The following is a 284,032-nucleotide window of genomic DNA, read 5'->3' on the forward strand; positions in this document are numbered from 1 at the left end:
TAATATGCTATGAATGACACCTTACCTCTGTGGTCTTCCTCTCAAAAACCCATAACCCTAGTCTAATCATGGGAAGAATGTTGGACAAGCCCCATTTGAGGAACATTCTACAAAATACCTAACAAGTACTCCTCAAAACTGTCAAGGTCATCAAAAACAATGAAAGCCTGAGAAACTGTCACAACCAAGAAGAGCCTAAGGTGACCTGACAACTAAATATCATGTGGGGTCCTGGGTAGGATCCTGGAACAGAAAAAGGACATTAGGTAAAAATTAAGGAAGTCAAAATAAAGTAGGCACTTTAGTTAGTAGTAATTATCAGTATTTATTAATTGTGAAAAATGAACCATACTAATGTAATAAGTTAATAATAGGGTAAACTGGATGTGAGCTATACAGGAACTCTGTAGTCTCTTTGCAATTTATTTTGGAAATCTAAAACTTATTTTAAAATGTACTCTTAAAAATTGTATTTTATTTATTATTTTTTTTTAGAGACAGAGTCTCCCTCTGTCGCCCAGGCTGGAGTGCAGTGGCGCGATTTCGGCTCACTGCAACCTCTGCCTCCCAGATTCAAGCAATTCTGCCTCAGCCTCCTGAGTAACTGGGATTACAGGTGCACGCTGCCTTGCCTGGCTAATTTCTTTTGTATTTTAGTAGAGACGAGGTTTCACCATGTTGCCCAGGCTGGTCTCAAACTCCGAGCTCAGGCAATCTGCCCGCCTCAGCCTCCCAAAGTGCTAGGATTACAGGCGTGAGCTACTGCGCTGGCCAAAAATGTATTTTAAAAAGTGATAATCATCCACAATCCTGTTCCCTCCCCTAAAAAGTAAGTGGACATGTTAGGGCAAAGTGCCTGCCTGAGCTCTAGAGGTCAGACATAAAACTGAGTAAGAGGAGATAGTGTAGGGCTGGGCCCCTTCTGGCCCAGCTGAGACTCTCACATGGGGTTCAGGAGGGCAGATGCTTTTAGCTGTTTCTCCAGTAATGTTCCTGGGCACACTGGTTTGGGGATTGGGCCTCCAAGGCCTCAGGCAGCCAGGTCTCCATAGCTTTCTCTTGGTTTGGAGTCTCATGACTGCAGCTCTCCCAGGCTGGGGTTACACAAGGGTAGCTCTACAGGTCTGGGCTCTACTAGGTATCGCCTTGGTGGGAACTCTCTGTAACAACTCTGACCACACATTCCTGCTAAGCATTGCCTTAGTAGGGACTCTCTATGGTGGCTCTTCCCCTGCCCTGCAATAAGTCTCTTCCTGGGCCTCAAGCTGTTTGATATATCTTTTGAAAACCAAGTGGAAGCTACTGTGACCCCACCACCTATGCACCCATCCCTGCAGAGTTAGCACCATGTAGACATTGCCAAGGCTTACTGGTGAATAGCATCTGGCTCCTTTCTATTCATGCTAATCTCTTCAGCAAGCAGTCTCTGGGCCACACCCTGAGTTCACTCTCCTAAATGTACCTTTTTATACTTCACATGGCCAGGCTATAAATTTTCCAAATCTTTCACTCTGCTTCTTTTTAAATTATAAATTCTGTCTTTAAGTCATTCCTTTGTTCTTGTATCTCACTATATGTGATTTAAAATAGCCATGCAGCAGTCTGAATGCTTAACTGCTTAGGTATTTCTTCCACCAGATATCCTAGTTTGTCATTCAAATTCCACTTTCCATGAAGCTCTCAGGCATGGACACAGTTCCACCATTACTACTTTATAACAAAGATGCTCTTTATTCAATTTTCCAATACCTTGTTTCTCATTTCCATCTGAGACCTCATCAGAATGGCCTCTACCAATATTAAATATAATGTTGGTAGAAAATATAGCCAGTAAAGGCCATTTACTGTTAATGGTGGTAGAGATATAGACAGTAAAGGCCATTTACTATTAATGTTCGTAGAAATATAGACAGTAAAGGCCATTTACTGTCCACATCAGAGACTGTGTCCATATCTCTGTCAACAGTCATGACCACTGAAGTAATCTTTAAGAAGATTCTGACTTTCCCTGTATCTCTTCTCTTCTGAGACCTCACCCTTAATGTTCCATTTATGGCATTATACCAGACTCTTTCTAGCATGCTCCTCAAAATTCTTCCAGTCTACCCATTACCCAGTTCCAAAGCTACTTTTACATTTTCAGATATTTGTTATAGCAACAGACCCACTTCTCAGTGCCAATTTTCTATCATAGTCCGTTTTCTGCTGCCATAACAATACCACAGACCAGGTAATCTATAAATAACAGGCGTTTATTTAGCTCATGGTTCTGGAGGCTGGAAAGTTCAGGAACTTGATGCCAGCATCTGTTGAGGGCCTTCTTGTTTAGTCATCCCTTGGCAGAAAGCAAAAGGCAGAAGGGCAAGTGAGTACACAAGATAGAGGCACCAGGGGCCAGCCTGACTTTATAACAACACACTTTTATGGTAACTAACTCACTGTAGTAATAACAATATTAATTCATTCGTGAGGGCTCTACCCACATGATCCAATCACCTTTTATTAGGCCCTAGCTCCCAACATTGTTTCATCAGGGATTACATTTCCAGCACATGAATTTGGGAGACACATTTCAACCATAGCAAGCATGTTAACTAAAGAGAAGACATAAAAAAAAAGAAATCAATTATTTAGGAGTGAAAATATGATGTATTACCTGAAAAATACACCAGATGAGATGTACCACAGATTAGAAGTACAGCCAGGAGCGGTGGCTCACAGCTGTAATCCAAGCACTTTGGGAGGCCAAGGTGGGTGGATCATTTGAGGTCAGGAGTTAAAGACCAGCCTGACCAACATGGTGAAACCCCGTCTCTACTAAAAATACAAAAATTAGCCACGCGTGGTGGCACATCCCTCTAGTACCAGCTATCCGGGAGGCAGAGGCAGGAGAATCGCTTGAACCTGAGGCAGAGGTTGCAGTGAGCTGAGATCGTGCCATTGCACTCCAGCCTGGGCAATAAGAGCAAAACTCCATCTCAAAAAAAAAGAAAGGAAGGAAGGAAGGGAGGGAGGGAGAAAGAAATAGATAAAATATTATTGAACTTGACAAAATAGCAATAGAAACCACCTAAATTGAAAAAGAGAGAAAAAAAGACTTAAAAAAAAATAGAGCATCAGTGAGTTGTGGGACAACTTCATCTTGTCTAATTTACATGTAGTTGAGTTCCTAAAGGCTAGGGTGGGGAACAGAAAAAATATTTGAAGAATCAGTGGCTGAACATTTTCCAAATTATTAAAACTAAAAACCCATGAGCCAAGATGCTCAGTGAACCCCCAATAATAAGAAACATAAATAAAACTACACCGAGGAACATAATAGTCAAATTGCTTAAAAGCACTGATAAAGATAAATCTTAAAAGTAGCCAGAGAAAAAAGGTAAATTATGTACACAGGATTATATAAGAATAACGGCAGACCTCTCAAACCAATGTGAGTCAAAAGATAATGTAGAAACATCTGTAAAATGTTTAAAGAAAATGTCAACCTAGAATTCTGCCCTGAGCAAAAATATATTACCAAAATGAATGAAAAATAGACTTTCTCAGACATACAAAAGTTGAAATAAGTCATCACTAGTAGACCTGAACTACAGAAAAAAAAAGTTAAATGTCTTTCAGGGAGAAGGAAAATTACATCAGATGAAAATTCTGATCTACACAAAGAAATAAAGAGCACTGGAAAGTTTTTTTAAGCGAGCAAATATAAAATACTATTTTTATTAATTTGAAAATCTCTTTAAAATATACTTGACTGCTTAAAGCAAAAGAATTAATAACATGACATCCTAAGGTTTATAATGTGTAGAAGTAAAGTGTATTATAACCATAATACAGAGGCCAAGAGGGAAAAAGTGAGAGGATACAGTTGTAAGATTTTTATACTGCATGTAAAGTTATATAATTTATTTGAAGATAGACTGTGGTAAGTTAGAGATTATCTATAAACTGTAAAGAAAGCTCTAAAAATAAAAATTAAAAAAACAGAGTGGTCACATAAGCCAACAAAGATTATAAAGTAGAATCATACAAACTACTCAATAAATTCAAAAGCAGGCAGAAAAAGCAGAACAATAACCCAATTACAGATTTAAAGCTATATTGATAATCATAGCCTACTCAGAAAAGCTCTTTTGGGGTCAAAAGGAAAAGGCACTCTCACCCTCCACATCAGAGACTGGACTGTGGAGATGGTGGCCCAGAAGACAAACAAGGGACTGGAGCACCTTGTCAAAGCAAAGAAATACCTGAAAACTTTTTTTTAATGGAAGCCAGATTATGACAGTGCTGCTTCTGAATATGGAAAATATATTTAAAATAACAGTAACATTAAATGTCAATAAACATTTCAATTAGAAGGAAGAGATTTTCTGATTGACTAAAAAAGCAAGACCCAACTGTATGCTGCTTAAATGAAACCCACTTTAAATGTAAAGTGAAATACATTAAAACTAGGCTGGGCACAGTGGTTCACACTTGTAATCCCAGCACTTTGGGAGGCCAAGGCGAGAGGATCATTTGAGGCCAGGAGTTCAAGACAACCTGGGCAAAATAGCAAGGCCCAGTCTTCAAGAAAAAAACAAAAAAAAAACTAAACTAAGTGGCAAAAGGTATACTATGTTTAAACCAATCAAAATAAAATGTTAACTATATGTGACAGAATGTATATTTTGAAAGGCTAAAAAGATTGTACACACACACACACAGTGGTTATCTCTGGATTACAGATATAAGTAATTTTTGTTTTTTGTTTTCTTAACTGTACTTTTCTTTGTCTTACAATTATTCTGTCATAAGTGTGTGGGGATTTAAGGAGTGTTTGTTTGTTTGTTTGTTTGTTTGTTTGTTTTTAAATAGAGATGATGTCTCACAATGTTGCCCAGGCTGGTCTTGAACTCCTGGACTCAAGTGATCCTCCCACCTTGGCCTCCCAATGTACCAGGATTACAGGTATGAGTCACTGTGCCCAGTCTGTTGTGTTTATTATCAGGAAAAAAAATTTTTTTTTTTTGAGATGGAGTCTCGCTCTGTCGCCCAGGCTGAAGTTCAGCGGTGCGATCTTGGCTCATGGCAACCTCCACCTCCTGGGTTCACACCATTCTCCTGCCTCAGCCTCCCTAGTAGCTGGGACTACAGGCGCCTGCCACCAAGCCTGGCTCATTTTTTTGTATTTTTAGTAGAGACAGGGTTTCACCATGTTATCCAGGATGGTCTCGATCTCCTGACCTTGTGATCCGCCCACCTCGGCCTCCCAAAGTGCTGAGATAACAGGCGTGAGCCACCATGCCTGGCCAGAAAAATAAGTGGTTTTAAAACAAAAGAATATTTTCTGAGAATACACTAAGCTGTCACTGCTATGTAATAATTGCTCTTCAGAGTAATCAGAGCAAAAGAGCCCTCTGTTTATTTCAGTCATTTATTTAATGGATATTTATTGTGTGCCTATGTGCCAGATGCTAGGTGCTAGAAACACAATGGTAAGCAAAAAAATAAAGTCATTGCCTCCTATAGCTTACAGTTTAGAGGAGGAATCAGACATGGGGGAGCCATGTAACCCCACCAATGAATTTTCATCTTCAAACTGTGATGAAGACTAGGAAGGAGAAGGATATGGTATAGTGGGAGCACGTAACAGGGACCCGACAAAGACTGGGGTAACAGGGCAGTATCCCAGTAGAAGTCACTTCTGATCTGAGATCCAAAGGAAGAGGGATGGGAGGGAGCAAACTAGGACCATCTAAATCCTTCTTGGAGATTTTTCTGGCTGCAATTGACAAGAAAGAACTCTCTTCTCTGGGATGAGAGAAGCCATATCATCTGCTACATGGAGGAAGCCCATTTTTTACTTGAGAGAAGGAAACCAACCCATAAAGAGAAGCAAAAAACTACTGGGCTTTCTAAAAGACTTTTTTAGGTAGTTATAGGTTCACAGCAAAATTGAGAGGAAGATACAGAGATATCCCATATACCCACTCCTGCCTCCACACATGCATAGCCTCTCTCATTCTCAACATTCCCCATCAGAAGGTACAAAATGATACATTTGTTACAACGAATGGTGCATTTGTTACAATATCACCCAGAATCCTTAGTTTACATTAGGGCTCACTCTGGTGTTGTACATTCTATGGATTTGGACAAATGTATAATGACATGCATCCATGATTATAATATCATATAGAGTGGTTTCCCTGGCCTAAAAATCTTTTGTGCTCTGCCCATTCAACTCCCCTAACCCCGAACCCTAGAAACTACCGATCATTTTATTGTGTTTATAGCTTTGCCTTTTACAGAATGTCATATAGTTGGAATCAGACAGATGTAGACTTTTTAGATTAGCTTTTTTCACTTAGTAGTATACATTTGAAGTTCCTCCACGTCTTTTCTTTTCTTTCTTTTTATTTTTCTTTTCTTTTTTTTTTTTTTTTGAGATGGAGTTTCGCTCTTGTTGCCCAGGCTGGAGTGCAATGGCGTGATCTCGGCTCACTGCAACCTCTGCCTCCCAGATTCAAGTGAATCTCCTCTCCTACCTCGGCCATCCGAGTAGCTGGGACTACAGGCGCCTGCCACCACACCCGGCGAATTTTTGTATTTTTAGTAGAGACAGGGTTTCACCATATTGGCCAGGCTGGTCTCAAACTCCTGACCTTGTGATCTGCCCACCTCGGCCTCCCAAAGTGCTGGGATTTCAGACTTGAGCCACCGTGCCCGGCCCCTCCATGTCTTTTCATAGCTTAGCTTGATAGCTCATTTGTTTTTAATGCTGAATAATATTCCATTGTGGGGATTAACCCATTCACCTACTGAAGGACATCTTGGTTACTTCCAAGTTTTGACAATTATGAATAAGGCTGCCATGAACACCCATGTGTTGGTTTTTGTGTAGACATAAGTTTTCAACTCCATTGGGTACATACCAAGAAATGTGATTGCTGGATCATATGGTAAGATATATTTAGTTTTAGAAGAAACTGAAGAACTGTCTTCCAAAGTGGCTGTACCATTTTGCATTCCTATCAGTAATGAAGGAGAGTTGCTGCTTCTCCACATCCCTACCAGCACTTGATGTTGTCAGTGTTCCAGATTTTGGACATTCTAATAGATGTGTAGCAGTATCACATTGTTGTTTTAATTATCATTTCCCTGATGATATATGACATGTAGCATCTTTTCATATGCTTGTTTGCCATCTGTACATCTTCTTTGGTAAGGCTAAGTTTTTAATTGAGTTATTTGTTTTCTTATTATTGTATTGGAGAGTCCATTTAGATTTTAAATAAAAGCTCTTTATCGGATAGATCTTTTTCTTTTTTATATTCTGAAGCACTTCACAAATGTGCATGTCATCCTTGTGCACAGGCCATGGTAATCTTCTCTGTACCATTGTAATTTTAGTATGTGTGCTGCTGAAGCCAGCACAGATGTGTCTTTCGCTGATATCTTCTCCCAGGCAGTGGCTTGTCTTCTCATCCTTTTTAAATTTTATTTATTTATATATTTTTTGAGACAGAGTCTCGCTCTGTTGCCCAAGCTGGAGTACAGTGGCACAATTTCAGCTCACCGCAACCTCTGCCTCCTGGGTTCAAGCGATTCTTGTGCATCAGCCTGTCAAGTAGCTGGGATTACAGGTGTGCACCACTGCGCCCAGCTAATTTTTCTATTTTTAGTAGAGACAGGTTTTCACCATGTTAGCCAGGCTGGTCTCAAACTCCTGGCCTCAAGTGATCCACCCGCCTTGGCCTTCCAAAGTGCTAGGATTAAAGGCATAAGCCACCACACTTGGCCATTGTCTTCTTCTTCTTGACATTGTCTTTTGCAGAGCAGAAGTTTTAAATTTTAATGAAATAACACTCATCATTCCATTACTGCTAAAAAAAATTTATTAATTACAGTTTATCAGTTATTTATTTCATGGATTATGCCTTTGGTGTTGTATCAAAAGGTCGCTACACCCAAGGTCATCTAGGTTTTACCCTATGTTGTCTTTTAGGAGTTTTATAGTTTTGAATTTTACATTGAGGTCTATGATCCATTTTCAGTTAGTTTTTGTGAAGGGTGCAAAGTCTGTGTCTAGATTTATGTTTTTGCACATAGATGTCCAGTTGTATCTGTATCATTTGTTAGAAAGACTGCCCTTTGGCTGGGTATGGTGGCTCACACCTGTAATCCCAGCACTTTGGGAAGCCAAGGTGGGTGGATCACCTGAGGTCAGGACTTTGAGACCAGCCTAGCCAACATGGTGAAACCCCATCTCTACTAAAAATGCAAAAATTAGCCAGGCATGTTTGCAGGCCTTTAGTCCCAGCTATGCAGGACACTGAGGCATGAGAATCACTTGAACCCAGTGATTCTCATGGTAAAGGTATAGGTCCCATTGAACCAAGATCATACCAGTGCACTCCAGCCTGGGTGACAGAGAGAGACTCTGTCTCAAAAAAAAAAAGTCTACCTTTGCTTCACTATATTTATTTGGGTCTATTTCTAGACTCTGTATTCTGTTACAGTGATTTATTTATCTGTTCTTTACCAGTTCTTTCACCGTCTTCATTACTATAACTTTATAGTAAGTCTAGTAACTTCATTACTATAACTTTATAGTAAGTCAGATAGTGTTAGTCCTCTGACTTTGTTTTCCTTCAATATTGTGTTGGGTATTCTGGGTCTTTTGACTCACCATGTAAACTTAGTTAGCAGTGAGATAACTACTCCAGATGCCTGAGACTCCAGGTCTCACTCTCAGCTGATGTCTTTGGTCTTAGGTAAATTTAGTTACCCGGAATGATGACTTACTTCTTCCTTACTGCATAGGCAACCTTGGTTATCTGAGATGATGATTGTCTTCCTCAAGGGGAGTATGACCTTTGAACCCCATTTATAACTCACTTAAAAATGGGTATTGACAGCCTGGACAACATAGTGAAACCCCATCTCCACTAAAAATACAAAAACATCAGCTGGGTGTGGTGTCACACGCCTGTAGTCCCACCAGTTACTCAGGAGGCTGAGGTGGGAGGATAGCTTAACCCTGGGAGGCAGAGGTTGCAGTGAGCCGAGATCGCACCACTGCATTCCAGCCTGGGAGGGAGAGAGGGAGAGAGAGAGAGAGAAAGAAAGAAAAGAAAAAGAAAAAAAGAGAGCGAGGGGGAGGGAGGGAGGGAGGGAGGGAAGGAAAGAAGGAAGGAAGGAAGGAAGGGAGGAAGGAAGGAAGGGGAGAGAAAAAGGATGTTAGGTTGATAGGTTTTGGCTGTGTCCCCACCCAAATCTCATCTTGACTTGCAGTTTGCATAATCCCCATGTGTTGTGGGAGGGACCAGGTGGAGATCGTTGAATCATGAGAGCGGTTTCCCCCATCCTGTTCTTGTGGTAGTGATTTAGTTCTCACGAGATCTGCTGGTTTTATAAGGGGCTTCCCCTTTCACTGGGCACTGATTCTTCTCTCCACTGGTGCCATATGAAGAAGGGCATGTTTGCTTCCCCCTCTGCCATGATTGTAAGTTTCCTGAGGCCTCCCCAGCCATGCTGAACTATAAGTCAATTAAAACTCTTTCCTTTATAAATTACCCAGTCTGGGGTATGTCTTTATTAGCAGCATGAAAACAGACTAATACAATGTGTATAGAAAGGTTTCAAAGAAGCAAAACCTTGGTAAGAATATTTGTGTGATGGGGGAAATTTTTGTATATTTCGTGTTTTATATGCTTGTAACATTTAAAGTATTTGGTCTATTAGTGTCAGAATTGTATAATTCCAATTTAAAATGGTATTTCATATAAGCTTAAGATTGTAAATTGAAATGTTGCTAAATCTATGTGCAGTGTTACAACATCTATAAAAACTTTATATTAATGATATTCCATAAATTTAATTTATTAGGTTTAAAAGAGTTAAGTATATGGGAAGATTTTGTTTCTTATGCAGAGTATTTAGGAAGAAAATGGAGACTATTACCTTTATAAATGCAGTTAAAATATGTTCAATTAATTAAATTTGTAAAGAGGCTAAATATTTTCTAAAGGTTACCTTTAAAGTAGTGATTAAATAGAAAAACAGAGGCTTGTACTATTGATTGAAATTAAGGCTGTTGAGGCAGCACTAATTTGATCAAGGTTTATTTGAAGCCAAATGTGAGAATCCGCTTAGGAAACACACCAACAATGTTAGGAATGTTCCAGTCTGTTACAAGGTAGAAGGCTTTTATAGGAAAGTTTAGGAGAAGGGAGGGGACTCCTCATACAAGAGTTTTTTCCTCTTTCATTTGAGGGTACAATACAGAGGTTACAATTGTTGGATACAGATTGCAACATACAAGCTAAAATGTCTACATGCAAGACAATCAATAAAACTTTATGATTCAGAAATAAATCAGTGTTCTTCCCAGTGTCAGAGGGTTACATATTAATCAGTACATCAACAATTTTAGGAACTCATGGTAAGATGCTTTCCTTAGGGACAAGATGTCACCATGGATCACAAGGCCTTTCCAAGGTAAGTATATTAGTCTGTTTTCACACTGCTGATAAAGACATAGCCTAGACTGGGCAATTTACAAGAGAAAGAGGTTTAATTGGAGTTATAGTTCCATGTGGCTGGGGAAGCCTCACAATCATGGTGGAAGGCAAGGAAGAGCAAGTCACATCCTACATGGATGGCAGCAGGCAAAGAGAGAGAGCTTGTGCAAGGGAACTCCTCTTTTTAAAACCATCAGATCTCTTGAGACTTATTCACTATCACGAGAACAGCACAGGAAAGACTTGCCCCCATGATTTAATTACCTCCCACCAGGTGCCTCCCACAACGGGTGGGAATTCAAGATGAGATTTGGGTGGCGACACAGCCAAACCATATAAGTAGGTTAATTTGGAAGCCTGTTTATTTTTAAAGTAAATCGTCAAATGTGACCGATAGTTCATCAGTATACTGAACTTAAAACTGAAGGAAGAACAAGGTTTTTTAAAAATTTTCTGACTTTAGTACATCAGGTATCGGGGTGGAGGGGGGTATTGCTATCTTTGAGGTACCTCTGGCTGTGTCTCTTCTCATCACAGTTAGATATCTGGAACTCAGGAACTGAACTGGGTTTTAGGCAGAAGTGAAGTGGAAACACTTTTTAAGCACCTACTATGTCACAAGTACTAGATGCTTTCACATATAATATCTCATTTCATCCTTTAAAAAAAACGTGGGGAGTCAGGGCAAATTTTCCTAATTTTTTTTTTTTTTTTTTTTTTTTGAGAAAGGGTCTCACTCTGTGACCCAGGCTGGAGTGCAGTGGCATGATCACAGCTCTCTGCAGCCTCCACTTCCTGGGATCAAGTGATCCTCCCACCTCACCCTCCCAAGTAGCTGAGACCACAGGTGAGTGCCACCAACCCAGCTAATTTTTTTTTTAATGCAGAGATTGTGGTCTCTGTGTGTTTCCCAGGCCGGTTTCAAACTCCTGGGCTCAAGTAATCTTCCCACCTTGGCCTCCCAAAGTTCTGGGATTGCTGGAGTGAGCCACTGTGCTCAGCCACTAATTTTTTTTTTCACAGATGGGGTATTGCTATGTTGCCCAGGCTGACCTGCGATTCTTAGGCTCAAGTGATCCTCCCATCTCAGCCTCTCAAGTAGCTGGGATGACAATTAGCATCACTGTGCCCAGCTAAACTATCCCAGTTTTTACAGGTAAAGAAACCAAACCCATGCCGGGTGTGGTGGCTCACACCTGTAATCCTAGCAATTTGGGAGGCTGAGGCAGGCATATCACCTCGGGTCAGGAGTTCAAGACCAGCCTGGTCAACATGGCAAAACCCTGTCTGTATACAAAAATTAGCCAGGCATGGTGGCAGGCGCCTGTAGTTGCAGCTACTCGGGAGGCTGAGGCAGGAGAATCACTCAAACCCGGGAGGCAGAGGTTGCAGTGAGCTAAGATCACACCAGTGCACTCCAGCCTGGCCAACAGAGCGAGACTCTGTCTCAAAAAGAAAAAAAAGCAAAAAAGAAACTAAAGCCCAGATAAGTCAAATATGTTACCCAAAGAGGCCCAGCAAAGCAGTGACAAAACCAGCTTGGAAACTCTGCCTCACTGTGAAGAGTGAGACTATCTGCCCTCCCATTTCCTCTGAATTGCCATCTCTAGATGGCTCTGAACCTTTCCTCCACCCTCCATCTCCAGCATCCAGTCCCTCTGCTCATGGAGAAAGGCACATCAGAGCTCAGTTCTGACATCTTAGCCCCATACTGGGCCTATGTAGTTCCTATTCTGTGTGGAATGCCCTCCTCTCCTCCCTCAGATCCAATGTGGAAACGCTCCCCACACCACCTGGATTCTGACACCCCACATGTACTGCCTGGCCCCACCTTACCCCATGGCCTGTAGGCCAAATTGTGAGGGAAGAGAAGAGGAAGAACTCTCACTGTGCTTTTACTCAGCCTTGCTCTGGTGACTGACAAAATTGAGGAACTTGTATTGGCCATTTGCTTATTTGAGTAGCCAGCCTAGCTTTTCTTTTGCTTGTCTGTCTTTTTCTTGCTGAGTTGTAGGAGATTTTTTATGCATTCTAAGCACAAGCCCTTTCTCAGATATGTGTGTATTTCAGATATGTGCAAAAATCTTTTCCTCTCTATGGTTTGAATTTTATCTTTCCTAAGGATGTCTTTTGAAGAACAGAAGTTTTTTTTTTATTTCAATACAGTTCAATTTATCAATCTTTTTCTCTATAAGTAAGGCTTTTGTTTCCTAAGAAAAGTTTTTCCTATTTCAGTCTTGGGGATACTCTTTTATGTTACCTTTTAGAACTCTATCATTTTATCTTTCACATTTAGATTGACAATCTCTCAGGAACTGATTTTTGTGTATCTTGGGGAAGAGGGTCATGATTCATTTCTTTCTGTGTGGATACCCAACTAGGTCAGCATCATACATTGAAAAACCTCCTTTACCCAATGCTCTGCATGCCTCCTCCATCATAAATCATGTGTCCTTGTGGGTATCATCTGTTTCTGGACTTTCTATTCTTTCCATTTTTCTATTTGTTCTTCCTTGTGCCAAAATCTCACTATCTTTATTTCTATATATTTATATTATCTTGATTTCTAGTAGTGTAAGTTCTCTGACTTTGTTTTTCTTCAAGATTGCTTTCGTGAATTTTCATCTTTTGTGGTTCTACATGAATTTTTGAATCAGCTTATCAGTTTCCACAAAAAATTTTCTGGGGTTATGATTGAAATTACAGTGAAACTAGTAATTAATTTGAAGAGAATTGACATCTCTGTAGTATAGAGCCCTCAATTCATGGTATATTCCTCCATTTCTTTTGACAGTTAATTTCTCTCAATATTATACAAATTAAATTACAAAGTTATTATTTTTCATAGTTTTCTTGGCCACCTTTTGTTAGAGTAATTCCAATAGTTTATATATAGATTCTTTTGGATCTTTAAAAAAAAATTTTTTTTTGTAGAGGTGGGGTCTTGCTATGTCTTGAACTCCTGGCCTCAAGTGATCCTCCTGCCTTGGCCTCAGAAATTGCTGGGGTTACAGGCATGAGCCACTGCACCCAGCCTGAATCTTTTTTATACATATTTATGTTATCTGTGAATGATGTCAATTTTATTTATTTCTAATCCTTATAAACTTAGTTCCTTTTTCTTGCCTTATTACAATGGCTAAGACCTCCAGTACAATGTTGGGTAAAAGTGGGCAACTTTGTCTCATTCCCAATCTCAGGGGAAAGGGTTTCAATGTTTGACTATTAAGTATAAAATTTGTTCAACCGTATGTTATTTTATATGTGTGTGTGTGTGTGTGTGTGTGTATAATAACGTTATACAGTTGAACAAATACTACAGATAGGACTGGCATGGTGGCTCATACCTGTAATTCCAGGTACTTGGGAGGCTGAGGTAGGAGGATCCCTTAAGGCCAAGTATTCAAGACCAGCCTGGGCAACAAAGTGAGAACCCCATCTCTTAAACAGATAAAAATAAATACTAGAGATAAAAAGGGATATTTTTATAGTCATTTCAAACTATAAAAGTCTCAATTTATCAAGAAGGTTAAAACACCCTAAACTTGTATGCATCATACACACACACAGACACATACACACACACACACACACGGCTAAGATTTATTTTAGCTAGAATGTCTTGTTTCTAATGGGAGGGTTAGCCACATAACCCAGACCTCCCCCCTGCACTCCTTCCTCTCTTTGTATATTCTTTTTTTTTTTTTTTTTTTTTTTTTTTTTTTTTTTTGAGACAGAAGCTCACTCTTTCACTCAGGCTGGAGTACAGTGGTGCCATCATAGCTCACTGCAGCCTCAAACTCGAGCTGAAACAATCCTCCCACCTCAGCCTTCCAAGTAGCTAGCCTGGCTAACTTTTAAACTTTTTGTAGAGACAGTATCTCGCTATGTTGCCTAGGCTGGTCTTGAACTCCTGGCCTCAAGCAATTCTCCTGCCTCAGCCTCCCAAAGTGCTGGGATTACAGGCATGAGCCACCGTACCTGGACTCTCTTTGTATATTCTTTTTTTTAAAAAACATAAACTCAAGATTTTATTGTCTTCATAATAAAACAAAAGATGACACTTAGAACTGGATCACTTGGCCCTTGCTCTTCTTACCTCCTCCCTGTTCAAAATGCTTGTATCTCTTAATAGCCAGCATTCTCTTAGATCTGCAGTTGGGCTTCATGCACTCAAAACTTAGCACAATCTTCTTTGTAGTTTTAGCCTTTTTCTGGAAAATTGGCTTAGTCTCCCCACCATAGCCCCTCTGCTTCCTGTCATAACATGGCTTTCCCTAGGCATACAGGGAAATGTGTCCTGTGTCACTCTGTGGGGCTGGTGCTTCCCACACTTCTTACAGAAAGTCCAGTGGGTTTTAGGAGTGTTCACCATGTTTGCAGGAGCACTATTGGCACTCTTTGTGTTTTCTTGATTTTATTTGCTGTTAAATATGTTGCAACTATTTTTCTGAGCTCATATGTGTCTTTCAACTTTCTTTAATTTTTTGTGTGTTTTTGGATGTTTTCCATTATTATATGGTCATACCTTAGTGTTTACCTTTATGGCTTCTGGACTTTGTGCTTAGGAAACTTTTCCCCCTCCAAGATTATAACATACTCTTCTGTGTTTCCTTCTGATAGTTGTATAGTTTCATTTTTGTGTTTAGTGCTTTTATCTGTCTGTACTTTTATTTTGTGTATTGTGTGAAGTATAGATATAACTTTATTTTGATCCAAATAATGTGCTCACTACTCTCACGCCATTTACTGAAGGATCTACCCTTTCCTCTGATTTGAAATGTCTGCTGTCAAAAGCTATTTTGTTCCTCAAATCTATCTGTTTATTCTGCACCTGTGGAGTTTTTAACAGCGTGAATTGTGCGATTTCTCCTCAGCCTCTATTCCCTCGTAGCTGTCCCTTCACCAAACCTCCTGTCCATCATGGTCAGCCAGCAACCCTCCCAAAGGTGGGCTAATGATGCTGGCACATGGGGCTCTTATGAGGACCCAAAAGTAGATAGTAGGCTCCAGAAACGCCAGCTCCTTTCCACCCCTTTTTGCTTGTCTTCCCTTTACATGCTGACAGTCCCTCTGAGCCTCAAAGCAACAGCAGCCCCTCAGCCAAACAAGGGCTGGACCCAGCATGGGGAAGAAAGACTCGAGGGGATCTGGAATGTTCCTTGACATTTCCACCCACTGCCCTGGCCTGGGGCCCTCCTGGGAGCTGGTTGGTTGTATGGTGGGTTCTTCCCTCCTTGAATGCACCGTGGTTCTCCTGTAGCTCCTCCAGGTGTTGCCTACTTCACAGGCTCTTCCAGAAAAGGAGGGGCTGCACATCTTACTCCTGACTGACTCTCAGGCTCTGTGCCCTCCCAGTTTGAAGGGAAATTACTCCCACTCCTCAAAGGCCCTTGTAAGGCATGAGCCCACAATGGCCTGGCTACTTTCTTGAAAAGAGGGAGGAGAAATAGAACAAAACACAGACTAGTATCTCCACAAATCACTCTCCCACACATGTATTATTTGTGTCATTCACAAAAATTATCTTAAACTGAGAGGAAGCCAGGGTAGGACATGTGACATAAAACACCATTTCTGCCAACAAATGTTTATTAAACACCTATGTGCACAGCACAGAGCCAGGATCTTCATCTCCACTGCAGTTCATGCTTCTGGAGAGCTGTCCAAAAGCTCGGGTTGGGCTGGTTTGAGGCCTGGGATCCAAGCCCGAGGTGAAGATGGGAGGACCAGCCTAGCCCCAAGAGCTCCCAGCCTTCAGACTCCTGGGTGACCTTGACTGGCAGCAACAGCCTTAATAAGAATTGGAGCTGGAGACCAAACCCAACACCATTTTCCAGGAGGGGCTAATCCATGACCAAGGTGCTTATGAGAGCATCCTTCCTGGGCCTTATGAGAGCATCCTTCCTGGGCCCTTCTCTTGCCAGAAAAGGCCGTGGATGGCAGACCTGCAGGTGCGCCCTGGAGGGAGTGGCTGCCGACCTGCCTCCCACAGCGTTGGCTCTTGGCCTGAGCCTTTGCCTCTCCCTGGCCTCCTGTGATATCACACCCAGGGTAGTGGTCATTGTCTGTGTTCTCAGGGACACTGCTACGTGTTAAAGACTTACTGACACAGAATTAAGACTTTCAAGAGAGGAACTGAGAAGGGAAAAGTTGGATGAGAAGTGGGCTCCTAGGAAAGTGAGTGAGTGTGGGACAAACATGGAGTGTGTCTGTTCCTGCCAACTTCCAGACCCAGGCCCAGGAGGAGGCACTGCCCAAGGCCTAGGTGACTTGGAAACTGGCGACCCACTATGGGAGCAGAGGAGCCATCAGTGGTGCTGCCTGGACACCTCAAGAGCAGGCCATCCTCCAGTGACAGGCAGTCTCATGGGAATGGCCTCCCCTAGGATTTGAGGAGGGCGTGTGTCAAGGGGCAGTCACAAGGAAGACCCCCATAACCCTTTGGTTCAGGGCCATAGAGCCTAGACAGGGCCTCTGGCTGTATCAGAACTGCCGCCCATTGTTGGGCAAGAAGTTGCTGATGGCACCAGCACCTTTGATAGAACCTTCAAAGCTGTGGTTGACATAGATGTTGTCAGCTGTGGAGACTCGGGAGGGGTGATTTGGGCAGGAGGCCACCATGACTGCTGCCGCCGCCTCCTCAGCCCGCTTCTGCTCCAGTGCCAGAGCCGGGTTGACGTCAGGCCCTGTGGAGAGACAGAGAACCACAGTCAGAGAGGTGGGCAGGGGACACAGGTGAGAAGCTATTCCTGGTTCTGTACAACAAACCCAGGGCAGGAAGGGTCCCAGGGGGGATCTGTGCCATGTGCCTTCCAGGGTCACTATGTTCACAGCCCAAGCTTCAGGGATGTCCTGGTCCCTCCATCCTCCACATTTTGGGAACCTCCAAGGAATAGCCACCACCTGCAGCTCCAAGGCCCTGGATATCCTTCGTCCAAGCACACCCTACAACTGCTCCTCCTTGCCCCTCTTTTATGTCTCACCCACCACCCCCAGCGCACACACTCTACTCCTTCCAAGAGGGTCAGGGAGTCCCCACAAGAGACATGGTTAGGAACCACACTGCTGTGTGGGCTCCAACCCCTACTACCTTTGACCAAGTCTGTAACCTGGGGCAGGTGTCTCAGTTCCCTCATCTGTAAAATGGGAAGGATAATAATACCTGCCTCGGGGGTAGTAAGAGAATTACAGACACATATGTTGATGCACAAACACACCCCTCTATAAATGTCCTCTAATAATATTGTTACCATCTGGTGGGGGGTAAAATTGAACTCCTCCCAGCTTGCCCACCCTGAGAGCCAGAAACACCTTCATCCTGGGAGGCTCAATTTGAGCTTCCATGTGCCTCAGCCTCCCAAAGTGCTAGGATTACAAACATGAGCCACCACTCCTGGCCAGCATTTCAAAATATTAATGAGACCAGGTGCAGTGGCCCACGCCTGTAATCCCCGCACTTTGGGAGGCCAAGGCAGATGGATCACCTGAGGTCAGGAGTTCGAGACCAGCCTGACCAACATGGTGAAATCTGTCTCCAATAAAAATACAAAAATTAGCAAGGTATGGTGGCATGCACCGATATCCCAGCTACTTGAGAGGCTGAGACAGGAGAATCGCTTGAACCCAGGAGGCAGAGGTTGCAGTGAGCTGAGATTGCGCCACTGCACTCCAACCTGGGCAACAGAGAGAGACTCTGTCTAAAAGTAATAAAAATAAAAATAATTAAAATAATTAAAAACAAATTAATGATAAGGCTGGACACAGTGGCTCACGCCTGTAATCCCAGCACTTTGGGAGGCCTTGGCAGTCGGATCACCTGAGGTCAGGAGTTCGAGACCAGCCTGCCCAACATGGTGAAACCCCGTCTCTACTAAAAATAAAAAATAAATAAATAAATTAGCCAGGCGTGGTGGTGCACACCTGTAATCCCAGCTACTTGGGAGGCTAAAGCAGGAGAATGGCTTGAACTTGGGAGGCAGAGGTTGCAGGGAGCTGAGATCATACCACTGCACTCCAGCCTGGGCAACAGAGTGAGACTCCATCTCAAAAAATAAAAATAAAATAATGTAAAGTAAAATAAAATAAATAATAAATTTAAAGTAAAATAAAAGCCAAGCGCAGTGGCTCACACCTGTAATCCTAGCACTGTGGAAGGCCATGGTGGATCACTTGAGCTCAGGAGTTTGAGACCAGCCTGGGCAACATAGGGAGACCCCATCTCTACAAAAAATAAAAAATTAGCTGGGCATGGTGGTGTGCACCTGTGGTCCCAGCTACTCGGGAGGCTGAGGTGGGAGGATCACTTGAGCCTGGGAAGTCAAGGCGGCAGTGAGCTGTGATCATGCTACTGCACTCCAGCCTGGGTGTCAGAGCAAGACCCTGTCTCCAAAAAATATTAATAATAATAATAATAGAATGGAACCAGCAATATCAGAATGCTTCACATGTATAAAGGAAGTATTAATATTATTTAGTGAAGCATTTGTTTTAGGCAGGCATGTCTATGTGTGCCCATGCGTGTCACCTCTCTGTGTAAAATATATTTCTTGCTGAAGGGCATGCTTAAAAGTCCAACAGCAGTGCAGTGAAGATCCACAGTGTACAGGGCCACAGAAACGTTGTTTGAGACATACATCGCTGACAAAAAAAGATGTTCACAGCACATTAAATGAATAATAGTAGCTTCCAAGACAGAATTGCCACATGGTCATAGTCCTGGCTTCTGACATCTGCCCATGGCTCGTTGCACTTCCTGAGCTTTTGTGGTGAGCATGCACTGTTACTGTTGTCATCAGCATAATCATGACAGTCTGGTAGGAACAGGCCTGGGCACTCACCCACGTAGCTGAGGATGACGGGCAGGAAGACCAAGCCATGCAGCAGGCCCAGCAGAGTGATCAGGAGGTTGAGGCGGAAGAAGAAGATCTGAATGAGCTGGGCCTTGGCGAGGCCCAGGACAAGGATGCCAGGCAGGTTGGTCATGGCCACACCTGCAAACACCTGGGGGGGGTCAGAGCCAGGTGTCAGGCAGGGCACAGGGCATCAGGCAGTGCACAGGGCATCAAGCAGGGCACAGGGTGTTGAGTGGGGCACAGGGTGGCCCACTCCTCTCCACTCACCGCACTTCCCATAGAGATGGTGGCCTCTTTGGCCCTCTCCAGCCAGGTGGGCTTGGTGCTTATGGCAAAGGAGCGGGTAATGTGGGACACAAACTCCACAGACATGCCCACCGCCTATGGGCAGAGAGGGGGCATAAGCCAAGAAAGGTAGAGGTGGGGAAGGAACTAGGGAGATGAGGCCTCCACCAGGACCAGCGTGGGGCAGGCATCTAGATTCTAGACAGAACTGGGAGTATTTGGCCGGGTGCAGTGGCTCATGCCTATAATCCCAACACTTTGGGAGGCCGAGGTGAGAGGATCACTTGAGCCCAGGAGTTTGAGACCAGCCTGGGCAACAAAGTGAGACCCTGTCTCTACAACAAAAATTAAAATATTAGCTGGACGCAGTGGCACGTGCCTGTAGTTCTAGCTACTTTGGAGGCTGAGGTAGGAGGATCGCTTGAGCCCAAGGGTTCGAGGCTACAGTGAGCTGTGATCATGTCACTGCCCTCAAGCCTGAGCAACAGAGCAAGACCCTGCCTCTAAAAAAAGAAAAAAAAAAGAACTAGGAGTATTCTATGAGGCTGGATCCCCAACCACCCCTCCAGAGGCCCCCTGGTGCCTGTGTCTGCTGGGTTACCGAGACCAGGTTGATGAGGGACACAGCGTTGTAACTGATGCCCCACAGGGCCATGAAGCCGACGGTGTCCACGAGGATCATGACAATGGAGAGCAGGTTGAGGAGGCCGGAGCGCAGGTCCAGGCCCAGCAGGAGGCAGGAGACAGCGAAGGTGGGCACAAGGCAGAGGCTGAGCATGAAGAGCCCCTCAGGGAGGATGGTCAGGTACTGCTCATAAAACACATTGGTGATCCTGCCAGAGCGCAGAGCATGGTCACAAGCTCAGGCCTCTGGGGCCCTCAAGGTGGGTGGGACACCCCACTTCAGAAGGAGAATGCTGAGGGTCAGGCAGGCTTATATTGGGGTGCAAACCAGCCTAAGAAATAGGCCCAAGGCTGCAGCCAGAGCCTCCTGACCTAAAACTGGTCTTCATCTCATGTAACTCCTTGCAAGCCCTCCACCCTAACCTCCAGTCTCCAGCAACCATCCCCCACCTCCCTCCAGCCCAGCCACTCAGGTCCTCACGTGTAGGGGAAGACCTCAAAAGCCGGGTCTGTCCCAGGCACTTTCCGCAGGTCAGCAGTGATGTTGGCTGCCAGCTCTCGAGCTGCCCGCAGAGCTTCTGTGTAATCCTGTGAGTTTTTCAGGGGCTTGTGATAGGCCATGAACCTGGAGGCTGGACAGCCATGGCACACAGAAGATGGAAGGGCAAAGGTCAGAGCCCTTTCCAGGACAACTTCAGAACACCGCAGACGCAGTGGCACAGGCATGTGATCAAGCTGGGTTCAGGGCTCTGCCACCACCATTTGAAATTCTTAGTAAATTTTGTGCAAGAGGCCCATATTTTTGTTTTGCACCAGCCCTGCAAACTCCATAGCTGGCCCCACTGCTGTGAGAGACCCAGGCCTGACCTTTGATGAGTGAAGCCTACAGAGATCTCCCTAGTGAACCGAGATTCTTCTCTGTATGCTTTCAAGATATGCATTGGATTTTTAAAATTAACTTAATTGGTTTTTAATTTGCATATTCCTATAGGAAAGGACTAGAAAGGAAGACAGAAAAATGAGAACGGTTGGATTATTAGAGCTGTGGCTTAGGGCTCCTGCCAGATAAAGGTTATTTCTTAATGACTTTTAAGAAATTAAGGTTATTGGCCGGGTGTGGTGGCTCACGCCTGTAATCCCAGCACTTTGGAAGGCTAAGGCAGGTCGATCACCCGAGGTCAGGAGTTCAAGACCAGCCTGCCCAACATGGTGAAACCCTGTCTCTACTAAAAATGCAAAAATTAGCCAGGCGTGGTGGCACACCCCTGTAATCCCAGCTACTTGGGGGGCTGAGGCAGGAGAATTCTTGAACTCAGGAGGCAGAGGCTGCAGTGAGCTGAGATCAGGCTACTGCACTCCAGCTGGGCAACAGAGCAAGATCCCATCTCAAAAAAAAAAAAAAAAAAGAAGAAGAAATTAAGGTTATTAAGACCTTTATACAATAAAGGGTTTTTTGTTCTTGTTTTTGTTTTCGAGACAGAGTCTCACTGTCACCGCAGCTGGAGTGCAGTGGTGCGATCTTGGCTCACTGCAACTTCTGCTTCCCGGGTTCAAGTGATTGTCCTGCCTCAGCCTCCCGAGTAGCTGGGATTACAGGTGCATGCCACCATGCCTGGCTAATTTTTGTATTTTTAGTAGAGACAGGGTTTCACCATGTTGGCCAGGCTGGTCTCAAACTCCTGACCTCAAGTGATTCGCCGGCCTCGGTCTCCCAAACTGCTGGGATTACAGGTGTTAGCCACCACACCTGGCCCAAAAAGGTTATTTCTTGGCGACACTCTGCCTCTATTAATAATACAAAAATTAGCTGGGCATAGTGGCATGTGCCTGTAATCCCAGCTACTAGGGAGGCTGAGGCAGGAGAATTACTTGAATCCAGGAGGTAGAGGTTGCAGTGAGCTGAGATTGTGCCACTGTACTCCAGCCTGGGTGACAGAATGGCAACTGTGTCTCAAAAAAAAAAAAAAGTTATTTCTTTATTGTGTACAGTGAGCATGTGTATCTGAAAAAGAAACAATAGTGCTACATAGGTGTGGAGAAAAAAGAAGAGAAATGTTCTTGGATACATACAATCTCAGAGCAGGGGAGGTGCCTGGAGAACTTCCCACCAGGCCTCTGACCACCTGGAGGGTAGTTCACACACAAATGCCCAGCCCAGCCCAGCAATTCGGGGTCTGCAAAGTCTTGGGTGAGGGCTGAGAACTTGCATTTCTTCTTTTTCTTTCTTTCTTTCTTTTTCTTTCTTCCTTCCTTCCTTCTTTCTTTCTTTCTCTTTCTCTCTCTCTCTTTCTCCGTTTCTTTCTTTTCTTTTCTTTTCTTTCCTTTTCTTTTCTCTTCTTTTCTTTCAATATCTGGCTTTTTTGCCCGGGCTGGTCTCAGACAGACTAGACTCCTGGGCTCAAGTGATCCTCCCACCTTGGCCTCCCAACGTACTGGGATTATAGGCATGAGCTGCAGCACCTAGCTGGAACTTCATTTTGAACAATTTCCAGGTTATGCTGATGCTGCTGGCTGGGGGACCTCATTTTGGGAAGTGCTGCTCTAGACTAACCTAGTGCACACACAAGAAGACAAAGGTCAGAGATGGTGCAGACTTGCCCCCGGTTATGGGGGCTTGGCTCTACTGTGTGCTCCTTCCAGGCCCTGCTCCTCGTTCCCTGACTGACACACCCACTCCCATCTGTCCACACCAGCCCCACCACACTGGCCTCACAGAGCCTGTTGTGCTCAGCGACCAGGGCCGGGCAGGGTGCATTGCCCTTCTGGAAACATGGGAACTTCATAGCTGGAAGGGTGGGGTGAGCGAACTTGAGGCAGCTTTCAGCCAGCAGTTCAAACTATGAATTATTTCAGTACAAAGTGAGATCATCCTTCAAAAACTCCCCCACCCACCGACGACCCCCATGTCCGTCTCCAGCACGAGCTCCCTTAGGGCCCCTACACTGAGCATGTCTGCACGGAGCTATGGCCAGCTCCTTTACACAGATGGCTGTCTTGTTCTGCCATCTGCTATATGAGCTGACAGCATGTTGTGGGTCCTTTTCCTGTCAGTCCAACTGCATCTCTCTTGTTACTTTTTTCTTTTTTTTTTTTTTGAGAGAGGGTCTCACTTTGTTGCCCAGGCTGGAGTGCAGTGTTGCGATCACAGTTCACTACAGCCTCAACCTCCCAGACACAGGCATTCTTCCCGCCCAGCCTTCTGAATAGCTGGAACTACAGGCACACGCCACCACACCCGGGCAATTTTTAAAATTTTACTTTGTAGAGGAGGCCGGGCACAGTGGCTCATGCCTGTAATACTAGCACTTTGGGAGGCCAAGGCAGGCATATCACCTGAGGTCAGGAGTTTGAGACCAGCTTGGCCAACGTGGTGCAATTCCATCTCTGCTGAAAATACAAAAATTACCCAGACATGATGGTATGCTCCTATAGTCCCAGCTACTCAGGAGGCTGAGGCAGGAGAATCGCTTGAACCCGGAAAGTGGAGGTTGCAGTGAGCCGAGATTGCACCACTGCACTCCAGCCTGGGCAACAAAGCGAGACTCTGTCTCAAAAAAAAAAAAAAAGAGGGTCTCCCTACTGTTGCCTGGGCTGGTCTCAAACTCCTGGATTCAAGAGATCCTCTCGCCTTGGCCTCCTAGAGTGCTAAGATTACAGGCGCCCAGCCTCTTGTTACTTTAAATGACTGCTAGGATTGTGCTGTGCCAAGCATCCTAATTCATTTAACCAGCTGCCCTTTGGGTGTAATTTGTGCTGGTAAGAAAGGTGCTTGGCCAGGGTGTGGAGAACTCCCAAGTATGGTATCAACTGCTGAATGAATTCCACAAACTTAGCACTGACCATGGACTTGGGAGTGAGAGAAGGGGTGAAGTCTGAGATGTGGAGTTGGGAAACAAGACCCCTGCTGACAGGGCCAGCGCAGTGAGAACCTCCTGACAAAGGAGGGAGACAACATGTGACAGGCTGTTCCCTGGGGTTTTCGGGGGCCCTCCAGAGCAACCGATTTATGTCCTCCCCTCCAGGCAAGGCCATGCTTACCTAAAACCTGGCCATCTGAAGTCAAGTTCACAGAGGTGCTGTATGCTGCCAGGCCGCTGCAAGAAGGTCAGGGCAAAGGCTTAGCCAGGGACGAAGCTTCTTTCATCTGCCCAGCCCACAGCCACCCCAGAGAGGCCCCTGATAGCCTCCTCCTGCCTCTCTATATTCAACCCCATCCTGGGTCCCACATGTCTGTCCTCCCCAGCAGAAGGCCCTCCCAAGCTTACCCTTTGGGACATTTGATGTTGGGCCGGTCGTTCAGGAACCAGGGAAGATACTTATGGAACTGCTCCACCGAGGGCCTCACAGAGCCCATCGTGATGCTCATGCAGTTCTTTAGGCAGTTCAGAGAGTCTGCAGAGAAAGCAGGGGTCTGGGCAGTGACACCCCAGGGCCAGCAGCTCCTGCTTTGTGCCCCTCCTTCCCCAACAATCCCATCAAAGGTCCTGGGCACTCCAGCCTCAACCAGTTGCTTCTAGGGGGATTTGCATTTGTCATTTGTGGGAGAAGTTCTCCTCTTGGCTATAGAAACTGTGGGCCCCTACAGGCAGAAGGGGAAAGGAAGTTTGGGGCAGAAAAACAGGCCCCACAAAGGCCTCTCCACCTACAAATGCCACTGCTTTGGGCGGCAGGGCCATGTGCTAACCTCAGCAGCTCTCCCCTCCTGACTCCCCACTGCCCTGCCACCCGGGAGCACCATGTGCTCTGAAAATGGGGGCACAGTACACAGCAGTATACATGTGTGATGCCCACGGGCCAGCATGGTCACCCACACAGGTGCTTCTCATAGAGTGCCTGTCCCTCAGGCCACGTCTGCACCCTTGCCCCCGACAGACCCTGCAGGATGTGTAGGAGAGGTTGAGGGAGCCTCTCCAGTCCTCTCCTTTCTGTTGCCTCAGTTTGCCCGAGCTGTGGTGGACAGTGAGCCCCCAAGGCCCCACACTCACTGACAGTCGAGGGGCAGAACTTGTCCTTATTGGGGCCAGATATATAAAGGCGGCAGCAGGAGGATGGGGTCAGCCAGTCAATGAAGTCATCCACCCAGGAGGAGGCAGGGATGGCCAGGTAAGACCTAAGGGGCAGGTGGGAGGAAGGGTGAAAAGGCCAGCTGGGCAGGGTGGTGGGTCCTTCTCGTGGCCCAACCCCCACGCAGCCCTCCCCAGGCATACAGCAGCAAGGCAGCAGGGCAGCAGGACCGGGATAGAACAGGCAGGAAGAGGGGACTGGAGAGGACTGGGGGTACTCAAACAGGGAGTAGGCTGGGGTTTGGGGCGGGCCAGGAACTCACTGCTCAGGGAACTCTGTGGCATACTGGATCTTCTGGGTGAAGGAGAAGTTGTTGCAGCCTGCACTGGAGCAGATGGCATTCATCCCAGCCTCGCTGGAGAAGTTGTAGCCCAAGGTGGTAACAAAGTACACCGGGGCCCCCACCTCGAAGTAGCGGTTCAGAAAGAGGAAATAGTCAAGCAAGTACGAGTCCTAGGAGTGGAGGAGGGTCAGTGAGCTTTGGTTCGCTATGCACACCCCTAAAGGGCTCACTCCAGCTCACACTCTCGAAGGTACACACAGAGGTACATGCTAAAAGGCACATGTTCAGAGGTCCATGATCAGAGGAACACACAGAGGAACATGTTCAGAGATACACATGCAGTTACACATTCAAAGGGATGTGCTCAGTGGGACACTCAGAGATATACACGCAGATACATGCCTAGAGGTACACAGAGGTACATGCACACAAGTACACAAAATATACACAGAGATGTACATGCTCAGAGGTCACACACAAGGTACATATAGAGAAGGACATGCACAGACACACACACTCAGGGGTACCCTCAAGATGTATGTGCACTGTACAGTTACACCGGAACACAGTTTTAGGTGTACCCACAGATGAACATACTCCAAGGTTCACAGAATAGGTATAATCACAGGTGCAAACAGAAGTACACTTATGCAGGTACAAACACAGAGCAACACCTATCACCTCACATGAACACACACTGACACACACAAACATGCACAGACACATAATTGTACCCCTTCCTATCACCCCCAATATGGCACAGCCACAGTCTAACAAGCTGGCCTGTGACAACGGCCCATATTTGTGTGCACATATAAATGTCAGTGTGCACACCCTCAAAGCCATGCACCAGGCATCCTCATGGTCTGCTCCCTTCTATAACATAAAGGCTCAGAGTGACATTAGGGAAAATGGCACAGTAGGAAGTGTCAGGAATCCCTCTCCCCACCTAGACAACAATTTGTCTGGTATAACTATTTTGTTTTTGTTTTGTTTTGTTTTGTTTTGTTTTGAGATGGACGGAGTCTTCTGGGCTGGAGTGCAGTGGCGCGATCTCTGCTCACTGCAACCTCCGCCTCCTGGGTTCAAGCGATTCTTGTGCCTCAGCCTCCTGAGTAGCTGGGATTACAGGCACGTGCCACTGCTCCTAGCTGATTTTTGTATTTTTAAAAGAGATGGGGTTTCATCATGTTGGCCAGGCTGGTCTCAAACTCCTGACCTCAAGTGATCCACCCGTCTCGGCCTCCCAAATGGCTGGGATTACACGCAGGAGCCACCACGCCGGCCCTAGTGTAACTATTTTGGAACTCTGGAGTCTATTGAGAGCTGGAAGCTTCCAGGATAAGGCTTGGACAGTAAATTGTGGTTAATTTCAGGCAATCTCAGCTTTAGTACAGTAGCAGCTACCCATTTGCCACTCCCAGCCTCAAGGCATGCAGCTGTGTATGCTTTCCAGAAGCAGCTTGTACGCAGCTTGCAGGAGCCAGGTAGGCAAGGACACCATCCACCAAATATCAGCTGGGCATGATGGCTTACACTTGTAATTTCAGAACTTTGGGAGGGCAAGCAGGAGGGTCACTTGAGCCCAAGAGTGGGAGACCGATCTGGGCACATAGCGACACCCTGTCTCTACAAAAAAAAATACAAAAGTTAGCTGGGTGTGGTGGCACATGCCTGTAGTCCTAGCTACTCAGGAGGCTGAGATAGGAGAATCATTTGAGCCTGGAAGTTTGCTGCTGCAGTGACCTATGATTGCACCACTGCACTTCAGCCTCAGCAAGAGAGCCAGACCCTGTCTCTAATAAATAAATAATAAATAAATTCAAATATCAAGGATCTGAGTTCTGATCATTGATCATTACTTCTGATATTGGTGGTACAGATACACAGGCAGGCAGCCACTATTGCAACTCCCACCACCATTGTTGCAACCACCTCCACATCTTACTAAAGTGACTTCCAGGAGATTTAAAGAGTAAGCACCTATCCCCGACCCCTTCATTTTTCCCTTTTTCTCCTTTTGGGAGCCATACATATAAGGACAAGGACATTCAAAAGCAACCATAAATACAGGGATATTTAGACAGTCACCACACTGCATAAATGCTCAGAGAAAAATGCAGTCTCAAAAATACCTGAGAAGACATTAACTCTGTGCCTTTGGCTGATCCCCAGCACAGAAACACCAACAGCAATAAATAAAATAAAGCAAGCCCTGGGAAAGAAGGAGAATCTGATCTCCAGAGCTACCACATTATAAGAATCAAATGTCCATTTTTCAACCAAAAACACACCAAGAAAAAGAAAAACACGGCCCATTCAAAGGGAAAATATTAACCAACAGAAACTGTTCCTGGGTAAGACCAGACAGCAGACTTACTAGACAAAGACTTCAAAACAATTGTCTCAGCCAGGCACAGTGGCTGATGCCTGTAATCCCACAACATCAGAAGGCCAAGGCAGGCAGATCACATGAGGCCAGGAGTTCGAGACCAACCTGGCTAATATGGTGAAACCCTGTCTCTACTAAAAATACAAAAATTAGCCGAGCATGGTGGCAGGCACCTGTAATCCCAGCTACTTGGGAGGCTGAGGCTTAACCCCAGGAGGCAGAGGTTGCAGTGACCCGAGATCACACCATTGCACTCCAGCCTGGGTGATAGAGCAAGACTCTGTCTCAAAAAATAAATAAATAAATAATAAAATAAATGAATATAACAATTGCCTTAAAGTTGCTCAAAGAGCTACAAGAAAACAAAGTCAAGGAAATAATTTATGAACAAAATAGAAATATCAATGAGGAGGAAACATAAAAAAGAGCAAAAAAACTCTGGAGCTAAAAAGTACAGTAACTTAAATGAAAAATTCACTAGAGGGATTCAAAAGCAGTCAGAAGAAAGAATTAGCAAACTGAAGATAAGACCATTGAAATTACTGAGTCTGAAGAAGAGAAAGGAAAAAAAATAACGAAAGTGAACAGAGCAGAGCCTAAGGGATCTGTCAGACATCATCATCACCAAATAGACCAAAATATGCATTGTAAGAATTCCAGAAGAAAAGAGAAAGGGGAAGCGAGATTATTTGAAAAAATTATGGCCAGAATTCCCCAAATTTGATGAAAGACATGAATATAAACATTCAAGAAACTCAATAAACTCCAGTAGGATAAACTAAAGAAACCCACACCAACGGATATTATAATTTTTTTTTTTGAGATGGAGTCTTGCTCTGTTGCCAGGCTGGAGTGCAGTGGCACGATCTCGGCTCACTGCAACCTCTGCCTCCTGGGTTCAAGTGATTCTCCTGCCTCAGCCTCCCAAGTATCTTGGACTACAAGTGCGCACAACCATGCCCAGCTAATTTTTGTATTTTTAGTAGAGATGTGGTTTCACCATGTTGGCCAGGATGGTCTTGATCTCTTGACCTTGTGATCCACCCACCTTGGCCTCCCAAAGTGCTGGGATTACAGGCATAAGCCACTGCACCCAGCTGGATATTATAATTTAGCTGTCAAAAACCAAAGACAAGCCAGGCATGGTGGCATATACCTGTAGTCCCAGCTACTCAAGAGGCTGAGGTGGGAGGATTGCTTGAGCCCAGGGTTTCAAGTCCATTCTAGGCAACATAGCAAGACCCTGTCTCTAAAAAATAAAAATAAAAAGTAAAATAAAATAAGTTTTTTAAAAAATAGAAAATATTGAAAAAAAAGAAGTGACTTGTCATGTACAAAAGATCCTCAAAAAGATTATCAGCATATTTGTCATCAGAAACCTTGAAGCCCAGATGGCAGTGGGTTTGTAAATTGAAAGTGCTGAAGAATGCTGGGCATGGTGGCTCATGCCTGTAATCCCAGCACTTCAGGAGGCTGAGGCAGGTGGATCACCTGAGGTCAGGAGTTTGAGACCAGCCTGGCCAACATGGCAAAACCCCATCTCTACTGAAAATACAAAAATTAGCCAGGCATGGTGGCACAAACCTGTAATCCCAGCTACTCAGGAGGATGAAGCAGGAGAATCACTTGAACCTGAGAAGCAGAGGTTGCAGTGAGCTGAGATCGTGCCACTGCACTCCAGCCTGGATGACAGAGTGAGACTCTGTCTCAAAAACAAACAACAACAACAAAAAACAAGTGCTGAAGAAAAAACAATTGTCAATGAAGAATCCTAATTCCAGCAAAACTGTCACTTAAAAATGAGGGAGAAGGCCAGGCATGGTGGCTCATGCCTGTAATCCCAGCACTTTGGGAGGGCGAGGCAGACAGATTATTTGAGGCCAGGAGTTTGAGACCAGCTTGACTAACATGGTGAGACCCCATCTCTGCTAAAAATACAAAAATTAGCCAGGCGTGGAGGCATGCACCTGTAATCCCAGCTACTTTGGAGGCTGAGGTAGTAGAATCTCTTGAACCTGGGAGGTGGAGGTTGCAGTGAGCCGAGATCACACCACTGCACTCCAATCTGGGCGACAGAGTGAGACTCCATCTCAAAAAAAAAAAAAAAAAAAAAAAAAACCTAAAAATTAAAAATAAAAATGAGGGAGATGCCAGATGAGGTGATTCGTCCTATAATCCCAATACTTTGGGAGGCTGAGACACGAGGATCACCTGAGCCCAAAAGTTCGAGACCAGCCTGAGTAACATAGTGAGACCCCCATCTCAAAAAAATTGTTTTGATTAAAAAATAAAAATGGGCCGGGCACAGTGGCTCACGCCTGTAATCCCAGCACTTTGGGAGGCCAAGGCTGGTGGATCACCTGAGGTCAGGAGTTCATGACCAGCCTGGCCAACATGGTAAAACCCCGTCTCTATTAAAAATACAAAAATTAGCCTGGCATGGTGGCATGCACCTGTAATCTCAGCTACTCAGGAGGCTGAGGCAGGAGAATCACTTGAACCCAGGAGGCGGAGGTTGCAGTGAGCTGAGATCACACCATTGTACTCCAGCCTGGGCGACAAGAGTGAAACTCCATCTCAAAATAAATAAAAAATTTTAAAAAATTAAAATGAGGGTGAAATTAAGACATTCTCAGATAAACAAAAGCTGAAGGAGTTCGTTATCACTAGACCTTCCCTGAAAGAAATGCTAAAAGGAATCCTGTAGGTTGAAATAAAAAGACATTAGACAGGCCAGGCATGGTGGCTCATGCCTGTAATCCCAGCACTTTGGGAGGCAAAGGCGGGCAGATCACCTGAGGTTGGGGGTTCAAGACCAGCCTGACCAACATGGAGAAACCCCATCTCTACTAAAAATACAAAATTAGCCTGGCGTGGTGGCACATGCCTGTAATCCCAGTACTCGGGGGGCTGAGGCAGGAGAATCGCTTGAACCCGGGAGGCAGAGGTTGCGGTGAGCTGAGATCACGCCACTGCACTCCAGCCTGGGTGGGCAACAAGAGCAAAACAACTTCTCAAAAAAAAAAAAAAAAAAGAGACATCAGCAGTAACTCAAAGATGTATGAAGAAATAAAAATCCCTTGGCTAGGCATAGTGGCTTACACCTGTAATCCCAGTACTTCAGGTGGCTGAGGTGAGAGGATCTTTTGAGGCCGGGGGTTTGAGGTTATAGTGAGCTATGATCACACCACTGCATTTCAGCCTGGGCAACAGAGCAAGACTCTGCCTCTTTAAATAAATAAATAAATCCCTGGCAAAGGTAAATAAATGGGCAGTTATAAATGTTATGATTTATAACTCCACCTTTTTGTACATGATTTAAGAGACTCATGCAAAAAAAATCATTAGCCTATGATTTTGGATACATAATGCATAAAAATACAAAAGTTTTTGAGACATAGTCTCGCTCTGTCGCCCAAGCTGGAGTACAGTGGTACGACCCCAGCTCACTGCAACCTCTACCTCCTAGATTCAAGCAATTCTCATGTCTCAGCCTCCCAAGTAGCTAGGTTTACAGTTGTGTGCCACCATGCCTGGCTAATTTTTGTATTTTTAGTAGAGATGGGGTTTTGTCACGTTGGCCAGGCTAATCTTGAACTCCTGGCCTCAAGTGATCCAACCACCTCACAAAGTGCTGGGATTGCAGCCATGAGCCACTGCACCCAGCTGAAAAATAAAATTTTTTGAGACAAGGTGTCTCTCTGTTGCTCAGGCTGGAGTGCAGTGGCATGATCATAGCTGACTGCATACTTGAATTCCTGGACTCAAGCAAGCCTCCCACATAGCTGGGACTACAGGCACATGCCATCTTGCCCAGCTAAATTTTAAATTTTTTCTAGAGATGGGATCTCACTGTGTTGGCCAGGCTGGCCTCAAATTCCTGGCCTCAAGCAATCCTCTTGCCTCCACCTCTCAAAGCATTGGGATTACAGGCATAAGCCACCATGGCTAGCTCAAGATATAATTTTGTGACATCAATAACTGAAAGGGAGGTAAGATGGAGTTGTTATAGGGCAGAGTTTTTGTATGCTATGGAAACAAAGTTGGCATAAATTTAGAGTGTTATAACTTCAGCACATTTAAGATAATCCCCATGGTAATCACAAATAAAATTAGCTGTAGACTATGCACAAAAGAAAATGAGAAGGAAAATGTAAAATTTCACTAGTAGCAATCAACTAAGCACTAAATAAGTCAGTAATGCAGGAAATGAGAAACAAAAAATCTACAAGGCATATAGAAAACAAATAGCAAAATGACAGAAGTAAATCCCTCCTTATCAATAATTACTGTAAATGTAAATGGATTAAACTCTCCAATCGAAAGAGAGTAGTAGGACCAGGCATGGTGGCTCACGCCTGTAATCCCAGCACTTTGGGAAGCCGAGGTGGGTGGATTACTCAAAGTCAGGAATTTGAGACCAGCCTGGCCAACATGGTGAAACCCTGTCTCTACAAAAAATACAAAAAAATTAGCCAGGCATGGTGGCATGCACCTATAATCCCAGCTACTCAGGAGGCTGAGGCAGGAGAATTGCTTGAACCCGGGAGGTATAAGTTGCAGTGAGCTGAGATCGCTCCACTGCACTCCAGCCTGGGTGACAGACTGAGGCTCCATCTCAAAAAAAAAGAAAAAAAGAGTGGTAGAATGAATTAAACACACACACACGCACACACACACGATGGAGATTGTGAGAGTCAGCATACTGTGCCCTAGGCAGCGCCCATCTGCTAAAAAACAACAAAACGTGATCTAACTATATGCTGTCTCCAAGAGACTCACCTTAGATCCAAAAACAAATAGATTGAAAGTGGAAGAACAGAAAAAAGATATTCCATGTAAATAGTAACCAAAAGAGAATAGGGGTAGCTATACTAATATCAGACAAAATAGACTTTTTTTTTTTTTTTTGAGACAAATCCTCACTCTGTTACCCAGGCTGGAGTGCAATGGTGTGATCTCAGTTTACCACAACCTCTGCCTCCCAGGTTCAAGTGATTCTCCTGCCTCAGCCTCCTGAGTAGCTGGGATTACAGGCATGTGCCACCATGCCCAGTTAACTTTGTATTTTTAGTAGAGATGGGGTTTCTCCATGTTGGTCAAGCTGGTCTCAAACTCCTGACCTCAGGTGATCTGCCTGCCTCAGCCTCTCAAAGTGCTGGGATTACAGGAGTGAGCCACCACTCCCAGCCAAAAAAATAAATATTGTATGAGTTCACTTACCTGAGGTGCCTTGAGTGGTCAAACTCATAGAACAGAAAGTAAATGGGCCGGGCACAGTGGTTCATGCCTGTAATCCCAGCACTTTGGGAGGCCAAAGCAGGCAGATCACAAGGTCCAGAGTTCGAGACCAGCCTGGCCAACATGGCGAAACCCTGTCTCTACTAAAAGTACAAAAATTAGCTGGGCGTGGTGGCACACAGCTGTCGTCCCAGCTACTCAGGAGGTTGAGGCAGGAGAATCGCTTCAACCTGGGAGGTGGAGGCTGCAGTAAGCCGAGTCTGCACCATTGCACTCCAGCCTGGGTGACAGAGCAAGACTCCATCTCAAAAAAAAAAAAAAAAAGAAAAAGTAGAGGCCAGGTGCGGTGGCTCACACCTGTAATCCCAGCACTTTGGGAGGCCAAGGCTGGTGGATCACCTGAGGTCAGAAGTTCAAGACCAGCCAGGCCAACATGGTGAAACCCTGTCTCTACTAAAAATACAAAAATTAGCTGGGCGTGGTGGCGGCCACCTGTAATCCCAGTTACTTGGGAGGCTGAGGCAGGAGAATCACTTGAACCCGGGAGGCGGAGATTGCGGTGAGCCGAGATCACACCATTGCACTCCAGCCTGGGCAACAAGAGTGAAACTCTGTTTCAAAATAAATAAATACATAAATGGTGGTTGTGTCAGGGGCTGAGGGGAGGGGAGAATGGGGAGTCACTGTTTGTTGGGTAAAGTTTCAATTTTGCAAAAAGGAAAGAGTTTTGGAGATGGATGGTGGTGATAGTTGAATAGTATGAGTGTACTTAATATCACTGAACTGTACACTTAAAAATGGTTACAATGGTAATTTTCTATTATGTGTATTTTACCACAATAAAAAACGGAAAAAAATGATAAAATTTTTAAAAGCAGTAAGAAACAAATGTCCCCAACAGAAAAATAAACAAAAGACATCAACATAAAACCTCAGCAGGGTCTGGCAGCCCATCACGTCCTTCCTTCTTGCTCTTGGGGCACTAGAGACCCTCTTCACCTCAGCCCTGTGACATAGCCCCCAGGGCTTCTGCAGGTGGCAGGTTCATTCTGTGACTCCTCACCTGCTCTCCCGCCATAAAGTCACCCAAAGTACAGTCCTGAGCCATTTGCTCTTGTCCTCCCTCACCTGGCTTCCAGGACCCCAGGCCAGTACTGCCTAACACACCTACCCCAGCCGCACCCCACTCAGCCCTGTTGTGGGCTCAGGCCTGGCTGCTTCCACTGGGGCTCCTGCCAGTACCCAGACCCTTGCCCAAACCTCCATCACCGTTCCCCAGATGGGACCTAGACATTGAGTCCCCTTGATGCCTTCCCTCTCCCTAGAGCTTGCTCATGCAGTCTGACCATGTGTCTCAGACTTTGTTGTCTGTGGCTGCTTCCTCTTGGCCACCAGCCCATGGCCACCGCTGATGCATATCCAGAGGAGCCGGGTCCCCAGCCTTGGCTGATGCATTGTGCCTGTTGGCCCACACACTTACTGGTCCAGGCTGGGCAATCAGCACTCTCCCCCACCATGCCCTTGGCCTCCAGCTCATCCCACCCCCACAGTCGCTGCCACGCCCAGGAAACACACCTGGGCTCACCCTAGCCTCCCACTGGCGAGTCTGTCATCACTTTCCTCTGCAAATCCTATGTGACCTTGGAGGTCCCCTCCAACCACGGGGCTTTCCTTCCCCTGAACCCCTGCCCTCCCCGGGCTTCAGGCCCAGAGAATTCGCAGGGCTGGACACTGGGCAGGCACTCAGCAAAGTGGCAGTCATTCTTTGTGGCCTGCCGTCTCACATGGACAGCCCTCCGATGCCTGGGCCATCTCTCTTACTGTGGCCTGGGGCTGGCACCTGGCTGTTGTGCTGTTCATACACGAATGTGGCTTCACTCCCCAGGACTGCTGGAGGTGCCTCCAAAGCAATGAACAATTCTGCACCTCTGGCCAAGCCCCTGGCCGGAGACCCCCCAACCCATCCCTGCTGGTTGCTACTGCCCCTCCCCAAATCCCAGGGGCCTAAGGGTTGAGAAGGGCCTGGGCTCACCTTGGGCAGGGCCAGCTCCTGGTCCAGTCCCACGCTGATGTGGCACATGGAGTAGAGGCTCACTCCGAACAGGGCGAGAAACAGCAGCAGCTGAGAAGGGACCTGCTGCATGAGACCACCCTGCCCAACAGCCGTCCCCCATCTCCCCCCAAATTTAAGTCAGTCAGGGTGTCATGGGCAACATTTTGGAGTTGAGCAGACTTGCGTGCCAGCCCCAAGTATCAGCATTTGGGCCTAGGCAACCTCCCCACCTCCAACCCTGCTCTCCCTGAGGCGAGGTCCCCACCTAGTGCCCCTGCTCTCGTGTGGTTCGAGGCCCACTCACCACAACACCTCGAGTGATCCAGTGCAGCAGGAAGGGGGCATAGGCCTTTTGGAAGAAGCCAAGCAGGAGCCCCTCTCCCTGGCCAGGCGGGGGCAGCTCCCGGGGCTTGACGCAGCAGCAGACGTCCAACCGGGAGGCCTGGAGTGGGAGGCACCCCCTCAAGGTAGTCCCAGAGCAGACAAGGCCCCAGGGACCACCTTCTTGCCCCCAGGGAGTGTCACCTTCTGTGGGTGGCCCGTGCCAGTGCCCTCATGGAGACATACCAGTGTGCTGTTTTCTTTGCTTTTATTTTAATCTTGATAAAATATCTTTAAATTTTACACCATCATGGGAACCAACAGATCAACTCCTGTCGACCTCTCATTTATACAGCTGACCCTTGAACAACACGAGTTTGAACTGCCTGGGCTCACTTATCCCTGGATTTTCTTCCACCTCTGCCGCCCCTGAAACAGCAAGATCAAGCCCTCCTCTTCCTCCTCTTCCTCAGCCTACTCAACCTGAAGACGACGAGGATGAAGACCCTCATGATGATCCACTTTCACTTCGTGAATAGTAAATAGATTTTCTCTTCCTTATGATTTTCTTACTAACATTTTCTTTTTTCTTGCTTCCTTTATTGTAAGAATACAGTTTATAATACATATAACATTCAAAAGATGTGTTATCGACTATTTATGTTATCATTAAGGCTTCCAGTCAATAGTAGGCTAGTAGGAATTAAGTTTAGAAGGGTCAAATATTACATGCAGACCAGGCATGGTGGCTCACGCCAGCACTTTGGGAGGCCAAGGTGGGCGGATCACCTGAGGTCAGGAGTTCGAGACCAACCTGACCAACATGGTGAAACCCCCATCTCTATTAAAAACACAAAAATTAGCCAGGCGTGCGGGAGGAGGGGGCCTGTAATCCCAGTAATCGGGAGGCTGAGGCAGGAGAATCGCTTGAACCCGGGAGGCAGAGGTTGCGGTGAGCTGATATCGCGCCATTGCACTCCAGCCTGGGTGACAGAGTGAAACTCCGTCTCAAAAAAAAAAAAAAAGTTACATGCAGATTTTCAACTGCTTAGACAGTCGGTGCCCTAATCTCCACATTGTTCAAGGGTCAACTGTATTTTATTTCTCAACTTCATGCACTTTAGGAGGTTTGATTATATTTTAAAAATTGTCAAAACAAATTTATTTTTCTGTAGGAAATTGGAGAATACATGGCCTAAATATTACTCTCCTGGCACAATGCCCCTGTCCCCCACCCCATTCTCTGGGCCATCTCTGTGGTGGTAAAGCCACCCCATCTCCCTGCCATGGTGGGAACCCAGGGGCAGGTCCCTCAGTACTGGCCCAGCTGCCCCTACCTCCTGCCTCTTGCTGTCCAGGGAGAGCAGGGCCACAAAGGCTGACATCTGCAGGAGGAAGTCAAGGATCACTGCAAGGCCAGAGGTCAGGGCGAAGGTCCGCACAGCTGGCATGGGGGTCAGGGCCCCTGTGAGGGAGCAGAGGGCTGTCAGGGCACCCTGGCTTCAAGGGCAGAGTGGTAGCTGACATTGACAGGGTGCAGGGGGAAGGGGGTCTGCACTATACCCACTGCCCTCTGGGAACTCCTAGGCCCCGGCACTAACCCAGCAGGCCTAATGCCGAGTGGGGAGGTCTCACCCAGGCTCACCTAGGAAGAAGCAGATGGCCTCAGAGAGGCTGCACAACAGCATGCTGGGAGCCACCCTGCCTAGGGCTCGCCCAATGTGGACCTCTCGTGGCTCCCCAGGCCTCCGGGGCAGCCTCTGTGTGGGAACAGCAGGGATAAGAGCCAGGGCCCTCCAAGGGCACCGCCCCTCAAAGGCCAGCAGGGAGTTGGCAAGTGCCCAGAGCTGCAGCCAGGCCTGAGGAGCTGCTCTGACCTTCCTGAATCATCAGAGACTCTCATACTCTCCATGGCCAATATTCTTCTTCCAGGGTCTGGCTGGGAGAAATGGTTGGTGCATTTGAGATGTCTATAGCATCCCTGTTCCAAGCACTGTTGGAACCCTAATTGTTCACCAACAGGGAGAGGTGAAATCGACTCTGATTTATCCTTACCATGGAATGCTACGTAGCAGCATAAAGACAGGAGGAGGCTGTAATGTACTAACGTGGAGAGGTTTTACTAGACATTGCAAGGGGTTAACAGAAAGCTAATTCCAGATGGTAGAGGCAGGATGAAGTCATTTATGTCAACACACTCTAGTTTCTACAGATATTGTAAACATGAGTGTCGATGAACAGAAAGAGTCTGCAGGGAGACCCAGCAAATTCACGCCAGAGTCCCATCTGGCCAGGAGGTGAGGTTGGGAGAAGAGTGGGCAGTTGGGGGTGTGGAGAGCTCCTCCCTTCTTACCTGGTGCTCGAGAACAAAGATGAAGATGTTATCAGCCCCCACGGACAGCACCAGGAAAGGAACCACTTGCAGGATGACCAGGGAGGAGCGGATACCCAAGTAGGAGAAGAAGCCCATGGCAGCCATGACTGCTCCCAGGACCACGGCCACCCCGCCGAGGCCCAGCGTGGCCTTGGAGTCCACCTGCAATGCAAACAGGCTCAGCCCCCTAGCCACCTAGCACCTACCCAGTATGCCCACCAGCCTCAGCTAGGCGAGACAACATAGCCGGCAGGCACCCTCAGTGCCTGCAGGTGCCCGATACTGCCCCCAGTGGTGAGGAGCTCACATCTCACATTAAAGCCCCTCTGCAGAGCCATCCTCCCAAGGGGAGGTCCAGGAAACCCAAAGGCATGGGTGAGCCTACTCCATCTTCCTTGAGCATGCATTGCAAGAGATTTTAAGTCTTAGCTTTGCATTTGGGCAAGTGAGGGTATGGCATGTAACAGACAGAAAACTGCTCTTAGGCCAGGTGTGCTGGCTCACACCTGTAATTTCAACATTTTGGGAGGCTGATGAGGAAGAATCACTTGAGCCCAGGAGTTTGAGACCAGCCTAGGCAAAAAGCGAGACCCCATCTCTACAAAAAATAAAAAACAAAAAAAATGGCCGGACGTGGTAGCTCACGCATGTAATCCCAGCACTTTGGGTGGGCGGATCACCTGAGGCCAGGAGTTCAAGACCAGTCTGACCAACATGGAGAAACCCCATCTCTACTAAAAACACAAAATTAGCCGGGCGTGGTGGCACATGCCTGTAATGCCAGCTACTCGGGAGGCTGAGGCAGGAGAATTGCTTGAACCCAGGAGGCGGAGGTTGCAGTGAGCCGAGATCGCGCCGTTACACTCCAGCCTGGGCAACAAGAGCAAAACTCTGTCTCAAAAAAAAAAAAATAGCTGGGCACAATGGCAAGTGCCTATAGTCCCAACTACTTGGGAGGCTGAAGCAGGAGGATCACTTGTGCCCAGGAGTTTTGAGGTTGCAGCGAGCTAAGATCATGCCACTGCACTCCAGCCTGGGCAACAGAGCAAGACCCTGTCTCAAAAGAAAGAAAGAGAGAAAAAGAGAAACAGAGAGAGAAAGAAAAGAAAGAGAAAGAGAGGGTAGGAGGGAAAAGAGAAGAGAAAAGAAAAGCAAAGAAAAGAGAAGAAAAAGAAAGGAAAAGAAAAGAAAATTGCTCTTGACCTTTCAGCACAGAACACTTGCAAGAGGTATTACCCTTTGGGGCAGCCACTTGGGTGTGTCCACTTTGCTGTTCTGAGGTGCTGTGGTTAGGAAAGTTGTAGAAGGCCTGCTGAAGATGCCTGGGGTCCTGGGCTAGCCCACTTAGCTGTGTCCCTCCCTCTTCTCACCATCACTCGGCTCCAGCTGGAATAGCTGCCCAGGGCCAGAGAGATGTACAGGAATATGACAATGTAGCTGGTGGCAAAGATGGGCAGGTCTTCAGCTGTGGTGCGATTGATCTCGTCTTCCAGAGAGCGCTGTGGACACACACCCGACCAGCCCCCACTGACCGTGCCTGCTTCAGCCAAGCCAGCTCTCAATAGCTCGGTCACTGGGCACTAATTGTGTGTTGTGTCATAGGGCCTGATGGCCCCCTATAATCGCAGGTGAGGCTATAAGAACAGCCATCACAATCACCCCATTCTGAGCAGGCAGCCACTGCCCAGGGTCACTTAGGAAGGGCCAGGGCCAGGATGGGGACACAGGAACTGACCCAAGACCACCTGGGTTGCACCCCCAGAGCCAGGGACCCTGCAGCCCCTACCTCAGCCATGAACGTGACCTGGAACACGCCAGCCGCCCGACGCCGGAAGGCTCGCATTTCCTCCAAGAAGGCCTCCTCCCACAGCTTGGCCTGGGCCAGACGGGGGTCCCCGGCAGGGTAATTGTTGAGGGAGAACGTCATGATCAGGGCCTCTGCCTCAGAATAGTCCTTTCCTGGGATAAGAAATACTCAGACCCTTCCTGCTGCACCCGTGCCTCCCTCCCCCTCCAGCTGCACCCCTATATTCCCTCCCCCTATCTAGCTGCACCCCTCCCATCACCCCTTGCTCCTTCTCCCCCACTCCTTCCTCATCTGATACATGGCCTTACCTCCTACACCCCACTTCTCTCAGCCAAAGGCGAGACCTTTGGGCCCAGGCAGAAAAACCACAGTGCCTGAGTAACACTACTAGAAGATAAAGGAGATGGCAGAGAGAGGAAACAGGACAGGGTTGGCCTACAGCTTCCAGAAGCCAGGCTACCCCCAGGCCGCGAGAATCCCCAGCACCACTCCCACCCTCCCGTCTATGGTTCCTGCCCCAATACTGCATCTTCCTTGACTTCCTCTCAGGGCCCACTTAGCTTACCTTTGTACCCCCCAATGGCAAGGAAGGGGAAGACAGGGGCCCCGTAGTCAGCCATGCAGCTCAGGGCCAGGGCTGTGCCATCCTTGAAGGTGAGCGGGGCACTGGAGGGAGATGACCGCAAAGGGAAAGGGCCTTTCCTGGCCCTGCCCAGTCCCTGTGGACCCTCCCTTCCCCTCCCACCCCAGACCCACAGCACTATGGAGGGTGAGCTGGTGGGGTGGGGGACACTGGCTGCAGATAGCCCAGCTATCTGCATTTAGGCCATTTAGCTATTTAGGACCCAGCCGAGTGGGTCCTAAATGGCTCCCATCCAGCAAGATCTCCTGCAGGCCCCCACCCACGGAGTGAGTTGGAGCTGCCCTGAGTGCCTTCTCTGTGGCAGGCAGGGGCTGCTCCGGGACCTGTCCCTCTGAGCCTCTCATGTCTCCACACACTGGCCTGACCTTCCTGGCTCTGACATTATCTGACTCTGGATTGAGCGTCACACCTGAAGTCCCATGAGGGTGGAAGAGCTGGGATTTGAGCCATGGGGTCTGGCATGGGCTGTCTCAAACGTTGCCCTCTCAGCCTCCTTCTCCTGCCTAGGGCCCCCGAAACCCTTTAGGTATTGAGGTTAGATTTGGAACCCTGGAGCCCAGGAGCCAATGTTTTCACAGTTTACTAGACTGGTGCCCTCAGGCAAGTCTGTAGGTCCTTCAGCTTAGCCCTTTCTGCAAAGCCCGTCATTGTGAAGATGCAGTGGGACACCTGAGCAAAGCTCTCTACCCCCCTCTCTCAGATCTCAGCAAGCGAGTGCTGGTTGCTGTGTGACCTTGAGCAGCTTACCACACCCCTCTGAACCTCAGTTTTCCTGTCTGTAAAATGGAGATAATTGGACCACCCAAGAGTTGTTGTGAGCATCCGAAGTCAAAATAAAGATAATACCCTATAATGGACTATAAAGCTACCATCAGACATGAGTCTGAGGTCAGACCATGATGCCTCCCCAGAGCAAACAATGGCTCCTCTCGTTCCTGCTATTTCCAAGAGAGAGCCCTTGGGTTCCTGGCACAGACACTCTGGGAAGCAGCCCAAACTTGGGGCCCAGCTGAGGGATGCAGAGCCAGGTAGCAGGGGACAGAAAGTGTCGGCACTCTCTTCCAATCCAGTGGTTCTCAAAGTGTGGCCTGGGGCCCTTAGGCGTCCTGGAGACCCTTTCCAGGGTCTGTAAGGTCAGAACTGTTTTCATAATAACACTAAGATGCTATTTGCCCCTTTTAACTCTCATTTGCTCTGGAGTATGGAGTACTAAACGTTCATTTTGAGGACCTCTGCTCTACTCCAACCTCAAGGAGCCTCCACTGCCAAGGCCCTGCTGCTGCCCTTGGCTCTTGGCCCCCTTGGCCCAGCAGCCTTGTTGGCATCTTGTTGGCAGCACACCAGAGTGGACAGAACCAAAGACCGAACCCCAATCAATAGAACTGTGTGTGGCTGTGGCCTACCCCAGGACACCCGGCCCAGGTGCCTGAGACCAGCCACGACCTCTGGCCTGAGGGCACCTTTTCCAATGCATACCATGGTACCTCATGGGTTACTGATGGCCCTACGGCCCCTGGCACAGAAACAAGAAGCAAAACATAGCAAATATAAATATGTACTCTGCCAATCGGGCTCCTCTGTCAGACTTAAAGCAAGAGTGTGGCAGGGAGCTCCCACATGTCAAGAAATCTGCAGAAAGACAGAGTGGACTCGGGGTTGAAGGGCCAGCGATGGCCACGCACAAACCTGCAGCCATGAGCAGGAACTCTGACCAAAGGAAATGGCGGCCAGACGAGGGGCAGAGATAATCATCTGGGCGGCCCCAGGCCAGAGCCGTAGGAATAGCTACCTCTGGTCCTTCAGGACCAGCTGTATGCCCGGCCAGGTTCCCAGGAGGCCATGGCAGCCCAGCCCCAGCCCACTCCTCGCTTGGGCCCCACCATGGACTCACTTGGCACAGTACAGAAAATGGTCCTTCCAGTCGACTTGGGAGGTCTGCCCCATCAGTGTCTGGTTGGCTGTGAGCAGCAGGAGTGTGCGGTTGTTCTGGAAATACTGCAGGAGGCTGTTGATGCAGCAGTCGTAGAGACTGGTATTGTCCGGATTGAGGGGGGCGTAGCAGATGTCCTGCAGGGAGATGTTGCGCTGTGCTTCGGGCGACCATACCTGGAGGTGCCGCAGCCTCTCCTGCAGCTCTAGCAGCTCCAGCAGCAAGTCCAGGTCCAGGATTCCGCTGAAGTTCTTGGGCCCCAGCAGCAGAGAGTCATACCTGTAGCTGGACCGGTTAGGAGCCGTCAGGATCACCTGGTTGGTTCGGAAGAAGGGGCCAAAATGCTGGTCATGGAAAGCTTTCTCACTCCGGGCTTGGCTGTTGGGGGCCGACCACAGCTCCACGGGGTCCGTAGTGAGTTCTGTAAAGACCAGGCCCGCTGCCAAGGCCACCACCGGGATGACAGATAGCACCAAGATGGTCAGAGGCCATGAAGCCACCCACGTGCCCCAGCCCTGGAAGAACTGGCCAAGGAGGGTGTGGGTGGAGAAGCTGAGCTTGTCAGAGAGGCTGGTGCCCTTCTTGGGGTCCGCCATCTTGCTTTTGTCCCTGGCGGGGGCCACACGGAATCCCACAAGCAGGATGGTGACCACAGCGAAGACAGAGCAGAGGATGATGATGAGGACCAGACTGCCCGGCATCTGGCCCAGGTAGAAGGTGGAGTCCAGGGCCTGGGGGCGGGCTATGGCAGGACAGGATGCAGCACAGTCCTGGCAGGAGCAGGCCACCACGTCGTCACCTTGGGACTCATTGCAACGTGCAACCCCCTCATTCAGAGGCTGAATCCCACTCCCCACGGCCTGGCCGGGCTCCAAGAGGTGGAAGGTGATGTCCAGTGGGGCCAGACCATTGCCTGTGTCTCCCTGGAAGTTGAGCCAGCGCTGGGCATTGCAAAGGGCAGAGCCATACACGCCACACATGGTGCCCACAGCCAGCGTGGCAGCTGCAGGGACGCGCACACGGCTGCAGGAGTCATAGCTCTGCTCGGCAAAGCTATGCTGGTAGAAGGCCTCATAGGCCACCACAGCTGGGAGTTGTCCAGCCCCTAGCTGGGCCATGCGGGTCACATTGATGAAGAGGCTCTGGTTGGGGCTGCACGTGTTGTGGCAGTGCAGGTTCACAAAATTGTCAGAGCAGGCTGGGCAGCGGGTGAGGAGGGCCTTGGTGATCGACAGACTCGCTTCCAGTGATACCAGCTGCTTGGCGGAGCAGCAGGCTTGGGTGTTGGGGCCGGTGTAGAGGCGGGGGCAGATCTTCTGTAATAGGATCAGGTGATCACCTGTGATCTTGCGGGCCGGCGTGTTGGACAGGCAGGACACGTTGGAGAGTGTCATGAGGCTTCCAGACAGCTCTGGGTTCTTCCCACATTCGTCATAGAAGGCGCAGTAGCCAGGCTGGTGGATGGGTGTGTAAGGCTCACTCTGGGCCTGCAGAGCACAGCAACATCACGCGTGGGCCCTGACACAGCTGGGTGCCATCGAGGCAGCAGGCAGCCAGGGAGGGTGTGAGGGTAAGAAGGACATGGAGCAGGGGCAGGGAAGCGGGGAGTGTGGGGAGTAGGAAGCCTCCTGGAGGCATGTGCCAGCCAGCCAGTGTTGGAGTGACAACACTGGCCTTTCTTCCTGGGGGTGGCCTGATAGACCTGCAGCTTAGGAAAGTCATGCTGGAGAGGCCAGAGATGGGTAAGGAGGCAAAGCTGACTCCAAGGTCCCGGGCTCTGCCCACGGCAAAGTCAGCCTGAGTCCCCACACTGTACACCACATCCAGAGGCCAGGGTCTCTCATGGAGAGTCTGTTCAGGAGGCCCCCCGACTCCCACCACCACTACCACCACCTGCTTGAGGCCAAAAGCTGTCACCCACCTCCCAGACACAAAGTGAGCGAGGAACTTAAGAGGCGCCAGCGCTGGATTTTCTCCCAGCCTCCAGAGTGCTCAGTCCTCCCTAGGTGATGCTCACCAGGTAACCCCATCCCAGCACCTCCTTGCCTCAGACCTCCCTCAACTGCAGGCCTGGACCCCACAGTAGGGCCAGTGACAGGAGGGACTTGGAGCACCCCAGTCCAGCAGCCTCTTTCACCCCTGTGTGCATTCAACCCTGTAACCCGGAAACCCTCCACCTGCACCCCTCCTCTGTGGGGCCTGGCATCCCTCATGTGTCCAGAGACTTGCCCAGCCCGCAGGCCCTGAGGCTCCCTTGCTGTCACCCAGTAACGCTCGCCTGGTACATGGCTGGCCCCAGGGTCCCTAACTGGAGGCCGCAGGGGAGGTGGAGCCAAGCCCTGGGACTCACCAAGCGCAGGAGCAGGGCCCACAGCAGCCAGCCCCTCAGGCCGGCCTCCGCCATCCCAGGTCTGGGAAGGGGTCAGCGGGGAGCCAGGCCAGGCCTCAGGAACAGCCAAAGGCTGAACACACATTAAGGCAGCCTCCTCCCCTTCGATGACAACCCTGGCCTGACTGGGTTAGGGACCAATGAGGCTGAGCCCTGCTGGTTAATGATCCACCACTCCCACTGTTTGGCCCCAGTCCACAGGCCCCCGCTTTAGATGAGCCTCATCACGCAGGTGCTAGGGTCTCCACTCACTTCCCAAAGCGACCGAAGCCAGAGGGCTGAGTCAGCTAGGGGAGAGACCACGCTATTAGCCCCTAACACTGCTGGAGTTGGTGCCAGGGCCTGGAGGCACAGATGGGACCAGGCACTGGCTGGGATCCGGCCTCAGGAGCTCAGCATGGCCGAGGAACCTCCGCACCCTCCCTGGCTCAGCCTCAGACCCCAGCTCTGCCCTACCCCCTCTTGGGACCAGGGCCAGCAATGGGCTCAGAGGCACCCTCTGCACTGTCATCCCTAGCAACTGTTGTTAATTAATATTAACAGCCTGATAACGGAGGGGCAGGCAGGGTGGAGTGACGCAGTGACAAAAGTCCCCTCCTCCAGGAAGCAAAGGGAAAGAACAGCTCACTCTAGGGCCTGACAGTTGACAGAGACCCCAGATAGTGGAAGACTCTCCTTTGCTCACTTTGCTCTTCATCCCCTCTTCCCCCCGACCTTCTCCCTCTTGTCCCTTGCCCAGGCCTGTCCCACCAGTCACCCCTAGCAAGGGACAGAGCGTGGCCGGGAGCCTTGAGCAGCAGCCCTGCTCCACCTGGGCCCAGGGGTGTGGTACACACTTTCTGCTCCCTCCTGATAGGAATCTTCAAGGCCTACCTTGGGTTCTCACTATCACCAGGATGGGCCATGACCTTGGCCCCCATTACCAAAGCTGAGCTGCCGATAAGGGCAGCTTGTTGGGAACATCTCCTGCGTGGCCACCTACTGGAGACAGCTGCAGGAAGGGACCTGTCTCTAGTGTTCTGTGGACCCCTGCCTGATTCACAGGGGAGCCACCCAGCCTCATGCAGGAGAAGACAGAGGCTGAGAGGAAGGGGGCCAAGGCAGGGTCAGGCTGACCCCTAAGTCCTCAAGACAGCCATAGTGGAGAGGAAGACAGTCAGCAGCCAAGGGCCTGCCCCTGTGAGTGACAGCTCCATCCAGCACCTTCCCAGCACTGCTCCCAAGTCCCTGGCCGGCAGAGGCGGACACCCCACCACCCATGAAGCTGCCTCTCTAGGTCCTCTGTTCCCGGTGTTGTCATCTAGTTCCTCCAGAAACAGATCCTGAAACAAGGATCCCAGTGCAAAGAGTTTATTGGGGAGATGACCCCAGATGACAGCAGTCGGTGAATGGGGAATGAGCCAGGGGATGGAAGAAAGCTGACCAGAATGCATCCAAGAGCTTGCTCCTGCCCCCAGGGACCTCCGGGAGCTGGTGGGGACGTGCCCAAGAAGGTCCCCTCCAAGGAATAAGGACACAGACAGCTTTCCACCACATTCATCTGTCACTGGTAGAGGACATTCCTGGAAGATTTAGCCCCAGCACGTGGCGGGCACATTCAGTGTCAAAGGGCCTTAGGCAGGGCCATGGGCACTTGCGGCAAGAAGTCACTATTGGCATGCACAGGGCTGTGAGTGTCAGAACAAACATATGAAAGGCCCACCCTGCCTTTCATATGTTTCTTCCCATGGGGGCTGTCTAGGCTAAGCCCCTGGAGCCCAGCTGTGCCCAGTCTAGCACCACAGAGAGATAGAGTCCAGCTATGTGGTCTCCTGGGGTCATTTGTGAAACACACGCAGCATAACAGCGGCACAATCCGGCTCGGAATGACAGTGAAAATTTCACACCCGATCTCCCAACCCAGCTGCCGGTGCCTCTGGACACACGTGCCGAGCTGTAACCATATGATATGTACATGCATCCTGCTTTTTCTCTTGACTTTTCACATAAATCCTCCCTGTTGCCTTCAATCTCTGATCAGCACGTCTGTGACTAGGTTATGGTCCACAGAACGCGTGGATCTTCTCCTCTTCTGGTGCTGACTGTCGAGCCGGTTCCCAATAGTTCATTTTTGATAAATAAGTTTCTGGTTGACTTCTTTGCACCTAACAATGTTTCCTCCTTCTTTGAATTTATTTCCTTAAAACAAGTTCCCCTAGATGAGATTTGTGAGTCAGAGTACAATGTTTACCATTCTTTTTTTTTTTTTTTTTTTGAGACAGAGTCTCACTCTGTTGCCAGGCTGGAGTGCAGTGGCGCAATCTCGGTTCACTGCAACTTCTGCCTCTTGGGTTCAAATGATTCTCCTGCCTCAGCCTCCCGAGTAGCTGGGACTACAGGCATGTGCCACCATGCCTGGTTCATTTTTGTATTTTTAGTAGAGACAGGGTTTGACCATGTTAGCCAGGATGGTCTCGATCTCCTGATCTCGTGATCCGCCTGCCTCGGCCTCCCAAAGTGCTGGGATTACAGGCATGAGCCACCAGCCCCGGCCCAATGTTTACGACTCTTACGTGGACAGCTCATTTCTTTCCTCAGGCTAATCTAGGATTTATTGGGTAATTATCAGATTCTCAGTTATTGGAATTTGGTGAAGGGTTGATGCCAGTCTTGGGTAATGAAGACTCGGTGATTTCCCGAGGGCCGTGACTCTTACCACTGACATGGGCAACTCGCAAAGGCACCATCTTCCCACAGTCTCACCTTCATCGTGTATTATGTTTGTCATTAGAACTTACTAATTTAATGACTGCCAGATAATACCTCATTTTCCACTTTCTATTGGTATTAGTAAGATTGATATTATAAGTTTGATGTTAGAATCATAAGACAGGCCTGAAATGTGGCTACTCTGAGAAGGTCCCGAGAGGGGCCCAGAGCTGTGCCAGTTCACTGAGGGAGCAGCCGGGGGTGAGGCAGCCATCAGCAGAGCAGCCCTTTGTTGCTGGCTCCGGGGTGACACCTGGCAGAGGCTGCCCCAGGTGAGTCATGTGCAGACAAGCCCTGGAGACATGAGGATCACTCACTGAAATAAGCCAGGCACAGAAAGACAAACTTCATGTGTTTTCACTCATTTATAGGAGCTAAAAATTAAAACAAATGCATGGCAATAGACAGTAGGTAGAACGATGGTTACCAGAGGCTGGGAAGAGTAGTGGGGAGGTAGGGGGAAGCGGAGATGGTTGATGGGTACAAAAATATAATTAGATAGAATGAATAAGAGCTGGTATTTGATAGCATAACAGGGTAATTACAATCAGCAGTACATTTTAAAATAACTAAAAGGGTGTAATTAAAATGTTTGTAACAGAGAAGTGACAAATGCTTGAGGTGACGGTCACTCCATTTACAACCTGATGTGATTATGACACATTGTATATCTGTATCAAAATATCTGATGTACCCCATAAATATATAATCTACTGTGTACTCATAAAAATTAAATTAAAAAAAATCACTCGCTGACTTGCTCTTCTGCATCCCAACAGCATTCAAAGAGTTTGGGGATCTGGGCTGAGAGGAAGGTAGGTGAAATTGCTAAGCCAGTCACCTGACCTGGGCCACAGGTACCTTGGCTGGATATGTGTACAACACTCTAACTGGTACAGATGTAAGTAATCACATCTCCTACTTCTGGCTCTTTGGGGTAACCAGCCTGCTGGTGGCCCCTTTGTCTTTCTTGCCATCAGAACCTGCCCTCCATTTGGTGAAGGATTGTGTCCACTGCTCAGGTGAGAGAGGCTCTCCCTGTTCTCCCAGACCCCTTTGCAGCCAGCAGGGGCCCTGTGATCCCCGTGGGAAGGCTTTTTCTTCCCTCATGAAAGGGGAGGTATGCAGCTGGCATGATATTCTAGCCTTCCCCACTTTTCGCCACACTAGACAGATGGAAGGTCTAGAGCTGTAGCAACCATCTTGTGGTCCTGAAGCATTGAACGCGAGGAAAAAGTCGAGATGCAAAAAATGCCATTGGAAATGACATCAGCAAAATGGTGGCCTAGGAAGCTCCAAGCTCTCATTTCCAAACTGAAACAATGAATAAACAAGCCAAACTGTCAGAACCAACTTTGTTGTCACTCTAGAAAACAAAGGCCTACAGCAACCAGGCAAACACTCAATTTAAAAAAGGCCATCTTCAAAACAGTAGCAAAGTTTTGCAGTGTTTTTACTTAGTCTTGCCCCACCCCTTCCCCAGCATGGCAGCAGTCTTGGTCTTTTTTTTTTTTTTTTTTTTTTTTTGAAGCAGGGTCTCATTCTGTAGCCCAGGCTGGAGTGTATTGGTACAATCATGGCTTACTGCAGCCTCAAACTCCTGGGCTCAAGCAATCCTCCAACCTCAGTCTCCTGAGAAGCTAGAATTACATGTATGTGCCACCACACCCAGCTAGTGTTTTAAATTGTTTGTAGAGATAGGGCCTCACTATGTTGTCTGGGCTGGTCTCAAACTCCTGGCCTCAAGTGATCCTCCTGCCTTGGCCTCCCAAAGTGTTGGGATTACAGGCGTGAGCCACTGCACTCAGCCAACAGTTTTGGAATTGAGACAACAGTAGTACAGTTCTCAGCTCCCTCCTCCAAAGAGAGCAGGCCTTATTTGCAAACTATTACGTGCATCTGTTCTTGTCTGGGGGATCCTGGAAGAACTGATGCAAGATGCTGTATCTCTTACCTAAAATCAGGACATTGCTCAGAAAAGATGGCTGGGGCAAGAGGTTATAGGTAGAGACATGCCATAGACCATTTTAAACCCAGAGGAGAAGCTTAGACAATTTGGATATTCAGCAGCAACTCGTGGGCGCAGTGGCTTACATCTGTAACCCCAACACTTGCGGATGCTGAAGCAGGCAGATTGCTTGAGCCCAGGAGTTTGAGACCAGTCTGGACAATATAGCAAGACCCTGTCTCTACAAAAAATTTAAAAATTAGCTGGGGGTGGTGGCATGCAACTGTAGTCCCAGCTACTTGGGAGGCTGAAGCGGGAGTATTGCTTTAGCCCAGAAGTTTGAGACTGCAGTGAGCCATGATTGTGCCACTGCACTACAGCAAGTGCAGTAGAGCAAGTCTCTGTCTTAAAATATATATATGTACATAAATTTTTAAAGCAGCTTTGAGCCAAGCACAGTGGCTCATGCCTGTAATCCCAATGCTTTTGGAGGCCAAGGTGGGAGGATCACTTGAGGCCAGGAGTTTGAGACCAGCCTGGGCAATAATTGCAAGACCCCCATCTCTACAAAAAATAAAATGTAAAAAAAGTTAGCTGGCATGGTGGCATGTACCTGTAGTCCCAGCTATTTGGGAGGCTGAGGTGGGAGGATCATCTGAGTTTAGGGGTTTGAGGCTGCAGTGAGCCATACCGCACCATTGCACTCCAGGCTGGACGTTGACTCAAAAAAAAAAAAAAAAGAAGAAGAAGAAGAAGCCGCCAGGTGCAGTGGCTCATGCCTGTAATCACAGCAGTTTGGAAGACCAAGGCAAGAGGACTGCTTGAGGCCAGGAGTTTAAGACAAGCCTGGCCAAGGTAGTGAGAGCCTGTCTCTACAACAAAATAGAAAAGCAGGCTGGGCATGGTGGCTCACACCTGTAATCTCAGCAATTTGGGAGGTTGAGGTGGGAAGATCCTGCCCTGATCCCAGGAGTTTGAAACCAGCCTGGGAAACATGATGAGACCCTGTCTCTACAAAAAAATAAATAATTGGAAGGGGCCAAGATGGCCGAATAGGAACAGTTCCCATCTGCAGCTTCCAGTGAGACCAGTGCAGAAGGTGAGTGATTTCTGCATTTCCAACTGAGGTACCCAGTTCATCTCATTGGGACTGGTTAGGCAGTGGGTCCAACCCACAGAGGATGAGCAGAAAAAAATAAATAATTAGATGGAGGTTAGGCACCTGCTGTCCCAGCTACTTGGAAGAGACACAGGAAGATCACTTGAGCCCTCAAGGTTAAGGCTGCTGTGAGCTATGTTCACACAGGACAGGATGGGGAGGGGAGGGGAGGGGAGGGGAGGGGAGGGAAGGGGGAAAGAAAGGGAGGGAGGGGGAAGGGAAGGAGGGAGGGAGGGGGAAGGGAAGGAGGGAGGGAGAGAAGGAAAGAGAGAGAGAAAAAGAAAGAGAAAAAGAAAAAGAAAGAAAGAAGAGGAAAGAAAAAAGCAAAAGAAAAAAGGAAAGGAAGGAAGGGAGGGTGGCAGGGAGGAGACAGAGAGAGAGAAAGAGAAAGAAAGAAAGAAAGAAAAGAAAGAGGAAAGAAAAAAGCAAAAGAAAAAAGGAAAGGAAGGAAAGAAGGAAGGAAGGGAGGGAGGAGAGAGAGAGAAAGAAAGAAAAAGAAAGGAAAGAAAGAAAGAAGAAAGAAAAGGAAAGAAAGAGAGAGAAAAGAAAAGAGAAAAGAAAGGAGGAAGGGAAAGGAAGGGGAGAGGAGAAAGGGGAAGGGAAGGGAAACTTAGCTGGGCATGGTGGTGCATTCCTGTAGTCCCAGCCACTCGAGAAACAGAAACAAGAAGATCACCTGAGCCCAGGAGTTCAAGGCTGCAGTGAGCCATGATCATGTCACTGCACACCAGCCTAGACGACAGAGTGAGATCCAACTCAAACAAAAATAAAACGGCTATGTATACAGGAAATTGAGAATGCCGCATGCATGTACAAGGCAAAACACATGTTCAGAAAAGCCCTGAAACTTTTGTCGCAGGCTGATCCTAGGCTCAGAACAAGCCTAGCTAAGTGTTAAAAGAGTCCCAACCCCAATTTGCAAAAGATGGGAGAGGTATGCTTGTGTGTGTACGTGTGTGTGTGTGTGTGTGTGTGTGTGTGTGTGTGTGTGTGTGTGTTGGTGTTGTTTTTTAGCTCCTGGCATTCAAGGAAATCTCTGTCAAAACACTGGCTAAACACGAGCTGAAGAAACAGACACTTTGGTGACCACAAAAAAACAATGAATAGTCTTTGCAAAAATAGCTTGGGAAAGTATAAAAACAAACATTACTACAGTCTTCAGAAATTAAAAAAAATGCTGAGGAAGAGAGAGAATCTGATTTCCAGACTTATCACATTATAATAGTCAAATGTCCAGTTTTCAACAGCAACAGCAAAATCACAAATCAGACAAACGGGAAAAGATGGCCTATTCAAAGGAAAAAAAAAACAAGTTGACAAAAACTGTGTCCAAGGCAGCCCAACATTACACTTATTAGACAAAAAACTTTAAAATAGCTATCGTAAAGAGCTAAGAGCAAAAATGGATGAGGACTAAAGTAAATTAGGAAAACTATGCATGAACAAAATGAGGATATCAATAAAGAGAAATTATAAAAAAGAACCACACAGAAATTCTGGACCTGAAAAGGATAATAACTGAAATAAAAAACTTCACTAGAGGGGCTCAAGAGCAGATTTGAGAAAGCAGAAGAAAGAATCTGTGAACCTGAAGGTAGGACAATTGAAATCATCAGGTCTGAGGAACAGACATGAAAAAGAGTGAGGAAAAGTGAACAGAGACTGCTACTTATGGTACACCATGAAACAAAATAACGTGGGTGTTATGGGAGTTCAATAAGGAGAAGAAAGAGAGAATGAGACAGATTATTTGAAGAAATAATGGCCTAAAACTTTCCAAATTTGATGAAAGACATGAATATTAAATATCTGAAAAGTCCAATAAACGCCAAGGAATATAAATACAAAGAGACTTATATTGAGCCATATTATAATCAAACAGTTGAAAGGCAAATACTAAGAGAGAATATTGAAAACAAGAGAAAAGTGACTCATCACATACAAGGTGTCCTCAATAAGATTATCAGCTGATTATAGCTGATTACTCATAAGAAACATTGAAGGTCAAAAGGCAGTGAGCATGATATATTTAAAGCGCTGAAACAAAATTATCAACCAAAAATCCTATTTCAGCAAAACTATCCTTCAAAAATAAGTGAGAAATAAAGACATTTTCAGATACGTAATAGCTGAGAGAGTTCATTACCACTAGACCTGCCTTATAAGAAATGCTAAGGGGACTCTTTCAGGTTGAAATTAAAGGATGCTAGACAGTAACTCAAAGATGTTTGAAGAAATAAAAATCCTCAATAAAGGTATTTACATAGGTAAATATAAAAGGCAGAATTATTTTAACTTTGGGGTTTTTTTGGGGTGTTTTTTGTTTGTTCTGAGACAGACTGGAGTGCATTAGTGCAATCACAGCTCACTGCAGCCTCGACCTCTGGGCTCAATTGATCCTCCCATTTCAGCCTCCCAAATAGCTGGAATCCCATTACAGGCACATGCCACCACGCTTGGCAAAATTTTGTATTTTTTGTAGAGGTGGGGTCTCACTGTGTTGCCCAGGCTGGTCCCAAACTCCTGGAGGCAAGCAATTCTCCCACCTCAGACTTTCAAAGTACTGGCATTACAGGTCTAAGCCACCATGCCTGCCAAGTCACTCTTTCTTTTTCCCTTTTTTGTAAAGCTGGGATCTTGTTATGTTGCCCAGGCTGGTCTCAAACTCCTGGCCTCGAGCAATCCTCCCACCTCAACCTTCCAAAGCACTGAGATTGCATGTGTGAACCACCACACCCAGCCAAAAAAACATAATTCTATATTTTTGAGCAAACAATGTGTAAAGACGGAATTTTTGACACCAATAACCTAAAGCAGGGACAAAGCTGTATAGGAGTAGAGTTTTGTATGCTGTTAAGTTGGTATCAATTCAAATTAGATTTTTATAACTCTAGGATTTTATTTGTAATCCCCAGGGTAACAACGAAGAATAATGCATAGAATATATGCAAAAGGAAATGAAAAGAGAATCAAAATGTGTCACTACAAAAACAATTTTTAAAACTCAGCCAAGCAAGGTGACTCATGCCTATAATCCCAGCACTTTGGGAGGCTGAGGCAGGAGGATCATTTGAGGCCAGGAGTTCAAGACCAGCCTGGGCAACATAGTGAGATTCTGTCTCTACAAAAAATTAATAAAATAAAACAAAAAGCAAATAAATAAATAAATACAGAAGTCAATAATGAAGAAAATGAAAGACAAAAATCTATGAGACATACAGAAAAGAAAAGGTAAAATGGCATAAATCCTTATCAGTAATTACTTCAAATTTAAATGGATTCAACTCTGTAGTCAAAGTTGGAGAATGCAGAATACATTGTTTTAGAGATAGGATCCAACTATATGATGTCTAAGACACTCACTTTAGATCTGAGGACACAAATAGGTTGAAAATAAAAGAATAGAAAAAGATATTCCATGCAAATAGTCACCAAAAGAGAGCTGGAGTTGCTACACTAATATCTGACAAAATAGAATTTTCATTTTATTTATTTTTGGAGACAGGGTCTCACTGTTGTCCAGGCTGGAGTGCAGTGCCGCAATCTTGGCTCACTGCAACCTGTCTCCCGGGTTCAAGCTATTCTTGTGCCTCAGCCTCCCAAGCAGCTGGGATTACAGGCATGTCCCACCACACCCAGCTAATTTTTTGTATTTTTAGTAGAGACGGGGTTTTGCCATGTTGGACAGACTGGTCTTGAACTCCTGACCTCAAGTGATCTGCCCACCTCAGCTTCCCAAAGTGCTGGGATTACAGGCATGAGCCATTGCACCCGACCACAAAATAGAATTTAAATAAAGAATTGTTACAAAAGACAAAAATGACATTATACATTACTAAAAGGGTCAATTCATCAAGAATAAGTAATAATATATATGCACCAAACAATGTAACCTTAAAATATGTAAAGCAAACATTACATCATTGAAAGGAGAAATAGACAATGCAACAATAAGTAGTTGGAGACTTCAATACTCCATTTTCAATAATTGATGGAACAACTAGCCACAAGACCAGTAAGGAAATAGAAGTCTTGAACATTTATAAAACACTTGGACACTTGTATATATACAACATTCCACTCCATAACAGCAGGATACACATTTCTTTCAAGTGCATATGGAATATTCCTCAGGACAGACAGTACGTTAGGCAACAAAACAAGCCTTGTTATATTTTAAATAATTAAAATCATAGAAAGTATATTTTCCAGTCACAATGGAATGAAACTAGAACTCGATAATAGAAGGGGCTGAGCACGGTGACTCACACCTGTAATCACAGCACTTTGGGAGGAGAAGTTGGGAGGATCTCTTGGGCCCAGGAGTTCAAGATCAGCCTGGGAAACATAGAGAAACCCCATCTCTAAAAATAAAAGTAAGTTGGGTGTGGTGGCTCACACCTGTAATCCCAATACTTTGGGAGGCTGAGGGAAATGAATTGCTTGAGTCCAAGAGTTCAGAACTTCCTGGGCAACATGGTGACATCCCATCCCTACTCAAAATACAAAAGATTAGCTGGTGTAGTGGTGTGCACCTGTAGTCCCAGCTTCCCAGGAGGCTGAGGTGGGAGGATCACCTGAACCTAGGAGATCAAGGCTGCAGTGAGCCATGATCACACCACTGCACTCCAGCCTGGGCCACAGAGTGAGACCCTGTTTCAAAAAAAAAAATTAGCCAGGCATGGTGGCACACACCTGTGGTACCAGCTACTCAGAAGGCTGAGGCGAGAGAACTACTTGAACCCAGGAGATCAGTGCTTCAGTGAGCCATGATCACACCACTGCACTCCATCCTGGCTCAAAAAAAAAAAAAAGTAAATAAATTACAGGAAAAAAACCCTGAAAATTCATGATATTTGGAAATTAAACAACACATGCTTAACAACCAATGGATCGAAGCAAAAATCACAAAGGAAATATAAAAATACCTTGAGACAAATGAAAATGAAAACACAACATACCAAAACTTATGGGATGCAGCAAAGCTGTGCTAAGAGGAAAATTTTTAGCCATAAGCACAATCAAAAAAGAAGAAAGCACCCTGGCGCGGTGGCTCATGCCTGTAGTCCCAGTGCTTTGGGAGGCCAAGGGGGCAGGATTGAGGGAGACCAGCTCGGGCAACATGGCTAAATCCTGTCTCTACAAGAAAGATAGGAAAAATTCGCCGGGCATGGTGGCACGTGCCTGTAGTCCCAGTAACTTGGAAGGCTGAGGGATGAGAATCACTTGAGCCCAAGAGGTCGAGGCTACGGTGAGCTGAGATTACAGCACTGCACTCCAGCTTGGGCAGCAGAGCAAGACCTTGTCTCAAAGAAATTTTTAAAAATTAAAAAAAATAATTTTTTTTTTAAAGAAAGGGCCAGGTGTGGTGGCTCATGCCTGTAATCTCAACACTTTGGGAGTCCATGGCAGGAGAATCATATTAGGCCAGGAGTTCAAGACCAACCTGGATTAACATAGCAAAACCCCATCTCTACAAAAAAGAGAGAAGGAGGAAAGAGAGGAAGAGGAAGAGAAAGAAAAAAAGAAGAAGGAGGAGGAGGATGTTGGGAAAAAGCTGAGTGTTGGGAGGGAAACTGAGGCAGGACTTGCATAATGTCCTCTGGAATGTGTCTAGACTTGCTGGCTCCTTGCTTCTAGCCCTCCTAGGCTCCTATTCCCATTATCTCAAGTAGCAGCACATGTTCCATATAAATGCTAAACCGTCACAGCTGTAGATCATGCGCCTGCCCTTTTGACCTCCACATTCTCACCACCTGTTTCTTTTTTTTTTTTTTTTAATACTTTAAGTTCTAGGGTACATGTGCCCAATGTGCAGGTTTGTTACATATGTATACCTGTGCCATGTTGGTGTGCTGCACCCATTAACTCGTCATTTACATTAAGTATATCTCCTAATGCTATCCCTCCCCTCACCCCACAACGGGCCCCGGTGTGTGATGTTCCCCTTCCTGTGTCCAAGTGTTCTCATTGTTCAATTCCCACCTATGAGTGAATACATGCCTCACCACCTGTTTCTTTGTTGGATTACCAATAAATACCGTGGGCTCCCAGAGCGCAGGGCTTTCGCAGCCTCCATGATCACGATGGCCCCTTGGTGTCCCACCTTTATCTCTCAAACTGTCTTTGTCTCAATCCTTTGACTCCACCGGACTTTGTCACCCCCACGACCTGGTGTTGGGTCTGATCACCCCAACAGGAGGAGGGGGAGGAGGAGGAGGGGGAGGAGGAGGAAGGGGGAGGAGGAAGGAGGAGGAAGGGGGAGGAGGAAGAAGGAGGAAGGGGAGGAGAAGAGAAGAAGAAAGATTTGAAATTTTCTAACTGCACACCTTAAGGAGCTAGAAAAAGAAAAACTAAACTCAAAGCTAGAATTTTTAAAAATAATAAAGACTACAACTGAGACAAGTGAAATAGGGAATAGAAAACTATAGAGAACAGCTATGAAACAAAAAGTTGATTTCTTGAAAAAAATATTCTGAAGGAGCAATCTATAATACAAATAAAATAATACAGAAAAATAAATTTTAAAAGAAAAAAATCAACAAAATTGACAAACCTTTAGGTAAGGTGACTAAGAAAAAGAGAAGACTCATATTACCAAAATCACAAATGAAAGTGGGAACTTTACAATTTTACAGAAATAAAAAATACAATATAATACTATAAATGACTGTATAACAAACGATAATCTAGAAGAAATGGACAAATTGCTAGACATTGCATACCAAAACTGATTCATGAAGAAGCAGAAAATCTAAATAGACATATAACTAGTAAGGAAATTGAATCAGTAATTTTTAAACTCCCCCAAAAGAAAAGCCCAGGATCAGATGGCTTCACTGGCGAATTCTAGCAAACATTTAAAGCAGAATTAATATCAGCTGGGCATGGTGGCTCAACGCCTGTAATCCCAGCACTTTAGGAGGCTGAGGCAGGCGGATCACCTGAGGTCGGAATTCGAGACCAGCCTGACCAACATGGAGAAACCCCGTCTCTACTAAAAATACAAAATTAGCTGGGCATGGTGGCACATGCCTGTAATCCCAGCTACTCAGGAAGCTGGGGCAGGAGAATCGCTTGAACCCAGGTGGCAGAGGTTGCTGTGAGCCAAGATCACGCTATTGCACTCCAGCCTGGGCAACAAGAGCAAAACTCCATCTCAAAAAAAAAAAAAAAAAAAGAAAAAGAAAAAGAAATAATATCAATCCTTCTCAAATTCTTCCCTAAATTGAAGAGGAAAGAACACTTCCTAACTTATTCTATGAGGGCATGTTCATAGTATCCTGATCCTATGGTATACTGATATCAAAACCAAAGGCACTACAAGAAAACTACAGACCTCATAAATATTGAATAAAATATACATGAATACTGAGTAAAAGTACTAGCGAACCAAGCTGAACATCGTATTAAAAAGATTATACACATTGGCCAGGCGCAGTGGCTCAAGCCTGTAATCCCAGTACTTTGGGAGGCCGAGGCAGGCAGATCACTTGAGGTCAGGAGTTCGAGACCAGCCTGGCCAACATGGTGAAACCTCATCTCTACTAAAAATACAAAAACTAGCCGGCTGTGGTGGTACATGCCTGTAGTCCCAGCTACTTAGGAGGCTGAGGCAGAAGAATCACTTGGACCTGGGAGGCAGAGGTTGCAATGAGCTGAGATCATGCAACTGGACTCCAGCCTGGGCCACAGAGCAAGACTCCCTCTCCAAAAAAAAAAACAAAACAAAAAAAGAGTATACATCATGACCAGGTAGACTTTATTCCTGGAATATAAGGATGGTTCAACATATGGAAATCAATTAATGAACTATACCAGATTAACAGGATGAAGGGAAAAAAATCACATGATTCTCTCAACCGATGCAGAAAAGACATCTGACAATATCCGACATCCTTTCATAATAAAACCACTCAGAAAACAAGGAATACAGGTAACTCTCTCAACATGATAAAGGCCATGTATGAAAAAAAATGTCCAGGTGTGGTGGCTCATGCCTGTAATCTCAGCACTTTGGGAGGCTGAGGCGGGTAGATCACTTGAGGTCAGGAGTTAAGAGACCAGCCTGGCCAACATGGTGATACCCCATCTCTACTAAAAATACAAAAAATTAGCCAGGCGTGGTTGCACACGCCTGTAATCCCATCTACTCGGGAGGCTGAGACAGGAGAATCACTTGAACTCAGGAGGCAGAGGTTGCAGTCAGCTGAGATTGTGCCATTGCACTCCAGCCTGGGCGACAGAGTGAGATTTCGTCTCAAAAACAAAAACAACCAAAAAACCCCACAGTTTATATCATCCTCAGTGACAGAAGGCTGGCAGGCTCAATGATTCATGCTCATAATCCCACTGCTTTGGGAGGCCAACGTGGTAGAATCACTGGAGCCCAGGAGTTCAAGAGAAGCCTGGGCAACATTACAAGACCCTGTCAAAGCAAGGTCAAATCAAGGGTCAAAGCAAGGTCAAAGGAAGGTCAAAGCAAGACCCTACCAAAAAAAATCTTGGTGTGGTGGTGCATGCCTGTAGTCCTAGTTACTCAGGAGGCTCAGACAGGAGGATCACTTGAGCCCAGGAGTTTGAGGCTGCTGTGAACCACGATTACATCACTGCACTCCAGCCTGGAAAACAGAGGAAGACTCTGTCTCGAAAAATAATTTTTTTTTTTAATGATGAAAGACTGAAGGTTTTTCCTCTAAGATCAGGCAGAAGAGGGCTGGGGGTGGTGGCTCATGCCTGTAATGCCAGCACTTTGGGAAGCTGAGGTGGGTGGATCACAAGGTCAGAAGTTCAAGGCCAGCCTAACCAACATGGCAAAACCCCGTCTCTACTAAAAATGCAAAAATTAGCCGGGCGTGGAAATTAGCCAGGCACCACACCTGGCTAATTTTTGTATTTTTAGTAGAGACAGGGTTTTGCTATGTTGGCCAGGCTGGTCTTGAACTCCTGACCTCAGTTGATCTGCCCACTTCTGCCTCTCAGAGTGCTGGGATTACAGGCACGAGCCCACCATGCCCAGTGGAGATACTTTCTTTTTTATATTTTGAGATAAGAAAAGCTTTATTTAAAGTCAACTGGCAAGGAAGGAGGGAATGCTCAATCTCTTTTCCTGAGCTAGGGGTTGGGTTGGGTTTTATAAGCACAGGGTAATAATGAGGCATGATCTAATTGGATCTCACAATGAGGTGATGCTGGAAGGTAATATCTGACTGGATCCTGCCATGGGGTGATGCCAGAGCTTGATCTGATTGGATCCTGGATCCTGCCATGTGGTGTGTGGTGTCCGATGTTTTGTTTTTTAACTTTGTTTTTTTTTTTTTTTTTTTTTGAGACAGAGTCTCGCTTTGTCACCCAAACTGGAGTGCAGTGGAGCGATCTCAGCCTACTGCAAACTCTGCCTCCCAAGTTCAAGCAATTCTCCTGCCTCAGCCTCCTGAGTAGCTGGGATTACAGGCATGGACCACCACACCTGGCTTTTTTTTTTTTTTCTTTTTTTGGTAGAGACAGGGTTTCACCAAGTTGGGCAGGCTGGTCTCAAACTCCTGACCTCAAGTGATCTGCCCACCTCGGCCTCCCAAAAGGCTGGGATTACAGGCATGAGCTACCATGCCTGGCCTTGTTTTTTAACTTTTATTTTACATTAAGTTATACATATGCAGGTTTGTTATATAGGTAAACTTGTGTCACGGTGGTTTGTTGTACAGATTATTTTTTCGCCCAGGTACTAAGTCTAGTACCCAATAGTTATTTTTCCTGCTCCTCTCCCTCCTCCCACCCTCCACTGGGTTCCAGCATCTGTCGTTCCCCTCTTAGTGCCTATGAGTTCTCATCATTTAGTGAGAGAATATAAGTGAGAATATGTGGTATTTGGTTTTCTGTTCCTGCGTTAGTTTGCTAAGGATAATGGCCTCCAGCTCCATCCATGTTCCTGCAAAGGACATAATCACATGTCTTTTTTTATGTCTGAATAGTATTCCATGACATATATGTACATTCTCTTTATCCAATCTGTCATTGATGGACATTTAGGTTGATTCCATGTCTTTACTATTGTGAATAGTGCTGCAATGAACAGACGTGTGCATGTGTCCTTATGGTAGAACAACTTACATTCCTTTGGGTATATACCCAGTAATGGGATTGCTGGGTCGAATTGTAGTTCTGCCTTTAGGTCTCTGAGGAATTGCCACGCTGCTTTCCACAATGGTTGACCTAATTTACACTCCCACCAACACTATACAAGTGTTCCCTTTTCTCTATGACCTTGCCAGCATGTTATTTTTTCTTTTTTTTTACTTTTTAATAATAGCCATTCTGGCTGATGTGAGATGGTATCTCATTGTGGTTTTGATTTCTGTTTCTTTAATGATCAGTGATATTGAGTTTTTTTTCAAATGTTTGTTGGTTGCATGTATGTCTTCTTTTGAAAAGTGTCTAGGAATGAGATACTGTCACCACTTCTATTCAACATAGTGTTAAAAGTTCTAACCAGAGCAATTTGGCAAAAATGAAATGAAAAGAAAAGAGAAGAGAGAGAAAGAGAGAGAGAGAGAAAGAGAGGGAGAGAGGGAGGGAGGGAAAAGGGAAGGGGAAGGGAAAGGGGAAGGGGAGGGAGGAAGGAAAAGAGTGTCCAAATTAGAAAAAAATTAAACTTATCTCTATTTGCAGATAGATTTTATATTCTAAAACAGTAAATACACCACTGAAAATGTATTATAACTTGTCTGAGTGTGGTGGAGCATGCCTATAATCCCAGCACTTTGGGAGACTGAGGCAGGACAATCACTTGAGCCCAGGAGTTTAAGACCAGCCTGGGCAACAACATGAGACTCCATCTCCACAAAAAAATAAAATAATTAGCCAGGCATGCTGGCATGCCTGTAGTCCCAGCTATTCAGGAGGCTGAGGCAGGAGGACTGTTTGAGTCCTGGCAATGGAGACTGCAGTGAGCTATAACCGTGCCACTGCGCTCCAGCCTAGACAACAGGGTGAGACCCTATCTTGAAAATTTTTTTTAATAAAAAAATTACTAGAACTAATAAATGAACTTGGCAAAATTATAGGATACAAAATCAATACACAAAAATCAGATGCATTTCCTTCCTTCCTTTCCTTTCCCTCCCTCCCTCCCTCTCTCTCTTTCTTTTTCTTTCTTTCTTCCTATCTGTCTTTTTTCTTTTTGAGACAGGGTCTCACTTTTTCACCCAGGCTGGAGTGCAGTGACACGATCATCACTAACTGCAGCCTTGATCTCCCAGGCTCAAGCAATTCTCCCACCGTAGCCTTCGGAGTAGCTAGGAGGGACTACAGGTGCTCATCACCATGCCTGGCTAATCTTCCCCCTCCCTCCTTCTCCTCCCCCCCTCCCCCCTCCCCTCCCCTCCCCTCTCCTTTCCTTTCCTTTCCTTGACAGGGTCTTGATCTGTCGCCCAGGCTGGAGTGCAATGGCGTGACTCAGCTCACTGCAACTTACGCCTCCCCAGTTCTAAGTGATTCCCTTGCCTCAGCCTCCCAAGTAACTAGAATTACAGGTGTGCCACCATGCCCAGCTAATTTTATATTTTTAGTAGAGACAGGGTTTCACCATGTTGGCCAGGCTGGTCTTGAACTCCTGACCTCAGGTGATCCACCTGCCTTAGCCTCCCAAAGTGCTGGGATTACAGGCATGAGCCACTGCACCCAGCCCCTGGCTAATTTTTTTAATTTTTATTTTTAGAGATGGCATTTCACTGTGTTGCCCAGGGTGGTCTTGAACTCCTGGCCTCAAGTGATCCTCACTCTTCAGCCTCCTGAATTACTGGGATTATAAGTGAGGGCCACCATGCCTGACTTTAGCACCACTTATCTTGACACATGAAAAAGATAAACCATTCTGTTCCCACTGTTCCTGCCATCTGGTGGTCTCTTACTTGCAGCTGTATACACTCCTAACTGATGTACCTGTAATTCCCTGCTGTCCACCACCTGACTATTAGCACCCCTTTTCCTACTGTTGCCCCACAGCAGAGTCCTCAACCTCAACACTATGGACATTTTCAACCACAGAACTCTCTCGTGGGGGCTGCCTTGTACATTGCATGATTTTAACAGTATCCCCGGCCTCTTCCCACCTAAAGCCAGTAGCATCCATTGCCCAGATATGATAACCTAAAATGTTTCTTGGCTGGCACAGTGGCTCACACCTGTAATCCCAGCACTTTGGGAGGCTGAGGTGGGCAGATCACTTGAGGTTAGGAGTTCATGACCAGCCTGGCCAACATGGTGAAACCCCATCTCCTAAAAATACAAAAATTAGCTGGGTGTGGTGGCACATGCCTGTAGTCCCAGCTACTTGGCAGGCTGAGGCAGGAGAATCACTTGAACCCGGGAAGTGGATGGAGGTTGTAGTGAGCCAAGAACACACCACTGCACTCCAGCCTGGGCAACGGAGCAAGACTCTGTCTCAAAAAAAAAAAAAACAACATTTCCATACTTTCCCAAAAGCCCCACTGGGGCAAATCTGGCCGAGAACCACCACCCTGCAGGAAGCCTATGCTAAGCCAACTAATCTGCTCCCTCCACCCAGCTCTGCTATAACCAAGCCAAGCCTGTCTCTCAGGCTTCTCCGGGCCTTCCCAACGCCTGCGCATACAATCTCCTTGGCAGTGAGGATTTCTACCACCACCCAGGCCTGAGTGGTCTCTCCCTCCTCTGGCCATGATAGCAGGGGTTGGCTGTCTCCCTTGGCACTTGGCCTAACCATCACTGCATTCATGCATTTTGCTTCTGAAAGCTGAGGTCCTGGTTCCCGGGGCGGGGGCCATACCTCCTACACCAAGAATCCTTGAACCTATAGGGGTCCAATTTGTACATTTCGCTGATTGTATTAAGTACTTCGCTTCACGAATACAGCTGCAGTCAGGACCCGTTGCTGTCAAAGCCATAGACTCAGGGCTGTGTGACCCTCCATCTCCCCACTGCTGGAACAGCCACAAGCAGTTCAGGAGCCTGGTCCCCCAGCCCACTGCTGAGAAGGGCATGTTGGTCCATGGAGGGGATGAGGCAGGCTGAATCTATAAATGGTCGGGGGGTCCCAAGTACTTCCTGAGGGCTCCCTGAATGGGAGGATGGGCAGCTCTGCCCTGACTGTTGCTCCCAGCATCCCAGCTGCAGGTTCTGATGGAAGAGGGTCTTAGCCTGGGCAGGGCTAAGATGGTGAAGCCAGACCACTAGCAGGGCTAGCCACCAGAAATGGAGATCACATGTCAAGGCTGAGGGGAGGCAAGGTCTGGGGACTGGCCCTACATGCTTACTCTCTACTGTACAAGCATCAGTTGCTTCTCACATTCGTCCCAGCCCTGCAAGCTGATGGGTAGCCTTCATCCTGGACCCTTTGTCTTCTGTGATGGTCCCCCTCAACACAAAACTGCATTTTCTAACCTTGAACCAACAAGTTGTACAGTGAGCTGTGGGGAACAAAAGGGGCCATGAGAGGGGCCTGAAGCAGGGTCTCCCAGATGAGAGCAGGCATGGGCCCCTGCCTACACCTGATACCCCTGGCCTTGACAAACATGAGACCCGTGGAGGACGAGGATGAGGGCTTCCTGTCTGAGCCCTGAGTCATGGAGGTGACACAGAGGGAGGGTCCTGCCTGCTGCACGGGGGGCACAGAGTCTAGCTCCATGCGGTGCTATTCCTACCACATCCTTCCCTCTGCTTTTAACTGGAATTAGTCCTCAAGAGCCTCAGGCAGTAGAAAGGTTGTGAAAAGAGAATTACCTCCAGGGCATTAAGGATACTCTCAGGGAAAAGCTTTTAATGAACCACTGGACTCAGGAACACACACATATGCAACTTGGCATGGTCCTTGCCTCCGAAGAGCTCCCACATCAAGGTGGGGACAGGCCCCAGCAATTAGAGCTTCATGAGGTCAGAGCAGCATCAGACACACAGAGGAGGATGCCCAGCCCAGGCTGGCGCTCAGGAAAACTTCCTGGAGGAGGCCACGCATGGGTCAGAGAGGTCTCACAACCTAGGGTTGCACATTTAGCAAATAAAAAGCAGGATGCCCAGCTATACTGGAATTTCAGAGAAACAGTGAATATCTGTTTTAGCATATGTCCCAAATATTGGACAGGACACAGTTATGCTGTAAAATTCCTCATTATTTGAAATTCCAATCTAGCTAGACATCTCCTACCTTACCTGGCCTCCCACGTCACCATGACTTTTGGATTAAGTGTTGGGCTCAGAGAAGGGATGTGACAGGGAAGTTTCATATCCAGGACTTGAACCTAGGTATCCCACCTCCAATTCCAGACTAGAGTCTGACAGACACAGCACCTCCCCTCTACCACTTAGCCAAGTGACATTGGGCTGGCTAGTTAATCTAAGCTTTTGCCAATCTGCAAAATAAATGTGTGTGGTGGATATTAAAGCCTTGCCTCTCAAATGTGGACTAGAGACCAGCACCTTTGGGCTCGCCTGGGACGGAGGTGAGAACTCAAATGCAGAACCCCAGGCTGTGCCCTAGACGTATTCTCGTGGAAGTATGGAGACACGTCCCAGAAGGCAATGGTGGATTCAACAGGCATTGGGAGGTGCTAGCACAGAGCTGGGCTGCAAACAGGCGTGCCAGGTGCCTGAGCCACTTCGGCCCCTACAGGAACCCTTGGAGGGGACATTTTACCCCCACTTACAGGTGAGAACCTAGAGAAGGCCAAGAAAAGTGACATGCCTTCCCTGTATGAGACCATACAGTCAGAAAGTGGCCATCATGGTCTGACCTGGCCACTGTGCCCACAGAGCACCTGGGACATTGAGGCGAGCCACAGCAGGATGCTGCGTGGTGGAGGCAGCCCTTGGGGTGTTCATCGGAAGACCCCCTTGATGTGCCTTGTTCTTTAGCCCACTGGTGCCACAGATACCCTCAGTGCATTCTACGCCAAACCTACTGCATCTCAGCAGGTTTGCGGATAGGCTGGAGGGATAACAAGACACTGGATGCATTGAGTTCTGAAAGCATTTCAGGATAAATAAACTAAATACTGTGCATTTGCCCAGTGTCATGCCTGGCACAGAGCAGGTCTGCTTGGCCAAGGCACCTTCCCCTCTGCAATGATGAACCACTCCTTCCCTTCCTTACCCTTGTAAACATGGCTGTGAGGAATGGAAGAGCAGCAACTCACAGCCTGTTCCACAAGGCAGGAGTCTTACATAATGATGTTCCTGGGGAAAAGGATGACAGCTGACAGGGGCACCTTCCCTACTCAAATTCAACTTTATCACCATTGCCTCTTGGGGCCCCGCTCCTGAAGTCCAAAGTCTCACAACTAATTCCCCCAAAGCTGAGTCATTCATCCTTAGCAGATGCAGGCAGAGAATCCGCTGGGCTGGGAATGCACCCTGAGCCTTTTGTGCTCTAGGTCCAGAGGTTTCTGGGCACACCACTGTCCTCCCATCTGCTATCACCAGCTATATCATCAGAATGCTGTTGGCCGGGTGTGGTGGCTCACGCCTGTAATCCCAGAACTTTGGGAGGCCGAGGCGGGTGGATTACCCGAGGTCAGGAGTTCATCCTGGCCAACATGGTGAAATCCCATCTCCACGAAGATACAAAAATTAGCCAGGCATGATGGTGGGTGCCTGTAATCCCAGCTACTCGGGAGGCTGAGGCGGGAGAATCGCTTGAACCCAGGAGGCGGAGGTTGTACTGAGCCGAGATGGCGCCACTGCACTCTAGCCTGGGTGACAGAACAAGACTCCATGTCAAAAAAAAAAAAAAAAAAAAAAAAAAAGAAAAGAAAAAAGAAAAAGAATGCCCTTGTTTTCAAAAACCCTCCATCTTCTGTATCCTTTGAATTTTTAATATGTGACTATTACATTTTTTTAAAAAATCAAATTTTCAGCCCCCATTGCATATTTTGGTAACAACCCTCTGGTCTTTTCACCCTCAAATGTGCAGGGATGCCTCCCACCCCAGGGAATTTGCACATGCTGTCTCCCCTGCTAGGATTGCTGTTCCCTCCCACCCTTCCCATCTCAGCATAAACCTCACTTTCTCAAGGAAGGCAGCATTCTCTCCAACTGGGTGAGGGCCCCTTATAGCCCTCCAGTACCCTGAACTCCCAACATGACTATTGAGCAGTCTGCATTGGCTGACCATCTCTGCTCCTTGCCTCATAGACTGTGCCTTGTCCATCTGATTCCAGACCATAGCACAGTCCACACAGCCAGGCACCCATTCAGGTATACATGTGGGCAAAACTGTGCCAGCCCAGAGTGGAGAGGCCACTGCATTCTCCTGACCTTCCTGCTTCAGCCCAGGACGTCACCAGCCTGAAAACCATCCAAGCTTCTCTGCTGTTTAGTGAAGCCTTAGGCTTCCACGCAGCATGTGCCACACCTCCTTCCTCCCTTCCAGGCCCACACGCCCTCTGTGCTGTTTGGCCCTGGACAGCCCTAGGTTCATTTGCTCATAGCACACATACCCTCATCCAAGGCCTGCCCCAGTCCTGATTTGCACATTTGTGCAAAGGGCACAGGCTTTGGCCAGACTAAGTCCAAGAGGCCAACCCTGAGTGCCTGTTTGTTCACACGTAAATGGGCACGTGGTACCTGCCTCCCAGGTGGGGTGTTGAACAAGCCATTTATACTTACTTTCTCTCTGTAGTCTCAGGACACGAAGATGGACCTTCCTGTTCTTTATTTTTTAAAGATAGAGTCTCACGGCCAGGCATGGTGGCTCACGCCTGTAATCCCAGCACTTTGGGAGGCCGAGGTGGGTGGATCACCTGAGGTCAGAAGTTCAAGACCAGCCTGACCAACATGGTGAAACTGTCTCTACTAAAAATATAAAAAACTTAGCCAGGCGTGGTGGCGGCCACCTGTAATCCCAGCTACTCAGGAGGTTGAGGCAGGAAGAATTGCTTGAACCCAGGAGGCAGAGGTTGCAGTGAGCTGAGATTGCACCACCATACTCCAGCCTGGGCAACAAAGTGAGACTCTGTCTCAAAAAAAAAGAGAGAGAGTGTCTCAGTATGTTGCCCAGGATGGAGTGCAGTTGCGTGATCATACAGCCTTGAACTTCTGGGCTCAAGCAATCCTCCCATTCTTTCCAATGCCCTGGCCCCAGAGCGCCCACATGGTGCCTAACCCCACAGCAAAAGCCCCCATGGTACCAGCTACTCCACCAGGGTGGACAGGCCAGAACCCAAATCTTGCAAAGAACCTCATTCACCAGGCAACTTCTAAGCCTCATCTTCCCCACCTAAAACATAGAAATAGCTTCCCCCAGAGATGCCGTTAGGAGGAAGGTATGTACACTTTGAACAAACAGCCGCCATATCTTTACCCAAGCTCCTCTGCTCCGGGCCCAGACCCTGCTATCCCCGGGCAGGAATACAGCATAAGGCTGGCTCCATGTTCCTCTACCCCACCTCCCAAAGAAGGAAATCACTGGGGAAACCAATCTCCTCTCCATCAGGGTGGCTCTGGGATACAAGCTCTTGGTAGGGTGTGCTTGGAAGTGACAGGGTCAGAGAGATAAACATAGTGGAGACAGACTGTGCATCACTTTAGAACACAGCTTGGCTAAAACATCCAGAGCACTCACTGTCCCCAGGACCAGCCTCAGCACTCCATGAAGCCAGGTAGGAAGGCCAACCTAGGGCAAGGACCAGGCCTCAGCACTGCAGGCACTCTCTGCCCTGTCTTGTCTTCCAAGAGGTGGCAGCAATGCCCACTGATAGGGTCTGTGCAGTTGACAGATGTCTCCCAGCAGATGCTCAAATGGTTGCTCTTTATCTCCAGTTCCATTAACTCTTTGTCCTTCTGAATACTGCTAACCACCAAAATGCAAGAATATCGTCTGCAGCTCCTTAGCAGCTCTAGTTCACACCTGCCCAGAAAATACCACTGTCCTGCCCCCATCATACACACTGGCTTCGTGGAAATCCTTGGGTGTTAACAGAAGAGGAGCAGGGATCATGGAGGCCCCAAATCTCGGGTCCTGCTAGCTTCAGTCCTACCATGACCAAAGACCCAGACTCCTTCGTCTCTGTATAAGCTTTTGCCGAGAAAAAACTTGGTTCTTTCTAAAATACTCAGGCACTCTCCTAGTTTCTCCCCACTCTCCTGCTGCCCCAACCTCCTCATGCCCCCAGCATGGCCTTGTGACGCCTGGTAAGCAGGTGACATGCAATCTAGGACCCCAAGCCAGCAGAGAAGCCCAGCCTTCAGGCTGAGAAGGCAGCTGGAGAGCTCAGGCCAGGGCATAAGGAACAGTACACATGTGTGTATGTTACACTACCGCTTATGCACATAACACACAGACACAGCTCACACATCAACAGTTGTTCAGAAAGGGACCAGCAGATAGCTGCCCTGGCTCCTCTAAGGAAGAGCAGGCAGCTTCCCCCCGAATCTACATGTGCATGTGCTCGGGGAGAGGAAGGCTGGCGGTCAGGAAGGCCCATCTCCCAGCCTGATCCCAGGCAGCAGGGCTGCAGGAGCTGGGCAGGAAGGCTCTGGGCCGGCCATAGCCACCTGCCAGCAAGGGCAGGCTTCTCTTCTCATGGCTGGGGCAGCTCGGCACAGCTGACCTCTGCTGGCCAAGTGAAGCACTGCATGCAGCCACAGAGCCAGGCACAGCTGTCTTCCGAAGTTTCCTGACTCCTGATGTTTTGGGGATTCAAATAGTCCTTTTCATATGCTGGAGGCACAAACTGGGGCAGCTAAAATTTTTATTCTGTTGTCAAGGGGCAAGATGCCAGCTTGGAAGTGCCAAGGAGCTAAAGGGCCCAGCACTGCCGGCCCCAGAACTGTCTGTTCAGGCTGTGCAGTAAGCACCAGAGCCTCGCCTGTCCACGAAGGGTGTAAGCCTGTGCTCCACAATGTGCTCAGCTCCAGAGAGGCCCAACAACCTCAGGAGGGCTTGGCTGTGGGTCTGAATTTCTTTCCTTTGTGCTTGAAGCTGCGCAGTGGGTTCTGGGACTTCGCTCTCTAAGGAGGCAAAGTCACAGGTTAGTTGGGGGAATCAGGCCGACAGACAATCCACCCACCCAGCCACCCAACTGAGAAAGACACAAAGGGAGCCGTGCCGGCAACTGGCCAACACGACCAGAAGGTGCTGCAGATAAGGAAATGGGGAAAGGCAGCTGGGGAAAGAAAAGCAGGGCCTGCAGGCGGCTGCAAAAGTACCCCTATCCCACACCAGATTTTTGGGGCCCGGTTCTAGGGTGCCCCCTCTTCCCCTCCCTAGGGCACCCTCTCTTCCCCTCCCTAGGGCAAGGCGCCTCCACATTCTGGTGATGACAAAAGAGCAGGTGGGGAGGAGTCCTGGGGCTGTCCGCAGTCCCCAGGAGCCGTACCTTGGCCTTCCTACAAGAGGAAGACAGCTTCTTCCGCTTCTTGTGAGGGCGCACCAGGCCACGGAGAGCAGGAGGAACTGGAAGAGATGCTTGCCTGAGCAGTGGGCTCACCGCTACTGCTCCCATCCCTGCCCTCCCACTGATTCTGCAGCAAATTCTCCAATTCTGACCCAACTGGCAGCCTATGACATACATCTATTCACTATCACATCTGCACAGGGCCAGGAGAATGTGAGCACCTTAGACTTCCACTATTTAAATCACTCTCCTATATTGTTTAGATTTGTTACAATAAACATGTAACAAGAAAGAAAAAGACAGACATCCTTAAAGAAAGAAAATGCAGCTGAAATAAAAGTCAACAGGTAGTTTCTTCACCTGTGGCCCATTACTACAGATACAGGGGGCCCCGCATCCCAGCTGCACCTGATCTTGGCTCTATCTTCACCTCGCCCACCCCATGGACTCCCCCAGGCCAACCACACCTGGGCCCTCCCCTTCAAATGTCAAACATCCCACATCCTGACACCTTTCCACCTTCTCCTGGCCCTTCTAAACCTCCTGGCCACACCTTGGCAAATGACTCCGCTATAGGAGCAGACTGGGTTCCTGAGGCCAAAGTTCTAGCCTTACCTTCTCCCTCCCTACCCACCCTCCCAACTCCCCTCCTCTCAGGCCAGGACCTGGACTGGGGTCTCCTCCAGCTCACTGTCCCGTGGGAACCCGGCCCCCACCGCTCTCTCTCTGGCATTTTCATGTTCCCATCTCTTCTGGATCCTTCCTTTCCCAGTGCCCAGGCTTTTCCTGCCCTGGAACATTCCATCTCCACCCTTTGTCACCTCCATAGCAGCAACACCACACCCGCTGGGTGGCTGCAGGTCCAGGCTGAGCAGACCCTGTGGCATTGGGAAGGGTCCTGCACTTGCTGCCCACAGCCTCCTCTCCACCACTCTCCTCCTTCAATCCATTTTAGGCATAAAAGTCACACATACTCATTACCAAAAACACCTCCTATGAGACACTGAAAGAAGTCATTACCCAGCGCCTGCCAAAGATGAGGAGAAGTGCCCAGTTTTAATGGTCACATAAAGCTCTAGCCTGGGCTGCACTACAGAAACCAATCCCAGGGTCCTGACCTCATGCCTGCCAACCCCTGCATCCCTCGCACCACCACTGGCTCTTCTCTTGCTACCTTGTCGGTTTAGGCCTTACAGAGTCTGTCTCCCTGCTGACTGTTCTTACCCAGAGACTCCACAGATGCCTCTTCAGCAGCTGCTAATCTTGAGTCTTTTGCAGCACAGGTGGCTCTCTCTGCCTCCTGCCCGTGACTCTCTCCCAAACCTATTCACTCCCTTCGACCCATGGACGGCCATTTGGCCCAGCTCTGGAGACGACCTGGCCTGAAATGCTGGGTCTGCCACCCACCCTGCACTACCTCAATTTCCTCATCTCTAAAATGGAGTCAGCAACAGCTAACCCGTGGGACCAAGCAAACAAGTTTAGAAACACAGGGGTGTGCCTGTTTACATGCCTGCGTGCTGCCAGGGTCTCCAGGTTCTATTCTGCCTGAGCATCCCCAGCACCAAGCACAGGGGCTGACCCAGCAGCGGAGAAATTAATGCCACTTCCCCAGCCTGCTGCCTCCTGCCCTGTCAGGCCACACTCACCCAGGTAGTCAGGAACATGGCCCAGGTGGGGCTTCACCACTGCGGGGTGCAAAGGTAGGTCATGCCGCAGCAGCTGGAGGTCCCTAGGGTTGTCTTCAAAGTATGTCTGCCGGGGCAAGAGGGAGAGCCACAGAGTGAGCATCTTTCTTGTGTGACTTCACAGACCTAGCTTTTCAAAGGATAACACAGTCATGTGTTTCAAAAGGCATGAGGCAGCTGCTTCTGTGCATTTCTCAGAACCTCCCGGGAGTGGATGTTTCCATTTTCCCTTCTCCATGACACACATGGCAGTACCCTGTACCCCTTTTTGCTGGGCATCATCTTACAGACTGTTCCATATGGACACGCAACCAACCTCATTCCTTCCCATGTAACCTTCGGCTCTGGATGCACCTGAGTTTACCTAGCAAGCCCCCTATGGTGGCCCCAGGCTGTTTCCATCTTTAGGTTCCATGATAATGCCATGGATGGATGAATGCAGGCACATGCTTGACTGTGCACATTCACAAGTGTGACCAGGATTAAGTTCCAGAAGTGGAATTTCGGATGAAAGGACACATGAGCTCATAATTCTGCTGGACAGTGTCCACCATAAGGTTGTGCCAATTTACCACCAAGCAGAACAGACTGGCTTCCTTCCATGATTCTGGGTCCATTTCCTCCCCTTCCGTGCCAAAGGCCAGAAAACTGCCCAGTTCTCTGCTTCTCACCACTCGGAGCTCAGCCAGTCTCCAAAAAGGGCAGCCGTCTAAGATCTATCCCCTTCTCACCTCCCATCCCCTCACCTTAAGCTTCTCAGAATGCAGAAGCTCTTCCTTGATCTCCTTCAATCTTGCCTCCCGAATGGCCTGCTTAGTCACTGAGCGCATGGCATCCTGGGGGTGGACACTGAAGGTCAAGACAGTGAGGCTGCCCCAAATCCTCCCTTCACACCTGGATGCTCAGCAAGACGGTGCAATCCCTGGGCCACAGCCCCTTCCCTCTCATTTCCCTCCCCACCACAGCAGCTCACCCTGCAGCGATAGCGGAAGCCCTCGATCTCCTCCATCCGGAACTGGTAGGGGAGCAGAATGGGGCCCCTGTTCTCTGTGGAGAAGAAAGCAGCGAGGGTCCCACAGGCTGAGGCCTTAGGACAGGGTCTTCATTGGAGGCCTCCTGCACCTCCCCCTTGGGGGAAAGCAGCAGGGGACCCACCGCCTTCCTGGGATGCCGAACATGCAGCTTAGCTGCACCTGGGCCTCTTACAGTGATGACCCATCTGTCCCCGTGTGTGGATGGGGGTGGCCTGTGTGGCCCCAAGCCCAAGAACCCGTCACCCACTCTCTTCTCCTCTCCCAAGGAGTACCCCATGGTATTCCTTGGGAGTCAAGGTACCCCATGACGATGGCCACAGAGAGCAGTCTAGGACCACCCAGCACCCTGGGGTCAGGTGCTGTCCTGAGCTGTCACAGCAGCCTGTCAGGTCACTCAATGCTCATGAGGCAGACAGTAAACACAACTTTGGACAAATTACCTCAATTTGTTTATCTCTCAAGGGTGACAGTGCCTGCCACTCAGGGCAGAACAAGGATGGATGGTGGAAGTGGCCTGTCACACTATGTTGTGACCTCTGTCATCATTATCATGGAGTTTTAAAGCATTGTGGGAGAAGCCTGACCCTGGCCCAGGACCACAAGAGCCAGGCTCTTACCTCCACTGAGAAGCTCCTCAATCTTGCCTAAGTGGAACTGCTCCGTGGGCAGCACAAAAGTTAAGACTATGCCTGGGTTGTTAGCGCGTGCTGTCCTGCAAGGGAAGACAGTGCAGCTTGCATCTCCAACCCGCAGGCTCTGTCCAGCACACCCCAAGTCCCTCAGCGTGCCTACCATGCAGATGCCTGGGCCGTCACACTACTACCTGCCAGCTCGATGGATGTAGGCCTCAGGGGTTGGGGGAAGATCAAAGTTGAGCACAGCAGACACATGGTGGAAGTCTATGCCCCGGGCCACACCTGCCTCCAGATCGGAGGCCCTGCAGAGATAACTCAATGTCAGCCAGACCCTTCCTCTCCTCTGGGCATGTATTCACACGCTGAATCAGCAAAACTTCCTCTAAACAATGCCTGTAGATCATAAGACCCTGACATACAGAGGACTCTTCAACAATGGAACCGTTCCAGGAGTCAGGGTTTCCTGGGGCAGCCTGGAGCTTTGACATGTAGCCAAATCTCGGCCTGACCTCTGTTCTGGGACGACAGCAGAACTCATTGCCCTACATGGTGATCTGAAAACCAACTCTGAGCTAGTCAAGCCTTCAGCTGGACAGAGACTGGAGAGTTGGGGGGTTCCTTTTCCCTTCAGAAATATGCTCCCTGCAAGTCACAGCCATACCACCAATGCAGGATGGGCCATCTCCCCTGCAGGGCTCTGCATGCCAACAACCCCGGCAGTTTTGCCCTTCGTGGTGCATGTGCAGTGTGCACCATCCACTCCCTTCTCTATATCCAGGCAGCTGAGCAAGAACCTGCGGGGCTCTCTGGGCTACACTACCAGCCAGGCCTGGAAGGTTTGGCTCCCTGCTCTGTGCACTCTGGTTTTAGTCTTCCAAAAAGCTAAAAACACAGGCATTTCTGGGGAGGGATGGAAAAAGAGGCATGGACTCACTTGTCCCCTTTGGGCCCTCGGCCCCGACGCTTGCCCTTGACTGGGGCCCCCAGGACTTCAGCATCAGTTGCTATGACACAGTCGTAGAAGCCTTGGTTGAACTGTGAGATGATGTGGCACCTGCAGCCAAGAGCGGACAGAGAATCAGCTCAGCAGAGCAAGCTCAAAGCCCTTCTGTCATCCCTAGTATCACAATAACCATCACCCTTTCCTTTTTCCTCTTCTTAATCTCTTTCGCTACTTAATCACTGTGCCTCAGTTTCCTCAGCTGGAAATAATTATAGGGTTTTGTTTTTTTGAGACAGAGTTTCACTCCTGTTGCCCAGGCTGGAGTGCAATGGCACGATCTCGGCTCACTGCAACCTCCACCTCCCGGGTTCAAGCAATTCTCCTATCTCAGCTTCCTGAGTAGCTGGGATTACAGGTGCCTGCCACCATGTCCAGCTAATTTTTGTATTTTTAGTAGAGACGGGGTTTCACCATGCTGGCCAGGCTGGTCTCGAACTCCTGACCTCAGGCGATCCACCCACCTCGGCCTCCCAAAGTGCTGGGATTACAGCAGGCATAAGCCACGGCGCCCGGCCATGATAGGTATTTTGGAGTTGGGAGAAGTCAGTATCAGTCACATCTAGAACCTGGCCCCTAGTAAGTGCTTAAGAAACAGAACATTAACTGGGTCCCCTTTCCATCTCTATCTTCAACTTATTTCAACCAAGATGTTGGCTGTGGCAGACCTGGAGCGCAGTGGAAGCTCTCCATTGAGCACACAGGTGGGGATGCTGAACTGTTCCAAGAACAGGCGTAGCCGGTAACTCCGTTCTAGAGTGTTGACAAAGAGCAGAGACTTGCCCCGAATCAATGACAGCTTGAGCAGGGCATACAGCAGGAGGAATTTGTCTTCCTCAGTCTCACAGATCACCTGAAACTGCTGTAACTGGTCTGGCCCAGGCAGCTGGGACTCCTGTAACTTAAGGGTAACCTGGGGAGAAAACAGGCCTGTGGTCAGAAAGGAAAAGAACACAGAGATGCATGGCCACTTACTCACCAACCAAAGCATCAACATTTTAGTGCAGGGCAGAGATGCATTTAAGGATTCCTGGCACCCTAAGTCTCCTCCAGTTTTGTAACCTAAAACCCCAAAATGCCCTTATTGTTGTGGTATATAGAGTATACCATATAAACCATATATAAAATACTTCCAAGCACAGAACAAAGAGAAACACATCAATAAAGGACTACATTGAGAAGGGAAGGCCTACAGCAACAGGCCTTCTGAAAGGTAAAGTTTACTTAAGATGAGAACCTTGGCCTTAGAATTTTGGCTCTGCTGCTCAAAGCTGCCCCTTAGGGGAGGTCCTTGCTCAGGATTTTAGGCAAAGCATGGCCTGAAATGGGAGACATCCCTTGTGGACACTTGGAAATATATAGTGATTTTAGACCACTGGCTTTTAGTGCCTCAGGACCAGGGATGAGACACTAAGTGACAACTGTCCCACCCAAAACACCAAAGGATCCCCTAAGAAGGAGCATCAAGATCTTTGAGTGCCCCCATGCCTGCAGCTCCAGACACTTCCATGGTGCCTCTTACCGGGTTATGTAATATCAGCTCCTTGAGTGCTTGTACGTCCTCGTTAAAAGTAGCTGACATGAGAAAAGCCTGGTAAATCCGGGGCAAGTGACTGAAATGAAAGAATCCAATCAGATTCCAGCTCCAAGGGCCGCTAATTGTAGTAACTGGCTTCCAGCCACCCCGCTCTCGTCCCAACTCCTACTCACAGATGTTTCCACTAGGAATCACACCCACCTCTGCCTTACCAGAGGAGACTCTTGAGCTCTTCTTCAAAGCCAAAGGAAAAAAGAAGATCAGCTTCGTCCACCACCAAAAGCTCCAGGGAGTCACGAAGTTTCAGGCTGTCTTGCTGCAAGTGGCTTAATATGCGAGATGGGGTCCCCACTACCACATCTGGCTTCTCCATCAGCACAGCTCTGCAGGTGGACAAGACATCAGTATCAGGCAGAATGTAGCAGCTGGGATCTCACCCTGGATTTGCTCTCTTTTTTGCCACACACAAACCCAACCCCACAACACTGTGTAGCTTCATTCAGGTACAGCTTTGCTGCTTTTACCCACCTCTGAGAGACTGAGTCTTCAGCAGCTGAGACATTGGCCACTCGGACATCCCGAGCACAGTAGGTAGCCAGCTGCTGAATCATGGACTGTGCTTGCCGTGCCAGCTCCTTGGTAGGAACAAGAACAAGGCCTCTCACTGCCTGTTCTACCACCGGACCTGTCTGTAAGAATATGAATTAAAGACTTTAGCCAGCAGTGCACATCACTGTGTCCACGTGTCTCTACCCCTTCCAGCCTACCTGACCCATCTGCTGCAACACTACTCAGCAGTACTTTGATCATCTATCACTCTGCCCGCCTCAGAATGCAGAGTGGAGAGTTCTTTCCCCAGGCACTGACCCTCAAAAAGAATAACGTACTCTGATGTTTATGAAGCTACTTTAAATATACTAGTTATGAAGCTAAATTCTCACAATAATTCTGTAAGTAGAAAAGATAGATGTGCTCCCTTTTTATGTAAGAAAGAAAAGAAAGTGCTGTGTCGAAGATTACGCAAAGGTTGGTGGTAGCAGGGCCGGACAAGGATCCAGGTAACCTGAACTCCAGCCCAGAGTGTTTGCCACAACAGCACCAGGTTCTCAGGCCGGCCTGCACGGGTACAGGGCCAAGAGAAAACCTCAGACAAACGGGAACCGCCCTTCCCAGGCTTTTGGAGCTTGCCTCCTTCCTCCCCTCAGCTCTCTCGTTACCCACCGCCTTCCTATGGAGCAACAGCTGCAGCATCGGAATAGCATAAGCGGCCGTCTTCCCGGAGCCCGTGCGGGCCCGAGCCAGGAGGTCCTTCCCTTCTAGGGCCAGTGGGATGGCCTTCTCCTGGATCAGCGTAGGTCGCGACCAGCCCAGATCGGTGACAGCCTAGGAGACCAGGAGTGCGGTTTAAGCGGCGTGAAGAGTGATGGCGCGCCCCGCAGAGCCCGTAAGCCGGCTTCCCAGCCCTCGCGTGTACCTGAAGGAGCCGGGGATCGAGGCCCATGTGTTCGAAGCCCAGTGCTTCAGAGTCCTCCATGGCGCTGCTCAGTAGCGCAGCACGCACGCACTGCAGGAAAAACGCCACCGACGCGAGGGGGAGCAAAGCAACAACCAATCGGCTTCGGAGACGAAGTCACTTCCCGGAAGTGCTGGCACCTAGGCTTCCGGTACTCGGACGGAGCTCTGCGACTGCGCAGTCCCTGGGACTGGGTCTAGTAGGAGGCGGTGGAGCGGCCGTACTGGGGTCGACGGGGTACTTTGGACTACAGAGCCGCTCCACTGGCTCTTCCGGCGTTCCCGGACGCCGCTGACACACCTGATTCTCGCGACCTGCAGGAGAAGCCTCGGCCGGGGCCGAGGGCCGAGGTCGTGACGGGCATGACCGTCTCTCTGCTTGGTTAGGGTTAGTGTCCCGCCGGGCACATCACCCTATGAATGGAGCCACTGAGATAGACTGGGCTGAGGAGAACCGGTTGGAATAATGAGCCATGGCAGCAACTGCCTGAGAGAGAGGACCGGCGGGTTGCTGTAGGGCTCCCTAACCGGACTGCCTGTCAGTCACCTGCACAGCTTGGTTGCTGTTCTTTGTGTCCCAAATCTGACTCGGGTCACCAGTTAAGACCCGTGTCAGACTTCTGACCTACAGACTTGCGTCGTTTTAAGCCAGTAAATTTGTGGTAATTTGTTACAGTAGCAATAGGAAAATAATACAGGTGAGGACTAAGAATCCTAATCACAAATCTTTTTTTTTTTTTTTTTTTTTTTTGAGACATGGTCTTGACTGTCACCCAGGCTGGCGCGATCTCAGGCTCAAGTGGTCCTCCCACCTCAGTCTCCTGGAAAGCTAAGACTACAGGCATGCACCACCACGTCCAGTTAGCGTGTATGTATGTATGTACGTACGTGTGTGTGTGTGTATGTGTATATCTGTATCTCCTTCTCCCCTCCCCCCTCCCCTTCTCTTCTTTTCTTTCTAGATGGGGTTTCGCCACGTTGCCCAGGACGGTTTTGAACTCCTGGGGCCAAGCGATCTGCCTTCCTCGGCCTCCCAAAGTGCTGGGATTGCAGGTGCGAGCCACTGCTCCTGGCCCGTAAGTCTTTCAGTGTAGAAGAGGGAAGCAGAAGAGGTCAAAGTGGTGCCATGTGAGAGCTCAACCCACCCTTGCTGGAGGAAGGGAGCCAGAGCCAAGCTGGAAAAGGCAAGGAAACAACCTTTGTGATTACATTAGGCCTATCCAGATGATCCAGGATAATTTATTTTACAGTCATCTGATTAGCAATTTAATTCTCTTCTGTCATGTTAGGTAACATATTCATATGTTTCAGAGTGGTAGGCCATTATTCTGCCTACCATACCACCCAACACAAATCTACATTAAGACTATATCTGAGTGTTGCACAGGAATCTATGTCAACAAGCTTCCAGGATGATCCTGTGCATCCTATCTGATGCAGCCCAGCATCTGAGTACCAGAGACTAGCATCTGGCTGTTAGGTTAGGAGAGATCAGCTCATGCACCAACAGGTAGTCATGCTGGGACCAAATGATGAAGATAGGTACAACTAGTCCCAGTGAGAGCTGGGGAATTGGGCTGGGATAATAGAGGATGTTAAGAATGGAGTGTGCCCTCAACCCCAGAACTTTTTTTTCTTTTTTTGTGGTAAGGAGGGAGAAGGCTGTTTGGTAAGGATGTTGTAAACTCTGAGAAAGCAAGAATTCCAAAAGTCAAGGGTAGTATTGGGGGGAAAATCACTAGAATTTGTGTGTGTGTACCCTAACTACTGTTTTGGTTTTGTTTTTGTTTTTTAGAAGGAGTCTCACACTGTCGCCCAGGCTGGAGTGCAGTGGCATGATCTCAGCTCACTGCAAGCTCCACCTCCCGAGTTCACGCCATTCTCTTGCCTCAGCCTCCCGAGTAGCTGGGACTACAGGCACCTGCCACCACGCCCGGCTAATTTTTTGTATTTCTAGTAGAGACAGGGTTTCACTGTTGTTAGACAGGATGGTCTCGATCTCCTGACCTTGTGATCCGCCCGCCTCGGCCTCCCAAAGTGCTGGGATTACAGGCGTGAGCCACCGCGCCCAGCCCCTAACTGCTGTTTTTTAAAAAACTTTTTAGGTCACAACCTATCTGTAAATATGACACACCGGTATGGAAATCCTTATTCTTCTCACAGCCACCAGCTATTGGCCCATCCACTGACTATCCCAATTCCACCTGCCTTATCAGTGGAAAGGTGAAATGTATGCCCACTTTTTCCTCACACCATTCCCCTTTCTATCAAAAACTACCAAGAGAAACCCAGGACCTACCAAAATAGTTAAGATGTGCTCCACTGTGTCTACTGCCAGCCAAACCTGTTGAAGGCCGGCTCAACCCTAATCTGTGCCTTCCTGTCTTCTCACAAACGTAGTCTGATTTGCTGGCTAGATTTCTAGTAACAGCCACAGAGCAGAAATGTGTCCCTTCCCAATATGTCACATAATCCCCAAGAGCCTCAGGCCAGAAGTCCACAACATGTAACTAGTTCAAAGGACATAATTTTTCTCTGCATTAATTCTAACATGAGGAATACTGAAAACTCTTTTAAACATCTGAAGAATTTCAGCAATTCACAATTCACCTTACTGGAGTGTTACACTGTCATCCAGATTTAGAAATAGGAGGATATAAAACTATTAAATGGAAAAGCCTAGAGAACTAAATTGCCTTTTTTTTTTTTTTCTGAGACATAGTCTCCCTCTGCCCCCCAGGCTGAAGTGCAGTGGCTCGATTTCTGCTCACTGCAACCTCCTCCCGGGTTCAAGCGATTCTCCTGCCTTAGCTTCCTGAATAGCTGGGATTACAGGCACACACTACCATGCCTGGCTAATTTCTATACTTTTAGTAGAGAGGGGTTTTCACCATGTTGGCCAGCCTGGTCTCAAACTGCTGACCTCAGGCGATCCCCCTGCCTTGGCCTCCCAAAGTGCTGGGATTATAGGCGTGAGCCACCCCACCTGGCCCTAAATTGCGTTGTTTTTTTTTTTTTTTTCAGATGGGATCACTCTGTTGCCCAGACTGGAGTGCAGTGGCACGATCATGGCTCACCACAGCCTTGACCTCCCGAGCTCAAGTGATCTTTCCACCTCAGCCTCTCAAGTAGCTGGGACTATAGGCGTGTGCCACCAGCTAAATTTTTTGTATTTTTTGCAGAGACAAGATTTCGCCATGTTGCCCAGGCTGGTCTCGAACTCCTGGGCTATAGGGATCCACCCACCTTGGCTTCCCAAAGTGCTAGGATTACAGGCGTGAGCCACCGTGCCCAGCCCACATGTATTTTTAAGAGTAAAAATAGCCAGGCACAGTGGGGTATACCGGTAGTACCAGCTACTTGGGAGGGTAAGGTAGGAGGATCACTTGAACCTGGGAGCTCAAGGTTGCTTTGAGCTGTGATGGCACCACTGCACTCCAGCCTTGGGGACAGAGCAAGACCCCATCACCTGTGCCCGGCCAGCTCACACCTGTAATCCCAGCACTTTGGGAGGCGAGACGGGTCACCTGCGGTCAGGAGTTCAAGACCAGCCTGGTCAACATGGTGAAACCCTGTCTCTACTAAAAATACAAAAATTAGCTGGGCATGGTGGCGGGCGCCTATAATCCCAGCTACTCGGGAGTCTGAGGCAAGAGAATCTCTTGAACTCAGGAGGTGGAGGTTGCAGCGAGCCAAGATTGCACCACTGCACTCCAGCCTGGGCGACAGAGTGAGACTCCATCTCAAAAATAAATAAATGAATAAGATAAAAATACAAAAATTAGCCGGGTGTAGTGGTGGGTGTCTGTAATCCCAGCTACTCAGGAAGCTGAGGCAGAACTGCTTGAACCCGGGAGGCAGAGGTTGCAGTGAGCCAAGATCATGCCACTGCACTCCAGCCTGGGCGACAGAGCAAGACTGTCTCAAAAAATAAATAAAAATTTAAAAAATATATAAATATATATATAAATAGGTATATATATGGTATAGGACATAAGAAATAACAAAAGGAGAAGAATTTAGTTCCGTAGGTCAGATAATTTAATAAATATTTCAAATAAATATATAATAAAAACTGAAATAAAATGTCAAGAATGGGGAACTAATGGTATTAAGTTTTATATAGAAGGGCATGAGGGAAGTGTATTAAAATTTGTTCAAATTTATGACTGAGAGGGCTAAGAAGGTACTTAATTTCCTCAGATGATACTTTGCGAACATGTGGTCTATTTGGTTGACCTTTGCAAACAGTTGAACAACCACACCGTGTATTCCCATAACCCCTAGACTGCCTGTCCAGGCCAAGCCTTAGTACCACGAGTCCACAGTGAAGTCCACTCCAGGTTATCTGCATAGGTAGCCCAGGCACCTTTCCTCTTTTCCTTTAGGTGCCTCCCCTCTGCCCACAACCTCTTATTTCATCTCAAACACAGCTATTACAACATGTTTTATTTCACTGGAAAATTCTGTAAAGAACTAAATCTGGTTCCCTTGAAGAAAACATTTAGCACAGCTTAAATAAAAGTTGAGAAGGAGGGTAAGAGTGCATTGCCCCATTCTAGCTCTGTTGCTACCTTACCTCTGACTCTAAGGCCCTGTGGGATGAAAAGCAGGTATCCAAAAGAACTCTGCTTGGCCCTCTGATACGGCCTTGAGGTCAGCCCCGGTGCCTGCTTTCTGGCCCACAGACCGCTGAAATCCTAGGAGCTGCCATGGGAGTTACCAAAAATATGTGAATAAACTGAATGCAGAGGCTGAGGCAGGTGGATCAACTGAGGTCAGGAGTCTAAGACCAGCCTGGCCAACATGGTAAAAACCCCATCTCTACTAAAAATACAAAAATTAGCTGAGCGTGGTGGCGGGCACCTGTAATCCCAGCTACTCAGGAGACTGAGGCAGGAGAATCATTTGAACCCGGGAGGCAGATGTTGCCAGTGAGCTGAGATCACGCCATTGCACTCCAGCCTGGGCGACAAGAGCAAAACTCAAAAAAAAAAAAAGGAAAAACAAAACCCAAAATGCAGAAACTGCATTGGTATTTTGAGCTAGTTACAGGCAGTAACACTTCTACTAGGAAGGAAAATATATAATTTATCCAAAAATAGTTCTAAGATATAGAAAAACATCTCAATCCTCTAGGGCCAAGACCTGCCCCTTATTTACATTCACAAAGCCATTAAGTGAACCCAGAACTGACCAGCAGACAGTGAGGCAGGGCCTGCTCTGTGGCACATGCCAGTCACCTACTGCGTAAGTGGACAAAGAGAAAGCAGAAGGTAATGAAGAGAGTTTTCATTTGCTTATTTAGTGAAAAACAGGAAAATCACTTGAGGCAAAAGAAGCAGGACTGAGTCCTGGGTTAGTTCTGATTCCTCACAAGCCCTAAGACAAGATTTTGAAAGATTGGACTAATGTCATGTGTCCTTAAGAACCAGGGTCAGCAAGTGGCTGATCTGAATGGTTTGTGGCCATGGAACCAATGTGACTTATTCTTTTTCATTTTTTTCCCTAAAAATCCAGGTGGATAAAGGACTGTGTGGGGAAAGTACCAAATAAATGAGGTAAAAAGGAAGGGTCATACAAAGAGGGCACTACACCAGCTTCTTGGCCTCAAAGAAGCTCTTGAGGTGACGCATCTGCCAGATGCCAGTGAGGATGAGGATGACAGTCTGAGCAATGGACCACCATAGGACCCTCTGGTTGGTGCTCTCGCTCGTCAGTCGGAAGCGCTCTTCACGATACTGTGTGGGGCAACACAGGGTTAAGTGAGCAGGAGAAACAGTCTGGCTGTTGTGAGGTCCCTCCCTGCGTGTAACTACTCAACTCCAGGACCAAACTCCTTTTGGAATACTATCTGTGACTCCATTAGGAGTGCTATGGTCTCCCCAGTGAGGCTGCCCCAAGAAAGGGACGGGCTGTCCCTCCACAAGCATCTCTGTTGGGACTGAACTCATGATCCTACCATTTCCAACAAGAGTCCAAGAAAAACAGGTAGGCAATGGCTATTACTAGATTGTGAACTGTCCTTTCTTCACTTTATTTTATAGAGCTTAAAAATGACTACTGAAAGCGAAATGTGGCACATGCATACAATGGAATATTAGCCTTAAGGAAAGAAATTCTGACACATGCTATAACATGGATGAACTGTGAGAACATTATACTCAGTGAAATAAGCCAGTCACAAAAGGACAAATACTGAATGATTCCACTTATATGAGGTAGGGCAGTCAGGATCATAGAGACAGAAAGTAGAATGGTGGGTGTCAGGACAATAGGAAACGGGAAGTTATTGTTTATAATAAGTACAGATTTGCTGGGTGCAGTGGCTCACGCCTGTAATCCCAACACTTTGGGAGGCTGCGGCAGTGGATTGCCTGAGGCCAGGAGTTCAAGACCAGCCTGGCCAACATGGTGAAACCCAGTCTCTATTAAAAACACAAAAATGAGCCAGGCATGGTGGCACTTGCCTGTAATCCCAGCTACTTGGGAGGCTGAGGCAGGAGAATCGCTTGAACCTGGGAGGCGGAGGGTGCAGTGAGCTGAGATGGCGCCACTGCGCTCCAGCCTGGGCAACAAAGCGAGACTCCATCTCAAAAACAAAACAAAATAAGTATAGATTTTTAGTTTGAGAAGATGAAAAAGTTCTGGAGCTGGATGATGGTGTTGGTAGCACAACATTATGAAGGCACTTAATACCACTGAACTATATAGACAGTTAAAATGACACATTTGGTGTTATATTTTACCACAATAAAATGTTTTGATAAAAAAGCAATACAGGCAGGGTGCGGTAGCTCACACCTGTAATCCCAGCACTTTGGGAGGCTGAGGCGGGCGGATCACTTGATGTCGGGAGTTCGAGACCAGCCTGACCAACATGGAGAAACCCCGTCTCTACTAAAAGTACAAAATTAGCCAGGCATGGTGGCGCATGCCTGTAATCCCAGCTACTCAGGAGGCTGAAGCAGGAGAATCGCTTGAACCTGGGGAGGCGGAGGTTGCAGTGAGCCAAGATCATGGCATTGCACTCCAGCATGGGCAACAAGAGTGAAACTCCGTCTCAAAAACAACAAACAAACAACCTATCTAAACCAATACCTCTCATTCCATTCTCTGCAGAGCTGATCTCCCAAGCAGAAACTTGAGTAGGTATAGTGGGTATAAAGGTCAACTGCCCTCTCAAATTACAAGGAGATATGCACTTACCCTTTGGTAATCCTGCTCCTTCTGAATCTGTTCCACCTGATCAAGCAACTGGCGGGCGCGGAGCTGTAGCTCCGTCAGCTTATCTTTTGCAGCAATCTCAGGGTAGTTGTTGGCATGCTCCCCAACCTGGATGTCGAGATGCACACGCTACAAGGAAACACGGAATGTATGAGTGGTGGGGCCTCCAGTTGTCTGTTCCAGGGTATGGAACCCACTATTGTCCCTGGCTGTGGAGCAGAAGGCAACATCTGTCTCCCCAATTCTGACTGTGCTACAAAGTTTCACAATCTTGATAAATCAAAATTTGGAAACAAGTGAGAGATTCTAAGCTGAAGCCAAAGAGAAAATCCTCTTACCAGTTTGCCACCAGCGAAGAGAGCCATCCTGGTAGAATTGGAGTGCAGACAGATTTGATGGTCACCGGGCGTGTGGGAGGTGAACGTGAAGCGGCCCTCCGAGCCGTACTGCCGGGACAGCACCACCTGCAACATATGTGAGTGAAGGCCCCACCTTTATACCGCAGGCTCTCCAAGTGCAAGCTCCTGTCCCTTGAGGCCTCCTCCAGGCAGTGCTTTACACCCCACGGGAGCTCCACTGAAGAACGGCTGCGTGGGCCAACGCCAGCCTTACCTTGCCGTCGGGGTCCTTCACTTCCACGTGCATGCCCAGGCCAGGGGTCGAGGGCAGGAAGACCTCCTTCTGCTTATCCCACATCTGGGTACGATAGTTGCCTGCGGGGCACACACATAGTCACGACCGGCCCTAGTGGGCCGCCTCTCCGCCCGGCCCCCTCCGACGTGCGGCCCGGAGCTCTAGGCAGGGGGCCTGGCGTCCTCGGGGCACCCTCAGGCTAGGTACTGGGGGAGCCAGCGACCCGGCTGGGCTCGGGAGGAGGGAGCGCCGCCGAGGGTTGAGCTGGGTACAAAGGGCCTCCCCACCCTCAGCCCGCCTGACCGATGACCATGGTCTCGTCGGGGATTTCCTCGATGAAACAGCGCTTCTCGGTCTCGCCGATGTGGAAGTAGAGCCCCTGGGCGCCTGTGGCGCACAGCGCGAGAAGCAGCAGGGCCTGCCGCCCCATCGCCCGCAGAGGCCGAGCCCCGACACCTGCCATCGCGCCTCAGCCCCTAGGCGCCTGCGCACATTTGCGCATCGCTCTGCGCCTGCGCGCCACCCTAGCGACCCTGAGAGTTAGGGGAAGAGGACGCCTGCGCAGTGATATGTACTCGCCGTCTCCTGCAACTCCATCCGTACCGAACACTGCCGCGCCCCGCCCCCTCACACAGCCCGGCGCCCGCCTACCCCCGCAACGAGGGTAGACGGCGCATGCGCAATGACGTTCTCCCTTAATTTCTCGCCCCTTACACCACAGCTTACCTCCGGCATCTCGCAGGGGAGGCGCGCCTGCGCAGTCACGCCCGCCCTCGGCCCCAGTTAGCGATTTGGGTCTCGGAGCACCAAGGAGACAGTGGACGGAATCTGACCAGGCTTGGTGGCTACGATGGCCTGAAGCGTGCCTTTTGGGTTCTCAGCTCGGGCTCACAAGTGTTTTCTGTGCTAAATACAAAAAGCCCTGTGATGTTTTGCTTTGCGTGTCCACCTATCTGACTCGTAAGAACCGAGGCTGAATCCAGACCCACACTCTGCCACGTCGGGAGAGCCTGCCGCGGCGAGCCTCTGCGAGCAGGCATTTCTTGGGTGGGGACCAAAAGCCCAGTGCTGCCATAGTTTCGGATCATTCTTTTAAGAAGCTGAGGCCGGGCGCGGTGGCTGGCACCTGTAATCCCAGCACTCTGGGAGGCTGAGGCGGGCGGATCCCTTGAGCCGAGGAGTTCGAGACCAGCCTGGGCAACATGGTGAAACCCCCGTCTCTACAAAAAATTAACCGGTGTGGTGGTGTGCGCATGTAGTCCCAGCTACTTGGGAGGCTGAGGCAGGAGAATCGCTTGAACCCAGGAGGTCGAGGATGCATTAAGCAGTGATCGCGCTCCAGCCTGGGCGACCGAGGGTGATACCTTGTCTTAAAAAAAAGGTGGGAGAGTGGAACGAAAACTTGGAATACGTAGGGTCATGAAGCTTGTTTACATCCCCTAGTTACAGCACATCCTTTTGAAAGTGAAAAACAAACTGGAATGTTACTTAGTGGGCATGGAATCGAAGCAACGGAAGGTTAAAACTGTTTTTATCAAGGCCAGGCGGGCGCGGTGGCTCACGCCTGTAATGCCAGCACTTTGGGCGGCCAAGGCTGGTGGATCATCTGAGGTTAGAAATTCGAGACCAGTTGGGCCAACAAGGTGAAACCCCCGTCTCTACTAAAAATACATTTTATCAACAGAATTTCGAAATTTTATATAAGTAGAATAATTACAATGAACTTTCATAAAGAACTTGAGCATACCTGGATTTTGGTATCCGTAGGGGTCCAGGAATTATCCCCCTTGGATAATAACGGAGGACTGTACTCATCATCCAACTTCAACAACAGTTTGCTGCCTTTCTCATTTCATGTATCCCTTTCTGCATTTTTTTGAAGTGCTGTATATTAAAGCAAATCCTGGACATCATGTCATTTCACCTATAAATACGTCAGTGTGTGTCTCGAACAGATAAGGACTTTATACTATTATCACACCCACCAAAATTTTAAAAATTATTTAACATCACTTAATGCCTAGTATGTGTTTAATTTTCCCCATTGCCTTAAAAAATTTTGTACATTAGATATTTAGGGTCCAAACAAGGTTTACTTACTGCATTTCATACAAATATATGTCTCTTAATATGTAACAATTCTGGCTGGGCACAGTGGCTCATGCCTGTAATCCCAGCACTTTGGGAGGCTGAGGTGGAAGGATCACTTGAGGTCAGGAGTTTGAGACCAGCCTGGCCAACATGGTGAAACCCTGTTTCTACTAAAAATACAAAAATTAGCCAGGTGTGGTGGTGCACACCTGTAATCTCAGCTACTTGGGAGGCTGAGGCAGGAGAATTGCTAGAATCAGGGAGGTGGAGGTTGCAGTGGGCTGAGATGATGCCACTGCACTCCAGCCTAGGCAACAGAGTGAGAGTCTATCTCAAAACAAACAAAAACAGGGCCGGGCGCAGTGGCTCACACCTGTAATCCCAGCACTTTGGGAGGCCAAGGTGGGCAGATCACGAGGTCAGGAGTTCGAGACCAGCCTGGCCAATATGGTGAAACCCTACCTCTACCAAAAATACAAAAATTAGCCGGGTGTGATGGTGCTCACCTGTAGTCCCAGCTACTTGGGAGACTGAGGCAGAAGAATCGCTTGAACCCAGGAGGCAGAGGTTGCAGTGAGCCGAGATCATGCCACTGCACTCCAGCCTGGGTGAGAGAGAGACTCCGTGTCCAAAAAAAAAAAACAAACCATATAACAACATATATATTATATATAATATTATATATATTATATTATATATATACTATATTATATATTATTATATTATATTATATATTATATATTGTATATAGTATATATTATATATTATATATATTATATAGTATATATTATATATATTATATAGTATATATTATATATATTATATAGTATATATTGTATATATTATATATTATATATATTATATATATAAATTTCCCCTCTTTTTGTTGTTTGTTATTCATGGCATTTACTTATTGAAGAAACTGGGTCATTTGACCAACAGAATTTTCCACTTTCTGGGTTTTGCTGATTGTATCTTCAGGTGTCATTTAACGTTTTTTGTCCCTGGTATGTCCTGTAATCACAGTTAATTCTAGAGTCAGGGGAGGTTTACAGTGAAACTAATGAAGCTTAATCTTCAGGCCCTCCCTTGCATAGACCCCTGTACCTAATTTCGCATTTATAATTTTGTGTCTTTTTCTTAAAGAGGACTGTGAAATTTGTATAGTTTAAGGCCCCACAAAGCTTGGATTTGCCCCTGGCTAGAGGCTTCATTAGGTTTAGGTGTAATGTTGAGGTTCGGGTTTTTTTGTTTTGCTTTGTTTGCAATAACACTTCATGGCTGGCACTATGTACTTCTACTGAGGCACAAGGCGGGTTTGTCTCTTAGTAATATTGTAATTCATCTCTCAGTTTGGGGGTTGTCATCCTGATTATCCATGAAGTTTACCATCAGCCTTTCTTCTAATAGTCTAGCAAACGTTGATGATCATTAGACCATTGGTTCTCAACGAGGGTTGATTCTGCCCTGTCCTACCAAGGGGAAATTTGGCAATGTCTGGAGATATTTTGGATTGTTGCAACTGGGTGGGGGGTGGCGGGTGGTACTGCTGTTATCTAGAAAATGAATGCAAGGAATACTGCTAAACATTGTATAATTCACAGAGCACACCTCCCCCCCACAGCGAAGAATTATCCAGCTCAAAATGTCAGTAGTACCCAGGTTGAGAAACCCTAGTGTAGTTTTATGATGTTCCTTAGGTGTGCAAAGTGGTAATTTCAAATGCTCTCATTTCTCCTGCATTTATAAGATGAGATTCTTCTACAAAGGTGAGCATTCCCTCATCTCTCTGGTTACTTTGAAATACAATCCATTCGGGATAGCCAGGATGTATGCTTGATGCTTTCCCACGCACAGTGGCTCTGCCTATAATCCCAGCACTTTGGGGGGCCAAGACAGGAGGACTGCTTGAGCCCAGGAAATGGCAAGATCTTTACAAAATATGTAAAAATTAGACAGGCATGGTGATGCATGCCTGTAATTCCCGCTACTTAGGAGGCTGAGGCAGGGAAATGGCTGGAGCCCAGGAGGTTGAGGATACAGTGAGCCGTGATGGGACCACAGCACTCTAGCATGGGTGACTGAGTGAGACCTTGTCTCAAATAATAGTGATAATAATAAAGATGGATGGATGGATGCCCCAGCAACCTCTAACTGTGACCACTTTGGGTTCTTTGGGGAGAAGGGGCAGTGCTATCATGAATTGATGGATGTTTAGATATTTGATGTGCTTTAATCCATTACAGTCATTGTCCTTTTTTAAATGTTCAGATTGTCTCATCAAATATTTAGTTGCTGCTGTGTCCTTCTGGCACAATCCTAGTAATCCACAATCCTAGTAGTCTTTAGGTCAAGCTTGTCCAACCTGTGGCCCATGCAGCCCAACACAAATTCGTAAACTTTCTAAAAACATTATGAGATTTTTTTTTTTTTTAGCTCATCAGCTATTGTTAGTGTATTTTATGTGTGGCCCAAGACAATTCTTCTTCTTCCAGTGTGGCCCAGGAAAGCCAAAAGATTGGACACCCTGGACTTCCTTGCTTTCCGTTTTATACATTTACTGCGCAGAAACAAAACCAACCATTTCTCCAAGGAACCCTAATTCACTTTAGTGAGAAATGGTATTTGTATTGGCAAACTTATTTTCTTTCTTTTTTTTTTTTAAGAAGGATCCTGAAATTTGTCTTAACTGAGAGATAATATTAAAAAGATTGTATTCTCCATTGCAGAAAATTTAACTTAGGAAGTGAGGCACTGTGGCTCATGCCTGTAATCCCAGCATTTGGGAGGCCGAGGCAGGAAGATCGCTTGAGTCCAGAAGTTCAAGACCAGTCTGGGCTACATGGTGACACCCTGTCTCTACCAAAAAAAAAATTAGCTGGGCATGGTGGCATGGGCCTGTAGTCCCAACTACTCGGGAGGCTGAGGTGGGAGGATTGCTTGACCCCCAGGAGGTTGAGGCTGCAGTGAGCTGTGATGGTGCTGCTGCACTCCAGCCTGGGCAACAGAGTGAGACCCCATCTCCAAAAAAGAAAGAAAATTTAACTTAGGGAGTCTAATTCCCCAGATGAGAGATTTTTCTGCTCAGAAGCCATGAAGCAATTTCTGCCGATGTTTGTCTAGGCTCTTTGTCTAGACCAGCCACCCCGTCCTTCATTTGTTCAACCAGTATGTGCTGTGCAGCCATTTGTGCCAGCCACTGTTCTAATGGGAAAACACAGGTGACCAAAACAAAAATCCTTGTCTAGGCCAGGCGCAGTGGCTCACGCATGTAATCCCAGCACTTTGGGTGGATCATCTGAACTCAGAAGTTCAAGACTAGCCTGGACAACATGGCAAAACCCCGTCTCTACCAAAAATACAAAAAATTAGCCAGGCATGGTGGCAAGCACCTGTAGTCCCAGCTTCTCTGGAGGCTGAGGTGGGAGGATCACTTGAGCCTGGGAGGCAGAGGTTGCAGTGAACCGAGATTGTGCCACTGCACTCTAGGCCTGGGTGAGAGTGAGGCTCTGTCTCAAAAAACAAGAACAACAGCAACAAAAATCCTTGTCTCCATGGCTTTATCTTGATTGTTGTCTGCCAAACAAGATAAATAAAGAAATATAGAGCATGTCAGATGGAGATAAGTATCAAGAATAAAAATAAGGCAGGGAAGAAGAAAGTATAGTGGGCTTAGGCCAGGCGCAGTGGCTCACGCCTGTAATCCCGACACTTTGGGAGGCTGAGGCAGGGGGATCACGAGGTCAGGAGATCGAGACCATCCTAGATAACATGGTGAAACCCCGTCTCTACTAAAAAAATACAAAAAAATTAGCTGGGCGTGGTGGTGGGTGTCTGTAGTCCCAGCTACTCGGGAGGCTGAGGCAGGAGAATGGCGTGAACCTGGGAGGTGGGCTTGCAGGAAGCCAAGATCGCGCCACTGCGCTCCAGCCTGGGTGACACAGCGAGACTCCATCTCAAAAAAAAAAAAAAAAAAGAGTATAGTGGACTTAATGGGGGACCAGAAGACATGTCCATGTTTGAATCACTGGAACCTGTGAATGTGACCTTATGTGGAAAAAGAGTCTTTGCAGATGTAATTCAGGACTTTGAGACTTGATAATCCTGGATTAACCAGGTGGACCCTAAATCCAATGACAGGTGTCCTTATAAGAGATAAGAAATACCTCACCTAATAATAGCTACTATTAGAACAACAAAAACAGAAAATAAATTGTAAAAGAGTGTTAAATAATTAAAAGTAGAACAATCATATACTCCAGCAGTCCCACCTGTAAGTATTTATCCAAAGGAAGTAAAGTCAGGATCTGGAAAAGATACCTACACGCCCATTTTCATAGCAGCATTATTCACAATAGCCAAGAGGTGGAAGCAATGTAAATATACATTGTACCTACCGCAAAATGTGGTATATACATACAATGCAGTATTATCAAGCCATAAAAAGGGATGAAATTCTGATTCATGCTACAACATGGATGAAACTTAACATTATGCTAAGTAGTATAAGTCAATCACAGAAAGACAATTGCCATATGATTCCATTTAGATAAAGTGTCTAAAGTAGTCAAAATCATAGAAGCAAAAAGTAGAATGGTTACCTGCGGGGGGAGCTGTTGTCTAATGGGTACAGAGTTTCAGATTAGCAAAATGAAAAAGTTCTGGAGATCTGTTTCATAACAATGTGAATATATTTAACATACTGAACTGCACACCTAAAAATGGTTAACATGGCCAGGCGTGGTGGCTCACGCCTATAATCCCAGCACTTTGGGAGGCCAAGGCAGGAGGATTGCTTGAGCTGAGGAGTTTGAGACCAGCCTAGGCAACATAGAGAAACCCTGTCTCTACAAAAAATGTAAAATTTAGCCAAGTGTGGTGGCACGTGCCAGTGGTCCCCAGTTACTTGGGAGAGTCAGATGGGAGGATGTCATGAGCCCAGGAGGTTGAGGCTGCAGTGAGCTGTGATCATAACACTGCATTCCAGCCTGGGCAACAGAGTCTCAAAAAAAAAAGGTTAAGATGGTAAATTTTATGTTAAGTGTTTTTTTCTCTAAATACAAAAAAAAAAAAGTAAAAAAAAAAAAGAAAAGGAGGCACTATGATCACAGAGGCAGACACTGGAATAATAATGCTGCCATAAGCCAAGGCATGCCTGGAGCCACCAGAAACTGGAAGGGACAGGAAAAAAAATCTCCCCGAGAGCCTAGGAAGTGCAGCCCTGCCCACTCCTCACTTCGGACTTCTGCCGTCCGTGACTGAGAGAGAGAATACATGTCTTTTTTTTTTTTTTCTTTTTTGAGATGGGAGTTTCACTCTTGTCGCCCAGGCTGGAGTACAATGGCGTGATCTCGGCTCACTGTAACCTCCGCCTCCTGGGTTCAAACAATTCTCCTGCCTCAGCCTCCCAAGTAGCTAGGATTACAGGCATCTGCCATAACGCCCAGCTGATTTTTGTATTTTTAGTAGAGACGGCATTTCACCATCAGCCAGGCTGGTCTCGAACTCCTAACCTCGTGATCCGCCCACCTCAGCCTCCCAAAGTGCTGGGATTACAGGCATGAGCCACCGCACCTGGCCTTGTTGTTTTAATCTATCATGTTTCTGGTAATTTGTTATGGCAGCCACAGGAAACTAAAATGTAAGGAGTGTTTAGTTGGAGGTGTGGGTGGGTACAATTTTAGACAGAGTGGCAGTAAGGCTCCCCAAGAAGGTGCCAGATGAAAGGCCCCTCAGGAGGGGCAGTCGTGTGTATGCCTGGGAAGAGAGTGAAGGCTGGAGGCTAATGCATGTCTGGTGAATTAGGAGGGCAAGGAAGCCAGCGGGGCAGGAGGACAGCATGCGAGAACGTCAGAGGAAAAGAGTCACAGATGGGCTGGCCTTTTAGAACATCTGAAGGACTTTGGCTCTTACCCTGAGCAAGAACTCTTTAGGGGGTTTTGAGTGAGGAATGACAATCTGAAGTAGGTTTCAGAATTATCCTGTCCAGGCAAGAGACAATCATCCTAATGTAAGGATTATTAGTGGGTACAGAGAATTTTTGCAAATAGCATTAAATCTTTTTGTTTGGTTGGTTTTTGTTGTTTTGTTTTGTTTTGTTTTTTGAGACAGAGTCTCGCTCTGTTGCCCAGGCTGAAGTGCAGTGGCACGATCTCGGTTCAGTGAAACCTCTGCCTCCAAGGTTCAAGCAATTCTCCTGCTTCAGCCTCCAGAGTAGGCGCGCACCACCATGCCCCATTAAATTTTGTATTTTTAGTAGAGATGGTGTTTCAACATGTTGGCCAGGTTGGTCTCAAACTCCTGACCTCAAGTGATCTGTCCGCCTTGCCCTCCCAAACTGCTGGGATTACAGGTGTGAGCCACCGCACCAGCCCGGTTTGGGTTTTTTTTGAGGCGGAGTCTCACTCAGTTGCCCAGGCTGCAATGCAGTAGTGTGATCTTCACTCACTGCAGACTCGGCCTCTCAAGCAATCCTCCCACCTTAGCCTCCCCAGTAGCTAGGGCTACAGGCACGTGCCACCATGCCCAGCTAATTTTTGTATTTTTTTTGTAAAGATGCGATTTCACTATGTTGCCCAGACTGGTCTCAAACTCCTGGGCTCAAGTGATCCACCCACCTTGGCCTCCCAAAGTGCTGGGATTACAGGCGCGAGCACCTGTCCTTAATAGCATTTAACCTGATCTAAGCAGGTCTTTTATCCCATCTTGCAGTTTACAGGAAATTTAGGAGACAGAGGGCAAAGTTAGAGGAAACAATAAGGCACATCCAGAGTATGGGAAAGTTTGCCTCAGCCCTTCAAAAACTAAAGTCAAGAAGAGAGAGAAGATAAAGAAAGTGGGGGAAATGTACTAGTTTAAAAGAGACCAAGGCTGGGCGCAGTGGCTCACACCTATAATTCCAGCACTTTGGGAGGCCCAGGTGGGTGGATCGCTTGAGCCCAGAAGTTCAAGACCAACCTGGGCAACATGGCTAAATCCCACCTCTACAAAAAATACAAAAGTTAAGCCAGGAGTGGTGTTGTGTGACTATAGTCCCAGCTACTCAAGAAGCTGAGGTGGGAGGATTGCTTGAGTCCAAGAGGTGGAGGTTGCAGTGAACCAAAATCGCGCCATTGCACCCAGCCAGGGTGACAGAGTGAGACCCTATCTCAAAAAAATAAATAAAAAGATGCATAATACCAAAAAAGACGTGAACCTTGATCGGGCTTCCGTGTGTTACTGTCTGCAAAGACCACTGCTGACAATTCCTCCAATCCCTATAAACACATACTGTTCCTCCCATTGAGGGGTGGAGTCTATTTTCCCTCAACTAGAATTTGAACTGGCCCTGTGGTTTGTTCTGACCAATTCAATGCAGTGGAAGAGAAGCTATATGACTTCTGGGGCTTAGGCCATAAGAGACCTTGCAGCTTCCATTTTCATTCCCTTGGAACCCAGCTGACAGGAGGTCCAGCCCACCCAATTGGACCAGTCATTGGAATGAAGCCATCTTGGATCCTGCAGTCCCAGTGGAGCTGCCCCAGCCAATACCAAATGGAACGCTGATGAGCTATCCCTACTGAAACCACACAATGCAGTTATGCAACTGGAAAAAGTCAGGAAGCTCTCTATGAACTGAAAAGCTTTATACGAATAGAAAGATTTCCAGGATATACTGTTCAATTTGTTTTTCTTTCTTTCTTTTTTTTTTTTTTTGAGACGGAGTCTTGCTCTGTCACCCAGGCTGGAGTGCAGTGGCGCAATCTCGGCTCACTGCAAGCTCCGCCTCCCAGGTTTGCACCATTCTTCTGCCTCAAACTCCCGAGTAGCTGGGACTACAGGCACCTGCCACCACGACCGGCTAGTTTTTTGTATTTTTAGTAGAGACGGGGTTTCACCGTGTTAGCCAGGATGGTCTCGACTCCTGACCTTGTGATCCGCCCGCCTCAGCCTCCCAAAGTGCTGGGATTACAGGTGTGAGCCACCGCGCCCGGCCTTTTTTTTTTTTTTTTTTTTTTTTTGAGACAGAGTCTCACTCTGCAGCCCAGGCCCGAGTGCAGTGGCGCCATCTCAGCTCACTGCAACTTCTGCCTCCTGGGTTCAACTGATTCTCATGCCTCAACCTCCCAAGTAGCTGGGATTACAGGTGTGCACCATCACACCTGGCTAATTTTTGTATTTTTAGTAGACATGGGGTTTCACCATGTTGGCCAGGCTGGTCTCGAACTCCCAACCTCAGGTGATCACCCACCTTGGCCTCCCAAAGTGCTGGGATTACAAGTGTGAGCCACTGCACCTGGCCATCAATTTGAAAAGCAGATGCGGAAGAGAATACATAGTAAACTCTCTTTGGTATTTGTACCTTCATGAAAAAACACTGGAAGAATATTTAAGAAACTAATGTAAGTGGTTATTAGGTAACCTAAGATTTAGCTCATATACACCAGTAGGGTTATACTGGTTAAAATATAGAAATATTCTTGTCCTGGTCGGTAAATGGCCACTACCAAACCCCTGAATTCCCTCCACCTCTGCTCTCACCCCAGGATAAATGACTGCCCCATGATCCAACAAGAGTTAACCCCAGCAGGGAAGGGGTCTGGCAAGCCAACAAAGAATGAGGTGGATGGTCATGGGGTAGGAGACTTTACAAACAAAACTTTTAAATATACTTTTTATTTCTGAGCCATATGAATATGTCACTTGGTAAAAAGGAATTTGAGGCGAGGTATAGTGACCTATGCCTATAACCCCAGCACTTTGGGAGGCTGAGGCAGGAGAATGCTTGAAGCCAGGAGTTTAAGGCTGTAATGAGCTATGATCATGCCACTGCACTCCAACCTGGATGACAAAGTGAGACCCTGTCTCTAAAAAAATAAATAAATAAAAAATTAAAAATCAAAGTCAAAAGGAGTTTGAGAGTAAAAAACAGAAAATAATGTGTTGCTTATTTAATAAAATAAAAATTAAAAATTAAGTGCTAGAGACCAGGCGCAGTGCCTCATGCCTGTGATCCCAGCACTTTGGGAGGCCGAGGAAGGTGGATCACCTGAGCTCAAGAGTTTGAGACCAGCCTGGGCAACATGGTGAAACCCTGTCTCTACCAAAAATACAAAACTTACCTGTGTATGGTAGCACATGCCTGTGGTCCCAGCTACTCAGGAGGCTGAAATGGGAGGATGGTTTGAGCCTGGGAGGCAGAGGCTGCAGTTAGCCGAGATCACACCACTGTACTCCAGACTGGGTGACAGAATGAGACCCTGTCTCAAAAATTAAGAAAGAGGCTGGGCGCGGTGTCTCACACCTGTAATCCCAGCACTTTGGGAGGCCCAGGTGGGCAGATCACCTGAGGTGAGGAGTTCAAGACCAGCCTGCCCAACATGGCGAAACCTCATCTCTACTAAAAATTCAAAAAATTAGCCAGGTGTGGTGGCAGGAGCCTGTAATCCAAGCTACTCGGGAGACTGAGGCAGGAGAATTGCTTGAACCCAGGAGGTGCAGGTTGCAGTGAGCAGAGATCATGCCACTGCACTCCAGCCTGGGCGACAAGAGCGAAACTCCGTCAAAAAACAAAAAAAAAGAAAGAGAGAGAAAAGAAAGAAAGAGAGAAAGAAAGAAGGAAAGAAGTGCTATTGCCACTCTGAGTGAAACTTGGTCAAAAAACAAAAAAAGAAAGAAAGAAAGAGAGAGAGAGCAGAAAGAGAGAGAAAGAAAGAAGGAAAGAAGTGCTATTGCCACTCTCTATCACGGTACCATTTTATCTATGGATTTCAAACCATCAATTACTACCTTGTTTGTACATCCTGAAAATGTCAGCTCTGTAATAACATAGATCCCGCCTGTCTGTTGTGTTCACCTCTGTATCCCCAGCACCTAGAAGCAAACCAGTATAAATATTTGTTGAATGAGGCTGGTTGTGGTGGCTCATGCCTGTAATCCTGGCACTTTGGGAGGCTGGAGCGGTGGATTGCCTGAGCTCAGGAGTTTGAGACCAGCCTGGGCAACATGGCGAAACCCCATCTCTACTAAAAATACAAAAAATTAGCTGGGCATGGTGGCGGGCGCCTGTAATCCCAGCTACTTGGGAGGCTGAGGTGCAAGAATCGCTTGAACCTAGGAGGTGGAGGTTGCAGTGAGCCAAGATTGTGCCACTTCACTCCAGCCTGGGCAACAGAGTGAAACTCTGTCTCTAAAAGCAAACAAATAAACAAACAAATATTTGTTGAATGAATATGGAATGTATACTTTAATGAAAAATCATACTGAGCAAAAGTTATGGGATGTAGTTAAAGGCAGTGTTCAAAGGGAAATATAGTTGTAAATGTCTACATTTAAAGAAGATCATGTGTAAAATTTGTGATAGTGGAAATGAAGAAAGATATCAAATCAATAACCAAATTTATACCTTGATGAACTTGAAAAAGAGCCAACTAAACCCCAAACTAGCAAAAGGAAGGACACAATAAAGATTAAAGTAGGGATAAATAAAATAGAGGATAGAAAAACAATAGAGTCAATGATAGCAAAACTTGGTTCTTTGAAAAGATCAACAAAATGAACAAACCTTTCCCTACACTAACACAGAAAAAAGAAGACACAAATAATTAAAATCAGAAATGAAAGTGGAGGCATTACCGACCGTATAGAAATAAAAAAGATAAGAGAATATTATACAAAATTACATACCACAGGGTGTGGTGGCTCACGCCTATAATCCCAGCACTTTGGGAGGCCAAGGTGGGCAGATCACCAGAGGTCAGGTGTCGGAGACCAGCCTGGCCAACATGGTGAAATCACATCTCTACTAAAAATACAAAAACTAGTCGGGCGTGGTGGCGGGCGCCTGTAATCCCAGGTACTTGGGAGGCTGAGGCAGGAGAATTGCTTGAACCTGGGAGGCAGATGTTGCAGTGAGAGGAGATCGTGCCACTGTACTCCAGCCTGGGTGACAGAGCGAGACTCTGTCTCCAAAGTAAAAATAAAAATAAATAAATAAATAAAAATACAAAAATTAGCTGAGTGTGGTGGAACGTACCTGTAATCCCAGCTACTTGGGAGGGTGAGGCAGGAAGATAGCTTGAACCTGGGAAGTAGAGGTGGCAGTGAGCCAAGACTGCGACATTGCACTCCAGCCTGGATGCCAGAGACTCCATCTCAAAATAAATAAATAAATAAAAATTAAAAAATTAGCTGGGTGTGGTGGCAGGCACCCGTAATCCCAGCTACTTGGGAGGCTGAGCCAGGAGAATCTCTTGAACCCGGCAAGCAGAGGTTGCAGTGAGCCAAGGTCATGCCACTGCGCTGCAGCCTGGGCAACAGAGAAAGACTCCATCTCAAAAAAAAAAAAAAATTACATACCAACAAGTTTGATTAATTTACATGAACTGGACAAATTCCTAGAAACACACAAATTACTAAAGTGACAAAATAAAGTCCAGGAATAGTTTCCCTGGTAAATTCTATCAAACACCTAAAGAATAATTAACACCAATCCCCAATCCTTTTTTTTTTTTTTTTTTTTGAGACGAAGTCTCGCTCTGTCACCCAGGCTGGAGTGCAGTGGCACGATCTCAGCTCACTGCAACCTCCACCTCCCGGGTTCAAACAATTCTCCTGTCTCAGCCTCCTGAGTAGCTGGGATTACAGGTGCCTGCCACCACACCTGGCTATTTTTGTATTTTTGGTAGCGATGGGGTTTCACCATATTTACAGGCTGGTCTCCAACTCGTGATCTCAGGTGATCCACCCTCCTTGGCCTCCCAAAGTGCTGGGATTACAGGCATGAATCACCTTGCCCAGCCAACACCAATCCTTCTTAAACTCCTCCAACAAATTGAAGAGCGAGAACATTTCCTAACTCATTCTATGAAGCCAGCATTAACCTAATACTAAAGCCATTTAAAGACATCACAAGAAAACAAACCAATATCTGTTATGATTCTAGATGTAAAAGTCCTTAACAAAATAGTAGCAAACCAAATCCAACAGCATATTAAGAGGATTATATATAGCCAGGGGCATGGTGGCTCATGCCTGCATTCCTAGAACTTTGGGATGCCAAAATAGGCAGATCTCTTTGAGCTCAGGAGTTCAAAACCGGCCTGGGCAACATGGCGAAACCACATCTCTACAGAAAATACAAAAATGAGCCAGGCATGCTGGCTTGTGCCTGTGGTCTCAGCTACTTGGGAAGCTGAGACTGGAGGATCGCTTGAGCTGGGAAGCAGAGGTTGCAGTCAGCCGAGATTGTGCCACTGCACTCCAGCCTGGGTGACAAAAGCGAGGCCCTGTCTCAAGAAAAAAAACAAGAGGATTATACACCATGACCCAGTGGATTTTAGCCATGAATGCACAAGTGGCTCTGTGAAGCAGGTCCTCTGTGCACTGGTTACCACTTCAGCCTACTGCCTCTTGGGCTGCACTTTTACTACTTTCCTGAATCCAGCGAGGCAGAACACTGCCTCACATACACAATAAGTCACATGAAACAGGTTTACTATTTATAGATAGGCAGCAAGGGACAACAGCAGCCTAGGATTCAGATTGAGCCAGTACCCCAAGGCTCAGGAAGGCTGCTTGAGGCAGTGAAGTCTCATCTGTACCTGCCCCACTTGCACCACAGTTGAGAGACCCCAGAAAGTAGTCGGCCAAGGGTTTTCTATCCCAGGGACCACATGAAACACTGGGCTAAAGCACTGAAAGACACCCTGTTTCAAGGAGAAACTGGAATAGAGCCCAGGCTGTTCCAGCCAATTCCCCCCATCTCAGGATGTTGCAATACCAGCCCATTCTACAGTTATTCTTGAAAACTATAAGTGAGAAAGTGGGGGAGAACTGGATCAGTTCAAGGCCACCCAGAGAACTGTCCTGCAGGTTCAATGTAAGAAAATCAATTCATGGCCAGGCATGGTGGCTCACGCCTATAACCCCAACATTTTGGGAGGCCAAGGCGGGCAGATCACTTGAGCTCAGGAGTTTGAGGCCAGCCTGGGCAACATGGCAAGACCCCATCTCTACAAAAAATATTTTAAAAATTAGCCGGGTGTGGTGGGGTGTGCCTGTAGTCTCAGCTACTCAGGAGACTGAGATGGGAGAATCACCTGAGCCTGGGAGGTGGAGGCTGCAGTGAGCCATGATCATGCCACTGCACTCCAGTCTGGAGGACACAGTGAGACCCCTGTCCAAAAATAGAGAGAGAGAGAGAGAGAGAAAGAAGGGAGGGAGGGAGGTGAGAAAGAGAGAGAGAGAAAGAAAAGAGGGGAGGGAGGGAAAGGGAGGGGAGGGAGGGAAGGGGAAGGGAAGGGGGAAGGGGAGCAGATGGGAGGGGAGAGAAGAGAGGAGGGGAAAGGAGGGGGGAGGGGAAGGGAGGGGAGGAGAGGGAGGGAAGGGAGGAGGGGGGAGGGGGGAGGGGGAGGGAAAAGGAGAGGAGAGGGAGGGAAGGGAGGAGGGGGGAGAGGGGAGGGGAGGGGGAGGGAAAAGGAGAGGAGGGAGAGGAAAGGGGAAGGGGGAGGGGAGGGAAGGGGAAGGGGGAGGGGAGGGAAGGGAATGGGGGAGGGGAGGGGAGGCAGGGGGATCACCTGAGGTCAGGAGTTTGAGGCCAACCTGACCAACATGGTGGAACCCTGTCTCTAATAGAAATACAAAAATTAGCTGGACGTGGTGGCACGCGCCTGTAATCCCAGCTACGGAGGCTGAGGCAGGAAAAACGCTTGAACCTAGGAGGCAGAGGTTGCAGTGAGCCGAGATCATGCCATTGCACTCCAGCCTGGGCAACAGAGCAAGACTCTGTCTCAGAAAGAAAAAAAAAATCAATTCATGCTGGCCAGGTGCGGTGGTGCATGCCTGTGATTCCAGCACTTTGGGAGGCCAAGGCAGGGAGTGGGGGGATCACTTCAAGTCAGGAGTTCAAAACCAGCCTGGACAACACAGCAAGATATTGTGTTTACTAAAAAAAAAAAAAAAAAAAAAAATTTGAGACAGTGTCTCACTGTGTCATCCTCCAGGATGGAGTGTAGTGGCATGATCACGGCTCACTGCAGCCTCGACCCCCAGGCTCTGGTGATCCTCCCATTTCAGCACCCCAAACAGCTGGGACTACAGGTCGTGCTACCAGGCCTGGCTAATTTTTGTATTTTTTTGGAAAGATGGGGTTTCACCATGTTGCCTAAGCTGATCTCAAACTCCTGAGCTCAAGAGATCCACCTACCTCAGTCACCCAGAGTGTTAGAATTATAGGCATCAGCCACCATGCCCAGCCTAAAATTAAAAAAAAAAAAAAAAAAAAAAAAGAGGCCAGGCACGGTGGCTTATGTCTGTAATCCCAGCACTTTGGGAGGCTGAGGCGAGTGGATCACCTGAGGTCAGGAGTCCCAGACCAGCCTGGCCAACATGGTGAAACTCCTCTCCTAAAAATGCAAAAATTAGCCAGGTATAGTGGTGGGCACCTGTAATCCCAGCAACTCAGGAGGCTGAGGCAGAAGAATCGCTTGAACCCGGGACGCGGAGGTTGCAGTGAGCCAAGACCATGCCATTGCACTCCAGCCTGGGAGACAAGAACAAAACTCCATCTCAAAAGAAAAAAAAAATCCGGGAAGGGCACAGCATTAGGATAAATAGCCAATGCATGTGGGGCTTAATAACTAGGTGATGGGTTGATAGGTGCAGCAAACCACCATGGCACACATTTACCTATATAACTAACCTGCATGTCCTGCACGTGTATCCTGGAACTTAAAATAAATTAAGGCTGGGCGTGGTGACTCACGCCTGTAATCTCAGCACTTTGGGAAGCCGAGACAGGTGGATCACCTGAGGTCAGGAGTTCCAGACCAGCCTGGCCAACATGGTGAAACCCTGTCTCTACTACAAGTACAAAAAAAATTAACCAGCTGTGGTGGCAGGTGCCTGTAATCCCAGCTACTCAGGAAGCTGAGGCAGGAGAATTGCTTGAACCTGGGAAGTGGAGGTTGCAGTGAGCTGAGATTGTGCCACTGCATTCCAGCCTGGGTGACAGAGCGAGACTCCATCTCAAAAAAAGAAACATAAAATGTTTAAAAATTTTTGTAAAGAAAATCAATTAATGTGATATATCACAGTAATAGAAGGGAGAAAAAACACGATTATCTCAAGTGATAAAGAAAAAGCATTTGACAAAATCCAATGCCCTTTCATGACACAAAGAAAACATTCAGAAAACTAGGAATAGGAGGAAACTTCCTTAACATGTTAAAGAGCATCTATGAAAATCCCAGAGCAAACATCACACTCAACAGTGAAAGACTGAAAGCTTTCCCCTGATTGTTCCACCAATTAGGAACAAGACAAGGACTCCCACTTTCACCACTGCTATTCAAATTGTACTGGCTGCTCTGGCCAGGGCAATTAGATGAGAAACAGAAACCAAAGGCATCCTAACAGGAAAGGAAGAAGGAAAACTATTTCTATTGACAGATGACTAAATCCTACATATAGAAAATCTCAAAGAATCCACAAGAAGGTTACGAGAGCTAATTAACAATATCAGCAAAGTCACAGGACACAATATCAACACCCAAAAATCTATACATCAGTAATGAACAATCAGAAAAGGAAATTAAGGCCAGGCATGGTGGCTCACACCTGTAATCCCAGCACTTTGGGAGGCCAAGGCAGACGGATTGGTTGAACCCAGAAGTTCAAGAACAGTCTGGGCAACATGGAGAAACCCCATCTCTACTAAAAATAGAAAATATAGCTGGTCGTGGTGGTGTGCACCTATAATCCCAGCTACTCAGGAGGTTGAGGTGGGAGGATCACCTGACCCCGGAATGCAGAGGTTGCAGTGAGCTGAGATTGCATCAGGCCATTGCACTCCAGCCTGGGCCACAGAACAAGACACTGTCTCAAAAAAAAAAAAAAAAAAGGAAATTAAGACAACAATTCCACTTACATATGCATTGGAAAATATAAAGTATCTAGGAATCAATTTAACCAAGGAGGTGAAAGACATATACATTGATAACTATGAAACATTGCTGAAAGAAATTAAAGACAATCTAAATAAATGGAAAGACATCCTGTATTCATGGACTGGAAGATTTAGTATTGTTAAGATGTCAGTACTACCCAGTGATCTACAGATTCAATACAATGCCTACCTATAAAGGTCTCAACAGCTGGCCAGGCATGGTAGCTCGCGCCTGTAATCCCATCACTAGAATGCTGAGGCAACAGTATTGCTTAACAGGAGGTTGAAACCAGCCTAAGCAACATACTGAAACCTTGTCTCTATATAAAAATTTAAAAGTAGCTGGGTGTGGTGGTACATATCTGTAGTCCCAGCTACTCAGGAGGCTGAGGCAGGAGGATCACTTGAGCCCAGGAGTTCAAGGCTGCAATGAGCTATGATCCTATGATCATGCTACTGTACTCCAGCCTGGGTGACAGAGAGAAACCTAGTCTCTAAAAACAAACAAAAAACCCAACAGCCTTTTTTGCAGAAATGGAAAAGCAAATTATTAAAATCATATGAAATTGTAAGGGGCCTTAAGTAGACGAAACAATCTTGGAAAAGAACCAAGCTGAAGAACTGACATTTCCCAATTTCAAAACTTACTACAAAGGTACAGTAATCAAAACAGTGTGGTACTTAAAATGAACAGGTTTTCCTAAAAACAAACAGTGTGGTACTGGCATAAGGACAGACATACAGACCAATGGAATCGAAGTGAGAGTCCAGAAATAAACCCAGTGCTTGCTTCAGCAGCACATATACTAAAAGTGGAATGATACAGAAGTAAACCCAACATCTATGGTCAACTGATTTTCAAAAAGGGTGCAAGTCCATTCAATGGAAAAAGAATAGTCTTTTAAACAAATGGTGCTGGAACAATTGGAGTTCTACGTGTAAAAGAATGAAGTTGGTCTGGATGCGGTGGTTCACATCTGTAATTCCAGTGCTTTGGGAGGCTAAGGCAGGAGGACTGCTTGAGCCCAGAAGTTTGAGACCAGCCTGGGCAACATAATGAGACTCTTGTCTCAAAATAAACTTAAAATAAAATAATAAAATATAGACTAAAATAAAATAGCCAGGTGTGGTGGCATGCATCTGTATTACTAGCTACTTGGGAGGCTGAGGTAGGAGGATCACCTGAGCCCAGTTCAAGGCTGCAGTGAGTTATGATCATGCCACTGTACTCCAGCCTGGGTGACAGGGAGAGACCCTGTCTTAGAAAAAAAAAAAAAATGAAGTTAGATCCCTACTGCACAGTCACTTATAAAAATTAACTCAAAATGGGTAAACAATCTAAATATGAGCTAAAATCATTACCTCATAGAAGAAACATAAGGGTAAATCTTCATAACCTTAGATTTGGCAATGGATTCTTGGATATGACATAAGCAACATCAAAATTAAAAACTTTCAACCTTTTGTGAGTGGTGGCTAGCACTAAGAGAAGCCAGGAAGGCCTGGGGCACACATCAAGAACACGAGGTGGTGGGGGTGTTGCCTGACCACCCCCAAAAGCTGCACACCAACCCTCTACCCCATGCGAATCTTTGAGCCTCTGGCACTTTGTATCTCAGCTGAAGAAGCCTTCAGTGGAAACTGTCTCCACTGGGCAGGTGTTGGAGAACCTGCCCTCTTCAGGTGAAGAGTTTGGGCATCTGGCTGCACTATCCTCCAAGTGGCACCCAAAACCTGCACTGGGAACATGGGCCCTGACCTGGTGGACACCACCACCTGGTGACAGAGTGCCAGGCGCATTCCATCCAGATGAGGAAGATGAAGGAGACTGCATCAGAAAGGGCTGCCAGTCAGCGATCAATTCCACCACTTCACTATCAAGTTCTTTCTGCCCCACCAGTCCTGCCATGCCAGCATGAGCCACACTTTGTTAACAAGAGACCCAATACCTTCTCTAGGTGCAGAGTCCTCTCCACCCCCAAGACAGCCCAGATAAACTCCTTAGGAACAACAACAACAACAAAATTAAAAACTTTTGTTCATCAAAGGACATTGTCAAGAGATAAAGAGAGGCCCGGCACATTTGAGAGGCTGAGGTGGGAGGATCTCTTGAGGCCAGGAGTGCAAGACCAGCCAGGGCAACAAAGCAAGACCCTGTCTCTACAAAAAATAACAATATTGGCCGGGTGCGGTGGCTCACGCCTGTAATCCCAACACTTTGGGAGGCCGAGGAGGGCTGATCACGAGGTGAAGAGATCGAGACCATCCTGGCCAACATGGTGAAACACCGTCTCTACTAAAAATACAAAAATTAGCTGGGTGTGGTGGCACATGCCTGTAGTCCCAGCTACTCAGGAGCCTGAGGCAGGAGAATCGCTTTAACCCAGGAGGCGGAGGTTGCAATGAGCCAAGATCGCACCACTGCACTCCAGCCTGGTGACAGAACGAGACTCTGTCTCAAAAAAACATAAATAAATAAAATAACAATATTAGCTGGGCGTGGTGGTGTGCACCTGTGGTATGGTTCCAGCTACTCAGGAGGCTGAGGCAAGAGGATCACTTGAGCCTAGGAGATCAAGCCTGCGGTGAGCCATGATCACACACCACTGCACTCCAGCCTAGGTAACAGAGTAAGACCCTGTCTCAAAACAAGCAAACAAACAAAAAAAAGAAATGAAAACCGACAAAATGGGAGAAAATACCTGCAAATCATATATCTGATTAGATTTAATATCCAAAATATATAAAGAACTCCTATAACAACAAGAAAACCCAATTTAAAAATGGGCAAATGACTCAAATGGACAGCTCTCTGAAGAAAATATACAAATGGACAAGCACCACATGAAAATATGCTCAACATCATTAGCCACTAGGGAAATGCAAATCAAAACCACAATGAGCCGTGGTGGCCCACACTTGCAGTCCCAGCCCAGGAGTTCAAGGCTGCAGTGATCTCTGATTGTGCTCATGCACTCCAGACTAGGTGGCAGAGTGAGACTCTACCTCTAAAAAATAATAATACTTTCTAAACCACAATGAGATGCCACCTCATACCTATTTATTATAGTTGGCTGTAATAAATTTTTTTTAGATATGGGGTCTTGCTATGTTGCCTAGCTGATCTTGAACTCCTAGCCTCAAGCAATCCTCCTGACTCAGCCTCCCAAAGTGGTGGGATTACAGGCATAAGCCACTACACCTCACCAAATTTTTTTGGTAGGCGAGTGGGGAGGTGGGGGAACAGGGTCTTGCTCTGTGCCCAGGCTAGAGTTCTGTGGCATGATCACAGCTCACTGCAACCTCAAGCTCCTGGGCTCAAGCAATCCTACTGTCCCAGCGTTCCAAATAGGTAGGACTACAGGCATGTGTCACCACTCCTATTTTTTTTTTTTTTTTTTTTTTTTCTGGAGAGACAAAGTCTCACTATGTTGCTCAGGCTGATAATCCTCCTACTTTGGCCTCTGAAAGTGCTGGGATTACAGGAGTGAGGCATCATGACTGACCGAAAGTAATTTTTTTAAAAATAGAGACAGTAAAAAAAAAAATAGAGACAGACCTGTAATCTCAACACTATGGTAGGCTGAGGCAGCAGGATCGCTTGAGGCCAGGACTTCGAGACCAGCCTGGGCAACACAGCAAGATCCTGTCTCTACAAAAAATAGAAAAAATTAGCCTAGCCTGGTTGTGCATGCCCATTGTCCCAGCTACTCAGGAGCGTGAGCTGAGAGGATCACTTGAGCCCTGGAGGTTGAGGCTGCAGTGAGCTGTGATCGCACTACTGCACTCCAACCTGACACCTTGTCTCAAAAACAAACAAAAAAGGTGCGGTCACTGTGGGAATTTATCACTTCCTGAAAAAGCTAGACAGAATTCCCATATAACTCAGAAATTACACTCCCAGGTATACAGGCAAAAGAATTATAAACAGGTGTAACCACAGGACCAGTTGAATCTGGTTCAGTTTTTTTTTTTTTTTTTTTTTTTTTTTTTTGAGATGCAGTTTTGTTCTTCTTGCCCAGGTTGGAGTGCAAAGGAGCGGTTTTGGCTCACTGCAACCTCCGGCTCCCGAGTTCAAACGATTCTCCTGCCTCAGCCTCCCAAGTAGCTGGGATTACAGGCACCCACCACCAGCCTGGCTAATTTGTTTGTATTTTTAGTAGAGATGGGGGTTTCGCCCTGCTGGCCAGGCTGGTCTTGAACTCCTGACCTCGGGTGATCCACCCACCTCAGTCTCCCACAGTGCTGGGATTACAGGTGTGAGCCATTGTGCCCAGCCTGGTTCAACTTTTATCAGTAACAAAATGATGAGTTGTTTTTCAGTTACAATAGATCCCCAGGCTGCAAGTCATGTAACCTAAGTATGCCCAGATGAACAAAGTGTGCCTGATAGCTGACCCTGGTGTCAGTGGGAACACAAAAGTCAACCACAGGCAGGACTTAAGCACTCAAATGGAGGAATGGACACCAAATTAGGAAGCATGGGGTGCCCTGTTTTGCTGCAATATGAACTTAAAAGCTAAAGATCCAGCATTGCCCCTTTGCATGACCCAAACAGATCACACCTTGTTGTATTTTCCCATCTCCCTCATAGTTGCTTTCTGCCTATAAAACCTGCCCCCAGATTCCATCTTGGGGAGACAAATTTGAGTATTGCCTCTAGTTTCCCTGCTGGTCGACCTTACAATAAAGCCTTTTCTCAAAAGGTGATGACATAGTATTGGCTTCTATGTGCATCTAGCAGTGAGCCCACTGCTTGGTACCACAATGGGCTCAAACATTTATAAGCCAATGTTCATTGCAACATTATTCAAAACAGCAAAAAAGCAGAAATAACCAAGTGTCCATCAATAGATGAATGAATAAACAAAATGTGGTATATACATACAATGGAATATTATTCAGCCATAAAAAGAAATGAAGTTCTGGCCAGGCATGGGGGCTCATGCCTGTAATCCCAGCACTTTGGGAGGTCGAGGTGGGTGGATCACTTGAGGTCAAGAGTTCAAGACCAGCCTGGCCAACATGGTGAAACCCCATCGCTACTAAAAATACAAAAAATAAGCTGGGCGTAGTGGCGGGTGCCTATAATCCCAGCTACTTGAGAGGCTGAGGCAGGAGAATTGCTTGAATCTACAAGGCAGAGGTTGCAGTGAGCCGAGATGACACCACTGCACTCCAGCCTGGGCAACAAGAACGAAACACCATTTCAAAAATAAAAAAAGAAAGAAAGAAAAAGAAAAAAATATTAGCCAGGCATGGTGGAGCGTGCCAGTAGTCCCAGCTACTTGGGAGGCTGAGGCATCAGAATCACTTGAACCTGGGTGGCAGAGATTGCAGTGAGCTGAGATGGCACCACTGCCCTCCAGCCTGAAACCGAGGGAGATCCTGTCTCAAAAAAAAAAAAAAAGAAATGAAGTTCTGACCCATGCTACAACACAGATAAACCTTGACAACCTCATGCTCAATGAAATAAGGTGGACACAAAAGGACATATACAGTATGATTTCACCCACATAAAGTAATTGAGTAATCAAATGTATAGAGACCGTATAATAGAGGTTACCAAAGGAGAGAAGGACAGGAGGAGAAGGGGAAATAGGAAGTTATTGCTTAATGGTTACAGAGTTGCTGTTTCAGGTGATGAAAAAGTTTTGGAAATTGAGTGGTGATGGTTGCATAATATTGTGAATGTAATTAATGCCACTGAGTTATACACCTAAAAATGGTTAAAATGGCATTAAAAAAAAAAGACAGTATCTTGCTCTCTGGCCCAGGCTGGAGTGCAGTGGTACAATCATAGCTCACTGCAGCCTCAATCTCTCAGGCTCAAGAGATCCTCCTGCCTCAGCCTCCCAGTTAGCTGAGACTACAGGTGAGTGCCACTACACCTGGCTAATTTTCTTGATTTTTTTAGTAGAAATGAGATCTTGCTCTGTTCCCCAGGCTGATCTGGAACTCCTGAGCTCAAGCGATCCTCCCGCCTCCACCTCCCGAAGTGCTGGGATTACAAGTGTGAGCCACTGCACCCAGCTGCAAATGTTTAGTACATACATTTTTACCGTAATTTATTTTAAAAAAAAAAAAGGAAAAAAGAATACAGAAGTTTGTTCCTTGGTCTCTTCACCTCTTCCAGTCTCTAGATCCTTGTCACATACATTACCCTAACTTTGTTCTGTAATAAGCACTTATACGCCCCCTTTTTTTGTTTGTTTTTTGAGACGGATTTTCGCTCTTGTTGCCCAGGCTGGAGTGCAATGGCACGATCTCGGCACACCGCAACCTCCGTCTCCCGGGTTCTAGCGACTCTCCTGCCTCAGCCTCCCGAGTAGCTGGGATCGCCACCACGCCCAGCTAATTTTTTTATTTTTAGTAGAGACGGGGTTTCCCCATGTTGGTCAAGCTGGTCTCGAACTCCTGACCTCAAGTGATCCGCCCGCTTCGGCCTCCCAAAGTACTGGGATTACAGGCGTGAGCCACCGCGCCCGGCCTTTCCCCAAATTTTAATACTTTAAAATAGGGAACATCTTACAATCAACAGGTTGTGACAGGTTAATTAGCCGCGTTTTATCTTTGATAGGTAGCTCTAAAGTCAAGAAAACCCAGGCAAGATCCCGGGCAAGATCCCAGCACTGCCAACTGTCATTTGTAGACCGGGGATAGGAATACCTGTCTCACAGATTGTTACACAATAGCGCCGGTGAAGCGCTTGTCACAAAGCCTGACCCAGGACAATCTCAAAAACGGAGATTCTGTTATTCAAATTGTTTATTTTTGTGCGCTAAGTTTCACATCAACCCAACTATCTGTTGATAGGTTCCTACCAGGCGCTAGAGATATCTTACTTTCAGAAATTACTTATGATAGCAGAAGCCGCTGGAAGTCCATAGACAACCTCATCTCTCTAGCGGAGCAAACAGCTGGGCTCCAGCTGGCCCTGGCTTCTGCAACTGCGCAGTCGGCGCTGTGACGCCCGGCGCGGCTCTGTGACGTCACGAATCGGTCCTCTGTAAGAGGGGAGGGCATTCTTCTCCAGGGAGGGCTACGTGTTGACGCCATACGCCGGGGCGGGGCCGAGAGTTTGGAGCCCCGGAGTGGGGTGTCGGCGCCTCATTCGGGTGGAGCTGAGCCGGAGACAGGTAACCGTGCGCTGTCGCCGCGCCCGTCCCAGTGCCGGGTGTCGCGGCGCTTGGCGGCCCGGGGTTGGAGATCGCGGTAAAGGGGGAGGCCGCCGCGCCCTTGGTGCTGCGGGCGCCGCGGTGACAGGGGAGTGGAGCTGGATGGAGTGGGGCTCACGGAGGGTGGTAGGAGGGACGGGACCTGATGGATGGCCGTGGCAGCCAATGGAGCCGCGGGGCCTGCCCGGCGGGCGGAGATTGGCGGGTACGGGCGCGCTCCGAGGTCGCGCGGGGCGCGGAGCGACGCGCCATTGGCGGTGGGCGAGCGGGGGGCGGGCGCGGCGGCGGATGTGAGGGAGAGGGCGGTGCGTCCGCAAGGGTGACCCCCAAGGTCGCCGCGGGCGTCACGTGGTTAGGCCGCTCTCCGACGGCGTCCTTCCCGACCGGGACGCACTCTCCTTCCCGCCTGTGAGGACCGCGTCGCTTTGTCCGAAAGACAGTGTGGCCTGCTCGAGTTGCGTCGGAGCATCTAGCCTTGGGGTGGCCCTGGGTGGGACTGCCTGTTGGGATTACCGCGCAGACCTTGGCGCCGCCCCCACACCTGCTGCCAGAAGTTGGGTCGAACAGATTGACCGAGATGAAGCTTATTTCTGGTAGAAACATCTTTCAAGCACCATTTTCCCTCAAAAATGTATCAGACATTGGATATGAGTTGTAATCTACTGAGATTTAATAGAAAACTTGCCGCGCCCTCGCCCTGACCTGGGTGCGTCCCACCTGCCATCCCCATCCCTTTGCCCAGAACATAGGACTTCGTGTTAGGGTTTCCTTGTGCCTTGTCTTGCAGTCCGTACTTTGAGGCTGATTTCCAGGTACACTGCTCTGAACAGCTGGGTTTAGGATGGGTGGCATGGGATAAAGCCTTTTTTTGTAAGGCAGCACTAGTTGCAACAGTCAAACTGTACTTTGCCGTGTAGACCTAGGAGAGTATGTAACACTATTGTAGTTTTGTAAATTAGCTGAGGACTGGATCTTGGAAAGTTGAATAAAGATCACTGTATGCTCATTTTTTGTTGTTGTTGTCTTGTTTGAGATGGAGTCTCTGTCGCCCAGGCTGGAGTGCTGTGGCGCGATCTCGGCTCACTGCAACCTCTGCCTTCCTGGGTTCAAGTGATTCTCCTGCCTCAGCCTCCCAAGTAGCTGATATTACAGGCACGCGCCACCACGCCCGGCTAATTTTTGTATTTTTAGTAGAGACGGGTTTTCACCACCTTGGCCAGGCTATTCTCGAACTCCTGACCTCAGGTGATCCGCCCGCCTCGGCCTCCCAAAGTGCTGGGATTACAGGCGTGAGCCACTGCGCCCGGCCCCTCATTATTTTTTTTAAGCGCACTTTTCACATTTCAGTTACTTTTTCCCTTTAAATAACATCTTTATTGAGATAAAATTCACATACCATACGATTCACCCACTTGACGTGCACAATTTCGGCCAGTCGTGGTGGCTCACGTTTGTAATCCCCGCACTTTGGGAGTGTGAAAGGAAGATCCCTTGAGCTCAGTTCAAGGAGACCAGCCTGAGCAACCAAAGTGATACCCGGCGTCTACAAAAAATAAAATTATCCGGATATGGTGGCATATACCACATATACTTGTAGTCGCAACTACTCAGGAGGCTGAGGCGGGAGGATGGCATGAGCCAGGGGAGGTCCAAGCTGCAGTGAGCCATTATTGCCCCACTGCACTCTAGCCTGGGTGACACAGTGAGATCCTGTCTCAAAAAAAAAGGCCGGGCGCGGTGGCTCACGCCTGTAATCCTAGCACTTTGGGAGGCCGAGGTAGGTGGATCCCCTGAGGTTGGGAGTTTGAGACCAGCCTGGCCAACATGATGAAACCCTGTCTCTACTAAAAATACAAAAGTTAGCAGGGCATGGTGGCGTGGGCCTGTAGTCTCAGCTACAGGCTGAGGCAGGAGAATCGCTTGAACGCAGGAGGCAGAGGTTGCAGCGAGTCGAGATGGCGCCACGGCACTACAGCCTGAGCGACAGAGCAAGACTCCATCTCAAAAAAAAAAAAGGAAAGAAAAAACTACAGTATCATCTGCTTTTTAGATTTTTAGGTAATTTTTGAGATCATTGTACAAATTATTGAGAAATTCATTTTGAAAACAGTAAAATTTTAAGAAATTGTACATAAAAATTTATTCTATGCAGTCATAATAAATAGTACAGAGAGATCCTGTGTTCCTTTCCCACTTCTCTAACATTGTGCAAAACTATAGTAAATATCACAGCCAGATATTGACATTAATAAAATTCAAGATACAGAATATTCCCGTCATCACAAGGATCCCTTCCATTGCTTTTTTATAGCCACACCCACATTCCTCCCATTCCCAGTCCTTCAACTCCTGGCAACCACTAATCTGTTCTTCATTTCCCTAATTTTGGCATGTCAAGAATGCCAAATAAAAGGATTCATAGAGCCTTTTGGGATTGGTTTTTTCCAGTCAGCTTAATTCCCTGGAGAATCATCCAGGTTGTTGCGTGTTATCGGTAGTTCATTCCTTGGCCAGGCGCAGTGGCTTACGCCTGTAATCCTAGCAACTTTGGAGGCTGAGGCAGGCAGATCGCTTGAGCCCCAGGAGTTCGAGTCTGAGGAACATAGTGAGACCTCGTCTCTACAAAAAAAAAAAAAAATTAGCCAGGCGCAGTGGTGCGTTCCTGTAATCCCAGCTACTCAGGAAGCTGAGGTGGGAGGATCGCTTGAGCCTGGGCTGTGGTGGCTGCGGTGAGCCGAGATCGCGCCACTGCACTCCAGCATGAGTGACAGAGTGAGACCCTGTCTCAAAAAAAAAAAAAAAAAAAAAAGGTACTTCATTCCTTTTTATTGAAGCCAGGCTATTGGGCTATGGATGTACCACAGTTGGTTTATTCATCCATTAAAAGACATCTTTACTGTTTCCATTCTTTGGCTATTACAAATAAAGCTGCTACAAACCTTCATGTACAGATTTTTATTTGAACATAAATTGACATTTCTCCAAGATAAATGCCCAGGAATACAATCACTAAGTCGTAGTGCGTGCTTAGTTATTAAACAAATAGCCAAACTGTTTTCCAGAGTGATTGTACTATTTTACATTCCCACCGGCACTGTGTGGTCTTGTTTCACCACATACTTGCCAGCATTTGGTGATGTTACTTTTTTTATTATAGCCATTCCAATAAATGTGTAGTAATGTCTCTTTGTGGTTGTAATTTGCATTTTTCTGATGGCTAATGATGTTGAACATCTTTTCATGTGCTTATTTGCCATCTGTCTATTCTCTCTTTTTTTGGAAGAGATGGGATCTTGCTATGTTGCCCAGGCTGGTCTTGAACTCCTGGGATCAAGTGATCCTCCTGTCTTAGCCTCCCAAAGTGCTAGGATTTCAGGCATGAGCCACCATGCCTGGCCCCTGTATACTCTCGGGTGAAATGTCTGTTCATATCTTTTGTTCATTTCGTAATTAGATTGTTCGGTTTTTGTTAACTGTTGAGCTTTGAGAATTCCTAATGTATTCTAGATACCACTGCTTTGTTGGATATGTAGTTTGCAGATATTTTCTCCTAGTCAGCAGCATGTCTTTTCATCTTGGGTTTTTTTTTTTTTTTGGTTTTTTGGTTTTGAGATGGAGTCTCGTTCTGTCCCCCAGGCTGGAGTGCAGTGGCATAATCTCTACAACCTCTGCCTCCCAGGTTCAAGCGATTCTTCCGCCTCAGCCTCCTGAGTAGCTGGGATTACAGGCACTTGCCACCACACCTGGCTAATTTTTGTATTTTTAGTAGAGACGGGGTTTCACCGTGTTGGTCAGGCTGGTCTCGAACTCCTGACCTCGCGATCCGTCCACCTCAGCCTCCCAGAGTGCTGGGATTACAGGTGTGAGCCACTGCTCCTAGCCCTTTTCATCTTTTTGTTTGTTTGTTTGTTTGAGACAGAGTCTTGCTCTGTTGCCCAGGCTGGAGTGCAGTGGTGCAATCTTGGCTCACTGCAACCTCCGCCTCCCCGGTTCAAGCCTTTCTCAGCCTCCCAAGTAGCTGGGACTACAGCCGCGTGCCACCACGCCTGGCTAATTCTTTTGTATTTTTAGTAGAGACGGGCTTTTACTGTGTTAGCCAGGATGGTCTGGATCTCCTGACCTCGTGATCGACACCCCCTTGGCCTCCCAAAGTGCTGGGATTACAGGCGTGAGCCACCGCGCTTAGCCCCTTTTCATCTTCTTAACAGGGTCTTTTGCAAAGCAAAAGTTTATAATTTTGATGAGGTCTGGTTTACCAATTTTATCTTTTGTTAGATTACTTTTGGTGTTGAGTCGAAGAACTCTTTGCCTAGCCCAAATTCCTGAAGATTTTATCATATGTATTTTTCTAAATTTTTTTTTTTTGGGGGGGACACAGTCTTACTCTGTCACCCCAGGCTGGAGTGCAGTGGCATGATCACAGCTCACCGCAGCCTCAGCCTCCTGGGCTCAGGTGATCCGGTGATCCTCACACCTCAGCCTTCTCAGTAGCTAAGACTACCGGAGTCTGCACCATGCCTGGCTAATTTTTGTATTTTTTGTTTTTTGGTTTTTTTGAGACGGAGTCTCGCTCTGTCGCCCAGGCTGGAGTGCTGGAGTGCAGTGGCACGATCTCGGCTCACTGCAACCTCCGCCTTCAGGGTTCATGCCATTCTCCCACCTCATCCTCCCAAGTAGCTGGGACTACAGGTGCCCGCCACCATGCCCGGCTAATTTTTTTTTTTTTTTGTATTTTTTAGTAGAGACGGGGTTTCACTGTGTTACCCAGGATGGTCTCGATCTCCTGACCTCGTGATCCCCCCCGCCTCGGCCTCCCAAAGTGCTGGGATTACAGGCGTGAGCCACCGTGCCTGGCCTAATTTTTGTATTTTTTGTAGGGACGGGTTTTGCCATGTTGCCCAGACTGGTCTCAAACTCCTGGGGTCAAGCAATCCTCCCACCTTGGCTTCCCGAAGTGCCAGGATTACAGGCGTGAGCCACTGCGCCTGGCCAGTTTTATAAAACTTTTAAATTTTACATTTAAATCTATGATTCATTTGGACTTAATTTCTTTTTTCTTTTTTTTTTATGTTTTCACTTTATGGTACTTTTTGATGAACAGTTTTTAATTTTAATGTAATTGATATAAATTTAGTCTTGTGGCCAGCTTTTTTTGAGTCCTAAAGACTCAAGATCAAATAGATATTCTAAAAGTTTTAATGTTTTTTTTTATTATTATGCTTTAAGTTCTAGGGTACCTGTGCACAACATGCAGGTTTGTTACATATGTATACATGTGCCTTGTTGGTGTGCTGCACCCATTAACTCGTCATTTACATTAGGTATATCCATTTGGAGTTAATTTCTGTATGTGGTTTAAAGTTTGAGTGTTTTTTGGTTTTTGTGGGGGTTTTTTGCTTATGAATATCTAACCAGCACCATTTGTTTGAGAAGACTGTTTTTCTTCCATTGAATTGCTTTTGCACTTTCGTCAGAAATCACTTGGCTGTACTTGTGTGACTCTGTTTCTGATTCTGTGTTGCATTCCATTGATCTTTGTGTCTATCCCATCACCAATACCGAGAGTTTTTATTATTGTAGCTCATAAGAAGTCTCAAAATCGGATAGATTGATTTCTCTCACTTCTTTTTCAAAATTGTTTCAGCTAATCTAGTTCTTTTGCCTTTCTTTTTTTTTTTCTTGAGACGGAGTCTTACTCTGTTGCCCAGGCTGGAGTGCAATGGGCATGATCTCGGCTCACTGCAACCTCTGCGTCCTGGGTTCAAGCGATTCTCCTGCCTCAGACCCCCGAGTAGGTGGGACTACAGGCATGTACCACCACACCCTGCTAATTTTTTTTATTTTTAGTAGAGATGGGGTTTCACCATGTTGGCCAGGCTGGTCTTGAACTCCTGACATGATCCACTCGCCTCGGCCTCCCAAAGTGCTAGGATTACAGGCGTGAGCCACCACGCCTGGCCACCTTTCTTCATTATACTTATTTATTATTTTTGAGGCAGGGTCTTACCCTGTCACCCAGGCTGGAGTAGAGTGGCATTATCACAGCTCAGTGCAGCCTCTACCTTCCAGGCTCCAGCAATTTTGCTACTTCAGCCTCCTGAGTAGCTGGGACTGCAGGCACGTACCACCACGCCTGGCTGGTTTTTTTCTTTTCTTTTCTTTTCTTTTTTTTTTTTTTGAGACGGAGTGTCACTCTGTCGCCCAGGCTGGAGTGCAGTGGCGCGATCTCGGCTCACTGCAACCTCCGCCTCCTGGGTTCAAGCAATTCTCCTGTCTCAGCCTCCTGAGTAGCTGGGACTACAGGCACGTGCCACCAACGCCTGGCTAATTTTTTTGTATTTTTAGTAGAGACAGGGTTTCACCATGTTAGCCAGGATGGTCTCGATCTCCTGACCTCGTGATCCACTTGCCTCAGCCTCCCAAAGTGCTGAGATTACAGGCATGAGCCACTGCGCCTGGCTTGTTTTTGTTTTTGTTTTTTGTGACAGTCTCACTTTGTCGCCCAGGCTGGAATGCAGTGTTGTGATCTCGGCTCACTGCAACCTCTGCCTCCCAGATTCATGTTATTCTCTCACCTCGGCCTCCTGAGTAACTGGGACTATAAGCACCCGCCACCACACCTGGCTGTTTTGTTTGTTTGTTTGTTTGTTTTGAGATGGAGTCTCGCTCTGTCACCCAGGCTGGAGTGCAGTGATGCGATCTCGGCTCACCGCAAGCTCTGCCACCCAGGTTCACGCCATTCTTCTGCTCAGTCTCCCGAGTAGCTGGGACTACAGGCGCCCACCACCATGCCTGGCTAATTTTTTGTATTTTTAGTAGAGATGGGGTTTCACCGTGTTAGCCAGGATGGTCTCGATCTGGCCTCGTGATCCGCCCGTCTCAGCCTCCCAAAGTGCTGGGATTACTGGCGTGAGCCACCACGCCCGGCTATAATTTTTATATTTTTAGTCGAGATGGGGTTTCACCATGTTGGCCAGGCCGTTCTCAAACTCCTGACCTCAAGTCATCTGCCCACATCGGCCTCCCAAAGTGCTGGGATAACAGGTGTGAGCCACTGGGCCCAGCCACCTGGCTTTTTTTTTTTTTTTTTTTTTTGGAGACGGCATTTTGCTGTTGTTGCGCAGGCTGGAGTGCCATGGCGTGATCTCAGCTCACTGCAACCTCCACCTCCCAGGTTCAAGTGATTCTCCTGCCTCAGCCTCCCGAGTAGCTGGGATTACAGGTATGTGCTGCCACTCCCAGCTAATTTTGTATTTTTAGTTGAGACGGGGTTTCTCCATGTTGGTCAGGCTGGTCTGAAACTCCCAAACTCGGGCCATCCGCTCGCCTCGCCCTCCCAAAGTGCTGGGATTACAGGCATGAGCCACGGCACCTGGCCAAGCTGTCTTTTTAAAATTTTTATTTTTTGTAGATATAGGGTCTTGCTCTGTTGCCAAGGCTGGTCTCAAACCCCTAGGCAAGCTATCCTTTCACCTCAGCCTCCCAAAGTGCTGGGATTACAGGCCTTTTTTTTTTTTTTTTCTTGTGTATAATGCACCATTTCTCTCTGGCTGCCTTCAAGGTTTTGTTTTTTTTTGTTTTTTGTTTTTGTTTTTTGTATTGAGTTTTCTGAATTTGTTTATGATGTGTCTTGGTGTGCATTTATTTGGGTTTATTCTTCATGGGGTTCTTTATGCCTTTTGCCAGATTTGGGAGATTTGTAGCCATTATTTTTTTGAATGCTTTTCCAGCCCCTCCTTCTGCCTTCATCAGGGACTCCAATGACATCAATATTAGATCTTTTGTTATTTCCCTGAGGCCTTGTTCTCTCTTCAAGTTCACTGATTTCCTCTGTCTTTATTCTGCCCTTTAACCCATGCTAAAGCTTTTTTCTTTTGCTTAGTGCGTTTTTCAGTTCTGAAATGTCTGTTTTGTTCTCTACATCTTCTCTTTGCTGAAACTTTATTTTTCATTTGTTTCAAGCATGTTCATAGTTGCTCGTGGAAGCATTTTGAGGATGCCTCTTTTAGAATCTTTTTCAGATAATTGTAAGTCTACGTCATCTTGGTATTGGTGTCTATAGATTGTCTTTTTTTGTTTGAAATTATCCCGGTTCTTTTGGTTTTTTTTTTTTTTTTTTTTTTTGAGATGAAGTCTCGCTCTGTCGCCCAGGCTGGAGTGCAGTGGCGCGATCTCAGCTCACTGCAACCTCCTGGGTTCAAGCGATTCTCCTGCCTCAGCCTCCCAAGTAGCTGGGATTACAGGCATGTGCCACCATGCCAGACTAATTTTTGTATTTTTGTAAAGATAGGGCTTCACCATGTTGGCCAGGCTGGTCTTGAATTCCTGACCTCAAGTGATAACACCCACCTCAGCCTCCCAAAGTGCTGGGATTACAGGTATGAGCCACCATGCCCGGCCAAGATTATCCTGGCCCTTGGTGTAAAGAGTGATCTTTGACTTGCAACCTGGACATTCTGGGTGTTATGTTATGGACTCTTGATCTTGTTTAAATCTCTAAGCAATGCAGGCTTCCTCTGCTGGGGCAGGGAGGGGCTGCTTCCTCATTGTTGCTGGTGGGGTGTCTGGGGGGAGGGATTCCTTGTTATTGCTGTATGACTGTAAGAGTTCCCCGTTAGGCCTTGGTGATATCACCCTGCCTGGGAAGGGAGGGGTGCTGCTTCATTGCTGCTGGTTGGGATTGAAATCCAGACTCCCTACCTGGTCTCCACTAACTTATCAGGGAGTGAGTTGGAAGGGCTCATTATTCACCAGGTGGGGATGAAAGTCCCTGGTCCCTATTCTGACACCAGCTGAGTGGAGTGAGGATGTTTCCTGTGGAATTTGGCCGCAGTAGAGCAATTGTTGTTTAAAACTTTAAAAGTTTTCCATCTTGCTGCTCTTTTCCTGGTCCTTTGGCTAGAGAGAACAGGTTTCTGTTTGTAGTTTTCTTTGTCTACACCTGTTGGGATTTCTGGATTGTAGGCTTCTCGAGTACCTAGGTCTGAAACACATGAAGCATAAAGAAAATCAAGAACTCAGTGCTCGGCTGGGTGTGGTGGCTCATACCTGTAATCCTAGCACTTTGGGAGTCCGAGACAGGCAGATCACTTGAGGTTAGGAGTTCGAGGCCACCCTGGCCAACATGGCAAAACTGTCTCTATAAAAAATACAAAAATTAGCCAGGCATGGTGATGTGCGCCTGTAGTAGTCTCAGCTACTTGAGGGACTGAGGTGGGAGAATCACTTGAGCCTGGGAGGTCCAGGCTGCAGTGAGCCGAGATCACACCACTGCACTCCAGCCTGGGCCACAGAGCAAGACCCTGACAGAAAGAAAAAAAAAAAAAACCTCAATGCTCTTTCTTTGGGTCCTCTGGTTCCTAGCCAGTCTGCTTCCTTCTCTCCACCTTTCACAGTCTTGTTTTGTCTTAAATGTAACGCCTCATGTTTTTAGCTATATTTAGCAGGAAACACGTTTTATATATGCTTTAATGAGATGTTGAAAAATTGTCCTGCTTTCCATAAAGATTTAATAATTTACACTCTATCAATACCTTTTAAAAGTGCCTATTTATCTACACCCTCCCCAGTCAACCTGTTTATACCACATCAGTCATGGGCACCTCAGATGCTGTGGGGCCACATCTCAGGGAAAGGGCAGAACAGTCTTCAGACCTATATACTGAAGCGTACTCAGGGATCTGATCAGGGAGCTGTCAGTCCCTACCAGTGGTGACCACCCATGATTGGTGAGCTAAATAGGCTTCTGTGCTAAATGATGGAGACAGCCTACTAATGTTTTGGAAATTACCAGTTGACCGCCACTCCAAATTAGCTAATGTTTAGGTTTAAATATCTTGGAAACTTGAACTTTTTATATCACTAGTTTGCCTTTTTTCCTAGGCTACATATATATGTATATATATACACATATGTTTATGTATATATACACACATATATATACGTACATACGTATATATACACATATACATATATGTGTATATACGTACATATACACATATATACATATATGTGTATATACGTACATATACAATATATACATATATACACATATATATGTATATATACACATATGTATACATATATACACACGTTTATGTATATATACACATACATACGTATATGTGTATATGTATACGTATATACGTATATATGTGTATATATGTATATACGTATATACGTATATACGTATATACGTGTATATACGTATATACGTATATACGTGTATACGTATATACGTGTATATACGTATATATACGTATATACGTATATACGTGTATACGTATATACGTGTATATACGTATATACGTGTATATACGTATATACGTGTATACGTGTATATGTGTATATATACACATATGTTTATGTGTATATATATACACATATATACGTATATATATACGTATATACGTATATATGTGTATATATATACACATATATACGTATATATACACACATATATACGTATATACGTATATATATACACGTATATATATACGTATATATGTGTATATATGTGAGCCAAGATCGCGCCACTGCACTCCATCCTGGACGACAGAGCGAGACTCCGTTCGGAGCTCTGGAGTCTCACTCTGTCGTCCAGGCTGGAATGCAGTGGCGCGATCTCGGCTCACAATAACCACCTCCTGGGTTCAAGCAATTCTCCTGCCTCAGCCTCCCAAGTAGCTGGGACTACAGGCACCCGCCACAGTGCACAGCTAATTTTTTTGTAGTTTTAGTAGAGGCGAGGTCTCAGCATGTTGGCCAGGCTGGTCTCAAACTCCTGATCTCAGGTGATCCACCCACCTCGACCTCCCAAAGTGCTGGGATTACAGGCATGAACCACCATACCCAGCCATTTCTTTAGTCATAGATATACCTTCAAGTTTTCAAAGTGCTTTCATATTTGTGTTACAATTACAAAAAGACATTATGAGGGGGTTAGGAGTAATTACTGTCTCCACTTTATGGCCCAGGAAAGCTCACACAGTGACTTGGTGTCACGTGGTCTCTGTTGGCCCAGGAAAGCTCACACAGTGACTTGGTGTCACGTGGTCTCTGTTGGCCCAGGAAAGCTCACACAGTGACTTGGTGTCACGTGGTCTCTGTTGGCCCAGGAAAGCTCACACAGTGACTTGGTGTCACATGGTCTCTGTACCTGCAGGCTCAACAATTGTTTCCATCTAGCAATGAAAAAAAACTTTACAGTTTAAAAGTAATCCTCACTACTTCCCTCAGCTTGTGTGTAATGAGGTGTCACTAGTGAAAGATAATAAATTCTTTGAGATTCTCAGCCAATAAGGGAGAATTGATATCTGTACTCTGTACATGAGTTTTTTGTATTACTACTAAAACAAAAATAATTGCAGGCATGAGACAACAGCCATAGGTCTGTAGCAAATGTGTTCATGATTCATCAGAAGAATTGAGTCTGAAACTGAAAAAAAGAAAGTGGATGAGTTGTCCTTTAAAATGGTTGCCAGCTAACACTCATAGGGTTTAAGGATCATGTAATGATGTGTGGGTTTTTTTCCCTCAAAGACTCATTTACTGAGAAACAGCAGACTGTTTTTGCTAGGTCTTGCCTTTTTAATTACCCCCCTACCTAGCCAATGTCATATTGATAGGCGTCAGTAGTTGGTTTATTTCCCTCATTCTTTGTGCCCTTTGGGTACCTCCTACCCAACTGGGGAAATTCGAGGCGTAGACCTCGAAGGCTTCATATTTCAGACAGAACCCTATTTAAGTATATCGTTTCCTAAGGGCAGGGCGTTTAACACCTAAAAACTAATTTTCCTTTGGTTTTTACTTTTTTTCTTTGTACAACTTATTTTTCCCAAATGTATGTGTTTATTCTTGCATCTTGAAATTAATGGATTACAACTTGTATCATTTTTGTGTACAGTGATAAGTTCAGTTACATTTTTTCTTACACATTAAAAAAATAACTTTATTGAGACATAATTCACATACCATACAATTCACTCATTTAAATTGTAAGGTGAATGTTTTTCAGTATATTAGAGGGTTGTGACACCATCAGCACAATCTAGTTTTAGAGCATTTTCATCCTCTCCTCCCAAAAAGAAAGCCCTATGTCCATTGAGTTACTCCTCATCCTTCCCTCATTTCTCTGCCCCAGCCCCAGGCAACCACTAATCTACTTTCTCTCTGTATAGATTTGCCTATTCTGGAATGTGATATTATTATCGTATATGGGTTTTTGTCCATGATTCCTGGTTCCATAGTTCTTGTTATTTCCTAAGTAACTAAAATAAGCATGTATTTTGTTAAAGTATTTCTCCTTGGTTCCTGAAGTAGCTTCCAAACAGCTTCAGAGTGATAAAGGTGAAAGTCTTTCGTTACAATGTTGGGGTGCTTTAGGCCCCAGAAACAGGCCTGTGGCACTCCTTTCACCTGCTGCTTTTTCTCCCCAAGGGAGGCCATAGAAACTAAAAATATACTCTAATATTCCTCCACTGTTCTGTCTTGGAGCCAGCAATAAAGAAATTCTCTGACCTACCTTGTCTGATTGTAGGTCACAAGACACCCACTTCAGGAGTCCTGCCTCACACCCACAGGAAGGAATCCTGCACAGAGAGGCCAAGAAGAATCTGAACAAACAGGCCTGGCTGGGTTTCCCCACTCGGTCTGTTGGTATTAGATCATACCCTTTTTGTCTGATCACCTATCTACATGGTTATCTATGCTTCAGTCATGCATATCCAATGAAGTCTCCATAAAAGGCCCAAGAGGATGGGGTACGGAGAGCTTCTGGATAGCTGAACATGTGGAGATTCCTGGAGGGTGGCATGCCTGGGGAGGGTATGGAAGCCTCCTTACCCCATCCTACACCTTGACCTGTGCAACTCTTAATCCACATCCTATGTTATATTCTTTGAAAAAAACAGTAGATGTAAGTAAGTGTTTCCTGAAATTTATTGAACCAAAGGAGGGGGTCATGGGATCTCCAGTTTCTAGCTGGTTGGCCAGAAGTACAAGTAAGACAACTGGGGGCTTGCGATTGACATCTGAAGTAGGAGGCAGCCTTGTGGGATTGAGCCCTTGACCTGTGGTATCTGATGCTGTCTCCAGGTAGGTAGCAGCAGAATTGAATTGCTTATTGGTAGGGAGAATTCCCCACACATTTAGTCACAGAAATCTTCTGTGTTGGTTGTTGTGTGAGAGCAGAGGAATAGACTCATAATATGTCTTTTGCGTCTGCTGCTTTTTACTGAGCATAATGTTTTCAAGGTTCCTCCAGGTTGGAGCATGCACCAGCACTTCCTTAGTTTCATTGCAGAATGCTGTTATATTCTATAGATAAAACACGTTTTGCTTATTCATTCGTCAGTGATGGACATTTGAGTTGTTTCTACTGTTGTTTCTACTGTTTCAACTGTTGTTGCTCATAGCAACAATAATGCTGCTATGAGCATTTGTGTACAAGTTTTTTTGTGGACATACATTTTCATTTCTCTTGATTATATATCTAGGAGTGTAATTGCTGTGTTATATGGTGACTTTATGTGTTTATTGGCTGTTAGTATATCTTCTTTGGACAAATATCTATTCAAATCCTTTGCCTATTTTTTGATTGGGTTGTCTTTTTACTGTTGCATTATGAGAGTTCTTTATATATTCTGTATATAAGTTCCTTATCAGATAATTGCAAATATTTTCTCCCATCTATATCATTTCTTTCTTAATAAGTTCTTTGAAGCACAAAAATTTTTTTGTTTTGTTTTGAGACAGAGTCTCGCTCTGTCACTCAGGCTGGAGTGCGGTGGTGCGATCTCAGCTCACTGCAACCTCTGTCTCCTGGGTTCAAGGGATTCTCCTGCCTCAGCCTCCCAAGCAGCTGGGACTACAGGCATGCATGACCATGCCCAGCTAATTTTTGTATTTTTAGTAGAAACGGCGTTTCGCCATGTTAGCTAGGCTGGTCTCGAACTCCTGACCTCAAGTGATCCGCCTGCCTCAGCCTCCTAAAGCACTGAGATTACAGGCGTGAGATACCGCTCCTGGCCAGATTTTTTATTTTGATGAAATCCAATTTGTGGTTTTTATTTTGTTGTGGTGTCATAACTAAGAATACATTGCTTGAATCAGGGTCACAAAGATTTACTTCATGGAAGTTATAAAACTTCTAACTATCTTATAGTTTTGTCTCTTACATTCAGGTCTTTGATCCATTTTGAATTTTGTTTGTATATGACTATGCAACTTCATTCCTCTTTAGACGTGGAACTCTAGTTGTCCCAGCACCTTCAGTTGAAAAGGCTGTTCTTTTCCCTGCTGAATGGAGTTGGCACCCATTTAAATAGAAATATTCTTTTAAACCAAGCTTGTCCAACTCCCAGCCCGTGGGCCACATGTGGCCCAGGACAGCTTTGAATGTGGCCCAACACAAGTTTGTAAACTTTGTTAAAACATTATGAGATGTTTTTGTGATTTTTTTTTTTTAAAGCTCATCAGCTGTCGTTAATGTTAGTGTATTTTATGTGTGGCCCTAGACAATCTTCCAGTGTGGCCCAGGGAAGCCAAAATATTGGACATCCCTGTTTTAAACCAAAAATCAAAACACTTGGATATTTTGGACAGCTCAGAGGAGCTTTCACAAAAATTGTTTAAACAATTGAATGTCTCTACCAAATAACGTACTATTCTTAAAGTTGACTTAGTGTCAGTTACAGAATTCTAAGTTGAATTTCAAGACCTAATGTTGACTGGCTGGCAGTTTTCCTTCTTTTTGTATTTAATATATTTTGTTTGTTTGTTTGTTTTTAGAGATAGGGTCTCGCTCTGTCACCCAGGCTGGAGTGGAGTGGCACGATCATAGCTTACTGAAGCCTTGACCTCCTGGGCTCAGGCTATCCTTCCACCTCAGCCTCCGGGGTAGCTGGAACTACAGACATGTGCCACCACACCCTGATAGCTTTTAAATTTTTTGTGGAGATGTGGTTTCACTGTGTTGCCCGGGCTGGTCTCAAACTCCTGGCCTCAAACAATCCTTAAGCCTTGGCACCCCAAAGTGCTAGGATTATAGGCATGAGCCACCGTGCTTGGCTTTTAATATCTTCTTATGCCGTTTTGTGTAAGAGAGAAAGGTGAAGAATGGGTATTTACCAGAATTAGAAATGTGCGTTAGTGTTGGCTCTGTCGTTCTGTCAAAGTGTGGACAGCAAATAGCTGTCCTGGCCATTCCTGGGTGGAGTTGGGGATGTTGAGCCATCTGCTGAAGGGCAGCTCTTCCCATGAGTCATCTTAAGGGAAGTTTAAAAATCTCAGCTGGGTGTGGTGGCTCACGCCTGTAATACCAGCACTTTGGGAGGCCGAGGCGGGCAGATCACGAGGTCAGGAGTTTGAGACCAACCTGGCCAACATAATGAAACCCTGTCTCTACTAAAAATACAAAAATTAGCCAGGTGGGATGGCACACACCTGTAGTCCTAGCTACTCGGGAGGCTGAGGCAGGGGAATTGCTTGAACCCGGGATGGGAGGTTGCACTGAGCCGAGATCAAACCACTGCACTCCAGCCTGGACTACAGAGCAAGACTCCGTATCAAAAAAAAAAATCTCCAGCTGTCGTGGCAGCTCTGCTGGGCAGCACTTAACTATGTGTCAGATTCAGTGACTGCGGATAGCAAAATGTCATGATTTACTTAAACAGGATCATGTGGAAGGGGCCACTTTGGGAAGAACAGATGAAATTGGTGTTTTACGATTGTCAGTTCAGTGCCTGTTAATTGAGCTATTGCAGCAACTGAATACTGATAGTTAATGAGGTGATGCTATTGTTTTCTGGGAGAAAACCCAACTCAGAGGCAATTGGGTATTTAATATTGCCTTAATAATGACATTAAAGGAAAAAAAATGAACATTTTCCTTTGAGCCTGAGAAATTAAAAAAAAAATAGCATAAAATGAAGCAACAGTAGTATTTTTGCTGTCAATGTTAGGGCTGTTTGTCTTCCTTAAATATATCAGTGGAAAAACTTGGAGTGTAGTTGGAGGTAGGAAGAACTACCGAATTAACTTAAAACTTTTGATTTCTAAAGTGAAAACCCAGGGGTAAAGATTGCATTCCCTAATTATATCCAGAATATATTGCTTGTTTACCTTTAATTTGTAAGGAGCAAGTTTTTGTTTGTTGTTCAGTTTGTTTTTAAAGAATATGTTCTGCTGTTTACTTTTGCTGACCTATCTCTTCTCAGTGGAGCAGGCCAGAGGTGAATGCAGGACACTCTAAGCCCTCTCTCTTGGTGTCCCTTAAGTGTATTCTGAGCATATTTGGGCCAAGAGGAAGTTTCTGATAAATAATATAGAAGATATTTTTATGTAACAGTTATTTCTGGGTAATTCACACTATGTTTCAGAGCTTGGATTTTCTTCGGGTAGGTGTGGACATGGAGTGTAGTTCCAACTTTACAACCAGAGCACCTGCTTTGAGACAAATTCATGAGCAACCATGTAGGCCAGCAAGCACCTTTTTTTCCACAGGCAGCATCCTTGTGAACTTTCCGCTTGGATCCTGACTCTGCTGTTAGTAGCCTATAACCTTGGATGAAATGTAAGGGAATGGAAACTGAAGCTATCTGTAAAGTGAAAGAGCTGGCGCCTGCCTTATTGGGAGCCTCTGGGTTTATGCATGAGTCAGATGCGTAGAGTTGCTCACCATGGAGGGCCCAGGGTAGGCAGGCATTATTGAACAACTGCTCCATGTGCTCTTTTCAATCTTTGCAGACCCCACCCACATCTCCCTTGCTCAGACCTGGCTCCCCATGGCTTATGAAAGGGGGCTGAGTGCAGAAGGTGGCAGGCAGGACACTGGACAACCCTCTGTGGCTTTTCCTTACCCTTCGTAGTACCATGAGATTCTGGCTCTTCCCGTCTCTGTGTTTCTGCCTATGGGTCCTTCCACATGCAGTGCCTCGTCTTCCCTCCTTCCCATCCATGTCCTTTTGTCTTGAGGCACACCCACTTGGAAGGAGCCCATCCTCTCACAGGGTCTGCTGGCATATTCTGCACCTCTCAAGTACTCATACTTCCTCTGCAATATTTTCTGTGTTGTTTTTCCTCTGCTTAAGGGTAAATTGAGAGTAAGGAAAGTATTTTTCTAATTTCTTTGTATTTTCCATAATATTGTAAGTACAGCAGGTACTCAGTAGTTTCTGGACAGATTAGAAAATGTTTTACTTATTCTCCAATTAATCCTAATCCTAATTCTAAATTAATTAATCCTTGTTGCCTTTCTTCTAATTGTTTTATATATATGTAATATGTAAATTTAAAGAACATCGTATGTTTATCATCTTAGCCCTTAAACTAGATTTAATGGTTTTTTTGTTTTGTTTTGTTTTGTTTTGAGACAGAGTCTCACTCTGTTGCTAGGCTGGAGTGCAGTGGTGCAATCTCGGCTCAGTGCAGCCTCCACCTACCAGGTTCAAGCAATTCTCCTGCCTCAGCCTCCCAAGTATCTGGGTCTACAGGCGTGCACCACCACACCCAGCTAATTTTTGTATTTTTGGTAGAGATGTGGTTTAGTAGACCATGTTGGCCAGGATGGTCTCGATCTCCTGACCTCGTGATCCACCCGCCTCGGCCTCCCAAAGTGCTGAGATTACAGGTGTGAGCCACCGAGTCTGGCCTAGATTTAAATTTTTAAGTGAAGATGGTAATATCTGCAACTGTGCACTCACCTTCCTTGGGCTCGCACAGGCATCCTGTGTTAGTAGGTGCAAGAGTGTGTTTCAGTTTCACACAGTCACAGCTCTGTTGTGCTCTCAGGCACATGAACTGGTGGCACTGAGCAGGTAGCACTCTTGTGAATACATTTATAGGCCAGGGTCTTTCTCCTCAACAATTAGAGTTGAACATGTTTTGTTTTTGTTTTTTTTCTAGTAGCTTTTAAAAAAAATTATCCTTTCTCTAGAGCATCAGGATCTAGTAGCCTTGTCTCCTAAATACTCATTTTTAAAACGTTTCTTTCTTGTTTTTTTTTTTTTTTTTTTTTTTTTTGTACAGGCAGTTGTGAAAACCTTCAGGACAAAAATGTTTCATTTAAGGACTTGTGCTGCTAAGTTGAGGCCATTGACGGCTTCCCAGACTGTTAAGACATTTTCACAAAACAGACCAGCAGCAGCTAGGACATTTCAACAGATTCGGTGCTATTCTGCACCTGTTGCTGCTGAGCCCTTTCTCAGTGGGACTAGTTCGAACTATGTGGAGGAGATGTACTGTGCTTGGCTGGAAAACCCCAAAAGTGTACATAAGGTAAGGCTCGCAGGGCTGTGGGTCTGCCTCATGTTGGTGTGTTGGCCTGTTCCTGACTGGTCACCAGGTAAGTGTGTGCGTCCTGAGGAGTCAGCGGGCAGACAGGCAGCTGGAGCGCCATACCAACCACCGTATCTGTATCGGACCCAGCATAGCCCCAGCAGAAGCCATGGTCCCTGGATTGGCGTCCAGCAGTAGACACTGTGCTTAACTCTGCGAGGATGTGAAGAAGCATGTGTGTGACCCTCCAGCATCTCCGCAAGGGCTGCTTCAGGATGAAGCCGCTGAAGAAAGAAGAAAGAAAGAAAGTGTGTGGAAAAGAGCAGGACCTCAGGAAGCTCCTCAGTTCTAACTGTCTGGAGAGGATACTTTCATTTGTAACATGCCTTAGTCACCTCATGTAATTTCTGTATGAATGGCCTTTTAGCTCATTATGTTCGTATTTTTTTCCTGTTTGTTTCTAACTTCTCTGTATTACATATAAGGGCATTTTCTAAACTTTTCACCACATGATTACTGATGTAAGTCATGTCTTGTTTTTTTTGGTTTGTTTTTGTTTTTGTTTGTTTTGTTTTGTTTCAGACAGAGTCCCACTGTTGTCCAGGCTGGAGTGCAGTGGCGGGATCTCGGCTTGCTGCAACCTCCGACTCCTGGGTTCAAGTGATTCTTATGCCTCAGCCTCCCGAGTAACTGGGACTACAGGTGCACGTCACCACGCCTGACTAGTTTTTGTATTTTTAGTAGACATGGGATTTTACTTTGTTGGCCAGGCTGGTCTTGAACCCCTGGCCTCAAGTGATCCACCCACCTTGGCCTCCCAAAGTGCTGGGATTACAGGTATGATCCACCACGCCTGGCCATGTCATGCCTTGTGACAGAATTCCTTTATTCTGTTTTGAGCCAATAAATATTTATAGGTTTTGATAACCATTCCTTGATTTTCAGGGAAAGCAGCCAGCCTCCTGAAGGAATTGGGAAGACAGTGTAGTATAGTAATAAGAGGGTAGGTCCCAGCGTTTCTAAGCTCCTGTGCCTCATCTGTAGGTGGTTGGGAGAATGAAAGGAGGTAGCATGAGCAAGGCACTCAGCTCGGAGGCGGTGCCTAGCCAACATTGCTTATCTTCACTGTGAATTTGGCTTTTTTCCTACTCTTGAATCTTGGGGGCTTATCACCAAAAGGAAGTCTGCTTCCACTGGGCTCCTGTAAACAAGCTTTCCCTTTAAGTATTAGTGACACTTACGAATTTTTTTTTTTAATTTAGCTAGGTGTGGTGGCACATGCCTGCAGTTCTAGCTACTCCACAGGCTGAGGTGGGAGGATTGCTGAAGCCCAGGAATTCGAGGTTACAGTGCGCTGTGATGGTGCCACTGCACTCCATCCTGGGCAACAGAGGGAGACCCTGTCTCTAAAATTTAAAAGAAGGTGGGGGGCGGGTATATTCCCATGACTGCTGGGCCACCAGGTCCCATTTTTTCAGGAATGCCACTTTGTCTCAGCCTTATTGCCCAGATCTAGCCCAGTCCTTCCCTGTTTCCATGGCAACCTGGGAGCAGCCTTGCTTACTGGGCAAGGTGAGACCTGGTTTTCTGTAAGAAATCTGTAGTTTATTTCCCTAGTCTGTAAACAAATTGCCCAGAAGAAGTGCTCTGTGAAACTGGCCCCTGCTTTTGATGTGATGTCATGGATGTTACTGAAGACTGTGGTTGCAGATTGTGGCAGATTTCACACACACACACCCCTACACACACACACACACACACACACACACACACACACACACACACACACACCCCTACACCTGCAGATTATATCTAGAATAAAACTGAGCCCTGAGGTTTCAGAATCAAGGACTATTATGTGCCCAGGCCTATTCTTTTGCCTTCCTTTTCTCAAACATAACCTTTTCTTGGAACCAACCAAGTTGTTTTCAGTGATGTTAGGATTTGGAGTCAGTAGCTCCTAAATGACAGTGCCTAGTGTCTGAAAGGTAAAGAGCACCTGGCTGAGACTGCATGTCCTTGTGAAGGTTTGGTCCTCAGTGATTCATGGGTAAAAGGTGCACTCTGTGAACAGTGTGGCCACAGTGCTGTGGACACTGGGCCTGTTGCCATCATAGCTGCTCCTGCTGGAAGCTTTTGAAGATGGTTTTTGTGGGGGCATGGTGGCTTTATGTCTTTATGCCTGCTTCTGTTGCTGGGAGTCTCCAGGGGGCACAGTGTGGGAATCACATGCATGCTCTGCCCCTCCCTGCTTGTAGAGGGGAGGGGACAGGATGGTTAAAAGTGGGCATGCCCTCCAGCAATCCCGGTTGTCATCCAGCACGGACTTCATCACTCCTCTGCCATCCCAGATGGCAAGGTGGGTCCTCTTTAAGTTGAATTGGGCCCAGTATGTGGTGTGTGCATGTTTTTTTGTTTGTTTGTTTTTTTGTTTTGTTTTTGAGACAGAGTCTCACTCTGTCGCTCAGACTGGAGTGCAGTGGTGCGATCTCAGCTCACTGCAACCTCCACCTCCGAGGCTCAAGCGATTCTCCTGCCTCAGCCTCCTGAGTAGCTGGGATTACAGGCCTGTGCCAGCACGCCCGGCTAATTTTTGTATTTTTAGTAGAGACGGGGTTTCACCATGTTAGTCGGGCTGATCTTGAACTCCTGGCCTCGTGATCCGCCTGCCTTGGCCTCCCAGAGTGCTGGGATTACAGGCGTGAGCCATGGCGCCTGGCCATGTGCATGTTTTTCAAGGGAGATAATCCATAACTTCTGTCCAAATTTCAAAGCATCTGTCACCCATGAAAGTTTAGGATCCATAGCCTTAGAGGTATTTCACTTTATTTGTGCTCTTATTTTAGATCACATAGTTTAAATAGAGATAATAATAGTTTAAATAGAGATAATAAAATTAGAAGTGCTGTAGGATTTAGATAGATCATCTATCTCATCTTCTGTTTAAATATCAGAAATGTCCTGAGGTCAGATTCCGTACTTATTTTCAGAGAGCTTATGGGGGGCTGCAAGGACTAAACTCATACAGCAGAAAAGGAACAAACTCAACGTCTTCCTCTCCTGCCCTTTGGCACTACTTTCCCATTGTTGTTTTTATTTTTATTTATTTTATTTATTTTTTTGAAATGGAGTCTCACTCTGTCACCCAGGCTGCAGTGCAGTGAGGTGATCTCAGCTCACTGCAACCTCCACCTCCTGGTTCAAGTGATTCTCGTGCCTCAGCCTCCCGAGTAGCCAGGATTACGGATACGCGCCACCACGCCCGGCTAATTTTTGTATTTTTAGTAGAGACGGGGTTTCACCATGTTGGCCAGGCTGGTCTCAAACTCCTGACCTCAATCAGTCTGCCCACCTCAGCCTCCCAAAGTGCTGGGATTACAGGTGTGAGCCACTGCACCCAGCCCCATTGTTATTTTTAAATCTGTGTTTTATAGTGTTTCCAAGCATACATAACAGTAGAGAGAAGAGTAGATGATAAACCTAATGAGGAGACTGGTCACGCAGCTTCAACAGCTGTCTTAAAAATCTATTCCCTACCCCAGTGACTTTTTTATTTGTTGGTTTATTTGGGGTTTGAGGAGTAGACACTGGAGTATTTTAAGGCAAATTCCAGACCTGTGTCATTTCTGGCATAAATGCATCAGTGTAACTAACTGTTAAGTAATTGTTTTCATAACCACACCCAATAAAATTAACAGGCTAATTCTCTAATAGAATTTTTTCTCAGTCCATGTTTAAATATTTACTCTTCTCTTAAAGCTGCCCTTTTACATTTTGTTTTGTTTTGTTTTTTAATTTTTATTTTACTTTTTTTTACATTTGGTTTTACACTTTATAATTGGTTGTTGTATTCCTTATTTTTAATTTTATTTATTTTTTAATTAAAAACTTTTTTTAATATAAGTAGGAGCCATGCCTGTAATCCTGATACTTTGGGAGGCTGAGGCAGGAGGATTACTTGAGTCCAGGAGTTTGGGACCAGCCTGGACAAGGCGAGACCTTGTCTCTATTAAAAATAAAATAGAAAGCTTTTTAAAAAAATTTAAAAATGTAAATAGAGATGGAGTCTCTTTATGTTGTCCAGACTGGTCTTGAACTCCTGGGCTCAAGCAATCCTCCCAGCTTGGCCTCCCAAAGTGCTGGGATTACAGTTGTGAGCCACCACACCCAGCCTCTTAAAAAAAACTTCTATTCTTAAAATGCTTAACTGATGTGAAAATTATATTTGTGGTAAAATATTTTAGCAAATCAGAGCTGCAAGTACCTTTTTTACCGTAAGTCCGCTCCCCAGAACAGAATCCGGTTAACTAGCTGACCTGGGTCTGTCTCTGTGGTGGGCCCATCTGCCATCTCCCTTTTGTTCCTACCTTTGGTCCTGTCCTAGACTTTCGTCTCTGTTCTAGTCTGGCATTTGTGCTCCTCACTGACCCCTCTTAAGAGCCTTCAGTGGTGGCCTGGGCTGTCAGCCTATGAAACCCTCCTCATTAGGGTCTCACCATATTTGAGGTCACATCAAATGATGACATCTTTATTTATGTCTTTAAGACACAGTCAGAGCTAAGTTATCCTTGTTAATGTTTAAGACAAACAGGTAATTGAGAACTGCTAAGCCCCCATGAGTCTGGGTGTTGATCTCATTTTGTTTTGTAGGGACAGGTGCCCACCTACAGCTGTAGCATGGTGTTGAGTTCCTTGTGATGCATCTGCCAGGTTCTGGCCCTGCTGAGGAAGAGCCAGGATTAGGTCCTGAGGGAGTGGAAGGAGCTGGGGCCTGTTGTTCTTCTCCCAACAGTGCCTTCAGCAGCTGCCTTGAGGGTGCCATCATTGGCCCTGCTTTTCTTCTAGGCCCTCCTGGCCATTTGGCTTTCTCACAGCTTGCTTTGTACCTCAGGGCTCTTCCTCTGCTCTGTGCCTTCCTCTGCCCTGCCCACCTGCCTAAAGCCTGCCTCCCTGTTCTTGTTAACTGATGCCCATTTCTTTTCTTTTCTTTTTCTTTTTCTTTTTTTTTTTTTTTTGAGACGAGTCTCGCTCTGTCACCAAGTCTGGAGTGCAGTGGCGCAGTCTCGGCTCTCTGCAACTTCCGCTTCCTGGGTTCAAGCAATTCTCGTACCTCAGTCTCCCAGCTAGCTAGGATTACAGACGTGCCCCATCATGCCTGGCTAATTTTTGTATTTTTAATAAAGACGGGGTTTCACCATGTTGGCCAGGCTGGTCTTGAACTCCCGACCTCAGGTGATCCGCCCGCCTCGGCCTCCCAAAGTTCTGGGATTATGGGCATGAGCCATCATGCCCGGCCTGATGCCTGTTTCTTGATGGTTTTTTCTTCTTGCACTTTTCACGTGTCAGCTCCTAAAGTGTGTACATGTGGTCGCTGCAGGAGGGAGGGTCTCTATGCGTTCAGATTACAGGTGCAGGCTGTTGGCCTGCTGCTAAGTCTGGCATCGCTGCTCATCTGTCAACACCGTTCTGCTTCCTCCTTTCATGCTTATGAAACACAGTACTGGTATTTTCTATGAGTGAAACTAAGTGGAGGAAAAGCACAGATACACACACTGTCCCATTATGCAGTGTTATGGGCCTTTTCACTCTGCAGTGTTGAAACTGCCTTGGCCTCACTTTGAAAAATAGGACTATGGTACCCATGGTTGTGTCCTGGCCTGGGGCTCCTCCCATGGCAGGAGCCCTGCTCCAAGTTACCCTCCTAGCCGCTGCATGTGCGGTGAAGGGGCTTCCCACAGTGGGTATGTGGAAGTCTGATGTGCTCATAAGATCTGATATGTTCACGTGACAAGGAACAGCTGTGTTGAAAAATCTGCAGAACACTTTGGTGCCACTCAAGTTATTTATTTCTGGGAATAATTCACAAGGCACTTTAGGCAATGCCAGTTGGGTGGTTGGAATGCATTTTGAGTATTTTAATCTTTTATGTTTGATTTATGAATGACTTATCAGAAATGCATGTAGTCATTCCTTGGTATCTGTGGGGGATTGGTTCCAGGGCACACTGAGGATACTAAAATCCAAGGATGCTCATGTCCCTTGTATAAAATGAAATATAAACTATGCACGTTCTCCCATATACTTTAAATCATCTCTAGATTACTTGTAATACCTAATACAAGGTAAATGCTATGCAGATAGTTGTTATACTTCATTGTTTGTGGCAGCAGTCCCCAACTCCTTTGGCACCAGGGACCAGTTTCATGGAAGACAATTTTTCCATGGACTGAGGGATCAGGGGAGGATGGCTTTGCAGTAAAACTGTTCCACCTCACATCAGGCATTAGTTAGATTCTCATAAGGAGTGAACTTAGATCCCTTGCATGCACAGCTCACAATCCAGTTGGCTCTCCCATGAGAATCTAATGCCCCCGCTGATGTGACAGGAGGTGGAGCTCAGGTGGTAATGCTCGCTTGCCGCTCACTTCCTGCTATGCAACCCAGTTCCAAACAGGCCACTGACCAGTACTGGTCTGTGGCCCGGGGGTTGGGGATCCCTGGTTTAGAGAATAATAACAGGAAAAAAAAAGTGTACATGTTCAGTACAGGCAGTTTTTTAACCAACTATTTTCAATCCACGTTTGGTTGAATCCATGGATGCAGAACCCACAGATACGGAGGGCTGACTGTATACATAAACTGCATGGTCTACGTAAATGGGGTTTCAGCGATGAGCTTTGAAGTTACCCCTTGATGATTTTTTGTTTTTGAAGATTCAGGAGGTACATGTGTGGGTTTGTAACATGGGTACATTAAGTAATGGTGGGAATTGGGTTTCTAGTGTACCCATCACCCAGATAATGAACATTGTACCCAATAGGTAATTTTTCAACCCTCACTCTCCTACCACCCTCCCCCCCGCCACTTGATAATCTTTAACTTCACATGTTAAGAGTAATCTCAGCACTTGTGGCTTTTTGTGTTAAATCAGCTAAACTGACTGAGTGCGCCTTCTCCAACTTTAGCACAGTATTTCACTCTTAAGCAGTTTGCATTTATGGTTTATTTAGGGTGATAAAATTATAACCTCTTTGAAACAACAGGAAACATGAAGCAACACCCTCACTTGTGTGGTAGTTTGCAGCTCATGACAGCTGTGTTCGAAGCTTGTGCTGAGTGGCGGCTGCAAGAGGAAAAGCAGTCTTGCCCTGTTATCCTAGCAGGATGATTAAATAAGTTTAAACAACAGTTAAAATTCTAGCTCTCTTTTCTCTCTCTCTCTCCCCTTCTCCGCCCCCTTCCCTCTTTCCTTTCTGTCTCCTCTCTCCCCCGGCCCTTAAAAAGAAAAATAAATAAATAAAAACATTTGGAATTCTAATAGAACCCACTGAGCTTCTGAAGGGAAGTGCATTATGTTGTGCTGTGAAGGAGCCCAACAGGGGCTCACGGTCACTCAGCAGGATGATGGATGCAAGCTTCAGGGCCAGGAGCCAGACGCAGCAAGAAAAAACCAAAAATTTGGATTATGAAGTAAATGGAGAGGTTCCAAGATCAAACCAAGAGGTGTTTGTTGATTTTGTTATGTGCTGTGGGAGCATGGACCCCTCAGCAGGTAGAAGGAGAGCAAGTTTGAGGATGTGGTGCAGGAGGAGTTGGGATCCCCAGGAGCAGGAGGGACTGAGGCCAGGACAGCAGGCATATGAGGTCACTGAGGCTGGTGGGAGGAGAGAGGCTTACTCTAAATGAGGATCACTGCATCTTTTGGAGCTCTTCTTTTTGAGACAGGGTCTCCATTACCCATACTGGAGTGCAGTGGCACCATGATAGTAGCCTCAAACTTCTGGGCTCAAGTAATCCACTCCCCCGCCACTCCCCCACACCTCAGCTTCCTGAGTAGCTGGGAGTACAGGTGCACACCACCATGCCTGACTAATATTTTATATTTTTTATAGAGACAGGGTCTTATTTTTTTGCCCAGGCTGGTCTCAAACTCCTGGCTTCAAGCCGTCCTCCTGCCTTGCCTCCTAAAGTGGTGGGATTACAGGCGTGAGCCACTGTGCCTGGTGGATGTTTTTTTTGTTGTTGTTATTGTTGTTTTGAGATGGACTTTCGCTCTGTCACGCAGGCTAGAGTGCAATGGCACGATCTCGGCTCACTGCAACCTCCGCCTCCCTGGGTTCAAGTGATTCACCTGCCTCAGTCTCCCAAGTAGCTGGGACCATAGGCGCGTGCCACCACGCCTGGCTAATTTTTTGTATTTTTAGTAGAGACGGGGTTTCGCCATGTTAGCCAGGATGGTCTCAATCTCCTGACCTCATGATCCGCCTGGTGGATGTTTTTAATGATTATCCTTTTGTACTGTACTTTAAGAAAAAAAAAATTTGTTTAATATCAGAAATTGAAAGGGGAGAGAGATCAAAAATACCTTAATGGGGCCAGGCACAGTGGCTCACGCCTGTAATCCCAGCACTTTGGGAGGCTGAGGTGGGCAGATCACGAGGTCAGGAGATCGAGACCATCCTGGCTAACATGGTGAAACCCTGTCTGTACTAAAAATACAAAAAATTAGCCGGGCATGGTGGCGCACCCCTGTAGTCCCAGCTACTTGGGAAGCTGAGGCGGGAGAATGGCGTGAACCTGGGAGGCGGAGCTTGTAGTGAGCCAAGATTGAGCCACTGCACTCTAGCCTGGGCAACAGAGCGAGACTCTGTGTCAAAAAAAAAAAAAAAAAAAACCTCAATGGGAAAGTAGACTCCAAGAGTAAAAAGGAGCAAATTGTTCCAGTGAGTTCCATTCTGTAGCACAGGTGGCCACAGGTGCTTGCCTTTGAGGAAATGAAAGAGCCATGCTTTGTAAGTCAGAGGCAGGCTCAGCTTCCCCGCACAGTCTGAAGCTGGGTGGTGGTGAGAAATTACTAAAAGGTTAGTGCCAGTTTTTTAGATGAAGTCATCATGTTATTAAAAAATAGTCTGTTTAGTCTCTAGGTTACTGTTCTCTGGCTCCCCTCCCCATCCAAGACTCCCTTGGAGGGAGGTTTGAGGACTTTGGGATTCTCATATCTCTTCGCATCCATGATTGGATCGTGAGGTGAGGAGATAGCCTTTAGAACCCTCTCTTTGAGTGGTCAGTCACGTGGTATTCCGTCTGAAACCCTGGAGCAGATGCTTTGTGTAGCTGGGCTGGGGTTCCCCCAAATAGGGTTGCATAATTATTGAGGACAGATGAGGCCTCAACCAGATGACCACAGGTGACCCCAGACTGTGGGTCTTCCTCACCTCCTTGAGAGTTGCAATTCTGAGAGCTGATAAAATGTGCCATTGTGTGCAGATCTGGGTAGTTTGAAGCGTTCTCATTTCCTGAGGGATGTCAGAAAGACTGCGTGAGAAAGGGGTCACAGTATCTTGGATGTCATCTTTTCATGCAGTAAAAAGTCTGGTTTCCATGAATGTTTGTATAACAAACCACCTCAAAACTTGGCACCAGTGTAGCATGTGTCATGACTCTGTGGGTTGGCTAGGTTTCCCCACTCCTCCCACTGCCAGCTCCCTTGGAGCTGAGGCTCACACCAGGCTAGAAGCCATGAAGGCCTCTGATGTGTCTGGCAGTTTGTGCTGGCTGTTCACTGGGCCCTGCCATCCTCCAGTAGGCCGGAGCGATTCCTGCACAAAGTCCCAGAGTAGCTCCAGACAGGGAAAAGAAAGGCTGTGGGGCTTTTGAGGCCTAGGTCCAGACCGTACACTGCTACTCCCCACCCCATTACCTTGGTTAGAGCAAGTCACAGACAACCCTTAGGGACATCCATTTGGGGAGAGGAAAAGGCATGGCCACTGGACAGCCCTCCACAGCCCTTTTCATAATGACCTGATAGAGCAGCCACCTTTAGTCTAGTGCAGAGTCCCAGCAAATATCATTCTGATATCAGTAGATTCCATAGGGCAGAGCTGAAGCAGCTGTTCTTTGCTAATCTTGGAAGTTTATTGATGTTTTATTTACACACCTGTACAGAGAGAAGATAATAGAGATTGTTTAGAAATATTCTGTCACCTATAATGACTAAGCATTGCTATAATGGAGCATGTGGTTTCCTTAATTGAAGAATACCTAAATAGAAGCCCATTCTTAACTGGCCTCAGTATAAACAGTTTGTAGTGGCAGGTCACCAGGCCTGGATCACAGTGCCCTACCTTGTTTTTGCTTCATAGGCAGAATGGTGGTAGGTGGTACTCTGGCCTGGGCAAGGTCTGAGCAAGGCCTGCATTGATGGAGGGTCCAGAGTGCAGCTCTACCATCTGCACATTTTCTTTGGAGACTTGTGCTTAGCCCAACAGCATGAATCATTTGCTGAAGGCTCTGGAGGTGGGCATTCCATCCACAAGTCTCCCCAATAGGGAGTACCCTGTTTGGACATTCAGGGTAGTCACACATATGGGTTTTAAATCTTGTTCTTAGGATATTTTCAGGAAAAGCTCTGGCCCACACGTTTAGGGCCATTTCCTGGGCAGCATTAGAAGGAGTGGTAGAGGTCATGCAGGCCTGCCCTGTCTTGTGTGCAGGAAAAGAATGAGTTGTTGGTCTACACTGAGGCCGGGATGGGAGGCCTGCCCCTTACAGCAGCGCCGGCTGAACTCCAGGCTGGCTGGTCACATGGTGCCCAGCAGCTGACTTTTTATCAGCTTGGCTGGATTAGAATGAGCTGAAAGAAGAGCCATATGCCGGTGTTCCTTGGTTACATGGTGCCCTGTAGTTCATATTTATAGCAATTAAAAAGCATTGTCAGTGTCAGAACTTAGTAAGTGAGGTTGTGTGGATAGTGCTGGGCCTCATCAACTTATCAGCTGTGCGACGGCCTTTGAGCATGGGTGTGGCTCCATGCAGCAAGGAGACCGGAGCCTGCCCCACCCGCGCCCCGGATTATTTAGACAAGGTGGCAGTAATGTGGTGACCAAGGGTAGCTACGTGGGTGGGCTGGGCTTGTTCTGTGGCTGAGGTGGAGTAGGGAGGGCAGCTGGAGTGGCGTCCGTAGGGGCTATGGATAGATGAGAGGAAGTGGGCTCATCAGTCCAGAGCCACCCGTAGTCATAGAGCTTGGGCTAAGTTGTAACACTCTCCTCATGTTCCTCATCAACTTCTTGAACAAATGCAAGTATATGTGCAAGGACTTTATATATTTTTTTTTTTTTCGAGATGGAGTCTCGCTCTGTCTCCAGGCTGGAGTGCAGTGGCACGATCTCGGCCCACTGCAACCTCCGACTCCCTGATTCAAGCTATTCTCCTGCCTCAGCCTCCTGAGTAATGGGGATTACGGGCACGCACCACCACGCCCAGCGAATTTTTGTATTTTTAGTAGAGATGGAGTTTCACCATGTTGGCCAGGATGGTCTCAATCTCCTGACCTCATGATCTGCCCGCCTCAGCCTCCCAGAATGCTGGGATTGCAGGCGTGAGCCACTACACCTGGCCGGACTTTATAAATTTTAAAAAGCTGCAAATGCAGGGCCATCATCTTAAATAGCCTGTGTTTGGGACTTTTACAGACAAGAAAACAGGCCAGAGAGCTGAAGCAACTTCCCGAATCCTCATGCAGTTCATGGGAGGCAGACCTAGGACCTGGGGACCCAGGAGGTGGCCACAGTCAGTCCTACTGGTCTGTGAGTGGGCACTGGGGGGCTGTAGAGCACCATCCTGCATGACGATGGGTGTCAGCTACTGCTGGGGGAAGGGATGTCAGATGATATATTTGCCACCCTCAGAAATAGGAAGCCCTACCTATTGGAAACCTCACAACCAAGGACTGGCAGGGAGCTTGGCCCTCAAGACTCCCAACTGCTGACTCAGGAAGGGCAGAGTCTGCTGCCTGTAGCTGCCGATATGTGGGAACAGACAAGTGCTCCTTGGTTAGGAGTGGCACCTGCTAAGGTCAACGCCTCTGCTGCAGTAAGGGGCAGCCCTGGACTCAGACTCTCCCAGGGTGGAACCCCATACCTGTCAGGCTGCTCCCTCAGAAAGGAGGCTGAATATCATCTGAATTTAATTCAGTAAAGGTTAGGTGAGCAGCTGCCACATGCAGAGAGCACTGAGGATACTGTTTCCAGCCTTTCAAGAGCTTCCTTTGAAGAAAGAGCACTGGTCACTGTGAGGAAAGTGCATTATGGTTGCATAGAATTCTGAGTTTGTGGGAGCTTGGGGAGCAATGACTTTTGACTTGGAAAACAGAGCTTCATTTATTACAGCTAAGTGCTTTTAGTTACCTAAAATTAAATAGGAGGTCTGGTTTCATTTCATCCAGAATGTAAAAATTATTTACCGCTGAAATCTATCATGTTTAAGTCATCTCAGCAACAAGTTGATGATCTTAAACCCACTCATGGGAAGTTGGCTGTGAGTGGGGTGGGGGGGCACACAAGCTCCCTGCCTGCGAACCACCCCTCCCTCTGATGCCATTTGGTGGCAAAAGTCAGCCATTACCCTGGTCAGGTGCTTGTTCCTCTTGGGGGTGGTTAGTGGTTTTCTCCTTAATCTCCCATATTCTTTTTCACTCACCTGCAGCCTGGTCCCAGCTCACCTGCCCAGCCTGGTTTCTTAACCATCTGTACACCCTGCATGTGGCAGTACCATGAGTCTCAGCACATGGTGGACAGGCACTGGCCAGGTGCTCCCGTTGTCTATTCTCTTTGGCCAAATGTCTTCTCTCTCCTCCTCAGGCTCTGCAGGCCTTACCTTGCCTTTAGGGCTCAGACCGTGGGCCCCTCCTCAGAGCATCCTTGCTTTCCTCTCCCATCCCACTTGTCTTACTCTTCGTTTCTCAGCACTTGGATCCATTCTGTGAATTTACACGTTTACTGGTTTTTCTTATTCTTGTTAAGAGTAAGAAGCTCATTTTAGTCATCTTCCTGTTCACAAACCTTACAGTATGCCACATATAGTTAATAGATATTTGTTGAATTGAATGAGAATTATTGGATTTTTAGAAATAATGGTATTCATTGGCTCAGCATCGTGCCTCACACCTGTAATCCCAGCCCTTTTGGGAGGCTGAGGTGGGTGGATCACCTGAGTTCAGGAGTTTGAGACCAGCCTGGCCACCATGGTGAAATCCCGTCTCTACTAAAAATACAAAAATTAACCAGACACGATGGCGGTGCCTGTAATCCCAGCTACTGGGGAGGCTGAGGCAGGAGAATCACTTGAAACTGGGATGGGGGTTGGGGGGTGGTTGCAGTGAGCCAAGATCACGCCACTGCACTCCAGCCCGGGCGATAGAGCCAGACTCTGTCTCAAAAAAAAAAAAATGGTATTCATTTTTTGACATGGTACATCCTGCACACATCTGACACTCTTAGGAAAATGTTTATGTGTGGTAAGAACTTCATCAGAATCCCATAGCCCCTTGCAGGGCTCAGAAGTTGGCCTTCTGGGAGTGAGTGCTTTCCCGCACCCCTCCCCTGGCCCAGGACCCCTCACTCCTTCTGGCAGCTTCCTGCCCCTTGAATGTCATTTACAACCTTGCCCACTTACCTTAACATTTTAACCTTTTTCCCCTTAACAGTGACATTGTCATTGGTGGTCAGAGAATTAACTGTGTGTAACTGTATATTTGAGGCAAGGCAAGGGGACAGATATTTTCCTTACATTATTAGTTGTGCAGAAGCCAATTAAGAGATTAGAGAGATGAATAACCCTAGTGATGGGTTGCAACTTGGGTGTGGAGCTGGGCACACCCGCGTACGTCATTGTGACTCAGAAGTCCATGTCACCGCCCTGAGCCAAGTACTAAAGTAAGGCCCAAATACCACACTTACTTCATAAAGAAGCCAAAGTCTGACTGCCTCCATTTCTCATGAGTGAAAAACTATTTCTATTATAGGAAACTTAGGTCTTCAGTGTGTTTGATGGTAGCATGCTATTAGATTGTGTATTCTCAAGTCTGATTTTCCCCATTACTGTGCTTTCTCCTTTTCACTTCTGCTTTGTCACTTGGAATGTTTCTAGAAGTAGAAGTCACTGCCCCTGCCTACATCAGACTGCAATTCCGGGACATCCAGGCAACAGCAAGGGATAATTAGGAATAAATTTGGCTGGAAGAAAGGGAAAATGCAGCTTAGGCAGCTTAAACCAACAGGCTTATTTTTCTCACTCAGTAAGAGAGCTGAGGTTGCCTGACTCAGCTCAGGTTCTCAGTGAGCCATCAGCCACCAGGTGCCACCTTTCAGTGAGTGGGCTTCTATCCCTTCCAGGTGTCTCTTCGTGCTCCATGGGAATTAGATGGGACATGCTTTGACTCTCTCTTCCAGAAGCTTTCTCTTCTTTTTGAAGGGGCTGGGTGGTCAATGACTCAGCCTAGTCTTGATTTATCCCCCAGGATGGGGACAGACAGCAGGTGAGAGATCTCAGGTTGAGATGAGTGTACAGTAAGGGCTGGGAGTATCAGAAGGGGAAACCCTCTCCCAGATAGTGACAAAGCTAAGCGACCATGTGAAGGGAGAGGACAAACATCCCATGGAAAGAAGGGTAGCTGCTAGGCCTGCGGGAAGGAAGGAGCATGATGCTGGGGCATGGGAGCAAGTGGACAGGGAGGGCTCTTCAGGTCCCCTGGAACCTAAAGCCAGGGGTTATGGAAGGCAGATCCAGATTCAGGTGTTCAGAGGATGAGGCAGGGGTGGGTAGTTTAAGGAGCTGGAGAAGAGGTATCTCCTTGGGGAGTGGAAGATGTTAGAGAGATACAGGGTTGCAGGACAACAGGGAGGTGGAAAGAGAGTGGGGGATGGACTGTGGCATCTGGGCCCCACCAGGAAGGAAGTGGCCCCATTGGTGACTCATACAGGGAGGGGTGGGGCCAGTGCGTGGCTGGGAGCTCTGGTACTTGGGCAGGTCTGGCTTCCTGCTGCCACATCTGTTGGGAGGTGAAGCCTGCAGGCCAAATAATGACCTTCATTTTCAAAGCCTTTTTGAATAAATAAACTTTTTTGAGGTTTAACTTACATATATTAAAATTCACTTGTTTTAAGTGTTTAGTGCAGTAGGTTTTGCCAAATGTGTGCAGTCACTACACTCGATACAAAACATTCTATCACTCAATTCAAAAACCTTTTAGTATACCTCCAGGTCTTGGCGCAAAGAGGGCTTGCTGTTGTTGGGTGTGGGGGCTCACCCAGTCCTGGAGACAGAATGGGCTCTTTGTCTGAAGGTGGGGCAGGGTGCTCCCCCAGTGGTGTGGGAACTGAGCCGACTGGAGAGTGAAGTGGGATGCATGGTGTAAGATGAATAAGGGAAAGGCTGCAGAAGTTGCATTCCCAGCATTTTCTTTCCCGGGGATTCCCAGCAGCTCAGCAGTACCGGTATGAACCAGTTTTTTTCTGACTGCCTCCAGCATGAGCTGAATTTCCGTCTGTGCAGTTATCCTCAGCCAATTGAAAATCACCTGGAGTTGTATTCCAAGCACAAAAGAAGGTCAGAGAGTGGAGGCCCGATGATCATGATCGCCCTGTCTCCAGGGCCTAGGCTGGAAGGAGTCCTGCAGCCTTTGTGGCTCAGGACCAGAGAGCTGACCTTGACCCTGACCTTGTGATCCCAGGCATCAGTGGCTGGAAATTCCTTTCATTTTATTGTTGAGCCCAGAAGCTCCCAGCTCTCTTTGGCAAGGTTAAGCTAGGGTAAGAGGCACTGTTACTAGAGTGACCAGAGTTCTTTAAGTGTCGCTCTGCTATTACTCAGTTAACCTTATTAATACCCTGCCTGGTGACTGCTGTGTGTAAATTCTGCCTGAGCCCACATCTCTCCAGTGGGAATATGATTGACATTCCAGGTGCTCTAAGTAAGTTGGAAAAGCCCACAGAGAGCCTCAGTAAAAGTTAGCTATACCTATCCCTGCTGCTATTGGTGGGTTTTTTTTGTTTTGTTTTGTTTTACTATTTTAATTGTTATTCAAAGCTAATTTTATTGAAAAGAAGTAAACTTGTGATTTTGCTATGACTTTTGGCTCTGGATCCAAAAGTGGATATTGTCCCCTAGGATAAAGGAGGCTGTCTGTACAGCTGGAGAGACTCTTGATCTAAGGTCTTGCTCTTGGGTGACTTTGCCCTGTGTTTCTGGACACTTAATGGGTTTTACGAAATAGAAGAAAATATGTTTTAGGGGTTTAATAAAGTTTGGGTTGTGCTGTTCTCCAGTACTTACTGGGTTTGAGGGTCATGCCCTATCCATGAACCTGTTGTGGCCCCAGGGAACTAAGTAAGTGTCTACAGCTAGACTTGGGGTGCGGGTCACATGGTGTGAGGGTAGACATTCTAGCACTGGAGCAAGTTTGGGGTAAAGAAAAATTTTGATTAGGTTTTTTGTGGGTTTTTTTTTTTTTCTTTGAGACAGAGTCTCGCTCTGTCGCCAAGCTGGAGTGCAATGGCATGATCTCAGCTCACTGCAACCTCTGACTCCCTGGTTCAAGCGATTGTCCTGCCTCAGCCTCCTGAGTAGCTGGGATTATAGGCACACACCACCACCCCCAGCTAGTTTTTGTATTTTTTTTTTTTTAGTAGAGACAGGGTTTCACCATGTTAGCCAGGATGGTCTCGATCTCCTAACCTCGTGATCCGCCCGCCTCAGCCTCCCAAAGTGCTGGGATTACAAGCATGAGCCACCAAGCCCAGCCTTTTTCTTCCTTTTTTTTTTTTCTTTTTTTCTTTTTTTTTTTTTTTGGAAACAGGGTCTCACTCTGTCGCCCAGGCTGGAATACAATGGCGCGATCTCAGCTCACTGCAACCTCTGCCTCCCAGGTTCAAGCGATTCTCATGCCCCAGCCTCCCAAGTAGCTGGGACTACAGGCCTGCACCACCACACCCAGCTAATTTTTGTATTTTTAGTAGAGACGGGGTTTCACTATGTTGGCCAGGCTGGTCTCGAACTCCTGATCTCAGGTGACCCACCCACCTTGGCCTCCCAAAGTGCTGGGATTACAGGCATGAGCCACTGCGCCCGGCCTGATTAGGTTTTACGTGACAGTGGTAGCTTGCTGTTGGTTCTTGCTGTGCAGGGGTGGGATACAGCCAGACTGACTCCTGCTCAGTTTCCTGCTGTATTCAAGGGGTTTCTCCTTTTAGGTCAGGTCCTCAGTTATTGGAGGCCTGGGTAGAGGCCAAGAAGTGCAGTCATTGGTCATCCCTGCTTTCACAATGAAGATGGATGTCCAATGCATGTGGTCCCCAGTCATCTCTGCTTCTAGAATGTATGGAGCTCTCAGTCCTGCTGGAAAAGCTCCATGAAGTCAGAAGTACCTGAGGGTGTCCAGTGTATTTGTGCACAGCCACCTTTTAGATCCCTGTGTCCTTGACAGAACCAGTCATGGACTGAGTGGGAGGCAGCCTTTACTTTGCCTAGGGAGTTGATGCTGAGACATCCTCTGTTTTCTCTCCTAAGAGTAAGTCAGTTTTTTCCTCTGGTGGAAATACTGCCTTTTCTCATGTTGGAGGAGAACACTGAGTTTTCATGAGAACCGATTTAATGGAGGAAGGTGAGAATCTCTTTGGAGATTCCAAACCCTGGGTTTCTTTTTTTTTTTTTTTTTTTTTTTTTTTTTTTTGAGACGGAGTCTCGCTCTGTCGCCCAGGCTGGAGTGCAGTGGCGCGATCTCGGCTCACTGCAAGCTCCGCCTCACCCTGGGTTTCTTTAGCAAACATTTTGATAGCATCTGTTGAAAAGGAAAGTTTAGGCCCAGCATGGTGGCTCATGCCTATAATCCTAGCACTTTGGGAGGCTGAGACGGGCAGATCAGTTGAGCTCAGAAGTTCAAGAACAACTTGGGCAACATGGTGAAACCTCATCTCCACAAAAAAATATTTAGTAAAAAAATTAGCCATGCGTGGTGGTGCATGCCTGTGGTCCCAGCTACTCAGGAGGCTGAAGCAGGAGAATCACTTGAGCCCCGGAGGTGGGGGTTACATTGAGCCAAGATCGTGCCAGTCTACTCCAGCCTGGGCAGCAGAGCCAGACCCTGTCTCAAAAAATAAAAAAGAAAGAAAAGGAAAGTTTGCAGCCTTTTTTCATGTTCCCGATTGTTGGGTTACATTTGTATAAGATGCTTCTGTAACAGGTTTTGTGGGAGGTGCCAGAAGAGAACCCCAAATCTGTCTTCTACATCAGACAATACACCAGAAATTAACCAGAAAGGTAAAAACCATAAAACCTCAAATAGTTTGATGTGTAAAAACATTTTAAAGGCCAGGTGCAGTGGCTTACGCATGTAATCCCAGCACTTTGGGAGGCCAAGGCGGGTGGATCACAAGGTCAGGAGTTCGAGACCAGCCTGGCCAACACAGTGAAACCCTGTCTCTACTAAAAATACAAAAATTAGCTGGGCGTGGTGGCAGGCGCCTGTAATCCCAGCTACTCGGGAGGCTGAGGCAGGAGAATCGCTTGAACCCAGGAGGCAGAGGTTGCAATGAGCCGAGATTGCACTACTGCACTCCAGCCTGGGCAAGAGAGCTAGACTCTGTCTCAAAAAAAAAAAAAAATTTTTTTAAATATAATTCACATAACATAAATGTAATTATTTGGCCTGGTCCTGGTGACTCACAACTGGATTCCCATCACTTTGGGAGACTGAGGCAGGAGGATTGCTTGAGGCTGGGAGTTTGAGACCAGTTTGGGCAACAGAGCAAGACCCTGTTTCTTTTAAAAAAAAAAAAAAAAAGGTCATTTTTAAGTGTACCATTCAGTGGAGTTTTGTTTTTAACAGATGGGATCTTGCTGTATTGCCCAGGCCAGCCTTGAATTCCTAGGCTTAAGTGATCCTCCTGCCTCTGCTTCCCAAGTGACTGGGACTACAGGCACATGCTACTACACCCAGCTACAGTGGTTTTTAGTATGTTCACAATACTGTGCAGTCACATCTCTGGTGGTTGTTTTCTTTAAATTATTTTTTCTGAATACCAAAAAATACATGCTTATTATAGAATGTTTTAAATATTCTACAAAAAAGAAAAAGGGAAGGAAAAAAAAAGTATTCCACAAAACTCCCCTCAAAAACAGATTTCACTGAGAGATCAGACTCCCCTGCATGAGGCAGATGGTCCAGGCCTGTGCATTATCATTGTGTCTTTTCTAGTTTGTGTCTAGCAGCAGTATATAGCAGTGCTCTTGGTAGTGGGACCATCTGAGTGACGTACATCTGTGCCCTAGCCAGCATTATAAAATAACCTGTCTGAAAAAAACAGAAGACCTTAAGGACCAGCATACTGGATTCTGTAGCCATCTCTACCTTCTGGTCTCCAGACTCAGACAGACCCATTTGATATCCAGCCATGTCCCAGACAAGGAGCACATCTGGGTGGCATCTTGTTAGAAGGAGAATGCAAAGATCTCATAAAGTTTTGCCTTGCCTCTCCAAGTTTTTCAAGACAGTCTTATCAGAGTTTATTGATGGAAGAATTTTAGAGGCTGGAAAATGTATTGCAGAAAAGAAAAACAATGTTTCTATTTTTTTTTTAAACTGATGTTTTGCCAGGCGCAATGGCTTACGCCTGTAATCCCAACACTTTGGGAGGCCAAAGCAAGTGGATCACTTGAGGTCAAGAGTTTGAGACCAGCCTGGCCAACATGATAAAACCCCATCTCTACTAAAAATACAAAAATTACAAGCCTGGTGGCGTGCTCCTGTAATCCCAGCTGCTCAGGAGGCTGAGGCAGGAGAATCACTTGAACCCGGGAGGTGGAGGTTGCAGTGAGCCAAGATCATGCCACCACACTGCCTGGGCAACAGAGCGAGACTTCATCTCAAAAAAATTAAAATAAACTGATGTTTAATTGTGCTTTTCTTTTCTTTTTACAATGAACTTTTGTGAAGTCTTAGTATGTCTGATCTCTTAAATATTTTAAAAACTTGCATCTTTGTATGAGATGAATAAACCATTACAGTTCACAGTATCTGCAAATTGTAAATCAAATAATTCAGACATGGAATAGCCAAAAATAGTAGGAATATAAGTAAATTAGTTTATAGTTTTTCTAAGGAAATTCAAACTGATAACTAACACCTGACTTTGTGAAGTATTAGACTGTGTGCTAATGCCTTTAACTAGGGTAGTCTTTACAGCATACCCATGAAGAATGCATATATTTCTCTCCTCATAGACGAGAAAACAGCACAGAAAGGTAACTCACTAAGAGCCTACCTCTTGAATTTGAATTTTGATCCCTGACACAGAGATCAGATTTGAATTTCCATCTCTGACCCCACACTTTGAGCTCTTAGCTCCTGAGTTTCTCCTGAGGTAGCAGTGATATTATTTCTCTGTGGGGTTAGTGCTGCCTCTTACAAAGGATCAGGTTCCACTTTGTTCCCAGGGAAGTGAAAGGACATGAGCAAGGTGACCCTGGGCTCTTCACAGGTTGTGCTGAGCCCTTGGGGCCTTGAGGGAGGTGTTTGTTGGGGTGTGAGCATCTGGTATCCCACAGAAAAACTGGTAGAGTTTGCAGACCTATAGACAGAAGGTCAAGAGATCACCTCCCAGGTGCTGGGGCCTGGGGAGAAGGCTGAGACAGTAAGTGTCTCTGTTGACCTACATCCTGAGTCTGTCCCCAGGCCCAGTGAATAGGAACTGAGGAGAGCTGTTGGCATTGGGCCTTTGGGTTATGTGTGTTGATGGAAGGCGGCCACAGGGCATCTGTGTTATAGCTGTGGGGGTCAGAAAGTGCATCCCGAAGACAAAAGTTGTGGAAAGCAGGGAGCCTGAATGCTGAGAGAAACCCACCGTTTGGGAACAGACAGAGACCCCACTGTCCAGGAGGAAGCAGGCTCAGCCAGCCTATGGTAGACTTGCCTTGCCTGCAGAGAGCAGTTCTCTGTGGCCACAGATGCATCCTGGACTTAGGGGAGCAGTGAGGTAACCCTGTACCTTCTTTGTCTTTAGTCATGGGACATTTTTTTTCGCAACACGAATGCCGGAGCCCCACCGGGCACTGCCTACCAGAGTCCCCTTCCCCTGAGCCGAGGCTCCCTGGCTGCTGTGGCCCATGCACAGTCCCTGGTAGAAGCACAGCCCAACGTGGACAAGCTCGTGGAGGACCACCTGGCAGTGCAGTCGCTCATCAGGGCATATCAGGTAAGGCGGGTGCTTTACCCGCACACGGGAAAGGGTGCAGTGTTCCTTAGGTCATGCCTCATGGGCCCTATTGGCCTTTCTGAGTGTACGTTGTCACTTTACTTATACCTCCTCAAATACTAGGTGCTTTCTCCCTGCTTTGGGAGGCTAAAAAACAAATACACAAGAAAAAGAACCAGGCTAGCCCTATTTGAGCAAATCTCCCAGCACCACTAATGCCTGCCTTATACAAGGGCTCCTTATTTCTTTTCCTTACTTGGCAAGAAATATTTGTGGGCAGGGAAAACAAGTCAGTACCCGGGCATCAAGGAGAAGTGCTGCCCATCTGCCAGTGAGCAGTGGCTGGGAGGGGTGGTGCTTTTGGGTGGTTGATGCCCCCTTCTCAGTTGCTAACAACTGAATACTATAAGAGAAGAAAACCATACTATAGAGTTTGGGGATGTGGAGGCAGGGAGAGGCAGCTGAGGGTACAGCTGAGCCTACAGAGAGTGATGAGGGGCAGGGGAACTCTCCAAAAGTATTGCAGTTAGTGGCCAGTCTCATTAGGCAAGTGTTGAGCAGGACAAGGTTTTCCCCCCATCCTTTCCCAGAGCACAATAACCAAAGTTTTTCTAGGATGTCCACCTGATACATGGGGAGAGCCTAGAGTTCAGATCTTAAGACTTCATCTGTGATAGTTCTAAGGACGACAGGTAGAGACAAGTGAGCCTGGTGCTTCCCTTCTGGAAGCTCCCATGGGCATCCAGGACCCTGCCACCTGTTCTTGTGTAACTGCTTTGGTGGCAACAAGGGGACTCATGTCCCTGGGCTGTCTTTTCTCTCATGCTTTGGTTTCTGGTGGCATGGGCCATTTCCTGTGCCAGCAGGGCAGTAGTGCAGGTGTTGTAATGGGGCAACATAGGGGAGGTCCTGGGTCTCTGGCCCTTCATGCCATGGCCTGGCAAGTAAGGCTCTCTCCCTGGGGCAAGTGTATTCTGCCTTAGAAAGGAGATGCATGGAGTTTTGTAAATGCTATATGCTTTAAAGTGCTATCCATGTGGATATTTGCGTAAGGAGGAAGCCCAGTGGTGTTTCTTTATCACTGCCTGCACGCAGTTGGCCTCAGTAACAACTTCAGCCTGATCTTGCAGTGACTTACCAGCAGCTGCTCCCTTCTCAAATTGCTAGCAAGAAATTGTGAAAGAATCTTAAATTGGAAGGGATTTTCTTTCTCCTTTTGGTTTTTAAATAGTTCAAATCAGATGCTTTAAGTCTGTGGTGTAGCAGGGTTTTTTTGTTCTGACTACTGTGTGCTGACCTACTCAGCAGGAGCAAAGGACCAGAGCCCTCACTCCTCACGGGGATATATAATAAAGGCAAACCTTCTCTTAGTAAGATGACCTCTTATCTGCACTCCTCCCCAATTAAGGCCAACACTTAAGCCTTCATTTTCCTACTTAGAAAAATTTTTCTTTAAATTTGATTTATTTTAAATTGAGATGGGATCTCACTGTGTTGCCCAGGTTGGCCTCAAACTCCTAGGCTCAAGAGATCCTCCTACCTCAGCCTCCCAAGTAGCTGGAACTACAGGCATGTGCCACTGTACCCAGCACCTTAGGGAAATGTTTATGTTCTGAGCTGAGGCAGGCTTCACATTGGAGTAAGAATTGCCCAGCATATCTCATTTCTGTTTATCCATGGAAACCGTATAAAGATCACAAGAAATGGATCCTTTCAGACTCCTAAGTTTATCATAACCTGAGTTTATCTCTTTTTTATAAAAGTACATTTATGCACAATAGTGCTTTTAAAATAAGTTATTCCAAGACTTAAAAACTAATTTTGTCGTATGGGTTTATTGGTGCTGTGTTCCTCTTTGGAAAAGGTTTGCATAACCTGTGACTCTTTTAACCCTCCCCACAGCTCACTGGATCTGCTTAATGACTTGCTTGTGTTATTGCTTCCAGGTCAGGGGTCACCACATTGCAAAACTTGATCCTCTCGGAATTAGTTGTGTAAATTTTGATGATGCTCCAGTAACTGTTTCTTCAAACGTGGGTGAGAATTAAGCTGTAAATGCTAATTTTAATGTAATTTTACTTTTTTTTTACCCCTTCCCTCTTTTTTTTTCTTCTGTCCTTTTGTGTGTGTCCTTCCCTCTCATCGTTGGCCACTCATAGATACGAGGGCACCATGTAGCACAGCTGGACCCCCTGGGGATTTTGGATGCTGATCTGGACTCCTCCGTGCCCGCTGACATTATCTCATCCACAGACAAACTTGGTGAGGGTCTGAGAGCAGTCAGCTGCGTTGCTTGAGCTCCTCTCGCTGTGCCACGACCTGTGGTAGCCAGGATGTCCAGGCAGGAGGGAAAGGCTCTTAAGTTTCCTTTCATTCTGATCACTTGAAATTTATCGGTATTGTAGCCTTAGTGTGTTTTGGGCAAGTTATTTTTATCTTACTTTTTCAGCCAGATTGTCTTAAGTCTCAAAATTTGAAAATAAAATTTTGGACAGAAAGGTTTGTGGCACAGGGAAAAAGCTTGTCCACCTGGGGCAGGTGGATCAGAAGCACTTCAGAGTATAGCTCTTTTGGCTTCAGGTTTTCAAATGTCAGTGCAGCACTGCCTTCAGTGAGGCATGTCCATGAGGCCTTGCTCAGGAACTGCTGACACAGCCATCCTTTTCTGAAGCCCAGTGTGGCCTGCCCTTGACTGGAGGCCATGTCCCTTAGGGGACGAATTCTAGAGCAAGTTGTGCAGTTGGGTCTCCTGATTTGTAATTGCTGGTGATCACACTGAGGAAACTTTGGAAGGCATTCCCACAGCGTCAGGAGGTCAGGGCCTTTGGGAGGTGCATGTATGGAGCACACTGGGGTTTTGTCACGGTTGCCAGAAGATAGTCCCACCTACACCCCCTCCTCCTCATGAAGTGAGGTGGGTGTTGTGGCTGGGCTCTCACCTGCAGTTGCTTTGCAGAGTTAGTCTGCTTTACGTCACTGTGCTGCTAACCTGTACTAAAGAAATGATGATGTGACTAATTTTTAAATGGCCAGGGTGTTCACAATAGACACTGTGCATGCTGATGAAATTGATGATCACTTACCTGCCTAATACTGCTCTTGGGATGGGTACGAAATTAGCCTCCTCACAGGCACTTTTGGGGAATGGTACAGACAGTCTCTAAGGCTCTGTAGTGCCCGGATATCTTTATAGGCATTACTAAGTTACGTCTAGGGGATGAGGCATTAATCATCAAACATCATTGACTTTGGAATTGGCATTGATGGTTTGTAATTTTTTTTTAATACCAGCCCTTTAGCGGATTTAGGAAGGGAGTTTAGAGAAATCCTCTTGAATTTTATTGATTAAGGCCAGTTCAGATGGTAGACTGGGCATGAGTTGAACCCTGTTTTTTCATTCCGTGGTGACAACTTTGTGCTCCCAAGAAGAGGGCCTCTCTTTGCAGTGTCCCAGGAGGTCTTGGAGCCTCTTCCCTACTGCTCACCCCTTAGTATAGCGAACCTCCCTGCTGGCACCCCCAGTCCCATCACAGCCTCTCTGCCCTGTGCCTCTCCAGCCCCCAGAGACTTCTAGACCTGTGGGATCCTCTTCAGGTGCTCAGAGCAGGCCAAACTCCCCAGCTGGTAGACTTGCTGCTCCCTGATGAAGAGCACAGGGACTTGCATCTGGAAGCCACCTCTTCAGAGGAATACCTCCCTCTGCATTTAGGCAGGGTAGGAGAGCTGCGGAATGCTCATTTTCTGTTTTTTTTTTTTTTTTTTTTTTTTTTTTTGAGATGGGGTCTTGCTCTGTCACCCAGGCTGGAGTGCAGCAGCATAATCTCGGCTCACTGCAACCTCTGCCTCCCAGGTTCAAGCAGTTCTCCTGCCTCAGCCTCCTGAGTAACTGGGACTACAGGTGCGCACCACCACACCCAGCTAATTTTTGTATTTTTAGTAGAAACGGGGTTTCACCATGTCGCCCACCTCAGCCTCCCAAAGTGCTGAGATTACTGGTGTGAGCCACCGCGCCCGGCTGGAATGCTCATTTTTTACAAGCAGCAAAACATTCGAACAGGAGAGGAGCAGATGAAGTGACTGACTTCTCCCTCTCCTTCCAGAACCTGCATTGTCCCAGCTCTTTGTCCCAACTGTGCACGTTAGTATAACCAGGGGAGCTCTAAAGCTCTCCTCTCTTCCCCTTCAGACTAATATCAAGAGGGGCCACACCTAGGTAAACCCAACCCAGCATAGTCTTTTAAGGGTGAGAAACCCTAAGCATTGTCAACATACGCACTAATTTCCCATCTCATTAGTGGCCGAGGCAGGGCCAGAATCTGGGAATCTCTTCCCAGGCCATCACAAGGTCTTACCGTATATTTCACTCTGGAATAGTGTCCTCAGTATTTCTGTGAGGTTTGTGGTTCCAGATTCAGCAACAACATCATGGTGAGGGTGAGAGGACAAGAGGACTTTATAAACCAAGAAACTAAAACATACAGAAGTGGCCCTAAATCTTCCTGAAATCCTTTGAGGAGGAAAACTTCTGACATCTCTGGCCAGGAGCCCTTTGGAACCACTGAGAGAGAGAGTCAGGGAGTAGTCTCCACGTTTCAAGAGGAAGGTGCATTTTAATCCTGTGGATTTGAAATAGTGTGACCTAAAAATCCCACTAGTCTTCAGGTACAAAAAATGGAAACCGCGTAAACTTGTTAAAACATTTGTATCTGTAGGAAAATTGGTCTCGAACTCTCACCCTTGATGTATGCAGGTCTTCAAGAAAACAGCAGGTCAGATGTGACCGCTAGACAGTTTGTAGAACACTTCAAGACCCGTCATCTCATTTGAACCTCAGAGAGCCGGGACTCTGGAGCCACACTCCCTGCATTGGAATCCCAGCCCACTATTACTAGCTGTGTGACCTTGGGCTAGTTGCTTAACCTCTCTGTGCCTCATCACCTCATCTGTAAGGCAGGGGTGATGGTACCTACCTCCTCAGGTGGTTTCAAAATTGAATAAACTCCTTAAAGTAGTGCCTTGACCTTAACTATGCTCCAAGTGGGCTTACTAGCAATCTTTTGAGATGAGTAGCTGCCAAACTCTCTGATAATAAGATAAATTCAGAAACTGAGAGGTCAAGCAAAAAGACCAGGAACACACAGGAGTTAGTGGTGAAGACTGCCCTGTAGCCAAATTATAAGGAAGCAGCGTAGCATCTAGTGCAGGAGTTTGCAAACTAAGAAGTGAGGACTCTGTATGGGGGATGTTTGGGGCCCAGGAGAACTGTTTGCCAGCTTAGGAATGAGGCAGTAGAAGGGGATAGGCTGAATGGCAACCTGGTGACCTGACCAGTGTGTAGACGGGTCAGGGACTGTTGTGTAGTGGTGTCCTGTGTCACATGACTATTTCCCCAGAGCTAGGATTCTTGCCATGCCTCCGCTTAGCCGCCCTTCCCACCTCCCTGTGGATGCAGGCACAGTTTCTCCCTCTCCTTGGGGAAACAGGCTCACAGCAGTGATCATACCCATGTTGGAACATAGCTTTTGGTGCTTCCGTCAGAGCTTGTTCTGTCTTTTGTTGGAAAAGCTCCAGGTAGGGGGCAGTGATGGAGGGCAGGAGCCGTTGGCAAAGCCATTCATTCTCAAAGGGCACTGATGATGCTGCCCTGAAAACACTCTGCCAGCTGAGCACCTGGGTGGTTGGCCAGTTTGGTCTGCAGTGCAAGCAGGGAATTCTGTCCACTCTGAGTTTTTTAATAAAGTGGAATATATGCTATAGTTTCCACTGAGTTGACCTTTGATGACCATTTTTGAAAAGTTTGGGAAATCCTGGCTTAGGGCACCTGTCTTCACTTCTCAGAAATTCTCCTGGTCCCTGAAGTAATAAGGAAAGATAATTAACAAGTAGACTCTTACCAGTTAGGAGAGACTGTACAGACACAGAACTCCTCAGTAGCACCAGAGTGTCAGGATTTACCATCAGATGTTATGGACACACTCTTGCCCTCAGTTTTATCTTTCAAGTGTAGCATGACAGAACTTGTTATGAATACAGTAAAAAATATTGTTGAGATGGTAGGGCCAGTGGTTTATTATTATTATTATTTGAGATGGAATTTTGCTCTTTTGCCCAGGCTGGAGTGCAATGGCACCATCTCGGCTCACTGCACCCTCCGCCTCCCAGGTTCAAGTGATTCTCCTGCCTCAACCTCCCGAGTAGCTGGGATTACAGGCACCCATCATCATGTCCAGCTAATTTTTGTATTTTTAGTAGGGACCATGTTTCACCATGTTGGCCAGGCTGATCTCGTATGCCTGACCTCAGGTGATCCACCTGCCTTGGCCTCCCAAAGTGCTGGGATTACAGGCATGAGCCACCACACCCAGCCTAATTAAATTTCTAAAATTTAAGTAGAGACAGGGTTTCACCACGTTGCCCAGGCTGTTCTCAAACTCCTCTGAGCTCAAGCAGTCCACCTGCCTCCGCCTCCCAAAGTGCTGGGATTACAGGAGTGAGCCACCGTGCCCAGCCTAGTAATTATTTTCATTAACAATTTTTAAAATTAATTTTAGAACAGTTTCTCAATTATGTGTGGATTATGTTCCGTAATTGTGCAGGTGATGGCTGGAACAGAGATAACTTTTTTTTTTTGAGATGGAGTTTCGCTCTTGTTGCCCAGGCTGGAGTGCAATGGCACAACCTCATTTCACTGCAATCTCCGCCTCCCGGGTTCAAGCAATTCTCCTGCCTCAGCCTCCCAAGTAGCTGGGATTACAGGCGCCCACCACCATGCCCAGCTAATTTTTTGTATTTTTAGTAGAGACCGGGTTTCACCATATTGGCCAGGCTGGTCTTGAACTCCCGACCTCAGGTGATCCACTCGCCTCAGCCTCCCAAAGTGCTGGGATTACATGTGTGAGCTACAGCACCTGGCCAGAGATAACTTTTTAATGAAGTGTTAAAGTTAGGGGCCAGTTTCCAGGTAAATCTCCAGATGCCCATCTTAATTTGTGCCAGGCTATACTATAAACCTCATTTCCCTGGGGAAAGAGGGTTGAGAGTTCCAACATGAGATACTTTATTTTTTTATTTTATTTTATTTTTAAAATAGAGACAGGGTCTTATTATGTTGCCCAGGCTCGTCTCAGACTCCTGGGCTCAAGCAACCCTCCTGCCTTGGCCTTTCAGAGTGCTAGAATTACAGCAGTGAGCCACCGCGCCCAGCTGACATGTATTAAATACACATTTCTCTTCACTCACATTCCATAGTGAGGTTCCTTGACAGCAAATTTGCAGATCTGGAGAATGAGGCACCAACCTCATGTTATAATATCCCTGAGTGGATCCAGTCAGAGTGGGAGGTAGTGGCAGCCCAACGTCTTCTGGTAGGAGGGCTCCTAGGGAGGCTTTTTCCACTGGCTCTTGAAGAAGGGTCATCAGTTGGGGTACCACGGTAGATATGGGTATATATTGCAAAACACTAGAACCAGAGTATTATCAATGGAAAGGTCTAGACAGTGAGGCCCACTCATTTGCCTAATTAGAAACAGTTAGAAACTCCTGCTTAATTAGAAATTCTTGCCCTCAGTTTTTTCTTGCTGTTGTTTGTTTTTTTTTAATTATTATTTTTGTTTTTTGAGACAGGGTCTTACTCTGTCGCCCAGGCTGGAGTGCAGTGGTGCAATGTCAGCTCACTGCAACCTCCGCCTCCCAGGTTCAAGTGATTCTCGTGCCTCAGCCTCTCAAGTAGCCAGGATTACAGATGTGCACCACCATGCCCGGCTAATTTTTGTATTTTTAGTAGAGAAGGGGTTTCACTGTGTTGGTCAGGCTGGCCTTGAACTCCTGGCCTCAAGTGAGTCGCCCGTCTCGGACTCCCAAAGTGTTGGGATTACAGAGGTGAGCCACTGCGCCTGGCCCAATTTTATCTTTCAAGTGTAGCATTTGAATTAGTTTCCCACTTAAAAATGCCACTGTCTGTGGTTTCGGTATAAATTCTGAGTATAACTTTTCACAGTGACAAAAATGATTGAGATGTACTTTACTGGGTTTTTTGTTGTTGTTGTTTTGTTTTTTGAGACAGTCTCTTTCTGTAGCCCAGGCTGGAATGCAGTGGCACGATCTCGACTCACTGCAACCTCTCCTTCCAGATTCAACCAATTCTCCTGCCTCAGCCTCCTGAGTAGCTGAGACTACAGGCGTGCGCCACCACACCAGGCTAATTTTTGTATTTTTAGTAGAGACAGGGTTTCACCATGTTGGCCAGGCTGGTCTCGAACTCCTGACCTCATGTAATCCACCTGCCTAGGCCTCACAGAGTGCTGGGATTACAGGCGTGAGCCACTGTGCCTGGCCTAATTAAATTTGTTTTTTTTTATTTTTATTTTATTTTATTTTTTTTTGAGACGGAGTCTCGCTCTGTTGCCCAGGCTGGAGTGCAGTGGCAGGATCTCAGCTCACTGCAACCTCTGCCTCCCAGGTTCAAGCAATCCTCCTGCTTCAGCCTCCCACATAACTGGGATTACAAGCATGTGCCACTATGCCCGGTTAATTTTTGTATTTTTAGTAGAGACGGTGTTTCACCATGTTGTCCAGCCTGGTCTCAAACTCCTGAGCTCAAGTGATCCACCTGCTTTGGTCTCCCAAAGTGCTGGGATTATAGGCATGAGCCACCGTGCTCCGTGAGATGTACTTTAATGTGAGATTTAAACATAATTAAAAGAGAATTAAAAACCAATTGTATAAATAAATGGGAAGAAAGTGTGAAACTTCTCTCCCATTTACCATTGATGTTTACAAATTGCTAATACCATTTTAGGAAATGAACTTGAGTTAAATAGTTAAAAAGTCAATTTAAAAGTTGAAAAATGTGGCACAATGTCAACTACTTAGCTCTTGCCTTTCTCTGACAACCTGCTGTCATTAACAGCACAGCGAGTCATGACAAAGTTTCCACATGTCCTCCTGACCTTCCAGGGCTCTCCGGTTTGTTCCTTTGATGGCTGAGAAAAATAAGCTAAAAATAGAGTTGACGTTTAATTAGCTTTTGTAATTTCAGAGTGATATAGAGCAGTTCATTTAGTAAGCATTGATTGCTATGTGCAGCGTGCTGTGTGCCACAGATAACCGAGGAGCTGGAGATGAGGTTTCCTAAGTGACTCGGGAGGGCAGGGCCAAGCTAAGAACATAACCAGGGTGGTTGAAGCCATGGGCGATATGGTCACCCTCAAGGAGAATGAAGCTGGCCAAGCAGACATCTGACATTTGAGAAGATTCTTTGACTGGAGATACCCAGAAACTGGTAAACCGAGTCCCCTAGTTCCCAGCGTCACATTCCTGCTTCTGTGCTTCACTTGGAAGTACTGTGGCCAAATCTCCATCCGCTCCCTCTCTCCTCCCTCACAGCACCTGCACTCTTCAAGAAGTAATTTACAATGCTTCAAAGCACTCAGATGTTGGAAAATCTGTGTGCTTTCTGTAAATTGTGACAACCAGAATATCTTCTTTTGTTCTCTTCACTCTCCTCTTCTTTGGTTTGTGTCTTTTGTTTGCCTTTTATTTTAAAAATATAAAAAAGTACAGATAAAAGAGCATTCACATACTCAGTACTAAGAATGTAAACATTTTACCACATTGCCTTTAGATTTTTAAAAATGAGTATGAGTATTTAAGGTTCCTTTTGAGGCCCTCCCCTGTGTAGATCCTTACCTGGAGTCTCCAGGGTAGCTAACATACACCTCACTTATGGCATCTTGACATGGTCTCATGTCTTGGTTTTGAAGATTGAAGGAGAAAATTTAAGATTCTTCATCCTTGCCTTAAGCAAAATATCGACATTTAGATATTCTGTTGTCTTAAGAGCCACTTGGCTCTGAGTTCTTCCGTGGTCGTTGTTCCCTGGGGGAAGGAGACAGTGTGGCTTGCCCAGGACTGGAGACCAGTCCTTGTTTCTTGGGGTCTGAGTCTGACTTCAAAGGAAGCACTTGCTGGCCTTTCTCTGCACTCCCAGTACAGGGAGCATACCCAGTGACAGCACTCTGAGTGCTCAACCATCAGCTTCCCTGTGTGCCTGTGTTACTGCCTACCTTCCTGACCCCATCCCCCAGGCCCACAAGCCCAGACAGTAAGGGTCAGGAGCATGTTTTGTGTATCCAAATAAATGCCTTGATTTCACCAGTGGCTCAGAAAGCTGTTATGTATAGTAGAAATCCGATGAAAAGTTTACAGGTAGAAGGAAGTGTACAGCTGTGGAGATGCAGCTGTGGCTCTTGGGTTGTTTTCAGCTAGCAAGCACTTCTTTCCTAGTTTGCCTTCTTGAAATGGGAGATCAAGGAATCCTTCCATTCTTTAGAATTCTTCAAAATCTTATGGTTTAGAGTAGTCTGCCACCTGAATCTAGTGCTGAGAAATATCTGCTCTAAAAATTAGGCTTTTTCATTTTCTTTTCCTCAATTTTCATCTCAAAGTAGTGACTTCCCAGGAAAGTGCTGTTATCCGCCACTTCTTGAAGCTAAGGAGATGAGGAGCTCTCAAACGACGCTGCCTGATGGCTTTCCATCGTCAGGGTGCTAACCTCCCCTCCTTCTGATTCACCTTATTCCAGCTGTTCTATGAATCATTTCCATGTTTAACAAAATTGACCCCCTGACCATGTAACCCACCCACTTCTCCCTTGATGTGTGTGTGTGTCCCTGTGATGGTGTCTGTGCTACCTGTTACTGTGGTAATGGTGTAGGGTTTTGGTGTTTGGGTCTTTTTTAAACTAACTCTCACCTGTCTTTTTCCTTCTGCGCTCACCCATGATACCCCACTCTGCCTCTCAGATCTTGCAGTTTTCAAGGAACGACTTCGAATGCTAACAGTAGGAGGTATGAAAATAATGAGCCTTTCACCTTTTCAGAGTTGAGGACTTCATTTGAATAGGATGTGCAACTTTTCCTAGCATGCTATATGGGGAAAGTTGACACAACTTCTGTCACGTGTTTTTAAGTTTGTTAATTGTTCTGAAATGTGTTTTTCCCTTCCTTTAGTTATTAACCAATAAGTAGAGCTACTTATATGGTATTGTTTTGTTTCTGTTCATTTGTGTTTCAAAGAGCACTTTTCATCTTCACGTGTGCTTCATCGCTTCACTGTGAGCTTCCATCTTCAGCATAATTCACCTTTAGCTGCTGCCATAGCCAGCTGGGCACATGAAGCCATGTTCAGCTCTGCATGGTGGCTTGTCCTGTCCTCCACATTCTGTGCTGAGGCTTTGACTGGACTCTGGATTCTTCCAGATTCTGCTTCCTGGGCATTTTGGGCAAGATTTCCAAAATGTTTTATGTTTGAAGGCGAACTGAAGTATTAATAAAAACTTACTGAGAACTCTTAGTGACCCTCGGTTGGGCAAAACACATTTGAGGAATCCAGAGTCGAAATGCTGGGGGATCATCAGCCTGTTGTCATCCACCCTGGTGGCCAGTCTCTTCTTTACACTCTGGCTTCTCTAAGCAGTTATCTTTTTTCTCCTTCTTCTAATATCTGTGAAACTCTACTTTTTAATTACACTTTTAATTTTGAGATTATTATAGATTCATATGCACTTGTGACAAATAACAGTTCTGTGCCCTTTGGCCAGCTTCCCCAGTGGTAACATCTTGAAAAGCTATAGTACAACATCACACCACTACACTAAATTGATAAAGTAAGACTCTAGACATCCATCACCACGAGGATTCCTCCTGTTGCCCTTTTATGACCATATCTACTTCCCTCCCATCCCAGCCACTACTTGTATTCCCTGGCAACCACTATTTTGTTCTCCATTTCTGAAATTGTCATTTCAGGAATGTTATAAATGTAGAATCACAGTATGTAACCTTTGGGGATTGGCATTTTTCAATCAGCATAATTTTCTTAGAGATTCATGCAGGTTGTTGGTGTGAATCAATAGTTTGTTCCTTTTTATTGCTGAGTAGTATTCCATGGTGTGGATGTACTATGATTGTTTTTAACCATTCACCTGTTGAAGGACCTCTTCATTGGAATGGATTGTTTCCATTCTTTGGCTAATAGGATCTTTTGCAGAGCAGAAGTTTTTAATCTTTTTTCCCCCCTCGTTTCCTACCTCAGCTTCTATGCCCTAAGTTTTTAAGCTTGATGACATCCAGTTTATTAATTTTCCTTTTATGGATTGTGCTTTTGGTATGAAGTCTAAGAACTCTTTCCTTAGCCCTAGATCCCCAAAATGTTCTCCTATGCATTTTTCTAAAGGTTTTATAGTTTTGTGTTTTACATATAAATCTATGATCCATTTTGAGTAAATTTCTGTATAAGACATTTAGATCAAGATTCTTTTATTGTTCATTTTACATTTTTGTGTGTAGATGTCCAGTTGTTCTGGTGCCATTAGCTGAAAACTCTGTCTTTCCTTCATTGAATTGCTTTTGTACTTTTGCCAAAAATCAGTTGGACTTATTGGTGTGGGTCTATATCTGGATTTTCAGTTATTTTCCTTTGTGTGTCTATTTTTCCATCGATACCACAGTGTCTTGATTACTGTAGCTACTAAACTTTATTTTTCATTTACAAAATCGTTTTAACTATTCAAGGGCCTTTTCCTTCTCCATATAAATTTGAGGATAAGCATATCTATGTCTACATATACCTTACTGCCATTTTGATAGGAATTGGCTTAAACCTATAGATCCATTTAGGGAGAAAATACATTTTTACCATGTTGTCTTCCAATCCATGCACATAGTATGTCTCCTCATTTATTTGGATCACTGATTTTTTTAATCAGCTTTTTATGGTTTTCAGCATATACATTGTGTATATGTTTTGTTATATTTACACTTAACTATTATTTTCTTTTTTAACGTTGGTGTCCACATATTCATTGGTAGTATATAGAAATATAATTGATTTTAGTGTTTATGTTGCATTCTGAGATCCCGATGAACTCATTCTAGGGCTTTTTTTTTTTTTTTTTTTTTTTTTGTAGATGCCTTAGGATTTTCTATATAGACAGTCATGTCATCTGAAAATAGGAAGTTATTTCATCCTTCCCAATCTGTGTGCCTTTTATTTCCTTTTCTTGCCTTATTACAGTAGCTACAACTTTTAACACCGTATTGAATAAGAGAAGTAAGAGTGGATAGCCTTATGCCCTGTTCCTGATCTAAGGGTAGAAGCACTTAGTCTTTCATCATTAAGTATAATGTTAACTGTAGATTTTTTGTAAATGCTCTTTATCAAGCTGAGGAAGTTCCTCTGTATTCATATTTTTTCTGATAGTTTTAATTATGAATGTATATTGAATTTTGTCAAATGTTTTTCCTGCATTGATATGATCTTGTGATTTATTATTATTATTATTTTTTGAGACTGATTTTTGCTCTGTCACCCAGTCTGGAGTGCAGTGGTGCAATCTCAGCTCACTGCAACCTCCACCTCCCAGGTTCAAGCAATTCTCCCACCTCAGCCTCCCAAGTAGCAGGGGGCTACCAGTGTGCACCACCACGCCCGGCTAATTTTTGTACTTTTAGTAGAGGTGGGGGTTTCACCATATTGGCTAGGCTGGTCTAGAACTCCCAACCTCAGGTGATCTGCCCACCTCACCCTCCCAAAGTTCTGGGATTACAGACATGAGCCATCACACCCGGCCGATTTGTATTCTTTAATGTAGACGATTTAATGCTAATGTCGTGGATTGTATTGATTGAGTTTTGATTATTCAACCAGCCTTGGATTAGTGGAATAAACACCATTTGATCATGGTATATAATTCTCTTTATATGTCTTTGTATCTGTCTCTTTATATATTTTGCATCCATATTGATGAGGGATATTGGTCATTTTCTTTTTTTGTACTATCTTTGCTTTTGGTATCAGGGTAATTCTGGCTTCATAAAATGAATTGAGAAGTGTTTCTCCTATTTTCCAAAAGACATTGAATAGAATTGGTGTTAACTCTTCTTCAAATACTTTATAGAATTTTCCAGCAAAATCATTTGGGCTTAGAGGTTAGTTTTTCACAAGGTTTTTATTTATTAATTAGATTTCCTTATTAGCCATAGGGTTTTTCTAATTATCTGTTTCATATTGGGTGAGTAATGGTAGTTTGTGTTCTTCTAGAAGTGGTTTATTTCATCTAAGTTGTCAAATGTGTGTAGTGTTATTTATAGTATTCCCTTATTTTTGATAGTCATTTTTTTAATTTCTTTTTCAACTTCAAGAAAAGGAACAGAATCTTCTTGATATTTGAAGGGTCTGTATTGATATCCCGTTCCATTCCTGATATTGGTCATTTGTGTCCTCTTTTTATTTGTCAGTCTTGTAAGAGATTTGTCGATGTTACTAATCTTTTCAAAGAACCAGTTACTTGTTTCATTGGTTTTTTTCTGTTGTTTTGCTGTTTTCAATTTCATTGATTTCTGCTCTTTATTATTTCCTTACTTCTGCTTATTGGCTTTTGGCTTCTTTGTTGTTTTTCCCTCTTTTCTAGGAATGGGAACTTAGATTATTGATTAGAGACTGTCCGTCTTTTCTGATGTATTTACTACTATAAATGTTTCTCTCAGTACTGGTTTAGCTGTCCTACAAAGTTTGATATGTTATATTTTCATTTTCTTTCAGTTGTTTTTGAGGCAAGGTCTTGCTCTGTCATTCAGGCTATAGTGCAGTGGCATGGTCACAGCTCACTGCAGCCTCTAATTCCTGGGCTTAAGTTATCTTCCCACCTCAGCCTCCCAAGTAGCCAAGACTACAGGTGTATGCCACCATGCCTGGCTATTTTTAAAATTTTTTATAGAGGTGAAATCTCACTGTATTGCCCAGGCTGGTCATTATTGTATTCTTTGTATACCCCTTGATATTTTGTCTTTGGCCTTTGGATTATTTAGAAGGGTGTTATTTAGTTTCCAAGTGTTTGGAGATTTCTTGTTACCTTTCTTATTATTGCTTTCTAGTTTGATTTCATTGTGGTTGGAGAATGCACCTTATATGATTTGAATTGTGCTAAATTTGTTGGGTTTTTTTAAAATGGCCCACCATATTGTCTGTCTTGGCATATGTTTCATGGGTGCTTGAAAAGAATGCTGCTGTTGAAATGCTATTGTTGGGTGGAGTATTCTCTAAATGTCTGCTAGAGCCAGGCATGGTGGTTCATGCCTATAAACCCAGGACTTTGAGAGACCAAGATGGGAGGATCACTTGAAGCCAGGAGTTTGTTGCCTGGCAACATAGCGAGACCCCTGTTTCCACCACCACCAACAACAAAATTAGCCAAGCATGATCGCGCGTGCCTGTAGTCCTAGCCACTCAGGAGGCTAAGGTGGTAGGATCATTTGAGCCCAGAAGTTTAAGGCTGCAGTGATCTATGATTGCACCACTATACTCTGGCCTGGGTGACCCTATCTGTAAACTACACACACACGCGCGTGTGCACACACACACACATCTGTTAGATCCTGTTAGTTAATGGCTGTTGAGTTCTGTATTTTTGCTGAATTTCTGTCTAGTTTTTTAGTCAGTTATTGAGAGAGGGGTATTAAAGTCTTCAGCTATAAATGTGGGTTTGTCTCTTTCTCCTTTCAGTCCTATCAGATTTGGGGTCACTTATTTTGCAGCTCTGTTCTTTGGTGTATACACATTTCAGATTGCTGTATCTTCTCAGTAGATTGACCCTCTTACCATGATGGAATGTCCCTCTTTGTCTCCAATAATTTTCTTTGCTCTGAAGTTACTTCATCTCATATTAATATAAGCTATTCCTACTTACATTTGATTAATGTTTACATGATGCATTTTTTCCTCCCTTTACTTCAACTTGTCTATATCACATTTGAAGTGAGTTTCTTGTGGATAAGCATATAGGTGGGTTTTGTTTTATATTTATCCACTTTCCTCATAATCTCTGTCTTCTATTTAATATATTTAGGTCATTTATATTTAATGTAATTATTGGTATGTTAGGGCTCAAGTGTGCCATTTTATTATTTATTTTTTGTTCTGCTTTTCATTGCTTTGCTTTCATTTTCCTGTGCTGTGGATTTTTAAACCCACATTTAAAAAATTTTTTTAAATTATGTATAGTTCATGGTTTTTTGGGTTTTTTTTTGAGACGGAGTTCCGCTCTTTCACCCAGGCTAGAGTGGTGCAGGGGCGTGATCTTGGCGCACTGCAACCTCTGCCTTCCGGTTCAAGCGATTCTCCTGCCTCAGCCTCCTGAGTAGGTGGGATTATAGGTGCCTGCCATCACACCCAGATAATTTTTTTGTATTTTTAGTAGAGGCAGGGTTTCACCATGTTGGCCAGGCTGGTCTTGAACTGACCTCATGATCTACCTGCCTTGGCCTCCCAAAGTGCTGGGATTACAGGCGTGAGCCACCGCGCCTGGCGTGTTTTTGAGTGTATCCTTTTATATAGCATTTTTAGTAGTTGTTTTAGGTATTACTACTTTATATAGACATAACTTATCATCTACTAGTGTCATAACTTTTCAGTACATATTAAGTATGGAAACCTTACCTCCTTTTATATCTCTTTACTGTCCTGCATTTATAATATAATTATCTTAGATATTTTCTCTACATACATTTAGAACTTCATCAGACAGAGTTATAAGTTTGCTTCAACCATCAAACATAATTTAGAAGACCCAAGAGGAGGAGAATCTGATGTATTTACCCAGATTTTTGCTTTTTGTGTTCTTTCTTCCATCTTGGTGTTCCAAGATTCCTTCTTTTATTGTTTCCTTTCTGTTTAAAATACTTCCTTTGGCCAATTTTTTAGGGCAGGTCTGCTGATGACAAACTTAGTTTTCCTTTGCCTGAGAACCTCTATTTCCCCTTCATTCCTACAGGACATTTTTGGTGGATGTAAGATTCTGGTTAGACATAATCCTTTTCGCTTTTCTTTCAGGTCCTGAAAAGTGTTGTGCCATTTCTTTCTTTTCTTTTCTTTTCTTTTCTTTTTTTTTTTTTTTTTGAGACAGAGTCTCACTCTGTTGCCCAGGTTGGAGTGCAGTGGTGCGATCTCTGCTCACTGCAACCTCCGCCTCCTGGGTTCCAGCGATTCTTCTGCCTCAGCCTCCTGAGTAGCTGGGATTACAGGCACGCACCACCACGCCTGGCTAATTTTTGTATTTTTAGTAGAGACGGGGTTTCACCATGTTGGTCAGGCTGGTCTCGAACTCCTGACCTCGTGATCTGCCCCCACTTCGGCCTCCCAAAGTGCTGGGATTACCGGCGTGAGCCACTGTGCCCAGCCTATACCACTTCTTTCTACCCTCCATGGTTTCTGATGAGAACTCCTGTCATTTGAATTGTTTTCCCTGTAGGTAAAGTGTCACTTTACAACAACTGCTTTTAAGATTTTTTCTTTGATATTGTTTTTCAGAAGTTTATTTATCATGTGTTTTGGCATGGATTTCTTTGGGAATATCCTGTGGATTCACTCAGCTTCTTGAATCTTTGGGTTTGGTCTTTTACCATATTTGGGGAGTTTTTAGCTAAGTACCTTTTCAGCCACCCTCTTTATTTTCTGCTTCTTTGATTTTATCCATTTATATGTATGTGAAATCTTTGATTATACTGTCACATGTCCCCTGAGGCTCTGTTCATTTTTTATTTTCTTTCTGTTCTTCAGATTGGTTAATTTCTGTTGTTCCGTCTTCAAATATACTGATTCTCTGCCCCTCCATTCTGCCATTGAGCCTATCCATTGAATGTTTTTTGATTTTTTAAAAAAATTCTATTTGGTACTACTTTGCATCTTCAGTTTTTGGCTGAGACATTGTAATTTGTAACTCACTTTTAAAAATTTGTCTCTATCGTGTTCTTAATTGCTCATTGAAATTGTTTGGGCCAGGTGCAGTGGCTTACACCTGTAAGCACTTTGGGAGACCAAGGCAGGCAGATTGCTTGAGCTCAGGAGTTCAAGACCAGCTCGGCCAACGTGGCAAAACTCCGTCTCTATTAAAAATACAAAAACTAGGCCGGGTGCTGTGGCTCACGCCTTTAATCCCAGCACTTTGGGAGACTGAGGCGGGCAGATCATTTGAGGTCAGGAGTTCTAGACCAGCTTGGCCAACATGGTGAAACCCCGTCGCTACTAAAAATACAAAAATTAGCCGAGTGTGGTGGTGCATGCCTGTAGTCCCAGCTGCTCTACTCAGGAGGCTGATGCAGGAGAATTGCTCAAACCCAGGAGGCGGAAGTTGCAGTGAGCTGAGATGGTGCCACGGCACTCCAGCCTGGGCAACAGAGCGAGATGCTGTCTCAAAAAAAAATTACAAAAACTAGCTGGACGTGGTGTTGTGTGCCTGTAGTCCCAGCTACTCAAGAGGCTGAGGTTGGAGGATCACCTGAGCCCTGGAGGTTAAGGCTGCAGTGAGCAGTGATCAAACCAGTGCACTCCAGCCTATGCGACAGAGTGAGACCCTGTCTCAAAAAAAAAAAAGAAAAAAGAAATTGTTTGATGATGACTGTTCAAATCATAGGCTATTCTAACATATTGGTCATCATGGTGTTGATGTCTGTTGATTTTCTTTTCTCATTCACTATGAGATATTCCTGGGTCTTGTTATGAATTATAGTTTATTGAAACCAGGACATTTTGGGTATGGTGAGAGTCAGGATCTTATTTAAATCTTCTGTTATAGCAGACCTTTTGTAGACACTGTTCCCCACTGTGGTGGGGGAAGGGGAGGGCACCACCTTGTTATTGCCAGCAGAGGTGGAAGTCCTTCTCCCACTCAAGTATCCACCGTTACTGGGATTAGGGGAAGGGGCTGATGCATTACCTCCCAGAGAGAAGGACATTTTGGATTCCCTCTTGGGCCTTCGCTGAAACCTCTGTGATGAGGTTGGGTGCTAGGGCCCATTACAGGCTGGTGAGGGTGGGATCACAGTGTTTTCTCTGGTATTTGCCTGTAGTAGAGCAGTTTTTGTCTAAAAGTTTTTTGTCTTGATAGGCTACCTCTTTCCTGGTCTTTTGGTAGAGAGCAGCTTTTGTCAGGCTTTTGTTATCAAATACACCTCTTAAAGTTTTGGCGTTGCTGGTTCTTCTGCTCCAGGTCTGCAGTATTTGAAGCAAAAAAGAAATTCCAGGGAACTCCCTGGTGTGTTTTGCCTTGAGACCTCCCTAGCTGGTGTGCCTTATTCTCTCCACCTTTCAGAGTTGTCTTATGATTATTTTGCTTATAATGTCTAGGATTTTTAGTTGTACTTATTGGGGGAATAGGGAAGAATATGTGTACTCCGCTTTCACAAAGCACTCATATATAGATCTAGTTTCTCAAATAGCTAAAGAACTAAAAGTGTACCAGCAGTTCTGAGGCTCAGCAGTATAGCCCAAGAACTATGCACTCAGGATGATAGAAGTGAAAGACCATCCACATGGTGAGGTCAAGGGATATCTGTAGGCCCCTACTTCACAGGGTCCATGCTGAAAGACTGCAACCAATACACAGCCCTTATCTGGGGGCATACACTGGACCGATTAGTTTCACAATCAAAATATTTCCCAACAAAATGTGCACTGTTATTCTGGTCCCCAGTCAGCTGCACCTGGCCTGAGTTTTTTAGTCAGGAAAAATTTCTCAAAGATGATTCTGTTTTTCCTCCATAAATACTATAGGGCAATTGCCCAAAAGCCAGACCATAAATGGCAAGAGCCACGTGCTTCACCTAGGCCCAAGTGGTTGCTGTGCCCTCAGTGTTGACAGACTAACAGGAGGGAATGGGTGTTCAGGCTTAACTAAGCCACTACTACCATCACCACCCTCCAGGTTAAAAAAAAAAAAAAAAAAAGCCAGATTTGCTTTGTTTTAATAAAACAAACAGGGCTTGGAAAATGTAGAGTTTGCTTTTAAGACTTAAAAAACAAAACAAAACAAACAAAAAAAACCTCTCCGAAAGCATTAGATAAATAAAGGCTGTAGTTCCCAAACCATGCTTGAATCAGAATCACCTTGGGAGATTCGTGGGCCCACCCTGAGACTCACTGATTCAGTACCAGGGTTGGAGCCTAGAAACAAGCCTTTTTATAAATCTCCAAGGAGATCAAAATACACAATTGTGTTTGCAAACTACCACCATTAATCCCGTGCTGGACACTTATGGCTCCTTTTAGTCTTAATTTGGCCAGGAAACAATGAGAATATTTCATCAGGTCTAGTCAGATGTTGGAGACTTTGCAGAATACCAGTTCACTGTGCATTCCTGGAGCCTGAGAAAATGCTGATGTAAGGTATTCAAGCGCTAGTGATTCTTGAACTGTGCTTTTTGCCGTACTCTAGCTGATATATTATGTCAGGAGAGATGCCAAACTGGATAAAAGAATGTATGGTGTCATTTGACAGTCTTCCTCTTTGATACAGCAAGATGAAACAAGCATATAATGCCACAGAAAGAGCTCTTCCAGCATTATTCTTTCTCAGACTGAGATGCACTTTCAGGTGAGGTGTTGTCTTCCCCCACAGTGCTGCAGCGAATATTAGTGCTTACTCAGTTGGTTCCCGCTGAGTGATTGGAGTCGGGAGATGGGAGGGTTGTACCTGTGACTGCTGAGTATTGCCTGCAGAATGGGCTCAGAACGCATAGTTCAGGAATTTCAGGAGAAGACGACGGTCCTTAATCCAAGGCTGGGGGTTGTTTGCACGCTGCTGTGCTGCCCTGTGGTGCACCCCTGCCTGGAGCTCCAACAGACAAGTTGACTTCTGGTGACTGTTTCTCCTTCACTTCTTAGTCCCCCTCCTCCAGCTTTTTGACATTCACCACATACATATATTATTGTCATATGATCTGTTCTTCTATATCAGTTCTTCATTTTCTACTTTAATTCCACCTTAACTATTGTATTGATTTTTGATTGACTTACCCAGTGCCTTTTCATGGACCTCTCTTCCCACCCCCAAAATTGGTTATCTTTGGGACCTTGAAATAAATTTGTCTCTAAATTATGAATAATTGGTGTACTTAACTAACATATGCATAATATGAATTTTATTGTGACTTACCTGTCATACTCTAATAGCCTCAGCTTCTATTTATTGCTAAAGTTTGTGTTTCTGGCTGTAAAATATTACTTATTTCACATATATCAGGGGCTTTTTATATGATTTTTTTCTTCTCTTTTTGCTCACCTGGGGAGTTCCTTCCCCTTTCCATAAACTGTGGTCCCTGCATGGCTGCGCCCCATCCCTCCTCATCTGGCTTGTCCTGCCCACATCGCCCTGCAGGGTTCTATGGCCTGGATGAGTCTGACCTCGACAAGGTCTTCCACTTGCCCACCACCACTTTCATCGGGGGACAGGAATCAGCACTTCCTCTGCGGGAGATCATCCGTCGGCTGGAGGTAAGAGCAGTTTCTGGAAAAATCTAATGGACTTCTTAAGAACTTGTATTGGCAGGATGGCTTTGAGACTAGTTTTATTTTTTTTCTTTGTCCTATCTTTCTATTTTATTTTTTCTCTGAGACAGAGTTACTGTCACCCAGGCTAGAATGCAGTGACACAGTTTGGCTCACTGCAGCCTTGACCTCCCAGTCTCAAACCATCCTCCCACCCCAACCTCTTGTATCTGGGACTACTGGTACACACCACCATGCCCAGCTAATTTTTTATTTATTTTTTATTGTAGAGATGAGGTGTTGCTGTGTTCCTCAGGCTGGTCTCAAATGCCTGGGCTCAAGTCATCCTCCTACCTCGGCCTCTCGAAGTGCTGGGATTACAAACATGAACCTGTCTGTCTTTTTAAAAATTGTAAGGGAAGGAGGACTTTTGTGGCTATTGTTGCCATTTTATAGATAGAAACCAGTGGTTTTGTGATCAGCCATAGAGAGGGGAAGTAAACTCTGCTTTCAGATCCCACTAGGAGTTTACTACAGATGGAAGGAGAGTCACTTCAACCCTGAGGGACAGGCCTCAAGTCAGGGGTGGCTTCCTGCACAGCTCAGTGTCAGGGCTGCTGAGTGGTGGCCACTCTTCTTTCCTCTCTCCCTCTGTTCCTCTCATCCTTGTGTTTTGTTTCATTTTTTTCCTTCTCTCTGGACTCTGTTAGTACTAAGCCTGCCAGGAAATTCTTTCATTCACACACATTATAGACAGTGGCTAAGAGTTGTGGCTCTGCTGTTAGGCTACCTGTGTCTAGTTCTTCCATCCTGGGCAAGTCATAGCCTCCCTCAGTATAAGGGTGACTTCTATGCCCATTGCAGAGGGGAGAATGGATTTGATGAGAGGTGCATGCCAAGAGTTGGCTATTACTGTTACTTAATGCTGTTCCTGGTATTCAGAGCTAAAGGATCGAGGTTAAAATAAACTGAGGAAATACCCTGGAATGGGGACCCTCAGAATTGAGTATATATATCAGCTGGGGTCCTGCCTATCATGCAGAGTCTGAATCCTGACGTCCCTAACTAACCCAGGTTGAACCACACTGGCCATCAGGGCTCTCTGAGGCTGTTCCTCTCATGGCTGGACATTAGAACCACCTGGAGAGCTTACAGAACTGATATCCAGGCCACAGCCCAGGTCCCCTAAATCAGAAGCCCTCTAGCACCCCAGGGATTAATGCTTGCTGCCGCAAGTGAATTTTAATTTAAAACTCTCTTGTCAGTGTTTCCACAGTTGGCTGCACAGTGGCTTAAAAAGATCTGAGTGTCCAGGCCAGACACAGTGTCTCACGCCTATAGTCCCAGCACTTTGGAAGGCCGAGACAGGTGGATCACAAGGTCAGGAGTTCAAGACCAGCCTGGCCAAGATCGTGAAACGCCATCTCTATTAAAAATACAAAAATTAGCGGGGTGTGATGGTGGGCTCCTGTAATCCCAGCTACATGGGAGGCTGACGCAGATAATTGCTTGAACCTGGGAGCGGGAGGTTGCAGTGAGCGAAGATCCCGCCACTGCACTCCAGCCTGGGCAACAGAGCAAGACTCCATCTCAAAAACAAAAAAAAACTGAGTGTCCAGTGCTGGCATTTTCTGTAGTTTGTGATGAGCATCCTGAAGTATTGTCAGCATCTCAGCTTGGAGCTGCTTCACCGCCTGCCTTCCTCACTTGTTGAGGAGAAAGGGGTAGAAACCAGAACTATGTGCCAGCATCAGAAGCTTGTGGCCAATGGGATGTATTGGGCACCAGGGGGGAGTGATAAGGATTAATCCAAGAAGAATGAACCTTTGGGTCCTTCCTGTCACCTTTATCTGCACCCACATCACCACACTGACCATAGTTTCTAGTTCTGCCTACTAGCCACATGTTACTATTGAGCACTTGAAATGTACAAAATATTTGAATGACTTTTTAAATGTTGAAAAGATAATGTTTGATACATCGGGTCAAATAAAATAGGAAAATTTCATGTGGGTCTACTAGAAAAACAAATTACATATGTGGCTTACATAATGTTTCTGTTGAATGTTGCTGATCTGTGAAGTTCTTGTGTTGCCTGGACCCCCCACAAATGGCACCCCATATAGCTTCTCCAAGTGGCCCTACCCCCAAGTTATTTCACTGCTCATGTGTTCCACCCAGTTCCTTCAGTGTATTTTCTGTTACAACAGCCATCTGGTGATACCAGTCTGTGCTGAGAGCAGACTCAGCACTAGTACCTTTTACCTCAGAGGAGTCCCCTGTGGGGAGCCCGGCAGCTTTTTTTTTTTTTTTTTTTGAGACAGGATCTCACTCTGTCACCCAGGCTGGAGGGCAGTGGCACAATCATGGCCCACTGCAGCCTCAACCTCTGGGATTAACCAATCCCCCTACTTCAGCCTCCTGAGTAGCTGGGACTATAGGAGCGCACCACCATGCCTGGCTAATTTTTGTATTTTTTATAGAGATGAGATCTCACCATGTTGCCCAGGCTGATCTTGAACTCCTGGAGTCAAGTGATCCTCTTGCCTTCGTCTCCCAAAATGCTGGGATTACAGGCATGAGCCACTGCTCCTGGCCCCAGCAGCTCATCCTTAAACATGCTCTCACATTGGAAAGCTCCCATGGAGTCACTGTCTCCATAGCACGTCACAGTGTCACCTCTCAGGGGCCTCTTCAGCACCTTCCTTCCCAGAGAGCAGAATGAGGGGCGGAGGCATTGATGTCCCTATGGCTAACTTCCTCTCTGAATCTTGAATCCCAGCTAATTTCGATTTCGTCATATAAAGGGGGTGGAGGGCCTGAAGCACATTGAAGGGCTGCCTCCCTTTCAGTCCAGTTGATGCCAGAGCCCTGGAGTTGGCTCTTGTTGTCTGAGATGGTTGGACCTGTACCCAGGAGTCTAAGGCTGTACGCGCTCCTGGCCCCAGAGCAGCCCCAACTTAGAAGACTCCATTTTCACATCAGTTTACAGACATTTGCATAAAGTTCTCATCACCCTGCCTGATGGTGATGCTTTACTTACATTTAATGTGTGTGTATGTTAGATTGGTGATATAATCAGACAGATCTTAAGCTATTGATCACGTGATGTGGTGGTCAATTTGTACCTTTTTCAAAAATTAGAGGAAATTCAACTTATTGGCTTCCTAAAAATTGTCTCATTAGAGGGAAAAACAAAGAATCAGCCCCTGAATCTTGCTGCCCTTTTCTCCTGGAGACAGGGCCAAGAACAGGAAAAACACAGCATGATCTAGTGGCCCGGTAACTACATCTCCAAGTTAATTGTTAAAGTAATGCTGATGTTGGAGAGATACTGATTTCTAGAGTTTTTAACCCAATAGTTTCTTCTGTTCAATAATGGAAATTCTGCCACCGTCAGGTGTAAAAGGGAGAGAGGAAAGGCATGGGCAGAGCCTGGGTAGCACAGTTCTGCCAGCTCTGTAATTGGAAACAGCAGTAGTGATGAAGGGAAGAGTCCTTCCCTCACAGCACCCCTCACCAGTGGGTCATTTGGGGTCGTGATGATGAAGAAGGGACAGATAGCCAGTTACTGGGTTTGCAACTCAGGCACGGACCCCATCCAAAGAGGGTAGGTCCTCTTTGAAGGTTCTCATTAACAGCCACTCTGGGGCCTGCCATGTCTTCTTGAATGGGTTTCTGCAGAAATGTAGTTTCTTCTGCTGGTCAGTACCTTGGGCACTATGGATCCCCAAGTGTCTGTAAAGGTGAGATGGTACAGTGGACTGATGTTGACTCTGAAATTAGGGATTAGGGGGCCAACTACACCCTCTTCTTGTATTTTTTGTGCATCTAATTTAGAAGTTCATAGTTTTATCTTAGATGTGATTAGAAAATATGGTTTGTGGGGCTGGGCGTGGTGGCTCAAGCCTGTAATCCCAGCACTTTGGGAGGCCAAGGCGGGCGAATTACGAGGTCAGGAGATCGAGACCATCCTAGCTAACACAGTGAAACCCCGTCTCTACTAAAAATAGAAGAAAATTAGCTGGGCATGGTGGCGGGCACCTGTAGTCCCAACTACTCGGGAGGCTGAGCCAGGAGAATGGCGTGAACCCGGGAGGCAGAGCTTGCAATGAGCCGAGATCGTGCTACTGCACTCCAGCCTGGGCAACAGAGCAAGACTCCATCTCAAAAAAAAAAAGAAAGAAAAGAAAAAAAAGAAAATATGGTTTGGGGTCGTCTTAGTCCATTTTGTATTGCTATAAAGTATAAAGGAATATCTGAGGTTGGATAATTTATAATGAAAAAGGGGTTATTTGGCTCACAATCTAATTGGGCATCTGCATTTGGTGAGGGCCTCAGGCTGCTTCCACTCCCAGTGGAAGGCAGAGGGGAGCCTGCTTGTGCAGAGATCACATGGTGGGAAGGGAAGCAAGAGAGAGTGTGGGGAGGTGCCAGGCTCTTTTTAGCAACCAGCTCTCTCAAGAACTAATAGAGCAAGAACCCACTCACCTCTGAGCAAGGGCATTAATCTATTCATGAGGGATCCACCCTCACAAACAAAACATCTCCCATGTGGCCCCACTTCCAACATTGGGGATCAAATTTCATCATGAGGTTTGTGGGGGAACAAAACGGGTTAATAAAAATATCTTAAATAGCCGGGCGCGGTGGCTCATGCCTGTAATTCCAGCACTTTGTGAGGCCGAGGCGGGCGGATCACGAGGTCAGGAGATCGAGACCATCCTGGCTAACACGGTGAAACCCCGTCTCTACTAAAAATACAAAAAAAAAATTAGCCGGGCGTGGTGGCATGCACCTATAGTCCCAGCTACTCGGGAGGCTGAGGCAGGAGAATCGCTTGAACCCGGGAGGCGGAGGTTGCAGTGAGCTGGGATCGCACCACTGCACTCCAGTCTGGGCGACAAAGCGAGACTCCGTCTCAAAAAAAAAAAAAAAAAATGCCAGACGCGGTGGCTCACGCCTGTAATCCCAGCACTTTGGGAGGCTGAGGCAGGCGGATCACGAGGTCAGGAGATCAAGACCATCATGGCTAACATGGTGAAACCCTGTCTCCACTAAAAATACAAAAAATTAGCCGGGTGTGGTGGCGGGCGCCTGTAGTCCCAGCTACTTGGGAGGCTGAGGCAGGAGAATGGTGTGAACCCAGGAGGCAGAGCTTGCAGTGAGCCGAGATTGTGCCACTGCACTCCAGCCTGGGTGACAGAGCAAGACTCCATCTCAAAAATAAATAAATAAATTAATTAATTTTTTTTTAAAAACCTTAAATACTAGGGTCTTTCCCAGCAGCACTTTCTCTTTTAGTTCCTAGGCAAGATTTTTCTTCTGTTGACTTGGATAATAACTAGAGTATTGTGGTTGGCCATAATTTTGAGTTTAGGCAAAGTTTGCTTTGTTTCATGGTCACGGAGCTTGTGTACAGGGATAGCCCACCCTCCTCTGCAAAGAACAGGGCTGGTCTCAGATTCAGCACATCCTTTAACTGCTCATGCCAGCTGGTCTCATTGTCTGTTGTGAAAACCAAGTGGGGTCATGGATGAGAGCTGCTGAGCAGGACCTAACACTCTAAGTACTCTGGCAGCAGTGGCTGCTGTAAAGGCAGTTAGAGGAGGCTTTGGGGGTCTGTAAAGTGTCTGTTGGCCCACATTAGGGCCTATCTTCTTTTTATTCCATGCTGACTTGCAGTTTGCTCTCATACTCTCATTCTGGTCCTCCAGGGCAGCTGTGCAGGTCGAGTTGTGGGCCTCTGCAGGAGTACCAGGATGAGGGCAGCCCGAGAGGGATTTCTTTTTGTTTTTTGGTTTTCTTTTTTTTGAGATGGAGTCTCGCTCTGTCACCCAGGCTGGAGTGCAGTGGCATGATCTTGGCTCACTGCAACCTCCGCCTCCTGGGTTCAAGCGATTCTCCTGCGTCAGCCTCCTGAGTAGCTGGGATAACAGGCACATGCCACCATACCTGGCTAATTTTTGTATTTTTAGTAGAGACAGGGTTTCACCATATTGGTCAGGCTGGTCTCAAACTCCTGACCTTGTGATCTGCCTGCCTCAGCCTCCCAAAGTGCTGGGATTACAGGCGTGAGCCACCGCGTCTGGCCGAGATGGACTTCTAAGAGCCTGGTGCCTCCTCTCGCTCCTGGCACCTCTCCTCTTCCTGAATTCCTCCCTGCCGCTCTGCAGATCTGGATGCTGCTTCCTCACCCAGCTGTGCAGTGTGAACGTGGTACAGGACATCTTGATCTGCTCAGGATCCTGACTTTTGTCTTATGGGCAATCTTGCTTCCTGAGGCAGAAGGATCATTTGAGCCCAGGAGTTCAAGACCAGCCTGGGTAACATAGTGAGACCTCATCTCTCCAAAAAATTCAAAACATGAGGCAAAAAGATCACTTGAGCTCAAGAGGTTGAGGCTGCAACGGGCCCTGATAGTGCTACTGCACTCCCGCCTCGATGACAGAGACCCTGCCTCAAAAAAATAAATAAATAAATAATTTTTAAAACCTGCAAATCTTTAACAGCATTGAGCCTATGACACCCTATGGGCATTTCCTGTCATGGGTGCTGGTACAGGTCTGACCTTGATGACAGCCTGTCTTCCCTGGGGAAGGACCCAGTTCCACAACTGTTGCGGTCTGTGCTTCTTGCCACAAAAGTAACAGAGTAGAACTGGGGTTGTCCCTTGGCCTGCCCTTAGAAGGCTAGGAGGTTCTCTGTGTACAAGTGACCCAGGTCCCTGAAGGAAGCACTTCATGACCCTATAAAGAGGGCTTCTGCCTGGCACCCACTCCATCCCATCCTCAGTCACACTTGATTGGGGTACATTTCAGAACAAGCCTCCTGCTCCTCCCCTCCTTCTGGCTGAATGGGCAGTCGGCAGTCTTCATTCAGCCAGGCCTGGTTAGAAATCCCCTTGACTGTGTGTTTCTGTATGGAATAGATGGCCTACTGCCAGCATATTGGGGTGGAGTTCATGTTCATCAATGACCTGGAGCAGTGCCAGTGGATCCGGCAGAAGTTTGAGACCCCTGGGATCATGCAGTTCACAAATGAGGAGAAACGGACCCTGCTGGCCAGGCTTGTGCGGTCCACCAGGTATGGGTCTGGCCCTGGGCCATGGGGCACACATTCCCAGGGAAGCAGTGACCCTGTCTGTGTTGATCGGGCCTGTGTGCAGCCTGTTGGCCGAGGTGAGAGGGGGTTTGGGGTGGTACAGGCAAAGCTCCATCTGCACATGTGTGAAGAGACACTAGACAAGTAGAGTCAGCCTTCAGAGCAACCTCCGCCTCCTGAATTCAAGCGATTCTCTTGCCTCAGCCTCCTGAGTAGCAGGGATTACAGAGGCACACCACCACGGCTGGCTAATTTTTATATTTTTAGTAGAGATGAGGTTTCACCATGTTGGCCAGGCTGGTCTCGAACTCCTGACCTCAGGTGATCTGCCCACCTCGGCCTCCCAAGGTGCTGCGATTACAGGTGTGAGCCTCCATGCCTGGCCAGAATCCCCTCTTTTTTGTCAGGAAGAGTGACATTGCCCTTCAAGGTGGCTTGGTTCCCTGTCCAGGTTTGAGGAGTTCCTACAGCGGAAGTGGTCCTCTGAGAAGCGCTTTGGTCTAGAAGGCTGCGAGGTACTGATCCCTGCCCTCAAGACCATCATCGACAAGTCTAGTGAGAATGGCGTGGACTACGTGATCATGGGCATGCCACACAGGTACAGCCAAGGGCGCGCCCAACCTGGTTTCTCACCATCCCTGTGGGCTGTGTAGGAGGCACCAGGTAAAGGCACTGAGAGAGCAGCTGTTTCCTCCTTGAGTGCCAGTTGTGAGTCTGGGCTCATCTGGTACCTGAGGGTGTATTGCTTTGCAGGGGATTCTCACATTGCCTGCCTCTGGAGGACTGCAAAGTCATGGTCACGTCCAGAGCCACATGTAGTTTCAGACTGGCATTTGGCCTTACAGTGCATCTTTATGAAAGTTAAACCCAAGTTCCCTTGTTGGGGTCTAACCTGGAGGGAAGGCTGCTTCCTGACATTGAAGGGGAGGCCAAGACTGTGAAAATAGGGAAGGTGTGGGGAGGGAGGAGGGTAAGGAAGCCTCAGGCCCATGGCATTGCTGCATCTTCTATCTTTCTGCTGCCCACCGTGGCCTTGATTGCCCAGCACGGAGAGGCTCGGTTCCCACATTAGCTCCAGTTTACAGCTATCCTTGGGCTGCAAACCGAGGAGGTGCCGTGTCCTGGGGGGAGGGGGAGGGGGGATTGTAACACCCTCATCTGCCATCTGGAAGCCATGACCTCAGGCTCTGCTCACCCTACTCGCCCATACGTTCCAGAGGGCGGCTGAACGTGCTTGCAAATGTCATCAGGAAGGAGCTGGAACAGATCTTCTGTCAATTCGATTCAAAGCTGGAGGCAGCTGATGAGGTGAGGCACCTGCATAGAGACACATCCAGCATAGCCCCAACTTACACAAGACCCCTGGCTCCACTTCTTTCTTAGAATGACTTACGGGGGGTTGGTTCTTCTGTACCATTTGTGATTTGCCTTCCTTGTTGGAAGAATTTTAGTGTTGGGACAAAGGTGGCCAGTGGCCCACCTCCTGGTCAGAGGTCCAGCAGCCCCACTCTGAGTGCAGGGGTGTGTCCCCTCTGGCTGAGGGACATTCTCCTTATGCCCTGGATGGGAATGATCCTGGGAAAAGGCCTCCATATCCTTCTGCGTTGGGTTCCTGGGAGTAGAAATCCCATATAAGGCTGGGCATGGTGGCTCACATCCGTAACCCCAACACTTTGGGAGGCTGAGGCAGGTGGATCACGTGAGGTCGAGAGTTTGAGACCAGCCTGACCAACATGGAGAAACCCCATCTCTACTAAAAATACAAAATTAGCCGGGCGTGGTGGCGCATGCCTGTAATCCCAGCTACTCGGGAGGCTGAGGCAGGAGAATCGCTTGAACCCAGAAAGTGGAGGTTGCAGTGAGCCAAGATCGCGCCATTGCACTCCAACCTGGGCAACAAGAGTGAAACTCCATCTCAAAAAAAAAAAAAAAAAATTCCCGTATAAAAGGGCTCTTTTGGAGACTGAGCATCTCCTTGGCCAGGGTGCAAATTCACTGTTTACCCCATCAGGGCTCCGGAGATGTGAAGTACCACCTGGGCATGTATCACCGCAGGATCAATCGTGTCACTGACAGGAACATTACCTTGTCCTTGGTGGCCAACCCTTCCCACCTTGAGGCCGCTGACCCCGTGGTGATGGGCAAGACCAAAGCCGAACAGTTTTACTGTGGCGACACTGAAGGGAAAAAGGTAAGGCCCAGAGAGAGGCGTGCAAGGCAGATCGTCAAGGCCCCATGTTCCAGCATGGAGTTCCGCTCACCAACATAACCCAGAGCCCTGGGTGCATCTAGACTTTAAAAAAATATTTAAAGTCGGCCGGGCGCAGTGTCTCACGCCTGTAATCCCAGCACTTTGGGAGGCCGAGGAGGGCAGATCACCTGAGTTCGGGAGTTGGAGACCAGCCTGACCAACATGGAGAAACTCCATCTCTACTAAAAATACAAAATTAGCCGGGCGTGGTGGCGCGCGCCTGTAATCCCAGCTACTCAGGACGCTGAGGCAGGAGAATCGCTTGAACCCAGGAGGTGGAGGTTGCAGTGAGCCGAGATTACGCCATTGCACTCCAGCCTGGGCCAACAAGAGCGAAACTCTGTCTCAAAGAAAAAAGAAAATATATATATATATATATATGTATATGTATGTATGTGTGTGTGTGTATATATATATATATATTTAAAATCAACTTTTAAAGAATAGCAATAGTAAAACAGTCCTGCTTACAGTGTTCCTTTTCCTGAAGTTGTAATTGTCAGAACTATGTGGGAAGTTTGCTTTTGTCTTCACCAAATCTGTTAAGGAGCCAGGTTGCAGTTATTCTGAATGGACAGAGATGTTTTCACTGAAAAGGAGGGGAGTCTGAGAGTCTCTGTAAGGAAAAAGTGTAGGTGAGCCTGAAGGAGAAATTGTAGAACTGAGACTTGTCAGGAGAGTCATGCTTGCTGTGATTAGAGGCGGGAGTTCAGGGGCTGGTAGGAGACGGAGGAGGGCACAGACTGCAGGCAGGTGGGGTTCTGCTTCACCATTTCTGGTCATGTGACTGAGTGTTGGGGGTTGACTCGCCTGCCTGCTTGTGTAGAAATAGTCTCAACAGATTGTAACAATTTGCCCTTATTTAACTTCAAGATAGAATCTTGTCTGACAAATTTTATATTTCCTATTAATGATGACCTAAAAACCAAATAATCAGAAAAAAAATCAAATATTTGTAATGTCTTATGTATGGGTTCTGGGAAACATATAAAGAAGGCATCACCACTTTTCTCTCCAGAGCCTCCTGTTCTTTTTAGAAAAAAGGTCGTGTGTAAAGAAGCAAATAGCACATACACGGCATGATAGGAAACTGGAGTTAGCCATGAAGAGCTTTGGAAGAGGTGTGCAGGGGTGTGGGCTAGAGTTGGACCAAGGATAGAAGGCAGACCCCTTAGTAGCAGAGCAGGTAGTTGTCATTTTATTTGAGAAGTGGCAGGATTTAGGGAGGTGGGAAGGGAAGAATGTTTTCTGGAGATGAAAGGTAAGAGCAAAGATGTAGGGGGAATTGGGGACACAGAGCAGGGAGGGGCCGGCCTCCTAGTTGTGCCCTGGAAAGAAGTCAGGTCTATGTTAGAAGTGGAACCAATTGGCCAGGCGTGGTGGCTCACGCCTGTAATCCCAGCACTTTGGGAGGCTGAGGCGGGTGGATCACCTGAGGTCAGGAGTTCGAGACCATCCTGGCTAACACAGTGAAACCCCATCTCTACTAAAAATACAAAAAAAAAATTAGCCGGGCATGGTGGCACGCGCCTGTAGTCTCTGCTACTCAGGAGGCTGAGGCAGGAGAATTGCTTGAACCTGGGAGGCAGAGGTTGCAGTGAGCTGAGATCACGCCACTGCACTCCAGCCTGGGTGACAGAGGGAGACTCCTTCTCAAAGGAAAAAAAAAAAAAAAGAAGTGGAACCAATTATTACTTTACCAGGTTCTATAATTTTAAATACTGTAAATCTACTACGGTCATGCTTACAGTGTTAGAGGAAGGGAAACTGTCATCATAGGTAATGGAGCCTGGGCTGGGGAAGTGATTCCCGCATCGATCAATGCTCACTGTAAAGAACGAGTATGACCCACAGGGACGCAGAGGTCATTCCATGGCTTCAAGCTCATGGGCCAGGACAGTGCCACAGAAACTTCAACTAGATGCAAAGAGGCCTTAGCTCTGTTTGGGGAACCTGCAGCCCCCGCAGGCAGTAACAACACTGGGTGTCTGGGATGGCCTGGGCTAAGGCGAGATCGGCATGGGGAGACCAGCATTGTGTTGACCAGTGCCTCTGGTATTTGCACCTTCCTTGGCTAGGACACTCGCCCAGGCATTTGGGCTGAGTAGTGGAATGAGATTACCGAAAACTTTGGGTGATTCCCACATTCATAGATTGTAGACAGAAATCCACTCTAGCAGTACTCACCTCATAATGCTGGAAATTTCCCAAAAAGGAATGAAATCATTAGAGTAAAAGTGATAGAGTATATTTTAAACTGCTACAGATGGTCACACTGATTGGTCCCTTCATGCGATGCCAGGACAGGAGAGGCTGGTTAGTCCCTGATTTGCTCATAAGTCTGCATGTAGCTGAGTCCGAACTGTCAGTCCCTTTGTTTTCCAGTCTACACAAACCTTGTTGTCACAAGTTTGCCCTTGCCCCAATGTGGATAGCTGCCAGGCCCTCTTTCTGAGCCTCCTCGTCACCTTGCCTCAAGCCCTCACATGTCCCCAGCAGGGTCAGTGTGGGGTCATTGCAGGCTCAGCCATCTGCCTGTTCTTCTTACTCCTCTTGACACCCATAGGACATGATTTGATTTCTGTTAAATCCAGAAACTCAGGGAGCTGAAGTGTGTGTTATGTAACTCTCAGCATTTTTCATGAAGAATTACATACTTTCTGTAAGTGCAGCTGAGGTCATCCCATAACCTCATGCATGATTGTGAAACAGACCTGATTTGGCTCAGTGCTAATATGGCCTTTGGGATCTTTGTTCATGAAAGCATTTCCTCAGTGCAGCAATGCAACCTGCTGCAAAGGGAGAACCCGCTCCTGCCAGAGGTACGGCTCAGGCTGCCAGACACAAGGAGATTCCCCATGTGTCCTGGCTGTGATTTCAGCAGACAGTTACCACAGTGCAGTATGGCATGGTAGTCGCAGTACAACATCACCAGGATGATCAAGAGCAAATGCCATGACAAGAGGAAGACTGACTACAGGTGCCCTGTCAGCAGAAGACAGACTGGACAGAAAAGTATCTGCAGGAAGAAACAACACACTATCGGGATCAGGAAAGCATGAAATGTCAGTGACTCAAAACCAATGGCTTTTACACTCAGGCAGCCTGGGCATCGTAGCAAAGCTGCACACCTCCAAGGGGGCCCCGTAAGCAAACCAGATCCTTACGTCCACATGCTGCTATCCTAGTGAGCACCTGCCACATCCACCAAAAGGCAGGACACCTGCAGTTCTGTTTTTAAAAATTCTAGGTTTTGTCCCTGACACACAAATCATGGGTCTTAACCAAGGATGACTCAGCACAGCACTGAGGACCAGGGTAATCACAAGAACTCAGGGAGGTGCAGGTCAGTAGGCCCGTAGGCTGAGGACACAGCAGGAGAGGGTGTGTTATATATCACCTTGGCTAGCCACAGCGTCCAGTTTTTTTTTTGCTAAACACCCATCTAGATGGCATTTTGTAAAGATAAGATTAACGTTTAAACCAGTAGATTTTGAGTAAAGTAGAAGACCTTGCACAATGTGAGTGGGTTTCATCCAGTCAGTTCAAGGCCTTCGAGAAAAAACTGAGGTTCCCAGAAAAGAAGGAATTCTGCCTCCAGACAGCCTTCACACTTAAGCTGCAACATCAGCTCTGCTGTGGGTCTCCAGCCTGCCAGCCCGCCCTGCAGACTTTGCACTTGCCAGCCTGATTCCTTAAAAGTCCATCTTTCTCGGCCAGGCACGATGACTCATGCCTGTAATCCCAGCACTTTGGGAGGCTGAGGCAAGAGGAGTGCTTGAACCCAGGAGTTTGAGACCAGCATGACCAACATGGTGAAACCTCGTGTCTACAAAAAAAATGCCAAAATTAGCCAGGCATGGTGGCATGTACTTGTATTCCCTGCTACTTGGGTGACTGAGGTGGGAAAATCACTTGAGCTTGGGAGGCAGAAGTTGCAGTGAGCTGAGATCGTGCCACTGCACTCCAGCCTGGGTGAAAGAGTGAGACCCTGCCTCAAAAAAAAAGAAAAAGCAGAAAAGAAAGAAAGAAAATCATTCTCTCTCTCCCTCTTCCTCTTCACCCTCTCAGTTCTGTCTCTCTGGAGAGCTCTGACTAATACAAGGGTTTTAAAGAAGTATAGGCTGTGTATCCAAGGAGTAGAGGTGGTGGGCTTACATGATTGTGGCATTGGGGACACTGAGCAAATGAGTAAACATATCAAAGGCAGTGAGGATGGAGTGTCTTGCAGTTGTAGGAGATATTTATAGGTGTGGAAGGAGGTGGCCTAGAAAGTGTTGGATTAAAATTTGGAGGTATCAATACAAACTCATAGTTTTATTGCATACACACACACACACACACACACACACACACACAGAAATAGCCATGTATATGTGCGCCTGCATATGCACACATGTATTTTTTAGATGTATGCGGAATGGGCCTAGAAATGATGATATCCTGGCAGTGATGAGCACACAAATACTGGTCTTAAATCCCATCCTCTACTGGAGGAAGCTGGCTTCTTAGAGAAACAGCTGATATTGTACAGGGCTGGACAGGGACAGTACAACATGGAAGCTACAATGTTCTGTTGGTCAGGAAGCAAGGAGGTGCTCATGAATGAAAGAGACCTGTCCCTGTTCACAGGAAAGGGAGGCAGCTGGACGGAGCTGCTCTCCATATCAACCTGGAACAGTGTGAGCATTAAAATAACTAACAATATTAATGCAACCTGTCGAATAAAATAGGAACCATGAGTACATACTAACACGAGTAAATAAACAAGGGAGAAGGGAAAGCTCTTCCTTGCAGAGAATGCCAACTAATAAATTTAGGAGTAATCGAAACTGGTGTTTGCCATCCATCAACCACCCAAGGGGCTGGTTCAGACGCAGTTGTCAATACTGCTGAGGCTGGGGTGGAGGTTTGAGGAGGAACAGGATGTAAAGTTTCTTCTCACAAAATACTACCACTATACTCATTGCCAAGGAAAACAATGGTGAGTGAAAGGGAGGATAGCAGACAGCAGCCTCCCAGGTGAGCAGAGTTAACCTGACCTGATGCAGTATGTCCTTCCCAAGTGGGGACCCAAGGTCTGTCAAGGGTGCAAAGACAAGAAGGATGAGGAGCTGCTCCTGGTTGGAGGAGCCAAAGAGACCTGGCAAGTGATGCTGCCCTCCCATGTGGGGTCTGGGGCCAATGGCTAAGCTAGTGCTGCCCTCCCGGAACGGAGGGTCCGGGTGGTCATGTTGGAGAGTGTCCTAGCAATGCATCAGGTCTACAGCTCTCTCAGTGCTGAGAACAGATGATGATGGCAGGGTGTGTTGGTGTTGAGCAGATATACCAAGGTGCTAGCATGTTGGAGATTTGGGGCCCTGTGGACTTTCCTGCTACTTTCTATGTTTGAAATTATCTCAAAACGTTATTTTTTGAAAAACAAATGATGCATTTCCTCTGTTTACCTTGTGGACTTGGCAATCAGAACATTCTGGATTTGGGGTCTCCTTTGGTGTTTACAGGTCATGTCCATCCTGTTGCATGGGGACGCTGCATTTGCTGGCCAGGGCATTGTGTACGAGACCTTCCACCTCAGCGACCTGCCATCCTACACAACTCATGGCACCGTGCACGTGGTCGTCAACAACCAGGTACCTCACACCAGCCTGCGGCTTTGCTGCTCACATCAGTCTTACTTAGAATGACATCTCTGAGTCATTTAGGACGTTCACTGTTTTCCGATTATAAAAATACATCTGTTATTAAAAACCAGGTGCAGTGGCTCACGCCTGTAATCCTAGCACTTTGGGAAGCCAAGGCAGGAGGATTGCTTCAGCCCATGAGTTTGAGACCAGTCTGGGCAATATAGTGAGACCCCCTTTCTCTGCAAAAAAATTGAAAAATTAGCACTGGGTGGCCGGGCGCAGTGGCTCAGTCCTGTAATCCCAGCACTTTGGGAGGCCGAGGCAGGTGGATCACCTGAGGTCAGGAGTTCAAGCCTGGCCAATGTGGTGAAACCCCATCTCTGCTAAAAATACAAAATTAGCCATGGGATCACATGACTGTGATCCCAGCTGCTTGGGAGGCTGAGGCAGGAGAATTGCTTGAACCCGAGAGGTGAAGGTTACAGTGAGCCAAGATTGCGCCATTGCATTCCAGCCTGGGCAACAAGAGCGAAACTCCATTTCAAAAAAAAAAAAAGAAAAGAAAAAAAGTTAGCACCGGGCATGGTGGCCCACACACGTAATCCCAGCACTTTGGGAGGCCAAGGTGGGCAGATCACTTGAGGCCAGGAGTTCGAGACCAGCCTGGCCAACATGGAGAAACCTCATCTCTACTAAAAATACAAAGCTACCTGCTTGGTGGCGCGCACTTGTAATCCCAGCTGCTTGGGAGGCTGAGGCACAAGAATCACTTGAAACCCTTGAGGCGGAGGTTGCCGTGAGCCAAGATCACACCACTAAGCCTGGGCGACAGAGCAGGAGTCTGTCTAAAAAAAAAATTTAAAAAATTAGGCATGGTGGTGCATGCCTGTGGTCCTAGCTACTTGGGGGTTTGAGATAGGAGGATCACTTGAACCTGGGAGGTCGAGGCTGCAGTGAGCCATGATTATGCCACTGCACTCTAGTCTGGGCAACAGAGTGAGACCCCGTCTTGAAAAAAATAAATAGGCTGGGCGTGGTGGCTCACGCCTGTAATCCCAGCACTTTGGGCGGCCGAGGCGGATGGATCATGAGGTCAAGAGATCGAGACCATCCTGGCTACCACAGTGAAACCCCGTCTCTACTAAAAATACAAAAAAATTAGGCGGGTGTGGTGGCGGGCACCTATAGTCCCAGCTACTTGGGAGGCTGAGGCAGGAGAATGGCGTGAACCCGGGAGGTAGAGCTTACAGTGAGCTGAGATCACGCCACTGCACTCCAGCCTGGATGACAGAGCAAGACTCTGTCTCAAAATAAATAAGTAAATAAATAAATAAAAAAGAAAAAAATAGATTTTAATACATTATTTTTAAGATGGCGTTATTGTTTTAGATTTTTGTTTGTTTGTTTGAGACCAGTCTTGCCCCATAGCTCACGCTGGAGTGTAGGGGCATGATGATAGCTCATTGCAGCCTTGAACTCATGGACTCAAGCATCTTCCTGCCTCAGCCTCCCGAGTAGCAAGGACTATAGACGTGCACCACCACTCCTGACTAATTTTTTTTTTATTTTGTGTAGAGGCGGGATGTCACTCTGTTACCGAGGCTGCTCTTGAACTCCTGGCCTCAAGTGATCCTCCCATCTTGGTCTCCCAAAGCACTGGGATTGTAGGTGTGATCCACCATGCCCGACAAGAATATTTTCTTCTAGTTCCACAGGCGTACAGATGGCCTGTGCATGGGGACGTTCTCTCTTTCTTTAAGAAACTGGGTTCCATGTACACAGCTTTATATCCACTCTTATTTACCACATATTTGCTCATATCATTACGTACCCTTTTAAAATAATTTTAATAGAAATATCTTATAACTTGTTTCATAAAATGGACTCTTAGGATTCTCATTTTTTATTTTCAGTAAGGCTGTGATGAACATTCTCATGAATATTTCTGCCCAGGCCTGATACATATCACCTGTTAGATTCTTCCACCAGCCGTATCTAAGGGTTCCCCTCATCGATGCGTGTGAAGTTTCCATAACAGATATTCTAGTGCCTTTTAACTCTAGGCACTCTCCTAGGTACCAGGCAGAGCACCGGTGTGCTCCCTATCATCACAGACCTTATAGTTTAGTGCAGGGTCAGGGGGCTCATAGACAGTGCCATGAAGTGGGTGTGGGAGGTGTTCTGCAAGATACTGGGTTAGTCAGCAGACAAGTCACTGAGGATTTGACATTTAAATGGAAACTTCAAGGTAAGGTAGGCAAATATTGGGGAGCATCAGATCAAGTCAGGAGAGAGGTCCTAGTGTCTGAAGGAGTGGACAAGGCCATCGCAGCTCATCGTTAGTGCAAGAGAGAACTGCCATCAGCCAGCGCCTGAGGAAAGCTCCCAATGGCATTGGGAGGCCATTGGAGAGACTGACGCAAGGAAGTGATGAGATACTGGTTGGTTATAAAGATGATTTGTTATAGTTTAGAATTGATTAGAGGAGGACAGAGAAACACATGCAGCTGTCTCAGCAAGAAGTAGAGAGAGAAAGGGAAAAATTTAAATTTAAATAAGTAAATATGCTCACTAAGTAGCAAATACTAAAGAGCTCAAAATTTAAGAGGTCAAATACTAAGAGAGGGTAAGAACATTATCCAGTGTAAATATAACACACAATATGGTAAAAGCTACCACTTACTGCCTACTGTGTCCCAGATGCTGAATTAGGTACTTTATGTATATTAACTTAATTTGTAGGGTAGTTACCCATGCAGTGAGTGGTACTATTCCCATTTTACAGAAGTGAAAATTGAGGAGCAGAGAGATTGAATAGCTTACTAGAGGGAATGATAAGAGTCAGTATTTGATCTGCTTTCTTTGAAAGAATAGTATTAGAAGACCTGAAAAGTTCCCTGTACCAAGGGAACAGAGATGTCTAAAAAACCAACCTCACTACTGAACTGAGTTTTTTTCTTTTTTTTTTTTTTTTTTTTGAAACAGAGTCTTGCTCTGTCACCCAGGCTGGAGTGCAGTGGCGTGATCTTGGCTCACTGCAACCTCCACCTCCCAGGTTCAAGCGATTCTCCTGCCTGTCTCCCAAGTAGCTGGGATTACAGGCACGTGCCACCACACCTGGCTAATTTTTGTATTTTTAGTAGAGACGGGATTTCACCATATTGGTCAGGGTGGTCATGAACTCCTGACCTCATGATCCGCCTGCCTCAGCCTCCTAAAGTGCTGGGATTACAGGCATGAGCCACCGCTCCTGGCCTTTTTTCTATTTTTTTACTATGGTAAAATATACATAAAATTTACATTGTTAACTATTTTTAAGCGAACAGTTTAGTGGTATTAAATACATTCATAATATTGTGCAACCATCACCACCACCCATCTCCAAAACTGTTTCGTCTCCAACAGAAATTCCATACCCATTCAACATGAACTCCGAGTCCTTGCTTCCCTGACCCCCAGCCCCTGGCAACTATCCACCCTACTTTCTGTCTCTATGATTTTGAGTACTCTAAGGACTTCATATAAATGGAATCATAGTATTTGTCTTTTTGTGCCTGGGCTATTTCACTTAGCAGAATGTCCTCAAGGTCCATCCACGTTATAGCATGTGTTAGAGTTTCCTACCTTTTTAAGGCTGAATAATATTCCACTCTATAAGTAAAATATATCACATTTTGCTTATTCATTCATCAGTGGATACTTGGGTTACTTCCACATTTTCCTGTTATGAATAGTGCTGCTATGATGCTATGAACATGTCTGTCCATATATCTCTTTGACACCCTGCTTTCTTTTTTTTTCCCCTTTGAGACAGGGTCTTGCTCTGTTGCCCAGGCTGAAGGGCAGTGGTGCGATCATAGCTCACTGCAGCCTCCAACTCCTGGGCTCATGCAGTCCCCCTACCTCAGCTTCCGAAATAGCTGGAATTACAGGTGTGCACCACCATGCCCAGCTAATTTTTTTTTAATTTTCTTGTAGAGTTAGGGTCTCTCTGTGTTGCCCAGGCTGCTCTTGAACTCCTGGGCTCAAGCAGTCCCTCTTCTGAGGCCTCTCAAAGTGCTGGGATTACAGGCATGAGCCACTGTGCCTGACTGAAATCCTGCTTTCCGTTCTTTGGAGTATATATCCAGAAGTGGAGTGGAATTGCTACATCATATGATAGTTCTATTTTTAACTTTTTGAGTAACTGCTTATTAGTTCTAATTTTCTTTCTTTTTTTTTTTTTTTGAGGATTCTTTCTGGATGGACAGTCATGTGACTTCAAATAGAGAAAGTTATTTTCCTTCCTTTCCAATCCACATGTATCTATGCTTTGTATTTTCTTTTTTCTTATTGCACTGGCTAGGACCTCAGCACAGTGTCGAAGTGGATAAAAACGGACATCCTTTTCTTATTTCCAATTTTTGGAAGAAAGTGTTTAGCATTTGATCATTAAGTGTGATGTCAGCTGTAGCTTTTTTGTAGATGTCCCTTACCATGGCTAGGGGAGTTCCCTTCTGTCTCTAATCTGTGGACAGTATATATAATGAATGGATGCTTATTTTTGTCAGTGCTCTTCTGCATCCATTGAGATGACCATATAGTTTGCTAATGATGAAGTACATTAATTTTCAAATGTGGAATTTTTGTCTTATGTTCATGAGGGGTATTGATCTTTTGTTGTAATGCCTTTGTCTGGTTTTGCTATCAGGGTAGTGCTGGCCTCGTGAAATGTTAAGAGGAGGTTCCTCTTCTATATTCTGAATGAGTTTCAGTATAATTAATATTATTCCCTTCCTAAATGATTGGTAGAATCCACCACTGAAAGACTTCTGGGCTTACAGTTTTCTTTGTGGGAAGGTTTTTATTTTCTTTTTCTTTTTTTTTTTTTTTTGAGACGGAGTCTTGCTCTGTTGCCCAGGCCGGAGTGCAATGTCATGATCTTGGCTCACTGCAGCCTCCACCTCCTGGGTTCAAGGATTCTCCTGCTTCAGCCTCCTGAGTAGCTGAGACTACAGGCGCCTGCCACCACGCCCAGCTAATTTTTGTATTTTTAGTAAAGACAGATTTCACTATGTTGGTCAGGCTAGTCTCAAACTCCTGACCTCAGGTGATCCACCCGCCTCAGCCTCCCAAAGTGCTGGGATTACAGGCATGAGCCACCACACCCGGCCATATTTTTCTTTGTCTAGTTTTCAGAAGTTTGATGTATCTTGGCATGAATTTCTTTGGGATTTCTTGTTTGGGATATGCTCATGTTTTTAAAAAAATTTTTTTTTAATTTTTTTTTTTTTTTTCTGAGATGGAGTCTAGCTCTGTTACCCAGGCTAGAGTGCAGTGGAGTGATCTTGGCTCACTGCAACCTCCACCTCCGAGGTTCAAGCGATTCTCCTGCTTCAGCCTCCTGAGTAGCCGGGACTACAGGCACTTGCCACCACCCCTGGCTGATTTTTGTGTTTTTAGTACAGACAGAGTTTCACCATGTTGGCCAGATTGGTCTTGAACTCCTGAGCTCAAGTGATCCGCCTGCCTTGGCCTCCCAAAGTGCTGGGATTACAGGCATGAGCCACCATGGCCAGCCAAAAAAAAAGAAGTTTTTTTTGTTTTTTAAATTTTTAGACAGGGTCTTAACTCTGTTGCCCAGGCTGGGGTGCAGGGGCACAATCTAGACTCACTGCAGCCTCCACCTCCGAGGCTCAAGCAATCCTCCCACTTCAGCCTCCTCAGTAGCTGGGACTATGGCCATGCACCACCACACCTGGCTAATTTTTATGGTTTTTTTTGTAGAGACAGGGTTTCACTGTGTTGACCATGTTGACTGGTCTTGAACTCCTGAGTTCAAGTGATCCACCCTCCTCAGCCTCCCAAAGTGCTTGGGATTACAGGCGTGAGTCACCACACCCGCCTGCTCAACTTTTTTAAATTGTATTTTTTAATAGCTTTATTAAATATAGTTCACTTATCATGTAATTTACCCCTTTAACAAGTCTGCAATTAAGTGGTTTTTAGTATATTTATAAATACGTGCAACTATCACAGTTGATTTCAGAGCGTTCATCACCTCAAGGAAAAACCTTGCATCCCTTAGTTATCTTACTCCTACCCCTCCATCCTCCCAAGCCCTAAGCAACCACTAATCTACTTTCTGTCTCTATAGATGTATTTATTCTGTAAAGTTCATATTAATTGAATCATACAATATGTGCCCTATATCAGTTGGCGAACGTTTAGATTGTTTCTACTTTTGGGCTATTATAAATAATGCTGCTGTGGGCTGGGCATGGTGGCTCACACCTGTAATCCCAGCACTTTGGGAGGCCGAGGCAGGTGGATCATCTGAGGTCAGGAGTTCAAGACCAGCCTGGCCAACATGATGAAACCCCGTCTCTACTAAAAATACAAAAATTAGCCAGGCGTGGTGGCTCGTGCCTGTAATCCCAGCTACTCTCGAAGCTGCGGCAGGAGAATTGCTTGAACCTGGAAGGCAGAGATTGCGGTGAGCCGAGATCACGCCATTGCACCACAGCCTGGGTGACAGAGCAAGACTCTGTCTCAAAAAATAAAGAAATAAAATAATGCTGCTGTGAACATTTATGTACAAGTGTTTATATATACTTTTTTTTTTTTTTTTTTGAGACGGAGTCTCGCTCTGTCGCCCAGGCTGGAGTGCAGTGGTGTGATCTCGGCTCATTGCAAGCTCCGCCTCCCAGGTTCACGCCATTCTCCTGCCTCAGCCTCCCAAGTAGCTGGGACTACAGGCACCCACCACCATGCCCAGCTAATTTTTTGTATTTTTAGTAGAGATGGGGTTTCACCCTGTTAACCAAGGTGGTCTCGATCTCCTGACCTCATGATCCGCCAGCCTCGGCCTCCCAGAGTGCTGGGATTACAAGTGTGAGCCACAGCGCCAGGCCTTATATATACATTTTTTGTTGTTGTTTGTTTTTTGTGCCACCTACTCTCCTCTCTGTGGCCCAGGCTGCAGTGCAAGTGGCATAATCTCAGCTCACTGCAACCTCCACTTCCCGGGTTCAAACGATTCTAGTGCCTGAACCTCCCGAGTAGCTGGGACTGTAGGTGTGCACCACCATGCCCGGCTAATTTTTGTATTTTTAGTAGAGGCGGGGTTTCGCCCTGTTGGCCAGGCTGGTCTCGAACTCCTGGCCTCAGGTGATCTACCTGCCTTAGCCTCCCAAGGTGCTGTTATTACAGGCATGAGCCACTGTGCCCAGCCTGTGTCTACATATGTTTGAATTCCTTTTCGGGTATGTACCTAGGAGTAGAATTGCTAGATCATGTGGTATCTGTGTGTTCAACTTTTTGTGGAAATCTCAGACTGTTTCAAAGTGGCTGTGCCATTTTTACATTCCCACTGGAAATATATCAGGGTTCCTTTTTTTTTTTTTTTTTTGAGACAGGGTCTTACTCCGTCACCCACGCTGGAGTGCAGTGGTACAGTCTTAGCTCACTGCAACTTCTGCCTCCCAGGTTCTAGCGATTCTTCTGCCTCGGTTTCCCAAGTAGCTGGGATTACAGGCACGCACCACCACTCCCAGCTAATTTTTTTTTTCTTTTTTCTTTTTTTTTTTTTGTGGTAGCAACAGGGTTTTGCCATGTTGCCCAGGCTGGTCTTGAACTCTTGACCTCAAGTTATCCACCTGCCTCAGCCTCCCAGAATGTTGGGATTACACTCATGAGCCACCGCACCCCCAGCTAGGATTCCAGTTTTTTCATGTCCTCACCAACTCTTGTTATTGTCTGTTTTATTCTAGCCATCCTAGAAGGTGTGAGGTGATATCTCATTTTGGTTTTAATTTGCATTTCCCTAATGACTAATGATGTGTGTGTCTTTTCATTTGCTTATTGGCTATTTGTATATCTTTGGGGAAATTTCTATTCAGATCCTCTGCCTATTTTTTGACTGGATTGTCTTTTTATTGTTGAGTTGTAAGAGTTCTTTATATATTCTGGATATGAGCCATGTATCCGATGATTTGCAAATATGGGACAATTTTGGTGTCCTTGGAAGCACAAAAGTTTTATTTTTTATCAAGCATAATTTATCTGTTTTTTCTTTTGTTGCTTGTGATTTTTGGTGTCATATCCAAGAAGGCTTTGCCTAATCCAAGGTCACAAAGTTTTACCTCCTATGCTTTCTTCTGAGTCTTATAGTTTTAGCCCTTACATCTATGATCTGTTTTGTGTTAATTTTTGTGCATGGTGCAAAGGAGTCCCGCTTCATTCTTTTGCACTTGGATACTATTTTCAAATATAAATGATTGAGTAGCAAAGCATCTAATGGACAGAGTTAGCTCCAGTGGGTGGCTACAATTACCCAAGAAGCAGATTTTAGTTGAATGAAAGGAAGAACTCCTAACAGTGAGACCTGTTCCAACAGGGGAACCGGCTCCCCCAGAAGTTTTGGATTCCTCCTCATTGGAAGTATTGGCACAGCTAGTGAACGAGTTGTCAGGGTTGAAGTAAATGGGAGGGGTGAGAAGGGCTAGAGGTGAGAGGAGAAACCATTTGGCCCTAAGGGTTCCTTTGTCTCCCAGACCAGCTTTTCCTCTTAGCGAGATTTTCCTACTAAAACACTAACTCCCAAAAGTATACTAAGAGAGTACATTGGTGGTATAGTGGTAAGTATAGCTGCCTCAAATAATATACTAAGAGGTATTATTAATACACCCATAGTGGAAAAAAGTACAGAGTATATTTGGAGTATACCTCTGTCATATGTGTGTATGCACAGCCACTAGTATAGATAACCCTGCCGGTAGAGTGCACCTCCACACGTGTGTGCACATCCACCCAAGTAGATACTCCTGCTGGTAGAGTGCACCTCCGTCATGTGTGCTGCCATCCATATGTGCATGAAGGCACAGAAGCTCATAACAGTGGTGAACATTGGAGAGGGCAGCTGAGACATCAGCCTTGCAAAATGGGTTTCTTTCTGTGAGGTTCTAGCAGTAAGGCATGTTATGATCACTGACTTCCTGCTGCAGGCCCTTCTTTACATGCTGAAGCCCAAGATGGGCGATGCTGGCTTCTATACCAGCTGAGATTGTTCAGGGCTCTCTTATGTGTCAGGCTCTGATACACCATTTTTTTTTTAATATTCTCATCAGTGTCTGACTATTTCTGATCATTTCTTTAGTCAGTGTGAGAAGGGAGATTATTTAAAAGCCATTAAACATAAATATAGAGTTAGATTTTGCTAATATTTTCTTTATCTCTTTACTGCTTTGACTCATTGCTCATGAGGTAGTGTGGCATCAGGAAGATCTGTAGAAGGAGAGGAAGTAACTTCTTAGCTGAGTCTCTTATTTCTTTTAGAACGTACTTAGAAATTCCCCTTCCAGAAATTTCACCTAAGGAAGCCATCTGATGGTAAATATTTTTTCTTAAGACTGTTTGTCTGCCAGATGCAATGGCTCAAACCCTGTTCCCAATACTTTGGGAGGCCAAGGCAAGAGGATTGCTTGAGCTCAGGAGTTCAAGACCAGCCTGGGCAACAAAGTGAGACCCTGTCTCTACACAAAACAAAACAAAACAAAAATTAGCCAGGCGTGGTGGTACACATCTGTAGTCCCAGCTACTGAGGAGGCTGAGGCAGGAGGATTGCTTGAGCCCGGGAGGTCAAGGCTGCAGTGAGCCGTGATCACACCACTACATTCCAGCCTGGGCAACAGAGTGAGACCTTGTCTCAAAAAAAAAAAAAAAAAAAAAAGTTTTTGTCAAAACCATATTTGCGCTACCACAAAGTTAGGAAACAAACCTATGTCCAACAGCAGAAGCGTCTTTGCATAAAATTTGGCAAAGCCATAGGAAGGGATGTTAAACAACCACTAAAAAGTTTAATATCCTAGGGAATGGCCGGGCACAGTGGCTCACGCCTGTAATCCCAGCACTTTGGGAGGCCGAGGCGGGGAATCATGAGGTCAGGAGATTGAGACCATCCTGGCTAACACCATGAAACCCCGTCTCTACTAAAAAAAAAAAATACAAAAAATTAGCCAGGCGTGGTGGCAGGCACCTGTAGTCCCAGCTACGCAGGAGGCTGAGGCAGGAGAATGGTGTGAACCCGGGAGGTGGAGCTTGCAGTAAGCAGAGGTGCACCACTGCATTCCAGCCTGGGAGTCAGAATGAGACTGTCTTACCAAAAAAAAAAAAAAAAAAAGTTTAATATCCTGGGGAAATGGTCACAGTATGGTAAATGGAAATTGCAGGATATTAATATGCTGCTAGTAGGAGTGTAAGTAGAACAGCTACTCAGGAGAGCATTTAGAAAAATTTTAAATGCTCATGCCTGTGGCTCAGTTTTCCCTTTCTAGGATTAGATTGCAAAAAAATCAGCGTTTGAGGGAGAAAATTTGTATAAGGTTGTGTACAGCAACATTGTGTTTACCACAAATTGGAAACAAAAGAAATGTCCACCAACAGGAGAATGGATAAATACTCTGTGGGGTATACTGTGTCTGGTTAAGTTTCACTGGAAAGTAGAGACTAAAGGAAGTATAGCTACATGTTTCAACCTGGGTGTATCATAAAAGCAAATGTTAAAAGGCAAACTGCAAAGTTACCAACAAGCCTCAGAAGATACTATATACTGTTTACAGACATATGAAGTACAAATAGCAACTTGTGGCAGTGTCCTCCTCTGATTTAAGGGTAAGGAGGCCTGCGGGCTTGAGCCTCTGTGACAGAAACATTTTGGTCCACTAACAAATATGGCGAAACCGTTGGGATTTGTTCATGTTAGGTGAAGGCGTTAAGGATGAGCAGTGTGGTATTATCATGCTTTGTGTTTGAAATATATCATAAGATAAAAATTTAAATGCAAACCATAAAATTATGAATATATCATTAAATTTTGGTATATCTAACTGGTAAGGAATGTTATGAAGCCTTTAAATTTTCTTTTCTGGCTGGGTACTGTGGCTCACACCTGTAATCCCAGCATTTTGGGAGGCCGAGGCAGAAGGATCACTTGAGCCCCAAAGTTCAAGACCAGCCCGGGCAACATGGCAAGACCCCATCTCTACAAAAAAAATTTAAAAATTAGCTGGGCCTGGTGGTGCACACCTATAACACCAGCTACACAGAAGGCTGGCATGAGAGGTGAGCTACGATTGCACCACTGCACTCCAGTCTGGTTGACAGACCATGACTCTCTCTTTAAAAAAAAAAAAATTCTTGCTGGGCGTGGTGGCTCACTCCTGTAATCCCAGCACTTTGGGAGGCTGAGGCAGGTGGATCACAAGGTCAGGAGTTCAAGACCAGCCTGGCTAACATAGTGAAACCCCGTCTCTACTAAAAATAACAAAAATTAGCCAGGCATGGTGGTGCGTGCCTGTATTCCCAGCTACTGGGGAGGCTAAGGCAGGACAATCGCTTGAATCCGGGAGGTGGAAGTTGCAGTGAGCTGAGATCACGCCATTGCACTCCGCTTGGGCAACAGAGTGAGACTTCGTCTCAAAAAAAAAAAAAAATTCTTAGGCTGGGCACAGTGCCTCACTCCTATAATAACACTTTGGGAAGCCGAGACAGGAGGATTACTTAGGCCCAGGAGTTTGAGGCCAGCCTGGGCAACATGGTGAGACCCTATCTCTACAAAAAATAAAAAGAATTAATCAAAATAATAGAAATAATAAGATCCCAAATTTAAGTATTTATTTACGTATATATGCCTACAAAGAAAATAATCTGGAAAGGAAAACATCAGAATATTTACCCCATAGCCTGTGGAATTATAGGTAACTTAATTTAATTTTTTATACTATGTCTTTTAAATTCTCTGTGTTAAATATATATGGATTTTGTTATCAGAATAGGAAAAAACAAAGGAAAAGAAAAAGTGTAAACAGCCATTTTGGGGCACGTACTCAGAGTAGCCAGATGGCAAGTGCATGCCATGCCCGGCCTCAGCCCCGCCCTCTGGTCCCTGTGCCGGCTGTGCCAGGTGCCCTCTTGCTAGGCTACATGTTCCTTGCAGATCGGCTTCACCACCGACCCTCGGATGGCCCGCTCCTCCCCCTACCCCACTGACGTGGCCCGAGTAGTGAATGCCCCCATTTTCCACGTGAACTCAGATGACCCCGAGGCTGTCATGTACGTGTGCAAAGTGGCGGCCGAGTGGAGGAGCACCTTCCACAAGGACGTGGTCGTCGATTTGGTGAGTGACTCTGGGGACAGCACGTCCTGGGCAGAGCATCTGACCCACCCCTCTTGCCCTCGGCACCCCTGTGTCCCAAGGAGAGGAGCTTGTCTAGATGAGTCACCTCAGGGCTCTCTACTGCCAGGCCTCATGCTGGTTCCTTTGAGCTCCAAATAGTTCAGGCCTGTAAGCACCAAGGAATGCTTCCCAGGCAGGAGCTGTGGTGGTGAGAAGGGCCACTCCTCATTGATAGAGCAGCTCTACTGTGTGAAGGAGAGATACACAGAATCCTAATTCTAGAGAAGGTAAACTCCAGGGCAGGCATGAGGAATGAAGAACGTGGCCATCACCTAGGAGAGATGGGGCAGGTGCCTGAACAGCACTTCTTCCCAAGGGGCCAGCCCTTGTCTCTAACATCCTCTCACTGCTCTGAGCAGGTGTGTTACCGGCGCAACGGCCACAACGAGATGGATGAGCCCATGTTCACGCAGCCGCTCATGTACAAGCAGATCCGCAAGCAGAAGCCTGTGTTACAGAAGTACGCTGAGCTGCTGGTGTCGCAGGGTGTGGTCAACCAGCCCGAGTATGAGGTACGTCCCTGCGGCTCTATCCCAGTGCGCCTTTCCAGGGCTGGCGATGACTAGAAAAGGTGGGCCACAGGGCCAGTTCTCACTTTTGCCAGTTATGAGGATACACGTGAGAGGATGTGAAATATTTACAACTACAGCATTTCAATGCATAACTTTTTGAAGAATCTGGGCCACTGAGATGCTTTATAAAGGAAGTGGGCCTTAAACAGTGTTTTGGGGAAGGGAAGGGGATGTAGTAGCAGCCCAGTAGGTTTTCTCAGATTTCACAAATTGTGCATGGTTGAGAGGTAGGTGGTGGATCCAGCTTGGTAAGGGGCCTGTTGTAATCTGGATAGTAAGTGCTGGTTGGTTGTGAGTGGGAAGGCCAAGCAGCTGCCCTAGAGAGGGAGAGGGTGGGTGTGAGGAGCTATATCTGAGCATGGGAACAGGACAGATCCCAGATCAGAACAACCTGATAGCCTGTAGCCTATGCTGGAGACAGAGCTTTGTGAACCAGTTTTTGTTTTGTTTTGTTTTGTTTTTTGAGATGGAGTCTAGCTCTGTCACCCAGGCTGGAGTGCCGTGGCATGATCTTAGCTCACTGCAACCTCCACCTCCTTACTTCAAGCAGTTTTCATGTCTCAGCGTCCCAAATACCTGGGATTACAGGTGCGAGCCACCACGCCTAGCTAATTTTTGTATTTTTAGTAGAAACAGGGTTTCCCCGTGTTGGCCAGGCTGGTCTCGAACTCCTGACCTCAAGTGATCTGCCTGTCTTGGCCTCCCAAAGTGCTGGGATTATAGGCATGAGCCACTGCGCCTGGCCTGGACCAGTTCTTAAGAAAAAATGTGGTGGGCTGGGCGTGGTGGCTCACGCCTGTAATTGCAGCACTTTGGGAGACTGAGGCAGGTGGATCATGAGGTCAGGAGATCGAGACCATCCTGGCCAACATGGTGAAACCCCATCTTTACTAAAAATACAAAAATTTGCTGGGCATGGTGGCACGCACTTGTAGTCCCAGCTTCTCAGGTGGCTGAGGCAGGAGAATCGCTTGAACCCAGGAGGCGGAAGTTGCAGTGAGGCAAGATCGCGCCATTGCACTCCAGCCTGGTGACAGAGCATGACTCCGTCTCAAAAAAAAAAAAAAAAAAAAAGTGGTGAAGGGTTAGGGGTTCAAACTCCGAGCAGAATCTCTACCCAGCAAATGTGAGGAAGAAACTTTTGGGAGTGAAAAGAATAAAATCTTAGAAAGGTGTTATGCCTGTTGAAAAGGAGCAGGCCCAGAGGCTGAGATGTTTTGCATCCACGAAGTGTGGGACTATGGGTGGGCATGCATGGGAGTTGTGCCGGGGTATGGTTGGGCTTGCGTGGTGGCTGTCAGAAAGTGTGGGGGTACAGGTGGGCGTGTGCAGTAGTCATGCCCTGTGCCAGTCACGCTGTGTTGTGCCCAACCCTCCAGGAGGAAATTTCCAAGTATGATAAGATCTGTGAGGAAGCTTTTGCCAGATCTAAAGATGAGAAGATCTTGCACATTAAGCACTGGCTGGACTCTCCCTGGCCTGGTGAGTGAAGAAACAGTGCCACAAATAAGCTCCTTTGAGGATCTGATGTAACAAGGCATCCTCTTCCCAGAAAAAATTCATGCTTTCCACTTTGTACCCACAATGCACAGTTGTGTGCACCATTTCAGCAAAGCCCCCTGCAGACCCTGGACCCAGACCCCTGCATTAATGTTTTCTGGGGAACACAGTGTGAGCTACATTGTCTCTCACCCTGCTTCTCCCCAAAATCACGGGTCTGCCATGGTGTGGTCCCTGGAAAAGTAGAGCAGATGTCATGCCTCAGTTCTTCTTCTTCTCCTAGGCTTCTTCACCCTGGACGGGCAGCCCAGGAGCATGTCCTGCCCCTCCACGGGTCTGACGGAGGATATTCTGACACACATCGGGAATGTGGCTAGTTCTGTGCCTGTGGAAAACTTTACTATTCATGGAGGTAACACTCTCTGTGCTGACCTGTGGAAATGTTGGGGCCCAGGCCAGGGGCGACAACTGTCTAGGACTGTGACCTTGGCCCCCATCATGTGTCCTACAGAGACTCCCTTCCTGCCCTGCTCAAGGCCTCTGGGGTGGTTGGATGGAGCCACCTCTCCCACTCCCTGCCCTTAGCACAATCCTACACTTCCTCAGTGGTAAAGGAGAGACTGAGGTCACAGCTTTTCCAGCAAGTCAGGAACCCAGAAACTACGAGTAAAGAAGTCTCCGCTCTTGCCATGGGCACGCTGAGAAGCAAGGCAGGCATGTGCAGGCAGGGCCTGCAGCAGCTGGTGAGAGCTGTGTCTCTGCAGGGCTGAGCCGGATCTTGAAGACTCGTGGGGAAATGGTGAAGAACCGGACTGTGGACTGGGCTCTAGCGGAGTATATGGCGTTTGGCTCGCTCCTGAAGGAGGGCATCCACATCCGGCTGAGCGGCCAGGACGTGGAGCGGGGCACATTCAGGTAACGTTCTGGGCAGTTTCGTTTGCCCTCCAAAGAGTAGAAGATGGAAAGGGAGGGGTTCTGGTGTTTCTTTTCCGGAAGACGGTTAGAAACCGGAAGAGTCACATTGCTCTCAGGCTGAAAACCTCTGTCCCTCATTTGCTATGGGTGCTTCTGTTAAGACCTGGGTGGGGCTGACCCTGCAGCTGCCTGGCCAGAAGTCCAGGTCACAGAGCATGGCATCTGCTGGTGCTTCGTGCGGGTCCCCAGCATATTTGCTTGTCAAGTCAGAGCTCCTAATTATTACCTCTGTTGTCCTGTCTCAGCCACCGCCACCATGTGCTCCATGACCAGAATGTGGACAAGAGAACCTGCATCCCCATGAACCATCTCTGGCCCAATCAGGCCCCCTATACTGTGTGCAACAGCTCACTGTCTGAGTACGGCGTGCTGGGTGAGTGCCTGGAGCCACACCACCAGGGCCTGTCACCCACCCACCCCCGCTGGGCCTACTGGCTGGTGTCCTGGACATGGTTTTCTCCTTCCTTTGTCCCTTGTAGGCTTTGAGCTGGGCTTCGCCATGGCCAGTCCTAATGCCCTGGTCCTCTGGGAAGCCCAATTTGGTGACTTCCACAACACGGCCCAGTGTATCATCGACCAGTTCATCTGCCCGGGACAAGCCAAGTGGGTGCGGCAGAATGGCATCGTGTTGCTGCTGCCCCATGGCATGGAGGGCATGGTGAGCCTCTGGCCCTTCCCTGCCAGACCTAGGACTTGGGAAGGGCCTGTGTAGGACCCTGACCCCAAAGACTGGCATGAGAGCCAGTGGCTCACACCAGCCTCCTAAGGGCTCTGCTGGTGCTTCCCATCCATCTCAGATGGGATGTCACTTCAGAAAGCCAGAGTAGCCCATCTGGATGTGGCTAGCATGCCCCGTCCCTGCTGGTGCAGACTCCCTAGATGCACAGGCGTCCAAGTGTAGAAATGATGAGCCAAGTGCTTTGCTGGTGGGAGGGGGAAGGAACTGAACCCTGCCATCAAGAAAAAAGATAACCAGAAATGAGCTAGTTGGTTAAGGAGGAGGAACAGCAGATGCGGCAAATGTCAGTACGCAAGAGCTCTTAAACTAACTTGCGTGTCTGGTTCCAGGGTCCAGAACATTCCTCCGCCCGCCCAGAGCGGTTCTTGCAGATGTGCAACGATGACCCAGACGTCCTGCCAGTGAGTAATACAGGCCCTGTCAGCCCAGCCATTCTCGGGGTGTCTGGTGGGAAACCTGGGGAAGAACAATCTATCTGGTCATCCTGAAGTGGCAGACCATGCCTCTGTCCCTTTCTCCATTCTGGGGAGCTCACGTGAGTGGACAGGTGTGGCCCCATGCTTCTGGGCGCCCTGGGATGAGAGACTTCCTCAGAGCACAGAGGAAGGTGCAGGGACTGCCTCCATTGGCTTCCTGCTGTTGCTGCAAGCACAGAAACGCCATGTGAGCTCCTCAGCAAGGGCTCCTGCGGGATGCTTCCAGACCCTGATTCAGGTCTGGAAGCCCTGAGGAGGAGAGAACTTTGGGGTGATTCCAGTGAAACTTTAAGAACTCAAAGAACCAGCCTGGGCAACATGGTGAGACCCCGTCTCTACAGAAATTTTAAAAAGTAGCTGGGCATGATGGTGCACGCCTGCAGTCCCAGCTATTTGGGAGGCTGAGGTGGGAGGATTGCTTGAGCTTGGGAGGTCAAGGCTGCAATGAGCCAAGATCGTGCCACTGCACTCCAACCTGGGTGACAGAGCAATACCCTGTCTTAAAAAAAAAAAAAAAACTGTGCCGGGTGTGGTGGCTCAAGCCTGAAATCCCAGCACTTTGGGAGGCCCAGGCAGGTGGATCATGAGGTCAGGAGTTTGAGACCAGCCTGGCCAATATGGTGAAACCCTGTCTTTACTAAAAATACAAAAATTAGCTGGGCATGGTGGCACCCACCTGTAATCCCAGCTACTCTGAGGCTGAGGCAGGAGAATTGCTTGAACCCGGGAAGCAGAGGTTGCAGTGAGCCAAGATCGTGCCGCTGCACTCCAGCCTGCGCAGCTCCGTCTCACAAAAAAAGAACTGGCCAGGCGCAGTGGCTCACGCCTGTAAGCTCAACACTTTGGGAGGCCCAGGCAGGTGAATCACGAGGCCAGGAGTTCGAGACCACCCTGGCCAATATAGTGAAACCCCGTCTCTACTAAAAATACAAAAATTATTCAGGCGTGGTGGCGGGCACCTGTAGTCCCAACTACTCAGGAGGCTGAGGCAGAGAATCTCTTGAACCCGGGAGGTGGAGGTTGCAGTGAGCCAAGATTGCGCCACTGCACTCCAGCCTAGGCGACAGAGGGAGACTCCCGTCTCAAAAAAAAAAAAAAAAAAAAAAAAAAAAACTCAAAGAAAATGATTAGGTGTCAGTGTCTAAGGAAAATTGGTTTTAGGTAGAACTTCTGTCTCTTAAAGTGGTATTTGTTTCATGCTGGGCAATAGCTTTCAAAGAAATAGTATGGATTGAGTGGGACTGAGGCTCTCCTCCAGGGTATGAGGCTGGCCGAAGGAGCTTGCTGGACTCACTTGTTAGTGTCAGCTTATGTCTCCTGGGGAGTCAGTGTGTTAGGCCATTCTTGGGTTGCTATAAAGAAAAACCTGAGACTGGGTAATTTATAAAGAAAAGTTTAATTGGCTCACAGTTCTGTAGGCTGTACAGGAAGCATGATGCTGGCATCTGCTCAGCTTCTGGGGAGGCCTCAGGAAGCTTACAATCATGACAGAAGATGAAGTGGGAGAGCAGGCATGTCACATGGCCAGAGCAAGAGTAAGAGAGTCGGGGAGAGGGGCCACACACTTTCAACAACCAGATCTTGTGTGAACTCAGAGTGAGAGCTCACTCATCACCAAGGGGATGGCCCAAGCTCTAATCCTAACACCTCCCACCAGGCCCCACCTTCAGCAGTGGGAGATTACAATTCAACATGAGATTTGGGCAGGGACAAATACCCAAACTAGATCACCTGAGGGCCCCCAGATGCCCCAGAAGACTCAGTGCTGCGTCCTGGCCTCTGGCCATTTCCTTCCCTGCTGCAGGACCTTAAAGAAGCCAACTTCGACATCAATCAGCTGTATGACTGCAATTGGGTTGTTGTCAACTGCTCCACTCCTGGCAACTTCTTCCACGTGCTACGACGCCAGATCCTGCTGCCCTTCCGGAAGCCGGTCAGTGGCAGGGCCTCCCTTGCTCAAACGAGGCCTGGCCCTGCCCTGTTGGTGCAGGGAAGGGCTCCTCAGAGAGCCTCTTGCTTGGGGTTAGCTAGGTGGGCACCTGCAGGGGTAGTGTGGACAGGACATGGTGTCAGGGAGCCTGGCCCTTCCTCCTCACTGCTGCCATGAGGGAACTGCGTGTTCTGTGTGTCCTCTTCCCCGACTGGGCCCCTGCATACTGCTGAGCACCACATGCGGAGCAATCACATAGGCTGCAGGCCCCAGCCCGGTGAGGAGGACGGATGTTTGAACAGGTGGTCATAGGGGGTGTGCTGAGCTCTGGAAGAGAGGTGAGCCCTGGCAGAGGCCAAGGGAGTGCAGGGTCCCCAGGGAGCGGCTCCTGAGCTGGGTGTTGAAGGGTGAGTAGAAGTTGAGTGGAGGGATACGTTGGAGAAGTGATTCTAAAAAGGAAGGAGGCCGGGCGAGGTGGCTCACGCCTGTAATCCCAGCACTTTGTGAGGCCGAGGCAGGTGGATCATGAGGTCAGGAGATGGAGACAATCCTGGCTAGCACAGTGAAACCCCGTCTCTACCAAAAAAAATACAAAAAAATTAGCCGGGCATGACAGCAGGTACTTGCAGTCCCAGCTACTCAGGAGGCTGAGGCAGGAGAATAGGAGAATAGCGTGAACCCGGGAGGCAGAGCTGGCAGTGAGCCGAGATCGCACCACTGCGCTCCAGCCTGGGCGACAGAGCGAGACTCCGTCTCAAAAAAAAAAAAAAGGAAGGAGTGTGGGGGACAGCGAGGGAGTGCCCTGCTGCCCTGGGATGCCACGGGGGTGGGAGTATGGGGTGGAGGCTTGCAGCTCGGAGTGTCCCTAGCAGTCCAAGGGCCCACAGGGCAGGACAGCCCTGGTGCTTCTTGGTGCTGGGCCATGTCACAGCCTTACATGGGCTTTGGGTGCATTTGCTCTGAGACTGCCAAGGAGAGGGTCAGAGCTCTTTCCTAGGTACAGAGAAGCAGGGAGGGGAGTATTGGGAGTCCGAGCAGGCTGGGATGGGCCCTGCCAGGAGTGGATACCCAGCTAGGGGAGGTGAACAGCAGGGAAATTGGTCATCTTTCCTTTTCCCTCCTTCTCTGCCACTTCTGACCTGAGGCTCCTGTTGAGTGGGAGGGCAGGTGTGTTTCATGGCCTGAAGGTCAAGGCTTGGGTAGCCTTGCTTTTGACCTTCCTTCTGGAATCTTCAGAATCTGATCCTTCACGAGCCTATTGTTCTGTATTTCAGTTAATTATCTTCACCCCCAAATCCCTGTTGCGCCACCCCGAGGCCAGATCCAGCTTTGATGAGATGCTTCCAGGTGGGTGTGAGGGAGATGGGCATTTCCTTGGGGGAAGCTATGTTTGGGGCTTCTTTGCTGCTGCTCTTTTACAGCTCATGGGACTGACATCTGTGATTCTCACTGGCTCTTGCCAGATTTTTGGTTGTAAAGACCCGTGATACATGGCTGGGCGCAGTGGCTCACGCCTGTAATCCCAGCACTTTGGGAGGCCGAGGCAGGCAGATCATCTGAGGTCAGGAGTTCGAGGGCAGATCACCTGAGGTCGGGAGTTCGAGACTAGCCTGACCAACATGGAGAAACGCCATCTCCACTAAAAATACAAAATTAGCCAGGCGTAGTGCCACGTCTGTAATCCCAGCTACTCAGGAGGCTGAGGCAGGAGTATTGCTTGAACCCAGGAGGTGGACGTTGCAGTGAGCTGCTATCACGCCATTGCACTTCAGCCTGGGCAATAAGAGCAAAACTCCGGCACAAAAAAAAAAAAAAAGTCCCATGATACCAGATGAGGGAGGTCACAGCTTACATTCAGGTTGGTCAAATGACATGTCTTAACATGCAGCCCAGGAGCTGTTGCCTCTCACCTGCAAATGCCCCCAAGGACTCCACTAGAGGCAATTAAGTATGTCCAAGATTGAGGGTTAGTGCCGCTGCCTGCGGCCTCCTTCAGCAGGTGAGTGGCAGCTCACCACTGGCTCGGAGGCCCAGCCCCAAAGCAAGCCCTTCAGGACAGAGAAAAAAACACTGGATGGCAGGTCCTGCCAAGTCACATGCCAGCTGCACTTGTGTGAAGGGAGACCCATAACATTGAGATTTCTATAGGGACAGTGGAGTGCAGGATGTTGACACAGCCTTTACCACCCACCAGGGGTCACCAGGCCAGGAAGCCTGCATCCCACCAGTCACCAAACCCCCTTTAGTCTTCAATCAAGGTGAGCCCCTTGTTTTTTGGGGGTTTTTTTCCCAATCTGTTTTTTTTTTTATTTTTATTTATTTATTTATTTATTTATTTATTTTTGAGACGGAGTCTCGCTCTGTCGCTCAGGCTGGAGTGTGGTGGCACAATCTCGACTCACTGCAAGCTCCGCCTCCCGGGTTCACGCCATTCTCCCACCTCAGCCTCCCAAGTAGCTGGGACTACAGGCGCCTGCCACCACGCCTGGCTAATTTTGTTTTTGTATTTTTAGTAGAGACGGGGTTTCACCGTGTTAGCCAGGATGGTGTCAATCTCCTGACCTCATGATCCACCCATCTTGGCCTCCTAAAGTGCTGGGATTACAGGCATGAGCCACCATGCCCAGCCCCCAGTCTTTTTTTATTATGGTAAAATACACAACATAAAATTTACCATTTTGACCATTTTTAAGTATCCAGTTCAGTGTGTTACTGCCTCTATAAATTTGACTACTCTATGGAACTCATAAGTGAAATCATACAGTCTTTGTCCCTTGCAGCTGGCTTGTTTCATTTAGCATAATGTCTGCGAGGTCCATCCATGTTGTGTAGCATGTGTCAGAATTTCTTTTTTTTTAAAGACTGAATAGCCAGGCGTGGTGGCTCATGCCTATAATCCCAGCACTTTGGGAGTTCGAGGCAGGTGGATCACTTGAGGTCACAAGTTTGAGACCAGCCTGGCCAACAGGGTGAAACCCTGTCTCTATTAAAAATACAAAAATTAGCAGGGTGTGGTGGTGCACGCCCCGCTACTCTGGAGGCTAAGGCAGGAGAATTGCTTGAACCCGGGAGGTGGAGGTTGCAGTGAGCCGAGATTGCACCACTGCACTACAGCCTGGGCAACAGAGTAGGACTCCATCTCAAAACAAAACAAAAAGATTGAATAGGCCGGGCCCAGTGGCTTACACCTGTAATCTCAGCACTTTGGGAGGCTGAGGCAGGTCGATCACTTGAGGTCACGAAGTTGAGACCAGCTTGACCAATATGATGAAACCCCATCTCTACGAAAAATACAAAAATTAGCTGGGCATGGTGGCGCGCACCCGTAATCCCAGCTACTCAGGACGCTGAGGCAGGAGAATTGCTTGAACCTGGGAGGCAGAGGTTGCAGTGAGCCAAGATTGCGCCACTGCATTCCAGCCTGGGTGACAGAGACTCCGTCTCAAAAAAAATAAATAAACAAACTAGCCAGGAGTGGTGGCACATACCTGTAATCCCAGCTACTCAGGAGGCTGAGGCAGGAGAATCACTTGAACATGGGAGGCAGAGGTTGTGGTGAGCCAGGATCGCGCCGTTGCACTCCAGCCTGGACAACAAGAGCGAAACTCCATCTCAAAAAAAAAAAAAAGACTGAATAATACTCCATTATATGTGTATGCCACATTTTGCTCATCCATTCATCTGTCGATGGACACTTGGGTTGCTTCCATGTTTCAGCTATTGTGATTAGAGGAGCTGCTATGAACATTGGTGTACAAATATTTCTTCGAGTCCCTGCTTTCAGTTCTTTTGAATATGTACTCAGAAGTGGAATTGCTGGACCATATGGTAATTCTATTTTTAGTTTTTTGAGGAACTGCCAAACTTTCCACAGTGGCTGCATTTTACATCCCACCAACAGTATATGAGGATCCACCATCTCTACATCCTCATCAGCACCTACTATCTTCTGGTTTTTTCATAGTAGCCATCTTAATGGGTGTGAGATGATATTTCATTGTGGCTTTGATTTATATTTCTGTAATGATTAAGTGATGTTGAGCATCTTTTCATGTGCTTATTGGCCACTTGTATATCTTCCTTGGAGAACTGTCTATTAAAATCCTTTTTTTTTTTAATTTAATTTTTTTTAAGAGACAGGATCTCTCTATGTTGCCCAGGCTAGTCTTGAACTCCTGGGCTCAAGGAATCCTCCTACTTTGGCCTCAAAGTATTGAGATTACAGGCATGAGCCATGGCACCCAGCCTATTCAAATTATTTGCCCATTTTTGAATCTGGTTGCTTGTTTTTGAGTCTTAAGAGTTCTCTGTATATTCTAGATATTAATTCCTTATCAGAAATATAATTTGCAAATATTTTCTCCCGTTCTATGGGTTGTTCTTTTATTCTGTTGTTAGTATCTTTGGTTTTGGTTTTGGGTTTGGGTGTTTTTTTTGTTTGTTTTTGTTTTTTTTCCGAGATGGAGTCTTACTCTGTTACGCAGGCTGGAGTGCATTGGTGCAATCTCAGCTCACTGCAACCTCTGCCTCCCGGGTTCAAGTGATTCTCCTGCCTCAGCCTCCCAAGTAGCTGGGATTACAGGCGCACGCCACCATGCCTAGCTAATTTTTGTATTTTTAGTATAGACAGGGTTCCACCATGTTGACCAGGCTGGTCTTGAACTCCTGACCTCAGGTGATCTGCCCACCACAGCCTCCCAAAGTGCTGGGATTATAGGCGTGAGGCACCACACCTGGCCTGTTGTTAGTATCTTTTGATGTACAAAAGTTTTTAATTTTCATGAAGTCAGATTTGTCTATTTTTTCTTCAGTTGCCTGTGACTTTGGTGTCATATCTAAGAAATCATTACCAAATTCAGTGTTGTGAAACTTTTGCCCTATGTTTTCTTCTGAGTTTTATAGTTTTTGCTCTTATGTTTAGATCTTTGACCCACTTTGAGCTAATTTGTTTTGTTTTTTATTTTTTGTTTGTGTTTTTTTGAGACAAAGTCTCACTCTGTCGTCCAGGCTGATGCAATCGTAGCTCACTGCAGCCTCAATTCCTGGGCTCAAGTGATCCTCCTACTTCGGGCCTCCCAGAGTACTGGGATTACATGTGTGAGCCACTGTGCCCAGACTTTTATTCTTTTTGTATCATAAATGGAATTGTTGGCCTAATTTCCTTTTCTTATTGTTCATTGTTAGTGTATAGAAACACAACTGGTTTTGGTTACGTGCATATGATGCGTAGTGCTTAAGTCAGGGTATTAGGGTGTCCATCACCCGAGTACGATACATGTTTGTTAACCTTACTCCTTTATCAAACGTTGAACTTAATTCCTTCTATCTAACTGTATGTTTGTACCATTCAACCCACTTTTCTATATTTTTTTGAGATAGATTCTTACCCTGTCACCCAGGTTGGAGTGCAGAGGCATGGTCATCATGGTTCACTGTAACCTCTGCCTCCCAGGCTAGAGTGATTCTCCCACCAAAGCCTCCCAAGTAGCTGGGAACACAAGGTGTGCACCACCGTGCCTGGCTAATTTTTGTACTTTTGTAGAGACGGAGTATCACCATGTTGCCCAGGCTGGTCTCGAACTCCTGAGCTCAAGGGATCCTCCTGCCTCAGCCTCTCAAAGTGCTGGCCAACCCACTGTTCTCTATCTGAATATTTTCTCTGATTGTGTTGAAAGTTTTTATATTTGTAAAATTCTGAGCAGCAGAAACAGAGTAAACATGGGATTTTTTTTTATATAATTTTTTTATAATTTTTTTTTTTTTTTTTTTAAGATGGAGTTTTGCTCTTGTTGCCCAGGCTGGAGTGCAATGGCGCATTCTTGGCTCACCACAACCTCCGCCTCCCGGGTTCAAGCAATTCTCCTGCCTCAGCCCCCCGAGTAGCTGGGATTACAGGCATGCGCCACCATGCCTGGCTAATTTTGTATTTCTAGTAAAGACAGGGTTTCACCATGTTGGTCAGTCTCGTCTCGAACTCCTGACCTCAGGTGATCCGCCTGCCTTAGCCTCCCAAAGTGCTGGGATTTACAGGCGTGAGCCATGCGCCCGGCTGGTTTTTTTTTTTTTTTTTTTTTTTTTTTTTGTCTGGAGATGGAGTCTTGCTCTGTTGCCCAGACTGTAGTGCATGATCTCAGCTCACTGCAACCTCTGCCTCCCGGGCCCAACCGATTCTTCCACCTCAGCCTCCCGAGTAGCTGGGACCACAGGCGCACACCACCATGACTGGCTCATTTTTTTGTATTTTTTTAGTAGAGACGGGGTTTCACCATGTTGCCCAGGCTGGTCTCGAACTCCTGAACTCAGGCAATCCGCCCGCCTCGGCTTCCCAAAGTGCTAGGATTGCAGGCGTGAGCCACCGCACCCGGCCGGGATGTTTTAATAATACTCTTGTCCCCGAAGTCTGAGCCAAGCTGTTTTGAAGGCTAGCCTGGTGTTACTTGATACCCAGAGCTGGCCATGTCTGCTGTGTATTTGTTACACGTAACGTGCTTTTCAAAGTGCGCCTGGTCTGAGCAAATACAGGGCATCAGAGGCTGGTGAAGGGGAAGCATCTCTAACCCTTGAAAGCTGCGTGTCCTGGCAGCAGTCCCTGGCACAGCCCTGGGCCCAGGAGAGCTCTCAGCCACATACCTGAGAGAACCAGCCTAGCCATGGGAACTCTCTTGTAGGAACCCACTTCCAGCGGGTGATCCCAGAAGATGGCCCTGCAGCTCAGAACCCAGAAAATGTCAAAAGGCTTCTCTTCTGCACCGGCAAAGTGTATTATGACCTCACCCGGGAGCGCAAAGCACGCGACATGGTGGGGCAGGTGGCCATCACAAGGATTGAGCAGGTGAGGGCAGGTGGTGCCATCAGGGTGTCCCCCCAGCAGGGGTCAGGGCTCTGGTGCCTTCACAGAACAGCCTTGCCTGGGGTGTGGCCCTCAGGTTCCTGACCTTCCCTGCTCGGAATACCAGTTTCGCTTTGCTGGATCTTGCCTGCCCTCTGAGTTTCCTCTTTTTGATCTGACCCCTGCTGTCTCCTAGCTGTCGCCATTCCCCTTTGACCTCCTGCTGAAGGAGGTGCAGAAGTACCCCAATGCTGAGCTGGCCTGGTGCCAGGAGGAGCACAAGAACCAAGGCTACTATGACTACGTGAAGCCAAGACTTCGGACCACCATCAGCCGCGCCAAGCCCGTCTGGTAAGGCTTCAGTCCCTGCCAGGAAGGCTGTGGGACCCTCCCCTCAGGCCAGTAGGCAGTTAGCCAGGCACATGCAGCAGAGGGATGGGCTGGGCCAACTCAGTGTCCCCTGCCCTCACTGCCCCCTCCCTCCATCTCTCAGGTATGCCGGCCGGGACCCAGCGGCTGCTCCAGCCACCGGCAACAAGAAGACCCACCTGACGGAGCTGCAGCGCCTCCTGGACACGGCCTTCGACCTGGACGTCTTCAAGAACTTCTCGTAGATGCTGCCTAGGGTTGCTTGGGCCACTGCCCTCTCCACACCCATGACTGCCCCTTGCTTCTCAACTAAAGAATAGTGCCTCAGCGCTGCCCACACCACCGCCCTCCTTGCTGTGCCACCACCCCTCCCTCTGCTCTCGTAGGAGTTAGGCTGTCGTCCCCCTCCAGTGCTTGGCTGCCCCACAGGCCACACGCTGCCCAGGCTCTGCTGACTTCTGAGCAGTTTTCCAGGAGGCCGGGGGGAGCAGGAGGAGGAAAGGTAGCCCCCGAGGGATGTCCCTGGGGAGGGGTCAGCTCTGGCCACAACCCTCCCCACCAGTCTCACCCACTAGGGTAGGAACTGGGCCTTGTGTGCTGGCTTCCCCTGTCACCCAGCAAGGCACAGGCTCCTGTATTTGAGACTAGGATAGCTTCATCTTGAGCCTGAGCCTTAGAATCTGTAGAGGAGCCTGGAGTCGGATCTAGCCATGGCTGGCAGAGGTTTCTAGGGTGGGCCCCAGCCGTGGCGTGAACTGAGGATGACCCGGGGCAGCTGGCAGGAGAGAGCCTTGGCCTGACCTGGCACAGAAAGGGCAGCTTCAGTCTCTGCAGTGTCCATTATCTGCTGTTCCTTCGAGGATTCCAGGCTGTGTGTGGGGCCCAAGCATGGCCCACCCACCCCTCCTGGGCCCAGGCAGCACCTGGAGCCCACAGAGTCTGTGTGTAGCCAGGAAGCCCCGCTGAGGTCGCCACCGCCGGGGCACTGGCTGCTCTGTCTTGGTCCTGTTAACCCTCCACCTCCTCTCTTGGCCTCCCTCCCCACCCCAACCACTCTTTCTTTCTCCTTTAACCCAATGGAGACTTTCTGATGCATCATTTTCTTTGCTGTGCCAAAGCAGGTCAGAAGAGGGAGAGGAGGGGCTGGGGGTGAGGGGCCAGGCCATGGCCAAGGGGCCAGCTGCCCCTCATTTATCACTCTGACCTTCACAGGGACAGATCTGATTTATTTATTTTGGTTAAAAAAAAAAAAAAAAAAGGAACAGAAACAACTTTGCATTGCATTGGCTTGACCCATAAACTAAGTTATATACGTGGGCATGTCTGCTGTGTCTTCCTGTCTGTTCTGCCTTCTCCCCTGAGGGGATGGGGATGGGCAAGTCCCCTCCTAACCCACCTGGGAAGCAGCCTCATTGGACAGGGGGAGTGATGACCACCACCTGCAGGCCCTCGCAGGCAAAGCCGTCATTGTGAATGCGGCAGAGGTGGCCTGGGCTGCCGGGCTGTTTGGGTGCAGTCCTGTTTCTGAGCTTTCCCTGCTCTGGGTCCTTCCCCTGGCTCCACCTTGAAAAAGTACTCTGCACTCTGTGCCTCTCCATTTGAGCCAGCGTGCCTGCGGGTTCACCCTAACCACACGTTTGTTAATTAGTGCTCCCCAGAGCCCAAGCAACAATTCCAACCTGGAGATGGGGCCTCTCACCAGCACACACCTGGGTCCCCTCTGGCCAAGAGCTTCATCCCATAACAAGCCAGGTATTGGCTTCCTGAGCACTCAACCAATCTTACCCCTGAGGAAGAGCTTAAGTGGGGTCAAGCCTCTGACCCACCACCCTGTTCTCTAGGGAGCACCTGCCTGGGTCCCCGGATTTGTCCTGTTGTCGCTTTGCAGCATGGCCCAAGGTTCTTCTGATGGAAGCATGACCACCAGCCAGTGCCAAGTGGAGTGGGTCCTGGGGTGGGCATGAAGAGCTGCTGCCACCACCCCCAGAGCTGTAGACAGGCGCTCCTGCACACGTCTACTGGTGACCAGTGCCACCTCCCTGTGCCTCACCACTTACCCAAAATCCTGGCCGGGCTGGGTGGCTCACGCCTGTAATCTCAGTACTATGGGAGGCCAAGGCAGGAGGATCGCTTCAGGCCAGGAGTTCAAGACCAGCCTGGGCAACATAGACCGTGTCTCTGCAAAAAAAATTTAAACATCAGCAGGGTATGATGGCGCATACCTGTAGTCCCAGCTACTCAGGAGGCTGAGGTGGGAGGATCACTCAAGCCTGGGAGGTCAGGCTGCAGGGAGCTGTGGTTGCACTCCTGGCTGGGTGACAAAGCAAGACCGTGTCTCAACAACAAAAAAAAGATTTTGGAAAAATGGCCTCGGTGTGCTGCAGCAAGGGAAGCTGGGACTCGCCTCGATGCTTCCCAGCTGGCCAGGGAAGCGGAACATCCGGGTGAGCAGAGCCCAAACTGGTTCTGAGGGTCTAGGAACACTTCCCAGGGAGTGGGGCTTGAGTTGGTTCCTGAAGCGGCTCAGCACGGTGACCCCTAGGTTTTCCTGGTGGTAGTTGTGACCACAGGAACAGGCAAAGCTCCTCTGGAAATTCGAAGTATCTGCAGGTCTTTGTAAGTTCTCACTGCAGGTCTGTGGCCCTCAGCACCCTGCAAGGAGAACAGGGCTTTGTAAGGGCTCTGGAAAGATCAGGAACGGTCAGAACATGCTGGACCAGGTGCTCACACATGACGTCTTGCAGATGGTTCCCTGGTTTTGTTCTGTTTCAGTTTTTAATTGTCCCATTTTCTAAAATTGGAAAACAATTGTTCGAAGAAGCTCCATGCAGTCTAGGCAGCATCTTGTGTGTTTAGATGAGACTTAGTGGGCCAGGACCGTGTGTGTGTGTGTGTGTGTGTGTGTGTGTGTGTGTGTCGAACAGCAGAGTGACATCAGGTGACAGCCTTGGGTTAGCATCACAGATGCAGCAGGCATGGTGTGGTGTGGGTGAGCTGAAGGGAAATGCAAACCGTTTTTAGGACAAAGAGGCCTTGTTCTGGTCACTGGCGAGCAGCTTGGCCCTGACTCACCCCTGAAGCTCCTGAATTGTCGCCGGTGGGGCAGGGCAGACAGGGACATAACCTACCCAACATCACTGCCAACGTCTTTGTGCTTTTCTGGATATAAAAAAGGTACTTCTGGATCCGAAATACCTAAGCTAGATGTGAGAGCGTCAGCTTGCTCCACTGGGGAGGGAACTTCAGGGCCAGCCCCCCTCACCCAAGTACTACTGCTGGTGATGGCTGGGGTGGGTGAAGGTGAAAGAGGGGCATCACCAGCCCCGTGAACTCAGTGTGGTCTGAGAGCTAGTGCCTTCTGGAGGGGGTGGGGGATGGGGGATGGGGAATGATAGGCTGAGGCTTCACTCCATCCGCATGTTTGTGCAAAGGTGTCCACGCTTGAGAAGGGAGAAGAGGCTGCCAGCCCCACTGGAGTGACTAGGAACCCTACACCCGGATTCCCTCCCTTTCCTCCAGCAGAAACAGAATTGGAATCAATGTCCAGTGATACCTCAGGCCTAACTTTGGTAGGGTAGTGAGCTCCCTGTCGGGATAGTATTCGACTGGGATTTCACTGTACAGAGATGGTAGAAATGTCCCTGTGTAGGATTCCGTGATCTTGTGACCAGCAGATCTCTGCTCAGGGACCCCTGCTCTGCCCACTCCAGTGTATGCTAGCACACCTGGCTCTCTCAGTCCCCAAAATAAATCATCAAAGACTTCCCTGAATGAGGGCCAGAGCAGGGGGTTTTCTCCAGGATACCCAAAGGGGCCACGTTACCCACCTCCTAAGGCCTCATTCCCCCACCCAGCCTCACCCATCTTCCCAGACCTCTCCTCCCTAGGGCCTCACCAGCCCCCAACCTGGCTCATGGGCTCAGGGCCCCAGATTGCCATGGGAACTTCTGTTAACTCCAAAGTGCCCAAGTCCACCCAGGCCCCTGGCCAGAGGGTCTCCCTCTCCAGTGCTGTATCCACTGGTGTGTCAGTTGTGGTTTGTCAGCCTTGAGACCTGCCAAGACCCTGTCTCCTTTCCAGCTCTCCCCAGTGCAGAACTGGGTTCTGGTCTGCCTCTGAAACTCTTGACCTGGGCACCCTGAGTCCCTTCCCTGCCCAGACCTCTACCCTGTGTAGGGAACCAGCCCTAGTGGGAAAAGTCACTACTGAACAGGCCCCGAGGATAGGGGCTGTTCCCTCTGTGCCAGGTCTTCTCTCTCATTTCCTCTGCTCACTCTGGTCCTGAAGGTCAGGCTTAACAGAGTTTAGCACCTAAGTTCAATGAAGGGTCTGGGCTGTGGATCAAGGAACAGTTTTGCTTAGTTCTGGAGTTAGCAAAGCCGCATTGCCTCATTTGTCACAGCCAGAGGCCAGGAAAGGAAGGTAAACAGATTGGTGACCAGGTTGGTATGTCCAGAGGCTGTAGTGGTCTGTGGGAGCAGATGTTACCAGCACCCAGAGGTGTTGGAGGGAAATGGGTGGAGCTTAGAGATCCAGGTGAGATAAAAACTTGGGCGGAAGGCAGACAGATGTCAGGAAGGCTTGCCTGGCCAACCGCAACGTGAAACTGGGAGAGAGTAGGTCAGAGGGGTGTGTAGGGGGTGGGGGAGGCTGAATTTGAAAGCTTTGTGACCTCCAGGTGGAAATGTCAGGGAGGCCATTGGCTTTATGGATCAGAGCAGGGAAACGCACTGGGTCCTATGAGTCATCTGTGGGTGGGGGTCCTGGCCCCTGGGGCACTGGATAAGACAGTGGGAAGAAAGGAGGTGGGGAGCAGGCCCCCGACAGCTAACCATGTGCCTCTGCAGAGCAGGGGGTGAGTCTAGATGTCCAAGGGGAGTCTCCTTTTCTTCTCCACCCAGCCCCAGATCTTGTCCCTCCCTAGGTTTTTTGTTTGTTTGGTTGGTTGGTTGGTTTTTGGAGACGGAGTCTGGCTCTGTCACCTAGGCTGGAGTGCAGTGGTGCGATCTCGGCTCACTGCAAGCTCTGCCTCCTGGGTTCACGCCATTCTCCTGCCTCAGCCTCCTGAGTAGCTGGGACTACAGGCGCCCGCCACCATGCCCGGCTAATTTTTTTGTATTTTTAGTAGAGACGGGGTTTCACCATATTAGCCAGGATGGTCTCGATCTCCTGACCTCGTGATCCACCCATCTTGGCCCCCCAAAGTGCTGGGATTACAGGCATGAGCCACCACACCCGGTGTCCCTCCCTAGGTGTTTTTAATCAGCCATGCCAGTAACCTGGCAGTGCCACTGGGCATTCTGTACCCCTTATTCCCTTCCCCTGCTGGGGCTGTGCCAGGAGCCACCTGCTCGTCTCTTCAGGGCTGTAGGACTGCCGTGTTACTGCAAAATGATCTTCAAACTCAGATTGGATCCTGTCTGTCCCCTGTAGGAAACCACTAGCTCACCTTCCCCAGCAGTCTGGTTGCTTAGGGGGCTGTCCTCCCTCCCCACTGGTGCTCCAGGCTGCACAAAGAGGACCTGGAGAGGAACTAGGTGGCCCCCGCTCATCTCCTCGCTCCCTCTCCCTGGAATCCCTTTCCCTGCCTTGTCTGCGGAGCCCACTCCCTCCCAGCCCACCCTGTCACTCAGGAGCTGTGTGTGTGTCACCATCCTGCCACTGGCTTGTTTGCTGTCCCCCACATTGGCTGCAGTGCCTCGCACATGGCAGGGACTCCCTTGGGCTTCCAGGATGAAGGGATACTTGCTTGTCTATTACATTTTCCCTCTATTGGAGAGGTGGTAACTAAAGACTGAGCAGAAAGGCTGGTAATAGGAAAATGGAACAGGACTTTGGCCATCATTTTGGGAAGCTACCATAGCTCTTTCCTTCCAAGACTCAATACCAGAGCCCCTTATGCCACGGTGGGCCAGGTCCTGCCTAGATTTCCAAAGTTGGGATGGGACCCCCTACCCCCTCCCCACCCTTCATCCAGGGCTGATTTACTGAGTGGCTGGCACTTGCTCTTTGGGGTTCAAGGCACCACAAACGTTGTGTTCATTCTGTGTTGTAAGAACCTTCTAACTCCCGCCCAATGCTGGTCATTTCTACTTCCCCGAAGGGGCCTCCTGAAACTGTCATTGCAGAATTGTAACTGAGACAGTGACAGAGTTCTGACCTGGCCAACTCCATCCTGTTTCTGACCTCCAAGCTGTCTTCGTCCATTCCCGGGCATAGGCTGAACTAATTTTAGGAGGAACTTAGTTTATAGTTTGTAGTTTGAGACAAATATAACTGCCTTTTCCCAAAACAAACCCCCTTCTTGCCTGGGACGAGACTGCCTTTATAGGACTAACAAATTAGTCGAACAGGTTAGAAATTTTGGTTTAGGAGTCATATCCCTGGAGGCTACAAGATTCTGATGCTCCCCAAGTAGTCGCTCCTGGTGATAACATCACTATTGTAAAACCTAAGATAAGTGCTTGAGATATTTTGCACTAGATGGATCAGCTGGCACCACTCAGATTGATAAACTGGCTCATGTGATCTTGTGGCCGCCACCCGGGAACTGACCTAGCACAAGAGGACAGTTCAGCTCCCTATGATTTAATCTCCAACCCAACCAATCAGCACTCCTGACTCACTGGCTGCCTCCCCCTACCCACCAAACTATCCTTAAAAACTCTGATCCCCAAATGCTCAAATGCTTGGGGACACTGACTTGAGTAATAATAAAATTTCAGGCTGGGTGCAGTGGCTCACGCCTGTAATCCCAGCACTTTGGGAGGCCAAGGCAGGTGGATCACCTGAGGTTAGGAGTTTAAGACCATCCTGGCCAGGGTGGGCTGCAGCCCCTCGGAGGCTCACTGCAACCTCTGCCTCCCAGGTTCAAGCGATTCTCCTGCCTCAGCCTCCTGAGTAGCGGGATTACAGGTGCCCACCAGCACGCCCGGCTAATTTTTGTATTTTTAGTAAAGATGGAGTCTCACCTTGTTGGTCAGGCTGGTCTCAAACTCCTGACCTCAGATTATCCACCTGCCTCAGCCCCCCAAAGTGCTGGGATTATAGGAGTGAGCCATCATGCCGGGCAATTTTTTTTTTTTTAATATACATGGGTTTTTGCCATGTTGCCCAGGCTGGTCTCAAACTCCTGGGCTCAAGGAATTCACCCTCAGCCTCCCAAGTTCTGGGATTACAGGCATGAGCCATCACACTCAGGAGTTTGAGAACAGCCTGGCCAACATGGTGACCAAACTGCGTCTCTACTAAAAATACAAAAAAATTAGCTGGGCATGGTGATGCATACCTGTCACTAGTTGGGTATTATTTGTTTGGGTCTGTTTCTGGGTTTGCTGCTCTATGCATTGATCTTTGTCTTTATTCTTCACCAATACCACACTGTCTTTTTAGTTACGTAATGAATTTTTTATTTTTTTGAGACAGGGTCTCACTCCGTCAACCAGGCTGGAGTGCAATGGCGCAATCTCGGCTCACTGCAACCTCCTCCTCCTGGGTTCAAGTGATTTTCCTGCCTCAGCCTCCTGAGTAGCTGGGATTACAAGTGTGCACCACCATGCCCGGCTAATTTTTGTATTCTTGGTAGAGACAGGGTTTCACCATATAGGTCAGGCTGGTCTCGAACTCTTGACCTGAAGTGATCCACCTGCCTGGCTTCCCAAAGTGCTGGGATTGCAAGCATGAGCCACCGCACCCGACTGCCTACATGTTTTTTGTTTTTGTTTGTTTGGTTGGTTTTTTTTTTTGAGATGGGGTCTCGCTCTGTCACCCAAGCTGGAGTGCAGTGGCGTGATCTCGGGCTCACTGCAAGCTCCACCTCCTGGGTTCACGCCATTCTCCTGCCTCAGCCTCCTGAGTAGCTGGGACTACAGGCGCCTGCCACCACGCCCGGCTAATTTTTTGTATTTTTTTTTTTTTAGTAGAGACAGAGTTTCACCATGGTCTGGATCTCCTGACCTTGTGATCCGCATGCCTCGGCCTCCCAAAGTGCTGGGATTACAAGCGTGAGCCACCGCGCCCGGCCTGTTTTTTTGTTCTTCGTTTTTTGTTTTTTAGATGGAGTTTCACTCTTGTTGCCCAGGCTGGAGTGCAGTGTTGCGATCGCAGCTCACTGCAATCTCTGCTTCCCAGGTTCAAGAAATTCTCCTGCCTCAGCCTCCTGAGTAACTGGGATTACAGGCATGTGGCACCAAGCCCAGCTAATTTTTGTATTTTTAGTAGAGACGGGGTTTCTCCATGTTGGTCAGGCTGGTCTCGAACTCCCAACCTCATGTGATCTGCCCACCTCAGCCTCCCAAAGTGCTGGGATTACAGGTGTGAGCCACCATGCCTGGCCGGTTGGTTGTTTTTTAAGACAGTATCTGGCTTTATCGCCCAGGATGAAGTGCAGTGTTGTGATCATGGCTCATTGCAGCCTTGACCTCCCAGGCCCAAGCAATCCTCCCACCTCAGTCTCCTGAGTAGCTGGGACTACAGGTACATGCCACCATGCCCGGCTACTTTTTGTATTTTCTGTAGAAATGCATTTTCACACTGTTGCCCAGGCTACCTACATGTTGGGTTTTTTTTTAAATTAATATTGAAACAGGGTGTCACTCTGTCACCCAGGCTGGAGTGCAGTGATGCAGTTTCAGCTCACAGCACCCTTGACCTCTCAGGTTCAAGTGTTTCTCAGGTTTCAGCCCCCCAAGTAGCTAGAACCACAGGCATGTGCCATCATAACTGGCTATATTTTTTGTTTGTTCTTTTGTAGAGATGGGGTCTTTTACGTTATGCAGACTAGTCTTGAACTCCTAGCCTCAAGCGATCCTCCTGCCTCAGCCTCCCAAAGTGCTTGCCAGGCAAGGTATCAGAGTCCAGCACCAGGAAGTTGTCGACTCACGGGTTAGTAGGAAGAATTTACTGACAACAGTATAGGTTTGAAAAAGGAAAGTTTATTAGAAAGGAAGAACGCTTCTGCCAGGCACGGTGGCTCAAGCCTGTAATCCTAGTACTTTGGGAGGCCAGAGCGGGTGGATCACCAGGTCAGGAGTTCAAGACCAGCCTGGCCAACATGGTGAAACCCTGTCTGTACTAAAAATGCAAAAATTAGCTGGTGTGGTGGCAGGCACCTGTAATTCCAGCTACTCAGGAGGCTAAGGCAGGAGAATTGCTTGAACCCAGTAGGCAAAGTTTGCAATGAGCCAAGATTGCGCCACTGCACTCCAGCCTGGGCAGCAGAGTGAGACTCCGTTTCAAAAAAAAAAAAAAGTAAAGGAATAAAAGAATGGCTACTCCATAGAAAGAGCAGCCCTGAGGGCTGCTGGTTGCCCATTTTTATGGTTATTTCTTGATTATATGCTAAACAAGGGGTGAATTATTCATGAGCCACCTTTTTAGACCATGTAGGGTAACTTCCTATCGTTGCCATGGCATTTGTAAACTGTCATGGCACAGGTGGGAGTGTAGCAGTGAGGATGACCAGAGGTCACTCTCGTCACTATTTTGGTTTGAGTGGGTTTTGGCCAGCTTCTTTACTGTTTTATCAGCAAGGTCTTTATGACCTGTATCTTGTACCAACTTCCTATCTCATCCTGTGACTTAGAATGCCTAACCATCTGGGAATGCAGCCCAGTAGGTCTCAGCCTCATTTTTTACCCAGCCCCTATTCAAGATGCAGTTGCTCTGGTTCAAATGTCTCTGACATTTCCCGCCCCCTCTTTTAGAGGAGAACGCTTAATCCTAAAGGTTGCAGAGGGATGAAGATCCATCTTCTGTAACTTCTTCAGCCAGAATAGGGGTGATGACATTCCTGCCTAACTATTGGTTCTCTTGCATTTAGGTTAGAGAGGAACCCAGTCAGAAAACATTGATATGGCGAGGGCCATTCATAACTTTTGAGTTCCAACAAAAGGTGATTATCTGGGGCCAGGAGCAGTGGCTCAGACCCGCAATCCCAGCACTTTGGGAGGGCGAGGAGGGCAGATCGCTTGAGGTCAGGAGTTCATGGCCAGCCTGGCCAACATGGTGAAACCCTGTCTCTACTAAAAATGCAAAAATTAGCCGGGAATGGTGGCGTGCGCCTGTAATCCCAGCTGTTCCCGAGGCTGAAGCAGGAGAATCGCTAGAACCTGGGAGACGCAGGTTGCAGTGAACCGAGATTACGCCACTGCACTCCAGCATGGGTGACAAAGTGATACTCCATCTAAAAAAAAATAATAATAAGCCGGGAGCGGTGGCTCACGCCTGTAATCCCAGCACTTTGGGAGGCCGAAGCAGGCGGATCACGAGGTCAGGAGATCGAGACCACGGTGAAACCCCGTCTCTCCTAAAAATACAAAAAAAAATTTAGCCGGGCATGGTGGCAGGCGCCTGTAGTCCCAGCTACTTGGGAGGCTGAGGCAGGAGAATGGCGTGAACCCAGGAGGCGGAGCTTGCAGTGAGCCGAGATCGCGACACTGCACTGCAGCCTGGGCGACAAAGCAAGACTCTGTCTCAAAAAAATAAAATAAAATAAAATAATAATCATAATAAGTAAGCTTATCCTCGTTCCTACACAAAGAGTACAACAATAATATATTCCAAAACAATAAAGCAAAATAAGTGAAATTATCCCAAGTAATCTAAATAAGAAGGCTTTCAATGAACTGGGCTACTGTTGGAACCAAGCTGATATGAAGTTGCTAGCTGATTCCAATGCATCCAGAATTAGAAAACTGATCCAGATTTTTACATTACCCATCCCTTCCGTTTCTTTTGAGCTGCAGCAAGAGATTACTGGTTGGTTCACAGAAACAAGCAGTTAGTCTAAATTGCAGGAAAAAAACGTAAAAGCAACTGATGAGATTAGAATATAATAACAAGTGTACCATACATAGCTCTTGAAACTTAATTTTTCTCTCTCCAGTTTCCCACATTTTCACTAAAGACAAATCATAGTAAGACTGATTTGCTTTATTATGCTTGGCCTGATTATTTGTATAAAGTCCAGCAAGAATAATTATTTGTCATATAGGCTTTTTAAATTAGCTTTAATGGAACTCTGTTCCATAGAAGGAATCTCATATAAAACTTTTTTTAGGCCAGGCGCAGTGGCTTATGCCTGTAATCCCAGCACTTTGGGAGGCCAAGGTGGGTGGATCACCTGAGATCAGGAGTTCAAAAACAGCCTGGCCAATATGGCAAAACCCCATCTTTACTGCAAATACAAAAACTAGTCGGGCATGGTGATGCACGCCTTTAGTCCCAGCTACTCGGGAGGCTGAGGCAGAAGAATCGCTTGAACCCAGGAGACAGAGGTTGCAATGATCTGAGATCGCGCCACTGCACTCCAGCCTAGGTGACTCTGTCTCGGGCAAAAAAAAAAAAAACAAAAAAATTTCTTTTAAAGCCGAGCCTAGCCATGGGTTTATACCATCAAGTACCTATGAGTTGGGTAAATTCCTCTCCTCTTTATGTTCCAAGATAACTTGGGCCTCCTGGGATTGTCAGAAGTGACATTCTGCCTGGGCGAGGTGGCTCATGCCTGTAATCCCAGCTACTCGGGAGGCTGAGGCAGGAGAATCGCTTGAACCTGGGAGGCAGAGGTTGCAGTGAGCTGAGATTGTGCCATTGCACTCCAGCCTGGGTTACAAGAGTGAAACTCTGTCTCAAAAATAAATAAATAAAAATAAAAAATAAATAACCAATTCTTTTTTTTTTTTTGAGATGGAGTCTTGCTCTGTTGCCCAGGCTGGAGTGCAGTGGCATGATCTGCAACCTCTACCTCCTGGGTTCAAGCAATTCTCTGCCTCTGCCTCCCGAGTAGCTGGGATTACAGGCACCCACCACCATGCCCAGCTAATTTTTTTGTTTTTTGGTTTTTGGGGTTTTTTTTGAGATGGAGTCTCACTCTGTCACCCAGGATGGAGTGCAGTGGTGTAATTTTGGCTCACTGTAACCTCCGTTTCCTGGGTTCAAGCAATTCTCCTGCCTCAGCCTCCTGAGTAGCTGGGATTACAGGGGTGTGCCACTGTGCCCAGCTAATTTTTGTATTTTTAGTAGAGACGGGGTTTCATCATGTTGTCCAGGCGGGTCTTGAACTCCTGACCTCGTGATCTGCCCGCCTTGGCCCCCCAAAGTGCTGGGATTACAGGCGTGAGCCACCACACCTGGCCATTTTTTTGTATTTTTAATAGAGACGGGGTTTCACCATCTTGGCCAGGCTAGTCTTGAACTCCTGACCTTGTGATCCACCCACCTCAGCCTCCCAAAGTGCTGGAATTACAGGTGTGAGCCACTGCACCTGGCCTAAAATAACCAATTTCTCCAATTGTGTCCTGTTGCAAAAACAAACAGACTCTTTTTTTGGGGGGGTGCGGGGACAGAGTTTTGCTCTTGTCACCAGGGTGGAGTGCAATGGCATGATCTCAGCTTACTGCAACCTCCGCCTCCCAGGTTCAAGCAATTCTGCCGCCTCAGCCTCCCGAGTAGCTGGGACAGCATACAGGTGCCCAGCACCATGCCTGACTCATTTTTGTATTTTTAGTAGAGACGAGGTTTCACCATGTTGGCCAGGGTGGTCTTGAACTCCTGACTTTGGGTGATCCACCCACCTCGGCTTCCCAAAGTGCCGGGATTACAGGCGTGAGGCACTGCGCCTGGCTAAAAACAGATTCTTATTGCACTTATGCCAATAATTACATCGCCATAAGTTAAGAATACTCACAACTAGTTTCCAAATTCTGGAGAAATCAGGTAGAGAGAAACAAATATGCTCTAAATTTTGTTCACTTTACTCAATTGTTAAAAGCTGTAAATAGCTAAAAAGAAATTTTTTCTTAACTCTGAAAAACAAAGCAAAGGATTAGTAACATTTTAAGCAAATGTTAAAAAAGATTACTTCAGGCTTCTATTAGTTTATTACATGCAGTTAACTCCTGTTTGATATTCATGAACATTTCAGCTCTTCATGAGAGTCCTGAAAGTATTTTCCTCTACTCTAATGTCACAATCTCAAAAGTTATCAGAAACCTGCGTTTAAGAACATCTGTTAGAGTTCTATAGTTGATTATAAACCACTTTCTAAAGAGGACCAAAACAAGACAATTATTTATGGATGACAAAATGTCTTAGGACGGCCACAGTCAACAACACGATTGACAAAGAAATTTGGTTACCTCTGTGGCATACAATGACTTTATGTAACAATTATAATGATTAATAACATATACTAAGTCATATCTGAATTATGAGTTTCCCATTATTTTGGAACACATACCAAGAACATATTTATAAAAATACAGCCTCAAGAAAGCCAAATACCATTTCAATTTGACAATGTTTCCTGTATGATTTTTGTACCAAATAAGACAAACTTTCACCTTTACATTAGTGTATTATTAATGTTAAACCCAATTCTCAATAAAACCTTATAGACATATCTACCTAATGTCAATGTTTAACCATAAGGTAAGATTCTCATAAACCTTTTACAACCCTTTACAAATTTTTGTTAAAGAGCATATTATAAGCAGGTTTTTGCTTTAAGAAAAACATATTTTGCTTTTATTCCAATGTTTAATTTACAGAAAAACTTAATAATATCCCCTTAACTTTAGCCAATATATTCACGCACAGAATTTTTTTTTTTTTTAGACAGAGTCTCACTCTGTCATCCAGGCTAAAGTGCAGTGGCATGATCTTGGCTTACTACAACCTCCACCTCCTAGGTTCAAGTGATTCTCATGTCTCAGCCCCCTGAGTAGCTGGGATTACAGGCTCATACCACCATGCCCAGCTAATGTTTTTTAATTTTTAGTAGAGACTGGGTTTTGCCATGTTGGCCAGGCTGGTCTTGAACTCCTGACCTCAAGTGATCCACCCGACTCAGCCTCCTCCCAAAATGCTGGGATTACAGGCGTGAGCCACCATGTCTGGCCCATACACTGAATCTTTTTAACAAGATTATTATTTTTTTCTGTGTTTTTTTTTTTTTTCCAAGATGGAGTCTCGCTCTGTTGCCCGGGCTGGAGTGCAGTGGCACAATCTTGACTCACTGCAATCTCCACTTCTCAGGTTCAAGCAATTCTCCTGCCTCAGCCTCCTGTGTAGCTGGGACTACAGGCGTGTGCCACCATGCACAGCTAATTTTTTTTGTATTTTTAGTATAGATGGGGTTTCACCATGTTGTCCAGGCTGGTCTCGAACTCCCGACCTCAAATGATCCACCTGCCTTTGCCTCCCAAAGTGGTGGGATTACGGGAGTGAGCCACCAAGCCCAGTCTACAGGATTAATTTTTTACAAACCTTCCACAATTTGCTTAAACCTTCAGCTTTATTCCATCTAACTTAATACAATCATTTAACCCATTAATCTAGTCAAAAAAATGTACATTCCCATGACTTCTTATAATCTTTTACCAAAAACACATTTCACTTTTTTACACACCTTGCATGTAAAACTGTTTCTTCAGTAGTCTCAATTACATGTTACAGTGTTAACTCTTAGTGACTCTTACTTTTACTGCCAACCTTTGTAAGTTCGGGATTTTAATGATGTAGTAGGTGTAGAGCCTAGGACTCAGACAGAAGTCCAGATAAGGTCTGACTCTTTCCAGCATCTAACTCCATGTGTGCCAGGCCTTACCTAGCTGTAAAGCAGGCAAGTTGCACAGTTGAGAGTCACAGTGGCTTTTTATGAAGCATTTAGGAGGCTTAATCACTTTTCTTTTCTTTTAGAGACGGAGTCTCACTCTGTCACCAGTCTGGAGTGCAGTGGCACGATCTTGGCTCACTGCAACCTCCTCCTCCCGGGTTCAAGCAACTCTCCTGCCTCAGCCTCCTGAGGAGCTGGGACTACAGGGGAGCGCCACCATGCCCAGCTAATTTTTGTATTTTCAGTAGAAACAGGGTTTCACCATGTTGGCCAGGAGGGCCTCAATCTCTTGACCTCATGATCCGCCCCCTAGTGGCCTCCCAAAGTGCTGGGATTACAGGCGTGAGCCACCGCGCCCGGCCTCCCCCCTCCCTTTTATAAGATAACTCTTATTTATTTATTTATTTATTTTTTGAGGTGGAGTCTCTCTCTGTAGCCCAGGCTGGAGTGCAGCAGCGCGATCTCGGCTCACTGCAAACTCCACCTCCCAGGTTCACGCCATTCTCCCCTCTCAGCCTCCTGAGTAGCTGGGACTACAGGCGCCTGCCACCGAGCCGGGCTAATTTTTTTTGTATTTTTTTAGTAGAGACGGGGTTTCACTGTGTTAAGCCAGGATGGTCTTGATCTCCTGACCTCGTGATTCACCCGCCTTGGCCTCCCAAAGTGCTGGGATTACAGGCGTGAGCCACCGTGCCTGGCCGAGATAACTCTTTTTTAAATTTTTTAATTTTTTTTAGACAGCATCTCACTCTGTCACCCAGGCTGGGGTGCAGCGGCACACTCTTGGCTCACTGCAACCTCCGCCTCCCAGACTCAAGCAATTCTCCTGCCTCAGCCTCCTGAGTAGCTGGCACTGCAGATGTGTGCCACCACACCCGGTTAATTTTTTTATTTTTTGGTAGAGATGGGGTTTCACTGTGTTGGCTCGGCTGGTTCTGAACTCCTGGCCTCAAGTAATCCACCCACCTCGGCCTCCCAAATTGCTGGGGTTACAGGCATGAGACACTGTGCCAGCTCTATAAGAGAACCCTTAATCCTAAGGGTTGCAGACAGACGAAGATCCATCTTCTGCAACTTCTTCAGCCTGAATAGGGGCAATGACATTCCTGCCTAACTATTGGGTCTCTTGCATTTAGGATAGAGACGAGCCCAGTCAGAAAGCGTTGGTATGGTAAGGGTCATTCATAACTCCGAGTTCTGACAAAAGGTGATATCTGGAAGATTAATAAGTGTTTAATTTAAGAAAATGTTGAGTTGAGTAAGCTTACTCTCAATCCTACACAAAAAGTACAATATATTTTACAGCAATAAAGCAAAATAAGTAAAATTATCCCAAGTAATCTAAATATGAACGTTTTCCATGAAGTGGGCAACTGTTGGAACCAAGCTGATATGGGGTTGCTAGCTGATTCCAGTGTGCCCAGAATTAGAATATTGATTCAGATTTCTACATTACCCATCCCTCTTGTTTTTTCTGAGCAGCAGTCAGAGATCACTGGTTAGTTCACAGTGCTGACCTATCTCATCCTGTGACCAAGAATGCCTTAACTGTCTGGGAATGCAGCCCAGTAGGTCTCAGCCTCATTTAACCAGCCCCCTATTCAAGATGGAGTCGCTCTGGTTCAAACATCTCTGAGAATTGTGTTTGTAGACATTTTGGTGCCTCAGTGTCAGCAAGGGTTGCTCAACGAGTTTTGGCATGACGTTCCAGAGATGTATAGAAATTCTAATTACTGGCCAGGTGTGGTGGCTCAAGCCTTTTGGGAGGCCAAGGCAGGCGGATCACCTGAGGTCAGGAGACCAGCCTGGCCAACATGGTGAAACGCCATCTCTACTAAAAACTCAAAAAAATTAGCCATGCGTGGTGACGGGCCCCTGTAGTCCCAGCTACTCTGGAGGCTGAGGCAGGAGAATCTCTTGAACCTGGGAGGTGGATGTTGCAGTGAGCAGAGACCCAGTGACTGTACTCCAACCTGAGCGACAAAGTGAGACTCCACCTCTAAAAAAATAAAAAAGGGAAGGCTAATTACTACTAATTTCCCCAGAGAAGGAGTTTTGCCTCTGGGTGGCCTGTTAGATGGTCACCAGGTGGTCTTTGCTGTCCTCTAAATTCCTTAGATAAGGAGATTTTGCCTCCGGGGCCTGTTCAATTGTCACCAGGTGATTTTGTTGTCCTCAGTGTGAGATTACAGGAATGAGCCACCTGCCTGTCTCCCTCGAAAATTCTTGAGGCCGGGCACGGTGGCTCACACCTGTAATCCCAGCATTTTGGGAGGCCAAGGAGGGCAGATCACCAGAGGCCAGGAGTTCGAGACCAGCCTGGCCAACGTGGTGAAACCCCATCTCTACTAAAAATACAAACATTATCTGGGCATGGTGGCACAAGCCGGTAATCCCAGCTACTCCAGAGGCTGTGGCAGAAGAATCACTTGAACCTGGGAGGTAGAGGTTGCAGTGAGCTGAGATCACGACACTGCACTCCAGTCTGGGCAACAGAGTGAGACAACGTTTCAAAAACAAAACAAAAAAAATTCATTTGAGAGTGCAAAGTTGTCCTGATACCAAAAAATATGAGAACCATTGGCCTGTATGAAATAAGAAAATAAATGTCCTAGCCAGGCGCAGTTTCTTCTGCCTGTAATCCCAGCACTTTGGGAGGCTGAGGGGGTTGGATCACTTGAAGTCCGGAATTCAAGACCAGCCTGGCCAACATGGTGAAACCCTGTCTTTATAAAAAATACAAAAATTAGCCAGGTATGGTGGCGCGTGCCTGTAACCCCAGCTACTTGGGAGGCTGAGGCAGGAGAATCGCTTGAACCCGGGAGGCAGGGGTTGCAGTGAGCCAAGATTGCACCACTGTACTCCATCCAGCCTGCGAGACTCTGTCTCAAAAAGAAAAAAAAAAGAAAGAAAAAGAAAGAAAGAAAGAAAATAAGTTTTCTAATCTTGTTTTCTCAGATAGTGAATTTGTCTATTTGGCATCCATTAATCACAGGGCCAGTTGTATTAACCATATTTTCTTTTCTTTTTTTTTTCTTTTTTTGAAACAGGGTTTCGCTCTGTCACCCAGGATGAAGTGCAGTGGTGTGATCACTGCAACCTCCACCTCCCCTCCTGAGTAGCTGGAACTACAATCACTTGCCACCACGTCTGGTTAATTTCTGTATTTTTTTTTTTTTTTTTTTTGTAGACACATGTTGCCTAGGCTGCTCTCAAACTCCTGGGTTCAAGCCCAAGCCCACCTAAGCCTCTGAAAGTGCTGGGATTACAGGCATGAGCCACCATGCCCAGTTTTATTTTCTGAATCCCTTTCTTTTTTTTTTTTTTGAGGTGGAGTCTCGCTCTGTTGCCCAGGCTGGGGTACAGTGGTATGATCTCAGCTCACTGCAACCTCTGCCTCCCGGGTTCAAGCAATTCTCCTGCTTCAGTCTCCCAAGTAGCTGGAATTACAGGTGCCCGCCACCATGCCTGGCTAATTTTTGTATTTTTAGTAGAGACAGGGTTTCACCATGTTGAGCAGGCTGGTCTCAAACTCCTGACCTCGTGATCCGCCCACCTCGGCCTCCCAAAGTGCTAGGATTACAGGCTATTTTCTGTATTCTTAATGCTCTAGCATTTGTGACCTTGCTGGATGGAGAAAGGTTGCCCTTCCTAGGGCTAGTCAATTCTTACAAAAGTGCTCCCTGAGAATACACCGTTTATATGCAAACTAATCAGTCTAGAGCCTATATACCCAACCATCTCCTTTATCAAACACTCACATACCAAGTGAATTTTTCCCTTGCCCGAAATCAACACAGGGCCAAGTTCCAGACAACTTGGGAGAGCCCCAATATCCCAAAGCCCACCAAAATTATTCAAGTGAGCAAATCCCAAACTGTTCACCTTTCTCTGCCTTGCCTGTGTGAACCCAAAATATCTGAGAAAGGTCTCAGTCAATTTAGAAAGTTTATTTTGCCATGGTTAAGGACGCGCCCAAGATGCAGCCTCAGGAGGTACTGAGGACATGTGCCCAAGGTGGTCGTGGTACAGCTTGCTTTTATACATTTCAGGGAGACATGAGACATCAATCAATATGTGTCAGCTGTACATTGGTTGGATCCGGTAAGGCGGGACAACTGGAGGTGAGGGCTTCCGGGTCCTAAGTGGATAAGAAACAAAAGGTTGCATTATTTTGAGTCCTTGATCAGCCTTCCACTGAATACACAATTTAGTCTGGCTCAGTGAATATGCTTTTTTATATAAACAATAGGGCAGAGGAAGCAATCAGATATGCATTTGTCTTAGGTGAGCCTTAGAGAGGTGACTTTGAGTTCTGTCTGACCTTTGTCAGACAGAAATTTCCTTGTGGGCAAATTGTGAGGGAGTTATGTAGCTCCTTATTTTTGTAGCTGTCTTATCTAGGACTAAACTGGGAGGCAGGTTTGCCTGACATAGTTGCCAGCTTGACTTTTCCCTTGGCTTAATGATTTTGGGGTCCCGAGATTTATTTTTCTTTCACACCTGTCCCACAGAAACCCCAATAAAGAATCTGAGGCCAGGCGTGGTGGCTCACACCTGTTAATCCCAGCACTTTGGGAGGCCGAGGCGGATGGATGGATCACCTGAGGTCAGAGACCAGCCTGACCAACATGGTGAAACCCCATCTCTACTAAAAATATAAAAATTATCTGGGCATGGTGGCGGGCGCCTGTAATCCCAGCTACTCAGGAGGCTGAGGCAGGAGAATTGCTTGAACCTGGGAGCCAGAGGTTGCAGTGAGCCGAGATCGTGCCATTGCACTCCAGACTGGGTGACAGAACAAGACTCTGTCTAAAAAAAAAAAAAAAAAAGAATCTGGCGTAGGCTTCCCCCAGATCCTGCTTATGCCTCCTGACCAAACTTGGTGCTTCTCCATGTGACATGGCATGGCATACCTCTTGTTTCTAGAAAAACTGTGAGTTACATTAAACTTCCCTTTCAATGGCATTGGTCTCCTCACTTTGTCACTTAGTCACCTCCATAAATTAAAATTACATGGGTACAAATGAGACAATGAGCCATACGGAAGTCTGGGAAAGGAGCAGCACAGGAAAGGGTGTGGGAAATGGAAAGATAAGGAACTTGGAGAGATCTGGGAGTCAGAAAGTCAGCCAGTGTGGCTGGAGCATAGTGAGCAAGGAGAGGAAGTAATAGGAGATGAAGGCAGGAAGACAGCTGGGCCAGAGTGTGTCAAACCTTAAAGGGACTGGGTCTTATTTGAGCATGAGTGCAGTGGGAAACCATTACAGGGTTCTGAGAGGAGTGTCATGTGCTGGCTTATGCTTTACAGGGCCCCCTTTGGCTGCTTTCTTTGAGGTAAGGGCAGAGGCAGGGAGACCAATCACTTTTCATCACTTCTGTTCAATATTGCACTGGAGGTTCTACCCAGAGCAATTAGGCAAGAAAATGAAATATGGCCAGGAACAGTGGCTCACGCCTGTAATCTCAGCACTTTGGGAGGCTGTGGTGGGTGAATCACTTGAGCTCAGGAATTCAAGACCAGCCAGGAATTTGAGACCAGCCTGGGCAAGATGGCGAAACCTCATCTCTACAAAAAATACAAAAATTAGCCAGGCATAGTGGTGTGTGCCTGTAGTCCCAGCTACTCAGGAGGATTGCTTGAGCCCAGGAGGTTGAGGCTGCAGTAAGTCTTGATCTGGCCACTGCACTCCAGCCTACAGATCGTGTCTGTAGGATGACAGAGCAAGATCCAGCCCCTCCCCCCCCCAAAAAAAAACAGAAAGAAAAGATGAAATAAAAGGCATTCAGATTGGAAAAGAAAAAGTGAAATTATCTCTATTTGCAGATTACTTTATATTTTATATAGAGAATACTGGTTGGGTGCAATGGCTCACGCCTGCAATCCCCAGAACTTTGGGAAGCAGAGGCAAGTTGAGCATCTGAGGTCAGGAGTTCAAGACCAGTCTGGTCAACATGGTGAAACCCCATCCCTACTAAAAATACAAAAATTAGCCAGGTGTGGTGGTGGGCACCTGTAATCCCAGCTTCTCCGGAGACTGAGGCAGGAGAATCACTTGAACCCAGGAGGCAGAGGTTGCAGTGAGCCAAGATTGCACCACTGTTCTCCAGGGTGACAGAGTGAGAAAAAGAAAAATAAAAAACAATACTAAAGAACCTACTAAAAAAACTGTTAGAATTAGTAAATGAGATCAGCTAGATTGCAGGATACAAAAATCAATGTACAATAATCATTTGTATTTCTACACAGTAGCAGTGAACAAACTGAAAATAAAATTTTTAAAAGATTCCATTTGGGCTGGGCACGGTGGCTCATGCCTGTAATCCCAGCAGTTTAGGAGACCAAGGCAGGCAGATCACCTGAGGTCAGGAGTTCGAGATCAGCCTGGCCAATATGGTGAAACCCCATCGCTACTAAATATACACAATTAGCTGGGCGTGGTGGCGGATGCCTGTAATCCCAGTTACTTGGGAGTCTGAGGCAGGAGAATCGCTTGAACCTAGGAGGCAGAGGTTGCAGTGAACTGACATCGCGACACTGCACTCCAGCCTGGGCGACAGAGTGAGACTCCATCTCAAAAAAAAAAAAAAGATTCCATTTTTGGCAGGGCATGGTGGCTTACGCCTATAACCCCAACACTTTGGGAGGCTGAGGCTGGAGGATTACTTAGGCCCAGCAGTTTTACTCTAACCTAGTTGACATAGTAAGACACCATTTCTACTCTAAAAAATTTTATTTATTTATTTTTTTGAGACGGATTCTCTTTCTGTCACCCAGGCTGGAGTGCAATGGCACGATCTTGGCTCACTGCAACCTCTGCTTCCCAGGTTCAAGCGATTCTCCTGCCTTAGCCTCCTAAGTAGCTGAGATTACAGGTGTGCGCCACCATGCCCAGCTAATTTTGTATTTTTAGTAGAGATGGGGTTCACCATGTTGGTCAGGCTGGTCTCGAACTCCTGACCTCGTGATCTGCCCGCCTCAGCCTCCCAAAGTGCTGGGATTACAGGTGTAAGCCACCACACCCAGATATAAAAAAAAAATTTTTTTAAAGAAAATATTTCATTTTGGCTGGGTGAGGTGGCACATGCCCAGTGATAGCAGCAGGATAGCTATCCCAGTGATAGCAGCAGGAGGCAGACAAATCACTAGGCAGACAGGGTCAGGTCCCTGGTGAAACTTGACCTTCAAGCCGAAGGCAGTTTAAAGCCTGAATACCATGCTATGAGTCTTGGATAAATCCACAGACCAGATTGAGAACCTCTGTTCCCATTTGGTGCACTTTCCTGATTCATCCCCACCCTTCACCTATTTTACATATACCTACCCTTTCCTAATTGTTTTTCTTTTTTTTACAGTCATGTCCATCTTTGAGTGGTGCCTTTTTTTTTTTTAGCCTTTTTTGCATACTCACAAACCAATCAGCATGCAATCCCCCATTATGAGCCCATAAGCCCCAGACTCAGCCACACTTGTGGGTGGGGGATCACCCTCCCCAAGTCCCCTCTCAGTTGAGAGCTGTTCCATATGGCTCAATAAAACTCTTCTCTGCCCTTCTCACCCTCTGGTTGTCCACGTAACATCATTCTTCTTGGATGCAGGACAAGAACTCAGGACCTACTGAATGGTGGGTGCCAAAGGAGCTGCTCTAACACTGTTGCCCTCTGCCCTCCACTGGCTCCAAGCAGATGACCCACGTGACAGGAAGCCAGAGTGAGGCCAGGCCAGCCCTGGAGCCACGGGCCAGAGTGGGGCAGCGGGACTCAATGAGCTGTAACACAAACTGGCTTAAACACGCCCCCAATCTCCCTGTTTGAAATGCTGTGGGCAATGGGAAGAAGAGAAGAGCTATGACCCTTCTGGGGGCCTAGACCTCGGGGCTCCCCAAGCCAAAGCTGTAGCACGCTGTAACACCTCCTGTGGTGGGCTTCGGGGTCGCTGGTGTCTTGATTTTCTCAGGTGCCACTGCATTCCCCTTGTCCAGGCACTGGTGCCCAAGGCAGAAGCAGGTCACACCACCCCTGGCCCACCTGTGGGCTGAGTGCAAGCCAAGGGCAGCCTCTGGGCTGCGTGGGTGGGGTACCTCCAGATGCAAGCCTGGAGCCAAGCAAAGCCCTGTGAAGGGGGTTGCCAGCCACAGAGGTCTCCAGCTGGTGAAACAGCACCAAAAAAATCCTGCATCGCCAGCACTTTGAGAGGCTGAGGTGGGTGGATTACCTGAGGTCAGGAGTTCAAGACCAGTCTGGGCAACATGGTGAAACCTCATCTCTACCAAAAATACAAAAAAAATGCCAGGTGTCGTGGTCCGTGCCTGTAGTCCCAGCTACTTGGGAGGCTGAGGTGGGAGGATCACTTGAATCTGGGACGTCGAGGCTACGGGGGGCTGAGATCACACCACTGTACTCCACACTGGGTAACAAAGGGAGACACTGTCTCAAAAAAAAAAAAAAAAAAAGAAAAAGAAAGAAAAGAAAGAAAAAGAAAAGAAAACATTCCATTTTTATTTTTATTTATTTATTTATTTTTGAAACGGAGTCTTGCTCTGCCTTCAGGCTGGAGTGCAGTGGTGCGATCTCAGCTCACTGCAACCTCCTCCTCCTGGGTTCAAGCAATTCTCCTGCCTCAGCCTCCCAAGTAGCTGGGACTACAGGCGTGCGCCAACACACCCAGCTAATTTTTGTATTTTTAGTAAAGACAGGGTTTTACCATATTGGCCAGGATTATCTCTATCTCTTAACCTTGTGATCTGCCCACGTGAGACTCCCAAAGTGCTGGGATTACAGATGTGAGCCACCGTGCCCAGCCAACATTCCATTTTTAATAGCATCAAAATGAATAAAATGCTTAGGAATAAGTTTATCCAAAAAGTGCAAAACTTACACTCTGAAAACTATAAACTATTATTGAAGAAATTAAAAAACATCTAAATAAATGGCAAGATATCCCATGTCCATGGATTGGAAGACTTAATATAAATAAGATGACATTACTCCCCAAATTGATCTACAGAGTCAACACAATCCCTACCAAAATCTCAGATTTTTTTTTTTGTGGAAATTGACAAGCTGACCCTAAAATTCGTATGAAAATTCAAGGTTTCAGCCGAGCACGGTGGCTCACGCCTGTAATCCCAGCACTTTGGGAGGCTGAGGCAGGTGGATCACGAGGTCAGGAGTTTGAGACCAGCCTGGCCAATATGGTGAAACCCCGTCTCTACTGAAAATACAAAAATTAGCCGGGTGTGGTGACACATGCCTGTAGTCCCAGGTACTCAGGAGGCTCAGGCAGAAGAATTGCTTGAACCCAGGAGGCGGAGGTTGGAGATCGTGCCACTGCACTCCAGCCTAGGAAACAGAGCGAGACCCCATCAAAAAAGAGAGAGAGAGAGAGAAAGAAAGAAAGAAAGAAAGAAAGAAAGAAAGAAAGTTCAAAATTTGACAAAACTCAACCTCCTTTTATGATAAAAACTCCTAACAAATTAGATATAGAGGTAATGTTCCTCAACACAATAAAGGCCATATAACACAAGCCCACAGCAGCTAAAATCATATTCAACAGTGAAAAGTTAAAAGCTTTTCCTCTAAGATCAGGAAAAAGACAAGGATGCCCACTCTCACAACTTCTTTTTTTTTTTTTTTTGAGACATATTTTCCCTCTTGTTGCACAGGCTGGAGTGCAATGGTGTGATCTCGGTCTCGGCTCACCACGACGTCCACCTCCCAGGTTCAAGCGATTCTCCTGCCTCAGCCTCCTGAGTAGCTGGGATTACAGGCATGCGCCACCACACCCTGGCTAATTTTGTATTTTTAGTAGAGACTGGGTTTCTCCATGTTGGTCAGGCTGGTCTCAACCCCTGACCTCAGGTGATCCGCCTGCCTCGGCCTCCCAAAGTGCTGGGATTACAAGTGTCAGCCACTGCGCCAGCCCACTCTCACCACTTCTATTCAATATAGTACTGCAAGTCCTACCAGAGCAATTAGGCAAGAAAAAAGAAGTAAAAGCTATCAAAATAGAAAGGAAGAATTGAACGTGTCTTTATTTGCCGATAACATGAATACCCTAAAGACTTTGAAAAAACCTGTTAGAACTGCTAAACAAATTTAGTAAAGTTTCAAGTTTGCAGGATACTGGCTGGGTGTGGTGGCTCACACCTGTAAACCCAGCACTTTAGGAGGCTGAGGCAGGTGGATCACTTAAGGTCAGGAGTTCAAGACCAGCCTGGCCAACATAGTGAAACCCCGTCTCTACTAAAAATACAAAAATTAACCGGGCATGGTGGCACAATCCTGTAATCCCAGCTACTGAGGAGGCTGAGGCAGAAGAATCGCTTGAACCCAGGAGGTGGAGGTTGCAGTGAGTCGAGATTTTGCCACTGCACTCCAGCCTGGGCAACAGAGTGAGACTCCATCACAAAAAAACAGAATTATAGAAGTAGAGAGTAGAATGGTGGTTACCAGATGCAGGAGGAGGCAGGAGGTGGTGGATGGGGAAAGGGCTGGTCTAAGGGTACATGCAAAGTTTCAGTTAGGAGAAATAAGTTCTAGCGATCTACTGCATAGCATGGTGACTATAGTTAATAATAATGGATTGTATATTCCAAAATTGCTTAAAGAGTCCATCTTAGATGTTCTTTCCACAAAGAAATAAGTATATGAGGTGAGAGATAGGTAGATATATAAGTTAACTTTTTTCTTTTCTTTTTTTTTTTTTTTTTGAGACAGAGACTTGCTCTGTCACCCAGGCTGGAGTACAGGGGTGCAATCATATAGAAGCTCACTGCGGCCTCCACTTCCCAGGTTCAAGCGATTCTTATGTCTCAGCCACCTGAGTAGCTGGGATTAAGGCATGCGCCACCACAGCTGACTAATTTTTGTGGGGTTTTTTTGTTCGTTTGTTTGTTTTTTGAGACACAGTCTCGCTCTTTCACCCAGGCTGGAGTGCAGTGGCGCGATCTCAGCTCACTGCAAACTCTGCCTCCCGGGTTCAAGCCATTCTCCTGCCTCAGCCTCCTGAGTAGCTAAGATTACAGCCATGTGCCACCACGTCCAGCTAATTTTTTTTTTTTTTTTTTTTTTTTGAGAAGGAATCTCACCCTGTTGCCTAGTCTGGAGTGCAGTGGCACGATCTTGGCTTGCTGCAACCTCCACCTCCCAGGTTCAAGCAATTCTCCTGTCTCTGGAGTAGCTGGGACTGCCCACCACCATGCCCAGCTAATTTTTGCATTTTTAGTAGAGACAGGGTTTCACCATATTGGTCAGGTTGGTCTCAAACTCCTGACCTCAGGTGATCCACCCACCTCGGCCTCCCAAAGTGCTGGGATTACAGGTGTGAGCCACCACGTCTGGCCAATTTTTGTATTTTTAGTACAGATGGGGTTTCGCCATGTTGGCCAGACTGGTCTTGAACTCCTGACCTCAGGTGATCCACCCGCCTCTGCCTCTCAAAGTGCTAGGATTACAGGTGTGAGCCATAGTGCCCGGCTAATTTTTGTATTTTTAGTAGTGACGGAGTTTTGCCATGTTAGCCAGGCTGCTCTCAAACTCCTGGCCTCAAGTGATTCACCCGCTTTGGCCTCCCAAAGTTCTGGGATTACAGGCATGAGTCACTGCTCCTGACCTAGTTAACTTGATTTAATCATTCCACAGTGTATACATATAATAATACCTTTTACCCTATAACGATATACAATTATTATTTGTCAATTAGACATAAAGTTATAAAAAAATTCAAGTGACCCAGAATAGCCAAAACAACCTTGAAAAAAAGACAGCAAAGTTGGAAAACTCACACTTACCAATTCCCTTCCCTTCCCTCCCCTTCCTTCCCCTCCCCTCCCCTCCCTTCCCCTTCCCCCTCCCCTCCCTTCCCCTTCCTTCCACTCCCCTCCCCTTCCTTCCCCTCCCCTCCCTTCCCATCCTTTCCTCTTCCTTCCCCTTCCCCCTCCGCTCCCCTCTCCTCCCTTCCCCTCCCTTACTCTTCCCTCCCCTCACCTTTCCTTTCCCCCTTCCTTTCTCCTTTCCTCTCTCCTTTCCTTTCTCCTTTCCTTGTTTGTTTTGTTTTTACAGACAGGATCTCTCTCCCAAGCTGGAGTGCAGTGGTGCAATTATAGCTCACTGCAACCTCAAACTCCTGAGCTAAAGCAATCCTCCCATCTCAGCCTCCTGAATAGCTAGGGCTACAGGTGCATGCCACAAAGCCCAGCTAATTAACAAAATATATTTTTTGGCTTGGTGTAGTGGCTCACACCTGTAATCCCAGCACTTTGGGAGGCCGAGGATGGCAGATCACCTGAGTTCAGGAGTTCCAGGCCAGCCTGGCCAACGTGGCGAAAGCCTGTCTCTACTAAAAATACAAAAATTAGCCAGGCATGGGGGCGGGAGCCTATAATTCAGCTACTCAGGAGGCTGAGGAAGGAGAATTGCTTGAACCCAGGAGGCAGTGGTTGCAGTGAGCCAAGATCATACCACTGCAATCCAGCCTGGGCAACAAGAGCAAAACTCCATCTCAAAAAAAAAAAAAAAATTCTTTTGTATAGACAGGATCTTGATGAGTTGCCCATGCTGGTCTTGAACTCTTGGCCTCAAGGGATCTTCAGTCCTCAGTCTCCTACAGCACTGGGATTATATGTATTAGCCATGGAACCTGGGCCCCAATTTTAACTTACTACGAAGCTACAGTAATCAGATCAGTGAGGTACCAGCATAAGGAGAGATACATAAATCAATGGAATAGAATTGAAAGTCCAGACATAGGCTGGGCGCAGTGGCTCACGCCTGTAATCCTAGCACGTTGGGAGGCTGAGGCGGGCAGATCACGAGGTCAGGAGTTCGAGACCAGCCTGACCAACATGGTGAAACCCCCGTCTCTACTAAAAATACAAAAATTAGCCAGGCGTGGTGGTGGGCACCTGTAATTCATGCCACTGCACTCCAGCCTGGGCAACAGAGCAAGACTCCATCTCAAAAAAAAAAAAAAGGAAAAAAAATTAAGTGAAAGGACAATCCACAGAATAGGAGAAAATGTTTACAAATTATATCTGATAAGGGACTTGTGTCTAGAATATACAAAGAATTCCAAGTTGGGAGCAGTGGCATGTGCCTCTAGTCCCAGCTACTCAGGAGGCTGGGGCAAGAGGATCACTTGAGCCCAGGTGTTAGACACCAGCCTGGGCAACACAGGGAGACCCTCATCTTCTTGAAAAGAAATCCAATTTAAGAATGGGTAAAGGATCTGAATAGTCATTTCTCCAAGGAAGATATACAAATGGCAGTAAGTACGTGAAAAGATTCTCAACATCATGAATCATTAGGGAAATGCCAACGAAAACCACAATGAGATGCCACGTCACACCTACTAGAATGACTAATAAAAAGACACAGGATGTAGAGAAGCTGGAACCCTCATACACTGCTGGTGGGAATGTCAAATAGTACAGCTGCTTTGGAGAACAGGAAGATCATCTGGTAGTTTCTCCAAGTTTAAACATAGAGTTACCATTAAACCCATTAATTCCACTTACAAGTATATACCCAGAGAAGTGAAAGCATGTCCACACAGAGACTTATACATGAATGTTCATAGCTGCATTATTCATAGTAGCCAAAAAGCTGAAATAACCAAAATGTCCATCAACTCATGAACAGATAAACAGAATGTGGTGTATCCCTATGATGGAATATTATTCAGCGATGAAAAGGAATAAAGTGCTGATACATGCTACAACATGAATAAACCATGAAAGCATTATGCTCAGTGAAAGAAGCCAGATACAAAAGATCACATATTTTATTATTCCGTATATATTAAATGTCCAGAATAGGCAAACCATAGGAACAAAAAGTAGATTATTGGTTGCCAGGGGCTGGGGAGGAGGTAATGCAGAATGACTTCTAATGGATATAGGATCTCTTCTGACAGTGATAAAAATGCTCTAAAATTGATTATGTTCATATACATAACACTGTTGAATTGTATACTTTATATAGGTGAATTTTTTTTTTTTTGAGATGGCGTCTTGCTCTGTTGCCCAGGCTGGAGGGCAGTGGCGCAATCTCGGCTCACTACAACCTCCACCTTCAGGGTTCAAGCAGTTCTCCTGCCTCAGCCTCCCAAGTAGCTGGGATTACAGGCGTGTGCCACCACACCTAGCTAATTTTTGTATTCTTAGTAGAGACGGGGTTTCATCATGTTGGCCAGGCTGGTCTCGAACTCTTGACCTCGTGATTTGCCCACCTCAGCCTCCCAAAGTGCTGGAATTACAGGCGTGAGCCACCACGCCCACCTCAGGTGAATTGTATAAATGTGAATTTATAGCTCGAATAGGCTGTTATTAAGAGCAAAAAGAGGCTGATGGTAGTGGCTCACCCTTGTAATCCCAGTGCTCTGGGAGGCAGAGATGGGTGGATCACTTGAGCCCAGGAGTTTGAGACCAGCCTAGGCACACAGGGAGACCCCGTCTCCACAAAAAGTACAAAAATTAGCTGGGCATGGTGGCACGTATCTGTAGTCCCAGCTATTTCAGAGGCTGAGGTGCTAGGATCACTTCAACCAGGGAGATTGAGGCTGCAGAGGGCTCTGCGTTCACACCACTGCACTCCAGCCTGGGCTACAAAGAGACCCTGTCTCAAAAAATAAAAATTTAAAAAAAAAAGAGAGAAAGAGCAAAAAGAGAGGGCTGGCAAGGGCTGGAGCAAGGGCAGCAGTGATTGGGTGTTGCGAAGTGCTTGGATGTGGCTCAGTAGTGGGTACAGAAGATCAGGGGCCTGGAGTAGGGAGGAGCACCAGAGCGGGCTGAGCCCAGGCCAGAGGCAGCTGGGTGGGGTCCTGGGAAGAGGCACCTGTTGAGGCTTTCTCCCATCACTTTTATGGGCTCAGCGGACTCAGGAGGAAGGTCGTCTGTGAAGAGTGAGCCAAGGAGGTGAGAAATTGTGATCTGTGTCTGGAAGCACAGGGTGCATTGACTGGGAAGGAATCAGTCCAACCTGCCAGCACCTAGGGTCCCTCTGAGGTCAGGGGTCAGGAAGATCAACTGAAACTAGGCAGCAGGGCCTACACAACCATGGGCTGCTGGTGTCTGGATATGGACATGGGTGGGGGTTAACAGGGCTTGGAAGGAGACACTTAGAAAATAATACAAATGCTAACTGGAAAACAGGCAACACAACTTCCACCTTAGAATCTCACCTCTGTTAGAGCATTATGCATGTGTGTTGGGAGTTTTGGGGGACTGAGTTCCTCTGGACACTGCCCCTTCTCTCCTCCCTGCCCACCTGCACCAACTTAGCCCATGAGAGCTGCTGGCCCACAGGAAGTTCTGGGGTGCAGACCCTGTCAGGTCTTGGGCATAGGAGCCCAGCGGCTAGAAGGGCCCAAAGGCAGCTAGAGGAGCATGGGTTGAAATTTATCCCTCCTGTGACCAGCCAGCAGAGTTTGGGGCATAGCTGATTTTTGTCCTCACTTTGCAGATGTCGGCACCTTGCCTGACTTGGGGTTCAGAAACTTGGCGCGGTGGCTCATGCCTGTAATCCCAGCACTTTGGGAGGCCGAGGCGGGTGGATCATGAGGTCAGGGGTTTGAGACCAGCCTGGCCAAAATGGTGAAACTTTGTCTCTACTAAAAATACAAAAATTAGCCGGGTGTGTGGCACATGCCTGTAGTCCCAGCTACTCAGGAGTCTGAGGCAGGAGAATCGCTTGAACCCAGGAGGCGGAGGTAGCAGTGAGCCTAGACTGTGCCATTGCACTCCAGCCTGGGTGACAGAGCAAGACTCCATCTCAAAAAAAAGAAACTCGGAAGTATCTGAATATGGTGCCCATGGCATGGACATGTCAGCTGGGGCCACAGCCAGGGGCCTGCTGGTCATGGGCAACTGGGAGACAGAGGCAGAGAGAGAAGTGTGGAGGGTCCTTCACAAGACTGTGCCTGTCAGGCTGATGTAGCTCCTGCAAGCTCCCCAAGAATGCCAAGGAGCCAGGGGGAAGTGGCGTGGTGACCCTGGGTGGAGGGAGCATGGATGATGGAGCTGACCCAGTTCCATCTGTATAAACACATGCAGTGGGGGCCAGTGCTGCTGGAATGTTGTATGTGGAAAAGCAGAAGAACATCAATACGCTAAAAGTAGTAGTTTTTTTTTTTTTTCTGGGAGACAGGATTACAGTAAATTTTATTTAATTCTCTTTACTTTAGCTTTTTGTTTTGTTTTTAAGAGACAAGGTCTCACTCTGTTGCCCAGGCAGTGATGCAATCACAGCTCATGGCAGATGACCTCCTGGGCTCAAGCAATCCTCCCACCTCAGCCTCCTGAGTAGCTGGGGCCACAGGCATATGCCACCATGCCTGTGGTGGCTAATTTTTAATTTTTTTGTAGAAATGGGGTCTTGCTATGGTATCCAGGCTGGTCTCGAACTCCTGGGCTACCCATGTCAGCCTCCCAAAGTACTGAGATTACAGGCATGAGCCACAGCACCTAGTCTTACCTTTTTTTTTTTTTTTTTTGAGACGGAGTTTCCTTCTTGTTGCCCAAGCTGGAGTGCAATGGCGCAATCTTGACTCACTGCAACCTCCACCTCCCAGGTTCAAGCAATTCTCCCACCTCAGCTTCCCGAGTAGCTGGGATTACAAGCACGCGCCACCACGCCTGGCTAATTTTTTGTATTTTGAGTAGAAACAGGATTTTACCATGTTAGCCAGGCTGGTCTCGAACTCCTCACCTCAGGTGATCCACCCGCCTCGGCCTTCCAAAGTGCTGGGATTATAGGCATGAGCCACCGCACCGAGCCGGTCTTACATATTTTTATGTTTTACAATAAATAGGTATTGTTTTCGTGACAGTCTGGGGCCAGGCCTGTGGTGGAGCCTGGGTGCAGGCTGGACAAGTCCTGGAGTGGGGCATGGGTGGGGCCTGAGGTGGGCTTGGAGTGGGACCTGTGGTAAAGCCTGGGTAGGACCTAGGGTACAGCCTGGGACAGAGCTTCGGAGGAGCCTGGGGTCCTGGTGGACCCTGTGAGGCTATATGACTGGCTCAGTGAGCCCTGGCCTCTGCTGTACTCTGAGTGAGGAGCGGCAGGGTGGCCAGGCTTTTGGAATCTGTGCTAGGAAGTGAAGGTGGATGGGAGAAGCAGCAGGAGATCAACTGCAGCCACCACACTGGTCCTAGGCCCGGGTGACAGGACAGAGCTGTCTGGTGCCACCTTCACTTCACCCCTCCTGACCTCTGACCCTGCACCGTGGGCATGCACATTAACCCCTGCTCCCCATGTCCAGTGCCCGCTCTTTGACCCTCCCCTCTTCACTACTCTGTGTCGACATCTCAACTCGCAGGGTGGCCAGCCACTGATTCTTTTTTTTTTTCTGAGGCGGAGTCTCGCTCTGCCTCCAGGCTGGAGTGCGATGGTGAGATCTCGGCTCACTGCAACCTCTGCCTCCCGGGTTCAAGCTATTCTCCTGCCTCAGCCTCCCGAGTAGCTGGGACTACAGGCACGTGCTACCACACCCAGCTAATTTTTGTATTTTTAGTAGAGACGGGGTTTCACCATGTTGCCCAGGATGGTCTCGATCTCTTGACCTCATGATCCGCCCGCCTCGGCCTCCCAAAGTGCTGGGATTACAGGCATGAGCCACCGCACCGGGCAGATTCTCCTAGAACTTTAAGAAGTATGAAAAGGTTGAGCCAGTTAGCAGGAGAGCGAAGGTAAGAAAATTGAATAGGGAATTTGACCAACAGGACCGGGTGGGCCACCTAGAGCCAAAGTTCCAGGACAGCAGAAGCTCTCAGAAGGTAGAGCTATCTGAGCAGATATGAAGAAGCAGAGAGGAAGGCTTTTTCATACATAACTCTGAGAAGATCTCCATGATCCTTGCAGTAAAGAAGACAAAACTATGGCAGGGCACCCTGGTGTAAAGTGACCATCCACTCCCACCCGGCTCTGCTGCCTGCTCCAGGGCAAGTCACCCTGCTGGGAAGGCACCAGCACTGTCAGACCAGCCCTGCCCCTTTCTCTCCAGACCTCACCCATGGCAAAGTAGACTCTTATGAAGAGACAGCTGTTGGCAGCTTTCCCACCCCCACCTCTGCTCAGCTGCCCAGTAAGATGGCAGGGAGAATGGCCGTAGCCACCCAGCCTGTTTCCAGCTCTCTCCCCCGCCACATCTGCTCAAGTCACCATTTCAACAATGTGATTTTAGACATCTGCAGCCTCTCTACCCACTGTTAAACAAATTTCAGCACATTTAGTTTAGTTTAAAAATCAAATTCGGCTGGGCACAGTGGCTCACGCCTGTAATCCCAACACTTTGGGAGGCAGAGGCAGGTGGATCACTTGAGGTCTGGAGTTCAAGACCAGCCTGGCCAACATGGTGAAACCCCGTCTCTACTAAAAATACAAAATTCGCTGGGCATGGTGGTGAACGCCTGTAGTCTCAGCTACTTGGGAGGCCGAAGCAGGAGAATAGCTTGAACCCGGGAAGCAGAGGTTGCAGTGAGCTGAGATCACGCCATTGCACTACAGCCTGGGCAACAAGAGTGAAACTCCGTCTCAAAAATAAATAAATAAATAAATAAATAAAGATTTAAAAAAATGTTTTATTGAGACAGAGTCTCGCTCTGTTGCCTAGGCTGGAGTGCAGTGGTGCAATTTCGGTTCACTGCAACCTCTACCTCCTGGGTTTAAGCGATTCTCCTGCCTCAGCCTCCCAAGGAGCTGGGATTACAGGCACGCACCACCATGCCTGGCTACTTTTTGTATTTTTAGTAGAGACGGGGTTTCACTATGTTGCCCAGGCTGGTCTCAAACTCCTGGCCTCAAGTGACCACCCACCTCGACCTCCCAAAGTGCTGGGATTACAGGCATGAGCCACTGCGCCCAGCTAATTTTGTATTTTTAGTAGAGATGGGGTTTCACCGTGTTGGTCAGGTTGGTCTCTGACCTCAGGTGATCCACCCACCCGCCTCGGCCTCCCAAAGTGTTGGGATTACAGGTGTGAGCCACTGTGCCATCCTCAAATTGGTTTTTATTAGTGGTTCATGAGTTGGCCAGCATATCATCTAAGGATTTAGAAAACGCACTCCAATGAGAGGAGCGGAGGAGATTGGTTTTGTTGAAAAGGGCTGAGGAAAGAAAAATAGAGAACAAAAAGGGGGTGGGTCATTTTAAATTACTTTCCTTACAGGGTTAAAACAAAGAGGACTTTCTTGTCAAGCCGGCTCAGGAAAACAGGGACCCTTCTGATTGGTTGCTGTGAATTTCCTGTTTTTTGGAAAACTGGCCCATTTCAAAGTTCAGTTGGGCGATGTGGTACCTAGCATGAGTGATTCCATTTTGGTTTGCTCTGGTCCACTGGGGCCTAGTGCAGGATCTTACTCCAAAACAATGGTCTCCATACATTTCACTGAACTCCACCCCACTCAGCAGCCTGCTCGCTTTATGCCTCTAACAATAGCTCCTGTCTTTGGTCCCCCTCAGTCCAATGGGTCCCATACTCACCTCTAAGATTCATCTCCCTAAAGTGTGATAACGCTATTCCATTCTGCTTTATTTATTTATTTATTTATTTAGGTTCCCTATTGCCTACAATGTAAATCATGATACATCTATAAAACAGACAGTCATGAAGACTATTTTAGGCTGGGCTTGGCGGCTCACACCTGTAATCCCAGAACTTTGGGAGACCAAGGCTGGAGGATCACTTGAGGCCAGGAGTTTGAGGCCAGCCTGGGGAACATAACAAAACCCTGTCTGTACTAAAAATAAAAATAGCCGGGCACAGTGGCTCACACCTGTAATCCCAGCACTTTGGGAGGTTGAAGTGGGAGGATCACAAGGTCAGGAGTTTGAGACCAGCCTGACCAACATGGTGAAACCCCGTCTCTACTAAAAATACAAAAAGTACCCAGGTGTGGTGGCACGTGCCTGTAGTCCCAGCTACTTGGGAGGCTAAGGCAGGAGAATTGCTTGAACCTGGGAGGCAGAGGTTACAGTGAGCTGAGATTGCACCACTGCACTCCAGCGTGGGCGACAAAGCAAGACTCCGTCTCAAAAATAAATAAATAAATAAAAATAAAAAGTAGCCAGACGTGGTGGTATGTGCCTATAGTCCCAGATGCTCAAGAGGCTGAGGTGGGAGGATCCCTTGAGTGCAGGAGTTGGAGGTTGCAGTGAGCCATGATCATGCCACTGCACTCCAGCCTGGGTGACAGAGAAGAAAATAAATTGTAAGATTTTTAAATAGCTTTTTTTTTTCTGATTCTACAAATGATGTATTCTTGTTTTGTTTTGTTTTATTTGAGGCTCTGTTACCCAGGCAGGAGTGCAGTGGTGTAATCACAGCTCACTGCAGCCTTAAACCTCTCAGACTCAGGTGATATTCCTACCTCGGCCTCCCAAGTAGCTGGGACTACAGGTGCAAGCCACCATGCCCGGCTATTTTTGAAAAATTTTTTGTAGAGATGGAGTCTCACTACGTTGCCCAGGCTGGTCTCAAACTCCTAGGCTTGACCGATCCTCCAGCCTCAGCCTCCCAAAGTGCTGGATTATATGTGTAAGCCACCGTGCCAGTCCCTGATTCTACAAAGAATGCATTCATGCATTCTTATTCATGGTTTGGCACATTTCCTTCCTGTCTTTTTTTTTTTTTTTTTTTGAGACGGAGTCTCACTCGGTGGCCCAAGCTGGAGTGCAATGGTGTGATCTCAGCTCACTGCAACCTCTGCCTCCCGGGCTCAAGTGATTCTTGTGCCTCAGCCTCCTGAGTAGCTGGGACTACAGGTGCGTGCCACCACACCTGGCTAATTTTTTGTATGTTAGTAGAGACGGGGTTTCACCACGTTGCCTAGGGTGGTCTTGAACTCCTGAGCTCAGGCGATCCATCCACCTTGGCCTCCCAAAGTGCTGGGATTACAGCCGTGAGCCACCGCACCTGGCCCCTTCCTGTCCCTTTTTTTTTTTAATGCCTTTCTAAATACTTTTTTAGATTTTAGTGCCCCTACAAACACTGTGCCATGTTTCTTTATTTCTGTCTACACACACACACACACACACACACTTTGTTGTTTTGTTTTAACCTTATGAGCCTTAATTGCTGACCCAGGACTCCCAGTGGGCTATTAAACATTCATTCAATGCAATTTATTTATTTATTATTATTATTTTTAGGACAGAATCTCACTCTGTTGCCCAGGCTGGAATGCAGTGGTGCAATCTCAGCTCACTGCAACCTCCACCTCCCGGGTTCAAACGATTCTCCTGCCTCAGCCTCCTGAGTAGCTGGGATTACAGGACCCTGCCACCACGCCCAGCTAATTCTGTATTTTTAGTAGAGATGGGGTTTCACCATGTTGGCCAGACTGGTCTCGAACTCCTGACCTCAAGTGATCTGCCCGCCTTGGCCTCCCAAAATGCTGGGATTACAGGCGTGAGCCATCATGCCCGGCCCATTCAATGCAATTACCCTCTAGGCTATAATCAAATTTCCCCAATTGTCCCAATAGTGTCCCTGCCCCAGTCTAGTTAAGGAGCATGGCATTTTCTTCTCTTGTCTCTAGTCTCCCCTAATCCAGACCTGTGGAGGCTAAAGCAAGTCCATCTTTGATGCCGATCTGCCATGATGACCTCTGATTAACCCCTGTTCTGGGAAGGCCTCTAAGATTTCCAGTTTATCTATTGTTCCTTGTGTAAGAGGCCTTATTGTAATTCCTGCCCTTAGGTCAAAACAGTCTTGATGTTATCATACTTCAATTATCCTATACATCCCTTCAGGGTCACCCTTTCCCTATCCCATGTAAGCCCCTGATACACAGACATGGCTTCAGCTCATGAGTTCCTATTAAATGTTTCTTTTGGAGAAACTGAATTTGTCAGCCTCTTTCTTTGACCTCTTCGCTTCCTCGGACTTTAGGGGCAGGCTTGCACAGACCTGCTTACCGAGAAATGAGACCATTTCCCCAGGCCTGACGTTCTCTGAGAGTCACAGACAGTGCTGGAGACTGAGCCTTTGTGTAGCTCTGTCTTATTTTTTCATGATCAGATTCAGGTTGAACATTTCTGGCTGGAAATTCTACTTGAAGGAGTCTGTATCTTTTCTCTGAGTATCACATCAGGTACCCAGGATGTCAAATGGTCCCACTGTTGGTGTTGTTGACCTTAGTCATTTTGCTAAGGTGGTGTCTGACCAATGTTATTATAAAGGTTCCTTTCTCCCCGTATAATGAATTAGAGGCCTGTGGGAAGACTGTGTGCTCCGTAAAGGCTTTTCAGGAAACAAAGATGTTGGCATTGTGCAACTTTGTATGATGTTTTCAGTTAGCAAATTGTGACTGTCTGCTCATACCATTAAATATTCTTCAAAAATATGATTTCCAACCTGTGGGTGCGTTCTACTTAACTATTACCTACTAGGATGTAACTATTAGCTTGCTAACATAAGCTCCACGACAATGCAAATTTTCATCAGTTTTACTTACTGCCATGTTTCCAGCACTGAGAGTGGTATCTGGCATACAGTAGAAGCTCAACAAAAAATTGTTGAATGAATGAATACAGCTTGTGTGTAATTTTTCAATATCCTAATGTCACAGCAAACATCCTTGTAAATAAATCTTTGAAGTATTTATTTTGTGAGAAACACAGATAATGCTTGTAAGGGAAATGTTTATGTTGATAATGTGAAAAAATAAGAATGCAAAATCATACATATGCCATATTCTCCACAACATCAAGATATGCAAAGAGAACCATCTGGGAAAAAAACAGAGCAAACAATTGACTGGAATTATCTCTGAACAGTTTTAATGTATTTTGAACATTTCTCTGTATTTTCCACAATGAGAATATATCGCTTGTATGCAAAGGAGCAGCAGCACCTTTCTCTTTTTTTTTTTTGAGATGGAGTCTCGCTCTGTTGCCCAGGCTGGAGTGCAGTGGCGTGATCTTCGCTGACTGCAAGCTCCACCTCCTGGGTTCACGCCATTCTCCTGCCTCAGCCTCCCAGGTAGCTGGGACTACAGGGCCCACCACCATGCCTGGCTAATTTTTTGTATTTTTAGTAGAGACAGGGTTTCACCGTGTTAGCCAGGATGGTCTCAATCTCCTGACCTCGTGATCCGCCCACCTCGGCCTCCCAAAGTGCTGGGATTACAGGCGTGAGCCACTGCGCCCGGCCTACCTTTTTCTTTTTAAAGTTAGTTTTGCAAGTCAAGAGTCATAGTAACTGGGGGTACCCAAACTGGTTAAAAACCAAATTCAGGTTAAGGCCACACCAACTGTAGGAGACTGTGGAGTCACAGGAGCCTCTGGACGCTGGGCTAGGCTGATTACATTTAGGATATCAGGTTCCCTTTCTGGTGTCACATTTTAAAAGCGATATTGTCTAACTGGTACCTGTCTAAAGGAGAGTGGCCAGTTGGTACAGGATCTGAAAATTGTGTTACTGTTAACACTTAAGGAACTGGGAGCATTTTTCCTCCAACAGAAGACTGGGGGATTGAGAAGTTGCTTTTAATATTTGAAGAGCTGTCAAATAACAAAGTGATGATTCTTATTTTATGCACTTGTAGAGGAAAAGCTTCAAGAAGGCAGTTTTTTTATTCTAGTAAATGAGGAAGACTTTTTTTTTTTTTTTGGAGACAGAGTCTCGCTCTGTCGTCCAGGCTGGAGTGCAGTGGTGTGATCTCGGCTCACTGCAACCTCCACCTCCCGGCTTCAGCAATTCTCCTGCCTCAGCCTCCCGAGTAGCTGGGACTACAGGTACACACCACCATGCCCAGCTAATTTTTGTACTTTTAGTAGAGACAGGGTTTCACCATGTTGGCCAGGCTGGTCTCGAACTCCTGACCTCACGTGATCTGCCTGGCTCGGCCTCCCAAAGTGCTGGGATTACAGGCGTGAGCCACCGCGCCAGGCAACTTTTTTTTTGGGGGTGGGGGTGGGGGGATAGAGTCTCGCTCTGTCACCCACGGTGGAGTGCAGTGGTGCAATCTTAGCTCACTGCAACCTCTGCCTCTCGGGTTCAAGCGATTCTCCTGCCTCCGCCTCCCGAATAGCTGGGAATACAGGTGCATGCCACCACACCTGGCTAATTTTTGTATTTTTAGTAGAGTAGGGTTTCACGCCACCATGCCTGGCTAATTTTTGTATTTTTTAGTAGAGACAGGGTTTCACCATGTTGGCCAGGCTGGTCTCGAACTCCTGATCTCAGGTGATCCACCCATCTTGGCCTCCAAAAGTGCTAGGATTACAGGTGTGAGCCACTGTGCCCGGCCTCAAGGAAGACTTTCTTAACAATTCATCATATAGTAGAAAATGAAAACATTCCCTAGAAAGGAGTGGACACCAGGTGGCCTCTCCCAGGGGCGCAGGGCAGGAATTATTGAAGCAGTTAGGAGGTGAGAGAGATGCCTGCCCTGGGGGCACCTGGGATGCTTGGCGTGGCCACTTCCAGCATCCTCCACAAACCTGCCTGCAATTCCCCCATACATGCAGCCTCTTCCGAGACAGAGGAATGGTCAGGGTCCCCTGGTGCCTGCCTCCCCCTTCATTTGGGTCTCTTCTTCGGGGCCAGCTCCACAGAGAATCCGTCCCTCATACCTCATCACTCCCTCCCCATTCTCTGGCCCTGCTTTAGTTTTCTTCCTAACACTCTTTCTGACAGACACACTGTTACCTGTTAACTCATTTCCTTCTGTTTGTCCCCTCTAACATGCTTGCTGTATGGATGGAAGGGCCTTATTCTCCTGGTTCCTGGGGACAGACCAGTGTTCACAGACCCCAGACCAGGGACTGTTGTACAGCAGGCCTGCTATATTTGTTCAATGAACGAATGATTCCCAAAAGAAATAGAGCACAGAGTTCAGAGGCGGCCTTCAGGGAAGAAATTTCAACAATGTCAAAAATTAATTGTGGAGTATCCATTGATAGATGAATGGATAACTTAAATGTGGAATATGCATACAATGGAATATTATTCAGCCATAAGAAAGAAGGGGCTGGGCGCGGTGGCTCACGCCTGTAATCCCAACACTTTGGGAGGCCCAGGCAGGCGGATCACGAGGTCAGGAGATCGATTCCATCCTGGCCAACATGATGAACCCCGTCTCTACTAAAACACACACACAAAAAAATTAGCCAGGCGTGGTGGCGTGCCCCTGTAGTCTCAGCTACTCAGGAGGCTGAGGCAGGGGAATCGCTTGAACCTGGGAGGTGGAGGTTGCAGTGAGCCGAGATTGCACCACTGCACTCCAGCCTGGCGACAGAGTGAGACTCCATCAAAAAAAAGAAGGGAAGGGAAGGGGAGGGAGGGGAGGGAAGAAGGAAGGAAAGAAAGGAAAGAAAGAAAGAAAGAAAGAGAGAGAGAAAGGAAAGAGAGAAAGAAAGAAAGAAAGAGAAAGAAAGAAAGAAAAAGAAAGAAATTCTGACACATGCCACAACATGGATGGAAGTGAGGACACTGTGCTAACTAAAGTAAGACTGTCACAAAAAGACATATAATGTATGATTCCACTAGAGTAGTCTAATTTAGAGACAAAGTAGAATAGTGAATGCCAAAGGCTAGGAGGAGGAAAGAATGGGGAGCTAGTGTTTACTGGGTATGGAGTTTCCATTTGAGAAGATGAAAAAGTCCTGGAGACGGTTGGTGGTTGCACAAGAATGTGAATGTACTTGGTGCCACAGAACTACACTTGGAAACAGTTAAGATGGTAAGTTTTACGTTATGTGTATTTTACCACAATTAAGAAAAATTAATTATGGGTAGTTGAGAGAATGTGGTCTTCCTCAACTTACGGTAGGAAAAGTCAAGAATAACTTAAAGGCTGATAATAGCATTTCAAAGATCGAAACTGATCAGAGAGGCTATTCCATCAGGCTAGACTAGCTCAATAGTGACTTTTTCCAGGAGGAGAACCACTGGAAAGAGAGCAGTGAGGAAAGCGAACTTGTTAAGTTTAGTTTTCTGCTTTAACGAGGGGCTTCCGGAGTCCTTTAATAAGATCCCCTCCCAAAAGTGGCACCCTGGGTCTCTCCGTCTCCCAGTCGTGTCCCCGCCCGCCGGGCCAGAGCAATGGACTCCCAGGAAGCAGGGGGGGCGCGGGCGGGGCGCGGGCGGGGCGGGTGGGGGAAGGGCAAGGACTCACTCTTCCTTTCCTCCTCCGCCGGGGCCCGCCCCGAGCCCTGGCCCCACCCCGGCTCTCTGGCTCCGCCTCCTCCTCCCGACCCCGCCCCGGCACCTTGGCCCCTCCTTCCACTCGGCCCCGCCCCGGCGTCCTGGCCCCGCCTCCGCCGCCAGGCCCCGCCCCGCTCCCGGCGGACTGCGAGCAGGAAGAGCGCAGTGGCTCTGCCGACGCCGCGTTCAGAAAGGTGTGGAGGGGGCTGGGGGCGCAGGTCGGGATCAGGCTGCGTCTCCTGCCCGCCCAGCCACCTGCGGCCCTGGCCCCACCCTGCCGCTTTGGGCCGCTCGGGCTCGCGGCCGCCCCCGCCCCGAGCGCCGGCTCGGGGCTCTGCTGCTCTGGCCTGGGAGGCGGGGCCGGCTGCGCGGCGTCATGCATATGCATGAGCGGCGCGGCGGCGGCTCCATTGTGCCCTCGGAGCGGGCGGCGGCGCGATGGCGCGGGTGGCGGCGGCCCCGGGGCGGCGGGCGGCGCGGAGGGCGGGCTGAGCGCATGGAGCGGCGCGGGCCGGGGGCCGCCACGGCGAGGGGCCGGGCCAGGCCGGGCGGAGGTGAGCGGGGCCCTGGGGGTGGCCCCTGGCAACGCCGCCCGCAGGCAGGTGTGGGCCGGCGGGGGCGGGCAGGTGCGGCAGGTGCGGGCCGGCAGGTGCGGGCGGGCAGGCAGGTGTAGCTGGTCGCCCGGGGCGCCCCGGTTCCGCTGCGGCGCCACGGTAGGGTTCACAGCTGGGCTGGGGCTAGAGGCTCTGCCGCCCACCTGCCGGCACCTGCCACGCGTGCGTCGTGGTCTTGGGCAGGCTCGGCCCCGTGGGCGTCAGGGTCGTCCAGCCCTCCCCTGAGTCTTTGTTGGAGGCTGGCCGAGGGGTGTAAGCGGCGCTCGGGGTTCTCCTGAGCGATGAAGGCTGGCCGGGCCTTCGCTCCAACCTGATCGTTCCTAGCTCTGGGGCCAGGCAGTCTCACCTACATGGTACGCCCCTCCGCTCCTACTTACGTGCCCACCAGCACGGCGATGTGGGGGCCGTCTGAGGCCGTCACCTGCTCGCGGAGGAGCTGTTCCGCTCCTGGGCTGAACGACGCTGAGCGGCCAGCCCCCAGCTGCCAGTTTTGATGGGGACACCCCTTTCCAAACTGGACATACTGAAGCTCAGGCGTGAGGATGCCCTGCTCCCCTGAGGTGCCTTGTCTTCCCTAGTGCCAGGTGTCCTTCACCGCGGCCCTCCACCCGGTGCCTTGTTTACCCCTCCACCTACCGTGTCTCTCCTCCCATTCCCTGGACCCTCTGCCCTGCAGTGTTCTGCCTCTCCTTCTCCCTAGGGTACCCTCTTTCCAGTATTATAGAACATCCATGGTGGTGTCTTTAATTTGTGTCATCGCAGATTTCACAGGGACACACACGGAACATGTGACTTGGTCTGAGACCGTGGTGATTACGGATAGGATGGACACAGACTCACCACCAAGTTCTGGCAAGCTAGAACCAGAGGGCATCCCTTGATGCTTAAGTGTGGAAACAGGAGAAGTGAAGGAATCTTAACTTCCAGAGGTACTGACCTCTAGCCCTTGTCATGCCCAGGGGATAGTTACAAGCTGGAAGTGTAAATGAAGAGAACAAGCAGGTGACAGTTGCCGGTTGTAGATTTCTGAAGGACAGGCCTAAGATGTTTGGGGAGCATCCTGATTATTGGGATTGAGCTCCCAAGGGCTGATGACATGAAGGTGGTCATGTGTCCTCAGTCCTAGGATGCTACCAGATATCCATCTTACACATTGTAAACTGATGCCAGGTTAAGGTTGTCCCTTCAGCTGTTCACTGAAATGTCTCATGCCTGGGCCATTGCTTATTCCTGGACTTTTTGATGAACTCTGCATCCTGACTTAGCCCCACGCTTAGACATTTTAGTACTGTGGCCTTACAGGTAGAGGGGGCAGGACTTTCAGCTACCTGTATATGTGAGTACCCCACTTTTTGCTACCAAGGACCCCGCTCCTGCAACATTCCACAGCCATCATTTCTTCAATACCCTTTGACTCCATTGTCACCTGGGTTGGATCCTGACCCTGCAATCTTGGAGACAGTGAGTCCTGATTTGTGACCTATTGAGAAGCGTTGCCTGCCACAGGGCCCACTTGCTGGTCCTGCTCCTAGCTGACTAGGCAGGCAGAGAGGTGGCATGGAACAAGGCTCAGGAGGTCAACCAGGAGACTTGGGGGTGCAGCTACTCTGGGACATTTGGGGAAGAGAGGTCTGGGTAGTGAGTTCTGTAACTCTGTCTAGAGGAAGATGTGATCTGACCCCCGAGAAAGCCTTGTGGCCCTCTAGACTGACCTTGTCCATCTCTCAAGGGGTCCTAGCTTCCAGCTGGAGTTAGTTTACAAGGAAAGCGCCAGGCACTAAGACCCTTGGTGGGCATGGGCCTTGCATGATCTGGGATCCAGATTCCAGGCTCCAGGCTTGTTCCCAACCCAGACTCAAAGCCAGGAGATGGGAAGAGGATCTGCACACACACAATGCAGAACACTATCTTATCATCAGGGGCACAGGGTCAAGGATACCAGACCTGGAGACTGGAAGTCTTTTCAGAGAGACTGTCCTCAGAGAGGAGACCAGAGGCATGAGTTCAGGTCGGCAGGAAATCCCCCTGTGCAGTGAAGAGTAAGCTCAGAGGGAACTGGAAATCTTTGTGGTCCCTGTCCACAGCAGAGAACCATCAGGGGTGGAATTCCCCAGGCTCATGTGACATAGGAGCCTGCTGTGGGCTCCTCCCCTCCCTGTACCTGCCCTGTGCCCCTTCTCCCCAGCTCACTGCATTTCCTAGATCTGAGGTTCTCAAACTACAGTTCCTGGACCAGCAGCAGCAGTAGCTGCAAACTTGTTAGAAATTCTGGGCTTAGGCCGCAGCCCATCCTACTGACTTCAGGTGGGGCTGGGCAGCCTGTCATCACCAGCTGCAAGCTGGTTTTGATGTGCTGCAATTGGGGAGCTGCTGCCCTAGGTGACCTAAAATGAGGCAGTGCTGCACAGAGTGCTGCCTGCACTTTGAGGCCTTTGACCACAGGCAGGGGAGGGGGCACATCTGCTTGCCTGCCAGATTCCCTCCCTGTTCTTCTTGGGACAGCAAAGTGGCCAGCCAACCCAACCAGCTTTCTAGTGGGGAAGGATTGTCACAGCAGTTCTGCGGAGACAGAAGGCTGGTGGTAGCAGTTGTATTGTAATTAAACTTTTTATTTTGAAATTATTGGCTGGACACGGTGGTGCTCACCTCTAATCCCAGCACTTTGGGAGGCCGAGGTGGGTGGATCACTTGAGGTCAAGAGTTCAAGACCAGCCTGGCCAACATGGCGAAACTTCATCTCCACTAAAAATACAAAAATTAGCCAGGCATGGACTATGGTGGTGTACACCTGTAGTCTGGTTACTCAGGAGGCTGAGGCAGGAGAATCGCTTGAACCTGGGAGGTGGAGGTTGCAGTGAGCCGAGATCGTGCCACTGCACTCCAGCCTCGGTGAAAGAGCAAGATTCCATCTCAAAAAAAAAAAAAAAAAAAAATTAAAGGTTCATGTGCGTTATAAGAAATGACACAGAGAGATTTATTCTGGTCTTTACCCAGTTTCCCCCAATGGTAACATCTTGGAAAACGAGTGCAACATTGCACCACGACACTACATTGATACAGTAAAGAGGTTACAGCCTGTTGCCTTCAATTTTTTTTTTTTGAGATGGAGTTTCACTCTTGCTGCCCAGGCTGGAGTGCAATGGTGCGATCGGCTCACTGCAACCTCCACCTCCCGAGTTCAAATGATTCTCCTGCCTCAGCCTCCGGAGTAGTTGGGATTACAGGCACCCACCAATACGCCCGGTTAGTTTTTGCCCAGCTAATTCTTACGTTTTTAGTAGAGTTGGGGTTTCACCATGTTGGCCAGGCTGGTCTCGAACTCCTGACCTCAAATGATCTGCCCACTTCAGCCTCCCAAAGTGCTGGGATTACAGGCGTGAGCCACCGTGCCCAGCCTGTTGCCTTCTTATATTCACGCCCACCTTCCTCCTGCCAAAATTACAGAAATGGAGAAGAGATTAGTACCTTTCTCTTTACCCCCACATTTAACCCCTGGCAATCACCAATCTGTTCTCCATTTCCCTAATTTTGGTGTGTCAAGAATGCTAAATAAAGGAATCATACACCATGTAGCCTCTTGGGATTGGCTTTTTCCACCGAGCATTAATTCTCTGGAGATTCATCCAGGTTGTTGCATATATCAGTAGTTCATTCCTTTATATTGCATCCAGGCTATGGATGTACCACCGTTGATTTAACTATTCATCCATTGAAGGACATCTGGGCTGTTTCCATTCCATAGCTCTTGCAAATAAAGCAGTTATAAACATTTGTGTACAGGTTTTTATGTGAACATAAGTTTTCATTTCTCTGAGATAAATGTGTACAAGTGCAGTTGCTGGGTCATAGTAGGGTAGCTGCTTGCTTAGTTCCATATGATACGGCCAGACTGTTTTCCAGAGTAGCTGTACATTTTACATTCCCACTAGTAATGTGTGAGAGATCCAGTTTCTCCTTGCCAGCATTTAGTGATGTCACTATTTTTTATTTTAGCCATTCTGATGGATGTATAGTGATATCTCACTGTGGTTTTAATTTGCATTTCCCCACTGACTAGTGATGCTGAGCATCTTTTCTTATGCTTATTTGCCATCTGTATATTCTCTTTGGCAAAGTGTCTCTTTATGTTTTTTGCTTATTTTCTAATTGGAGTTTTTAATTTTAATTTTTTTTTTTTTTTAGTTTTGAGAATTCTTTTTTTGTTTTGTTTTGTTTTTTAAATCATGGTTCACTCTGTCATCCAGGCTAGAGTACAGTGGCATGATCATGTCTCACCCCAGCCTCCACCTTCTGGGGTCAAGTGATCCCCCCACTGCAGCCTCCTGAAAAGCTGGGACCACAGGTGCATGCCACCACGCCCAGCTAATTTTTAAATTTCTTGAGGAATCGGGGGTCTCACTCTGTTGCCCAGACTGGTCTTAACTCCTGGGCTCAAGCAGTCCTCCTGCCTCGGCCTCCCAAAGTGCTGGGATTATAAGTGTGAGCCACTGTGCCTGGCTGAGAATTCTTTATATGTTCTAGATACTAGTCCTTTGTTGGATATGCAGCTTGCAGATATTTCTCCTGGCCTGTAACTTATCTTTTCATCCTCTTAGCAGGGCCTTTCACAAAGGAAAAATTTTAATTTTGATGAAGTCCAGTTTATCAATTTTTTTCTTTTATGGATCATGCCTTTGGTATCAGGTCTAAGAGCTCTTTGGCCTAGATCACAAAGATTTTCTCCTATATATTTTCCTGAATATTTTATAGATTTATGTTTTACAGTTAAATCTATAAACCATTTTGAGTTACTTTCTGTATAAGGTGTGAAGTTTAGGTGTTTTTTGTTTGTTGTTTTGATGCCCAGTGGCTCCATTGTCCCAGCACCATTGGTTGGAAAGGCTGTCCTTCCTCCTTTGAATTGCTCTCACACCTTTGTCAGACATCGTTTGGGCCTATTTGTGCAAATCAATTTCAGATTCTCTGGTCTCGCCTGTTGGCCCATGGTTCTGTTCCCATGCTGGTACCACACAGTTTTGATTACCATATCTATATTCTAAGTCCTAAAATCTGTGTATGGCTGCTCAAGGCCCCACCCAGCAGTTCTGGGGAGGAATTTCTGGCTGTTGGCAGGTTCCTCTGTCCCCCAACATCACTATTCCTGAGTCAGGCTGTGGGACTGGGATTGCCACCCCTACCTTGCCTGGCTGGGCCATCTCAGCTCCCAGGCCTGTTCTTGCCCAGAGTCCAGGTGCCTGGAGCCTTCTGGAGCCATCAGCCCCTGGTTTTCCTCACCCCTGCTTCCTGGGCAGGACTTGGTCTGGGGGAGCAAGGGGAGGAGCCTATGGGCTGGGAATCAAGTCTTGCCTCCCCTGAGGGTGTGAGGAAGTCCAGAACACTGCCCTCTCCCTCTTCCCTAATTGGTACCCCCCAGTCCCAGTGCTCGGTGATGGGAAGATCCAGTGAAAGGCCACATGCTTAGACTCCCCAGGCAGAGCTCAGCTCTACTTCTCACCTGCTCTGGGGCCCGGGGCACACAGCTCGCCCTCAGAATCTCCAGGTCTATATTTTGAGGGGTGAGGCTGTTCCTACCTCCATTGGTGAGGCCCTCGGTCAGCACAAGAAATGGCAGCCTAGATGAATGCGGGGCCACCCTCTCCTGGGGCAGGGAGAGGTCATGTGAGTGCTGCGATGGCAGGATGGCACCAGTGGTCAGCACGCCTCAGGTGGCATGTCTGTGTGTGTGGCAGCCTTGTAGGCCCTAAAAGGGAGTAGTATCCAAGGCGAGCATGCCTGGGGACTCCTGAGAAACAGCTGAAGCGGCCTCTCCTGTGCTGCAGCCAGTGTTCCTCTGTGGATAGCCCACGCAGGCAGAGGTGGACATGGCAGGTGGTCCTGGGAGTGTCAGAACCCAGGGTAGTGCCAGTGAGGGCCCTTCAGGGACACTCAGGGGCAGGGCCCCAGGGCACGTCTGGGCCTGCTTTGGTAAGGGGCTTGCTTGTGGCAGTGTCGGAAGGCGTGGCACTCAGAAGCAGCCTGAAGGTGTGGTCACTTCCGTGGCTTATTTACTAAATGGGGAGAGCAAACTTAGCATGGCACATGGAAGTCCCATGGTGCCAGCACTGTGGTCCTGCATGCGTCCTCCCTGACACACCCCCTCTGCTGCTCTGTCCTGAGCACCAGGTCACTGGTATCCACTCAGCCCCATCTTGCAGAGTCACTTCAGTGTCTCCCCAGCCCCTTTCTTAGAAACACTGGCCAAGTCACAGTCCCTGCCAGGTCTGTGGGTGCCCACCCTCCATCTGTTGTGCTGTGTGTCCCTGCCCTCTCCTGGGGGTGTCATGGATGGGCCAGTGGGTCTGCCTGCCTGGCCCCTATGACCATATCAGCCTCGGGCAGCCCCCACTTGGTGGAATCTGGGTCAGTTCTGAGGTCCCCTGGCCTGGAGCCCTTCTACTACCCTAAAGAGGGCCTTCTTGTTGGGAGGGGCTGCTAGCCAGAGCCCAGGTTACTGGCCCCACACCCCATTTCAGGAGGTATCCTGCATGTCCCTCCCCAAGGCCAGGATGGAGAGTTGTTGGTTGACCACTGCACTGCTGTGATCACCGCACCCCTGCACTCTCCTCCTTGGCTTTCTCAGCCCCTGGCCTCCAGAACCGCCTATGCCCCTACCTGGGCTACTCAGGGTAGACAAGACCTTGAGCAGGGAGTCCCCTCACCTCCACTGGCCCTCTGTCCTTCACCCCAGGGCCTTCTGTGGGGTTACTGGCTACTGGCTCCTCTCTAAACCCCAGTTTCCATGGGGTAGCTAGGATTGTCCCTGGCTTTAGATGGATAGCCAGGCCTCGGTGTGGGCGGGAGAGTGGGGAAAGTATTTGGAATCAGGAAGTCCATCTCTAGGGCTGATCCAGGGACTCTGGGTGGCAGGGCCTGGTCAGAAAGGGTTCATGCTGGCCTCCAGGCTGTATTTGTGGGGGCAGAGCCTCACCAGAGTGAGTGGGGTGGGTCAGTACTAGGCGCCTCCACTGCCTTGCCTGCCATCAGAGCCCAGGGGTCCCTTATTGAGAAAGAGGTGGGGCCTGCTGGCACCGGGGTCCCTCCACCCTGCTGAAAGGGTCTCCTGGCTGCATCGCAGCTAACATCCCTTCCTTCCTGTCGGGCAGCCAGAGCAGCTGAGTTCCAGATAAAAACCGTCAGACCCGGCCTGTAGGCTGCTCCATTGCCAATGAACTCCATGAACCCCATGAAACCTGCCCTGCCCCCCGCGCCACACGGGTGAGTGTGGGCTCCTCTGCCCACCCCTCAGGCCCTGGGGTTGGGGGTGGCATTTCTGGAAGATCCTAGACTCTTGGACACCAGTGGCTTCCTGACCCAGGCCTCAGCAGCCTCTTTCCCTGCAGTGATGGTTCATTCGCGTATGAGTCTGTGCCTTGGCAACAAAGCGCCACTCAGCCGGCTGGATCGCTGTCCGTGGTCACTACTGTGTGGGGAGTTGGCAACGCGACACAGAGCCAGGTAAGCACCCACTGGTGCCCCACCCCCGAGCAGACAGAGCCTCCCAGCACTTGGCAGTGCTTAGTGCCTCCTCAGAGCTCTGAGAGACGAAGAGGCTGAGAGGTGAGGACAGAGAGGCTGAGGCATGACATGAGGATGGGGCCTCCTGAGTCCCCTAAGTCTTTGGACACTGGTTCTCTTTCCACACCTGCTGTGGGATTTTCTTCTCCTGTCTTCACCTAGCCTTCACAAAATGCCCCAACCTACCTGTGGACAGCTGCTTTCCCTGCTTCCCGTGCTATACCCTGTCCCCCCCACCTCTCCCCCAACCCGCTTGCCAGGCCTGTTGGTTTCTAGCACTTTGGAGCTGCTGCATGAAGCACATTGTTTGGCTGGTTCCCTTTGGTGATTCCTGCTTCCTCATAGGTTTTGGGGAACCCCATGGGCCCTGCAGGGAGTCCCTCTGGCAGCTCCATGATGCCTGGTGTGGCAGGGGGCAGCTCCGCCTTGACCTCCCCACAGTGCCTGGGACAGCAGGCGTTTGCTGAAGGCGGCGCCAACAAGGGCTACGTGCAGCAAGGCGTGTACAGCCGCGGGGGTTACCCTGGGGCCCCCGGCTTCACCACCGGGTAAGCAAGTCCCCTCACCTGGCAGGTATGCTAGGAGCCATCAATCTGGCAGGCACCTCAGAACTGTGGCGCTGATCAGCTGGACGTTCCCTCTCTGCTTCCTGACAGCTGTAGTGGAGGGTCTAGAAAGAATGGGCTCCCCCTGGGTGCTGCATGCCTCTGGGGCGAGCACAGTCCTGGCCCTCATGAGCCCACGCAGAGAGCGTGGCAATCCTGTGTCTCCTGCAGGTATGCAGGCGGCCCGGGGGGCCTGGGCCTCCCCTCACATGCTGCAAGACCCTCCACTGACTTCACGCAAGCGGCAGCTGCTGCGGCTGTGGCTGCTGCGGCAGCCACTGCCACCGCCACAGCCACAGCCACCGTGGCTGCTCTCCAGGAGAAGCAGAGCCAGGAGCTGAGCCAGTATGGAGCGGTGAGCCCCCTCAGCAGCTCCTCCCACATGGCAGCCAGCCTGAGGGCCTGGGAGGAGGTACTCAGCCAGACAGTGGGCTCCAGGGACAAGCATGGAATATGCCAGGGCTCATGAAGCCAGTAAAAGAGAGATGTGTGGGAAGGAGTGAGGGTCTGAGGGGAGAGGTTTCTGGGGTGTCCTGTGAAAGGGTATGGTGCCCACATGGGTGGGTGGGTGGGTTTTATGCCTATCTTTTGGAGCCCTTTGTGGGTGGGACCTGGACCATCCTTTTTTCTCTTCCTAGATGGGGGCCGGACAGTCTTTTAACAGCCAGTTTCTGCAGCATGGAGGTCCCCGGGGGCCTAGTGTCCCCGCTGGCATGAACCCTACTGGCATAGGAGGGGTGATGGGCCCCTCTGGCCTCTCCCCCTTGGCTATGAACCCCACCCGGGCAGCAGGAATGACAACCTTGTATGCAGGGCAGCGTCTGCCCCAACATGGGTATCCTGGGCCTCCCCAGGCCCAGCCACTGCCCCGACAGGGGGTCAAGAGAACCTACTCTGAGGTGAGTGTCCAGGTCACCTAGTTTGGGGCCTTGGGTACCAACTCCCTCACCCAGGCACTCTTTAGAGCTGTGGTAAAGAGCAGGCTTCTGGCTGGGCATGGTGGCTCACGCCTGTAGTCCCTGCACTTTGGGAAACCAAGGAGGGTGGATCCCTTGAGCTCAGGAGTTTGAGACCAGCCTGGGCAACATGGCGAAACCGTGTCTCTACAAAAATTAGCCTGGTGTGGTGGCATGTGGCTGTAGTCATAGCTACTTGGGAGGCAGAGGTGGGAGGATCGCCTGAACCCAGAAAGTTGAGGGTGCAGTTAGCTGTGATCGCTCCCCTGCACTTCAGGCTGGGCAACAGGAGTGAGACCCTGTTTCAAAAAAAAAAAAAAAGCAAAAGCCGGGCATGCTGTCTCATGCCTGTAATCCCAACACTTTGGGAGGCTGAGGCAGGTGGATCACTTGAGATCAGGAGTTCAAGACCAGCCTGGCCAATGTGGTGAAACCGCATGTCTACTAATAATAGAAAAAATTAGGCCGGGCGTGGTGGCTCACGCCTGTAATCTCAGCACTTTGGGAGGCCAAGGCGGGTGGATCACGAGGTCAGGAGTTGAAGACCAGCCTGGCCAGCATGGTGAAACCCCATCTCTAATAAAAATACAAAAAGCATTAGCCGGGTGTGGTGGCGGGCGCCTGCAGTCCCAGCTACTTGGGAGGCTGAGGCAGGAGAATTGCTTGAACCCAGCAGGCAGAGGTTGCAGTGAGCTGAGATCATGCCACTGCACTCCAGCCTGGGTGACAGAATAAGACTCCATCAAAAAAAAAAAAAAAAAAAATTAGCCAGGCGTGGTGGTGTGCACCTGTAATCCCAGCTACTTGGGAGGCTGAGGCAGGAGAATTGCTTGAACGCAGGAGGTGGAGGCTGCAGTGAGCCAAGATTGCACCACTGCACTTCAGCCTGGGCAACAGAGTGAGACTGTCTCAAATTAAAAAAAAACAAAAAAAAAAAACAGGCTTCTGCATGTGAGAACTGCCTGTGCCTGACAGTGTCACAGCAGGATCTTCAAGGGAACCAGGAAATCTCCATTCCCCCAACCCTGCCACACATGAGACTCCACTTTCCTTCTGGAACCAGCTCCCCTGATGCCTTTTTTCTCCCCTCGGGCATTTTGCCTCTTTTTCAGGTGTATCCAGGGCAGCAGTATCTGCAAGGAGGCCAGTACGCACCCAGCACCGCCCAGTTTGCGCCCAGCCCTGGGCAGCCCCCTGCCCCCTCCCCTTCCTACCCTGGGCACAGGCTGCCCCTGCAGCAGGGCATGACCCAGTCCCTGTCCGTGCCTGGCCCCACGGGACTGCATTATAAGGTAGGGCAGGCTCCTCCAGGCCCTGTGCCGGGCTCCATGCTGAGTGCTGTGGGACAGGGGACCTTGGGGCAGTCCTGTCCTCGAGAGCGACAGGGTGGCTAAAGGGGCCAGCAGGATGTGTAGGTCCATGTGTGCTCATGGACCACAGCTCTACAGGAGATGGGGGGTGGGGGGTGGGGGCATTCTGACCAGTGCAGGAGCAGCTCCTGGGGTTTGGGATCCAGTTCCGAAAGGACCCTCTACAAGATTCATATATCTCGGGTATCCTGTGCAGGGAGCAGCAGGCGGGTACCCAAAACATTTGAATGTTCTTTATGGAAAAGTGTCATTCCTTCTACTTGCTGCAGAGAAATCCAGTGAGAGGACAGGCCCTCGCTGCTGGCCATGCACCCTTTCTGGGTGCATGGGCAGAGCCTACCTCCCTGGGATCCTGGGTGCGCCGGGTGGTGCAGCTTGGGGGAGGAGAGGAGGAGGGCTTAGCGTGCTTTTGTCTTTTCAGCCCCTCCAACCTGTTTGATCATTTTCCTCTGTGGCTATGATTGCTTTAAGTAGTGTTACTTGTAGATTATTTGGAAAATACAAGAGAGTGTAAAGAAGACCGTGTATGGTGGGCTTCTAGGGTCAGGTCCAGGGGGCCCGGCAGGGGTCAGGTTGGAGCCCCAGGTGCATGCAGTTTTCTCTCCCGCAGCCCACAGAGCAGTTCAACGGGCAGGGCGCCAGCTTCAACGGGGGCAGCGTCAGCTACAGCCAACCTGGCCTGAGTGGGGTAGGGGGCCTGGCCGGGAGGATGGGCCGGGAGGCTCACAGGGTGGGCATATGGAGAGAGGGCGACCGGGCAGGCACCCCTGGGGCCGCCTCCTGTCCACCTCTGTTATCATGGTTCCCAGTGGGTGCGCCGTGAACAGACTCCACTCCCATCCACCCTGGCAATCTGCCTTGACTGTTTGTGCTCAACCCTACAGCCTACCCGTTCCATCCCGGGCTATCCCAGTTCCCCACTGCCAGGGAACCCCACGCCACCCATGACCCCAAGCAGCAGCATCCCTTACATGTCACCAAACCAAGAGGTCAAGTCTCCCTTCTTGCCTGATCTCAAGCCCAACCTCAACTCCTTGCACTCATCGCCCTCTGGTAAGTCTGTCCACTCTTGGGACAGCGGGGTGACAAGGCCAGGGTGGGCATGGGGGAATCACAGGACTCCAGAGAGTCCTGTAGGAGCTTGGGGGACAGGGGATGGCTGCCATATCCCTAAGAAAAGGGCTGGGTGTGGTGGCTCACACTTGTAATCCCAGCACCTTGGGAGGCTGAGCACAAGAGTTCAAGGTTACCGTGAGTATGATCTTGCCACTGCACTTCAACCTGGGTCCCAAAGCAAGACCCTGTCTTAAAAAAAAAAGGCCAAGGATTCCATCTTCTTAAAGACAAGTCGCTTAGTGCCAAGCCTTCACCTTTTTGTTCTGTTTGTGGCTTTCTTTGCAAAGGAGGCTGTGGCTCTTCTCTCCCCTGTGCACAAAATGTTGTATATAATTTCAGGGGATTTATGAACCCTGGAAGCCCATTCCAGGGAGACCACAGCAGCAGAAGTTGGGATCGTAGAACTCTAAACAGAGCTGTAGGGCAATTGCAGGAGGCCTTCACACACCTTGGCCTCCCAGTCTCTCTGAAAGCACTGGAAACACCTTTTGTCTGGGTTGGGGACATGTTCCCCTATTATGGTTTAGGGGACACTGGGCTGGGCTGCTGAGGCAGGAGGCAAGACAGAACATCACGACCGAATGCCCAGGCCTCAGGAGAGATGCTGCCCGTGGCCCCAGCCCCAGGGCACCACTCAGGCCTGCCAAGCAGTGCCTGACAGGAGGGGCTCCCTTCACCAAGGTCCCTGCGGGGAAGGTGGCTGGGGAGCCGCTGCCCTCCTTGAGTGACACAAGACGCTCTGGCTGGGGCAACCCAGCTCACAGCCAGTGGCCTCTGCTCCCAGGAAGCGGGCCTTGTGACGAGTTGCGGCTGACCTTCCCTGTGCGCGATGGGGTGGTCCTGGAGCCCTTCCGCCTGCAGCACAACCTGGCTGTAAGCAACCACGTCTTCCAGCTGCGAGACTCAGTCTACAAGACCCTGATAATGAGGTGAGCTCCGCCTGGCCCCCACCTGACCCCCACGAGGCTCTGTTCCTCCTCCCACACTCTCAGGGCCTGTTTTCTGGGTGTCCACCCATCTTCCTGAGCAGGCCTGACCTGGAGCTGCAATTCAAGTGCTACCACCACGAGGACCGGCAGATGAACACCAACTGGCCAGCCTCGGTGCAGGTCAGCGTCAATGCCACGCCGCTCACCATCGAGCGTGGCGACAACAAGACCTCGCACAAGCCACTCTACCTGAAGCATGTGTGCCAGCCAGGCCGCAACACCATCCAGATCACCGTCACCGCCTGCTGCTGCGTGCGTGTCCTGCGCCGAGGGGGCGGTGCTGTGGCGTGGGGCGGGGTGTGGCGGGGCCTGGCCCAGCGGTGCCGTGGGGTGGGGCGGGGTGTGGGCGGGGCCTGGCCCAGCGGCGCAGTGGGAGCGGAGCCAGGACATGGGCGGGCCGGCCTGCAGCACCATCAGATCATGCCGCCGCCTGCTGTTTTGCTGTCCACCGCCTGCTGTAGCATGTGTGCCCCCTTGCAGGGTGGAGAGCAGGACGTGGGGGCTTTATTATTTCAGAAAAATGCGTTGCTTCTCTTTGTTACTGCCTTGTATTTCCATTTTAATCTGTCATCCTTGCCCTTTAAGAAAGCGATCCAGTAATATACCCTAGCTGTTTTCCAGTTAGAATAAATTGACTAGATTTGATGCTCACATTAATTATGTAAGAGAAACCAGGATATGCAGAAAGCTCTTGGAGCTCGGAGTCCCCGGCTGATCAAGCATTACCGGTTCTAGCAAGCATCAGGGTCACCCTTGGGCTAGAGAAGAAAGACATGGCTTATGAGTGCACTAGTCAGCCTGGGCATGAGGGCCTTGGGGACGGGTTGGCCACACACCACATTGTCGGGGATGTGGCAGATGTCAACACAGACCCAGCATCTGTGACTGTGGATGTGCGAGCAGGGGGAACGTTCAAGGGGACTTGAGGTGATTCTCTTCATGGAGAAGTGGTGACTAGGCAATGGTTAGACCGGCAGGATGCCCAGCACAGCTGTAGAGATGGATACAAGCGTGGGCAGGGCGCTGAGGCCAGGAAAGGCAGCTGGATGGGGCCAAGCCATTGAGGAGTTTTGTTGGCTGAACCCCCACCCCCAGCTCACCCTGCCCTCAGCCTTGTCCCTCCCCCACCTGGCAGCCCCTGACACACACCCCCCAGCACACCCTTTACCTGGCCAGGGTGGCCCCTGGCCCAAGTCCCCCTGATGACATCCTCCCGTTGTATTGCAGTCCCACCTCTTCGTGCTGCAGCTAGTGCACCGCCCATCCGTCCGCTCGGTGCTGCAGGGCCTCCTCAAAAAGCGCCTCCTGCCTGCTGAGCACTGCATCACCAAGAGTGAGTGGCTCCTGCCCCTCAGCTGCCAGGCAGCCATCCCCATTCTGTGTGGCCCATGCCCAAGCCCAACAATCCTCCTTGTGGGCACCTCCTCATGTCACACCAGGCCTTCTCCTTGGACAGGTGGCTCTGCAGTAGGGGCAGTGGTTAGCTCCAGGTGGCCCCTCAGAGCTGTCAGTGGGTCAGTGACTGGGTCCCTGCCTCGTTGGCATCCCCATTCACACCTCCCCATCTTGGGGACCCTTTACTCAAGTCCTTTACCTTGTTGATGTCAGTAAAGCGGAACTTCAGCAGCGGCACCATCCCTGGCACCCCTGGGCCCAACGGAGAGGACGGGGTGGAGCAGACAGCTATCAAGGTGTCCCTGAAGTGCCCCATCACCTTCCGCAGGATCCAGCTCCCTGCCCGAGGTCATGACTGTCGCCACATACAGGTAGGTGGTTACTGCAGAGTCTTGCTGGAATTTGCTGCTGCTAAAATATCTTGAGTCGATACATCAGTGTCATTCTCTGGACAGATGTGAACTCCGAGTGCCTTGGCTGTCAGGCTGACAGGACAGGCCTCCCATGCCAAGGAGGCAGGTGGGCCTGGCTCCTCCAAGACTAGGCTATTTTTTCTTCCAAATATAATTATCATTTTACTAACTTTTTTACTGCCTGCTTCATTCATGGGTTCAAGTTTTGAAAGGCATAAGATTGCAGGGTCCAGTCTTCCTGCTCTACCCCCAAGGGTGACCATCGTTAGCGTCTGTCTTTGCAGAAATACTCTGGGTATGAACAAGTAGATGCACAGCCCACTGTCTCTGTGGTTACATAGTGGTCCCTATTGCACAAACTGCTCTGTGCTGTCGTTTTTCTTCTTTTAACACCATGTTCTGAGCCTGGGCGCGGTGGCTCACACCTGTAATCCCAGCACTTTGGGAGGCTGAGGTGGGCGGATCGAGGTAAGGAGTTCGAGACCAGCCTGGCCAGCATGGTGAAACCCTGTCTCTACTAAAATTACAAAAATTAGCTGGGGCATGGTGGTGTGTGCCTGTAATCCCAGCTACTCACGAGGCTGAGGTAGGAGAATCGCTTGAACCTGGGAGGCGGAGGTTGCAATGAGCTGAGATCGAGCCACTGCATTCCAGCCTGGGTGACAGAGCGAGACTCTGTCTTGAAACAAAACAAAAACACCATGTTCTGGAAGTGGGTCCCAGTCAGCACAGCTGCCTGATGCTTGCTTTGGCCACATGGCATTCCAGTCTCAGTGAGAGCTGTTTGGGCTGTTCCCAACCTTGATCCATTAGAATGATGTTGCAGTGAAAACCTGGTACATGCAGTATCTCAGTTATGCATGTAAATAAGTCACACATTCCTGAAAATGGATCGCAGAGTGACCAGATTTTCCCTGTCCTACCCACAATGAGAAACTGACTTTCTTCCCATTTCTCTACAGTGCTTTGACCTGGAGTCGTATCTGCAGCTCAACTGTGAGCGGGGGACTTGGAGGTGTCCTGTGTGCAAGTGAGTCTCAGATGCAGCGTGTGATGGAGGAGGGGCTGGTGCTTTTAGAGGCTTTCATGGGTGAAACCTCCAACAGCATCATCAAAGATACGAGCCTGCTGGGAGAAGTCACTGCATGGACTGGGGTTGTGCAGCTCAGTGCAGAGAGCTCGTATAGGGTGGCCTTATGCAGGGTCATCTCATGCAGTCACCTTGTGCAGAGTCACTTCACACAGGGTCACCACATGCACAGGATCACCTCGTATTTTCACTTCACACAAGGGTCAGTCACACAGGGTCACCTTGTACTGTCACCTCACATAGGGTCAGCTCACACAGAGTTACCTTGTTCAGTTGCCTCACACAGGATTGCCTCATGCAGGGTCACAGCTGACAGGGCTGAGAAATGACAGGGCCTGTGCCCAGGACAGGGTTGTGCAAGGTCTCTGAGCTGTGTCCCTTTTTTTCCCCACAGCAAGACAGCTTTGCTGGAGGGCCTGGAGGTGGACCAGTACATGCTGGGCATCCTGATTTACATTCAGAAGTAAGCATCCTCTTCCTGTGATCCCTGCATCTGTGGCCACTGGAGGGCAGCCCCAGGACATGTCGGGGGATGTCCCTTGCCAAGTGCAGCCTTCCAGCCTCTTTCCGGCATGGAGCAGGCTGGATTCCAGGCCAGAGACAGCGTGTGTGTCCTACCTGAGTGTTGGTGCTGGGCCCAGCGTCCTGCTCGATGTGGAAGGTGCTGGGTGGAAGCAAGCATTTGAGTGGGGGAACCTGCCTGGAAACAGCCCAGGGCTGGGAGGGGCAGTGGGTGCCGGGCCAGCAGCAGGCCAGGAGGTAACCATTCCCCACCTGTCCCTGCCCAGCTCTGACTATGAGGAGATCACCATCGACCCCACGTGCAGCTGGAAGCCAGTGCCCGTGAAGCCTGACATGCACATCAAGGAGGAGCCGGATGGGCCGGCACTGAAGCGCTGCCGCACCGTGAGCCCCGCCCACGTGCTCATGCCCAGCGTGATGGAGATGATCGCCGCCCTGGGCCCCGGCGCTGCCCCTTTTGCCCCCCTGCAGCCCCCCTCAGTCCCTGCCCCCAGCGACTACCCTGGCCAGGGTAAGTACAGCAGGCTAGCCTTGAACCTCAGATGACCCTGGGCATATGGCTCCTCTCCCCAGATCAGTCTCCTCACCTGCAAGAATGTGGCTATGCAGGTCACACACCTAGGTTATCAGTGTTGCCACACAAAACATGCCGCGGGGCACCTCCAGCCCCTCCCATCTCAGGGACGTGGCGGTGAAGGCACAGTCTCGGCTATGGTCCCAGGAAACAGACAGTGGGGCCTCCACCCTTCGTTCCCCGTTTGGATTAAGGGGCTCCTGGCTGGAACACCTCACAGGACTGGCCCCATCTGGGGCCCCCCTCTGGGACCCACCTCACACGCGTGGTGCGTTTGTTTGTGGCTGCTCCCATTCCTATAACCTCCGAGACCTTCACTCCTAGGAATGTCCCAAGGCCAATTCCCTTGGCAGCAATGAGAAGAAATGCCCTTTTCCAAATAGCGACTTCTGCAAAACCCGCTGTTGTTTGTGGGTGAGCACTGCAAGTCCCACCCATGCCACAGCCAGCCTCCCTCCTGGCTCCTCTGCCAGCGGTGGCCTTCCCCAGCCCTCACCCAGGCCCCAACTCTCCTCTCACAGGTTCCAGCTTCCTGGGGCCTGGAACTTTCCCTGAGTCCTTCCCACCCACCACGCCCAGCACCCCAACCCTTGCTGAGTTCACCCCGGGGCCACCCCCCATCTCCTACCAGTCTGACATTCCCAGCAGCCTCCTGACTTCAGAGAAGTCTACCGCCTGCCTCCCAGGCCAGGTCAGTGCCAAGCCGAGAGGCCAAGGGGCCCTGTCTCCCCAGGGGAGCCCCTGAGCTGTTTTAACAAGTTCTTCTCTCTGTCTTCAGATGGCACCAGCAGGTCACCTGGACCCCACTCACAATCCTGGGACACCAGGACTACACACCTCCAACGTTGGGGCCCCTCCAGGTCCCCAGCTGCACCATTCAAACCCTCCCCCAGCGTCCCGGCAGTCCTTGGGCCAAGCGAGCTTAGGACCTACGGGTGAACTGGCCTTCAGTCCTGCCACAGGCGTGATGGGGCCCCCCAGCATGTCTGGAGCCGGGGAGGCCCCAGAACCAGCTCTGGACGTGAGTACCAGGCCCCATGCTGGGGAGTGCGTGGGAGCCAGGGCTAGAGGTGGTGTGTCTGTTCCAGGTGTGTTCTGGAAGGGAAGACTGACCCCTCAGAGAGCCGGTCAGATAAGGTCAACTAAATGCAGCTTTTGTTCATGAATTAGATACCTGGAGTAGCTGCGGGTGGGATGCGATGTACCACATTTGTGTTCATGAGGGGCCTGGATGCCGTACGGGCGGACGCAGAGTCTCAGAGGAGACTGCACTGGAAGCTGACAGCACGGTCCTTAGAGTCAAATTTCGTCTGTCCATTTGCTCAGTAGCCCTGGGTCTTGACTCACAGGTGGAATGGGAGTGCAAACTCAGTACATGAAGGACAGAACTGACTGTCCCTGGACCATAATAGAAACTCATTCTAGAAGTTCAACATGAAACTCATTCTAGAAGTTCAACATGAAAAAGTTAGGAAGAACAGCTCCAAGCAGAAAATCCTAGGGGCATGGAATTCCACCACCAGCATTCACCTTGGGGCATCACGGTGGGGATCCCCACCCAGGCTGATGCACAGAGGGAGTGTGGAGTGGCTGCACTCCCTCACATCCCATTTCCTGGTGGTATTGAACAGCATGTTGCGAGCTGTTCTGGCCCCAGAGCAACCTTGCAGGGAGGTCCCAGGGGGTGGCGTGTGCCTCTTTGAGCACATGCAGGCCTATGGTGGGGCCCCGCACCCGGCCTGTGTGTGAGGAGGGGCTGCTCAGCATCCCCACTGTGCCTGGAGACAGGGCCGGGATGTGGTGACAGGATGGTCACTCAGGTGTGGCCAGTCAGTGACCAAAGCTGCTAACAGAGTTCACTTTGTCCTCAGCTGCTCCCGGAACTGACCAACCCTGATGAGCTACTGTCCTACTTGGGCCCACCCGACCTCCCTACGAACAACAATGACGACCTGCTTTCTCTGTTTGAGAACAACTGATCCTGTGTTTACCCCAAGCCCGGCGGGGACACGCTCACAGATGTCACCACAGCCCTGCCCTTCATGCCCAGCCCCATGGGACACCCGGTGGTCTTTCCCAAACCTCCCCCAAAACACACCTGGAGCCAGAGCCTTCTGCCGCCAGCCCTGCCCCTGAATTGGAAGCAGCCCTGTGCTCGATAGGAGGGGCTCCCAGGCCGGCAGCCCTCGCCACCTCCCTCTACCAAGCCTGCTGCTGCAGAACGGTTTTTGCTGAGGTGCCCCTGCCCAGCCCTGTCCAGCCTTGTCCACACACACATCTCACGCCCCTGGTCTCACAGCCTCACACCTTGTCCTTCCACCCCTGCCTGCTCCCACCCAGCCTGCTTCTTGTCCAGCATTGATCCTTCTGTTTCAACAACTCCTCCACTGGGCAGAGCTGGGCATCTGGCAGGGCTGGCTCTGTCCCCTGGGCCTTTGGCTCCAGTGGCCCCTGTGCCCAGCAGTCCAGCTCTTGGAACCTCGCTGAATGGCAGCCTCTTGGGGGCCTGGAGCTCTGGCAGCCCAGCCGTGTGTGGTGTCAGGTTCCTCTCCCCACCCCAGCTTCAAGCAGAGGCCTCGGGGTGGGGGAGCTACAAAGCACAACAATGTACATAGTGTAGAAACACTAACAGCTGGGAGAGGGGAGCCAGCTGTCCAGCCAGCATGTTCCTGTTGTACAGCCCGGTCTCCCTGTGCGCTCTGCTCCTTCCCATGTGCAGACAGATCAGGGAGGAACCTCCAATGGGTGGGGGACAGTGAGCTTCGGCCTGGCCGAGGTGGGTGGGTGGGCTCTCAGATTCAGCTCTGTGTAAAGATTCTCTAGCGGGCTGCGCTCCCAAGTTCCCCTTCTCTGTGAAAGTGAAGAATTAGTACAGCTGTGTTTTTTAAAGCCACCTCTCTGTCTCCACCCCATGGGCCCACACCCAGGTGGGGGAGGAGGAAGCCACTGCATCTGTTGGCTCAGGGCCCCAGCCTGTGCGAGCAGGGCGCCTGGGCTGTTGTGTCTCCTGTCTGTGCCGATCTCTATTAAAGGACTCCCTCTTGGTGGGCCTGGCCGAGTCCCTCCTTCGTGCTCCCAGGGACTATTTTCTCCTCGTAAGCCAGCGACCTGCCTAAAGCTTGGGCGTCTGTGCCTGCAAAGCTTGTGCAGGACCTGGGGGCCAGGTCGACCTTCAAGTGGCTTTTGGGGCCCCAGGTTGAGCTCTGGATGTTTCAAGCCAAGGCTCGGCTATTCCCGCCCCATAGTAAATTTCCTTTTCCCTGGAATTTTCCAAGTTGGCTTCAGCTGAAGAGCTGTTTTGTGAAGCATCCCAGGCTTGCCCAGGAGAGACATTTGCCACTATGTCACCTTATCTGGGCTTGCCCTGGGGCACTGAGACAGTTGTTTGGCAGCCCCAGCCCAGCCAGGGGCTCATCCTTCTCAGCTCTTGTCCCTGGGAGGCCTCTGCTTGTCACTTCCCAGAGATTGCAGAGGTGTGTCCTGCCTACCATCTGCCTGTCCAGCTTGGTGGGGGTCCAGGTCACCCTTTCCTCCAGTCCTGGGCCCCATCCTTGAGGGCCTTCCCAGCCAGCCAGCAGGAGAGGCAAGAACTGGGGGAACACAGGAACCTAGGGGAGGAGGGGAGCGCTGGGCATCCTCAGGCTGGCGGCCAAGGCCTGCCCCTGGAGGCACTAGAGGAGGGCATCTGTCTGTGGGAGCCCAGAGGCTGCAGGGAGGAGAAGGAGGGAGGTATCTGGTGTGAGCATTGCCCCTGTGACATTTGGGACCACACAGGTGGGCTTCCTTATTCCCTGACAAAGCCTCTGTTTCCAGCTCTTCTGCCCTCTCTGGATGAGGGAACAGAAGTGGAGGAAACAAAAGAAGCAGCAGCATGCACACTCCTGTCGCTGGGTGCAGAGACAGCCTGGCAAAGTCCCACTCAGCCATGGCCTGATCCAGGCCCCAGGCCCTCCTTTCTTGGGTGTCAAATGACTGTCCTGGACATCTGATGCACCACCTGCCCTGCCTGTTGCAAACGTGATGCTCCCGGGTGGAGTGGAGAAACTAGGAGACTGGGACAAGCAAAAGGCTGCAAACAACCCAGAAGCCCATCCTCAGAAGGCTGGAGAAATGATTGAGGAATGCATGGGCACCGTGGCCCTGTGCTCCATCACAAACACCTCTCAGAAACAACGTGGGATGAAAAAGCAAGACAGTTCATACAGTATGATGCCATTTTTATAAAGCTCAAAACCAAATATGTATGGAATTCATACCCAGGTGCTAAAGTCATCAAGGAGGGCAGGGAGTCAGTACAACACAGTGCTCACCCGTGGGGAGGGGACGGAGCTGTGCTTAGGGAAGAGCAGAGATGCTGCAGGTTTTGAACCTCAGGGTCAGTGGTGGCTTTGTGGGTTTCCCTTTGTCGTACTTTCTGTTTCACACATTTTCTTGTGAATGTGCCAAGTATTACATAAAAACCAAAAGGCTGACCAGACCTAACGGTGCTCCACCAATAGCAGCAGAACACACGTTTCTAAGTGCACAGGGAACATTCTCCAGGACAGACCACACGTTAGTGCACAAAGCAAGTCTCAGTAAATTAGAGATCGGAATCCTGCAAACCACCTTCTCCAATCACAATGGAATAAAACCAGAAATCTATACCAGAAGGAAAATGAAAATTCACACATACATAGAAATTGAACACACTTTTTAACAGCCAAAGGGTCAAAGGAGAAATCACGAGAAAAATTAGGAAATAGAGATGGATGAAAACAACATACCAGAACTTAAGGAATGCGGCAAAAACTGCTCTGAGGGAAATTTATAGCTGCAAATGCCAACATTTAAAAAGATGCGACATCTTGGCTGGGTGTGGTGGCTCACGCCTGTAATCCCGGCACTTTGGGAGGCCGAGGCAGGCAGATCACCTGAGGTCAGAAGTTCGAGACCAACCTGGCCAAAGTGGTGAAACCGTGTCTCTACTAAAAATACAAAAATTAGCCAGGCGTGGTGGCTCACACCTGTAATCCCAGCTATTCACGAGGCTGAGGCAGGAAAATCACTTGAACCCAGGAGGCAGAGGTTGCAGTGAGCTGAGATCATGCCATTGCACTCCAGCTTGGGTGACAGAGTGAGACTCTGTCTCAAAACAACAACAAAAAAATTCGTAGAAAGATACAAATGACCAAAATTGTCCCAGGAAAAATAGAAAATCTGAACAGGGCCAGGTGCAGTGGCTCACACCTGTGATCCCAGCACTTGGGGAGAACTAGTTAGGAGGATGGCCTGAGGCCAGGAGTTCGAGACCAGCCTGGGCAACAGAGACCCTGCCTCAACAAAATCTTTAGAAATCAACCGGGTGTCATGGCACGTGCCTGTAGCCCCAGCTACTTGGGAGGCTGAAGCAGGAGGATAGCTAGAGCCCAGGAGTTCAAAGCTGCAACGACCTATGACAGCACCACTGCACTCCAGCCAGGAATGAGGCAGAGACAGAGACCTTACCTCAAAAAAAAAGAAAAAGGAAAAAATCTGAACCAACCTAAAACACATAGGTAGAACCAGTCATCAAAAGCTTCCCAATAAAGAAAAGCCCAGGACCAGATGGTGAATTCTACCAAATGCTAAAGAATGGACATAAATCCCCAAATTCTCCCAAACATTGCGGAGGAGAAAACACTTCCTAACTCCCCGTATTCATGTGAGGGGCCAGCTTCCCTCCCACTCTGCCCCAGCTTCCTCCAGTGGCCCTCCCCAGCAGGCAGTGGCCCCCACTTCTGACCCCTGTAACTCTACCCACTGTGGGTTTCCTCCTTGCCACCCTTCCAGCCTTCCAGGCTTTGGGGGCCATTGAGACAGCCCATCCTGCCTGCCCTGAGTGGGAGGGCAAGACATGACTGGCTCAGGATGGCCTGTCACCCAAGTTGCCTCAAAGAAGCCAGGGACATCAGTGCAGTCGGATGCACAGTGCAGTAGGTTTTGGTAAGTGCACACGCATGTGTACCTGCCCTTCCAAACCTCACAGGAGAGACCAACCCACACCCCACCCCAGGTCATCACTGTTCTGGCCCCTGTCACCAGAGATTAATTTTGCCCTTTCTGAAACTTTATGTCAGTGAATATTAGAGTCTGTGTCTTGTTGTTAACTGATCCTTAAAGCGTCTGTGTTTATTTTCTTCTTCTTTTTTTTTTTTTTAAGATGGAGTCTTGCTCTGTTGCCCAGGCTGAAGTGCAGTGGCATGATCTCAGCTCACTGCAACTTCCGCCTCCCGGGTTCAAGTGATTCTCCTGCTCAGCCTCCTGAGTAGCTGGGATTACAGGTGCGCGCCATCATGCCTGGCTAATTCTTGTAATTTTAGTAGAGATGGGGTTTCACCATGTTGGTTAGGCTGGTCTCGAACTCCTGACCTTGTGATCTGCCTGCCTCGGCCTCCCAAAGTGCTGGGATTATAGGCTTGAGCCACTGTGCCTTTTTATTTTCATTTAACTGTGTATTGTTCTTGTTCATTCTCTCAGTTACCACTTAGAAGGGAGGATTAATGGGTACCCTTCCCCAGCGTCCTATACCCCAGCTCTTCTCTGACCAAGTCTTGAACCCTGTCATGGTACATTAGCTAGGACTCGATAGGTTGCAAGTGACGGTGACCAATTCAAACCAGTTAAGGAAGGAAGGGGCTCAAAATAGCAGTCCTGAAAGGGCCCTGGGGCAGCTGGACATGGGTAGGCATCCTTCCTTGGCGTCTGTGTGCAAGCTTCACCCTCAACCAGCTGCTTCTGTGAATTTGAGATCCAAGCTTCGGAGCCTCACTTCTCATTGATTCACCCTAGAAAAGAGGTGATGATCACTCTCCTTCTGGTTCCAAGTTTAAAATCCCAGGGATGGGATCTGGTTGACTCAACCAGGTAGGGACCCACCCACACAGCTAGAGTGGGGTCAGGAGCACTGCCCGAAAGAAGGGAAGCAGTTATCACAAGAGGGAGTACAGAGGGCCTCCCATTGCCTTGGGATGAAGTCCTTGCCTGCTCCCAACAGTCTCCACATTACCTCGTTCCTGCCCGTCTACCTTCTGGGTCAGGCTTCAGCTAAGACGCCATTCCTGGGAGAACCCTCTGCTTCCAGGATAAGTCAGGGCCTCCTCCTGAAGCCTTGATTCACTCTGTGGAATGCCTTTCACAGTTCCCATCATAGCTGATCAGTTAAACAGTGGTGTGATTGTTCTTCCCACTTTTTTTTTTTTATTTTTTAGAGATGGGGGGGTGTCACTCTGTCAGGTGGAGTGCAGTGGTGCAATCACAGCTCACTGCAGCGTTGACCTCCAGGGCATAAGCACTCCTCTCATCTCAGCCTCCCAAGTGGCTGGGGCCACAGGCTTACACCACCACGCCTGGCTAATTTTTTTTTTTTTAAGCAGAGTCTCACTCTGTCCTCCAGGTGGGAGTGCAGTGATGCGATCTTGGCTCACTGCAACCTTCGCCTCCTGGATTCAAGCGAATCAGCCACCTGAGTACTGGGATTACAGTACTCGGCCTCCTGAGTACTGGGATTACAGTACTCGGCCTCCTGAGTACTGGGATTACAGTACTCGGCCTCCTGAGTACTGGGATTACAGTACTCGGCCTCCTGAGTACTGGGATTACAGGCGTGTGCCACCAAGCCCTGCTAATTTTTGTATTTTTAGTAGGGATGGGGTTTCACCATGTTGGCTAGGCTGGTTACGAACTCCTGACCTCAAGTGATCCGCCCGCCTAGGCCTCCCAAAGTGCTGGGATTACAGGAGTGAGCCACCGCACGTGGCCCCGGCCCCGGCCCCGGCCCCAACTCTTTATTTTAATAAAGTTAAAAAGTAATGCAATGGCAAGTGCAGTGGCTCACACCTGTAATCCGAGCACTTTGTGAAGTCAAGGCAGGAGGATCACCAAAATCCAGAAGTTCAAGACCAGCTTGGACAACAAAGTGAGACCCTGTGTCTACAAAAAAGTTTTTTAATTAATCAGGTGTGGTGGAGCACACCTGTGTAGTCCCAGCTACTTGGGAGGCTGAGAAGGGAGCGTCACTTGAGCCCAGGAGTTTGAGGCTGCAGGGAGCTATCTTGGTGCCACTACACTCTAGCCTGGGTGACAGAGCAAGACCCTGTCTCTAAAAAACAACAAAAATAAAAATAAATTTAAAAGAATAGTGCAGTGAGCACCCACATAACCTAGAGATTCATCAAGTGTTAACATCTTGCCATGTTCGTTTACATGCTCTCTCTTTCTCCATATATCTATTTTTTTAATGCACACACTTTTTTTTGTTGCAACTTTGGAAAGTAAGTTGCAGACAAAATAAATACTTCATCTCTAAATACTTCGGTATGTATGCTGGAAAAAAATTTAAGTTTTATTTTTCCTTTGCTCTGTCACCAAGGCTGGGGTGCAGTGGTGCAATCACAGCTCACTGAAGCCTCCACCTCAATCCTCCTACCTCAGCCTACCAAGTAGCTGGGACTACAGGCACACACCCCAACACCTGGCTATTTTTTTTTTTTTTTTTTGTAAAGACAGAGTTTCACCCTGCTGCCCAGGCTGGTCTCGAACTTCTGGGTTCAAGCAATCTGCCCACCTCAGCCTCCCAAAGTGCTGGGATCACAGACATGTACCACCACATCCAGCCAGGAAGTTTTCATTTATAACCACATTACCATTGTCACAGCTAAGAAAATTAACAATACTATCATCCCTTGGTATCCATGGAGGATTAGTTCCAGGACCTCCTGTGGATACCAAAATACACGAATGCTCAAGTCCTGTATATAAAGTGCCATAGTATTTCCATATCTTTCTCTATGCCTTATTTACATTTTTTTCTTTTATTTTCTTAATTGATATAAACAAGTACACTTTTATAGGGTGCATAGTGATGTTTTGATACATATAATGTATAGTGATGAGATCAGGGTAATTAGCATATTTATCTGGAACATTTATCATTTCTTTTTGTTGGGAACATTCAATATTCTCTTTCTAGCTATTTGAAATGATGTAATACAGTCATCCTAAAATGCTATAGACCACTAGAACTTAGCCACTTATCTAGCTGTAATTTTATATCCTTTAACAAATCTCTGTCTACCCACTTCCTCCTACCCTTTCTACCCCTGCTGTATGCTTTAAATCATCTCTAGGCCAGGCGCAGCAGCTCACGCCTGTAATCCCAGGACTTTGGGAGGCCAAGGCAGGCAGATTGCTTGAGCTCAGGAGTTCAAGACCAGTGTAGGCAACATGGTGAAACCTCGTCTCTACAAAAAATACAAAAATTAGCCAGGTGTGGTGGTGTGTACCTGTAGTCCCAGCTACCCAGGAGGCTGAGGTAGGAGGATCACTTGAGCCCCAGAGGTGGAAGTTGTAGTGAGCCGAGATTGCCCCACTGCACACTCCAGCCTGGGTGACAGAGTGAGTCCTTGTCTCAAAAAATAAAATAAAATTTTAAAAAACATTAAAATTAAAATAATATCTAGATTACTTATAATACCTAAGACAATGTAAATAGTTGTTATACTATATTGTTTTCATCTGTATTATCTTTATTGTTGTATTATTTTTATTTTCCCCCAAAATATTTTTGATCTGAAGTTGGTTGAATCTGTGGATGCAGAATCGGTGGATACTGAGAGTAATGCCATGGCATCATTTATTATATTCGCATGTTCCAAACTTTTTTCAACAGAATCCAATCAACACTCACATTTTGCACCTGGCTGTTGTGTCTCTTTAGTCTCTTTTAATCTAAAACAGTCTTTTTTTCATTACATTGATCTTTTCGCACAATTCAGGAGTTTCTTGTAGAATGTCCCCTATGCGTTCCCTCCTGGTGTCATTTACTCTTTCCTTTATTACCGTATTTCCTGTTACTTGAAAGATAAGGCTGGAGCCTGATTAAACATTTTTGGCCTGAGGAGACTTTCATTTTTCACCTGTTTTCCTGGCTAGACTGTAAGCTCCATGAGGGCAGTGTCATCCTGATATGCTCCAGTGCTGGAAATATTTGTCGAAGAAATTAACCCTGGAACAAAGGGAGCAAACACACCTCCTGCTTGTCTTGTCTGGGTGTTATCATGTCCACTCAGCCTGTGAATGTCCTGGCTAAGGAAGTGCACCCTGCAGGGTGAGGTGGGACATGGAGGTATCCAGTGAACATGTGCTGGTTTGGTTAAGGAAGTGCCTGCCAGTCTACAGTGATAGGATTGGTAATTGAGTGGGACTGATGGGTGGCCCAGGAGTCACAGCTCGGGGTCAGGGGTCCACTGTTGAAAGAACCCTCAATCACAGCATAGCAAGGAATGCCAGGCAGCACCCAGACACCTGCCTGCTCCCCCTGCCTTGGTGGCAGGAACCCTCATTTTTAGCTGGACACTTCGCTGACCAGGAGAACAGACTCCCTCTCCAGATGCTTCTGCAGCTCTGTGCGGCCACTGCCTGTGGCCAGGCAGTGGGATATCGAAGGATGTCTCCTTAGAGGGTGGGATGTGCCCCCTCTGAGCTGCTTTTCCTTCCTGCTGCTGGAATGTGGATGTGCCGCTCAGCACTGACCTCCAAGTAGACACCAAATGCTGGGAGTGTTGGAGGGAAAAGACAAGGGCCTGGGTTCCAGTGCTTGTGCAGCCATAACGCTGGCCTGGGCTGAGACTGAAGGAAGAGAAATAGGTGTCTGCGCTGTTTGAGCCTGTGTTGTTGGGTTTTTCTGCCTCAAAGCCAAACCTCATCCTGATGGAAGCCGCACAGGATCACAGAGCCTTGGAGGTGAAGCAGAAGGATTCTTAGGGCTCCTCGCTCCTGGTCCCTAAGTCAACCTGCTCTTCCAGTTTCTCTTTGCAGAGAGATCCGGATCACGGCCTGCTCTTTTGTGTTTTCCCTTGGCATTTTTCCCAACTGTCCCCACAAAAGCCCAAAGTAAGAACAGAAAGACCATCCTCATCAGCAGTGGAGTTAGCCAGGATGCCCAGGCCATCACCTTATAATGAAGTGTCACATTCAACCTTCAGTTGCTTGCAACCTGCAGGGAAATGCTGCTTCTATATAGTAAATACACACTTATGGTAAAAACGAACAAACCAAAAAACAAATAAAAATTTAAAATAGGCCAGGCAAGGTGGCTCACGCCTTTAATCCCAGCACTTAGGAGGCTGCGGCAGGAGGATTGCTTGAACCCAGGAAGTGAAAACATAGTGAGACCTCATCTCTATAACAACAACAACAAAACAAATGGGCTGGGCGTGGTGGCTCACACCTGTAATCCCAGCACTTTGGGAGGCTGAGGCAGGCAGATTACCTGAGGTTGGGAGTTCAAGACCAGCCTGGCCAACAATGGTGAAACCCCGTCTCTACTAAAAATACAAAAATTAGCCGGGCGTGGTGGCACACGCCTGCAATCCCAGCTACTCGGGAGACTGAGGCAGGAGAATTACTTAAGCCTGGGAGATGGAGATTGCTATGAGCCAAGATTATGCCACTGTACTCTAGCCTGGCCAACAGAGCAAGACTCTGTCTCAAAAAAAAAAAAATTAAAACTTAGCTAGCTGTGTGCGGTGGCTCATATCTGTTATCCCAGTACTTTGGGAGGCTGAGGCAGGCAGATCATGAGGTCAAGAGATCGAGACCATCCTGACCAACATGGTGAAACTCCATCTCCACTAAAAATACAAAAATTAGCTGGGCGTGGTGGTGCATGCCTATAGTCCCAGCTACTCGGGAGGCTGAGGCAGAAGAATCATTTGAATCCGGGAGGCGGAGTTTGCAGTGAGCCGAGATCACGCCACTGCACTCCAGCCTGGCAACAGGGCGAAACTCTGTCCCAAAAAAAAAAAAAAAATAGCCAGCCATGGTGGGCACACACCTGTAGTCCCAGCTCAGGAGGCTGAGGCAGGAGAATACTTTGAGCCCAGGAGGTCGAGGCTGCAGTGAGCCGTGTTTGCACCACTATACTCTGGCAACAAAGCAAGACCCTGTCTCTCACACACACAAAAATTAAATAAATAAATATATAAATAGATAAAACAGCAGCACAACAGGAAATCATTGTTGGTGGGAATGCAAAATGGTACAGCCACTTTGGAAGACAGTTTGGCAGTTTCTTTTTCTTTTCTTTTTTTTTTTGAGTGCAAAAAAACAGCATGGGAGTGCAATGGCGTAATCTCAGCTCACCGCAACCTCTGCCTCCCAGGTTCAAGCGATTCTCCTGCCTCAGCCTCCTGAGTAGCTGGGATTATAGGCATGCGCCACCACACCCGGCTAATTTTGTATTTTTAGTAGCAACGCGGTTTCTCCATGTTGGTCAGGCTGGTCTCCAACTCTTGACCTCAGGTGATCTGTCTGCCTCGGCCTCCCAAAGTGCTGGGATTACAGGAGTGAGCCACCGTGCCTGGCTGGCAGTTTCTTATAAAACTAAGCATATAATCCAGCAATCACGCCCTTATATTTACCCAAATGAGTTTAAAACTTATGTTCACACAAAAACCTGTATGCAGTTGTTTATAGCAGATTTATTCATAATTGCCAAAACTTGGAACAACCAAGATGCCCTTCAGTAGGTGAATGGATAAATAAACTCTGGTACCTCCAGACGATGGAGTATTATTCAGCACCATAAAGAAATGAGCTACCAAGCTGTGAAAAGACATGGAGGAGGAATGTTAAATGCATTTTACTAAGTGGAAGAAGCCTATCTGAACAGGCTACATACTGTGTGATTCCAACTCTATGCATACTGGAAAAGGCAAAACTTTGGAGACAGTAAAAAGATCAGCAGTTGCCAGGGGTTAGTGGGGAGGGAGGGAGGGATAGGTGGAACACAGAGGATATTTAGAGCAGTGAAGCCACTCTGAATGATATTATAATGGTAAAATTACACATACAAGATTCAAAAGTGCTCTAGAAAATAAAGACAGTTTTGGCCGGGCATGGTGGCTCAAGCCTGTAATCCCAGCACTCTGGAAGGCCGAAGCAGGCGGATCACCTGAGGTCAGAAGTTCAAGACCAGTCGGGCCATGGTGAAACCCCGTCTCTACTAGAAATACAAACAACTAGCCAGGCATGGTGGTGTGTGCCTGTAATCCCAGCTACTCGGGAAGCTGAGGCAGGAGAATCACTTGAACCCGGGAGGCGGAGGTTGCGGTGAGCTGAGATCACGCCATTGCGCTCCAGCCTGAGCAACAAGAGCAAAACTCCGTCTCAAAACAAAAAAGACAGTTTTTAAAATTAGCATCTGTATTAGTCAGGGTTCTCTAGAGGGACAGAACTAATACGATAGATGTATATATGAAGGGCAGTTTATTAAGGAGTATTGACTCACATGATCACAAGGTGAAGTCCCACAATAGGCCATCTGCAAGCTGAGGAGCAAAGAAGACAGTCCGAGTCTCAAAACTCAAAAGTATGTAACCTGACAGTGCAGCCTTCAGTCTGTGGCCTAAGGCCTGAGAGCCCCTGACAAACCACTGGTATAAGTCCAAGAGTCCAAAAGCCAAAGATGTTTGAGGGCAGGAAGCATCCAGCATGGGAGAAAGATGAAGGAGGGAAGACTCAGCAAGTCTGCTCTTCCCACCTTCTTCTGCCTGCTTTATTCTAGCCACACTGGCAGCTGATTACATGGTACCCATGCAGATTGAGGGTGGGTCTGCCTCTCCCAGTCCACTGACTCAAATATTAATCTCCTTTGGCAACACCCTCACAGACACACCCAGGAATAATTGCATCCTTCCATCCAATAAAGTTGGCACTCAACATTAACCATCGCAGCATCTTACATATTATTTGTAAATACCAAATAACATCCATAATTATTTTTATTGATTAAAAAAAAAAAACAAAAAAACAAAAAAAGGCCAGGCACAGTGGCTCACGCCTGTAATCCCAGCATTTTGGGAGGCCGAGGCGGGTGGATCGCCTGAGGTCAGGAGTTTGAGACCAGCCTGGCCAACATGGAGAAACCCCATCTCTACCAAAAATACAAAAATTAGTCGGGTGTGGCGGCTCACACATGTAATCCCAGCTACTTGGGAGGCTGAGGCAGTAGAATTACTTGAACCTGGGAGGCAGAGGTTGCAGTGAGCCAAGATTGTGCCACCGCACTCCAACCTGAGTGACAGAACGAGACTGTCTCAAAAACAGAGGCCAGGCGCAGAGGCTCACATCTGTAACCCTAGCACTTTGGGAGGCCGAGGCAGGCGGATCACGAGGTCAGGAGATGGAGACCATCCTGGCTAACACGGTGAAACCCTATCTCTACTAAAAAAATACACACACAAAAAAAAATTAGCCAGGCGTGGTGGTGGGCGCCTGTAGTCCCAGCTACTCCGGAGGCTGAGGCAGGAGAATGGCATGAACCCAGGAGGCGGAGCTTGCAGTGAGCCGAGATCGCGCCACTGCACTCCAGCCTGGGCGACAGAGCGAGA

The 284,032-nt window shown here is 47.7% G+C and overlaps 5 protein-coding genes, 1 long non-coding RNA gene, 1 other non-coding gene and 1 pseudogene across 41 annotated transcripts; 2 read left to right on the forward strand and 6 right to left on the reverse strand.

Moving 5' to 3' along the window:
- Positions 1-7,312: 7,312 nt before the first annotated feature.
- LOC112209849 (U6 spliceosomal RNA) lies at positions 7,313-7,419 on the reverse strand. Its single transcript, XR_002944851.1, has one exon. It is a non-coding gene; the product is annotated as a U6 spliceosomal RNA (small nuclear RNA).
- A 7,129-nt stretch (positions 7,420-14,548) lies between these two features.
- Positions 14,549-14,969, reverse strand: LOC112209781 (large ribosomal subunit protein eL42-like; annotated as a pseudogene).
- A 1,113-nt stretch (positions 14,970-16,082) lies between these two features.
- NPC1L1 (NPC1 like intracellular cholesterol transporter 1) lies at positions 16,083-44,872 on the reverse strand. 5 transcript variants are annotated; one of them, XM_054655581.2, is made up of 20 exons: positions 44,731-44,866; positions 42,342-43,867; positions 40,373-40,473; positions 39,787-39,959; positions 39,371-39,499; positions 37,980-38,162; positions 37,272-37,386; positions 36,964-37,091; positions 35,610-35,747; positions 35,285-35,374; positions 25,599-25,789; positions 25,258-25,382; positions 24,538-24,664; positions 24,311-24,366; positions 22,142-22,222; positions 20,754-20,904; positions 20,250-20,481; positions 19,631-19,744; positions 19,349-19,511; positions 16,086-17,197 (listed from the first exon to the last, which is right to left on the reverse strand). In XM_054655581.2, the coding sequence occupies exons 1-20, from the start codon at positions 44,782-44,784 to the stop codon at positions 16,995-16,997; spliced, it is 4,080 nt and encodes a 1,359-aa protein (XP_054511556.2). In that variant the 5' UTR covers positions 44,785-44,866; the 3' UTR covers positions 16,086-16,994. The 5 variants fall into 5 exon arrangements, with proteins under 5 accessions (XP_003318441.2, XP_009451273.2, XP_054511556.2 ...); XM_003318393.5 differs by lacking the exon at positions 22,142-22,222 and having other exon boundaries at positions 16,083-17,197; XM_009452998.5 differs by lacking the exons at positions 19,631-19,744; positions 22,142-22,222 and having other exon boundaries at positions 16,083-17,197.
- A 24,457-nt stretch (positions 44,873-69,329) lies between these two features.
- On the reverse strand, positions 69,330-77,491 carry DDX56 (DEAD-box helicase 56). 2 transcript variants are annotated; one of them, XR_010158444.1, is made up of 14 exons: positions 77,360-77,491; positions 77,107-77,268; positions 76,414-76,574; positions 76,098-76,268; positions 75,871-75,961; positions 75,017-75,261; positions 74,283-74,402; positions 73,537-73,650; positions 73,331-73,425; positions 72,653-72,726; positions 72,426-72,528; positions 71,641-71,746; positions 69,974-70,050; positions 69,330-69,605 (listed from the first exon to the last, which is right to left on the reverse strand). XR_010158444.1 is itself a non-coding variant. In XM_001145021.8 (14 exons), exons 1-14 carry the CDS (start codon positions 77,417-77,419, stop codon positions 69,528-69,530), a joined length of 1,644 nt encoding a protein of 547 aa, XP_001145021.1. In that variant the 5' UTR covers positions 77,420-77,491; the 3' UTR covers positions 69,330-69,527. The 2 variants fall into 2 exon arrangements, 1 of the variants encoding a protein (XP_001145021.1); XM_001145021.8 differs by having other exon boundaries at positions 72,426-72,515.
- Positions 77,492-77,538: 47 nt separating this feature from the next.
- TMED4 (transmembrane p24 trafficking protein 4) lies at positions 77,539-85,890 on the reverse strand. Of its 4 annotated transcripts, none has more exons than XM_063814206.1 (5): positions 85,561-85,784; positions 85,237-85,337; positions 84,963-85,088; positions 84,607-84,753; positions 77,539-77,712 (listed from the first exon to the last, which is right to left on the reverse strand). In XM_063814206.1, exons 1-5 carry the CDS (start codon positions 85,718-85,720, stop codon positions 77,539-77,541), a joined length of 708 nt encoding a protein of 235 aa, XP_063670276.1. In that variant the 5' UTR covers positions 85,721-85,784. The 4 variants fall into 4 exon arrangements, with proteins under 4 accessions (XP_063670276.1, XP_009451279.1, XP_001145929.1 ...); XM_009453004.5 differs by lacking the exon at positions 77,539-77,712 and adding an exon at positions 78,149-78,572; XM_001145929.5 differs by lacking the exon at positions 77,539-77,712 and adding an exon at positions 81,832-83,138 and having other exon boundaries at positions 85,561-85,890.
- Positions 85,891-85,983: 93 nt separating this feature from the next.
- Positions 85,984-110,239, reverse strand: LOC129135480 (uncharacterized). Its single transcript, XR_008536364.2, has 4 exons — positions 110,119-110,239; positions 98,363-98,480; positions 97,117-97,200; positions 85,984-86,163 (listed from the first exon to the last, which is right to left on the reverse strand). It is a non-coding gene; the product is annotated as an uncharacterized LOC129135480 (long non-coding RNA).
- On the forward strand, positions 110,035-212,977 carry OGDH (oxoglutarate dehydrogenase). Of its 8 annotated transcripts, none has more exons than XM_063814205.1 (25): positions 110,333-110,412; positions 122,990-123,100; positions 128,479-128,727; positions 149,565-149,756; positions 151,916-152,018; positions 160,559-160,603; positions 170,965-171,080; positions 178,006-178,160; positions 178,630-178,776; positions 179,396-179,486; positions 180,190-180,369; positions 185,934-186,062; positions 198,031-198,210; positions 198,630-198,782; positions 200,222-200,324; positions 200,626-200,754; positions 201,107-201,257; positions 201,563-201,690; positions 201,797-201,975; positions 202,386-202,457; positions 204,337-204,465; positions 205,737-205,809; positions 211,131-211,294; positions 211,488-211,642; positions 211,785-212,977. In XM_063814205.1, exons 3-25 carry the CDS (start codon positions 128,506-128,508, stop codon positions 211,903-211,905), a joined length of 3,117 nt encoding a protein of 1,038 aa, XP_063670275.1. In that variant the 5' UTR covers positions 110,333-110,412; positions 122,990-123,100; positions 128,479-128,505; the 3' UTR covers positions 211,906-212,977. The 8 variants fall into 8 exon arrangements, with proteins under 8 accessions (XP_016812900.1, XP_009451281.1, XP_009451280.1 ...); XM_063814204.1 differs by lacking the exon at positions 151,916-152,018 and adding an exon at positions 151,703-151,793 and having other exon boundaries at positions 110,334-110,412; XM_009453006.3 differs by lacking the exons at positions 122,990-123,100; positions 151,916-152,018 and adding an exon at positions 151,703-151,793 and having other exon boundaries at positions 110,242-110,412.
- A 39,508-nt stretch (positions 212,978-252,485) lies between these two features.
- Positions 252,486-272,670, forward strand: ZMIZ2 (zinc finger MIZ-type containing 2). 20 transcript variants are annotated; one of them, XR_010158845.1, is made up of 20 exons: positions 252,486-252,617; positions 260,180-260,291; positions 260,417-260,531; positions 260,937-261,139; positions 261,368-261,551; positions 261,835-262,095; positions 263,265-263,444; positions 264,133-264,210; positions 264,407-264,575; positions 265,423-265,567; positions 265,669-265,879; positions 266,855-266,960; positions 267,236-267,393; positions 268,398-268,465; positions 268,920-268,988; positions 269,314-269,558; positions 269,946-270,035; positions 270,143-270,312; positions 270,400-270,642; positions 271,493-272,670. XR_010158845.1 is itself a non-coding variant. In XM_016945314.3 (20 exons), the coding sequence occupies exons 3-20, from the start codon at positions 260,242-260,244 to the stop codon at positions 271,598-271,600; spliced, it is 2,790 nt and encodes a 929-aa protein (XP_016800803.1). In that variant the 5' UTR covers positions 252,904-252,977; positions 253,800-253,966; positions 260,180-260,241; the 3' UTR covers positions 271,601-272,670. The 20 variants fall into 20 exon arrangements, 16 of the variants coding, with proteins under 16 accessions (XP_016800802.1, XP_054511559.1, XP_063671411.1 ...); XR_010158843.1 differs by lacking the exon at positions 252,486-252,617 and adding an exon at positions 252,850-252,977 and having other exon boundaries at positions 265,396-265,567; XR_010158844.1 differs by lacking the exon at positions 252,486-252,617 and adding an exon at positions 252,850-252,977.
- The last annotated feature ends 11,362 nt before the right edge of the window (positions 272,671-284,032 follow it).

This window comes from Pan troglodytes, chromosome 6 (assembly GCF_028858775.2).
Source record: "Pan troglodytes isolate AG18354 chromosome 6, NHGRI_mPanTro3-v2.0_pri, whole genome shotgun sequence".
NCBI lineage: Eukaryota > Metazoa > Chordata > Mammalia > Primates > Hominidae > Pan > Pan troglodytes.

Bases quoted from the DNA above. Each gene is read 5' to 3' on its own strand.
- NPC1L1 (XM_054655581.2), bottom strand. From the start codon at position 44,784: ATGGCGGAGGCCGGCCTGAGGGGCTGGCTGCTGTGGGCCCTGCTCCTG. The intron at 38,163-39,370 runs GTGAGAAGAGGG...TTTGCATTGCAG, and splicing joins CCAGCTGGAGCCGAGTGATG to GTGGACTCCAAGGCCACGCT. The intron at 20,905-22,141 runs GTAATTCTCCTG...ATGGCTGTCCAG, and splicing joins CCTCTACCTCCTGGATTCAA to CCTCCAGGTTCATGGCCTAT.
- DDX56 (XM_001145021.8), bottom strand. From the start codon at position 77,419: ATGGAGGACTCTGAAGCACTGGGCTTCGAACACATGGGCCTCGATCCC. The intron at 74,403-75,016 runs GTCTGCCACAGC...TCTTGGCTGCAG, and splicing joins GAGCTTCCACTGCGCTCCAG to GTGCCACATCATCTCACAGT. The intron at 70,051-71,640 runs GTGAGTGTGGCC...CATCTCTTCCAG, and splicing joins CCATGTTCCTGACTACCTGG to TTCCTCCTGCTCTCCGTGGC.
- TMED4 (XM_063814206.1), bottom strand. From the start codon at position 85,720: ATGGCAGGTGTCGGGGCTCGGCCTCTGCGGGCGATGGGGCGGCAGGCC. The intron at 84,754-84,962 runs GTAAGAGGATTT...GTTTCCTTGTAG, and splicing joins TCTTCGCTGGTGGCAAACTG to CGTGTGCATCTCGACATCCA. The intron at 77,713-84,606 runs GTAAGTGCATAT...CTTCTCCTGCAG, and splicing joins AGGAGCAGGATTACCAAAGG to GTCGCGAGAATCAGGTGTGT.
- OGDH (XM_009453005.3), top strand. From the start codon at position 128,506: ATGTTTCATTTAAGGACTTGTGCTGCTAAGTTGAGGCCATTGACGGCT. The intron at 178,161-178,629 runs GTATGGGTCTGG...TTCCCTGTCCAG, and splicing joins AGGCTTGTGCGGTCCACCAG to GTTTGAGGAGTTCCTACAGC. The intron at 200,755-201,106 runs GTAACACTCTCT...GTGTCTCTGCAG, and splicing joins AAACTTTACTATTCATGGAG to GGCTGAGCCGGATCTTGAAG.
- ZMIZ2 (XM_016945313.3), top strand. From the start codon at position 260,242: ATGAACTCCATGAACCCCATGAAACCTGCCCTGCCCCCCGCGCCACAC. The intron at 265,568-265,668 runs GTGAGCTCCGCC...CTTCCTGAGCAG, and splicing joins TACAAGACCCTGATAATGAG to GCCTGACCTGGAGCTGCAAT. The intron at 269,559-270,142 runs GTAAGTACAGCA...CTCCTCTCACAG, and splicing joins CAGCGACTACCCTGGCCAGG to GTTCCAGCTTCCTGGGGCCT.